Below are 285,288 nucleotides of genomic sequence, written 5' to 3'. Positions count from 1 at the left end.
AGCTCTACCGAGGTGACCAGTGCCTCAACTCCACTCTCTCAGGTGACCCCCATAATAACCCACCAGGAGGCTTTGTCCCTATTTGACAGATGAAGGCACTGAGGCTCTCAGTGAGACTGAAACGCTCACTCAAGCTCACTGTTACTGCGTCACATTGCCAGGACTTGACCCGGGACGGCATACCACGGGGTCTTCTACTGGGCAGAGAATTGGCGAATGGAAGACGCACCTAAGAAGGCGGGCATTAAAGTCACTGACCTTCTGGGGAAGAGGTGAGAAGACAGACCATCTTTTCTGGCAGAACCAAGGATGAAGTGGGTGGCTCTGCAGGCAAGGCCCACGGCTGGGGGCGGGGGATGGGGGGATGGGGGAGATGGGGGGGGGCTTGATTTCGAGCTGCAGAGATACAGACTCCTTTTGGATGATCTGCAGCAGAAAACCTGGAGGTGCAGGCGCTCTGACTTGTGGGAGGTTCCTCCCATGCCTCGAAAGACAGTTTCCCCGGGGACAGGAGGCTTAGATGTCAAACCCCAAAGACAAGATCTCTATGAATCTCCATGGCCTTTCATCTTGGCCACTCGGGGGCTGACTTAACCTCACACATGTGCTGACCTGGCTCTTTTCAAGCAGCCCGCGTTCATTTTTTTGTGGTTCTCTCCCGGGCAGGCCGTGCTCCCAGCACAAAGGCAGCCCGGCGCGGGGGCGGGGGCAGGGGTGGCCCGGAAGGAGCGGTGTGGAGGAGCAGGTGGGGGCTGCTTTGCCAACAGATATGTCAGCTGACGTCACGGACATCAGTATCCCTCAGCAGGAAATGCAGGTCGAGTGACATACCTGAAGTTCAAGAGCAACTATTAGCCAGCAATCCGCTAAGGCAGGCTAACAGGACAGCCCCTGGGTTCTAAGGGCAGCGAAGGAGGGCGTCAGAGAGGCCCAACTGCCTGCTTCGGAGAGATGGTCCTCGCCCCGCCCAAAAAGGCAGAAAAGGAAAGGGAGATTGCCTGCAAGAGAGAAACAGAAAGCCCTAGGCTGGGAGTCCAGGCCTGTACCCCGCCTCCACCAGCTCAGGGGAGGGGCCAGCATGCTGGGATGAGGAGCTGAAAAAGAAGGGCCGAGACCCAGGCAGTCTCCAAGTGTCTAGAGCTCCACTGGCACACTTACGCTGTGTTCCAGCGTACCGTGACCTCAGACTTTCCCCTGATTAGACAAGTGAGATGGTCATTCTGATCTTTTTGCAGGTGAGGAATTCTAAACAGGCAAGAATTCACGTGAAAAATCATGCAGCAGGTGAGCTGCAGGTAGAGAGAGGGGCTGGCTGGGTGAGCTCCTAGCGCCCAACAGCCCCACCCTCAAATGCGTTTCCCTTAAATTCTCCCTGCAGGACACGACATACCTTTGCAAATTGGTAAACTGGAGAACAAGGAAAGGAGCTCTGTTTTAAAGGTTTGTTTTGTTTTTTTTTTTTAATTTTTTTTTTAAAGTAATTAATTTATTTATTTTTGGCTGTGTTGGGTCTTCGTTTCTGTGTGAGGGCTTTATCTAGTTGTGGCAAGTGGGGGCCACTCTTCATCGCGGTGCGCGGGCCTCTCACTATCGTGGCCTCTCTTGTTGCGGAGCACAGGCTCCAGACGCGCAGGCTCAGTAGTTGTGGCTCACGGGCCCAGTTGCTCCGCGGCACGTGGGATCTTCCCAGACCAGGGCTCGAACCCGTGTCCCTTGCATTGGCAGGCGGATTCTCAACCACTGCGCCACCAGGGAAGCCCAGGAGCTCTGTTTTATTTTTTAATTTTTATTTGTTTTTAATAAATTTATTTATTTATTTATCTTTGGCTGTGTTGGGTCTTCGTTGCGGTGCGCGGGCTTCTCGTTGCAGTGGCTCCTCTTATGGTGGAGCACGGGCTCTAGGCACGCGGGCTTCAGTACTTGTGGCACATGGGCTCAGCAGTTGTGGCTCGCGGGCTCTAGAGTGCAGGCTCAGTAGTTGTGGCACACGGGCTTAGTTGCTCCGCCGCATGTGGGATCTTCCCTGACCAGGGCTCGAACCGTGTCCCCTGCGTTGGCAGGTGGATTCTTAACCACTGTAACACCAGGGAAGTCCTGAGCTCTGTTTTTAAAAAGCTAGTGTTGGGAATTCCCCTGTGGTCCAGTGGTTAAGACTCTGCACTTTCATTGCTGAGGGGCCGGGTGGGATCCCTGTTCAGGGAACTAAGATCCCACAAGGCACGCAGCGTGGCCAAAAAATAATAATAATAATAATAATAAAATAAAAAACTAGTGTTTCCTGGGCCTGGGCTGCTCGATTCTGTGGGTGTGTTCTCTCAATCAGTCTCCCTCGAGTCACCCTGAGCTGGGAGCTTCAGTGGTTCCATGTACAGAAGAGGAAGCAGAGGCCAGTGAAGAAACTTGTTCGTGCAGATGGATGAAGGTAGAGAGGGGACCTCACATCTGCTCTGTGTGACTCTAGAGTTGTCTCCTACTGTTTAGAGAAGTCAAAGTATGGGCAGTTTCTAATTTGCCTTTGGATCCTGAGACCTGGCTACCGCAGTGCTGAGAGGTGGTATGACTGCGACCACGGCTGTGGCATGTCATGGAGATCTATCCTTAGCCCAGTAGCTGCTGCAAGTCTCAGAACAATGGACTCATTGCCTGAGGGGAAGGTTCGGATGTCACGGCCAGGAAGTCATACCCATCAGTGATGGACCTGGTCACGGCTGACCCCAGCTTGAGGAGCTGGTCAACTACACGAACGCTAGGTCCCCCTGATACCCCCTTAAGGGAAGCCCAGCCAGGGACCTTTGTGGTTTGGGGGGCGTGGGCTAATTTGGAAGTGACGGGAAAGCCCAGGCATGACCAGGCATGCCTCTCCTCCCTCTGCAGGGGGTCCATGGCCAGAGCCATGTTTTGTACGAGGAAGAGGGTGACCAGGAGAGAGGAAAGAGGAAGGGAGAGATGTGAGGGGATTTTTTAAAAATTTAATTTAATTAATTTATTTTTTATACAGCAGGTTCTCACTAGTTATCTATTTTATACATATTGGTGTATCCATGTCAATCCCAATCTCCCAATTCATCCCATCCCCACCCGCACTTCCCCCCTTGGTGTCCATACGTTTGTTCTCTACATCTGTGTCTCTATTTCTGCCTTACAGACCGGTTCATCTGTACCATTTTTCGAGATTCCACATATATGCGTTAATATACAATATTTGTTTTTCTCTTTCTGACTTACTTCACTCTGTATGACAGTCTCTAGGTCCATCCATGTCTTTACAAATGACCCAATTTCGTTCCTTTTTATGGCTGAGTAATATTCCATTGTATATATGTACCACATCTTCTTTATCCACTCATCTGTCGATGGGCATTTAGGTTGCTTCCATGACCTGGCTATTGTAAATAGTGTTGCAATGAACATTGGGGTGCTTGTGTCTTTTTGAATTATGGTTCCCTCTGGGTATATGCCTAGTAGTGGGATTGCTGGGTCACATGGTAATTCTATTTTTAGTTTTTTAAGGAACCTCCATACTGTTCTTCATAGTGGCTGTATCAATTTACATTCCCACCAACAGTGCAAGAGGGTTCCCTTTTCTCCACACCTTCTCCAGCATTTGTTTGTACATTTTCTGATGATGCCCATTCTAACCGGTGTGAGGTGATACCTCATTGTATTTTTGATTTGCATTTCTCTAATAATTAGTGATGTTGAGCAACTTTTCTTGTGCCTCTTGACCATCTGTATGTCTTCTTTAGAGAGATGTCTATTTAGGTCTTCTGCCCATTTTTGGATTGGGTTGTTTGTTTTATTAATATTGAGCTGCATGAGCTGTTTATATATTTTGGAGATTAATCCTTTGTTGATTTGTTTGCAAATATTTTTTCCCATTCTGAGGGTTGTCTTTTCATTTTGTTTATAGTTTCCTTTGCTGTGCAAAAGCTTTTAAGTTTAATTAGGTCTCATTTGTTTATTTTTGTTTTTATTTCCATTACTCTAGGAGGTGGGTCAAAAAAGATCTTGCTGTGGTTTATGTCAAAGAGTGTTTTTCTTATGTTTTCTACTAAGAGTTTTATAGTGTCTGGTCTTACATTTAGGTCTTTAATCCATTTTGAGTTTATTTTTGTGTATGGTGTTAGGGAGTGTTCTAATTTCATTCTTTTACATGTAGCTGTCCAGTTTTCCCAGCACCACTTATTGAAGAGACTGTCTTTTCTCCATTGTATATCCTTGCCTCCTTTGTCATAGATTAGTTGACCATATGTGCATGGGTTTATCTCTGGGCTTTCTATCCTGTTCCATTGATCTATATTTCTGTTTTTGTGCCAGTACCATACTGTCTTGATTACTGTAGCTTTGAAGTATAGTCTGAAATCCAGGAGCCTAATTCCTCCAGCTCCATTTTTCTTTCTCAGGATTGCTTTGGCTATTTGGGGTCTTTTGTGTTTCCATACAAATTGTGAAATTTTTGTTCTGGTTCTGTGAAAAATGCCATTGGTAGTTTGATAGGGATTGCACTGAATCTGTAGATTGCTTTGGGCAGTATAGTCATTTTCACAATGTTGATTCTTCCAATCCAAGAACATGGTATATCTCTCCATTTGTTTGTGTCATCTTTGATTTCTTTCATCAGTGTCTTATAGTTTTCTGCATACAGGTCTTTTGTCCCCTTAGGTAGGTTTATTCCTAGGTATTTTATTCTTTTTGTTGCAGTGGTGAATGGGATTGTTTCCTTAATTTCTCTTTCTGGTCTTTCGTTGTTAGTGTATAGGAATGCAAGAGATTTCTGTGCATTAATTTTGTATCCTGCAACTTTACCACATTCATTGATTAGCTCTAGTAGTTTTCTGGTGGCATCTTTAGGATTCTCTATGTATAGTATCATGGCATCTGCAAATAGTGACAGTTTTAATTCTTCTTTTCCAATTTGCATTCTTTTTATTTCTTTTTCTTCTCTGATTGCCTTGGCTAAGACTTCCAAAACTATGTTGAATAATAGTGGTGAGAGGGGACATCCTTGTCTTGTTCCTGATCTTAGAGGAAATGGTTTCAGTTTTTCACCATTGAGAATGATGTTTGCTGTGGGCTTGTCATATGTGGCCTTTATTATGTTGAGGTAAGTTCCCTCTATGCCCACTTTCTGGAGAGTTTTTATCAGAAATGGGTGTTGAATTTTGTCAAAAGCTTTTTCTGCATCTATTGAGATGATCATATGGTTTTTATTCTTCAGTTTGTTAATATGGTGTATCACATTGTTTGATTTGCGTATATTGAAGAATCCTTGCATCCCTGGGATAAATCCCACTTGATCATGGTGTATGAGCCTTTTATTGTGTTGTTGGATTCTGTTTGCTAGTATTTTGTTGAGGATTTTTGCATCTATATTCATCAGTGCTATTGGTCTGTAATTTTCCTTTTTTGTAGTATCTTTGTCTGGCTTTGGTATCAGGGTGATCGTAGCCTCATAGAATGAGTTTGGGAGTGTTCCTTCCTCTGCAATTTTTTGGAAGAGTTTGAGAAGGATGGGTGTTAGCTCTTCTCTAAATGTTTGATAGAATTCACCTGTGAAGCCACCTGGTCCTGGACTTTTGTTTGTTGGAAGATTTTTAATCACAGTTTCAATTTCATTACTTGTGATTGGTCTGTTCATATTTTCTATTTCTTCCTGGTTCAGTCTTGGAAGGTCATACCTTTCTAAGAATTTGTCCATTTCTTCCAGGTTGTCCATTTCGTTGGCAAAGGGTTGCTTGTAGTAGTCTCTTATGATGCTTTGTATTTCTGTGGTGTCTGTTGTAACTTCTCCTTTTTCATTTTTAATTTTATTGATTTGAGTCCTCTCCCTCTTTTTCTTGATGAGTCTGGCTAATGGTTTATCAATTTTGTTTATCTTCTCAGAGAACCAGCTTTTAGTTTTATTGATCTTTGCTATTGTTTTCTTTGTTTCTATTTCATTTATTTCTGCTCTGATCTTTATGATTGCTTTCCTTCTGCTAACTTTGGGTTTTGTTTGTTCTTCTTTCTCTAGTTCCTTTAGGTGTAAGGTTAGATTGTTTGTTTGAGATTTTTCTTGTTTCTTGAGGTAGGCTTGTTTAGCTATAAACTTCCCTCTTAGAACTGCTTTTGCTGCATCCCATAGGTTTTGGATCACTGTGTTTTCATTGTCATTTGTCTCTAGGTATTTTTTGATTTCCATCTCTTGGTTATTTAGTAACATATTGTTTAGCCTCCATATGTTTGTGTTTTTTACGTTTTTTTCCCCTGTAACTGATTTCTAATCTCATAGCATCATGGTCGGAAAAGGTGCTTGGTATGATTTCAATTTTCTTAAATTTACCGAGGCTTGATTTGTGACCCAAGATGTGATCTATGCAGGAGAATGTTCTGTGTGCACTTGAGAAGAAAGTGTAATCTGCTGTTTTTGGATGGAATGTCCTATAAATATCAATTAAATCTATCTGCTCTGTTGTGTCACTTAAAGCTTCTGTTTCCTTATTGAGTTTCTGTCTGGATGATCTGTCCATGGTATAAGTGAGGTGTTAAAGTCCACCACTATTATTGTGTTACTGTCGATTTCCTCTTTTATAGTTGTTAGCATTTGCCTTATGTATTGAGGTGCTCCTATGTTGGGTGCATACATATTTATACTTGTTATATCTTCTTCTTGGATTCATACCTTGATCATTATGTAGTGTCCTTCCCTGTGTCTTGTAACATTCTTTATTTTAAAGTCTATTTTATCTGATATGAGTATTTCTACTCCAGCTTTTTTTGGATTTCCATTTGCATAGAATATCTTTTTCCATCCCCTCACTTTGAGTCTGTATGTGTCTCTAGGTCTGAAGTGGGTCTCTTCTAGACAGCATATATATGGGTCTTGTTTTTGTATCCATTCAGCAAGCCTGTGTCTTTTGGTTGGAGCATTTAATCCATCCGCTTTTAAGGTAATTATCGATATGTATGTTCCTATTACCATTTTCTTAATTGTTTTGGGTTTGTTTTTGTAGGTCCTTTTCTTCTCTTGTGTTTCCCACTTAGAGAAGTTCCTTTAGCATTTGTTGTAGAGCTGGTTTGGTGGTGAGGAATTCTCTTAACTTTTGCTTGTCTGTAAAGCTTTTGATTTCTCTGTCAAATCTCAATGAGATCCTTGCTGCGTAGAGTAATGTTGGTTGTAGGTTCTTTCCTTTCATTACTTTAAATATATCCTGCCACTCCCTTCTGGCTTGTAGAGTTTCTGCTGAGAAATCAGCTGTTAACCTTATGGGAGTTCCCTTGTATGTTATTTGTCGTTTTTCCCTTGTTGCTTTCAATAATTTTTCTTTGTTTTTAATTTTTGTCAGTTTGATTACTATGTGTCTCGGTGTGTTTCTCCTTGGGTTTATCCAGTATGGGACTCACTGTGCTTCCTGGACTTGGGTGGCTATTTCCTTTCCCATGTTAGGGAAGTCTTTGACTATAATCTCTTCAAATATTTTGTTGGGTCCTTTCTCTCTCTCTTCTCCTTCTGGGACCCTTATAATGTGAATGTTGTTACATTTAATATTGTCCCAGAGGTGTGAGAGGATTTTGGTGAAAGAGAAAGATGAGGCCATCCTGGCCAACATCAAGGCCAACCGAGTCCGAGCCATTTGGAAAGAAAGAAGATTGCATGGTTTTTATGCTGTGTGCTACCCGGGCACGCTGGGCACAGGGAGGAGAGAGGAAGGGGATGCTTCTATGGCACTTGCAGTCTCCTTTTGTTACAGCAAGGAGGTAGCTAGATATGAGCAGAGAAATGGGGGTGGGGCCAGGTGACAGGAAATCGTGTATCTTGTAAACAGCAGGGGTCCATAGGCAGACAGAGAAAAGCAGGAACTTTCAGACTAACAGGAAACCACACATTTTGGGTGATAAGTGTCCTGGAAGCTGAATAAGGAAGATGAGGAAAGGCAGGAATCTCCTGCATCAGAGAATATTACCTGTTACTCATTATGCTCTCATTACAATAAAATTAGCTTTGCAGAGAAGTACCCATCATGCACCGACACCATGATACTTCTGATCTAAGCTAAATAAGGATAAAAATCCCTCCTCCCCTTGGGAAAATGGAGCTGGGATGAAAATCAGGGAATACGACCCCCAAACTCCTCCTTCCCCAGTGAATATTCCGTCCCTTCCTTTGCATGCCCCTCATAACCGGCTTGCCAAAAAAACCCAGGGCAGAGCTCCTCACCTGTCTGCCTGCTCTCACTCTGAGGGAGTATTCTTGCTTAAATAAATTCTCACTTTACTTTCTTAACCTCGCTTCTTTGTCTCCAAATTATTTCACGACGAGGCTAGAAACTTAAATTTACTGGGAACCCTTGGAGGGCCTTTCTTGCTCCCAAAGAGATGGGACTCTTCAACTCTCCCTCCCACTAAGAGACCCCAGAAGGTAGTTGATTGTCAAATCCCAGCCTCATCTCTTAAATACATCACCCATCTGCCATCTCCCCTCCTCTCCTCTCCTCCCCCTGCTACTGTGTAGGTGGACCCCACTAGCTCTCATCCGGACCATTTCATGGGATACATTCATCTCCTTGACCCTGATCCCTCCTTCATCCGGGCTCCATCCCTGGCTCAGACCTTGGGCAAGTTACTTAGAGTCCAGCTTACACCTTGGTTTCCTTGTCGGGTCGTTCTGAGTGAGTTGACACATGCTAACGACTTCCGCCAGAGCCCTATACGCAGTGAGTGCTAAATAAATGCTGGCTATCTTTGTGATTGCCACTGTTTCTCCTGCCACACTGGAACCAACAAGCTATTTAAAAACATTTCTAATCATGTCACCTTCTGCTTTTTTTTGCAGAGGGAGTTTTATTTAATTAATTAATTTATTTATTCATTTATTTATTTATTTTTGGCTGTGCTGGGTCTTCGTTTCTGTGCGAGAGCTTTCTCCAGTTGCGGCGAGCGGGGGCCACTCTTCATCGCGGTGCGCGGGCCTCTCACTGTCTTGGCCTCTCTTGTTGCGGAACACAGGCTCCAGGCGCACAGGCTCAGTAGTTGTGGCTCACGGGCCCAGTTGCTCCGCGGCATGTGGGATCTTCCCAGACCAAGGCTCGAACCTGTGTCCCCTGCGTTGGCAGGCAGATTCTTAACCACTGCGCCACCAGGGAAGTCCCACCTTCTGCTTTTAAATCCACAAAGAATTATTCTCCAAATGGTGTGGCCAAAGGATTAGATTTGATCCTCCCCAACAACTTAAACCAAAATTGTCTGTGGATGTAAGAGAGAAGGGTAAGAATGAAAATGATTTTTTAAAAATTGGAGAGATAAATATTTCATTGATCTCAGTTCTCGGAAGGAATTGTTGGCATAAAATTAATGGAAGGAATCATAAACGAAGACAGGAATATGTTTGCATAAAATAAAAATCTCCTGGGGAAAAAATAATGCGAGCAATAATGAATGGTAAACGTCGCAAAAATATCAGCATAAATATGGCAGGCAAAGGGCTGAACTCAATATATAGAAAAGTTTTTCATAAGTTATTATGAACAATATACACCACTAGAAAAACAGTTTAAAAGCATCCAATTTCGACATGAAATATTAAGGTCCAAGAACTCATAATAACATGGGTAATGTTTATGGACCAGTCAGGTCCTGGATATCAAGCTGAGTTATTTACATATATGTCTTCATTCAGTTCTCACAAGGGCTCCAGGAGGTGGGCCCCACCCTAACTCCCTGTTTGCTGATGGACACAGAGGATCAGAGGGTTTATGAAATTTTCCCTAAGTTGCCAGAGCGGAATCACCTAATCAACAGAGCCAAAATTTGAGCCCATCTTGGACTCTGAAGCCCTAACCACTAGGCTATCTAAATAAACTTTTAAAATAAGCTTCTTTTGACTTTTTTAAATCAATTTTTTATTGAAGTATAGTTGATTTACAATGTTGTGTTAATTTCTGCTATATATATATATATATATATATCTATATATATATACATATATATACTTTTAAAAAATATTCTCCATTATGGTTTATCATAGGATATTGAATATGGTTCTCTGTGCTATATAGTAGGACCCTATTGTTTATCCATTCTATATATAAAAGCTTACATCTGCTAACCCTGACCTCCCAATCCATCCCTCCCCTGAACCCCAGTCTGTTCTCTATGTCCATGATTCTGTTTCTGTGTCACAGAGAGGTTCATTAGTGTCAGTTTTTGATTCCACATGTAAGTGATATATGGCATTTGTCTTTCTCTTTCTGACTTACTTCACTTAGTATGATAATCTCTAGTTGCTAAAATAAGCTACTTTAAAAAAACTCAATTTCACTAACAGTCAAAGAAATGAAAATCAAAACAATGAAGAATCAGCTATCAAATTGACACTTGTTTTTGAGCTGATGACACACCACTCTTGTGAAGCTGGGGGAGGGGCAGGCACGCTTACACACGGGTGCTAGAGGGTAAATTGTAAACCTGTTTGGAAAGCAGTTTTGAAATATGAAAGAAGAGCCTTAAGAAGTATTCTTACTCTTTGGCCTAGAGACCTCATTTCTAGAAATCTACCATACAGAAGCAGAGTAGAGATCAAAGTTAGTGAACAGGAAGGCTTATTACAACATTATTTATAATTCAGATTTTGGAAACAACCAAATACTCCCAAACCAAGGACTGAGGAAATAAATGATAGTGACCCACAGGGGAATATTATGCATTCATTAAAAAGCACATTTTCGAAGATCGTGGGAAGTGCCGATAAAATCTTAGCAGCAGACAGACAGAGTTAGGAGATTCAGGAAGGAAGACATTTAAACTAGGTTTTGAGGGATGGTGGTGCGGGGGGCATTTTCCAAGCAAAGGTGGAGATAAGGACACTCCAGACAAAATTCAAGGTAAGCAAGGATGGGAAGTTTGAGAAACCCTGGTGACGGGGTGGGCAGGGAGTATTGGGGAGGGCAGGTGGGCATGGAAGGGTCAGTTAGATCAGATGGTGAAGGGGCTTGAGAAACAATCAGACTTTCAGGCAATAAAAAGATATTGAAGTGTTAAAAAAAAAAGCAAAAACACTCTGAAGACTTCCCTGGTGGCGCAGTGGTTAAGAATCTGCCTGCCAATGCAGGGGACGCAGGTTCGATCCCTGGTCCGGGGAGATCCCACATGCCGCGGAACAACTAAGCCCATGTGCCACAACTACTGAGCCTGCGCTCTAGAGCCCGCGAGCCACAACTACTGAAGCCCGCACGCCTAGAGCCCGTGCTCCGCAACAAGAGAAGCCACCACAATGAGAAGCCCGTGCACGGCAACGAAGAGTAGCCCCCATTCACCAAAACTAGAGAAAGCCCGTGCGCAGCAACGATGACCCAACGCAGCCAAAAAGAAAAAAACTCCCTACTCCCATTATAAAAATAGTAAATTCTGAAGGTAGACGATTTGGAAAGTATAGAATGTAATAAATAGGAAAATAGAGATTGCTCCGGACTTAACTAACTTGGTGAGTGTTTATCACCATTGGATGAATATTCTATTCTAGGAGGTGGATGGATGGGCAGATAGTCTACAAAGGAAATGATTGGAATTTTAAATATAACATCAATAACTCTTTATAAGTCTGTCTCCCACTAGACTAGAGGGTGGCCAACTCAAAATCAGGGCCTGTGTCATATTGATTCCTGCTAAACCCTGGTGTATGAGTGGGTGGGTGGATGGAAGGGTAGGGTTCTTCTCTGTGAAGCCATCTTTCCACCATCCCGGTTGCCCCCTGGGAGAGAGGGCTGACCCCATGAAAGGATCCCGAAGCAGGACGGCTCCGCCACCCAACGGATGGACAACTTGGGTAAGGACGTTTCATATCTCTGAGTTTCGGTCTCCTCATCTTGAGGACGGTGAGGGACTGCGTATACAAACAGATGTACGGACCGACTCGGGACCCCAGAGTCGGCATAAATGCTATTTTAAGCTGCAGACTTTTGAGATTCAACATGCAGAAAAAAGCCTCCTTGGCGCTCCCCTTACCTGGCTAAAAGCAGCAACTTCTGGGAAATGAGGCTCCATAAATCCCTTCTCTGGGGGCATTTTATGGCCCTGAAGACAGAAAGACCATTTATACCTGTTTAAACAAACATTATCACAATTTTTCTCCCATCTGGTTCCCCTAAAAACTCACTTGTCTTTCCTAAAGAAAACTATTTCATAGAAAAGGAAGCCCGCAGGAGCTGTTCTCCCCCCTCCATTTTCCCTACTAAGTTAGGAGTACAAGTCTTTCATTTTAACCATTTAACAAGCCAGCTGCTTTGTGAGCTGGCTTCCGTACACATACGAAATAAACGCTGGCCTCCTGCTAACGGCTTTAGTCTAGTATCGGGCCCCAATAACAGAACATAACAAGGTAGAGAAAAAGCTTTTCTTCCCCTATACAGATAATGGCCAGACCATACAGGACAGGAGAATGACCCTTAACCTCTGGGACCAAGAATGGTCACAACTTGGTCAATGAGAGTCAGCTTCCCTGACTTTTGTCCCCACCTCTAATTTAGGACCGATCAAAGAGGTCAACTTTGCTCCACTAGCCAATCACATAGGAGGTGAACCTGCCCCAGTGTCCCCGTGGTGACAGCCTCCATCAGGGCCCCCTGGAGCCTGCCCTGTTTTCCACTCTAAAGCTTTCCCCCTGGGCTTCCCTGGTGGCGCAGTGGTTAAGAATCTGCCTGCCAACGCACGGGACACGGGTTCGAGCCCTGGTCTGGGAAGATCCCACATGCCGTGGAGCAACTAAGCCCATGCGCCACAACTACTGAGCCTGTGCTCTAGAGTCTGCGAGCCACAACTACTGAGCCCACATGCCACAACTACTGAAGCCTGCGTGCCTAGAGGCCGTGCTCTGCAACAAGAGAAGCCACCACAATGAGAAGCCCGCACACCGCAACGAAGACTGAACCCAGCCTAAAATAAATAAACCCAGCCTAAAATAAATAAACAAATAATTAAAATAATAATAATAATAACAAAACTTTCCCCCTCCCCTGCCTGCCTGTGAGTCTCCGTCAAACACAAGTGGTGGTGGCCGACTCCCATCTCTGAATGAGCAGCCTTTGCTTGTTCTCTTCTGGGTGGTCTTCGTTTATTCCCACTGAGACAGGAAGGGCAGGGCACAACATTTAAAAGAATGACAGCCGTTGAGGACACACATAAACTGGTTAGAACCAACTAGTTCCAAGACGGAGGATGATTGACTTCCACTAGACCTTGAGCCTCAGAATATGCTCATTGTCATACATCAGCAAGTTAAATCAGCGGTCCCCAACCTTTTTGGCACCAGGGACTGGTTTCATGGAAGACAGTTTTTCCAGTGATGTGGGGCGGGGGGGGGGGCTGGTCCAGGTGGTGATGTCAGTGATGGGGAGCGACGGGGAGAGGCAGACGAAGCTTCGCTTGCATGCCCGCCGCTCACCTCCTGCTGTGCGGCCCGGTTCCTAACAGGCCATGGACCGGTACTGGGGGTTAGGGACCCCTGAGCTAAATGACACAGCTCTAGGCACCATGACTGTTCTGAGGCCGACCATAAAAGGCCAAAAAGTGAGCAGTGGCCCAATTCCTGGAAATCGCTGCCCCTTCCCCAAAATAGTTGGAATAATCCTCCCACTCATTAGCCTATGAAATTACCCTCCCCTATAAAAACTAACCACCCCATATTTGGGGCCCTTTCGCCTTCTGAGGTGGCCCACACTCTGTCTGCGAAGTGTGTATCTCCCTGAATAAACCCTCTTTCAGTTTACTATGACTCGCTCTTGAATTCTTTCCTGTGCGAAGCCAAGAACCCATGCTCGGCGGCCGGTCCAGGGACGTGACCATCCTCCCATGCCCCACCGTTCTCTCCTGCAACAGCGCTCTGGGGTGACAGTGGCTTCACACGTTTTCAGGCTCTGGACAGTAGCTGCTGCCCTGGCCGGGAACCAGGAGGCTTATCCCAGGAGCCCCTCTGCCCCGTGGGCATCTCTGACGCGCTGGAGAAGGTCTGCAGGTGTCAGGACTCTTGGAGATGCTGTTCTCCTCAGCAGCTGCTCAGCAGAGACGCACAGGGGCAGTGGCAAGGATACTGAGTTCGGGAGCTGAAAGAAGCTGGCGGTTCAGGAGTAAGCTGCAGGGTAGCTTCTACACGCTTGGGCTCTGGATTTGGAGCTGGATTCAGACACCGGCCTTGCCCATCTATAACGCTCCCCAGGCACTTAGCTTGTCACTAAAACGGGCCTGGGGTGAGTGTCTGCCTCCCAGGATCCGTGTGGACTTGAAGGAGAACACAGGCAAGGCCCTGGCCCAGCCCCATCGAGGGCTGAGGAGGGGCAGCTGGTTGGGACTGCTGTTCCCTCACCAATCGCCCACCCTCCAGAGGCTGTGGCTCCAGGCTAGGGCTGAGCCTCCGAAAGGCATTTGGAAAATGGCATCCAAAGGCCAAGTGGGCTGCCAGGAATGAAGATCAATAGGCTTATTTGCCTCCATCAATGGAAAGGAAGGAAGCTGCCAGCTCCCACCCGGGGGCTGAGATGAGGGAGGAAGTGGGATAAGGTTCTGGGAAAGCTCAGGATGCCCCACCTGTGCCGGAGGACATGCTGGGGGGTGGGGGGGCGGTCCCTGAGGACGGGGACGTCCTGTTGGTCTTGTGGCCTCGTCCAGGACCCTGGCCTGGCTGGCTGCAGACCTCTGGGTCTCCCTTTGCCTTGGGTGAGAGGAGGGATAATCGTGCCTTCCTCCCTCTCTCAGCTGGGGGATGTGGAGTGACGGAAGCCATGCTGTAAAAACAGTGCGGATGTCAAGTTCTTCTGAAGCCCAGGCCGGGTCCCTTCCCTCTCTGAGATGCGGGCAAGGCATCTCAGGGTGTCAGGGGTGCAGACGGTCCCGCTGCCGGGTTTGGGGGAGCTCACAGAGGCCGCGTCCTGCTCGCATTCTGCTTGCTTTTAGCAAATCTCCCTTTTGGAGAGGCCTCAGCTTAGCACCAGGGAGGCGCCCTCCACCTAGTATCTGAATTTTTATCCCGCCAGAAGCCACTGAGCTGGTAGGGCTGACGCCACCTTACGGGTGAAGGTCCCCAGTTACCCCATCTACGACTCCATTGTGAGTGAGGGGGAAAGACGCCTTCAAATCTGGATTGAGAGCACTCCGTGACAAGCCCCACTTGCCCGCGGGTACAACTTGATGTCCAGCAGGTTTCTGTTAAAACTCAAGGTTCGGGGAATTCCCTGGCGGTCTAGTGGTGAGGATTTGGCGCCTTCACTGCCAGGGCCTGGGTTCGATCCCTGGTCGGGGTTGTTTGTCTTGGGTTTGTCCCAAGACAAACAAACAAACAACCCTCAGTGTTTGGAGTATGGCCACTATTAATTTCCTGTGGTTGCTGTAACAAAATGCCACAAACACAGTGGCTTAAAACAGCACGAATTTATTCTCTTACCATTCTGGAGGTCAGATTCCAAAATGAGCCTTAAAGGCGTTAAAATCCAGGCATGGGCGGAGCTGGTGGCTTCTGGAGGCTCCGGGGGAGAATTCGTGCCACTTCTAGCTCTAGAGGTTCATGGCTGCATCACCCCAAGCACGGCGTCTGTTGTCACATTGCCTTCTTCTAACCTTGACCCTCCTGCCTCCCTCTTATAAGGACGCTTGTGATGGCCTTGGGCACCCCTGGATAATGCAGGGAAATCTCCCTCCTCAAGGTCCTTGATTTAATCCCACTTGTAAAGTCCCTGTTGCCGCATAAGGTAACATATTCACAAGTCCCGGGGTTAGGACATGGGCATCTTTGGGGTGAGGTGTCATTATTCTGTCTACTATGCCCACCAAGTAAGGAGAAAAACAACAGATCTGACTTTGGGGTGTAACTAGTGGACTGGAGGCGCTTGGGTGGAGCCCAGCATCTGCTTGTGCCTGTGAGCCCAGGAATAGCTCTTAAGAAGCGGAAATTAAGGCCAAAAGAGTTGCACGCCTGCGCCTTCCGATGAAAGCTAGCACCAGAGTCTGAATGCAGGGAGCAAACTTTTTCCTAGAACCGAATCCAGTGCGGCAGACCTGGCGACAGAGGAGCACGTCTCTCTCTGCGTGTCCCACCCGCAAAGGTTGCGGGCCCAGGCAGGATGGCAGCACACGGAGGGCGGGGACCTGCGGGTCTGGTGCTGCCTCTTAGCGTCCGAACATCCGACCTGGTTCGAGTACTGAATCGGGAGTATGTTTGCCTGCATGTCTGTTGCGGGGTCCCTCCCAGACACCCGCCGTCCTAGCTAGACCCGTGTCAGGGCGGTCCTGACATTGTTGCAGGATGCTGTTCTCTCCCTGGGAAGTGTTGTTGTGAGCCCAGGGGAACAGGTGTTTCAAGCTTGATAAGAAATAGGCGGTTCTTGGTGGACAAAGGCGCTGCGTGGTTCGCTGGCTACCGGGGGCGTTTTTCCAGTAATGAGGGTGCATTTGCTCTGATCTGTTTACGCTCTCTAACTCAGAAGTAATGAGTCACCCCCATCTAATGTGGATTGGTGCACATCTCTGGTCAGGAAACGGGATAGAGACCTGACCCTCCGTGCCCTCCCTGAGGTCACCAGCGCCTGTCACGTGCAGCGTGAGGCAGCACCAAAAAACGTGGAGGAAAAGAAGGGACACAGGTGATCGGCAGCCTGTGGGGAGACCAGCTCCCCAGAATAATCCGGATGGCTTCCCTGCATTTAAAACATCTGGGGTGTGGCAATAGAGGCCACCTATCAGTTAGAAGGCTGCCCTGTTATTATAGTTCCTTTTAAGTAGTAAAAAGGAAAAAAAAAAAGAGAAAAGCAGACATTTTAGAGCTTGGACAAACGCTGCCTCGGCGAAACACCTGATGAATGATAGTTATTCCAGCTCCGCAGAAGAGGCCATTGGGACCCAGGCAGGGCAAAGCGTAGCAGCAATGGAAGTGAGCAGCGGAAGTTTCACCCTCATCCGATGTAATGGAAGAGTTTTGGCGTTATCTTTTAATACTCCATCTATTTATAACATTTTACAGTCAGGCCTTCCAGTGGGTAATTCAGGCTCCACCCTCGCCTTTGGCTTTGCTGCAGAGATCTCTCACATCTGCCATAGGAGGGGCCGGTGACCTGTCCAGGATGGCAGCTCAGACTCCAGCCATCTCCTCCCCAGGTTCTCCTGGGATCTGGGTGTGGCCACGCACTTCAGATTCTCAGCCACTCGGAGAAGGGAAGCCCCAGGGGGCAGGGCGGGGCTTCCCAGGAGGACCAGGTGAGTGTCAGCAGGTGTCAGCGTTTCCTACGTGGCACCATGTTTGCTTTGCCCACGTGGAGTCCCTGCGGGGCTGGACGATGCCACCAGCCATCTTTTCTTGGCTTGATCTTAAAAAAAAGAATCATTTAACTACTTGCCCATGTGTCTGTGCCTCACTGGAGTGAATACCCCTGTCCCTTTCCCATATGGCCTTCCAACTGGCCCACCCCTCTCACTGGCCCTGTCGCTGGGACCAGGAACGCGTATCATTTGAGACAAGATGAAAACCTCTTCCTCAGTGCTGAAATCCAAAATAAACAGAAAAGCTTTTTTTGGAACTTATTTGATGGCTAAATCTGACTGACATAGGACCCATGGGTAACAGTTTCTGGCTGGAAATGACTATAGAACCATTACTTATACCGCTTATTGATTCCTCTCAGGGTGAAGTTCCTACTGCAGAAATACTAATAGAGTGCTGAGCCAGGCCCGCTGGGGAGTGGAAATTACCTTCCCGAAACCCAAGGATTCTGAACACCTCTGCCCCAGGCGTGTGGAGAGGGCTGTGCAGGTGCAGTATGGAAGGCTCCCGGGGCGAGAAACCGAGTCGATGAGCTCCGCTCTGCTGATTACACACGTCAACCCGATCATGGATTGAGCCTCAGGGCAGCCCTTAAGGTGTGGGGCTTCGATTATCCCCATTTTACAGATGGGAAAACTGAGACACGCAGAGCTAATTAAGTTGCCCCAGGACCCAGAGCACAGCCAGAATTTGAACCCAGACATTCTGCTTCCAGGCTCCATGCTCTTAACCAACACACCGCGATGCTTCTTGATGCCTAATCTCAAAAAACAAAATAGATTCCCCCCAAATTCATGCTGGGCCGCCTGTTCCCTAGACGCACACATTGAGTAAAGTTTCCTTTCCAGCCAGGCTGGGGAAGGTGCTTTAGCAATCCAGCCATCCGATTCCTGCAGAAGCACAGAGGTCTGGTTAAGTCACCAGTGACAGGAATGCCCAAGGCACTCAAGGCGTGAGCAGCTGCACTCCAGCAAGTCGGCAGAGATGAAGCGTGAAGGGAATGCACTGCATCTGGCAGGATGCAATAACGGAAGGCTCGCGGACACTGCATCCAGCCAGAGGCAGGTGTGAGCCCAGAGGATTAGTGATGTAAGCCCTGCTCTGCCGCAGCTTCACTTGGCCTCCCTGAGACCCCATGCTACCCCTCCACCTACACAGTGGCCCTCCTCATAGCCGCTGCGTTTCTGAGGCCTGGGGAAGTGCACAGACCCTCGGAGAGCAGCCGGCACGAGGCAGCTCTGCTCCTCCCCTCTGGGCTCTTCGGGGACACACACCTGGGTCTGACCTGCGCTCTTCCCGTTGCCTCACCTGGCTCACAGTTACTATTCCTAGTAAGTGAGCCAGCGCCGCCTGAAGGCTCACTTGGTCCTGCGCGAGTTTGCCTCCAAAGCGTCAGGCAGAGGGTCTTTCCATCACCCTCATTTTCCAGTGTCCCCTTGCTTTTGCCTGGGCAGGGCAGTGTCCTCCTTCCCCGAACCGCTCACGAGGGCCTCGGTCCTCTGGCCACAATCCCCCCGCCCCTACTCCTTTACATTCATGCTTCTGAAAATAGCATCAATTCACGTCTCGGGCGGGGCGGTGCCCTGCTGTCTAAAATCCTTGGTTTAGGTAGGTTCAGCAAACCAGAGAGTGTCTGCCACTCCAGATCGAGCAGGATTCAGGCTGCGAGACCGTTAAATTGGCATTGAAGATGGCAAGTGAGCCTGCAGAGGTGAGAGCAGCGGTGGGCAGGACCCTGGCATCCAGAGGTGCAGCAGCACAGGTCTCCGGCCCGCGGCGACATGCTGGTGGCCCACTGGAAGTCCCTCAGCAGGACAAGTGACTTGGGACCGGTGGCCTGGGAACCCCTCCAGCCACAATTTCCTCATCTGTGTCTCGTGGAGGGGAAATGGATGGACAGAGCCTGGCCCTGCATGACGCGGCCCTGACTTTGAGGACCCAGGACTAGCAAGGCAGGTGAAGGGCTGCCCTGGGTCTCTCACAAGGAGAAAGATTTGACCCCCCCGGAGGTATCCAGTGGGCACACTCCCTGCAAACTCCTCCTGCAAGGAGGCTGGCCGTCTCCCTTTGCTCTTTCTTACCGGGAAACTGGGATAATAAACACATTTCTACCTCTTCCATTTCATTCTTTCTTCTCCTTTCCCTCCCTCAGTGGTGTCCTAGAAAGGGAGTTTAGGGAAGATCCCAAGTCCTTTAACATTGGTGACCTGGTGGGAGCGGGATTTTTCATCTACTGAATTATAAACAATTTTTAAAAATTTTTATTTTTTATACAATTTTAAAGGTTACACTCCATTCACAGTTATTACAAAATATTGGCTCTATTCCCCATGTTGTACGATACATCCTTGAGCCTGTCTTACACCCAAGAGTTTGTCCCTCCCACTCCCCCCACCCACACTGGTAACCACTAGTTTGTTCTCTGTATCTGTGAGTCTCCTTCTTTTTTGTTATATTCACCAGTTTGTTGTACTTTTTAGATTCCACATATAAGTGATATCATGCAGTATTTGTCTTTCTCTGTCTTATTTCACTTAGCGTAATGCTCTCCAAGTCCATCCATGTTGGTGCAAATGGCAACATTTCATTCTTTTCTATGGCTGAGTAGTATTCCATTGTGTTTATATATATAAAATTATTCCTGTGTGTGTGTGTGTGTGTGTGTGTGTGTGTGTATCACATCTTCTTTATCCATTCATCTGTCTATGGGCACTTAGGTTGCTTCCCCGTCTTGGCAATTGTAAATAGTGCTGCTGTGAACATTGGGGGGCATGTATATTTTCGAATTAAACAGTTTTTTAATCGTAATAAAATATACATAACAAAAAAGTTACTACTTTATTTTAAAGTGTACAGTTCAATAGTGTTAAGTCCACTGAAGTGAGATGCAAAAGCACCTGTCTCGGGATCCGTCTGGTGAGGTCAGCCCTCACCTGCAGAGCCCCTTCCGGAAGGTCTGTGCAGACGAGCTGTGTGGGTGTAGCTGGGCCCCCTGCAGGGGGTTCCCAGTGGCTCTGGAGTCGGGTCCGAGGGCTGAAGCCTTGACTGAACTCAGGACAGAGCTGCCTGGGGCTGACCTAGTGGCATGTCCTGGTGATTGCTCTGGTTCCAGGAGCTAGGAAGATGACTCAGAAATGCTGGCATTACACTACATGCCATTTTCAATTCCTAATTAATTGTTCTAATATGTAACGTTCTCAGTGGGTTTTAAGCTCCTTGACACTAAGAACGATGTTTCCTTTTCTCCCCCTCCCTCCACGGCCCCTGCTTTCCTTTCACTATTACAAGTGCTGCACTAGACACAGAGAATCAGACACCGAAAGCCACGCTCCCTCCTTCCCCCCGCGGTGACTTGCCTATAGCATGCGTCAAAATAAACAAACTGGACACTAGTTAAAGTGGGAAGAACAGCCTTTCGTCAGTGACATGCTGCCGCTGTGAGGGAGAGGGCCCGGCACGGGCTGAGCTCAGCTTTACTTTGTACAGAGGGAGAAGGGACTCCGTGAGCAGAGGAAGTGAAAAATTATGGAACTCAGGAAAGGGGGGCTGGTCCACGTGAAGCCCGGCTGGGTTTGCTAACCGGCCCCTGCATGCCACTGGGAGAAGGGGCGCTGTCTTCGGGTGCTGGCTGGAGCACACAGCCTTAAGTTTTCCCAAGCAGGCAGTGTAAGGGGGCCGGACCATCCTAGGGACATGGCCTTGACCTGTTGGAAGCAATGTTAGTGTTTGTTCAAGCCCTCATGGGCCACGGCTGAGGCCCAGCGGAGAAGAGGGCTCAGAGGAGCCCGGCTGGAGTTTGGTCAAGGAGAGAATCTTTGTCATCGGCATTCAGTAGACAACAAACAGAAGAGGTAACAGACGGAGCCTCCCCTTTGGGACAGAAAAGCTCCAGTGTTGTCCCGAGAACGGGTATGTGGTTTGGCCCTTGAGACGTGTGCAAACACAAGGACCCGTGGGCTCAGAATCCCTTCCACTCTTTTTTTTTTTTTTTAATTTACCATCTTTTTTTTTTTTAGATTGGAGTTTATTTATTTATTTATTTATTTTTGGCTGTGTTGGGTCTTCGTTTCTGTGTGAGGGCTTTCTCTAGTTGCGGCAAGCAGGGGCCACTCTTCATCGCGGTGCGCGGGCCTCTCACTATCGCGGCCTCTCCTGTTGCGGAGCACAGGCTCCAGACGCGCAGGCTCAGTAGTTGTGGCTCACGGGCCCAGCTGCTCCGCAGCATGTGGGATCTTCCCAGAACAGGGCTCGAACCCGTGTCCCCTGCATTGGCAGGCAGATTCTCAACCACTGCGCCACCAGGGAAGTCCCTCTTCCACTCTTGAGAGCATCGGATACACTGCCCTCTGCCTCTGGGGAATCGGTCACGGTTGCTGGCTGACAAGGTGCGGGTCAGGTTCAGAAAAAGGGGGCTCTCTGCCTGGGGAAGCAAGTTGAAGTCCAAACCTCGCCGCCCACCAGCCAGCTGCTAATTATAGAGCAGGGGAGCCGGACCATTAACCCCGGTACCCGTGCTCTGGGCTCTGAGGGCCTCTCATGGGTGTCCCCAGGCACCAGCTCATGGCTGTGCCGTGACCACAGGGATGGGCACTTGTGCTTCTGTCCTGGGGGCCGAGGTTTGGTCTCGTTAATAAGCGTGCAGTGGGCGGGGCTGAGACCCGCACCCTAGCAGGAGGCTTCCTGGCCTGTAAGCCGCCCTCCCACCCTCCTCTTCGCTTTGTCTCTGTCATCTCCTCCCCTCCAGGTCCTACTGTCCGCACAGCCAGGACCGTGCGTTAGACTGCGGGTGGAGCCCAGGCCCCGTGAAGACGCCAGGTGTGCGTGGAGGAAGGGGTGTCCAGGTGCAGGAAAGAGGAAGATGCTGGAGCGGCCCTGTGGTTGGCAAGGTGGGGTCCAGGGGTGGCGAGTGGGGTGTCCAGGCAGCTGAGCAAAACATGAGGCAGGGCCAGCTGCTGGAGGGCAGCGGAGGTGGGGAGGGGCAGGAAGGAGGTATCGTTCAGGACGTGTGCTCGGAGGTGGGAAAATGCCGCGGGCCTGGGCTCAGGGGCAGGGGCTCCAATGCCGAGAAAGGCCTGGAGTGTCCGGTGAGTATTGGGGACCAGGGATGCTAGCTCTGGAAAATCCCGACAGGGTCTCAAGGTGGGACAGGTGGTAGGTCATGTCCAAGACAGTGCCGCTTAAGAAGAAGGGGGCTCAGCACTGAGTGTGCCGCTTGATGTGACCTATTGGGCCGGGCCAAGGGCCCCGAGCCATCCCCTCCCTCCCCCTGGACTTGGGCTTGGTCCCCGTGGTCGGCTGAATGATGGCCCCCAAAGACAGCCTCGTCCTCACCTGGAACCTGTGAATGTGACCTTGTATGGAGAAACAAAGAGGACTTTGCAGGTGAGATTAAGGTAAGATCTGAGACGGGCAGACGATCCTGGATTACCTGTGTGGCCATCCCAAGTGTCCTTGTGAGGGGGGGCAGAGAGAGACCTGACTGCGGAGAGGGGGCCGGCGTAGGGCCAGGGAGGTAGAGCCTGGACTGTGCGGCCGCAGCCGGGAACACGGAAGCCCCAGATGCTGGGCTCCGTGAGGAACGGTGCTCCCCCGGGGCCCCCAGAAGGAGCCATTCCCCCGTGACCTTGACGTTAGCCCCTAAAGACTCATTTTGGACTCTGGCCTCTAGGACAGCAAGAGACTACGTTTCTGTTGTTTGAAGCCACTAAGTGTGCGTCATTTGTTAGAGCAGCCGTGGGAAACTCAAACAGTCCAGGGCGGGGGGCCGGGGGCTCAGGGGCCCCGGGCAGCCATCAGGGGGAGCTGGGGCAGGAAGTCAGGCCGACACCGCCACCCCAGTCATCTCAGGAACAGAAGGTATGAGGGCAACGTTATGGAGTGGCCGTGCGAGGGCTCTCTTTTCACCATGTACCTGCCTGTGCTGTTTGGGTCTTCTACCCATAGATGGCTTTATTTTTTAAAAATGCCATTAGGAATTATCCAAGCGGGGAGATTTTGTGTGTCCTTGTCTCTACTTGTCTGTGTTAAAAGGAAAACTCTCACACCCACCACCTAGTGAGTGTTATATTCCAGAGGCTTCTACTCTGTTCTGGGGAATTTAGCATCTCAGGCTGTCCTGGTTCCTCCCCCTCACCCCTTGCACCCCTCTCCCCTTCCGTGCCTGGAGAACCCCCCTCTTGTCTGGGGCGGGCAGGTGCTCAGGTACCTTCCTAAAGGTGCACTTTCCTAACAAGAAGATTCCTTTTCTACACAGGATGCCCTGCCTCCTGGTCATTTGGGGGCCACAGCCATTGCACACTTATTTTGGACCCTGCAATGCTTTCAAGGCTTTACAGATCTTACTCTCATCTTCACAATCACTCCATCAAGTGGCTGGTTTTACCCCGGTTTTAAAGGTGAGAAAACTGCAACTGTGGGAAGTTTGGATACACACCCAAATCGACAGCTGGCAGCAGCTGAGCAGGGTCTTCGCGGGGCCATCTGACCCCGAGGCCAGCTCACCCGGTGACGCTGCCGGCTTTGGAAGACGTGTGCCGCTGGCCCGGCGCCCCGAGGCTGGGGGACTCAGTCGGGGAGCCCTCCTCCACCCGTCCACCCACTCCCTTGGCGAGTGCACACCAGGGCAGGGACCTCTGCTGATTTCTGATGCCCGATGTGTGCACAGGATTTGTGCCTCGTGTCTAGAACCCGCACTCTGGCAGTGACATCTCACCTTTGACCCCCCGCATCCACTTCTGTGGTGGCTCAAGGCCATGCTCTCTCTCACCCTCAGCGTCAGAGGGAGAGAGTGAGTGAGCTCTTCCATCACAGTTTTCTGTGGGTTTCTGAGTGTAGGTGCACACGTGTGTACTTGTGCACACGCGGACCATGAGTTACCTTCAGTCTTAACTTTCTTCAGCCTAAAATAGTCTCCACTGTGTGAAAACCTGAAGCAAAAATGATGAAAGCTGGTGTGCTTGTCGTTTGGGCTTGCAACACCTGTGTGTACAGGTGGATGCGTGTGTGTGTGTCCATGTGTGCTGCATACATGTGCGTGTTGTATGTGTTGGTGTGTATGCGTGTGCTGTGCCTATGTGTGTGTGCTTGTGTGGTGTCTGTGTGCGCGCGCATGCCTCCCCCTGTGTGTGCATATGCACATGTGTGTGCCTGTACATGTGTGTGCACGTGTGTGCATGCCTCCCTCTGTGTGTGCATATGCACGTGTGTGCTTGTACACGTGTGTGCACGTGTGTGCGCATGCACATGTGTGCTTTACTGTGTGCACGTGTGTGCTTGTACACGTGTGTGCACGTGTGTGCATGCCTCCCTCTGTGTGTGCATATGCGTGTGTGTGATTGTACATGTGTGCACACGCCTCTGTGTCTTCAGGCTGTCTGATCGCTGCCCCCAGGACACTTCCAGAGCCCTTAGGGACAGACGGTATGAGCAGGAACACAGCCCTGACGGACGCAGGACGTCCACCTCGCCCATCCACAGACACGCTGCGGTCTGTGCTCAGGTGAGCAGCACAGTGAGGATGGTTTCCGGTTTTCACCCATCTTCAGTGGACCCGGTGTTTTACCCAGCCCACTGACAAGTACTGGATGCCTTCTGAGGACAGCATGGGGGGCAAGGCGGTGACCAGAGGTGTCCTCCCCTCCACAGCCCTGGCCGCCAAGAAGGAAAACGGAGACTAATGAGCTTGGAAGGTCAAACTGCAAAACTCACACCTGTCCAGGCAGAGGCCAAGCTCTCTCCCACTGGACGGCTCCCGCCTCCTTGGCAGCCTGGGTGCGTCAGACCTAAGGGGTTAGCACGTCCAAGCGAGGTCGTTCCCATCAGGAGGGCAGGCCTGGATGCCCCCGAGTGAAAAGGCAAGAGAAAGGAATGTTCCAGAACAGATGCAGGAAGCACTGGCCGGGCTGGGGCCCTCTGCTGGGGAAACGCTGGTCTGGCCGCCCCCTGCTTCTCCCTCCCTGGGGGTGGCCTCCCCCGCTTCACTGTGACGACCTGGCTTCGGATAACCTAGCACGTGGCTCACTCTCCGGGTGCCCGATGCTGGTTTGTCTCATTCTAAGGAAAAGATTTCTCGTTTATGCCCCACTCAGTCTCTGGCGGGTGTGTCGGGGCCGGGATCCTCTTAATCTTCTGAGTCAGGGGTTAGACCCATTTTGCTGATAAGGAATCAGAGGCTCTGAGAGGTAAACTAACCTGCCCCAGCTTGTCGGGGGAGCTGGAACTCGGGCCCAGAGCTCATCTTTCCAGTGGTGCAGGCGAGTTGCCCAAATCAGAGGGGCCTGGAGTTTCTGAGCTGTGGCCTGAGGATCACTGTGGAGCCTTTTGCTGCCAGGAGCTCAGAGTCCTTGATCCAGACAAGCAAGCACGTCATGTTCTAAACTGGGGTCCCAGTTACATAAATAGCTGCGGACGCAGCACAGGGTGGGAGCGAGGGACGTGCTTGACTGGGAAGCTGCCTGCGGGGTGGCCGGGTGGCCCCGGGCAGAAGGGCCTCACTGGCCGAGGGGAGAGCAGGGGCAAAGGCGTGGGGTCGTGAGATGCCCGGACGTCCGATGGTTCCTGCCTGGGAGGTGGGGACAGAGTGGGGTGGGATGAGGGGGCGGGCGGGGCCGGCTTGTGACCCATCTGGTGAACTTGAACAACGATGAGGGTGGTGATGGGATCTGACCCACGTTCCAGAGAGTTCTCCAGCTGTTCTGGTGGGGTTTTGAGGAGAGAGAGCATGCATGAAGGGAGATCGACGTGCAGGCCAGTGGTGGTGCCTGGGCAGGGCGCTCATCTCTCCGGGGGAATCGCAAAGGAGCAGGGTGGGTGCAGGTGTCCCTCGGGAGTGTCCACCGCCCACCTGGTGCTGGACCCTGAGCCCGAGAGCAGAGACTCCTGTGAGGGAAACTGCCCTCCCACTGGACCCCAGGAGGGCCATGGGAAAGGCCCAGGTGTGGGACCCTCACCCTCTCAGGGCTGCCCTGGGCTCCTCACATACCTTTCTTCTTCCTCTTCCCCCCCTTTCATTCTGCACCCAGAGAAACAGGCTCTTTTGGTTCTTCAGGTCCAGATGATTGAAGCTCGGGGCCCGGGAGTCTAAATGTGACCTTGAGATCTTCTTACCTGGGGGAGCTGGGCCTGCTGCCCACAGCCAGGTCCCGGGACAGGGCCAGGGTCCCGTCACCCCAGCGCAGCGGGCGGGAGCATTTCGCGTCTTCTGTCGTCTCTTCTCCGGGTACTTATGTTTCAGATAACGCTTACATGGCGTTTGCCATGCGGGGAAGGTGTTTCTACCCTCCGTTTTACAGATGAGGAAACTGAGGCAGAGACTGGCTGAGTAGCTTGACCTTGGCTGTGGGCTCAGCGGCCGAGCCACCGAGGCTGGGTGGAGCTCAGCAATCAGAGCTGGACCAGCCGACCTGGGGATTTGGATGCCTTGGGGTTTCTTCACAGACCTTCCCTCTTTGCTGAGCCGTCTTCCTGCACAAGCCGTCACAGGAGATAGCGCCAAAGACGCATGCGACCATGGTGAAAACCAAAGATGTCGCCTGCCCCCTTGGACCTATGAGGAAGAGCCACAGACACAGCTAAAGCATCTTTGGTTGCTGGGCAGTTCCAGAGTGTTCTTTGCAGAACACTGGAGGAATGGCAGGATCCCCAGAAACCACCGGTTAAAGGGGGCTGAGTCCACAGGGTAGACGTGGGCATTTCAAGTTGGGCTCTCCAGGCTGACGAGCTGGCCCGCAAATACTCCTATGTATGTTTGAGTAGCGGACCTTTTCTTTGGATTTAAAGGCAAATGGGAGATCAACACTGATAGCTTTGTGGACCCGTGTCTTTGCTCCAGCATTTAGGCTACTGTGTGATTTGAAGAACAAAATAGGACTATCTGGTGGCCTAAAGCCCTGAAGCACAAGCTCCAGGCTGGGGAGCTGCTGCAGAGCTAGAATATGAAGCCTGTGCGGGGAGGACCCGGGGGCTTCTAGAACCTTTGGGCTGTTCCCACCTCCCCACATACTCATACAGGGTCACGGGAGATGCAAAGGAAGGTGCTGACCCTCCGCCACAAACAGAAAAAAAAATTATCACTTGTTCAAAGAGTAGGAATAACCTAAAAACAGAGAAGCAGACGGCCTTAGAAACCCTCCAATCCATCCTTTTTATTAAGACAGCCAAGGAAGAGTCAGGCTAACCCCAGCCCTAGCCCCAAGCACCTTCCCAGACCCCACTGCCTTCTTCCCAAGGGAGGGAGGGGGGAATCCTTCTGGCTTCCTTAAGTTCTGCTAGTCTGGCAAACTTGAACCGGCTGTACCTGGAAACGCCACAGTCCCACTTAGTAACCCCAGAACATCTGTGGGGCGGGCGCTCCCTCTGACTCAGAGTTTAGTCCCTGGCAGAGGGTCATTACCCCTCCATGTCTCTGAAGAGCCCACCTTCCTTTCCGGGGACATTCCTGTGTGGGAAGTGGTGTGTGGCCTCTGGCCTCTGGCACCTAGTATTGACAGCCGGCCCGTTACCCAAGCCCTTCTCTGGGCTCTGTTACTTGCATCCACCAGCAGAAGCTGCAGGGCTCAGAGCGGGTGACGTCACCTGCACGGCATCCTATTGGCTGGCATGAGTCACAGGCCCAGCTATATTCCAGGCACCGGACTAGACTCTCCACCTGGGGATGAGGAGCAAAGGGGCGTGGATTCAGAGGGGAGCGACTGCGGCCATTTCTGCAAACAATCCACTGCACAGGGATTCCCGCATTCAATCCTCACAGCAACCCCCCTGGTCAGATGGGGAAACCAAGGCATAGAGAGGCTAAATTCCTTGTCCCGGCCGGGAACTGGCAGAGCTGGGGCATCAGCCCAGGTCTGGGCTCCCACTCCATACACTCTAGGCCTGGGCTATGTGCTGGGGGACCCAGGACGTGCCCGCACCAGCCCTCACCTCCCAGTTACTGTAATCACCCTCAGGCACCTGGAAACAGTGAGGGGCAGAGGAGGATCTGCCCAGAGAAGTGGCCGTCCATGCCCCCTCCTCCCCCTCTTGCTCCGCAGAGGAGGTCTGTGGCCTTCCCCCGAGGCCTAATCACCCCATGCCTGGTGTGGGGTTGAAGATGGGCTGGTCCCTTGGTGGCCTTGGTCAGAACCCATCAGTGTGTACATTAGGCTCATAAACAATTCAGGCTGGCAATTATCTAGGGAGGAAGTGAACCCCGGCGCTCACAGCCAGGGCAGGCTACGGCCAGATCCAGCGTGAGTCATGTGTGCAGATGGAGAAGCTGGAAGGCTTCATGAAGAGGTGCCAGGCCTCCCTGCCTCCCAGGTGGGCTTGGGACTACACTTGGCCTGCAGAGGCTGCGTGCCTGGGCCCCAAGGGTGGTCCAAGAGGCTGTGGGCTGGCTAGCCCCGCACTCGTCCCAGCACTCTCCTGCCTTGCCGGCCTCCACCCCGGAAGATGGAAAGCTAAACGCTCACCATGCCGGCCTCCCTTTCGGCCAGAGGTAGCTGGGTTGCACCTCTGCGGCAGCCATCCCGTGACCTCGAGAAAAGAGGACGAGGTGAACCCCCGGGGCCTCCAGCAGGGGGACATCCTCCAGTCTCCTTGTCATGGGAGGAAGACAGCCCCTACCTGTCGAAGGCGTGGTTGATGGGTCCTTCTGTTACTTGCAACCCAGTGCATCCTAACCCACGGCGGGAGTAATCGGCAAGAACCTGACATGTTTTTCTTTCTGCTCACTTCACTGGGACCAAGCACTTGGCCGCTGTTCAATTACCTTCTGTTGTCCTGGGCACCACCTTCATGGTTTCCTGCCTAGTTTACTTCTCAGGCTTCTAGAATTAGCCATCTAGCATTAGGACTTCCCTCCTCCCACTGACCACCATCAGCTTGAAGAAACATGGGAAAAGAGAAAAGAAAGAAACCGCAGAAATGCCAGGTCTCAGGTGTAGCACACGAGAAGCTCATTCATGTCGTACACGCGACGACTCTCGTGGCAGTTCTAGCTCGTGATATTCTGCAGACTTAAATGTCCTTAAACCTTTGGGCACAGCTGTTAACGGCTGTGCGAGTCTTTCTCATCCTTAAGGGCAATTTGAAATCTACTTCCTCTATTGGCAGGAATCCACCTGGCGGAGGTAACAGGTTCTCCCACCCAGAGTGTGCCCGCCCTGTCGGGTATCCTCCCTGTCTCTCAGGAGTGCAGGATGCCGGGGGAGGACTGTGGACTGGGGGTGGGGAGACGGACAGGGGTGCCACCACGCAGATGCCGTGTGACTCTGCGCGTTACCTGGCCTCACTCTCCTGCTTCCTCGTCTCTAAAGCAGGTGCTTCCCTGCTCCGGGTGTTGGGAGCATTGCACGAGTGTGTTGATGTGCAGAACATACAAAGCGGAACTGTTAGCTGCTACTAAACGCTCTAAGGTTTTCCTTTTTAAATGTCACAGCCCTGTCTCTGTTGCCTCTTGGGACATTCACAATCCTTTACATGCATTATATTTACGTGTATCATTTTTTCTTCTCTTCAAGTAGCAGGCAGTTGCTTAAGAGCAGGGTTCTTGTATGCAGTCAGTGCCTGGAAGAGAGGTGCTCAATCCACATTGATATTACAGGCCATTCGACCTCCTTCCTCCCTCCCCTTGCTTCCTTCCTCTTGCTCGTTCAGCCATTCATTCATTCATTCACGCAGTCATGCAGTCATACATCATGCTTATCAAATACCTTATATATGCCAGGAAATCCAACTACCTTTGATCCAGAAACTCTCCCATCCAGATTGCGTTAGGAAGAGTTATTTTAATCTTTGCCAAATCGCTTGAAAATAACCAGCAGAAACAAAGAAGAGCTAACCTTCCAACAGTTAGAGCTAACCTTCCAATACCCTGCTCAAACTTCTGGTCAAAGGGCCCCTGCATGGGGTGTGATGGCTCCCGGAAGCCCCCTGTCGCCCCCTCCCTCCCAGTCTGGAGGACTCCAGGAGTCCGTTTATGTCCTGCGTCCTCCCCTGGAGACCACGTGAACTGGGACCTGTGCCATCGGATGACGTGACATGGAGAGCCTCTTCTGAAGGACAATCAGACGCAACCAGAGGTCCCTGTAGGACAGAACACAGTCACTTTGAACTTCTTGTTTTGAGATGGACTTTGTTTTCGAAGGGACAGCAGAGGTCCTCCTCTGGGGGCAGCCACACCCATGAAGACCTTCCGAGTGGCGGAGACCCCGAGTCCTCACAGGCTGGTGACTGGGCGGTGCCCCAGAGTGTCCCTCCGACTCCCAGACAGGATTCTGCCCTGCGCATTACCTGTGACCTCACGAATCCTCTGCCTGGCCAGTGTCCTGGGCTTGCGTCCCTTCAGCCTCATCGCCTTTCCAATGACGTTTGCTTCCTGGGGCATGTTTACTGCCCAGAGTTGGCATAGTGAGTTAATTACAGTAAATTATAAAGTGGCCCTTAAGTGGCTTGCCCTCAGTTGGTGAGCCAGTGGGTGAGTGGATGATTTTAGCAGAAGCTCAGTTGAGAGAGAGTGGAGGAGGGCAGAGGGTAGTGAAATTTTAATTGGCTTTAATAAGTGAGTGGTTAGTCCTTCTCCCAGAAAGAGCGACTTTTTCAGTTTGCCTTGATGAGTTGATCGGATCTTGCAGGAAGAATAATTACCGTTTACTGAGTTATAACTGGGCACTAGATTTTTTTTAAAAATTTAATTACTTAATCTTTTAAGTTCCTATTTCAATTGGGGGTTATCTGCGTTTTACAGAAGGTGAGCGGGACCTCCGTCGTTTGTCAGCAGAAGGTGAGAATCCTCATTTTCCTCTGGCGAGCATCCCACCCGCACTCTCAGCTCTGGGTTTTGGGAGGCGCCACCTCCACCCTCACCCTGAGGTGGCCACGTGCCCCTGGGAGGATGCATCAGGGCCCTGGATGGGAAGCCGGGAGTCCAGGCCTGTGACCTTGGGCGGATCGCTCACCTGGAGGACACTTGGTTATTCCTAAAATGAAGGACATGAAATCGTTGATCATCACATTATTTTTTTCCCCTCCTGGTGAATAAAAAGACCAAACAGTGCCTTTCATAGACCTAGAAGATCCTCCACAATCTGAGTCTATATTTCCAGACTTCTCTCATTGAACTCTGTACAGTACTTGGGCCAAGATGCCCTGAAGGAAAGAGAATTTCCTTCCTTTAGGCCTTTGTTTGGTCTCAGTAACCTTGGGAACTTTCAACACCCACTTCCATTCTTCTCTCTACCCAGGGAAGCACAAGCAGTCCAGTTTGTAGGCACCTCTTCCAGGAAGACTTCCGTGGGCCTCCGAGCCCTGCACAAACCCCTCTTGGTTCTTGGTGGTCACGTGCTGTGCACGCTTCCTCCCACTCCTCCAGTGCGTGCTTGGGGGGAGCTGTGACTATTACCTACTCATCTCATCGCTGCCCTTAGGCTTTTGGATGTAGATTTGAATAAATAAGTTTAAATAGATGCTGGTTAGATTGTTCCGCATCTCAGAGGAGTTGGAAGGATAATAAAAAAAGAAGCCCTTTGGTCATTTACAAAGAAGTTGGAAGAAGATTGTCATATATACTCGATTTATTACGTGCCAAATGAGGTGATACATCAATAAGAAAACCTGGCCAGATGGTAGCTTAATAGGAAATACTTATTGCTTACACAGCAGGAGGAACTGTCATCTTACAGAACGCAGCCTCGCGGTAGGACGGTCACTTCCGGGCCTCAGCAACGCACACCAGGACCAGGCTCTCCCCACCTTTGCACCACTACCCCTGCAGGTGCCTCGTTCTTTCTGGTGGGATCCCCTCCCCCCATGCCAAGACAGTTGTCATCGTTCCTGGCATCAGATGCAGACAATAATATTCAGAGTGGAAGAGGAAGTCTCCTTCCTGCGTTCCTTCTTACGGGGAAGAACGTTCTCCCAGAAGCCTCCGGCAGACCTCTCTATGTCTCATGGGCCAGAATCGATCACCTGCCCATGCCTGTTTATTTTTATTATTATTTTTTAGACAGACTTTATTTTCTAGAGCAGTTTTAGGTTCACTGTAAAACTGAGGGGAAGGTACAGAGATTTCCCACAGACGCCCTGCCCTCCCCCCATGCACAGCCTACCCCATTATCCAGACCCCGACCAGTTGGGGAATTTGTCACAAACCAGGAAGCTCCATGGACACCTCATTACCACCCAGAGTCCACAGTTTACATCAGGGTTCACTCTTGGTGTTGGACAGTCTGTGGGTTTGGGCAAATGTAAGGACATGCATCTGCCATGGCAGGATCATACAGAGTAATTCACTGCCCTCAAAAAATTTGTGTTCCCTCTACCCATCCCTTCTTTAGTTTAGTTTTGTTTTGTTTTTCTTTAAATTTCTAACCTATTCAAAAGTAGAGAGAATAGAAAATTTAACATGCATGGCCCTGTTTTCCAGGTTCAACAACTGTCAAGATTCTGCCACGCTGAATAAAGCCATCTCTTTTGTTTCTTCTTCTCTTCAGTGAAGTATTTGAAAGCAAGCCAGACATATGTCATTTCACCCCCTACATAATTCAGTATTTATTCACTGCGATGCAAAAACTTAGGAACATTTTCTTATATAACCACAATGCCATTTCCACCGCTAACAAAGTTAATGCTGATCTCTGGGTATTATCTAAAAATGAGTCCATACTCAAATGTCCCCAGTTGTCTCAAAAATGTCTTTTTCCAGTTTGTTGGGTGAGTTGGGATTCTAATGAGACTTGTCCATTATATTAGGTTATAAGATCTCTTAGTTCTCTTTTAATCTAGAGAGACTCTCCCCTCACTTAGAACGAAGTAAAACAAAGCATTGACTTGAAGAAACTAGTGGACTGACCTGTAGAACGCTCTATATTCTGGAATTATCTATCTCTTTCCTTGTTATGCCATTTAGCTTCTTCCTCTTGCCTTCATATTTCCTGTAAATGGAAATTAGCTCTACAAACTTAATTAAATACAGTTCAAGTTTTTGGCAGTGTGTCACAGGTGATGGTCTTTCCATACGGTGTCACGTGAAAAGCATAGATTGTCTTGTCCTGATTTCGCTAAAGTTAAGCCGGATCACTGGACTCAGGAAGTGACAGCCTGATCCCTCTGTGGTCACGTCAAACTCAGGGTCAGTCACCATAAAATTCATTCTCCAAATCAGGCCATTTTTTCAAGAACAAAAGGGAGGGTTAAAAACAATTGAAATTGTATATTTTTAAACACTTATGCATAGACTGGAAATTTAATTTTATATTTGTGTACCTACAAAATAATTTTATTCAAATCGATCTGTGCATTCAATGCATTCCCAATCATAATCTCAGCAGCCTTTTTTTTTTTTTTTGTAGAAATTGACAAGCCAAATCTAAAATTCATATGAAAATGCAAAGGACCTAGAACAGTCAAAACGACTTGGAAAAGAAGAACAGTTAGAGGATTTACACTGTCCGACCTCAAGTTTTATTATAAAGCTACAGTAATCAAGGCATCAAGATGGACATCAAGATGGTATTGGCTTCAAGATGGACAACAGAGCAATGGAATCCAGAAATAGAGCAACATTTGTATAGTTCTACTTCAAAACCATATCTTGAATTGCATACAAATTTAACTCAAGATGGTTCATACATCTAAATATAAAACCAAAAGCTGTTAAAATGACATATGAGGAAATCTTAGGGACTTTGGGTTAGGCAGAGATTTTTTTTAGCTACAACATCAAAAGCATAGCCTGTACAAGAAAAAATGGACAGATTAGACTTCATCAAAATTAAGATCTTCTGGTCTTTGGAAGACACAGTTAATGGAATGAAAAGGCAAGCCACAGGCTGGAGAAAATACTAGCAAGTCACATATCTGATAAAGGACTTGTATCCAGTCTATACAAATAACTATCAAAATTTGATAATAAGAAAACAAAGAGCCCAATTTTTTTTTAAAAGAGCAAATCTTTTGAAAAATTACTTCATCAAGGAAGATATGCAAATGACAAATAAGTGCACCGAGAGATGTTGGAGAGCATCAGTGATTAAGGAAATGCAAATTAAGAGTACAATGGACTATCAGTACACACAGATCAGAATAATTACAATTAAAGAGACCCCCACGCTGAGCATTGGCAAGGATGTGTCACCTTTCACGACGGCTGCTAGGAGTGTAAAATGGTACAACCACTTTGGAAAACCGTTTGACAGTTTCTTAAAAAGTTAAACATATACCTACTGGATGACTCAGTCATTCCAGTCCTAGGTATTTATCAAGAGAAATGACATCACATGTCCGTGGGAAGACTTTTGCACAAATGTTCATGGCAGCTTTACTTGCAAAGCCAAACAAGGAAACAACCCAAGTGTCCATCAATAGATGAGATGGATAAACCAATTGTGGTCTCTCCATTCAATGAAAGGATGGATGCGTTCACTCTCTTGATTGAGGTGATGGTTTCACTGGTGGGAACACATGTCAAAACGTATCACATTGTATGCATTAAATATGTACAGTTTGTTACATGGCAATTATACCTCAAGAAAGCTGTTTTAAAAATTTAAAAATGGGGACTTCCCTGGTGGTGCAGTGGTTAAGAATCTGCCTGCCAATGTGGGGGACACGGGTTGGAGCCCTGTTCCAGGAAGATCCCACATGCCGCGGAGCAACTAAGCCCGTGCGCCACAGCTACTGAGCCTGCGCTCTAGGGCCCAAGAGCCACAACTACTGAGCCCATGTGCCACATCTACTGAAGCCCACGCACCTAGAGCCCATGCTCTGCAACAAAGAGAAGCCACTGCAATGAGAAGCCTGCGTGCAGCAACGAAGAGTAGCCCCTGCTCGACACAACTAGAGAAAGCCCACGTGCAGCAATGAAGACCCAATGCAGCCAAAAACAAATAAATAAATAAATTTATGAAAAAATGTTTAAAAATGTATTCAAGATTGATGGTCATTAGGGACAGGGGCAGGGAAAGGACACAGGGAAACTTCAGAGGTTCTGTGTTTTGGTTTCCACTCCGAGAATCTTTCTTTCATAAATAATTTTATGAGGCAAAATATATCAACAGGCTCGTGTGTGTGTGTGTGTGTGTATGATTCTTTTGAATGTTTTGTCAAAGTTATATGATGAAAATCATAGGCTTTCTCAGTTTTATTCCATTCCGATCTATATCAATATCTATCTATCTATCTATCTATCTATCTATCTATCTATCTATCTATCTATCTACCTATCTATCCATCTATCCATCCATCTATGTATCTATCTGTCTACCTATGTATCCATCTGTCTATCTATCTACCTATCTATCATCTATCTGTCATCTATCTATCTATCTATCTATCTATCTATCTATCTATCTATCTATCTATCTATATATCTATCATCTATCTACATCTTCCACTAAAATATGAACTTCATCAAAAATCTGCCCCATAAATGGAAATATTCCAAGGAGGCATTTTGGAATTCCAAAGTCCTTCTCATATACCATTTGGACAGGCATCATCAATTTGTCCAGTTCTTCTCTTTCATCTGAAGCAATACATTTAAATAGTCTTTCTCTTTTTGATCTTGTTTTCAATAATTGCGATAATTCGCCAAAAGCTTCAAAAGAAGTTTTTGGGAATCCATTTGTTGAATAGTTTGATTAAAGCTTTTGAACAAAATGCAACCAAAATCCAGAGGACACACACACAAATCTAGTACCACTGTAAGTCATTTAGATTGGTTTGCAAATGACTTTTTCAAAGGTTATGCATTTCTAAAATCTGACCAGATGAGAATGTCAGAGGGAGAAAGTTCATACTGCCCTCATTAAGGACTTCTTGTTTGTAATCTATATTAGATTTGTCACAGAAGTTTTGTAGTTCAGTTACTCTAAATCTGTAAATATAAAAATGTTTATACGTTTTGCGATCTACAGCTTTATTTCAATTACAGGTATATTGCAGCTTAAGATTCATGTATGAATTGTGTTTACTGCAAAAATTCCAACCATATTTCTGCTTCATACTTTCTTTTAAAAAATTATTAATTAATTAATTTATTGCGGTGTAACTGACATACAAAAGTCTAGTTAACATCTTTCACCATACAATATTACAGAATTTGTTTTCTTGTGATGCGAAGTTTTAAGATCTACTCTCCTAGCAACTTCGAAATATGCACTACAGTATTATTGACTAATGTCTCCATGCTGTACATTGTATCCCCATGACTTATTTATTTTATAACTGCAAGTTTGTACCTTTTGATGCCTGTAACTCATTTTGCCCACCCTCTGTGCACTTCTGGCAACCACCAATATGTTCTCTGTATTTATGAGTTTGTTTTTTGTTTTTGGTTTTTTAGATTCCACACATAAGTGAGATCATAGATAATTGTCTTTCTGTCTGACTTATTTCATTTAGCATAATGCCCTCAAGGTCCATCCACGTTCTCGAAAATGGCAAGATTTCATTCTTCTTTATGGCTGAATAATATTTCATTGTCTATCTATCTATCTATCTATCTATCTATCTATCTATCTATCTATCTATCTATCTACCTACCTATGTATCTCACATTTTCCTTATCCATTCATCCATCAATGGACATTTAAGTTGTTTCCATATCTTGGCTATTGTAAATAATGTTGCAGTAAACATGAAGGGGCCATATATCTTTTTGAGTTTGTGCTTTGTTTTCTTTGGATAAATACCCAGAGGTGGGATTGCTGGATTGTATGGTAGTTCTATTTTTGATTTTTTGAGGAACCTCTGTACTGTTTTCCACAGTGGCTGCATCAATTTACATTCCCTTCAACGGTGTACAAAAGTTCCCCTTTCTCCACATCCTCCTCAGCACTTATTTCTTGTCTTTTTGACAATAGCCAAGCTCCATACTTGCTTAATTTAATAATAGCACATTTTTACCATGACACCGTGTGACATCAGCATTTGTATTTGTATTATAACAAAAACAAATAATATCATTAATATTGACTATTAATATATTAATATTGACTATTTCACTGAATTTACATTTATATCTTGCACTTTCAAAAACATCAGTGACATTTATCTTCAACAGAATAAATATTCAAAGCTTTACATTTATTTAATGATTTGAATAAAAATTAAGCAATTATTTAAATTAACTTAATCAGCTTTTCTATTTGAAACATCTGATAACACAAGTATTAAACTGGCGTCATTTAACTGTTTGTAAAATTCTTCTGCTCCTGGAGCCAACACAGTAACAGCTATCACTTCATCTTGTAAATTAACCAGAAAACTTGAAAATGAGCATAGTTAATTAGAATTGCCATTTGATCTAAATGAGGTCATATCTCACAGAGTGACCACCAAACTCAGCTGCCTGGGCTCAGTCTTTGTCTTTTGCCAGTCTCAAAATAATTTCGAACTTTGAAGTAAATCCTGATTTATTTAGCAGTTCTACGTCTTCTGTTTTTCACATGATCAGTGATGTCACTGGATGTGGAGTTGGTCATTCCTCCAGGAGCTCATAGTGGCCATGCTATGTGAGATTCCACAGTCAGGGTGTCACCCCCTCACTCGGATGGCAGGAGAGGTGAATTCACTTACCTGAGGTCACACCTGGCTGGCTTGTGAATCCAGTCTCCTGACTCCACACATTCAGTGTGTGCCCCGTGGGGAGGGCAGTGGCAGTGGGGTGATGGCCACAGGCTCACACTTGGGTGGGGGCCAGGCTGGGCTCAGAGGACACAACCACAAAGGCCACATCTCCCCCTTGGAAAGGAAGGAAATACACCAGAAACGGGCGTCCCACTTTTGTTCTGAAAATGTGTCACTGACGGTCAGCGGCAGTAGGAGACCCAGATGTCACTGTTGCTAGAGAGGGTTCTGTTGAAGGGGCTGCTGACACTTTGGCCAATGTCACCTCTAGTCTTGGTCAGGGATCCGTCCAGGTGGAGGCTGGCTCTCGACCTCCCCGTGGTAAACACCCTGCGGCTGCTAGAGACTCCCAGATGGACCAGGAGAACAGGTGGGACCAACACTAATGCCATGGGCTGGCCCAGGACCCCCAGAGCAGTCTCAGAAATGGGGTCCACCTGCTGTCACAGCGTCGTGTCCTTGGGCATCCTGGGGCCTGCCACCAGCACCCTCCCCCACCAAAATGGTCCTGGCCATCTTCAGAAACCTCTGTGGACAAAGTACAGGGGGCAGACCCCAAAGTCCAATCTCTGTTCTTTGGTTGTGACCACTTCTTGCCCTGGGCAAGTCTTTTAACCTGCCTGTGCCTCAGTTTCCTTAGCGCTAATGGCCAATTAACCCCTCCCTGACCCTCTCCAGACTCATAGGGATTTGGCATGAGAACTAAGGTAACATCTTCAGAGTGTCTGGTGTTTCAGGCAGATTAATGCTCTATGAATCCAAGCTGTCATTATAATAAAACATGGGCCTCCACAGCACGGGCCACTTAGAAGATCATGGGATTGTTGAGGACGGGCCCTCCCAATGGACAGAAGGTGGGTGTGTACCTTGGAGAGATGTTGGCTGCCATCTGTGGCACTGGCTTCTGTCTCACCTTGGGTTGGCTGACTGGTGTGATTTTAAGGCTGGATGTGGATTCTATTTTGGCCCTGTTGTCTGCTGGGTACCCAGCCACCACTCTGCTCTCAATTCCAGGCCTGGATGCCCCATGAGGCTAGGCCTGCTTTTCTGCTGCCTCCCCCAGTTTGGGGTTGATTGACTGAACGTTCCTGGAACAGGACCTCCCCCAACCCCATGTCCTTCACTTGCCTCTTGTCTGTGGACAAACTTTATCCTCTTAGGCTTTCCCCAAGTTCCAAAGAGTAACTAATCAGAGAAGTGAGAAAATGCAGAAAGAAAAACAGTCAGGCAAGACAAAATATTAATAGTTTAGCTATTAAACAAAGTCAAGGACTTAAGTTCCTCCTCAAGAGCTATAGATGATATTCTGAGTCACGTCCTTTGAGCTGTTTTGCAGACGCAGAAACCCCTACCAAGTGGAAGAAGTTCACTGTGTGCTGCCCACCAGCACGGAGACCCCAGACCAGTTGGAACCAGAAGGTTGATGATGCTGACTCCCGATTACCTCACCATCAACCAATCAGAAGAACGTCCACGAGCTGATCACACAGCCCACATCCCCCCCCAACCCTGTCTTTAAAAACCTTTCCCTGAAAGCCATCAGGGAGTTTGGGCCTTTTGAGCACTAGCTGCCTGGACTCCTTGCTTGGTGCTCTGCAATAAACACCTTCCTTCACCACGACCCCGTGTCAGTAGATGGCTTTACTGTGTATGGGCAAGCAGACCAAAGTTTGGTTCAGAAACAATTTGATATCTTCCCAACCCCACGGCAAAGACGGTCTCAGGAGGAGGTGGAGAGAATGTCCCATCAGTTGAGTCAGGCAGAGCTCCACTCTGCATCCTGTGGGACAGCTGTCACTGACCTGTGGTCCAGGGCTCCCTGAAGCGGGTGGCACCACATCCTTCCTACCAATACATTTCTTTTTTTTTTTTTTTTTCACAGCAGTATCTTTTTTGGATCCATCTCCTAGATTAATGAAAACAAAAACAAACAAATGGGACCCAACTAAACTTGAAAGCCTTTGCACAGCAAAGGAAATCACAAACAAAACAAAAAAGATAACCCACAGAATGGGAGAAAACACCCACAAACAATGTAACCAACAAGGGACCAATCTCCAAAACATAAAAACAGCTCATGCAGCTCAATACCAAAACAAACAAACAACCTAATCAAAAAATGCACAGAAGATCTAAATAGACATCTCTTCAAAGAAGACACACAGATGGCCAAAAGACACATGAAAAGGTGCTAAATATCACCAACCACTAAAGAAATGCAAATCAAAACTAAAGTGAGGTGCCACCTCACACCGGTCAGAATGGCCACCGTCAAAAAACCCACAAGCAACAAATGCTGGAGAGGGTGCGGAGAAAAAGGAACCCTCCCACACTGCCCGTGGGAATGAAAACTGGTACAGCCACTCTGGAGAACAGCATGGAGGCTCCCAAAGAAAACAAAAATAGAGTTACCACATGATGGTGTGTTAGTAGGGGCTGGAATGGGGTTGGCGTGGCCTTGGAAACTGCTGGGATCTAGGTCTGCAAGAGTGAGTCTGAACCCTGGATCTGTGACAAAGTCAAACACTCACATCACTTTTTTCCTCACAAAAGAGCTCCTGAGTGGAGGGAATCTCTCTCAGCACTCATGTAAATGGGTGAAGTGGAATCGAGGAAGAGGTGATGCAGGTAAACTGAAACTGTTGACCCTACCCCCTTCAATGCATTTTTTTTTTTCTCATTTCTATGCTTCACCCGAGTACTATAATCTCTCACCTGGATACCAGCGTTTTCAAGAAGGTATCTTTGTGTGCAGATCATTGTCAGTTTGGAGTTAGTGTGAGAGAATAAAGGCTAGAACCTCCTATTCCACTATCTTGCTCGTGTCACTCTGTATAAGTCTTAAAATGAGCAAAGTCTTTTTACATCCTAAATAAAATAACACGAAATGATTCATTCTAGGTGTTCCTAATGGCATCCAATGATTCAGCTTCCTTGAAAGGCACCATTTTTAAATGAAGATAAAGAAGGTCAAGGAAATAATCTGATTTGCTGAAATGAAAGGAAATGGTAAGGAGTTAATCCAAGTTGGGAATCTGGGTCTGTCTCTGGTAGCTATGATATTTAACCGCAAATGTTCACAACATTGCCAAAGAGCCTTAAATCCAGGCAATGGCATAGATGATGATAATAATCATGGTGTAGCCAATATTAAGTAGCAACGTCAGCAGGGATCATAGCTGCCAACTCACACACCCTCAGGGTGCAAAGGATTCTGTTCTCACTATTGTCATACATTAAACCACTGACTCTCATGACGGCCCTGTGAAGTAAATACTATATCATCAAATTACCCATTTACCAATGAGCAAACTGAGGCAGAGAAAGACTTAGTAACTTGCACAGGTCAGTATAGCTCCGAGCCAGCAGAGTCGGGATTTGACACCAGGTGTAATGGCTCCAGAGACAGGGCTCAGAGCACTGCAGTGAGCAGGAAACACCTCACAGCTTTGTCAGGAGCCACCAGCCTTGGAGAGAACAGGCCATGGGGGTGTGAGGAAAAGGTGAATGAGAGGATTTAGCCGTGGGGAACAGGAGAGCAATAGACGGCCATTTTGGTGTTTCATGAAGTGGTAGAAAACATTGTTTCCTACAGTGAGGATCCTATTATGATGAATAAAAGATGAGTGTTAAGTAAAGGCTGATCCACATTTACTGGCTTATCTCATGTGAATCCACTGGTGTTTTGTAAGGTGTGACTTGAGAATGAAAGCTTTCCCGCACTTGATGCGCTCATAGAGCTTCTCTCCAGTGTCAATATTCATTTGTCGACTTAGAGTTGTAGCAAAAGGCTTTCCTACAGACTTTGCATTCAAGTGTTTTTTTCTCTAGTGTGGGTCATATGATGAATACAGGATGACTGCTGGTCGAAGGCCTTTCCATATTTATTGCATTCCCGGAGCTTCCCTCCAACGGGAATCCTCATGTGTTGACTCAAATTTAACTTGGAGCAAAAGATTTCCCACATTCTTTGCACATAAAGAGTTTCTCACCAGTGTGGATCCAACAATGTTGGACAAAACCAGAGCGGTAGGTGAAAGACTTTCCACATTTACTGAATTCATAGGGCTTCTCTCCAATGTGAATCCACCGGTGCTCTGTGAGGTGTGACTTGTGAGAAAAAGCTTTCGCACATTCACTGTACTCATAGGGCTTCTCTCCAGTGTGAATCTTCATGTGTTAACTCAAATTAAACCTGTAGCAAAAGGCTTTCCCACAGTCTTTGCATGCAAAGGGGTTTTCTCCAGTGTGGGTCCCTATGATGCTTAATAAAAGTGGACTGTCAGATGAAGGCTTTTCCACATTTACTGCACTCATAGGACCTCTTTCCAGTGTGAATCCACTGGTGCTTTGTGAGTTGGAACGTATGTTTGAAGGGTTTTCCACATTCTTTGCACTCAGAAGGATTTTCTCCAGTGTGAATCTGCTGGTGCTGCATGAGGTCTGAGGTACAGCTGAAGGTCTTCCTACACTGTATGCAATGCACTCATAGGGTCTCACTTCAACATGAGTACAGTCATGCGGTGCAAGATCCTGACTCCTGATATTCCTGCATTCACTATATCCATGCTGGTTCTTCCGTGCATGATTCTTGGGGTCCTTAACTAGTCTGTGTGAGTCACTTTCATGGAGAACACCTACTGGAGAGACTTACTCCTGTAAAACTCTTGAGTGTAAACTGTCATCTATCCCCAACTCATCACATTTAGGGCTCATCTTTCCAGGGTCAGTCTTCTCGTGGGGATCTGTCACAGGACTTAAGATTCCTTCCTGCATTTCTGATGGCTCTTCCTTAGTTTTGGTTTCTCCAGTCTTGGAGTCCCTTGAAGCTCCCTGTCTCAGCCACACCTGAAGTGAGCGTCCCTCGGACAAGAGCAGCTGAGAAGTATCTGACTCTCTAGTCTCTGATTTTTCTCTGGCTCCTGGACAGGCACTTTGGGAGAGGCTCTTCTTCACCACCCACAGCTCCTGCCTGTGCTTCAGTGGGTGGATCAGATCTGGTTTGGGAACCGGATATCCCAGAGAGGTCAGGAGCCCGCAGGTCTCCAGCATCACCTCCCAGTACAGGCTCCTCTGGGCAGCATCCAGCTGCCCCCACTCGTCCTAGGTGAAGGTCACTGCCACATCCTCGAAGGTCACGGATGCCATGTGCCTGCACCACGGCCTCGAATTCCCTGTGCAGAGCAGGGCCAAGAGGGGCGGCAACCGAGATGGCTCCCGTGGGCTCCCTCGAAACCGCCACCCGAGGTCTTACAAGGCGCAGAGGTGGTTGCCGCCTCTTTATGGTGATTCTCTGGAAAGTTCTGAAAGGTCGCCGGGCCAGGGAAGCTGGTGAGCACAAAAAGAGACACGTTTGAAAAGAACTAGCACCCCTGGGACCCTACCAATACATTTGCATCAGGTCTTCCACCCAAGATACACGCTGCTTCTTCTCATAAAAAGAAAGACAAGAACCCCCTTCCCCCTCCCCCCCAAAAAAACCCCACCCACAGGTGACTCACAACTTCCCTCCTGGGGGTTTTCTGGGATCACCCAAGACAGCTGCTTTCTTCTCTCCCTCCCTCCCTCTCTCTGCAAACTTTCTCCTTGGTCCTGATGTGGAGGAACCCCTGCAGCCCTGAATCATGAGCCCTGCGTACTCGTTCCACAAGATAAAGCTCTTTCTTAGGTTCTTCCCCCCTTAGGAGGCCCTGAAAGGAGGGTTGCTGACAAAATGCTACATACTTCCCTCGTCACAGAGTGGCAAGTTTTCACTCCAGCTTCTCAGGAACTTTATACTCAGGGATTTCCCTTGGCTTTGAGCAGTTTCTGGCTCACAGGACTCTTGGCAAAGGACTGAACAGGAGCTGGTCAGCCCCGGGCCCATCTGCCCGACTGTAAAAGCAGGTGATGCTGGTACCCACGACACAGCCTTGTTGTGCAAAGACACATGATTAATGATAGATTAAATGATAGTGTTTGCAAAGGATGCTTAGTGACACAGAGGGCCCAATGGATCACTATGACTGTATGTTATATAGATTATCTCTCATCATCACAGATAACAATAACCAGGGTTATTTTCAGCCTCAGCGGAGAGCTGATGACTGGGGTGAAGAGGCTTGTCTCCCAGACCCAACCCCACCCATCACTTGATAGACTAGGGGTTGTCAGTTCAACACTATGACATTGCAGGGTTGGTAATTCTTTGTTTGGGGGCTGCCTTGTGTGTTGCAGGGTGTTGCTCACTAAATGCCAGAGCAGCCCTCTACCCAGCTGTGACCACCAAAGTCTCCAGACGTTGCCCATGACCCTGGGGGGGGGGGATCACAAAATTGCTCCCACTTGAGAACAGCTGCGATAGACAAACCAATGGCTCTGTCTGAGCCTCAGTTTCCGCCTCAGTGAAATGGGAGGAAGGATAGTTCTTCTGTGTCCCTCACGGGTAGTGGCGGGTGCAGTGGGATGCTGGGACTCACAGAGCTCCCCGCTGGAAGATGGAGTTCCCGAGGGTCAGCACAGGTGGGGTCCCACTCCCTTCTCCTGCCATGCCCCTCCCCCCATGGCTGCCCTCACCCAGCAGATGGCGGCTGCCTCTGGCTGCCTCACCTCTTGTTGGTGGCGGGGAGTCACCTGCCTTACGCTCTGACAGTCAGTCGACAAAAGCCAGCTGTGCACCCTGGGCGCTGGCTATTAGTGAGGGCTCTGAAAGCGTTAAGATGTCACCCGTATTCCCCGAATTCGCCATCTAATGGAGGAGAAGAGAGGGCATGTGGGTACTGAGAGCTCAGGAGGGAGAGGGTGTGTTTCTGTGCATCCTTCACCACCTTCCAGCACCCAGTGTATGCCTGGCACACAGTAGGCGCTTAATAAATATCACAGGATGAATGAAACAGTTCCAGGGAAGAACACAGTGAGAATGGATGTCCCGAGGGCAGGCGTCCTGCCTGACTCCTGTGCAGGCCCTCCGTGCCCAGCACCACGTTCTTCCTACCCAGAGGCTTTAATAGACGTTTGCTGAGGCTGACAGGGCCTCTCCCCATGGACTGCAGGACTGGGAGGCTTCCTGGAGGAGGTGGGGGATGTTTGCCCTTGAAGAATGTGTAGCGTTCTGCTGGGGAGTGTTATGGGCTGAATTGTGTCACTGCCTTCCATCCCAAATTCATGTGCTGAAGTCCTAACCCTCAGTACCTCATAAGTGACTGTATTTGGAGATGCAGTTTTTAAAGACGTAGTTAAGTTAAAGATCGTTAAAGTGGACTCTTACCCCGTGTGACTGGTGTCCTTATAGGATGAGGAGATTGAGACACAGGCACTCAAAGAGGGACGACCACGTGAGGACACAGAGAGGAGACAGCGGTGCATAAGCCCAGGAGAGACCTCAGGAGGAGCCACTCCTGCCGACACCTTGATCTCTGACTCCCAACTTCCAGAACGTGAGAAAACAGATGCCTGTGGTCTAAGCCGCCCCGTCTGTGGTGCTCTGTTACAAGGAGAAGCTGCATCATGGAGGGGCACTTGGGCCCTTATCCGAGGACCCGCCTGGACATCCAGGGGTCACGGTCAGCAGTGCTGCAGGTCGTGCTGGGAGGGGCAGGGCTGGGGAGCCACACTCCTCCAGAAATCTAGGGAGCCTTGCTTTTCCTTCACTGAAGCTCCATCTTCCTTTGATTTGAGAAGTGCCCAAGAATGACTGGAAACAGGGCAGCGCAGGGCCTCGTCGGAGCAGGGTGCGGGGTGTGGCAGGGCCACCGAGCTCTCCACTCCCGTGTGGTTTCATGGCACCCGGGTTGGGGAGCGCCTGTCCCATAAGAAACGGCTCCAAGGAGGAGCTCCGAGCCTCCATCCCGGCAGCCCATGCAGACCCCCCAGCTCGTCCCTCCCTTCACAGACACCCTGAAGACCCCGATGCTCTCCCTGTGTGGCGGAGGGCTTGGGGGTGCTCCGGTAGGGGCGTGGGGTGCTTTAGGCAGCACTGATCAGGGCTGGTGGGGAGTGCAGTGAAATGGGACAGGCTCTGGGGGTCTTCAAGCTGGTACTGGGTGGGCCGGCCAGCTGGCCACGGGAGGGAGCATCGGGAGCAGGCCAGCCCCACCTTGCCCGGCCACTGTCCTTTGAAAAAGAGCCTGATGTCTTTGAAGGCCCCTCGCCCCTTGCCCCATGGAGAATACATTCTTCTGAAGCCAGGTGGTGACGCCCCAAGACGGAGCCGGCGTCTGGTACCCTTGGCATCGTGGTCAGAGCTGGGGCTGTGAACGCCGGGCACCATGGCTGACGGTGTTCACTCCTGCTGGGCTGAGCCACTCGGTTCAACAGGGATCTGACTCCCGGGGACAAGAACGGGACTAAGAATCAAGGGCTCTGGGTTAGTGTCTAAATCATTCCAACCAGTTCCTCTTTCGTGCTGGGTCTTGGGTTCCTGTTGGCACCATGGGGAAGGTACTAGATGTCTCAGAAGTCAGTGCCCCCCCACCCCTGTCTAGAATTCCAGCCCGTTCCTATTTTGATTGGTTCTGTGCCCCCCTGTACCCCGACACTCAGGCTTCAGGATAATCTCCGTGTGTCTCATGTCCCTGACCTTCACTAAGGCCTGCTGACCCCGCCTCTCTACAGACACTCTTAGAAAAAAAAAATCTGGAGGAAAAAGTCACATCTTATCTCTGCTAACTTCTGAATGAACTTAGCATTTCCTGCCTTTTGAATGACAGCAGCCCCCACCGGGGTGTCCGCAGTGCTGGGGCCGCGTCTCCTGCAGCGGTCACAGACCGTCCACATCACGTCACCATTGCCTCTTTTCTCTCCAAGCACCGTCTGCATCACCAGTTTGGAATGATTGTGGTTATTAGATCCAGCGCTGGTCCTACAAGCAAACGTGCTCCCAAAGCAGCAGATTCTACTGTATCTACCTTTGATCTTTCACATCCTGATAGCTGTCTTTGAACATCCTTGGTTTCCTTTGTTATCTTAACTCCTGTGTTATCTCAACACATTAACCTGACAAATATTCATGGCATGAAGAGGTCAGGACCCCCTGCTTCATATCAATGCCATCTCCACACCCCCGCCATGGCTTCTTCTTCCGGGGGGCCCCTCCTCCCTCCCGGCTGGCTCGTCCCAGTCCTCCAGGCTGTGACCCACTCATCTGCCTTTGCACAGAGCACTGCTCTTTGCAAAAAAATCCCACCCCTCAGCGACTTCCCTGGTGGCGCAGCAGTTAAGAATCCACCTGCCAATGCAGGGGACACGGGTTCGATCCCTGGTCCGGGAAGATCCCGCATGACACGCAACAACGAAGCCCTCGCGCCACAACTACTGAAGCCCGCGTGCCTAGAGCCCACGCTCCGGAACAAGAGAAGCCACCGCAATGAGAAGCCCGCGCACCACAATGAAGAGTAGTCCCCGTTTGCCACAACTAGAGAAAGCCTGCGCACAGTAACGAAGACCCAACGCAGCCAAAAATAAGAAAATCCAACCCCTCAACCTGGCACTCAAGGCCCTGTGAGCTGCCCACCCACCCTACACCCAGCATCACCTGATCTGATTTATCTGGCACCTGTCCCCAGGAAATCATATTTCATGCAGAAGGTACCCAGTGAATGCTTAGCCGTAAGTAGTCAAAACCAGGATGGGATTGGCTGTGCCTGGGAGGGCCTGGGAGGCCAGGTCCTACTCTTCCCCCACCGGGATCCTTTCTGGGCCCTCCTTTCCCTTCTAGAACAGGAGGCACAGCCCTGTTTTCTTGGCTCAAGGTGATGGCAGGAGTGAGGTCATCCTTGGAAGTCCCCAAGTAGAGGATGGAGAGCACCTATTACAACCTTATCAGATCCTTCCTGCTGTGGTGTCGGAAGGAGCCCACGGGCCCGACCCATGCTGGAGCCCACTCCCCATAGCCAGAGGGGGCAGGTGGAGGGGCAGCTAAGAGGGCTTCCCCTCGGACTCCAGGGACAGCCTCAGCAGAGAGGGATGCCCCTCGGGTCCTCTGGGGAAGTGGGCTTCCCGTCCACGGTCTACCCGGTCGGCTCCGTCACTGCTTCCCTAGGTCAGGGGTGACACGGGTGAGCACATGTGTCCAACGTGTCCCACCTGGCGAGGCTGAGGAGGGCGGGGAGGGAAACAAAGTTTTGGGGTCTGTAGGTCTCCACTCGCAGCCATGGGATGGCCGGTTCCTTGGCCTTGTTGAACATCAGTTTCCCCAAACGTAAAATGGGGCCCTGTTTCTTGGGCCACGTGACATGGCAGTGCCCTTGTGACTAGAGGTGCCTGAGCTAGAGAAAGGTGTCAGGTGAAGCCCCCAGCAAGACCTGACAGGTGCATCGCAGGGCAGACCCCCGAGTCCTAGAACGAGGCCATTTCAGCTGCAGCGGAGAATGGCCCTTCATCCGAAAGGCAGCACTGGGGTGAAAGCTCCCAGGCCTTAGGAGAAACAGGACATCTGCCCACGGGACACAGCCAGACAACGGAATATCCACCAATGGAATATTAGCCAGCCAGTAAAAGGAATGGTCCTGACCCGAGGTGCAGCATGGATGAACCTTGAGGACATGACGCTCAGTGAGAGAAGCAGACACAAAAGGCCACAGACTGTCTGATTCCATTTGTAAGGCGTGTCCAGAAGAGGCAAATCCATACAGACAGAGAGTAAGTAGATAAGTGGGTACTGAGCTGATGAAAATGTTCTAAAATTGACTGTAGTGATGGTTGCACACCTGTGAATATACTAGGCAACACTGAATTGTACACTTTAAATGGGTAAATTGTGTGGTATGTGAATTGAATCTCAATAAAACTGTTTTTTTTAAAATGTTGTATAATAAAAAATGCAAAACAGTAACCAACCACAACAAAGAAACCTCCACACTGATGTGCTAATAGGTGCTGACATCTCAGGTCAAATAGAGACTGGTTCCATCCTTGACCTCCTTCTCTGCTGCCTGTTAGCGCCGCCAGGGGGCCAGGACTCCCTGGGGACTGCGAGATGGGCCTAAGAGGCACCCCTGCGAGTCCCTGGGCCCACAGCGGGATCTCCTGCCATGTCTGCCTCTGACCCTTTGTCTCCCTCCCCTCTGGCTGCTCTGAGTCAGGGCCTGGCCCAAGAACTAGAAGAACTGGATTCTAGCCCTGGCTCTGCTGTTGGCTGTGTGATCTTGGGCAAGTTACTCCGCCTCTCTGGTCTGTCTTCTCTTTCTTCACCTGTAAATTACAGGCAGCGCCCTAGGTCTAAGATCATTTGATTTGAGTTTAAGGTTTTAGCCATTCATAAATGTGTGCTTTGTTTAAAGGTCTGATAGGAAATAATGAGAAAGTGTTTAGAAAATTCCATTTCTTTTTGCTTTTCGAATCATTGCTTTATGAACAAATAAGACATTTATCAGGTCCTGTTTCTCAAATTTAAACGACTAAGAGTGACTTTCAATGACTTCGCTGAGGGACTGAGCCACGTACAAGGGCACCAGCCTTCAGGAGCACGTCTTCCCTGGCGCCCTCAAGCAAGGGGCAGTGCTGATGGGGAGAGCCTGCCAGACTCCAGCCAGAGCCCTCTATTCCTGGCTGCAAAGCTGAGAGCACAAACCCAAGGAAAGGACAGGATAGATTCCAGATGATTGTGAAGGATTTTGAGATCCACATGGAATGATCATGTTTACCCCTTGTTGCATTTCAGAAATGTGGCCGAATCCGAAGACCAGAGAGCCGTTTCTCCTTTGCTTTTTGCAAAGCAGAATGAAGCTCGCTGCCCCTTCCTGGAATTTGGAAAGAAGGATGCAGGGATGAAGTAAGATGCCCTCTAGGTACCCCACACCTGCTCCTCTAGCTGCCGCATTGTTCCCCTGTTACCTCCTTCTGCTTCTCCAAGGCTCCTTCCTTATGACACGCCTCATCCTTGCAGAGGTGATGACAGATTCGAGGTGCAGGGAGCCGGGCGGGAGCAGGGGGCAGGCAGGACCGGCCACTGACTAGGCAGAGCCCAGAGCGAAATAAAAGCACGATGTGCCTTGTTCAAAAAGTATTAGGAATTTCAAGACATCGACAGCAGAGCTTTAAACCAAGTTTGGGCCCTTCTGAGCTCGGGACCCTGGCGTCCAGTCCCTGGCGGCAGGTCGCAGGAGCTGAGAGTCTTAGGAAGAGAGCAGAGAAGGAACGTGTTGTGTTTTGCCGGTACCCTGGAGATGTGTGTCTGTGCGGCTCAGCAACACGGAGGAAGATGCTGCTCTTCTCCAGACCTCCTGCTCATCCAGCTCGCCCCTCGGGGGGGACCCCGGGCACACAAGCAGGTGTGAGAGCCGCACACAGCCAGATGCACGGAGAGGGCTCAGGACAGACCTCACCAGGAGCTAAAAGGAGCCGGCTCGGGGTACGTGATTAAAAGTCAGTTGAGTAAGTCAGAAAGACCAAGACGAGTACCATATGATAACACTTATACGACACAAATGAACTTACCTACGAAAGAGAAACAGACTCACGGACGTGGAGAACAGGCTGTGGTTGCCAAGGGGGAGGAGGGTGGGGGAGGGATGAATGGGGAGTCTGGGATTAGCAGATGTAAACTATTATATATATCAATAGGATGGATAAACAACAAGCTCCTACTGTAGAGCACAGGGAACTATATTCAATATCCTGTGATAAGCCATAATGGGAAAGAATATGAAAAAGAGTATATATATGTATAACTGAATCACGTTGCTGTACAGCAGAAACTGACACAACATTGTAAATCAACTATACTTCAATAAAATACATAATACATAAATAGGAACTAGAATTTAAGCTGCACACACACACACACACACACACACACACAAATCAATTGATGAGGCTTATATGGAGTTCACAGTCTCTTCTGCTTGGCCTCAGTGTGATAAACACGTTTTAGAAAGCAGGGTAAAAAACAGACGTTTTTCTCTAATAGGGCAACACCGATGTATGAGGAGAAGAGATGTGGCTCGAAGTGAAAACCCAGACCCAACAAACCTACAGAAGGAAGCTTCCTTCCCACTTCCCCGGACACCTTCCAGCTGCGTTCACCACCTTGTCTTTCATCCTCACAGTGGTCCTGCACTGAGTTAGTAGGGAAGCTGCATAGCCCACTTCACTCAACTGAGATGGAGGAAGTTGCTCAATGTCAAGTGGATAGTAAAAATCCAGATTTTCTGAATCCATGTCAGATGTTCATTCATCCTGCAAGAGCTAGATGGTGGAAACAGCACATCTCCAGAAAGAAATAATAATAATACATACTTTGGGACTTCCCTGGTGGTCCAGTGATTAAGACTCCGTGCTTCCCATGCAGGGGACGCAGTTTCAATCCCTGGTCGGGGAACTAAGATCCCACAAGCCACATGGTGTGGCCAAAATAAAAAGAAATAAAGAAAGAAAGAAAGGAAGAAAGAAAGAGCACATTTCCTGTACGTTCTATCATCGGGAGCCTTAAAATGCTTATTCCACGCATGGGTGGTGTGAGGTCCCCTTCTCCAGCTGAGCTGAGCAGGGCCGTCCTCTGGCTGCGCTGGTTTCTAATAGACTCGATCAAGGCCGTCTCCGCTAGAACCAGGAGAAATGAGGGGTGAATCTGGATTCAAACTGTTTATGTTTTCTTATTTTTATCTTTTATTGAAGTATGGATGATTTATAATGTTGTATTAGTTTCAGGTGTACAGCACAGCGGTTCAGTCATGCATATATACATCTATTCTTCTCCAGGTTCTTTTCCCATATATGTTATTACAAAATATTGAATGCAATACAATCCTTGTTGGTTATTAAAACTGCTTACTTTTTAATGATTTACTGCTGACTTTTTTTTTTTGGTTGCTTAAAATTTAGCTTTTAAAAGCTACAAGTATATATTTATGCCAAATTGGAATCATGCAATATAAAAAGTTACGTAATTTTTTCACAGACTACAAACATTTCCCCTCATTAAATCTTCTGCCTCACTTTTAATGTCTGCAAAGTGTTCTGTTATGAGGATTTACCATAATTTATTTAATCAGCGTCCACTCGGTGGTGGTTTTCAACTGTTTACAATTTTTTTTTATCGTAAAATCGTTTTAACAATACCTGAATGAGGTCTTTTCACTTGGGACTTTTGAAAAACAAGGAAATTTTGGGAGAGAAGCCAATATTTTGGCTGAACTAAACTAGATATAGGATTACATAAAAACAAAGGGTCTCATATGTGAGTAATTCTGGTACCTGCGATACAGGTTTGGTCTTGTGGCCTGACGGCTCCCTTCCACCTGTACCTGGGAAGTACTCTGGTTAGAGGAGATGCAGAGGTGCCCTGGCACTGGGGGTCGTTCTCCTTGGTGCTGGGGTTTTCGTTCTGATTCCCTCTGCTTTCTCCTTATGCTCAGTTGTTTATTTGTTGTCTTAAATAATGAACATACATCTTCCGCCCCCCACGTTGGCACTGCTGTTTCCCATCTTTTGGACTGGAACATCTATGGACATGTCACCCTACATCGAAATCCTTTTACCTTGGATTTTCACCCATTGATCTTGTTGACAGTGTGACTTCAGTGTCGTAAATGTGGAGCCAGACGAAGCTATGAGAATGTGCCGGATCCAGGGGAGGCCATGTTAATACCCACATGCGTTGTGGTCCTGAAAACTAGACGGGAAAATTAGAAGGAAAGCCAATTAGTTGAGCTTGATCCAGTGGTGATGTCTGGTTCTGGCATCCCCAGCATTTGGCCTCCGTCTTGTGGTCCAAGATGGCAGCTCCAGCTCCGGCCAGAAGGAAGAGGAAAGGAAAGGAGGTTGAGTCCACCTCCCCAAACGGTATGGACACTGCCCATTCCACGTCCACTTACATCCCACGGCCAGACCTTGGTCACAGTGAGTGGAGGTGGGGGGAATGCATCTTTATTCCTCATGGCGGGACGTAGAGCCAGAAAGTAGAGGGTGATGATGACCGAGGAAGGGAAGAGGAGACAGTGAGGGAACCGCCACCGGGAGGGGGTGGCTCCAGGGGGGACAGAAGTGGGGCTGAGGAGAATGCAGGGGCCTGGGTCCAAGGCTGCCTGGCCCAAGGCGCCGGATGCCACTGTGACCCCAAAAGGCTCAACATGGCCGCCTGTGTATTAGGGAAAAGTCAGATCTGGAGTCCAAGTTGAAAGTCAGGTTAATAAGCAACTTCGTCCCCTTGGAGGAGCTCCCCAGTCTGCCTAGGAAGGTAGAATTATTTTCTTACTTGGCAAGAGTCTTTCAATACCAGGAAGGCCTAGAATTAAATACGCAAATGATGGAGGAATCAACCACAAATATTAGTATTGGAGGATTAAGTTTAGAACAAAAATGCTAGGCGTGTTTGGTATTTAACGTGAAATACTAAGAGAATTTGGCAACAATGACTGTCAGATTAGCCTTGCCATTCGGGTTTAAGTTGTGTCATGGAGTAATTGATTTAAGTGTGACTTAAGTGGAAAAGTGTAAGACCATTTTGCTAAACTTGTACAAGATTTTGGGACAGTCAAGGACACTTGATATTCACCCCATTCAAACTCTCTTTGTTAGATTTAGTGCAATGAGTTTCGTGCTCGGGGAACTTTTGCTTCTTGGAGACATTGGAAGTAATTTTAAAAGAAAATAATAAATTTACAAATGCAGTTTAAAATGTTTAAGGAAATTAGACTTATTAGGTTTGTGAATGTGACTGATTACATTAGGGAGTTTAACAGTTCAAATTGAGCTGTTCAAATATTAATCGAATTAAGCTCCCTGAAAGTGATATTAGAATTTCCTGGATTTACAAATAAAATTTAATATACAGGTTGAACTACAAAACCTAAGGAAAACCAGATATTAAAATGTGAATCAATATTAATCCAAAATCATATTGATTTGATATTAATTTAAAACTAAAAACAAACAGTGGTCTTTTTTTTTTTGGTCACAAAAACTGCTTTCAAAGACACCCAAAATCGGGACTTCTCTGGTGGCGCAGTGGTTAAGACTCCACGCTCCCAATGCAGGGGGCCTAGATCCCACATGCATGCCACAACTAAGAGTTTGCATGTCACAACTAAGGAGCCCGCCTGCTGCAACTAAGAAGCCCATGTGCCGCAGCTAAGGAGCCTGCCTGCTGCAACTAAGACCCAGCGCAACCAAAAAAAAAAAAAAAAGGACACCCAAAATCTCACTGACAGTTCTCCTCTCCCATCTGCGCTCAGACCTTAGCCCGCAGACCAGGACTCCAAGGACCACCGTAATCACACCCTTTCCACTGCGTCTCGGCCAGCCCTACCATCCCCGGGGTCTCACCTCTCATCCGAGGGAATTCCATGGGCAGTGGATAGTTGCCCTGTGGTTTTGAGTGGGAAATACAGCTTCCAGGTTGAATTCCTCTAAGGTTCTTCTCTGAGAAAATAGACCCTTTTCCTCTGAATCTGGCTGGTTCAGACACTCCCATCCTGACCTGAAAGTCGGGCCACTTGGAGAAGCATCAGTAGCCCCTTTACTCTGCCCCCAGGAGATCCCAGGCTGAGAGGCATGGATGAGCTTCTGAGAGAATTTAAGCCCCTGGAGCTCAGAGAAGGGACCACTTCTCTGACAACGCCTTCTGCCACCCCCAAGGAATTAGCTGTTGGAAGGTCTTTTCTAGGGGTAAAGATGGTGAAGTTACTAAAACTCAGGAAAGTTTACCGCTGAGTGACTAACTTGGGTGTTTTTTACTGGAGCTATTTTATCTCTTATCACTTTCGCTGTTTAGAACTTGGGAACTGTCTCCATCTGTACGAAAAGAAAAGACAGCGATAAACACAATCTCAAATGAATATTTATGCTGCCTTGCTTGTCGCCCTGTGACCAACGCCAGTCAGCCTTCAGAAGGGGGTGGGGCAGGAAACAGGAATATTGTGTTCCCTCGATGCTGAGTGTCCCATTGTCACCACAGGAGGCGGATCAATGGGGTTATTGTTCATCTTGGGGTTTCCAGTAAGACCCAGGCTGCCTCAAAGTCCTGCAATTAAGCCGTGAGAAGCCCCTGGAACTCCCCCTTTGCACTTTTCTCTGGCTCTCCCTGTACCACCCTCTCCCGCAGCCCCCATAGGATGGTTTCCTTCCTTCTGCATCTTCATCACCTCTGCTGAAAAGACAGATCCAGTGGAAGTCTGTGGCTTGCTCTGTTACCCCAAATGTTAGCACCCACCTCAGTGAGGGGATCCCCCAGAGGAGCACCTCCAGCCTGGCTCTGCCCACGAGGAATGTGAAGACCTCACTCCGGTGAGCTGCAGGGGCTCGTCGGGGCTGGGGTCTCTCGCCATCGGTCTGTCTTTATTTTTTTTTAACTTTTTATTTTATATTAGAGTATAGTTGATTAACAACGTTGTGAAATTTTCAGGTGTAGGGCAAAGTGATTCAGTTATCCATATACATGTATCTATTCTTTTTCAAACTCTTCCCATTTGGGTGGTTACATAATATTGAGCAGAGTTCCCTGTGCTATGCAGTAGATCCTTGTTGGTATCCGTTTTAAATATAGCAGGATGTACGTGTCAATTCCAAATTCCCTAACTATCCCTCCCCCGCTCCACCCTTCCACTGGTAACCGTAAGTTCATTCTCTAAGTCTGTGAGTCCTGTTTCTGTTTTGTAAATGAGTTCGTTCGTATCATTTCTTTTTAGATTCGGCATATAAGCGATATCACAGTCAGTAGGTCTTTAGATGCTCTTTTGGAGCAATGAAAATTGTGCAAAGGAGAGTGGATAGAAACTGCATTTTCAGGCAGGGTATTTGAGGTCTTCTCCCCCAGCTCAGGCACGTCCCTGCCCGAGGATCATTCCTTTTGGGTGAGGCATTGCTTTCCCCTTGGGACCATATCCTGGGAGGGAGTGAGCTCATGGGAAAGCTGCTCACCGGAGCCAGGACCTGGGAGCCTCGGTGTCAGACACCTGAGCCTGCGTCTGACTTGTCACTCTCTGGCCGTGTGATCTCAGCTAGGCTTAAGCTTCTGAAAACCCGAAATCCAGCCTGGATTTCTCTTCTACGACAAGCGGCGGCCACAGCCAGGACCCAGCAGCCAGTTCTTGTCTCTCGGGTGGAGCACGGTCTCAGGACACCACACGAGGACCATCCAGTGACAAGCTGGAGACCACTAGGGACCCACTGGGGCAGGTGCCTTTTGTTTGGACTATTTTCTAATTCGGGTTTTTTTTGGACAACTCTGCTAGGTTCATATTAACTTGTAGAAAACTGTGAGTGATGCAGAGGATTCTACCTGATCACAACACAGTTGAATTTTGTCCTGTAGAGATGCTAATAGTTTATCAATCAACAGATCACCACCCAGTGGGAGAGTATTATTGTGCTCTGGAGCCCCGTGCGATGCGGCGGCATCAGCCCAGCACGCCTTCTGGCACAGACCTCAGGCTTTCATTCCTCCTGCTCTTTTGGAACCAGCTTTACGGTCCTGGTTACTGAGATCGACAAGTCATTGACAGATGCTCACCTCTTATGAGTCATACCTTTGACCATTAAGCAGTTCTACTTCCTGGAGGCACCCTTCTCTGCTCTCATTCTGTCCCACTGGCCACGCCTCTTCCATCTCCTTGTGTATCCCTCCTTGTGGCAACTTCCTTCCCCTCCCATTCACACTCACCCCATAGAAGATCCATCCAGTCCTAGAACCTGACCGAACTATATGCAGCTCTAAAATTTCTCTCTCTCCAGAATGGACCTCTCCCCAAATTCTCAGCCTGTATATTTGCCCTCATGTCTTGTGAGCAACCCAAATTTACTTACTTACTTATTTATTTTAACATCTTTATTGGAGTATAATTGCTTTACAATGGTGTGTTAGTTTCTGCTGTATAACAAAGTGAATCAGCTATACATATACATATATCCCCATATCTCCTCCCTCTTGCGTCTCCCTCCCACCCTCCCTATCCCACCCCTCTAGGTGTTCACAAAGCACCGAGCTGATCTCCCTGTGCTATGTGGCTGCTTCCCACTAGCTATCTATTTTACATTTGGTAGTGTATATATGTCCCTGCCACTCTCTCACTTTGTCCCAGCTTACCCTTTTCCCTCCCCGTGACCTCAAGTCCATTCTCTACATCTGCGTCTTTACTCCTGCCCTGCCCCTAGGTCCATCAGAGCCATTTTTTTTTTAGATTCCATATATATGTGTTAGCATATGGTATTTTTCTCTTTCTGACTTACTTGGCTCTCCATCCACCTCACTACAAATAACTCATTTTCGTGCCCTTCTATGGCTGAGTAATATTCCATTGTATATATGTACCACATCTTCTTTATCCATTCATCTGTCGATGGACGCTTAGGTTGCCTCCATGTCCTGGCTATTGTAAATAGAGCTGCAGTGAACACTGGGGTACATGACTCTTTTTGAATTATGGTTTTCTCAGGGTATATGCCCAGTAGTGGGATTGCTGGGTCATATGGTAGCTCTATTTGAGCATCCCAAATTTAATGGGTCCAAACTGAACTCCTGATAACCTACTTCACCCCAAATTTGCTTCTTACCCAACGCAGCAGACGGCAATTCCACTCTTCTGGCTGTTCCAGCTGAGAGGATGCAGAGGGTAACCAAACACCCAATATGTCAAGGCTGAAAACAACACCATTTTATCTGCTCCGTCACTCCGTGGCCGTGGCCCTGGTCTTTTCACCGGCCACTCTTTCTCGGACCCCAGAATCCTGCCTCGGGATCCCCCACTTCACTCACATCCCGTGCTCAGTGAGTTGGGCGATCTTGCTGGCTCCACTTTCAAGCCGGAACCAGAACTCAGCCTGTCTCATCAACTCCAGCACCATCCAGGCCACCACCGCTCTGTCGCCCGTGTCATTGTATTAACCGCCACCTCCAGCCTGGCCTCCTGTGTGCCTTCGCCCTTTTATAAACGCGATTCTCTTACTAGCCCTCTGCTCCAAGCCCCCCAGTGGCCTCCAGCTTGAAACAAAGCCAAAGTCCTTTCAACAAAGCCGTAGACCCATCATTTTCAAATGGTACTGAGCACGTGAAATCAAGCGGAGAGCCTGCAAGCATCCACATTCCTGAGGGCACCTCCCCTGCCCCGCCCCCAGAGGTTCTGTTGTGGTAGGTCTGGGCTGGGCCTGGTAACCTGCATTCCTACCAGGTTCCCCAGGGGATGCTGCTGTTGGTCCTTGCCCTCCATGGTCCGTTCTCCCGGGTGGTGTCTGTCACACCTGTGGTCCCCCATGAACCACACCGCCTTGCGTGGTCCCCTTCTCTTCAATCTGGCTGGCCCCGTGACCCACTGTAACCAACAGCATGTGGCAGAAGTGGCCGTTTGTGGGTCTAAGCCTTAAGAAGACATGGCAGCCTCCACTTCGGCACTTCTGGGTACCCTGGGCCAGCTCACGAGAAGGCCAGCTCCTCCGCCTGAGAGCTACATGGAGAGAACTAGAGAGTCCACAGAAGGGAGAGAAAGGGGCCCACGTGGAGAGAGAGGAGCCCAGCCACCCAGCACCCCTGTTCCGGCTAGCCCCCTGTGTGACATGCCAGCTAAATGCAGCCACACCAGGACCACTGGCAAGACCAGCAGAAGATCCACCCCCCGCCCCACCGCCACCCAAGCTGAACCCAGTCCAAATTGCAGACTCTTGAAAATAGAAAACGGTCGCTGTTTTCAGCTGTGAAGTGTCGGTGATTTGTCACCCTCTGCTCCCCTCCCATCCCAGCTCCTGCAGCTGTTCCCTCCAGGCACTCCCCTCCAACAGCACTGGCCTTTTTACTGTGTCTCACACACCATCAGCATGATCCTGCCTCAGGACCTTTGCACCTGCTGGCCTCCAGGCTGGACTCCTCTTCCCCCAGTGAGGGGCTTGGGGTGTTCCTCACCTCCATAGGTCTCTGCTCAAATCGCACCTGAATGTCCAATTTAAAATTGTGGCACCCTCCCAGATAATCCCTTCCTTCTCCCAGCTTCCTCTTTCCCAAGGGACTTACCTCCACATGACATAGGACAGATTTACTGCTTGTTTGTATGTGTCTGTCTCTCCCACAAGAATGTGAGCTCTGTGAGGTGCTGCCTTTCTTGGGGTCTAGAGCAGTGCTTGGCACACTGCAGGCACTGAGCTAGGAAGTATTTTAAGGAGGAAAGAAAGAAGAAGGAAGGAAGAAAGGAAGGAAAGAAGGAAGGAAGGAAGGATGGGGGGAGAGGGAAGGAGGGATAGAGGGAGGGAGGAAAGAAGAGGGGAAGGGGGGATGGAGGGAGAAAGGAAGGAGGGAAGGAGGGAAGGAAAGCAGGTTCACTTCACAGGTTGTTATAGAAAACATCTGGCAGGTTGCCCAGCAGGTCATAGAAAGACCCATAAAATAAAGTTCCCTATTCCATAGACTTCCCTCTCTAATAAGTGAGGCAAGTAGTATGAGAACAGAGGCGATGGAGGCAGATGAAGAGCAGGAAGGGCTGGAGGAGGGGGCAGAGCACTGAATTTGGGCTTGAAACACCCTGGATTTTTCCTGGCGCTGGCCGGGCCCCAAACCCTGGCCCTCATCCTGAAAGGTGGGAGAAGCTGTCTCCCCTGTCCTTTGCAAACCCAAGGCTTCTCCTGCATCACAGCTGGCTTGTGGACCTGGGTTCAGGATTGAAAGCAAGAGGAGGAAAGCCCACAGCCTCAGGAGCAAGGGCCCTCCTAGAGCCCTCGACCCGGCCACACGGGCAAGGCCTGGCGCTGATAGGTTTAGGGAGTTTGGGACAAGCCACTTCACTTCTGATGTCCGGAGCCACGGTTCTCAAACTCCATGCACGAGGGATCCCTGGGAATTTGTTCACACACGGATGCCTGGGCTCTCCCAGACCCTAATCCAAAAGGGCTGGCCCAGAAATGTGCGTATTTTAAACAAGCCCCTGGGGTTCTGAAGCCGATGGTCCCTGGACCACCCCTTGGGCTCTCAGGGCGTAGTCCAGAACCCACAGTGGGATCCTCTGCTTCTTCTCTCCTGGCTCGACTTCCCTCGGGAAACTGCCCCCAGCTTCGGATGCTTTCTTCTGGGCGCACATATGGCCGTCTGCGTGATGTCCTCAGCAGAGAAAATCCGGGAATCAGAGAAGGGGAGTGTCATCCCCCTGTGTCTGTCCTCTGACACCCTCACCCCTGCAGAGGAGCGGGGGGAGTGCAGATCAGGGTGATGAGAGTGAAGAAAGGCCTGTGGGGGGTGAGTAGGGCAGGACGAGGGGCTCCTGTGAGAAGCAGGGCACCGTCACGCATGTACCTTCCCAGGTGAGTCTTGTGCTCTGCAGCCCGACTGGGAACTAGACGCAGGTCTGAGTTCATCTGCGTGTCCCAGCACCTACCATAGGCCTGCCAGCATCAGCCTTGGGTGTGGGGCAGGGGTTCGAAGGATGGGTGGGTGGATGGAGGGATGGATGGGTGAGTGGGTGGATGGATGGATGGGTGGATGGTTGGTTGTGTGGGTGAGTTGATGGATAGGTGAGTGGAGGCAAGGATGGATGGATGGATGGGTAGGTGGTTAGTTGGATGGGTGGGTGGGTGGATGGATGGATGGACAACCTTTACTTCTCTAGCTTGAGGTTTAGATGCTGCTCCCCAGGGCTTTGCATGTTCTATTTGTCTGGGGTCCCGTCATTTTGGAGGCAGAATGCTTGTTGTGGAGAGTCTTAAGCTAGGAGGGAAAGTGTGAGAGTAACTTGCAGGTGAGACAAGAATGAGAAAGGGATTGTGGGGAGTGGAAAGGGGGACACAGTAGTGAGCAGGACAGAGAAAAGCGATTGAGAAGGAAGAAGAAAACTGGGGGAAGTAAACTGAGTCTGGCAGCTTTGAAGGCGACCCAGTTGTAGACCCAGTTACTGCTAATAACACCTTGTAGCTCCTCGGTGCCGTCCTCCTGGGAGCTCAAAGCCTTTTACCGATACTATGAAACTGCACGACCTTCCATCGAGGGAGATACTGTTACACCATCATCACTGTTTAATAGGCAAGGAGACCTACAGAAGTGGAGGGTCTTGCCAAGGTCATGGGCAGCTCAGGAGGGATGGAGCCGGGCACGCAGGAAAATGGTCCCTCTGTTAGCAGCCGCTTCCCAGGCCAGGTGAGTTGTGTGGTCTGCCTGACCCAAGCTCTCAGAGAGCGCCCGACCACGTGCTCCGAAGAATTAGTAAGTCGCTGGATCTCAGGACACGCTGTGAGGTCACAGAGGTTACCAGCCTCCTTTTCAGGCAGAGGACACCCTGACTCTTCCTAAGTCACTCTATGTGTCAAGGCTAGAACTGGCACAGGGTGAATCTCAGGACTGGGGGGAGGCCAAGGTTTGTCTTTGGGCAGAATAAAGCACCGCATCAGGCGACGCCGTGGCTCAGCAGATGTGCAGGGCTGGCTCTCTCCTCCTCTCTCGGCCGCCTCCACTTGGGGCCTCTAGCCCCTTGCTCCCGGCTGCAGCTCCTCAGCTGCCCCCCTACCGCCTCTGATGGGCGTCACTCCTCCCAGCCTTCTCACACATCCCCTGTGCTTCACTGGCAGGGCTGAGGGGTCTAGAGGTCAGGAGGCGGGTGGGGAGGCATTCCTCAGGCCTGAGTCAAAGAGGTAAACTGTCAAATAAAGCATTACCTCCCCCGCACAAAAAAATAAAAAAAAAACATAATACATACATAATCCCCAACACAGCAGCCAAGAATGTACCTGAAAGGGCATGATTTCTTGGCTTCCTTCCTCCAGAAGTACCCTTTGTACCTTTATTGAAATGAGAAAAATGCAGAGCCTTCTCGAGCTGCTGTGGCCTCCGGGGCAGTCCTGTGCAGACTGGCAAGGGTGAGGTTGCTGCTCACGCCTGCCTGGGGCAAGGAGTCCTCCTCCTCCGGACTCCCAGGCTTGGAGCAGGGGCGGAGTAGTGCGAGTGGAGGAGTGCTCCCTACCTTGAAGCCAGGGCTGCTGAGAAGTAGGACTAAGAGCCAGAGAACGAAGGTGGTGATGGTGGAGGGGCAACTCACCAGTCGAGCCATGCTGCTTGTGCCCTGTGACTGCAGATGACACACATCAAACATGCTGTCTGCTTCCTCCAGAGACCAAAGGCTCCCTGGCAGCAGGACTCTGGTCTTGAAAAGCTCTGTAGCTTCAGAAGCAAGTATAGCCCCTGGCAGAGTAGCAGGTGCTCAATACTTTTCTATGAGATGAAAGGATGGATGATGGCTGGTGGATGGATGGATCCATGGATGGATGGATGATGGATGAATGGATGGATGGGTGGATGATGGATGAATGGATGGATGGATGGGTGGATGGATGATGGATGATGGATGATGGATGGATGGATGGATGGATGATGGATGAATGGATGGATGGATGGGTGGATGGATGGATGATGGATGATGGATGGATGGATGGATGGATGATGGATGGATGGATGGATGGATGGGTGGATGGATGGATGGATGGATGGATGATGGATGGATGGATGGATGGATGGGTGGATGGATGGATGGATGATGGATGATGGATGGATGGATGGATGGATGATGGATGGATGGATGGATGGATGGGTGGATGGATCCATGGATGGATGGATGATGGATGAATGGATGGATGGATGATGGATGAATGGATGGATGGATGGATGATGGATGATGGATGGATGGATGGATGATGGAAGATGAATGATGAATGGATGAATGGGTGGATGGACAAATGAACAGAATTCTAGGACATAAGGAAGGGATTTGGGATCCTGCCAAAATCTCCATTGTAGCAGGCCATTTAATAGCATACTTAAAAGGGCCAAGCTTAAATATGGGGTGTATAGGGAGAAGACCCCCTGTGCCTTACCCAAGCAGCCCACCCAGGACTCTTGGGCCAACCCTCTGCCTTTAGAAGCGGTGGGGCTTGGACAGACAGGTGGCAGGCAGGGGAGAAGAGTGACTGAGAGAGAAAGGGGACGGCGGAGGACTGGGGCAGCGTGGCTTCCCTGCTCCCCTGACACCCAGCTCTGCTCTCCTTTCCTCCCAAATCAGGCCAGCTGGCCCCAGCCAGGTTGGCGGTCCTTGGGAGAGTCTGACCTGGGGCCTGGCTCTGCCCTGTCGTCAGGGGCTTCAGGTGGCCCAATTACACTTGTCCTTTCACTAGCACCTTTCATTTGGCTGGATCACAGCAGAGGGCTGTGATTACATCCCTATCTTACACGGGACATAAATCTGGGGCAATTCAGGATGTGCCTTTCAAGCTGTGGCATGACTTTATGAGCTTCCAGTGAAGTTCTCAGAGCTGGGGGCCAGGGAGCACGAATTGCATGTTGCTGCTGGAGTGAGCCCCCTTCCTTGTTGTTGGTTCTGAGCGGGGGTGCCTGGGGGAGCAGGAGAAGGCTGGGAGGCGAGAGAGGAACATGGTCGCCGCCGTCCAGCTGGGCCAGGCTCCCAGGCCATGGCGACTGCAACATCCAGGCCGAGCCAGCACGCTGCACCCTCCTGTTGAGACTCTGATACCCATGCTGGCCCCATTTCCTTTCCTACCCGCCTGGCCTGAAAGTGTACCTCCTTTTGCAGGCAGAGGGAGCTTTACCTGGGAATAAATGAGCTTAAGCTCCAGGGCCTTCATCTGCACGTTCCCTAAGAATGTGCAGGGCTTCTGGGAGCTATAGAATGTTGTAGGCAGGGAGCAAGGCCAGAAGACAATCTACAGAGCCACTTCTGGTAAATTATCTAAAGAGATGGCGGAAGGAAGGCATCCGAATGTCCACAGCTCTTGTAATTTGTTTGCATTCTAAATATGAATTCACATTTATACCTAATTTTGCTTTAATAATTTTGTGCTCTTTTCCTCAACGAGGGCCCCCAAATCGTATAAGCATCAGTCCTATAACACTGGGTGTGAATTAAGGTGGGCCCTAAGTGCCATGCCTGGTGTCCCTGGGAAGAAGTGGGAAACCTGGACACAGAGACACATGCCACGTGAAGATGGAAGTAGAGATTGGAGAGATGGTTCTGTAAGCCAGGGACACCAGGCCTGCTGGCAGCCGCCGGGAGCTGGGGGTGCGGTGAAGGACGGATGCCACTCAGAACCTCCAGAAGGAGCCAAGCCTGGCGACACCTTGATTTCAGAGTTCTGGCTACTGTGAGAGAAGACATGTCTGTTTCTTTAAGCCCCCCGCAGTGTGTGGTGCTTTGTTACAGTAGTCCCAGGAATTTAACACCTTATGGGGGGAAGGAAGGATCTATAAAAATGCAATAAAATTCCGGGAAACTGATTCAGGGAAAGTGATCTAGACCGTCCACAATTCACGCGTGGCTCTTGAGCGGGTTGATAATTTCGACTCTCAAACTGTGGTTGTGAACGGGACCGTCATGATTTTTGCTAATGATTGTGCAAGAGTTTAAATCTCTCGGCAGGAATTGCCTAAGATCATGTCGAAGTGACCTGCGGCCCTCCGTGCCTCGGCTTCTTCAGGAGCATGGGATGAGGGAAAGCTTTTTTTTGTTTTCTTTGTAATCACAGCTGCCTGAATTGCTCACCCTTTCTTAAGTTGGCCTGGGAAGTGAGGGCAAACACGTTGCCTCATAAAGGTCTTGACAGCCCTAGTCCTGTGCAGGCCCCGTGGGATGAGTCACTCGAGGGGTTTTAAAGATGAATGACGCTGAGCCGGCTTCCCAGGAAGATTAACCGTCAGTCATGGCTGTGCTTGCCCGGCCGGGCCGCTGCGGGGCTGACTCAGGAAACATCTCCATGTAGACGGGCTGAAAAAGCACAGAACTTGAAGGCCACGATTCCGCCACCTCCACATGTTTGGGGGCGTTTTCTCATTTTGTTATTTCTGTTATTGTATATAGTACAGACAACATAAATAGAGGCATCCTGTATATATATCTATACATATATAGATATATATACACACCTAGATGTATATATGTAAAAGTAGAGGTATATGTAGGTATACATATATACCTGTATATACAGGGTACTGTATTTATATATATATATATATGTGCCTATATATACAGGATACCTCTGTTTTGTAATCCGTACTATATATATGTATATGCATATATACTTGGGTGCATATATATATAAAAATAGAGGTATATATAGGTATACATATATACTTGTATATACAGGGTACCTCTATTTATATAGCCTGTACTATATACTATATATATGTATTTATCAGTATATATCCCTGTCTGTCTCTGTCTCTATGTATATACACATACATACACACAATATGTATAGGATACTATATATTGCACATATTATAGAAATAACATAAAGAGAAGGAGAAGCCAGTGGTTTACAGATTTTTAAAGCCACAGAACCTTTTTTATTGTGAAATAGGATACGGATAGAAGAACGTGCCCAGAACAGAAAAGCACTGGCTCCATGAAACATCACAAGGTAGAGAAATCCCATGTGACCCTCTCCCAGCACCTCCTGGGGGAATCCACTCCCAGCGCCTTGAGGAGAAGAACCCTGCTAAAAGAGAATGGAAGCCTGCTATTTAGGGAGATGTGCTTAGGTGGACATGGTGACCAGGAGGCTACTACCGCCAAGGTCAGGATGGTGGAAAGGAGGCAGGGGGCGGGGGAGGGGAGAGCTCAGGCGCCAGGGCCGTGTGCGCCCCCCAGAGCCGCCCCCGTGATCTCACCCCCCATGCTGTTATGAGGAGCAGCTCCTGGCTCTCCTCCCCGCCTGTGTGGTGCTCTGTGCGCGCCTGCACCCCGGTCTATCCGTCCTATCATAAATGCCCCTCGGGGTTGTTTGCAGTTTGGGGCCACTGTGAGTCAATGGCTGGGAACATTCTGTCCTGTCTTCCGGGGGTTACTTGGAGGCCAATGTTTTCCGCTCTCCCCTCCCTCTTCCCTCTCTCCCGTCCACCCTCCTATCCACTTTTCTCTCTCCCTTGCTTTCTTCCCCTCTCCTCCCACCCCCCCAACACTGGGCACCTGGGCGGGGCCCCGAGAGCGAGGCCGTGCCTGGCCTCATGAACGCGAGCGCCATGGTGCCCTTTCTCAGCGCCTCTTCCCTCCGCCCCGGTGAAGGCGCACTTCATACCCACTTTCCGGGCCTGACTACCGAATCTTTTCCTCCCAGCAGGCATACGTTTGATGCAATTTGTAAGGAGCAGCCTGTGACCTCAGGCTCCATAAAGGGCTCCTCATCCTTTGCGCAGGGGCCTCTCATCCGGGTGACCCCCTTCTACTCCTCCAGACGCTGTTGAGTCCTGCTCACCTTCCCATACATAACCCACCTCTCCAGGAAGCCTTCCTGGGTTGCCCTAACCCGTGGGAACCCTCCTTCTAGTGCCCCCGTTGCCCTGGGATCTACCTCTTGCCTCTCAGCCCCAGGCTGCGTGCAGGAGAATGGGCGTGTGAATGCCACAAGCTTTCTGGATGGCATTTTGTTCTGTTTCTCTCAAAGTTAAATATGCCCATACCTTCGGGCTGGGCTGGAATCTATTCTGAAGAGATGCTCCCCAAACTGCTTCAAGGTGGGTGTACAAGAAGACGGATTATATAATTATATATATAATAATAATATAATAAATAAACCTTGACGCATGCATTCAATAGAACATTCAGCAGCCATTATAAAATCTGAGGACAGTATCTGTGGAATACAGTGTCGTGGGAAATACCGTGTCTAGCACAGTGTGTTTAGAAAAATCTCAGACCTCTGTGCGTGTAATTGCTGTGCGCCCAGGAACAGGGCGGGGAGGGCGCACATCGGCCGTGTGAGTATCGCCCTCAGGAAGGGAAGAAGGCAGGTGGGGGAATCTTCCACTGCTTTCTTTATATCATCTGTATTGTTCCAACTTGTGTTAAACAGGTAATTACTTTTGTAATTAAAAAAAAATTTTTAATGAAGAAATAAAACAATATGTGAAAACCTGTAGAGTGTACAAAATCAAGAGTGAACCCTAATGTAAATGATGAACATTTTAGGTAATAATAATGTGTCAAATAAAATTGGTTCATCAATTGTAACAAATGCACCATATAAATGAGGATGTTACTAGTAGGGGAAATGAATTGGGGGCCGGGGATGTGGGCTCTCGGTATGTCTGCACATTTTTTGTTTTCTGCAAACTAAAACTGTTCTTAAAAATACAGTTTTTTTGTTGTTTTTTTTTGGCCTTGTTGTGCCGCATGCGGGATCTTAATTCCCTGCATGCAGGGTCTTAATTCCCCGACCAGGGATCGAACCTGTGTCCCCTGCAGTGGAAGTGTGGAATCCTAACCACTGGACCGCCAGGGAAGTCGTTAAAGAGAGAGAGAGGAATAAAACAGTTAATGGATATCTGGAGCAGAGCAGGGATTGCAACTTTTTTCTGTAAAGGGCCAGATGGAAAATAATTTCAGCTTTGAGGACCCTACAGTCTCTGTCACAAATACTCAGATTAGCTGTCATTGTGCAGAAGTGGCCACGGGCACCATGTAAGTGAGCGAGCGTAGCTGTGTTCCAATAAAACTTTATTTACAAAAATAGGCAGAGGGGCCAGGGCTGTCATTTGGCAGCCCCTGGTGCAGAGGCGTGAACGGATTTTGGTGTTTCACATCAGATGGAGGAGAAAGCTGATGAGTCACCTACTCACCTCGGACAGGCTGGTGAACCCAGGGAACACTGGGTGCTTCTCCTTGCTGTTGCACGTGGCTTTCTACCAGAATCAAAATGGATTTGAAAGATTGATTTCGCACAAGTTCAGTTTCACACTGTCTGAGCCCAACAGAGCAGAGGGTCGCCAGTAACTGGAGATATGGAGAGAGCAGCACTGATCATTTAGCTCAAGGAGCTTCCTCAAAAATGAATTGCCCGGCTTCCACGGGAGGAAGGCAGTCCCCCGAGGCGAGCATTTCTCCTTCTGCAAAGGCAGCGCCAGGATTTCCAGGGCTCAGCACAACCCCAGTCAGGCACGAGCTTGCTTTCTCTGAGGATCTTAGAAGAGTCGTCATAGAGGCCAGCTAGGAAAGCTATCGTTTCCACTTTGTGAGGAAGATTCAAAAGAGAAATTATGCAAAATACCTTTGGCAAACAGGGAGGTCATGGGGGCAGAAGGAGACACTTAGGCATTGCCACCCTCAGCGTTACGCCTCTGCTCTAGAACTTAGTGGTGAAGGAAAAAGGTCAGCTGTGCAGTGGAATTGTTCTCTTCGTTGGAAGGGGCCCATGAGATGAGGGTTCCGTTACTGCCCCTCTGTCACGGGCCAGGCTGTGCTAGGTGAGCCCTACTCAGTACCTCGGATAATCCTCCCAGCGACCCTATGTGTGAGGAATTAACACGCCCATCTTGCAGATCAGGAACATGAGGCTTAGAGAAACTGAGTAACTCTTTTCAAGAAAGTATACCTTTAAAATTGCTAAAGATTGGAGCTGATATGAATCCACAGCTGGTCCACCTGATGGATGTGTGAGATTGTGCCTTACATCACATTGCATTAATCCGGGAATGTGTGTTTGTGACTTTGTCAGACTCAGGCTAAGCAACGTTAGTCAATAACCTTTCCAGGTGACATTCTGGGCTGGGGGCTTTGTCAGAGTTCCTGAAGTGACGTGAACAAAGTCTGAACACCTGTCTCTTTCCTTTGAGGCTGTCTTCAAACCCCCAGGCCCTCGGCTCTGCCTGTGTCCGCGTGTGTGTTACACTAGCTGTGACATACGTGTGTGTGTCACCACTTCAGGGGCAGTGCTGACACTGCACCTGCCAGGAGATGGCTGCCAGGGCCTGGGCTGCCCATGCCCGCTGAGCCACGAGGAAGATCAGAGGGAATTTCCACGGTCCTGAGTCAGAGCCGACGCGGAGGGAAGGGCCCTTGGAAATGAGCCTGGGTGGGTGAGCGATGGTGGAAGGGATGTGAGGCGAGCACCAAGGGAGGGTCGGCTCATCGTCACCTGCCCAGTGGGGAGAGGCAGGATGGTGTCATATGCATGGACCAATTACCAGATGAGACCTGGGTTCGAATCCCCCTACCGCCAGTCATTGGCTTCTGTGACTCTATAATAAGAATAGTTGCCTTACCTGATGCTCTAAAGCTTAGAGTGAATCTAAGCAAAACACCTGGCACATAACAGAGTCTTTATAAAAGATAGTTTTCGAAAGATTCCTCATGAAGCAACAGAGTCTATTGATTTGGGCAATGAATTTTAAGATCCTCCTTTTTATAATCTGTTATAATGAGCCTGGTCCCGCCTGCGCTTTGCCTGTAACCCCAAACCACAGCACACGTCCCAGGAAGGGGTGGACAGACGTGCCCCGAGAATAAGGGAACCGGTTCATCTGCCTCCTGCCCGGAATCGATGCTGATGCCTCCTGTCTTGTCACCAGGGGAGCATGTCCCTCTCTCCATCTTCTCTGGGGAAAACAAGTGGGAAGGGCGGAGGAGGAGCGATTTTGACTGAAAACGTTCACGCCATTGCACTAGCACCCTAATTCCTCCTTAACATCCCTCCCTCAGTTTTCTATGACAGCACAGATCATTTCCTGCCTCATCACGTATCTACGTGCTTATCGTCCGTCTCTCCAGTAGAATAGCTACCCGTGGGAGCAGGGACCCATCCTGCTTATTCATCACTGTATCACCAGCCCCTAGGATAATGCCTGGCACACTTGTATGCACTATTAGAAAATAAAAAGTTACTCTGCTTTCTTACTATATGAAGTAGAAAGTTAAATCTCCCATAGTTCCATACTTCTCCCTGCAAATTAACTATTTAAAAAAAATTGAGGTATACTTGACATATTGTGCTGGTTTCAGGTGTACAACATAGTAATTTGATACTTTTTATAGAATATACTCCATACAAAGTTATTATAAAATATTGACTATATTTTGTATGCTGTACATTATATCCTTCTAACAACTTATTTATTTTGTACCTAGTAGTTTGTACCTCTTAATCCCCACCACCTATCTTGCCCCACCCCCTTCCTTCTCCCCACTGGTAACCACTAGTTCTCTGTATCTGTGAGTCTGTTTCCGTTTTGTTATATTTGTTTTAGTTTTTAGCGTCCACATGTAAGTGAAAACATATATAGTGTTTGTCTTTCTCTGTCTGACTTATTTCACCAAGCATAATACCCTCTAGGTCCATCCATGTTGTTACAAATGACAAGATTTCATTCTTTTTTTAATAACTGAGTAGTATTCCATTTTATATCTATATCTATATCTATATCTGTATCTATCTATCTATCTATCTATCTATCTATCTATCTATCTATCTATCTATATCACATCTTCTTTATCCATTCATCTGTTGTTGGACACTTAGGTTGTTTCCATATCTTGGCTATTGTAAATAATGCTGCTGTGAACATTTGGGTGCATGTATCTTTTCAAATTAGTGTTTTCGTTTTCTTCAGATAAATACCCAGAATGGAATTGCTGGGTCGTATGGTAGTGCTATTTTTAATTTTTTGAGGAACCTCCATACTCTTTACCACAGTGGCTGCACCAGTTTACATTCCCACCAGCAGTGTACTAGGGTTCTCTTTTCTCCACATCTTCGCCAACATTTGTTATTTGTGGTCTTTTTGATGATAGGCATTCTGACAGGTGTAAGGTGATACCTCATTGTTGTTTTGATTTGCATTTCTCTGTTGATTAATGATGTTGAACATCTTTTCATGTGCCTGTTGGCCAACTGTATGTCTTTTTCAGAAAAATGTCTATTCAGGTCTTCTACCCATTTTAAAATCAAGTTGCTTTTTGATGTTGAGTTGTATGAGCTGTTTGTATGTTTTGGGTATTAACCCCTTGTCAGTCATATCATTTGCAAATATTTTCTGCCATTCAGGAGGCTGTCTTTGCAATTTGTTGATGGTTGCGTTTGCTGTGCAAAAGCTTTTAAGTTTAATTAGGTCCAATTTGTTTATTTTTGCTTTTATTTCCTTTGCTTTAGGACACAGATCTAAAGAAATATTGCTACAATTTATGTCAAAGAGTGTTCCACCTTTGTTTCCTTCTAGGAGTTTTATGGTTTCTGGTCTTACAGTTAAGTCTTTAATCCGTTTTGAGTTTATTTTTGTATATGGTGTTAGACAATGTTCCAATTTCATTCTTTTACAAGTAGCTGTCTAGTTTTCCCAGTACCACTTATTGAAGAGATTGTCTTTTCTCCATTGTATATTCTTGCCTCCTTTGTGGTAGACTAACTGACTATATGTGTGTGGGTTTATTTCTGGGCTCTCTATTCTGTTCCATTGATCTATGTGTCTGCTTTTGTGCCAGCACCATACAGTTTTTTTTTTGTTTGTTTGTTTTAAACGTGATGATCCATTTATTTATTTATTTATGGCTGTGTTGGGTCTTTGTTTCTGTGCAAGGGCTTTCTCTAGTTACGGCAAGTGGGGGCCACTTTTCATCGCGGTGTGCGGGCCTCTCACTATCCTGGCCTCTCTTGTTGCGGAGCACAGGCTCCAGACGCACAGGCTCAGTAATTGTGGCTCACGGGCCTAGTTGCTCCGTGGCATGTGGGATCTTCCCAGACCAGGGCTCGAACCCATGTCCCCTGCATTGGCAGGCAGACTCTCAACCACTGTGCCACCAGGGAAGCCCCACCATACTGTTTTGATTACTGTAGTTTTGTAGTCTAGTCTGAAGTCAGGGGCATGATACCTCCAGCTTTATTGTCCTCTAAGACATGGTAAGGATAAGGATAAGGATATCAGAAACATGATAAGGATGCCCACTCTCACCATTTCTACTTAGCATAGTATTGGAAGTCCTAGCCACAGCAATCAGACAAGAAAAAGAATTAAAAAGCATCCAAATTGGAAGGAAAGAAGTAAAACTGTCACTGTTTGCAGATGACATGATGTTATATGTAGAAAACCCTAAAGACTTCACCAAAAAACTATTAGAACTAATAAATCAATTCAGTAAAGTTGCAGGATACAAGATTAGTATACAGAAATCTGTGGCATTTTATACACTAATAATGAACTGTGAGAAAGAGAAATGAAGAAAACAGTACTATTTACAATCCAATCAAAAAGAATAAAATATCTAGGAATAAATTTAACCAATGAGGTGAAAGACCTGTACTCGGAAAACGTAAGACACTGATGAAGGAAGTTGAAAATAATAGAAATAAATGGGAAGATATCCCATATCCATGTATTGGAAGAATTAATATTGTTACAATGTCCATACTACCCAAAGCAATCTACAGATTTAACGTGATCCCTATCAAAATGCTCATGACCCTTTCCATGGAACTGGAGCAAATAATCCTACAATTTGTATGGAACTACAAAAGACCCTGACTAGCCAAAGCAATCTTGGGAAAAAGACCAAATTAACCATTTTAACAATTTGCTATAAATTCTTTTGTACTTTAAAACATATGTTCATTTTTTAAAGCAATGATGAGATCTTCTTATATTTAGAATTTTTGCAGCTTGCTTAGCAATGTGTCTTGAACATCTTTCCTGTAAGGATGTACAAATTAACCTCATTCTTTCCATGGTTGTATACTATTCCAGCCTGTAGATGTGCCATACTATGCCAATAAAACCTTTGCTGCTAGAAATGCGGGTTGTTTTCAAACTTGGCTCTTCTGAGCAATGTGGTAATAAATATCCAGCATGCATAATTTGGTGCTTTGGGGTGAGTGACGGACACATTTCAGGAGCTGGGTCAAGAGGGTGTGAAAGTTTTACATTTTGTTAGATTTTGCCAACTGCTCTTCCTAAGGCTGCGCCAGTTTGCATTCCCTGTGGTGGTGTATGGGAGTGTGACTCTGCTCTTATACTCACCAGCAAATGCTATCACACTTTCAAGTCTTTGTTTACTAGGCTTTTAACACAGTGTTTCAGAAACGGGTCAACATCACAGTGCCGTCTTAATTTTGTGCTTTCATTCTTATTTTTACAAGTGTGCATGAGTGTGCACATGTGCGTGTGTCTGTGTTGTACACATGTTTAGATCGTCTGAATGACCACCTTAAATTTTCTGCAGCCACGAGCCCTCATTATCTACTTATAATGGACTTATAATCGTAGTCAACTGGCCAAATATATGAGTGAAGCTTTGCAGCCGACCAAGTTGAGTGAGCCGTGGTCACCTTGACACAGACCAGAGGAGGAGTGGTGACCACCAAGACCCCGACCTGCACTGTAGCACTGAGGGTGGTCCTCCTGCTGGGGGTGAACAAATGGTGGAGATCCTGTGCCTCTTTGTAGAAACTCCCAGCATGTCATTAGCAGTAAGTAATATGTGTGTGGGTTTACTTCTGGAAAAAATAAAAACACCCAGTGTAGACTTTATTATTACGAGTTATTTTTTATTATATTTTGGGGTGGACTCTTACATTTTTTGGATCATCAAAGTGATGGATTGGAGGTTAAATGGTTTTTTGTTTAAAAAGAGAAATAATAATTACAACAACCATAACTCCAAGAGGGATCATTATTCTCAAAACCAAAGGAATCAACTAAAATATAAAACAGAAATATAGAAAATTTTAAAAGAAAAATTTAAATCCAACATCGGTGATTTATTTTGAACAGAACAGCATCATCCATCGCATTAAGTTTCTATGGTTAATTTGACAGGTATTGATATTGTAGTTTTGTTTCATTTCATTTATAAATCTCTTTGGGTTTTAGTTACATATGAACTATAAATGTAATATATTTACCCATATTCTAGTATTGCTACACGTATAAGTAACAATAACATTAGAATGATTCAACAAAAACTTGGAAGTTCATACAATTTTTCTTTTAGGGCATCCATAAATACAAGCTCGAGAAACACCGGTTTAAGGGAAACCCCAGCTGAATGTTGTACTTGTAGGCTTGGTCTGTCTTGGATGGAGAGGTAGGAAGTTTGTCTGAGCTGCTGGGAGGCTCCAGGTGGTGTAAGAATCTTGGTCATAGTTCAATTGTGCCCCTGGAGGACTTCTTTCACTTATAGGATGGGGCCCAAGTGTAGTTGGCAGATGAGATGGGGAATCTAGTCCAAGAGACCAGGGGCTAACAAGAGCTGGACAGGATTTTACAGGATCCTGGAATTATCCTGCCAGATCACAGAAGGCCTATAAGTGGAAACTGAGGCAGGAGACCAGAGCACAGTATTGAGGTAAGAAGATGTTGTCAGAGGGAGGAGATTAGTGATGCGGGCATCACACCAGCCCTCAGAGCAGACCCAAGAGCCCACTGGAGACCTGGCCTGCCAGCAGGAAGACTGCCACCTGCCTGAAAGCTCTCTGCCTTGGTCCAGAGAGCTCAGTCCTGGGGATGCTGCAGGGGTCACAGGAGTCTTGTCCCTGAAGCCTGTGAGGCAGGGCCAGCAGGGGACAGTCGTTGGCCATTCTGCCCTCACTGGACACGTGGGTTGTTTTTCATTTGCTGGAACTATGAATAAACAGCATACTATCTCAAAATTTTCAAGAGCCAGAAAATCTCCACGCATTGGGGAGCAGAACTTTGGGCTCCTAATTAAATGCTCGTCCTAGGACTTAAGCTGATTCAAATCTCTTTTGAGGGAATCTTTTGGTCTTTCCCACAGGGTGCATGGGAAGGGGTGACCTGTGTTTGAATGAGGCCATCTCTGCTCTTCTGTGAAAATATCTGAATGCCGATGGCTATTTTCTCATCTGGTAACTGGAGCGTTTTGGTCTCTCTTCAATAAGCAACACAAAATATGGAATTAGCACTCTTGGGCTAAATTGACTGATTTCTAGTTCCTGCCAAAAATATGTTTGAGACACCTATGACCAAACAGACACTGTTAAAAGCCCTACCATCCATTTTTATTTTCCAAGTTCCATACTGCTTGAAGTTAGAAAATCATCAAAAAGTAACAAAATGACTATTTTAGCTTTGCTCTTCCCCCAAATAAAGTACTTCATTGAGTAATAAGCTAATACAATGCCCTTGGCTTCTCTCCAGAGCCAAAAAAAGAACACTCCCCCCTCTCCTGCCAAGCCAGATGAAAACATGATGCTGTCTCAAATACAGGTGTACATGGCCTTATGTGACATGTTCCTTCTGGATTGGCAATGATGTAAAAGTAAGGGCATGGGGAAACACAGTGCTGGTGGGAATTCAGACTGGAGGGAAAGCTGGCAATTTCCAACAAAATGAAAATGGCGTATACATCTTTTGACCCAATAATCTTACTTCTGTGAATCTACCCTCCATCTCTACTTGCACACGTGCAGAAGGATGTCATGTACAAGATTGTTCACTGCAGCATTTTCAATAATGGTGAAAGATTGGAAAGACGCCAAAGACCCGTTCAGAGAGGAGTGGGTGAATACATTTACAGAACTTCCCTGCTGTGGAAGACTACTTATCCGTAAAAAAAAAACAAGGGGCTCCCTAGGTACGATATGCAGAATAATGGCCCCCCAAATGTCCATGTCCTAGAACTCGTGACTATGTTACTTTACGTGACAAAAGGGACTTTGAGGATGTGATTAAATTAAGGACCTTGCGATGGAGAGATGAACCCAGATCGTACAGGTGGGTCCCATGTAATCACAGGGTATTAACTGATGCAGAGGCAGAAGCGGGGGTCGAGGGGGAAGGAGAGGTGAAGAGGAAAGAAGAGGTCTGGATAACGTGATTGCTGGCTTTGAAGTTGGAGGAAGGGCCACGAGCCAAGGGAAGTGAGCAGCCCCTGGAAGCTGGGGCATGGGTTCTCCCACGGAGTTTCCAGAAGGGATGCAGCTCTGCCAACATATGATTTGTAGCCCAGTGAAACTCATTTTCAACTCTTTCAACCCCCAGAACTATAAGATAATAAATTTGGGTTGTTTTAAGTCATTACGTTTTTGGTAATTTGTTGCAACAGCAGTAGGGAATGAATACAGGCGGCCTCGGAGATACTGCGGGTTTAGTTCTACACCACCGCAATAAAGTGAATATTGCAATAAAGTGAGTCATCCCAATTCTGTCATTTTCCAGTGCTTATAAAAGTTATGTTTACATTATACTGTATTCTATTAAATGTCCAATAGCATTATGCCTAGAAAAATGTACAGACTTTAATTTTTTTTTTAATTTTATTTATTTATTTATTTATTTATGGCTGTGTTGGGTCTTCGTTTCTGTGCGAGGGCTTTCTCTAGTTGTGGCAAGCGGGGGCCACTCTTCATCGCGGTGCGCGGGCCTCTCACTATCGCGGCCTCTCCTGTTGCGGAGCACAGGCTCCAGGCGCGCAGGCTCAATAGTTGTGGCTCACGGGCCTAGTTGCTCCGCGGCATGTGGGATCTTCCCAGACCAGGGCTCGAACCTGTGTCCCCTGCATTGGCAGGCAGATTCTCAACCACTGCGCCACCAGGGAAGCCCCAGACTTTGATTTTAAAATACCTTATTTCTAGAAAATGCTAACCATCATCTGAGCCTTCAACGAGTCGTAACCTTTCTCCTGGTGGAGACTCCTGTTTCCATGTTGACAGCTGCTGACTGATCAAGGTGGTGGTTGCTGAATGTTGGCGTGGCCGTGCTAATTTCTTAATATAAGACGACAGCGAAGTTTTCTGCATCGATTGACTCTTCCTTTCACGAACAGTCTCTCGGTAGCATGCAATGCTGTCTGATAGCATTTTACCCACAGGAGAACTTCTTTCAAAATGCGAGTCAATCCTTTCAAACCCTACCTCTGCTTTAGTAACTATAATTTCTGTCATAGTCTAAATCCTTTGTTGTCGTTCCAACAGTCTTCCCAGCATCTTCACTGGCAGTAGTTTCCATCTCAAGAAACCACCGTCTTTGCTCATCCATAAGAAGCAACTCCTCATATGTTGAAGTTTTGATATTTCTAACAACTAGAATAATGAAAAAGCTGGAAATATTGTGACAATTACAGAAATGTGATACAGAGACATGGAGTGATCAAATGATATTGAAAAATACGGCTCCGATAGACTTGCTCGACATAAGGATGCCAAAATTTGTAAAAACCTTCAATTCGTTAAAACATGCAGTATCTATGAAGCACAATAAAATGAAACACCATAAAAGGAGGTATTTCTATATACTAAGGAATGGTGTATTGTTCAGTTTAAAAAAAAAAAGAATGAAGGAAAGAAAAGAGGGAAGGAAGAAGGAAGAGGAAGAGAGAGAAGGAAAGAGAAGAGGGCAAGGCCAGGTGAACGCTTCAGAGATGGGATCCGGGGCAAGCGAAGCTCCGAGACACTGGATCATTTACTGACTACATGGCGTTGGGCAGGTAACTTAACCTCCCCGTGCCTGGGTTCCTCATCCATAAACCAGAGTCAATAATTTATTCATCACCCAGGGCTATTGTGAAGGTTAACTTAGAACGATGCCTGGCATATAAGCACCGTGTAAACGTTAGCCAGCATTGTAATAGTAAAACTTTTTGTATAAAAAGAGAGGAGGCGGGGAATAAGAATGTCTATATATTTTTTAATTTATTTATTTTTATTTATTTTTGGCTGCGTTGGGTCTTTGTTGCTGTGCGCAGGCTTTCTCTAGTTGCGGCGAGCGGGGGCTACTCTTCGATATGGTGCGCAGGCTTCTCATTGAGGTGGCTTCTCTTGTTGTGGTGCACGGGCTCTAGGCGCATGGGCTCAGGAGTTGTGGCTCACGGGTTTCAGTAGTTGTGGCTCACAGGCTCTAGAGCTCAGGCTCAGTAGTTGTGGCGCACGGGCTTAGTTGCCCCACAGCATGTGGGATCTTCCCAGACCAGGGATCGAACCCATGTCCCCTGCATTGGCAGGAGGATTCTTAACCACGGCGCCACCAGGGAAGCCCCAGAATGTCTATTTTTTATTTGCTTGTTATTTCCTTAAAGAAACTCTTGAAGGATACATAAGAAAACTAGTAACATGGTTGTCTAAGGAGGGGGTGGGGATGGGAAGGGACTGACGGAGGAGAGAGTTGAAGGGAACTTTCACTGTATACGTAATATGTGGTGAGTTCATATGTGTATGTATACATGCATTTTATAATATATGTATGTATATGAATATATTTAAACCATATGAATGTGTTCCCTGCAAAAACACATACACGTAAACATATGTGATATATCTTTAACATCTTTTGGAGTTTCTCAGCAGAAAGAAGGCAGCCCCTAGGCAAAGCTTGCAGGTGTTCTGTGGGCGACAGGAGCCTCCTGACACCTGGCCTGTCCTCCACCCTGTACCCGGGACGCATGAGTTAAGTGCAGCTTTCACCTGCAGGAATTAGCTCATCGCAGACACCTGGAACACGCTCTTTAAACTGTTTCTGTTCTCACTTTATAACTTTCATGCAATTGTCTTGACTTATATACTGTTTCATACCCTCTCAGGGCAGATGACGGGCATTCTATTTTAAAAAAATAAGTGTGCAAACCTAACAAGAGCATCTCTTTCTTGAGATCCTATTAAAAGCCGGATGGTGTGAGATGCTTTGCACTCACCCTCAATAATCGTCCCAACGACCCTAAATTTGAGATTCTTATGCCCATTTGGCAGCGGAGGGGACACTGAGACCCAGCCAGGCTAAGTAGCTGCCTTGAATTGCATAGCTGGTCAGCAGAGACCTGGGGTTTGCCTGGCTGGAGAAGCAGCTGCCCATGGACCCAGCCGCCCCTCCTCACCCTCCCTGCACTGGGAGGAGGCGACCACATACTGCATTCCTGCTGTGGCAGCCTCACCCACAGACGGCAGGTCCTGACTGTTTCTAGAATGTTCCTGGTCATAGCATGCTCGTTTATTTCACGGTTCTGTGCTAAAGCTTAGAGAAGGGGAAAGTGGCTTTGTTAGGTGTTATCAGCCTCCTACTACAGTTCCTGTAGCGAACTACCAAAAAATTAGCACATAGAAATTTATCATCTTAAGCATCTGGAGGTCACAAGTGTGCAATGGGTCTCGCTGAGCTGAAATCAAGGTGTCAGCAGGGCTAGTTCCTGCTGGTTCCAGGGGAGAATCTGTTTTCTTATCTTTTCCTGCTTCTATGGGCTGCCTGTGTTCCTTGGCTTGGGGCCCCTTCCTCTATTTTCACAGGCAGCTACTCTGGGTCAGAACCTCCCACTTTTAAGAATGCTTGTGGTTACCTTGGGCTCATCTGGATAAGGCAGGAAAACCTCCCTATGTTAAGGTCAGTGGTTTAGCAGTCTGAGCTCTGCCTACAACCTGAATTCCCTTCAACGTGTGCTGTAACGTGGAGTACAGGTGACGTGGATTAGGACGTGGGCACCTTTGGGTGGGGTCATTCCTCTGCCTACACACAGGGTCCTTCGGGGACTGGTACAAGCCAGACTCCTCCCCACTCAGGGTCTCTGTTCTGTGCAGGACGGCTTCTCCAGGTCTTGGCTCATGGAGGTCTCCTCCCACCTGCCCCGCCAAGGTGGGCTCTCCCATTGCAACTCCTGGAGCTGTTACCTTGGTTACTGTCTCTCTTCCTAGACCACAGGCTCCAGAGGAAGCAATCACGCCGGAATATCCAGGTACAATTTTTTGAAAGCACACTTTAAAAAATGGATAATGCAAAGTTCTGATTTTTTTTTTGAAGTGGTACAACCTTCTTAATTGTTTTTTATATTTTTGTGTTTATAAAAATATATCTTGTATGTGTCTAGGAGCCTATTTATTTCACCTACGTGCATATGCTATTTAAATAGAACCCAGAGTAATACTTGACAGTAAATACTTGACATAGTAATAGTTGACAGTAATACTTTCAGTAAATATATACTGGATGAAGGAATCACTCTTTTGATGACTTGTGGCAGTCCTGAGTGGCTGGCTCATCAAATTTCCATTCCCCTCCACGTCGTATGTCACCAGAGAAATGCAACAACAACAATGAGTTACCACTACACACCTATCAGAATGGCCAAAATCCTGGACACTGACATCACCAAATGCTGGTGAGGATGTGGAGCAACAGGAACTCTCATTCACTGCTGATGGGAGTACAAAATGATAGAGCCACTTTGGAAGACAGTTTGGAGGTTTCTTACAAAACTAAACATACTCTTATCGTACAACCCAACAATTGTGCTCCTTGGTATTTACCCAAAGGAGATGAAAACTTATGTCCCCATGAAAACCTACACATGGATGTTTATAGCAGCTGTATTCATAAATGCCAAAACTTGGAAGCAACCAAGATGTCCTTCAGTAGGTGAACAGATAAAGTGGCCCATCCAGAGGATGGAATACCATTCAGTGCTAAAAGGAAATGAACTATGGAGTCATGAAAACACGTGGAGGATCCTTAAATGCATTTGATTACTAAGTGAAAGAAGCCCATCTGAAAAGACTGCATAGTGTATGATTCCAATTATACAACATGCTGGAAAAGGCAAAACTATGGAGACAGTAAAAAAAAAAAATCAGTGGTTGTCAGAGAGTGGGTAGGGAGAGAGATGAATAGGCAGAGCACAGAGGAATTCTGGGGTAGTGAAAATCCTCTATATGATACTACGATGACACATACATGTCATTATACATTTGTCCAAACCCATAGAATGTAAAACACTGAGTGAACCCTAATGTAAACTATGGACTCCGGGTGAGATTATAATGTACCAGTGTAGGCTGATCCTTGGTTAAAAATGTGCTACTCTGGGAGTGATGTTGATCATGTGGGGAAGATAGGCAAGCGGGGGGCATGGGGTCAAGGGGGAATTTCTGTACCTACCTCTCAATTTTATTGTAAACCTAAAACTGCTCTGTAAACTAAGATCTTTCAGAAAAGTTGCCATTCTCTAGGATGCTCTGTCTCTCCCATTTACCGACTACAGAGGCTAGAAAGTCTCACTCTTTCAGCCTCCATTTTTAGCATGTTTTCTGAATTAGGCTTGGAGTGTCCATCGAGAAAGAGCCTCAGAGTGGTCCATTCTCCATCCCAGCATGAAGCCCGGCATCGCGGTGTGGGAGGGATGGAGGACAGGTTTGCAGGATGAGTGAATGAATAAATGACTAGTAGACATGGGCTGATTTAAATAAGTGACACGGAGAGGCGTGAAGGGAGTTTCCACTTGGTAAGCTCAGGGAGACGCATGCAATCTCTCCGAGCATGAAGGCCAGAAGGTAGAAGGCAGTTTGCACGCGGACACCTGTATCGTCCTCCTGGGAATCTTCTCCAGGGTGCCCCCTCTGCAGAGCACTGCAGAGAGGGGAGCAGGGGAGGGCATGAGGCAGAGGTGAGGCCTGGAGTGGGGATGTCTGGGCTTGTTCCCAGGCCCCGGAGCTGCGCGAGCTTCCCACACTGCGCTCCAGGATCCAGATCAAAGCCCCATTCAAGTCCCGAGGCTAAAGTCGCTGCAGGCGAACACACATTCCTTTCAACCTAAAACTGGGGGAGAATTAACGCATGTGTGTCTTGGCAGAGAGAGGCGGGAAAGGAATCTGGGTGGCTCTGCCTTTCTTACGAGAAGGGTGCGTTCTGAACCCGCTGCATGGATGCCCTCCAAGAGGTAGAGACCCTTCCCAGCTGGACAGCCTGGGCGTGCTGTGGGCCAGATGTGTGTGTGGGTGTGGAAGGTGCAGATCACTTAGACAGACCCTCCCTGCCCCCAGTGCGAGGTCCACAGGGAGCTCAGCCCGCAGCCCTCGCTTTGCTCAGCCTCGACCACTCTCAGCAACTCCAGGAAGTCTGGGACTTGAGCAACAGTATTCAAGGCATTCAGCAGGGACCAGTTTTGCTAAAAAAAAAAAAAAAAAAGAAAAAAATTTAATGTTCTTGCCTCTTCAGTTGTTGCAGCGCTCCAGACGAGGACAGGGACCCTCTACGCCATCTTCCCAAATACGGAGCACGTGTTTGCAAAGGGATGGGAGGTGGGCTTCAACATTTCTGCTGCCCACCCCGCGGTTCCCCGGGTGGGGATACTGCTTTGCGTCCAGCATCCTGTGCTCTGGGCCTGTGGAAGCTGAGGCCGCCAGGGGAGGGCCAGGTCACCGCTGGCTTAGACCAGAAGGTGTGGAAAGTGTAGGGGCTCACCCGTCAAGGCAAGGGAGAGAGCTCCCTCGTCTGGAAGCTGCAGCTCTGAACCCAGGTGTCTGTCCTGCTCAGGTTCAGCCAGGTTCCAGCAAACGGGAATCGCAGAGATGCTTTCTCCCAGTTTGAGGCGAGGAGCCTTCGGTGCAGAGAACCTACGGGTCCACGCAGAGCACACACGTGGTGCAGCCCCAGCTGCCCGCTGCGTCCCTGCCCCTGAGGGGCTGACACCTGGTGACATGCTGAAGGGCCCCCCTCTCTGGCCTCTCTGGCCGCGGCACCTCCTGCCTCACACTGAGACCCCCAAACCCCTTCTGCACGGGGTCCAGATGTGCCTCTACGGGCTGAGGCTGACACCCCTCAGCCTCAGGGGCACTGAGAAACGACCAGAACAGGGTTCATGCTTTAGGGGGAAAATTAATGTATGCGCAATAAATTATAGATGATACATTAGTAAGTCGTGTGTGGGCACCTCTTCAAGGACTAGAGTCCTAAGGGTCATTCCCCGTTGGCAGAAGCTGGCCTGTGGGGAGAGGTGCTAAGGCCCGTGACTGCTTCCGTTTCCCCTGCCAGGACAGGTTGCTGCTGGGACCCCCCAGAAACTTCTCTGAGGTCCGTCTTTTTTACTTTTATTTAGATTTGCTTGTGTATTTTAAAGTTATCAAGTCAGTGTTGGAAACGCCTGCAGCGGCAAAAGCCCCCAAGCGCTGCCTGAACTTTCTTAGTAAATGATTATGGCCACAGATCTGGATCTTCTATTTAATAGGGGGAGCCCCGCCAAGCAATCTCTTCTTCAGAGGCAGGGCCCCGGGTGAGCAGACACGTGCCACACTGCCCCCTGCTGGCCGGGGACCGCCAGGTCGGCCCCATGCTGCCCTGTAACTGCTCTGCCTTCTGTTAGCTGTTAGGGCTGCCAGCCTCCATCCCCCGCAGCTAGAGGAAATGTCTTTTACTCTTAAGAGGAGGTTAGATTGTAATCCTAGAGGGCTCTTCCACACGCCCCCAGGCCTTCTGGGGGGCGAGGGAGCTGCCCAGACTGTGAGCAGGGCTGGCAGAAAGGCAGCAACCCCTGCTTTCTATTGTCGACGGAAAAAAATGCACGACCTACGAGCTGAGAATCATGTGTTATTCGGAGGGCTCTCTGAGGACTTCAAGCCCAGGAGGCAGCCTCTCACATGGCCCTGAGCGACCGCCCTGAAGAGGTCATGGGGGGAGCCAGGATATAGAGGAGTTTTGCCAAAGACCTGGCAGTCGGAACATCAGAGATTACTGTTAATTAAAGAAAACCAGACATCACCAGTTAAGGAACTTAGTGCTTTTCTATGTATGGGAAGATGCAAGAGTCCCGGCTCACTGAAATCCTTCCTTTGCTGTGCACCCCAGCTCTCTGGGGCCAGGAGTCTGTGCTTTCTCACCCTGAGTCTCCTCCGGGGGCTCGGGGGAGGGCTGCAGTGGCTGAGGGCTAGATGGTGGGCCTCCTGTTTTCCTTCCCGAGTTCCCTCAGGGCTCACCATCTGGGCGGCTGTTATGTGATGGCTTGATGGCTGCAACCTCCTCTGCTTACTGGTACGGCAGGCAATAGTTCTCATTCACGTCCTCCAGGCATTTCAGACCACCCACCATGCCCTCAGCACTGTGCTGGGCCAGGAGGGGTCCCAGAGCGATCGGATCCAGCCCGCGACCTCCAAGAACTTGCCAAGGACTGCACGACCTTCCAGCCACCAAGCGCAGCACGCAGACTTGCTTCTACCGGATGAGGATTAATGAGCGGAGCCCACACTTGTTCCCAAGGTCGTCCACCAAAGGTTCTGTGGACCGTGAAGGCCACCCTCCATAAGGTGGAGTCTGTGGTCAGTGAGTGGCAAGAGAGGAAGAGTGGGGATTCTGCTTCTCGGCCGGGTGAAGGCTCCCCACTCCTGCCTCTCCTCCAGCGGCCCCAATCTAGACCCTGTACCCCAAGTATGAGCACCAGAAGCCTCTGGGAACTTACACCTTCATCTCCCGGGCCGGGCAAGCTGACATCTTTCTTCTGGGGAAGCCTGGGAAAGGGTCCAAGGTGAGGCCCCCTCCTCCCACAGTTGGGCAGTCAGGACACCCGAGCCCTAGTCGCAGCTCTGTCTGGTGGGAATGTAGCGCCAGCCACTTCAAAAACAGTTAAAAATTAAAATCTATTATTAAAATTAATTTCATCAGTATATTTGATTTAACTCCATACATCCAAAATAGTAACATTTCAATATGTGATGATATAAAATGTTATGGGTGAGACATGGCACATTCCTTGCTCTGCACCATCTTTGGAGGCCTGTGTGCATTTATTTACTTATTTGTTTATTTATTAACATCTTTATCGGAGTATAATTGCTTTACAATGGTGTGTTAGTTTCTGCTGTATAACAAAGTGAGTCAGCTATACATATACATATATCCCCATATCTCCTCCCTCTTGCGTCTCCCTCCCACCCTCCCTATCCCACCCCTCTAGGTGGTCACAAAGCACCGAGCTGATCTCCCTGTGCTATGCGGCTGCTTCCCACTAGCTAGCTATTTTACATTTGGTAGTGTATATATGTCCATGCCACTCTCTCACTTCGTCCCAGCTTCCCCTTCCCCTTACCCGTGCCCTCAAGTCCACTCTCTAGTAGGCTGTGTGCATTTTACACCAACTCCATCAGACCAGCCGCGTCTCAGGCGGCCCTGGATCCACAGCTCTGGGCCGGGCCACATTCTGTCTTCCTGACCTGGGAACAGCTACTCGGCAAGGAGGAACTGGTGAGCAGAAGACAGGGTTCTGGGCAGGAACAGCTATGGAGTTCCCTAGCGCGTGTGTATGTCACTCTCCCCAGATCCCACCTCCCGTGCCATCGCATCAGCTCAACGCGATGCTGAAAAAAGAAATAAATGACTTTCCTTGGTCTGCGAATTTAACTCAGATCTGCCTGGGATCCTGGTGTCCCCTTCTCTCACCAGGAAGACAGTATATCACAGTGCAGGACAGCGTCGAGGCCCACAGTGTGTTCTGGCTCTTTGATGTATTTGTAAGTGTTTGATGAAAGAAAAGAGTCTATGAACAGAAACTCTGCCTGGAGAAATTCTCCAAGTTTTCTATTTCCTCCACGGCATACATCTCAGAGCTGGTGACACGCTAATATGAATGTCCCTATAACAGGGAGCTTTAGAGCAACGTACGGTGGCCACCAGCTCCATGAGACCTGACACTTCTTCTCTTCCAGAGCACCTCTTCCTGTCTTAAGGGGCATTAGGTGCCACGGGACACAGGATGAGAGAGGCTGGACCAGTTCTCCAGACATGCTTCCTGATAACGCTTTATGATCACAGGGGTTCTTTACTGAGCAGGGGGCCTGGGGGTGGCCTTTAGATTTAGAGCCAGAATTCCCAGGTGTCAGGTTCCTAGGGCTGCCAGAACGAGTGACCACAAACTCTGCGACCAACACAGCAGGAGTTTATTCTCGTCACCAATCTGGAGGCCAGAATTCCGAAAGCAGGTGGTGGGCAGGTTGGTTCCTTCTGGAGGATCCGAGGACGAATCTGATCCAGGCCCCTCTTCCAGCTTCCTGCAGGTGGCTGGCAGCCCTTGGCGTTCCTTGGATTATACGCACATCACTCTGGCCTCTGCCCTGTCTTCCCATCACTGTGTGTCTCTGTGTCTGCTCCTCTTGTGACAAGGGCAGCAGGCATTGGATTCAGGGCCCATACGGATAACCCGGCGTGATCTCATCTCCAGGTTCTTAACCACTTACATCTGCCAAGACCCTGTTTCCAAATGAGGTCACATTCTGAGGTTCTGGATGGACATAAATTCTGGGCGGACGCCATTCAACCCACTACACCAGTGAATTCCTACATTGGAGAAAAACAAAAGAGGAGGGGCTGGACTGCCCCACTTTCGTACAGTTTGCTGTTTACACAGCCTTATTCTAGCCTGTTTCCTCCAGCCCTGGAGGACAAAAGTGCTTGCCCAGGTCTCACCAGCCCAGCCTGACCCATGGTCCCTCCACATGGATGGAACCCCGTGGACACCCACGATGAGCTGGGTCTGCCACCTGGTCTGGTGAACCGATGTCCGAATGGGTCTGCCGAGGGATTTTTATTAATATCTCCAAGTTCAAGTTCCACAGGACGGTGAGACAAGTATTGACAAAGCAGGGTGTGAAGGGCCAAGTATGAACGGAAGGGCCAGTGTGCTTTTATTAGCTTTTCTCCTCGCTTGTGGCAGCTGTCAGAGGTTGCATCCATCACGACTTTCTATGATACAAGTGTTGGCTCAATCAAGCTTTAATTCCAGATCCCTTGGCTTTCACTCCTGGAAAGTCTGGGAATGGGTGTCATCGAGGGCCTGCTTGCCTTCTGTCTTGGCTCTACCCTAAGGGATTTCCCTCATGGTGACAGAAAGGCTGCAGTGGTTCCAAGCATCACATCTTTATACTGCACCATCCAGGAGAAAAGCAGGCTGGTTTCCCAAATGCCTCTTAGAAGAGCCAAGAGCCTTATGTTCCCTCTACCCCTGTGAGGGCAGATGTCCCCCATGCCTCAATGGCAGCAGGCAGGCTGCAGGTTCATTTCTGAACCCATCTCACACGGATGACCATAGGCCAAGGTCACTCTGATCCCTGGGCTAAGAGGATGGACTCACCCAGTTGGGTTCAAACAGTGGAGGCCTTCCCTGCAGCTTGGGTAGGTTCACCCAAATGCTCAGAAATGCAGGAAATGATTTACACATGAGGATGTTCATTTGCATTTCTTTTAAATTGCAAACAATTGGAAATAATGAAATGAAATGGCTTAGCTATTTGATGGTGTATTATATAACCATTTCAAGGAACAAATAATAATACAGGAAAACAGTCATATTTTAAAGGAAAAGTACACAGTATGGTCAACTTGATACCTACACACATGGGGCAAAAAAACGGAAGGATATCCACCAAAAAGTGTGCTGTCTCTGAGATCTAGGGTTGTTATTTTCGTCTTTATGATTTTTATATTTCCCATATTTATTCAATAGGCATGTATTTTGTATATGTCTGTAGGTATTAGTTTGCTAGGTTTGCTGTAACGAAGTACCACAAACTGAGTGGCTTCAACAACAGAAGTTTATTCTCTCACAGTTCTTTCTGGAGCCCAGAAGACTGAGACGGAGTTGTCGGCAGGGTTGGTTCTTTATGAGGCTCTGATGGGGGATCCATGCCAGGTTCTCCCCCAGTTTCTGGGGGTTTGTTAACATTCTTTGTCACTCCTAGGCTTGTAGAAGCATCACCTTGATCACTGCCTTCATCTTCACGTGGCAACTCCCTGTGTCCGCTGTCCGAATTTCCCCTTTTTAGAAGGACACCAGGCATACTGGATTGGGGGCCACCTACTCCAGTGTGACCGCATCTTAACTTATTACATCTGCAATGACCCTATTTCCGAATAAAGTCACATGGTGAGGTGCTGGGGGTAGGCCTGGAATACATGAATTTTGAGGGGACACAATTCAGTCATAACTATATGCATATATATGTATATACACACACACATATGCACACACACAATTTTCTTAAAAGAGAATAAAGGAAAAGAAAAAAAGCCAACATTTCTAAGCTTTGAGAGCAGAGTGGTGACCGTGGTGAGAACCTCTAGCTGAGAGTGGCTGGCTGGTGAGGAGGCCATGTGATCAGGGACACAGAGGCGGAAGCCAGCAGCTCCCGTGAGGGCTGGAAGCACAGGCGTATCTCCCAGTGTCCCCTTGAGGCAGCTAAGGGGGCACCGTCCTCACTCAATCCCCCTTGAGTCTAAGCGGCTTGGGGGACTTTGGATTCTTCAAGGATGTTTGCAATCCCTGCGCTGCTGACGTCATAATTAGGACAGAGATTTTATCAAGCTTTTCTCAGCTAACAAGCCGGAGCAGGTAGCTTAGAGCAGCTGGGTGGTGGCATGAGATTCTCGAGATGCTGTGTTGTGACAGAGTCGAAAACTGGCTGTAGGGGGCAGATCCCCAGCCTGCTCCCCAGAGGACCAGCGTGGAGGGGTACCCACCCAGGGCCCACTGGCTCCCCCCCACCTCCCCTTCCTGTATCTCCCCCATGCCTGTCCCCAGCCAGCGATTCTGACCCACTCACCCCCCTACTTGCCCTTTTGATTCAGTCTTTGGTGCCAGCCCGCTTTCCTCCTGCCTCTGTGCCAGAACCTGGATGAATAGATGAGTTTCATTATTACAGTCTAATCCCCATCACTAAGTACCACACAGGAACTCTGGGACCAAGGAAAAGACGCTGCCTCAGGGCCAAAAAATGGGAAAACACATGGACAATGGAAGTGAATTAACCCCTTGCCCTTGTTGAATCATCTCTCTGCTCCCCTGACCTTCATGGTGTCCCTGTGGGAACCAGCCCCCGTGCTAATCAGGGGCTCCACGAGCATGACCGCAGTCCCTGCCAGCAGGGAAGCCGCCGTCCAGCAGAGGACACCATGCATGGACGATGATTAACCCAACAGTGTGGGAAATGCCAGTGTGAGGGCTTCTTCCACAACACGGGGGCTTCCTGGAAGCCTTCCTGGAGGAGGAGATGTATGAATGGAGGTTTCCAGGCTGTGAGAGCAGGCTAAAGCGGGCGGGCGGGAATGGATTGGCAGGTGGCGTTGATCTGAGTGGACAAGGCTTCTCCTGAAGGAGTAGCAGGAGGTGGGGTGATGGGGGTCTGGGCCAGGCTGCTTAGGACCACGGTCAAGTCCATAGTCAGGGCTGGGTGGGGAGGAGTGCGGAGTAAGGCAACAGCCTAGGGTCGGACAAGCAAGGCCTGGCTGGGAGGGAGTTAAGGGACCCGACTCTGGCCTGACCTCGTCTCACCTTGGTTACTTCTGTAAAGACCCTTTTTCCAAATAAGGTGACATCCACAGGTACTGGGGGGTAGGACTTGGATATCGCTTTCTGGGGGGACACGGTTAGAAAGAAGCCCGCACACAGCGAGGCAGCACAGCTTCAGCTTCACCCCCTCAGGACCTCTGGAGCCACGGGCAAAAACAAGAGCGCTTCCCCAGGGAACGGGGAGGGATGAGAACCAGCCACCGCTCCGGGGGAAGAGTTGTGAAACCGCAAGAATGCAGAGCCCCAGACCTCCTTAACTTGAGACAGTGAGAAAAATCCCGAATCAAAAGCATCCGAAGAACAATGCCCCGAGCTAGTGGTGTCTTCTCCTGGTATCTCGTGTCAGGCTTGAACACGTCTAGTATCTCAGCCGCCGCCAGCATGGCGTGTGCCTGGGGCTTCCAGCGTCCTTGGGCCCCTCCCTGAAGCCACCAGGCCACAGTTCCAGGCTCTGTGCCCGGGTCAACCACAGCCCGGGAGACCTGGCCTGGGGCTGGCCTCGCCCACAGCACAGCAGCTTTTGTGCAGCGCCTCCTCAGCACTCAGGGCCTGGCCCGCCAGCCTCTGCCCTCCCGTCCTGGCTGGACAGCCTGGCCTGCCCACTGCCTGGCTCCACGCTGGGGAAGGGCATCGGGACCTCGTGGGTTAGAATCCCGGCTCGGGGAAGGGGCGCTGGTAAGTCGAGGCAGCGGGAGGCCACACCACCAGCCTCGTCCCAGGTTTCAGCCCCGCTGCGCCTCTGCAGCCTCAAGAATTTGGGGAAGGTCCTGTGTTGGCTCAGTTGTCCCATCTGTAAAGTGGGCCACTAGGAACACCCTCCTGGGGCTGTGGTGGTTAAATGACACAGCGTACTAACCCGGAGCCTGGCTCTCAACTAATGATGCTGTAAGTTTCATTATTCTTGGCCTCGCTTTCCTCGTTTGCATATAGAATGGAAGCGCCTCCCATCCCTTCCAGGGGCCTGTCGCTACCTGCTTCCCCACCAGGGCGGCGGTGAGTGTCTGCTCTGGCCGGCAGGCGCCGCTTCTCTCCTTGTGAGAAGGTAAACGGAGGCATCATGAACATTTTCAGAGTTTATCTGAGCAAAAGTTGATTGGAATGGGGCAGCGCCAAAACCGGCAGTGGCAAGGAGCCCTTGCAGACAGAGGCGGAGACATGGAAAGCGGGCCGTTCCTGATGGGTGTCGCTGAAGGCCTAGGCGGCTGTTAGGACTGGTTGTCCTTCGGTTTGACTTCAGAACCGGGAGGCGTTTGCAGGCTTAGATCTTGGTTTGCTTACGCAGCCGTGGAGCCGTATCTGTTTAACAGCCTCCGTATTGGATTCATTTAACACCTGCTATGCAGGACACTCCAGTCCCCAAGGGGGCCCTGGCCCTTCCGCCCTGTGAGGGCCACCCGGTCCCTCTAGGACAAGCACCTGGCCCAGGCTGCCCTTGCGGGCTGTGACCCGGGCAGTGGCACAAGGCCCCCTGTCCCCCACCGCCCAGCAGGGCGACTTCTGCACACACCACCCTCTTCACCCGGCCGCTGTCCTAGGAAGGACACGGTGACAACTCCATCCAGGAGTGCTCTGTACCCCCAGACCCCCGGGGCTTGTCCTGGGGTTGGGGAGGTGGCAAGAGGAGGTGTCCGGTGCTGCCCAAAGGGCAGCGTGGCTTGAGGCTTACGTGGACACGCCCGCCCCAAGCCTGTGCGCCTCTGCCGCCCAACCGGAGGGACTGGCTTCACGCACCCCCCAACCCAGTCGGAACGTGCTCTCGGGGTGCAGACGGCCCTTTGCAAGGGCTCCGTCTCCTGATCTCATTCCACCACCCACGCCCTTCCCTGCTGACCTTGCTTTGTTCAGATGCCTCTGCCCGATGCTCGTCTCTGGGGGTGTGTGCGTGTGTGTGTGCAGGTGCAGGCCCCCTGCAGTGAGGCCTGTCTGAGGGTCCGGGGTGGTCCCGGCTCACAGGCTCATTGCGTGTCCATCAGGGACCAGGCAGGCACCGTGCGATGGGCAGTGTCTGCGAGGACCAGCGTTGGCTTCCTGGGGCTGCTGTATCAAAGTACCACAGTCTGGGGGCTTAAACAGCAGAAACCTATTCTCTCAGTCTGGCGGACAGAAGTCGGAACTCGAGGTGTCAGCAGGGCCGTGCTCTCTCTGAAGGCTCCAGGGGAGGATCCTGCCTTGCCTCTCCCAGATTCTGGTGGCTGCCGGCAGCCCTTGGCTTGTGGCTGCGTCACTCCAGTCTCTACCTCTGTCTTCACACGGTCTTCTCCTCGTGCATCTGTGCGTCTCCAGTTTCTCACAAGGACACCAGTCGCTGCATCAGGGCCCATCCTAATCCAGCCTGACCTCATCTGAACTTGACTACATCTACAAAGACACTATTTCCAAATCAGGTCACTTTCAAGGGTGCTGGGGGGTAGGATTTCACTGTATCTTTTGGGGGACACATGTCACCCCACATCAGGACCTATGAGGGAAGGGCTCTGCTCCTTTTTAATCACGGCACGTGCTCCCATCTGTTTACCCCTCCCCTCCTCCATCACCCCGCCACTGGCCCCTCCCCTCCCGGTCCGCTCCTCCCCCCAGGCTGTCCTCAGCGACTTTTTCACACCCCAGGCTCAGCTCTTCCTAACCTCCCACCCAGTCCTGCCACTCAGCCGGGGGTCACAACCTCGTCCCACACTACTCAGCTGGCTTCACCTCCGCAAGCTGGACCTTGGCCCATTCTGCCTGCTTCCTCCTCCCTCCCCCTTTCTGTCTCTCCATCCTGCCTGTGGGAGCCTGGAAGGCGAGGCGGCTGCAGCTGATTCCAAGGACGGTGCCTATGGTGGTGTTTTACACTGGGTTGTCGATGACACATCCGCTTTGCTGGTTCCTTAAAGGGAGATGCAGAGTGGGCTGTGCGCGTGGACCATCCCTGCAGGGCGGCCTTGTGAAGCCCCTCACAACGGAATGCAAGCAGGCCACGCACCCTGCTTGCATCCCACCCACCGTTCCATCCCTCCCGTCCGTCCGGTTCCTCTAAGTACCCCCATGTGTCCCCCACAATATACCCAAAGGGACGGTCCATCCACCCCTCCCGGCGTAACTCCCACTGGCTCCCAGGGCCCCTGCGATGGAGCTCGCCGTGTCCAGTGTCAGGTCTGGGTCTGAGGTCCTGCAGCACTGTCCCTGCTGTTCTCTTCCCACACTGCCCTCAGCTACGGGCATCGATTTCAGCTGCTATTGCTGCCAGAGAGAATTTTACTGACTCTTGTTCTTAATATAAAAGTCATATGAGTTTATGCTAAATTTTTTTGAAAATTTCAAGAGAAAAGAAAAGCTTTAAACCACCTGTAATCTCACCATCCAGAGAAAATCACCTGTAACAAATTGGTGTCTTTCCAATGTTTTCTGTAGGTAAGTGCTATAGTCTGAATGTGTGTGTTCCCTCAAAATTCAAATCTTGGGACTTCCCTGGTGGTCCAGTGGTTAAGAATCGACGGATTCTTGCAATGCAGGGGACGCTGGTTTGATCCCCGGTCGCGGAACTAAGATCCCACATGCCGCGGGGCAACTAAGCCCGCATACTGCAATGACAGAGCCCACGCGCTCTGGAGCTCGCGGGCCACAACTAGAGAGAAGCCCGTGCACCGCAACAAAGAGCCCGCGAGGCAGAACGAAAGATCCCCCGTGCTGCAACTAAGACCTGATGCAGCCAATAAATAAATAAATAAACAAATAAATAAATATTAAAAAAATTCAAATCTGGAGATCCTAATGCCCCATGTGATGTTAGGAGGTGGGGTCTTTGGGAGGTGATTAGGACCCCCGGGTGGAGCCCTCATGAATGTCTCCCTTATGAAAGAAACCCCAGAGAGCAGCTTTTCCTTTCCCCATGTGAGGACGCAGTGAGAAGTGTGAGGCCCGGAAGAGGACCCCCACCGACCATGCTGCACCCTCCAGGACTGGGAGAAATGAATTGCTTGTTTATCAGCTCAGGCTGCGGCATTTGTTACAGCAGCCCGAATGGACTGAGAGAGTTAACGTGCACTGTGCCAAAATGGTGAGATAAACTGTAGGACTTGGGGTCCTGCTTCGTTCACTTGCCAGCACAGCATGAACAGCCCTGCGCCATGCCATAGTCTCTACCGCGATGTTTGCAGTCTCGGCACAAGGGGGCTGAGGGGCCACCATGGGGGGCACGGGAAGGGCTGGTGCTCCGGCTCCCCTGCCCTGCTGCAAGCAGAACAGCTTTAGGCTTTTGGTCTGGAGGCCACTGTGCAATATTTAAAATTTTTCAGTAAAGCTTCTCAGTGCTAGACTATCAGGAGACCCCTGCTTTACGTATGCCTCCGAGGCACTCTGCGCTGTGAATGCAGCATGAATTACCTAGCGGTCCTCTACGGGGGCACATCTTGACCGCCTCTGTTTGCCAATACGCATGGCCCTGTGTGCTTTGTAAGCAGCTCCCCGTGCATCTCACTGTGAAGGAGGCCACCCTTCGTGTCAGCGATGAGCCCGTGCTGGACGCAGGGTTCGAAGTGTGCTGGTGGCCACGGTAGGATGGGTTCCTGCACCGGAAGCCCAACAGTCAAGGGCACGTGACCTTAAGCCTTTTGATGCTGAGCCCCAGCCCCTGAGGTCATCTTAGGGTCACAAGTAGAACAAAAAAAGAGGGAGAGAGAGGTAAGGGGAGAAGAAAGCCAGGGAAAGGTAAAACAAAACGGAAGAGAAACTGACCTGGGCTTGAAGGCAGAGGTGAAGGTGATGAGAGGTGAGGGGGCAGGCGGAAGAGGCTTTCAAGGTGAAAGGGGCCGAGACGCTCGTCACATGAAGCACTTGCCACGTGCTGGGCATCGTTTAAGAGCGTCACAGAACAGCTCCTTGAGGCTTCACCACAGCCCTGCCAGTAGATGTCGTCACCTCCATTTTGTGTGCTGGGAGAGGGAGGCACAGAGAGGTTGAGTGACTTGCTCAAGGTCACACAGCCAGTAGTGATGGAGCTGGGACTCGAACCCAGGGTGTCATCCTCTCGACCCCTCAGCTTGGCATGGGGGTGGGGATGGGAGGTTTGGTGAGTGCTCGACCCTCCCCTCCCTTGTGGGAGGGACAGAGGGGCTGGGACCGCCTTGGGGTGGAGTCGGGCTGGCGAGGGGGATAACCCCACCATCACGTGGTCAAACCAGACATCTCAGAGGGGCAATTTATGGGGCTGAGGCTTTACCTTTATTTTAAAACAAACGTGGACAGTCTGTGTAACAGAATGACAATATTTCATGGCCTTTAAAGATAAAACATAAGTCTCTGAAGACATTTTGAACTTTGAGGAGGCGACTCAGGGCCAAAGATGCCCGGGAGGTGCCCCGAGCTTTCCCTGCGTTAGGCGCGCGCAGTTCAGTGGAGATGTTTGAGAAGCACTGACTTGAGTTAACTCTCTTCATTTTAAAACTGCAGGAACTCGCCCCGGAAATCCAGGGAATTTCCCAAGACACCTTCATGAGTGACTAGTGGCTGAGCTGGGGTAGAAACCAGGATGTTTTTTTTCTTCTGCATTCAGCTATTTGGTGCAGTCTTCTGAGGGCTTGGCCGACTTCAGACCGGCTAACAGAGAGATGCCAGGTCCGTGACCGGGCAGCCAGCGCGTGACCAATCCGGGCATAGCCACTGGGGAGACCACACCCCCGTCTTGCTTGGCTGCCCGGCCTGCACATGTCCCAAGGAGGGTGGTCTTCTCCTATTTGACAAAAGCATTCACAGGACTCTGGGTGGAGCTGGGGGAAGGTTGCCGGGGCCTTTCACAGGGATAACCTCTGTGCAGCCAAGAGTTTCACTTAATGAGGAAGAGTTTCATAAAAACTCTTCCCTGTGGGGCGGACAGAATAGGTCACCCCAGAGCTGCCCTGTTGACTTAGGGATCAAATTTAGCTGAAGGCACTTGAAAAACAGCCAGAGCAAGGAGGGCGCTCTGGACCCCCTTTTCCTCCTGAAGGTGAGAGATAAAAGTCCCCTTTGAGGGGACTTCCCTGGCGGTCCAGTGGTTAGGACTCCACGCTTCCACTGCAGGGGGCACGGGTTTGATCCCTGGTCGGGGAACTGAGATCCCACATGCCGTGAGGCCAAAAAACAATAACAACAACAACAACAAAAAGTCCCCTTTGAGGGTTGCCCTCCCGGTACCAGGAGGACAGGAAGTTCTGTACAAACAGACCTCGTTAGAATAGCGCCTCCCTTCCCCTTGCCTCGCCGTGAACTTAGTCACTTTTCCACAATAGTCTCTCTGTTCAACCCGGTATAAACGCAGGTAGGTTTTGCCCCTTCTTGGGGTCCCCGTTGCCTTATGAAGGCTCCTGTGTCTTACATGGAATAAACTTACATGGAATAAATGTGTCTGCTTTTCTCCTGTTAATATGTCTTATGTCATTCAATTCTCAGGCCAGCTGGAGATGGAGAGATAGAGTTTGACTTCCTGCAACTGCCTGGCACTGGGCACTGATAGACAGATGGACACTGGCCGGGGTGCAGGAGCAGGGCCCCAGGGACCCCCATGATCCAGGACTTTCCTCGTTAGGGAGGGCCCCACAGGGAGCACTTGGGGGCCTTTGTGCAGCGGCCACCTATGGCTGGTCCTGGAGCATTTCAGGGACAAGAGGTCCAGCCGTACCATCTGTCCAGCGGTCCACTATCTCCTTTCTCAGCTCCGTCTGTCTATGAGATCGTCTCTGCCCCTCAAGCAGGCCATGGGCCTCACAGTTCTGTGTGGCCCCATCACCGTTTCCACAGACCCTGGGGGATTTACCATCTCTGGAGAGTGGGACCAGCTCCTGTGCTTTGCAGGTGGCAGTTATTAATAAACCTGGGCTGAGTTGAAGAAACACGTTTCCAACAGTGGCATATACACTCTGCAGGCACAGAGAGGGCACGGCTCTGTACGAGTTAGCTATCGCTGCCTAACAAATAAACCCGGGGTGTAGTGGCTGAGAACGACATTTATCATCTCAGTCTCCGTGGGGCGGGGATTCAGGCATGGCTGGGCTGACTCTTCGTCGGGGCCCCTCCCAAGCTTGCAGTCAAGGTGTCCGTGTGGGGCCCCAGGCATCTGAAGCTCCACTGGGGTGGATCCACCTGCATGCGGCGCTCCTCAGCAGGATTCGGTACCTGGCAGGCTGGCTGTTAGCCGGGGGTTCCAGGCCTCGCTGGCTGTTGGCCAGGGGCTGCCCTAGTTCCTTGCCACGTGGACCAGAGCCTAACACAACTGCTGCTTCATTGGAGTGTGCAAGCTGGGAGCACAGCAGAGAGAAGCCCTGCAGGATGGAAGTCGGTCTTGAGACCTCAACATGGAAGTGACGTCCTGTCATTCCTGCTGTTTTCTATTCTTTAGAAGGTAGTCACTGGGGGGGGGGGTCACACAGGACATGAACGGCAAGAGGCAGAATCATGGTTGGGGGCTGTCTTGGAGCCTGACCAGCCCCAGCACTGTGCATCAGGGTGGACCGGCTGGAAGCAGCAGCGCTGACTGACACTCACCAATTTTGTGCTGGCCTGTGCTCAGCACCTGACATCAATTACCTCCAACTTTGGGATGTCCTGCCCTGTGTCCTGTGTCACTGAACCCTGATAACACAGACACTTGGAGAAGGTGAGCGGCTTTCCCCATTGATGAATGAGGGACAAAGCCTGGTGCTGATCCAGATCATCTGGCTACCCCGGCTCAATCTTCCTGCTGGCCGTGATCTTGGCCTTTCTCGAAGCTGAGGGGTTTACTCTAAGGAGGCAGCACTGGCCACAGTTGTGAAGGAGGAAAAGGACTGGGCCTGATGACTTGGGTGAAGAACGTTCTCACTGGGGAAATGCCAAGTGCCAAGGTTAAGTTGCCTTGACCTGTGGGTATTTGGAGCTGAGGCAGAGGTATGTCCTTGGGCTACTGGCTCTATTCATACCTTCTGGAAACCTGTCAGGGCTGACTCTTGGCAAAGTGACCCGCAGCCTGGGTTTGCAGGTGACTGAACACCAAAGAATAAGCCAGCTGCCATGACAACACTCCAGCGGTCCCCTCGACGTGGGGCCTTTCAGAGGTGTCGCCGTGACGCCCGCCTCTCACTGGGCCACAAATGCAAGACAAACAGTTGCACGGGGACAGGGAGAAAGGCCTCGGCCTCAGCACGGCCCGTCCTGCAGGGGCCTGGCCCTCAGCGGGGCAAGAGCTTCCTTGCTGTAGCCTTATTTCTTCCAGGAACTGACGCTTCTGTGAAGGCCAGACCCGCCCACGGGCCAGATCAAGGTGTCCTTTCCTCATCTGTGGGCCTGTCTTTCTGGCTGGGGGTCTGCATGCTGCCGATGAAAGAGGAGCCCCTTAGAAGTCAGATATCTTTCTGTTTTCCTTACTCTGGTTTAACAAGCAGGAGCAAAGAGAGAGTGCTTGGGGCCAGAAAGCCATGAGGGTGCCCTTGAAGGAGGTCACGTCGATGGGAATTTTCTCCTGGGCTGTACATCTTGTGGGTCTCCCTGTACGTAGAGCTGAAATGTCCTGAGGCAGAGCCTGTAAGACGTGAGGGTGGATGAGCTTCCTGGGGCTGCTGTTAAGAAAGCACCTCAGTCAATACTCTGTAATGACCTATATGGGAATAGAATCTAAAAAAAGAGTGGATAGATGTATATGTATAACCGATTCACTGTGCTGTACAGCTGAAACTAACACAACATTGTAAATCAACTACACTCCAATAAAAATTAATTTAAAAAAATAAACATTAGGTTCCGCTTCAATATTTTTTTTTAAAAAAAGAAACTGAGGTGTTTTAAAATAACAGAAATGCGTTCTCTCACAGTTCTGGAAGGCAGAAATCCAAAATCGCTATCACCGGGCTGGCAAGGCGTGCCAAGGTGCCAGCAGGGCTGTGGTCCCTCCGGAGGCTCTAGGGGAGAAGCTGTTCCTTGTCTCCTGCAGCTGCTGTAGGCTGCCTGGTATCCTTGGTTGGTGGCCCCATCACTTGAATCTCCATCCGTGTGGTCGCATGGCCTCCTCCTCTTCCGCGTGTGTGTGTGAAATCTCCCTCTGCCTTCCTTTTGTAAGGCCACCTGTGATGACATTTAGGTCCCATGTAGATAATCCAGGATCATCTCCTCATCTCAAGAGCTTTAACTGAATCATATCTGCAATGTCCTTTTTTGCTGTATAAGGTCAGAGTCACAGGTTCCAGGAATTAGGAAGGACGTGGGTGTCTTTGGGGCACAATCATTCAGCCTTTCACAGATGGTGGCCGCCAGGCAGAGAGGTGCCCTTGGTCGTGTAGTCAGGCTCTGGGTGCCAGTGACCTCTGTCTCGGGCTCCAGGTGGGCCCAGGGATGCCTGCAAGGGAGCAGGTGTAGACCGGCGAAGTGAGCCACGGATGACCTTGGTACACTGGAGAACACCTCGGGCTGAGGGCCCTCTCTCCACCTCCTCCCCTCCTGCTGTCACACTCTGGAGGGCCCAGGGCTCCCTCCTGGGACAGAGCCCGAGGTGTGCTCCACGCTCTGGCGGCCCGCACATGGCGACCTGAGGTCATCGCCCTGACCCCGAGCCTCGGTTTGAGTCTGAATCCTATCAGGAGTGGGACTTCAGGGACTTTGCATCTCGTGGCTGGATCCTGTCCCCTGGGGCTGTGGTTCTCACAGCAGCCCGTGAATGCAGGTCAGCAGGGGCCTGAGAAGGAGGTGGCGGGGCGGGGCCTGCTCTGAGGGCTCACGGGCCATCAGGCTGGCCATCCTGGCCGAGGTCACTCCCTCTACGCTATGGCTCGACGTCCCAGCAAAGCTGCTCTGTCACTATTGACTCCAGGGGACTCTCCCAGGGACCCAGAGGGGTCAGGACCCGAGGTCCAGCCACGCTGAGCCCTCTTGCTTCACAGCCTGCCCTGGTAACGGGATAGAGAGGGCAGTGACGTCACTGGCTGCTGATGCAGGCCCACTGCTGCTGGTGGGACAGCACATGGGGCTCAGGAACCCCCAGGCGGTGGTTTGGAGGAAGGATGCTGAGAGAGCCCTGCCCCCCAGTGGGGTTCCTGGAGGCAGCGCTCTGAGGGGTCCACTCCCAGCCCGTGAGCTTCTCTCCCCTCTGTCCCCACTGAAACCCGGGAGCCCAGGGTCCTACAGCCACAGGAAGCTGTCCCCCAAGCTCCCTGCTTTACCACCCCTTTACCAGTGTTCTGGGGCTGCTGTGACCAAGCGCCACAAACGGTGACTTTAAACAACGGGCGTTTATTGCCTCACGGTTCTAGAGGCCAGAATCCAAGATCAAGGTGTCAGTAGGTCCTGCTCTCCCTGAAACCAGTCAGGGAGGGTCCTCCCAGACCTCTTCCAGTGTCTGGGGGCCGCTGGCAGTCCTTGGTGGCCTCGGCTTGTAGATGCTTCACTACAGTCTCTGTCTCTATGTTCCCAAGGCCTTCTCCCTCTGCGTCTGTCCGCGTTTCTTGCTTCTTTAAGGACACTTGTTATAGGCTTGCCCTAATCCAACATGACCTCATCTAAACTTTGTGCCATCTGCAAAGACCCTACTTCCAGACAAGGTCACGCCCACGAGTACCAGGAGTTAGGACTGCAACATCTCTTTTGGGGGACGTGATTCACCCCATAACCACCTGCATGGGTGAGACCTCAGGCAGCGCCCCACCTGGCTGATGGCGCTTTGTGAGGGGGTCTCCTGTTCGTTCTTCATCGGTTTGGGGGGTAGGTTATTGTGGCCACAGCTGCCTGTCATCAGCTCCAAGAGGTGTGTGGACAGATCTGCCATATCAGTAAACAAAGGATGTTGTGGCCATCAGGCCGTCAGCCACTGCAGCCACCGGAGACTGTGCATCCTGAGGGGCTCAGGATGGATACTGGCCCCAGATACTGGCCCCAGATCATTAAGGTGCATATCAAAGGAATGATTTCCATGAGCCCAGACTCCTGCATCTTCCTATACACAGAAAAACCCTAAATTCATTAACTTGAGATGTCTGGTTTTTCTTTAATTAACAGTAATCTTTTGATGTTCCAACTACCTGGTTTTTGTTGCAAAAACTCCTGTATGACAACATATATGTGTGTATATATATATATCACTTTGCTGTACACCTGTACACCTGAAAGTAACACAACATTGTAAATTAACTATGCTTTAATTTTTAAAAAAAGTTTTAAAAAAAGGTTAAAAAATACTGCTCCTATATACCCTGGCTCCTCCCTGACCTCTTTGGGGCAGCTTCTCAGGGCTATCTAAGAGGCTGCCTCCCGGGCTTGAGTCCTCAGAAAGTCCACCAAATAAAACATAATTCTTAACTTTCAGGTTCTGTATTTTTTTCCAGTCGACAGGCGGCATGATGGAAATGCCAGGATTTTACCCAGAAGGGAATCAAGACTCCAGTGGAGAAAACAAGGAAACCAGACAAACTACTGAAGGGATCCCAGTGTATACTTGGGGTTTTGGTCATCTGACCAAAAGGGTCAAAGTTTACACCCTGCAAACATATTAGAATATCACAGAAATGATCAGAAACAACACCAGCCTGAAATTTGAGGAGAGCCGACGTGAACTGCTCCCGAGTTCAAACCCTTTTCGACGGGGCTTTGCAGCGTTGGCGAGACGTCCCTCCACTGTCATCTAAATCCAAATTCTGATTTGTTATTTTTCAGGGTCCTCCCTACTCCAATACAGCAGATTATTTGAAATAGCAAAGCATTATGTAAACAGCATCATGGATTGCAAACAGGAGGCTGATGGCCACCATAGCGATTCGTTCTGCTAATAGGTCTACGGCACAAACGGGACGTATGAGAAAAAAGCAGGAAACAAGGTTATACCAACAGTATAGCCACATCTTTATAACAAGAAGAAGCAAACTCTTCTCCACCCCCAACAACATACACATGCAATACAGAAAAAGGATTTTTAAAAAACGCACCAGAATCTCAACAGTGGTTCCCACCGTAGGGAGTGTGGAGGTGGGGTCAGTTCTTTCCCTCCCTTTTTATAGGAACTCTGAGTGGCAGGGTTGAAGAAATCCTTGAGGTTTGTCCCGAGCTCTGGGCAAGCACGACTCTTGCCCTCCGTTGAGGCTGTCGACTGAAAAAAAGTGCACAACCTAAAAGTTGAGAATTATGTTTTATTTGGCGGACATACTGAGAACTTCAAGCCAGGGACACAGCCTCTCAGATGCTCCGAGCGACTGATCTGAAGAGGTCAAGAAGGAGCCAGGATGTATAGGAGTTTTTGCAACAAAAACCAGGTACTTGGACCATCAAAAGATTACTGTTAATTAAAGAAAACCAGACACCTCAAGTTAATGATCTTAGTGCTTTTCTCTGTATGGGAAGATGCAAGAGTCGGGGCTCATGGAAATCATTCCTTTGATACGCACCTTAACGATCTAGGGCCAGTATCCTGCTTTTCTCCATCCTGCATCCCCTCAGGATGCACAGTCTCCGGTGGCTGCAGTGTCTGCTGGCTTGATGGCCACAACATCCTTTGTTTACTGAAATGGCAGGCGACATACCTCGTCCACAAGTCCAGAACCATGAGTTATGTGAAAGCGCCTGACGTCTCCTCTGTGTGAACAAGCGGGTGGCTTTTCTTTTTTTTTTTTTCTTGTGCCAATTTACCATGGGAAGACAGCAGCCAAAGGGCATACCTTAAAGTTTCCAAGATACCTGAGTCGCAGGGTAAGCAAAGCTTATCTAGGATTATTTACCTGGTGATAGAAACGGCTCTTTGAAAAGTCTTTCTACCACTGTGTCAACGGTACTGAGTTAAAATGTAAATTATTAACACATTCTTATACAAAAAGACACAGAAAGCCCATTAATGGTATATCATAGTTACCTACACGATATTATTTTCCAGTTGCTTAATATACTTACAAAGCATAAAGGCTACAACTGTCAAGGGAGGGAGGCCAGCAAAGATCGCATTTGCCGCGCAGCTTTGCAGATTGGAAAGTAAATGGAATGGCTCATATTTCAAAGAGTTTTCTCAGCACCTATTGTCCTCTTGCCCAAGGAATCTTGTAGGTTTAGGAAGAAAGATTCTTTCTGAGAATTGAGAAATCTCGTATGGGCCAGACCCCATCCCAAAACCAGGCTAGAAGTCCCTTTTCTGCCCCTTGGTGACTTTATAGAATTCGTTTTTCTTTAAGACTGGTTGTCGCCTCCCCAGTGCGTGTGCTAATAATCAACCAGAGTTAAGTGTCACAGGAGCGGAACAGAATAGTCCAAGGACGTCATTGCCCCTCTCCAGTTGCTAGGCAACGCCTCCTTCGCGGAGATGGACAAAACAGGTTGGGGGAGATACCAGAAAAGAAGCCTTCTTATTCCAGGTCAGCCCCACTGCCCCCTGGAAGGGGACAAGACAGGGGAGCCTCTCTCGGGGCCACCCACTCAAGAGGCATCCTTGTCCCCTCTTCCCCTGCGTCCTCAGTTCAATGAAAGAGAACTTGAAGCCCCTGGGTGCGGCTGGTGTGTGTTACCAAGTGTAATCCCGAGGGGAATTCTTCCATGCCCGCCCGTCTCATCCTCTGCCATCACCTGGTTACTGCCGGGACGGCCCGAGTGGGCGGCGACGGGCTCCATCAGTTTACTGGATTCCAACTGAGAAGTGTCGCTCAACCATGGGGAGGTTCGCGATCTCCCGGTTCACTGACTGCAGGTTGCAGACATTTGCAGTGGCTGTCAGCCAGGTGGGATGCTGCTGCAGCCCCCTTCCCAGGTTTTCACAGTCAGTTCATTGCAGCGTCTAAAAGAGTCCCCAGAGCAGGAGGCAGGGCAGGAGATGGAAGATGTGATCAGCTTTTGGACAGACAGACGCAGACCAGGCTTTGGACTCCAAGCTCTGCTGTGTATACACTGACTGCAGCCTGGGGCAGGGGTCTTTCCAGGTCCTTTCCACTTCCTTTGAAAAGTGGATATTTTCTCCTAGGAATCAGCCCAACAGAAATGCTTGCCCAGAGATATGCGTGAAGGTGTTTATGACCACATTGTGATAGCAACAACAGCAAAAAAAGGAGACTAGATGAAGGTGATTAATAGAGGAATGCTGTTATTTCTGCATGTCTGTGTAATGAAATACTACTCAGGCATTAAGAAGAACGAGGTAGATCTATGTGTGTGGATGTGGGAAGAAGCCCTTGATATTTTACCAAGAGGAGCAAATTGATTAAGTATAAGTAGATTACAAAAAGCTGTGTGTGTATGGATAGACATGTGTCTATTTTGAATGAATAATGTTGCCTGCCATATCAGTAAACAAAGGATGTTGCAGCCATCAAGCCATCACGTTACAGCAGCTGGGATGGTGAGCCCTGAGGGAACTCGGGATGGAGACCAACGGGTTGCCCACTGCCCACATCTCAGCCAGGGAAGCCACCCACAGCTGTTCACCCTGTGGGGATTTGGGATGGAGAAAAGCAGGAGACTGGTCCCCGAGAGCTGAGGTGCATATCAAAGGAATGATTTCAGTGAGCCCAGACTCTTGCATCTTCCCATACATAGAAAAGCGCTAAATTCCTTAACTTGAGATGTCTGATTTTCTTTAATTAACAGTAACCTTTTGATGTTCCAACTACCTGGTCTTTGCTGCAAAAACTCCTACATATCCTGGTTCCCCCCTTGCCTCTTCGGAGCCGTCCCTCTGAGTGATCTGAGATGCTGTGTCCCAGGCTTCAAGTATGCAACATGTCCACCAAATAAAACATAATTCTCAACTTTCAAGTTGTGCATTTTTTCCAGTCAACACTATTAGACTTATGTAATGTATATACCATGAGCATTTATACAAGTTTGAAATACTGAGCTGTAAACAGTGGTTAACTAATACCTAGTCTATTCAATTTATTCTGATTGTCTAAAAAAAAGACATTTAAAGTGCTGGTATTTTCAGATCAGAATCCAAACAAGGCTCACACAAAGCACATGGGTGTTGCTTCTTTTAAGTCCCTTCTGATTGACAGCAATTCTTACAGCGTGTGTTCGTTAAAGAAACTCAGTTATTTGTCCTGAAGAGTTTTCCACATTCTGGATTAGGTTGTTTGTGTCTTTAGATGTTCTTTAAAATAATCCTCCGTCTCCTGTATTTCTTGTAGAATGGGAGATCTGTGGATGGGCTGAAATGCAGGTTCAACTCCTTTGGCGAGAATACTTCACAGGAGTTGTGTGCTTCCAAGTGTATGACATCAAAAGGCAGATGATGTCTGGGTGCCTCGGTTTGGGGGGCTGCTGTCATCCCTGGGATGGCTGCTGTCAGCCTGTTCCCCACCAGCCTTTCAGCTCGGTTTCAGCAGCCACTGAGAATCTGGGCTTAGATCTATCATGGCACTGGGCATTGCAAGGTGGCGGTTACCTAAGTCTATCACCCCTTCTACATTTATAACCTGGAATCCTTTCTATAAAGAACTTTCCTTCCACACCTATTTGGTTACCCTAAAATACTCTTTTTCCAGGAAAGTCCAGATACATGATTTATTCTGTCCTTTTAATCAATTTTCAGAATAATTTTTGGTTTCCTAGTAACCTCTATAGATCTCTAATTATATACATACATGCTTATAAACGTATGTATATACTCTTATATATATATTTTTATGTATATGTATATATTTATATGCATAAAATCTTGGGTATTTTATGCACTTAAGGATTTTTATATAATTGGTGTGTTTCACTCTACAGCAGGAGTTATTCTTTTGGAGGATGAAATTACTCCTTCTTCAGGGGGCATCAGTGGGAGCCCCTTCAGGTTGGCTCCTGTGTCCTGTTGATATAATCTCAGTAGTCTTTGATAGCTTCCTTGCTTTGGGGCTCAAGGTGTCCCAGACTCGTTAAGCTCATTTCCTACCTCAGCAGCCCACCTTTCTTTCAGGGAGCACATGGTCCTTTTTAGTGGGAAATGAGATTTAGCAACCACATCTGAGATCCTGGGGCACTCATTGCTACAGGGCTGCCATTGCTTCCAGGTCCTTTGCTGCAGACAGAGGTGCCCAGATATTAGGTTTATTAGGGAGCTCTCTCAGGATCAACATCTGTGGAGGGGAGGGTCTTTTAGGGCTGTCCTGAGCTGGGGCCCCAGCCTAGGTCTTTATTACCATGGACCAGTTATTAGATGTGAGTTTCCCTGAAAAGGCAGTCTGACCATGGTCAAGACTATCATCTTCAGCTGAAGCAACTCCCAGAAAGTGATAAGCGATATCGAACAACTGCCTTCTAATTTTTCTAATTCTCTCTTCAGCTGTGTCTAATATTTTGTTTCACTGAGTTTTTTATTTCCATGACTTGACTTTTTATTTCTAGAAGTTCTATTTGTTTCTCCTGAAGTCTGTTTCTTTCTTCTATTTTAATAGACTATCACTGTTTTCATAATTCTCTCTTTTATTTCTCTAAATAAAAATAAATAATTAAAACTAAATGTTTTTCCACTTATGGCCACCATGCTGTACATTGCATCCCCAGGACTTATTTGTTTTATAGCTGGACGTTCTTACCTTTTGATCCCCTTTACCCATTTTGCCCACCCATCTCCCCACCTCTGACAATCACCAGTCTCTTCTCTGTATCTATGAGTTTTGTTTTTTCCTTAGATTCCACATATAAGTGAGATCATACAGTATTTGTCTTTCTTTGTCTCACTTAGTTCACTACTCATAGTTATTTTAAACTTTCATTCCGACAGCTCCAACATCTGGGTCATTTTCAGTCTAGTTGTGTTGATTGCTTTTTCTGTTGACAATGGACTGATTTTTCCCTGCTTTTTTATATATCTATTAGTTTTGTTGAATATCAGATATCATGTGTTAATTTAAATGGACATAAACAATGTTTCCTTCTGGGAATGGGTATGTCTCGTCTCTTCTTCTGTCAGGTCATCAGTGTGGGGGGAGGTTTGAATCAACTTGCTTTGACCTTGGTTTGGGTTTTATTATTATTTGAGGACCTTCAGGGTGCCAGCAACTTCAGATTCCTTGTGGGGACCTGTGCCTTGTGCTTAGGATAAGGGCTGGGGAGCAGAGTGCTTTCACTCTGTCCTATATTTTCGGCTGTCCTGCATGCCCGGCACACAGAAGGGACCTCTACACGCGTCTGCCTTTCCCTGGTGGGGAACGACGCTGCTCAGGCATCTGTGCTGGCCAGGCTGGAGCCAGGGGGCCGGCGGGGGGAGGGGGGGGTCTCTGGTCCTGGCGCAGGGTCAGCCTTGGCGGGCCCTGTGTGCCTGGGGCTTGGGGGTGAGGCTTTCTCAGACTTCTGCCTCTTCTCCCTGGGATGGCCGGACCCCCCTTTGTGTGGGTGGTGGGTTTGTGTGTTTCCAGCCCTCCCTGTATAGACATCCGTTAGGCACCAGGTGGGACCCTGGACCCAGGCCTGTTTCCTGTGCCCCACTCAGAGGGAGGGGAAGTCCTTCCCCATCCACAATGTGAGTCTCGAGTGGTGGACGTGAGGACACACCTTCCCCACCCTCCACCCACCAAGGACCCTCCACCTTCAGCTGAGCCATCGGGAAGAGGGCTCTTTGAGGAGGGTCTTCCGTGCTTGTGATTTGTATATACTTTCAGGAAGGAAACTTCAAAAATATGTGAAGCTAAAACCGGGGGACAGACTGCATTGAGAAAGCATGATTTATGTGGCTCACGTGGAGCGTGGTTTCCTGCTGGAGACAGAGGAGGACCCTGGGGACCAGGGCTTCCCAGGGGGGATGTGCCAGCTCACAGAAGGGTCCAGATCATCCTGCCACCTCCTCGCCCGAGTTCAGAGGGTTGGCTGAGCGTGCTCGTCGCCTGCCACGTGCAGAACCTGGAGGCCCGCCGAGGACTCGTGCCGGGAGGGGTGCAGGTGTGACCCCGTCTGCAGTGGGAGCCGCTGGGAGGAGGCGCGTGATAGGAAGCCGGAAGGGGTGCTGCAGGGGGCGGGTCTGCAGAGCAGTGCGGGGCGGGAGGGCTGGCGGTACACGGAGGAGTGGCAGGAGGAGGCCACACGCACAGGCTTGTAGCTCGCGGGCAGGCACACAGCAGGCTTGCGGCTCACGGGCACGTATACACCTGGCTTGCGGCTCACGGGCACGTATACAGCTGGCTTGCGGCTCACGGGCACGTATACAGCTGGCTTGCGGCTCACGGGCACGTATACAGCTGGCTTGCGGCTCACGGGCACGTATACAGCTGGCTTGCGGCTCACGGGCACGTATACAGCTGGCTTGCGGCTCACGGGCACGTTTACAGCTGGCTTGCGGCTCGCGGGCACGTATACAGCTGGCTTGCGGCTCGCGGGCACGTATACAGCTGGCTTGCGGCTCACGGGCACATGTACACCTGGCTTGCGGCTCACGGGCACGCCGGTCACCTGGCAGGGGCTGGACCCGCAGCAGGACGGCTGTCAGGAGCTGGGCACGCGGCAGGTGGCCTGGCAGCCCGAGGGGCAGCTGGTGTGGCACACGGTGGCGTGGGGCTTGGCTGGTGTCGGGAGGAGAGTGGTGATGTCTGCAGGCTGCCACCCCTGGGCCTTTATACCCGGGCCGTGGGCGTTCCAGCGACACAGAAGCACAGCTGTTGACTTCCTCGTGGCTGCCGCCATCGTGCTTCCCCAGCATCTTGTTATCCTGGGACGCGCTCTCCTGTGCTGCTGTCCACCACAAATTAGTTTGGCTTTGAGGCCAGTTCCTCCTTCTGCAAACAGGATGCTCTGGTTTGCCTTCCCGTGGGGTTCGTGGTGTTTCTCCAGGCCATCGCTGTGCACAGAGCACCCCAGGATCCACTCAGAGTGCTGTACCCTTTTACTCCTTTTTGTCTCATGCCGTCAGTGAAGACTTTGAGGCCGTCATGTATTTTGGGTTTTTATTTCGCACAGGAAAACATTGAAGCAGGAGTCTGCAAACTGCCGTCTGTGAGACAAGTCTGTCCTGCTGCTTGTGTGTGAGGAAGTTCTCTGGGGCACAGACACGCCCGTGCGTTTAGTGTGTCTAAGGCTGCTTTTCCCCGACAGCGCTGAGTCGTTGTGAGTGAGACCATGTGGCTGCAAAGCCTGAGATACTCACTCTCTGCCCTTTACAGAAAGTTGCCAGCTCTGCCTTATCGTAATCGTACAAGAACTGATTTGTTCATGCAACAGATTATGCTGTGGGCTGGCAACAGAGATGTCCGGCCTCATGAGCCTACCAGCGCAATGAATAAATGGAAAATGAATGCATGGAATCATTCCGGGGGGCGCTGAGGCCTGGAAAGGAAAGCAGGTTCGGCTGATAGAGAGAAGTGGGTGCTGGTGGGTGGTCTGGGGGCCTCGGGGGGGGAGGTGATGCTGAGCCGGCACTGGGTGCAGTGAGGGGCGGGGGCGGGGCTCCAGGCAGAGGCAGGCAGGGGGGTGTGAGGACCCTGCTGCAGAAACCGGCGTGTTCCAGGAGCAGCATGGGCTGCTGGGGAACGGGAGCAGGGGGACTGACTCGCATCGTGGAGGGAAGACGAAAGATTCGGTGAATTGAAGACACATCAGTAGAAAGAACCCAATCTGAAGAAGAGGCACAAAGAGTTAAGAAAAATGAAGAGGGACTATGAGACCATATCAGAAAGGCTAACATGCAAGGAATTTCAACCCAAGAAGGAGAAGAGAATGACATTGAAGCCTAAGAATATTTTGAAGAAATACGGGACAGAATCCCCAAATCTGATTTTAAAATATTCCAGTTTACAGATCCAAGAATCTCAGACCACCCCTAAGGTCCCAGCACCGTTAGGCACAATGGAAAGGCCATGGATTCCAGAGTGAGGCCGAGCAGCCTCAATGCCTGCTTCTCCGTTTGCAGTGGTGAGAACGTGCAAACATCCTGGGATCCTTCCAGATCTTCCTGATTGAACATCTGTGCAAATGGGGTATCCCCTGCCCCTTGAATGGTGGCAGGATTGATAATTGATCAGTTACGAGAGAGTCCACGTAAAATGCTTAGCTCAGCCCTGGCACAAAGTTGGAACCCCGCCGTTACGATTATGGCCATGACGTGGCCACAGCCCCCAGTGAGGCGCCCGACCCTGAGGGAGAACCTTCTGGATCACTGAGTTTCCAAATCGAAATGGGGACGCTGGTGCAGTGAGTGTGGCCGTACTTGTGTGGACAAAGCACAGGGTGTGTAAAACTGGAGAGGGCCTTGAAAACCATGAAGTGGGGCCCCCGTTCCCACCTGACGGCCCTTCCCCATCCAAGCCAGGCTCCGATTCCAGAAATCACAGGGCCGCTGGGTCACCGTCAGCCTCCAGCTGAGAAGGAGCTTCCTGAACTGAGTCACTGCCACTGGAAACCCCAGGAAGAGACCCGAGTGGGGGACGAGGAGGAAAGACAACAGACCGCCACGAGGAAGACACCCGGGTGCCTCGTGGCCAGGACGCCACAGCCCGGGTATGAAGGTGGCCCCGGGGCAGGAGCCTCTGGACCAGCCCTGTCCTCTGCCCTGACCGCATCCAGCCCCATGCTGCCGTGTGCCACGCCTGCTGCTCTGAGGGCTGCCAGCCGGCCTCCTGTGTGCCCAGCTTCTGCCAGGCTTCTTGCTGTGTGCCTTTGAGCCACAAGCCTGCTGTGTGTGTGCCCGTGAGCTGCAAGCCCGTTGTGTGTGTGGCCCCCTCCTGCCAGCCCTCCTGCCCTGCCCTGGGTGACCGAGCGTGGGAAGGCGGCCTCTCGGCCGAGGGGCGAGCTCCCAGCGCTCAGCCCGAGGGACCCCACTCTGTCCCCCGAACACACCAGGTCAGTCCTCACCCTGCTCTGCGTGGATTGAGGGCAAGTCACTAACTTCCTGAACTGACCCCGTTTAGGTGAAAAGGTCTTCTGCTCCGCAACGGAGTCTAAATGGAAACGAGATGCTCCACTGGCAAGCAGGGCTCCCCCGCCTCCCGATGGGGTGGAAAGAGCCTCGCGGGGACCTTCCGTGGTCCCCCAGAGATGCCCACGGCCCTCCCCCAGGACCGTGACGCGTCCCCTCACACGGCAAAGCGATTTTGCGGACGGGAGCAAAGTAATCGTGATCGGGGATGGTCCTGAGTCATCCGGGTGGGACTTGGGAGAGGGGCCGGGAGACTCGGCCACAGAAGGGGAGGCCGCGGGAAGAGGGAAGCCAGACGCTAGGCCACGAGCCGAGGATGCGGTGCCTCCGGCTGAAAGACACGAGGATCAGATTCTGCCCGGAGCCTCCGGCGAGAAGCGGGCAGCCCACATCGTGACTGTGGCCTGTGAGACTCACTCCCGATTTGGCCTCCACAGCTGTGAGGTGACACTTTGTGTTGTCTCAGCCACGTGTCCCTGGCACTTGTTAGGGCAGCCGCAGGACAGTCCAGCTTCTTGACGGCACAGCCTCGGACTTCCACCCTCCCTCCGTGGTCCTGCCAGCTGCACCGTGACCATCAGTGCCGTGGGCAGAGGTCGGGGAACGAAGGGAAGGAGGAGAGCCACTCAGGGCTACGGAGCCGGCTCCCCTCGCCCTGCTGTGCGGTCTTGGAGCCCATTCTTCCTCGGGGGCCCTTCCTGCTGGGCGGTAGGACCCTCAGCCCCCAGCCGCGGGAGGAAGCCCCTCCAGCTGGTCCTTGCCCTTCTCTGGCGCTCGCTGTAGCTGATGCTGTTTCTGCCCAGGTCTGTCCCGCTCCAGGCTCTCTCCCCTGGCCTGAGTCGGCCCTGTCCTCTCTCCCGCGTGTGGGGACTCTCAGGCCACCCTGCCCCTGAGCATCCAGTACAGGTTCTGGGCACCTTGGCACCGGGCAGTGCTGGGCCTCCCTGCAGGGGACTCTGTCACACTCTTGGTGACACCCTGGGAGCCCCTCCTTTGCCTGCAGAGGACATAACTGCCCCAGTCCCTCCTCCTCAGGAGCGGGGGACATGGCACAGCTTTCTCCAGGGACGGCTCTTGACCTCGGCAGGCACGGGCCTGGACCCCTGACACACAGACCCCCTCCTGGCTTCTCCACCCTCTCTAGGGGGCTGGAGTTGGGGAGAGGCTGGGGTAACGTCCAGGGCTGCAGAGTATTTGGGTTTTGCTGGTTGTTTTGAGGAGCAGTACACAGACATTTCAATTTGTACACAATTCTTAACATTCGTACCAAAAATCTAAAAAATCATGTAGTTGTGATTCTTTTCTGAACAGTTATTCAAGTGACGTTCCAGCTTAAAATTTGGAGGCAATTTTCCTTGACAGGATACCAAGTACCAATATCTTCAAATATTGATATGCTGTTACATCGTAAGTCCCACTATTTCACAATTTAATATCACACGCACTACATACTCAAATTGTCAATCGTTCACAGCACATTAACAGTTACTAGAAGAACTGGACTACCACGACCAAAGTTGTTACAGAGTGCACAAAATTCTGCCCAGGAAAGCCAAGATCAAGGGGTGAGTGGTTTGCTTTAGGAAACAATTCTACCAAAAACAACGTGGGAAGAGAAGTAATTTAAAGTGTTCAAGACATTAAATGCGGAACTGACTCCAAATTGCCATGTAGTATGCTTTGTATTATAGGATATAGAAGCTACCCCCCATCTGTGGAATGTTAAGCTGACACCCAAGACAATCAAAACCTCCCATATTCAATATCCCACTATTTTCTCATTGTACCAAAAAATAAACAGCAAGTGATTTCACCTCTTAAAAAAAGACATTTACCTTCCTTCCGTGCCGACAGCGCTCTCTCAAACATGGTGAACATTCCTAAAACCCACTGGACTTTCTGTAAGAGTGGCAAGCACCAGCCCCACAAAGAGACACAGTACAAGGGCAAGGATTCTCTGTATGCCCAGGGACAGCGGCGTTCTGACAGGAAGCAGAGTGGCTATGGTGGGCAGACTAAGCCGATTTTCCGGAAAAAGGCTGAAACTACAAAGAAGATTGTGCTGAGGCTTGAATGCGTTGAGCCCAACTGCAGATCTAAGAGAATCCTGGCTCTTGAGAGATGCAGGCATTTTGAACTGGGAAGAGATAAGAAGAGAAAGGGCCAAGTGATCCAGTTCTCAGCTTCATATTTTGTTTTATTATGAAGACAATAAAAATTTGAGACTGTTTACTTCATTTAGCTTCAGTTGGTTTTTTTGGAAGGGAAATAAACTAGTGCCATCCATAAAATTTCCTTGGGAAACTAAAAAAAAAAAAAAAAGCATTTACACTTAAAAAAAGTGGGATGAGGTAGGATTCCCTCCTTTTAAAAAATGTTTCTAGAGCTACTAAAAAACTTGCATTTGCAAAATAGTTGATAAAAATATTCCTCTGGGTCGTACAAGAAGGGAAACAGGGACCACTGATAGGACTGGGTGTGTGTGATATTAATCAGACTTGGCTTCTTTCTCTCCTCCTTCATCAGAGGTCAGGCTGTCCTCGTTTTTAGTTTCTCCGTTTTCTGCAGGTAAGTCTTCTTTAGTCTCTTGGTTAGCCACTTCAGCCTGTTTTCCCTTTGCTCCCCTTTTCCCTTTTGTTTGCACTTTTTTTGTCTGAAGATACATTCTTTCCTGCCACCTTTTTTGACTTCGTTTCCACTTTTGCAGGGGCCGGTTTAGCTGACAGCCTCGCCGGTCTCCTTTGGGCTCCTCCTTCACCACTGCCTCAGGGGAGCTGACCTTCCTCTTGGGCGTCATGGCTGCAGGGCCAGCGCGTGCCGGGTGCCTGCGGGCTGTGGTGCAGGGGGAGCCTTTGCAAAGCTGGGCCGCCTGGCCGCTGCCAGGGTACTGTCTTAAACAGCACACACGTATGGTCTCCCGGTGTGGAGGCCTGAATTGGAGATCAGGGTGTGGGCAGGGCTGGTCCCTTCCCAGGGCGTCGAGCGAGAATCCATCCCCTCTTCCGGCTCCTGCCGTTTGTTTGCTGGCGTCTCTGGGGCTCCTCGGCTCGTACAGGCATCACCCCGATCTCTGCCTTCATCTTCACAACATTTTCCCTCTGCTCATGCCTCTGTGTCCAGAGTTTCCTTGTTTGTTTTTTTTTTGATAAAGACACCGTCATATGTCTTTGGATTAGGGCGCAGCCCACTGGCCTCATTTTAACACGATCACATCTGTAAGGACATCATTTCCAACTAAGGTCACATTCAGAGGTATTGGGAGTTAGGACTTCAGCATATCTTTGGGGGGGGGACACAATTCAACCCACCAGAGGGGCAGCTCAAAGCTGCAGGATGGTCTGTGCTCTGCAACAAGAGAGGCCGCGATAATGAGAGGCCCGTGCACCGCGATGAAGACTGGCCCCCACTTGCCACAACTAGAGAAAGCCCTTGCACAGAAACGAAGACCCAACACAGCCATAAATAAATAAATAAATAAATAAAAATTAAAAAAAAAAAATAAAAGCTGCAAGATGAGTCCGGCCCCTCCTTCGTGCACCCGCGTGGCCGTGCCGCCGTTCCCCTTGTCCTGTGGCATCTGAACTCTTGGTTCCTCAGGAACCAGGAGAGTCCAATTTGAGGATCCCGCCTCACTTGACACTTGACGAGTTCACTGTGCACAAAGGCCCCACTCATGTCCGGAATCATGGCGATTATGGGAGGAAGGTGCAGGCCTGCGTGTGGGATGGCCCAGAAAGGGCCGGCTCAGCCCCTGTGGTGTGAACGTGGGCCCCTCGAGTGCAAGGGCACTGGGGCCATCCTGGGGAGGGGGTTGAGGGGATGCCCAGAGAAGGCACCATCCCCAAGAGAAGGAAGCTGTTGCCACAGCAGGGCGCCAGCGGGGAGCTCTTTGGGAACCAAGAAATAGTCCAAGGAGTGCCATCAGGGCATCCTTCCTGTTGGAAGGCACATATCTAGAAACTTCCATCACTGTGATGTCACATGATCATGAGGGTGTGAAGTGCAGAAGGAATTCTTAGAGCACCCACTACTCCGGCACTTTCTCACCATCCTTGCTTTCAAACCAAACCTCCCTGCCAGGCCTGTTTATTTTCACCTGTATCCAAGCCAGCCCATTTCATGTCACCTCCTGGCCTTTCCGACACCCTCCCGGACACCCCCAGGGTGTCACCTGCGCTGTCCACCAGGCAGGGGAGCAAGGCTTCGCGGGTTGCTCTTGTTTCATGGGATGCCTTTGAGGGTGGTGACTGTCCGTGTCTTAGTCGCATGGATGATAGATGTGTCACGGTGACAGAGGCGTGCGCCTGAGATCTGGAGGCTCTCGGAGGATTTAGAACTGTTGTTTTGTTACAAACATGTTCTAAAGAAGCTCTCCAAAGTAGAGACCTGGATGTCCCTAACCGATTCTCTCCTTCCGCGTCTGCGCTGTGGCCTGACCGGCGTGGACACCCACAGCGCCAGCAGTCAGCCTGCTTTCTGCTTGGTGTCGCTTGGTGCACATGCGGCCACATGTGCCTGCTTGTGTTGTCCGTGGTGACACAGCTGTCCTGTCAGGAACCCCGAAGACGCCCTGCTCATCCTTCTGATGGACGATTTGGTGTCCCTGTGGGTTGTAGGTTCTGGTTTCCGCGTGTGTCAACGTGCCTGTACCTCACTTTTCTTGCGCTGGGGTGAAGTGGAACCTTCTCTACGTCTTTTTAACTCTGTGCTATGCAGAGTCCGTCAAGGCCTTTGTCCATGGTCCATATGGAGATGGTTATATTTTCTTAAAACTTGAATGAGCAGGTAAAGGGTACAGGTCTTGAATAAACTCGGGCAAGAGATTTAAGAGCTGAGGCAGGTTTGCAATCTGACCATTTCCTGTTTAAAGGTCCTCTTCGCGTTTTGCTCTGTCCCCTCTTCCCTGGATGGAGCTGAGCTGAGGTGGGGGCGGGGCCCCCTGGGAGGCGCCTTCAGTTCCTGGTCCCTCCTGCCTGGCCTCCACTGTTCTGCTCCTATGGACCTCATCAGCCTGTCCGTGACTGGGGGATAAGTAGGGTGCCAGATGCTGACGTCATCAGTCTGACTGCTGCCCACTTGACTCTAGTGCTGGTGGTCCACTGAGACTGCAGGCTCATGCTCCTACTGTCCTGAGGGTTTATTCACAAGGTGTCATTTTTGCTCTGTGCCTCCTCACTCAGGCCTTGAAATCTTGAGTAGAACGAGTGATGTCTGAACCGACCCTGCACCGCCCTCGGGGCCCACAGGAGCTCGTGCGCAGACCAGCATGCAGGCAGCCCTCCTCTGGGTGGGCACCTCCCTCCAATGGTGCTCGTCCTGGACTCTCAGATCCCGACCCAACAGGGTTTCTGCTACTCCGCACGTACCTTTAACCTGCACAAGCAAGGGCGTGGGCATGGGAGGAGCCCAGGGCCCGCTCAGCGTCCGAGCCTTCTGCCCCCAAGCCCGTCCCCCTTGCTGGCTTTGGGGAGGGTGGGCCCTGGGGTAGGAAGGGACACAGAGTGTGCAGATGGCACCCGCTTTCAGATCCTGTGGTCTCTCAGCTGCTTTGAACTCAGATTCGAGACTATGTCTTTGAGGAGGACCCCCTCTGGGGGTTTCCTCTGGGCAGCCACTGAGTGTCAACCGACGGGGAGAGGGGAGGTCCCAGCGCCAGCAGAGGGTCTCCAGGGGCTCCCGAGAGACAGCAGCTTGTGGGGGGCAGACGATCTAGCTGATCAGCAGCAGGACGTGCCCGAGCTGGGGACGCAGCAGGTGGGGTGGGAGCACAAGGGGCGGCAGAGGTGGGACGCGGAGGAGGAGGGTCTGCAGCAGGACGAGGGGCAGGGGGTGGGCTGGCAGCACAAGGGGCCTGAGCAGGGGGCGGCCTCATAGCACACGGGCTCGCAGCAGACAGGTGTGCAGCACACAGGTGTGCAGCAGACGGGCACGCAGCAGGCCTGCTGGCAGGGGAGCAGGTGCAGCAGGAGGGCTGGCAGCTAGACTGCTGGCAGCACGGGGCCGTGCAGGAGCTGGTGCAGGCTGGTGGGCAGCAGAGGCTGGACACACAGCTCGCTGGGGCGCAGACGAGGGTCAGGCAGGGGGCCGGGGAGCAGCAGCTGGGGGCGCAGCAGGGGGCCTCGCAGCAGCTCTCTGGGCAGTCGTCCACCTGCCAGCAGGAGCCGGTGCAGGGACCGGGCAGGCAGGGCCGCTGCCGTAGCTCAGGGCGCTGGAGCAGACAGACGGGGTGGACGCGGCCGTGGTGGGGGTGGGGGGGGCTGGAGGAGGGTGTGAATGTGGGTGTGAGTGTGAGGGTGAGCGTGTGTGTGTGAGGACTGTGAGTGTGTGTGAGTGTGTGTGAGGTGCTGGGGATGTCCGCCTTTATACCCCCCACCCCAGGGTGTGCGCGTGGCCCCAGCAGGAGGCTCCCACGCCTGCCCTTCCTTGTTGATGTTTGGAGCTGGTTGCACGAGATCTTCATTAGGGCTGCTGTGTTTTCTACAATCAGCTTTTACTCATTAAACTTGTGAGTATGTTGCAAGAATCTGTTTTCCCATCTGTTCTTTGGCTCCAGAAAACTTGTAGGGAACATACGACGCAAGTTTCTGCTGAGTGACTGCCACGGTTCTTAAGTCACATCCAGGTACCGGCTGGGCGGGAGATAAACTCCCAGCCGCTGGCAACCCCTCCCTCACACCAGCTCTGCCAATGTGAGAACACGACAGGGAAAGATGCCCAGCACTACTGCAGCCCAAACTATAAAGCGCCTAAGAGGAATGTTAGGAAATTAAGTTGTGAACAAAATAGTAAACATTACCGAAGAACACACGCACCCTGTGTCCACTGGGACCCGAGAGAGTTGTGGGCAAGAAACTGGAGGCTGTAGAATCTCCACTCTCCCTGGATGCATCCATCGCTGATGTAAGTTCAATCAGAACCCAAAAGGAATCTTTTTGGTATACAAAGTGAAGATATTGAACCACCAGAAAATATTTGCAATATAAAATTTAAAAGTCTTTACAAATAAAACAGAAGTAGATTTGATGGGTTACATGGTAATGCTGTGTTAAACTTTTGAGGAACTGCTAGACTATTTTCCATAGCAGCTGTACCATTTTACATTTCTACTGGTAATGTACAAGGATTCCAATTTCTTCACATGCTCATTGATATTTCTTTTCTGTTTGTTATTCGTTTGTTTTAAATTATAGCCCCCCTAGTGGACATGAGGTGGCATCTCCTTGTAGTTTTGATCTGCATTTCCCTAATGACCAGTGATACTGGGCTTCCTTTCTCGTGCTTGTTGGTATATCCTCTTGCGAGAATTGTCAGTCAAAGTGCTTTGCCCATTTTAAATTGGATTGTTTGTCTTTCTGTTGTCGAGTTATAGGAGTTTTTAATGTATTCTGGTTACTAGGACCTTATCAGAATTATGATTTGCAGATATTTCCCCTCATTCTATGGGCTGTCTTTTCACTCTCTTGATAGTGTCCTTTGATACATAGACTTTTTATTATTAGTATTTTTAAAATGTCTTTATTTATTGGGTTGGCCAACAAGTTTGTTCAGGTTTTTCTGTAAGATGGTATATAGCAAAACCCGTACGAACTTTTTGGCCAGCCCGATATGTTTTGGCTGTGCCCCGTGGCAGGTGAGATCTTAGTTCCCTGAACAGGGCTCGAACCCACACCCCCTGCATTGGAAGTGTGGAGTCCTAACCACTGGACCGCCAGGGAAGTCCCATAGACTTTTAAAATTTTTATGAAATCCAATTTATCCAATTTATTTAAATTTTATGAAATCCATCAGTTGAATGCTCGGTTAAGCTGCTCCAGCAAACATAGCACATCTGTCACAGCAGCTGCAACTGGGGCTACGCCCTGGTTGAACTTGCAGTTGTCCACTGTCATTTCCCAGGATCCGACTGGTTTTCGCAGGGTCTCGACTGGCGAATGGAGATATTACGGGACCCGCTCCCACATCCTTTAGTCTTTAAAGCAGCACTACTTTCTGCCACTCCTCCCAGGTTGCAATGCTGATTTTGAATCACTATCCTGACTTGGGGTGGGGGAGGGTAGGGGAAAGCAATTTCAGAGGCTTACCTTTCTTAATATGATAATTCCTTCCAAAGCCTGGAAATGAATGTTGGAGTTGTTTTAAACACCGAGGACATCCATTCCAATGACACCTCCAGGGACACAGGAATGACCGATGGGTTGGTTTGTGGGCCCGGCGGACCCGCTCTGAGCTAGATGTTGCCAGGACTCCACTAAGGACCTCCCTTCCCTCTGTCTCACGTCGACAGCCCATAATGCTGTTTCAGGAGTGAACTCTGCGCTCAACCTTCCCCAGTATTGCTGCATCAGCAAATGCTGGCGGCGGGGAAGAACTGGGATAATTATTACTACATGCACTTGTCTTGATCGAAAGATTCTTCTTTCTGGGGTGGGAGCATTTCCATCAAGGAAATTGGAAAACACTGCAAATCACGACCTTTTTTTGGAAGGCTAGTTTCCCAACATATCACTCGCCTACTCTTCAAAAACCTGTAAAAGCAAAACAAAATACCCCCCGCCCCCCAAATAACAGAAATCTAAGCTGGTTGACCAGGAAGGGGAGGACAATCACCCCAGTAGAAAGTTTGGTCCTTCTCGCAGCTCCCGGATCTGAGCCAGTCCTCGCACAGGCACACCTTGATCACGTCCGGTACAAAGTTACCAGTAGTTTAACAACCAGCTTGCAAAATTCCTGAATATTTAATACTTGCCTCTTGCAACTTGGTACAAGTCAGCTCCAGACGGCTCCAGCACAATTGCCGCCGCTAAACTGATTGGCTGCCCATCACGTTCCCCGTGGGAATCTGTGTTCTAGGAACCACCTTCAATAACACCCCGCAAGATGCCTTCACAGAGGTCTGGCTTTCATTCCAGTCCCTTCCACCTGTTTTTTTAATTCCCCCTATGGGTAATGGTTTATTGAGTTTTGATTTATTTTTCCATTTTTTAAAAAATGTAATCAAAAATCTGTGTTTGTTTATTCTCCTTTCTTACAAAAAGGTAGCATGTTATACACCCTGCTCTGCACTTTGACTTTTCCCTTACTGATACGTCCTGGAGAACACTCTGTAGCAGGGTTTCAAGACCTTCCTTACTCCTCTTTACAGCTGCATAGCACTCCATATATGAAAGGAACACAGTTTATTGATGGACAATTGTTTTTCCTCCTGTATTTTGCTATTCTGAGTAACACCGCAATGAATAGATATCATGTACTAATTTTGCCAGTGTATCTTTGGGATACATTTCTAGCATTTTATTATTTATTGTTTATCACTGGATCAACATGAAATCTTGGTAGACCCTGTCAAATTGCCCTCTGTATTGGGTAGTTCCATTTTGCACTCCCACAAGCAGTGTGTGAGAATGCCTATTTTGTACAGTTTTTCCAACTGCATGTGTCATCAAGCTTTTGACTTTTTGTCATTCCGATAGCTAGGAAATAGTATCTTTTGTGGTTTTAAAATATTACCTTTCTCTTAATATGAGTTTGAGCATCTTTTCCAAGCCCATTTGCATTTCATTTTCTGTGAGTTGCTGTTCATATCTCCAGCCCACTTAAAATATTGACGTGTTGGTCTTTTTCTTCCCTGATTTTTGGCAGCTCTTATATTAGTGATATAGCACATTTTCTGTGGTACAAGTTGTAAATATTTTCTCCGACTTGTTTTTGTTTTGTTTTGTTTTTTTCTCCAACTTGTTTTTTGTCTTATACTTTCCTTACGGTATTATTTTATCACTCTACCATCTATCTATTTATCTTCTATGTATCTATCTATCTATCATCTATCTATATCTTTCTATTTTAATGTAGAACAAAGGGAAAAAAAGATAGTTGAAAAATTCCACAGCTCACTGATGGTTTTGTTTTTCCCATTTTAATTCAAGTTTCTTTACTGTGAAATCAAATCCTTTGCTCAGCAGTTGGCTGTAGCAAAAAAAAAAGTGAAAAAAAATTGCTCATTGAATGGATAAGTGCTTTATTCAGAGTCAGAGAGCCTGTTCCTAGCTCTCAGTAGTGTCACCTTAGAGACCTCAGTCGTCTTCACCTGTACAAGGGGAATGATGCCTGTTGGGCTGACCCCACTGGAGCTGTGCCCAGGTGCTCCCCAAACCCATTCCCCACACCTGCGAACCTCCTGGCTTCCTTGTGGGTTTGCTTGGAACAGCCGTCATCCGCAGGTCTCCTTGGAGGATTGCCTGAAGGAGCCACTTTGCCACACGTCTTAGTGAGTCGGCAGTGCCTGGGGATCTGCATCCACCCAGGCTCCCAGACCAGGCTGACAGGGGCGCACCCAGCTTCTTTCTCTGAGATGTGTCGTACGCTCAGTGCCCCTGTGAGATCAGGCTGGGACTTGACCTTCTTCTGGTCCCTGATCTGGTTGTCCCAGCCCTTTACCAGGCTCTCCTGGGAGTACTTCCTGAGTACACGACGTGTGCTCCTGGGGGAAACTGCCTCACCTGTGGGGCGTGATGGGGGAGATGTGATAGTGTGTGAAGAGCTCCGTGCACAGGTGACTGGTCATCCTCGCCATCACACCTGAGCTGCAGTCAGTCTGACTGGCTCCCCGGCACCTGCTGCCCCTGCCTATGCCCGCCCCACCCTGATCCTCTCCCTATGCCTTTGCTCCGAGGATTTTCCATGATGTCACTTCCTGGCCTCTCCTTGCAGCTAGAGCTTCACTCTTCAGGGCCCAAATAACGTCACCTTCTTTTCAAATCCTTCCTCGATCTGACTCAGCACCAGCTGGCACTTCTGCCCTCTGAATTCCCATGGTGTGTGTCACCTGTACCAAACCACATAGTTCGTAATTACTGTCTCAGTTTTTAAATTTATTTCAGGTATATATATGATGGCACACATTAAGTCAAGATAAATAACTATACTTCCTTGACTCAAGGCCACATTTTAACATCTCTGAAATGGGGAGACATCTTCCAAATGATGGCATATCATAGTTTATTTGGTAGCAGCTATTTTCGCTTAGATGTACATAAAATAATGGAGCATCTTATATGGAAGACATCTTGAGAAAAATGGCCTGTCTAGGATGTGTGTGTGTGTGTGTTCTTTAGTGCTTTGTCCCAAATGGGCCCACTGTGAACATCAAACACCTTGTGATGTGAAATTATCTGAAAGCCTCAAGCTAAATGAAGATGCCTAAATTATTATAGCCTTATAGATCTCTTTTTGAGTTTCAAAAGCAAAAAAAGAGCCTTTTCTTCAAAGCCAAATGCATGCCCTTATTTCAAATAAAAAAGGAATAGCTCAATGGAACAAGCATTGAGCACCTACTGTATGCAAGCCCCATGTCTGGAGCCAGAGACACAAAATTAACAGCCTGGCCCTGGCTTCCCTGGGCTCACCTGGATCGGGGTGGGAGAGTCAGTGTAGTTTCTGTTGTTGGAGAGGTGTAAGTCCCAGCCTCTCTCCTCCATCTCCGGCCCCCAAGTGTCCTGAGAGCCGTCAGGTTTTTCTGCAGGAGTAATAGAAACACGAATCCTGTTGATTACACACATGAGGGGTGGATGGGCATGACCCTATTGCTGAATTTGGGATGCTAGGGTGGGGGGGGGGCGAGAAGGACAGAGCAGGGGACCCAGCAAAGGTGTCTGCTGAAGCCCCAGAGCCCTGCCTTACAGAACTGACGCGGCTTGGATTTCTCTGGGCAGCCGGCCCTCTAGGACGTCGGGAGCAGCCCTTCCTGAAGGATGCAGCGGGGGTGGCGGGGGGTGGGGGGGAGCCCTTCACCACGTGACCTGCGTCCTGCGTCCTGCTATGCCGTCGGTTCTCGGAAGGCAGCCGGGCGTGTCTGGCCGTGGCTGCAGCTGCGTATTTGCAGAGCAAGGGCCACGGGATCACTCTGATTTCTCAGGACTCTCGCTGAGCAAGTGGGGTCAGAGGCTTCACGCGACCTCCCTCAGGGGCCCCGAGCCTTCTGGATCCCGGGCAGGGCACTCTTTCCTGTGTGCAGGCTGGTACCTGAACTGACCCAGCAGAGACGGGAGCGAGACTAATTCACCTGGAACGTAAATATTTGGGTTCAGGATGCTGAGTTCATACCAACACCCGTGATACTTGCTGTGCATTCTTGTCAAACAGGAAGAAAACCAAAACACTTCTCTGATAGAAACAGTTCTGTTTTATGTGGAAACACCTCTAACAATACGTGGTTATCTTACCAGAGTTAGAAAAGGTTTTCCAATGAAATCTCTCTCTGCCCTTTCCGCCTCCACCTACTGGCCATCTTGCCAGCCTCAGCCAGGCGTAGAGAAGGATGGATCAGGAAGGAACCCTAATGTATAGTAAAAACAAAAGAAAAGCAATCAACCAACAAAAGCTGAGGTCCAGAGAAGCAGAGTTTCTGCCTCTGTGTTGCTCGACTCATTAGCAGATCCCATAGGACTCCAAGACCACCCCAGGGCATACAGTCACCGTGTAGGGCTCTGGGGACAGGCAGAATGTGGCCGCGTGGCCTCAGTAGTGGACCTTTATCCAGGAAGCCCGTCCGTGGTTGCCTGCTGTGTCTTTATCAGCAACAATACGCCTGTGACTGGCCAGAATGCCCTCCTGACTTCAATCCAGGTCAATTCTGATCACATTACCAAGCCTCCCATATAAACTCAGGTACATTCTAAGAGCGTTCACCTGCAAATAACACTCTCCCCACAAATAACCCAGGTTTGATAATGCTTTTGTCTCATGTTAGAAGAAGTCACGTGGTAGGCCCCGCATTTGTGCAGTGGCCCAACAATGCCATCAGGGACACTGGCTCTTTCTGTCTCTCTGCTCTACCACCCTTAATGTTGGCTTTCATTCCCAGATAATTGCTTCATGATGGCAAGATGGCTGCTGCAGCTCCAGGCATTGTGCCTATGGTTCAAGGAGGAGGAAAGAATGGTAGAAGGAAGGGTGGTCCCTGTTTCAGGGAAGGAAAACTTCCTCAGAAGCCCCAGCAGATTTCTGTCTATGTCTTATTCGCCAGAACTGTCATGTGGCCATCCTTAGCTTCAAGTGAGTCTGAAGAGGCGAGTACCTTTAGCTGGGCATGTTACCTGCCTGGGCATAATTGGGGTCCTGTTGGTTAGAATGTGGGGAAATGGATATTGGGTTGGCAGCGAATGGTGCCTGCCCCAGTGGGTAAGTGAGGAAACCGGAATCTCTGCCCGGTGGTGAGGTCTGTGCTTTAAGAAGAAGTAAATTCTGTGTGGGGAGGGGCTGGCATGCACCACTGGACTCTGTTTTCTTTGGGTTTTGCAAAAATTATAGGATCTTACTGCTAAACTCCCGCACTCTTCAGAGAGTGTTCAGAGAATTTTAGCCTTAAAGAACTGACAATGTCAGATGCTGATGTATTTTGGCAAAATGAGATTCTGTCTGGGCCAACTGGAGAATTCCAGGGAACCAAGAGATACAGGAGAGCATGGAGTTCCTTGAAGCCAAAGGAAGAGATGGGGCATCCTCAGTGTGGGAGCTTGCCTGGATGGGGAAGAGGGTCCCAGGGCTGGTCGCGGGCCCCCAGGGTCCCCATGCCACAGTCCCAGGTCCCACACTGCTTAACCCTGCTCTGCGCTGTTTTCAGGCCAGGCACTCTGGCTTTGACCACGGTCAGGGGGGAAACCACACCTCTCACAGTGACATCATTCTGGATCCAACTTCCCTGACCCACTTTTACCCCTGAAGCGTAAACCTGAATCCCAGGTTGTTGAAAACGTACAACCCAAAATGGTAAATATTGACACAGCCTGATGACGTGCCAGCACCGTGCCGGGAGCTCACACCGGCCACAGGGGGCTGGGTCACAACCTCCCTACAACCTGGAGGAAACTGGGGCTCTCACTCATCCTGGCAGCCCCCCGAGGCCCCGGGCCACACCTGCACACGTCCCCCAGACAGGACCTGCGGGCAGCTAGGGTCCCACCCAGGACGGTGGTCTACATCTGCTGGTGTCTGGCAGCTGCCCCGGTGTACTTTTGTGGGTTCTCCTGCTGGACACTCCTTTAATTCCTGCTCCTGTGGGGAGTGCGGCCCCTCAGCCACCGAGTGCACGGCACACGCAGGGCACAGCGCACCAGCTTCCACGTTTCAGCCCCGCGGGACCGGGAGATGGGGATTATCTGCTTGGCACGCCTGTAAGGAGATCGCCGCTCGGGAGGGCCTGGGACACGGGGTCTTTGTCCCAGGGTGGTTGACCGGAGGGAGGGAGGCTAGGCCCTGAACTCAGGCTCTGGGGGCAGCAGGGGACCCAGGATGTCGCTAAATCGAGCAAACAGAATCCAGAACGTGAGAAGCACCCTGGAGAGAAGGATGGCGCCGTTCTTCCGTGTCTGAATCCGATCAGCCCGGGCTCAGCTTTTGGTCCCCTGTGGGGCGGGGGCTCAGACAGGCTGCTGGTGACTTGGCAGCGTCCAGGACCCCGCCATCTCCGGCCCAGGTCCGCCTGCAGTGAGCACTCCTGGGCCCGGGCGCCAGCCCCCTCCTGCCTCTGGTACCTCAACCCGCCTGCCCCGCTTCTAAGGTGCCGGCCCAGAGCCTCACAGCCCCGCCTCCATCTCCCCGGGCTTTGGGTTCTGGCTCTTCCACCCTTTCTGAGGGCCTGGGTTCAAAACCCAAGCCTGGCCCACTCCCTGGAAATAAGGGACCCCCTCCCCCCAAGATATGAGGCCGTGGCGGGTGCTGGGAAAACGCCTCTGATACAGAGGCACTTGAGGTCACATGGAAATGCTGCTTTCGGCTGAAGAATCGGTTGTCACAGGGTGGACACTGGGTCCCTGAGTCTCTCACAGGCAGACGGGCGACCCTCTCGGGGTGCGGGCCCTGGGGTCTGGCCGCAGCTCTGCCTTCCTCCCTGGCCTGCTGTCTTCACTCCCTTCTATGGCTCTGACTTTATCTTCGAATGCTGTGGATGTCTGTAACCCCCGGAACAAGATGAGTCAGTAACACACAGAGGCAGAGCTGCGTGGCCTGCCGAGGGGAAGCCAGGCACGTGCCCACAGTGCCAGGCCGAGTAGGTCACAGGAGGGTACCTCACAGCCCTCTCCCTTGCCCAGAAAGTACGCACAGGCCGCTGGCCCTCCAGTAACCTGCCCAGTGCAGCTCTTTGTTTGGGTGGTTTGGTGACAGGTGCTGGTTCTCCAGTGGCGCATCCTCTGGTCACCATCGTAAATGCAGAGAGAGAGACAGAGACAGAGAGATGGGAGAGAGACAGGAAAGAGAGAGAGAGACAAGGAGAGACATACAGAGAGAAAGAAAGAGAGAAAGGGAGAGCATTCTTCCTGTGGACCAGGCACTGCTCCAGCCTCGTTGCTCGCCCTCTTTTGGGGCTGCCCGCCCCCCTCCTGCCCTTCCTGCCCAGAACCCACTGTAGACTCGGGGGCATTGTTCCCTGACGATTCCAGACGTGGGATTCTAGCTGCCCGAGGACAGCGACTCCGCGGGTGGGACATTGGATCCTCCTTGACTCCTGAGCGGGTGTATAGCTGTGCTGGGCATGGGAAAAGCTCTGCCCTTCCACATCAGAAGGCCTGGGTGGCTCCTCTTATAGTGACACGGGAGGTCTGGCTTTGATGTAAAATACGTGTGCAGAATAACTCGATGACCACTTTCTCAGAAGGGCCTGGGCTAAACCCTGTTCGCAGGCTGTGGAGGAAGCCGTCCCGGTGGTGCCGTTCAGCCCGCAGCTCCCCTGAGTCATCCAAGAGGCAGAGCGCGCTGGCACCACCGGCTCCATCGTCCTGTCCTTCCCAGGTGTGTTGTGTCTGGTTGCACCTGGGTGACTCACTGGGCACGAAACCATTCAGGAAGGGAGGGAACTGGGTCGTCGTCGACGCAGCAGGGAGACAGGAGAGCTGTTGGGAGCCCACTGCACAGGTAAAGAAACCGAGGCCAGCCTCCTCCCCTGCCTTTTCTCCGACCTGTCCAGGGGCCCCTCCTCTCCATCCTTCTCACGGCTGCTGCCCTCCGCCTGGCCCCGAAGGAGGATGCCCTTGACTGCTCATCCCCTCCCACACCCCTCTCAGGTGGCTGGGCTCCCGGCCTCAATCGATGACCCTCCTCGAAGGCTGGCATCTGTTCCCAAAGCCCAGACAGCTTGCAGGTCTACTGAAGGGGAATCCAGAGACCCCAGCACCTTCGGGGGCAAACCCATGGGGTCCTGAGTTGTTGGAATGGATTTCCCAGGTGGTCAGAGACAGGACAGCGCCACCTCTGACACAAGGAAGGAAAGTCGAAAGCCATTGACCTGCCCCCCCCCACCCCGGAATTCAACACCGAGTTTGTTGGGTTTTGTGAGGGTGAATCGTCCTGATGGGGGAAGTCATGAGCCAGCACTGTATCTGCAATCGTTTTCTCAGGAAAAAGCAGAGCGGGCTGGCTTTCACTGCAGACCCGTCCCTGTAACCCCCAACCCTGATCGCTTCCGCTTCTGCTGCAGCTGCCCCTGGAGGGACCGTCTGTGAACAGAGGCAACGGACGTGGCGTTGGCCTCTGTCCATCGATTCTGCAAACCACGTGCCAGGCCTCGTTCCTGGACGAGACGGCGGCAGTGAATTTGGGGCACAGAGTCCCTGCCGGCTCCAGCCACCACTCCAGGGGACCTCAGGAGAGCAGACGTGTCTCAGCATGTTTTTTAGCAAAAAGAATTAGTGACTCTTTACAGTAAGGCGTGAACAGATTTTTAAAGTTTTGAGTACTACAGGAACATAAGCTATTAAAACGTATATACGGTAGACGTTTTCTCTAAAGGAAAGGAAATTGCAAAGAGTACTTTTATCATTTTCATCAGTAAAGTTAGATGACTTGGGGGGATGGCAGGGTTCTAGGCTGCATGCTCGTCTCCTGCAAGGGGAACTAGGGTGGCACACGCACCTGTGCTGCTTAGACGGTTCTGGTCTCATTTTCTCTCCCTCTTCTACAGGCAACCTTGGTTCACTTTGTGTGAGTTGAATGCAGAGGAGATGCCCCGCCACCCTTGTCCTAGGTGGTCACTAGGAAACCCACGAGGGCAGTGGAGTTCTGCCTGGTGATTGGGGGTTTCTGTATCTGCTGAAAAGTCCGAATCTGCTGCCCAGGCCAGCATCTCTTCTGAGGCCCCAGTCTGTTCCCAGGCATCACAGCGGATCCCCCGCATCCAGACTGGGGCTCCACGTCCCCTTTCCTGTCATTGTAGTGGATGAAGCAGCACCTGCTCCAGGTGAAGCCTCAGTGCCATCCTCGACTCCTTTGTCTCTCACGCCTGCAACCAGTCAACCTTCAAACCCTCATGCTTCTCCCTCCAGACCCCCAAATCCTTCTCCTCTCCTCCATTCCTCCCGCCCCAGCCCTGATCCAAGTCCCCAACTTTTCTTTCCCAGACTATCCTGATGAACTTTTTAAAAAATGTATTGAAGTAAGTTGATTTACAATGTTGTGTTAATTTCTTCTGTATGGCAAAGTGACTCAGGTATACTCATATATATATTCTTCTTCACATTCTTTTCCATTAAGATTTGTCACAGAATACTGAATATTGTTTCAACTGCTCTACAGTAGGACCTTGTTGTTCATCCATCCTATATACAACAGGTTGCCTCTGCTAATCCCAAACTTCCATTCCTTCCCTCCCCTCCTCCCTCACCCCCTTGGCAACCCCAAGTCTGTTCTCTATCCGATAAACTATTTGTCTCTTCTCTAACCTGACCTTGACTCTTCCCATCCAGTTTCTCTGCTGAAGTGACCGAGGTCTCATAAAACACACTGCAGCTTAATCCTTGCGTGGCATCCAGGTGCTTTAGGATAATGTGAAGATTCCAAATTGGAACCTTTCTGCTCCTTTTGCAAAGCTCATCTTCGTAAGATGTGGTGTTCAGAAAACACCAGCCGGATGACTGATGAGAAGTAAAAAGAAAAAAGGAAAAAGCTGTTTAATCCTTTATGAATTCTCTGTACGCAGGATGAATTATATAGCACATAGGAAAAACTGCTTAAAATCCCCTCTCCTCTCTCGGTAGCTGGTCAAAGGCTCCTGCCTGACTCCCCTCACCCTCACCCAGCCTCACCCCTGCTCCCAAGGCAAGTAGCTCTGGCTTTTCTCTAAGCCTTTCCACACAGCTCACCATGCCATGGATTCCAGAAGCCAAGCAAAGGGCATGTCGTTAGCCAAAGTCCTTGGGAAAGAGTCTTATTGATTACCTCCTGCATCTTCTCCTGGAGGTCTGCAATCTGCCCTTTGGATAACAAATCAAGGTCCAAGGATTCTGAGGGAAGTAAATTATAGGACAATTGTGTGGATAACTCAGCCAAAGCCAGACCTAATTTAAGAAGAAATTGGGGAATCTTTAGCTTAATGATAAAAAGTCACTAGAATTTGGACTCTATCACTCGCCAGCCATTGGCCTTTGGACAGCATATTTACTATCCCTAAGCCTCAACCTCCGCATCCATAAAATGGGATGGTGGTGGGGCCCATCCCACCCCCATCAGTTTATTGTGTAAACTCGCTGTGATAAACTTAACACAGTACTTAGGATGGTGAGTCATTTGTTCAGGATGCTTGGCCTCTGCATGACCCGTGCTGCTCACCTGGGCAGGAGCAGGTGTAGAGAGAACACCGCAGACAGACATCACCTTGCCCCACAGACCACCTGTGGGCCGGGGGGGTGGTGGGTGCTATGAAAGCATGAACTCTGGGGATCTGAGCCCATCGGGAAGTCAGGGAAAGCTTCACCAAGGAATGAGGGCTTTGAGGCCAGAGCTGAGGTTGATTCAGTGGATGTCAATGAGGCAAAGAGGAGGGAAGAGTGTCCAGGTGGCTCGTGCAGGATTCCCTAGGCTGGAGGGAGTGCAAAGTGAGTGGGGGGAGGGGAGGGGAGGAGCCAGGGAGAGTAGGTTTCAGGCTGGAGGGTGGTGAAGCTTCATTAGGGCTTTTGTTCTTATTCTAAACACTGATGGGTTTTATCAGGAAGGGGATGTGCTTAGACATCAGAGTTTATTCATTTTCTCTTTTCTCCCCATATGTCTCCATGCATTAAATCGAAAAGTCAATCTAAAATCGGTGTTTTCTAGATTCTTCTTGATTGGATTATGGTGACCACTTTTATTACGCTGAGACATGAATAAATAACATCTTATCTAAAGTTCCATTAGGGCAAGTGGGTCCCACACTGAACTTTGTGTCCTTTGAGAGGAGTCCCAACGACAAGCATTGAATTCTGCCAGCTCCTTTTAGACACAGCCTTCGGGAGACGTAATTTTAAAAGAAGCAGTGACAATTGTTTGAAAGATGACACAAGATATCCTACCATAAAAATGTTTGCCTATTTTTTTCAGACTGATACACCACAGGTCACAACACCCACATGTGAATAATGTTCTCAGGGGATCCACTCTAGGGCAGAATTTTGGGGAAAGGAAAGGGACAATGGGGAAATGAACAGTAGGTGACAGTTCTAGAAGGAAAGCTGCTGTGTGTTAAGGGTGATTTTGCGGTACCAGGAAATGTAGGCAAGTTGGCGGCTTGGAGCTGCTGGGGCTGATAAATCATGAGAGAGGAAGAAGGCTTGGGGAAGGAACGAGGGGACACCCCAGGGAAGTTCATGCAACACTAAATACCCGTCGAAAGCCATTTGAAGAGAAAGCTGTAAAAAAAAAAAAAAAAAAAGCAATAAATTTAGCAACAAGGAAACCACCAGGCATTTGGGGAGCTACACTTTGCTCTGGTTTCCAGGTACTAGTGACTCATAAACCACACCAGTCGCCCCTGGAAACTAAGCATTTTGCTACACTCAATGGAAAAATACAAAAAGGTATCAGGGATGGGGCAAGTGCGTTCTAAGCATTTCTGGTGATAGGACAATAATTATTCTAGTGTGGTTCAGCAAGAAACTGAGACCGGGGAGAGGTGAAGGTGACCAGGGTCACCTGCTGGAAAAGCCAGACGCAGAGTTCACACCGAGTTCAGGTCTGACCGCAAACCCCATGCACCTGGCGGGCTGCTCTCGGAAAGCAGGTCATGAGCCCATGCCAGGATGCACCGAAACGTGGATTCGTAAATGTTCGCTGAACAGAAACGCATGATCCTAGAGATGAAAATATATATCAAGTCTGCAATCAAACAGAATATTAGTATCTACTTCTTTCTGGAAAGTACCTAAAATGAAGCATAATGGAAAAAGAATATTTGGCATTGTCACTTTTTCCTGATCTTTCATTTCAGGAGAGAGAGAGGGAGGGAGGGAGGGAGGGAGAGAGGGAGAGGTGCGTGCTGTAAATATTCCCGTGTGTAAAGCCCCCCACACCCCCATGCACCTCCTTTCCTCTGTTGCCACCCAGTTTTCTTTTGACTTCCTCAGTGGTGCTTCTCTGTTCCCGTCCTTCCTCTTCCCACCTTGGTGGAACCTGCCGTTGCCTACAGGATTCTCCATCTTTGAGGCTCTTCTCTGACCTGGCTCCCTCCAGGTCTCAGAGGATCTCTTTCCTACCTTCCCGTCAAACTTCCCAAACTGCAGCTTCTCACCGCCCCCTGCTTCCTATGTCTTGCCATCTGGTGTCTGACTGGAACTTGTTGGAGAGTGAAAAGCTAAGAAGACACCTTCCTTCAAGAGCCACTTCCTCTCCACTGGTTGGAATCCCCACGACCTACCCAGGGTCCTTGAAACCTGGGGGCTGAATATCTACCAGCTTGGGCTCCCAGGACCCCCTGTTGGGGAAGCAAGGAAGCCTGACCCCGGAGCCGATGGAGGCAAAGGGAGAACGGAGAAGAGAGAATAGACAGGCGGAAGGCAGACCGTGGCTTCTGGTGGCATCATCAGGGCTAAAGCTGTGCTGAGGGGGCCCAAAGAACTGTCTTCTCTACCATCTCTCCTGAAACCCCTGGAAGGTGCTGAGACCCCTGGATGCTCCCCTGGGCTGTCTCGTCCCTCTCGGATGTGTCTGAGTGGCTCCCCCAGGGGATGGAGCAGACAAGCTTCCTGGTCCCAAGGCTGCCTGAGAGACAGAGCTTAGGCAGAGGGTGGGTGGACGGTCGGTGGTCCAGAGCCAGAACAGGCAAGATGCCAATGGGCAGAGAATCCAGGGGGGAGAAATGAGGGGCACAGAACCAGAAGCTTCCCGGGTGCATCTCCTGGGGGCCTGGAGGGGGAACAAGAGACTCAGTGGAAGGAAGGCAAGCGTTTCAAGGGTCAAGTGTGAAGACAGAATTAAGGAGCTGCCGGTCTGGGAGGATGAGGACAGACTGAAACGGGGGTCCCAGGGCCAACTTAGAGCAATTTCCAGAGGTCTGGGTGGGCACCGGGCTGCAAGACGTGACAGCAGGAGACTGGTGAGACTCTGGGGGCGGTGGATGCTCTTCTGAGAAGTCTGCCCGGGAAGGTAGGGAAGGGATGGTGTGAGACAGGGTCTGCCTTAGCTCAGCCGCTATGACAAAACACCAGGGACGGGGAGGCTTATAAACAGCTGACAGTTGTCTCTCGCGGGTCTGGACGCTGGGAGTCCAAGGTCAAGGTGCCGGCAGAGTCAGCCTCTGGTGTGGTGCGTCTCCCTGGTTCATGGACCGCGTCTTCTCACTCTGTCCTCGTCTGGAGGAAGGTGTCAGCGAGCTCTCTGGGGTCTTTTTTATAAGGACCCTGATCCCATTCATGAGGGTTCCACTCTCATGGTCTAATCACCTCCCAACGGACCTACCTCCTAACGCCATCACCTTGGGGGGCAGGATTTAACATGGGAATCTGGGGGACACAGATCATAGCGGGGTCAGGGTGGACACAGCGGACTCAGTGGGCAGCGTCTCCCACCCGCAGGTGCCGCGGCCCAGAGTTGGTGACCCACAGAGGCAGAATTTCTTTGGACGAACAAGCGCAACCCTTTAGGTGTTTTGGGTCGGGGAGGGGCTCCAGGGAAGACAACTGTTCATAGCTTTCTTGGTCTACTGAGTGATTGTTGTTTTTTTAAAGTTTCCTTTCTTATCAGTAAGACCACAGTCGGCCAACATCCGATGTGGGCTAAAATGCAAAACGCTGGGAGCCAGGCATCCAGTCACCTGTCCAGGGCGATCACTGGCCCTACCTGCTGTTTGCTTGCTGGGGGCCCTGGGCACCCAGGGGACAAGGCTCACTCTGGCCGCCACACCCAGTTCAAGTGCCCTGCTCTTCCTGTTCACATGGTTTGAGAGGCAGTGAGGGGACAATGGGGTGAGGTGGGCGTTGCCCTGGGTCACAGTCTTTTCCCTCCAGAACTACTGTGAGTTTGGCCAGGGTTGACCACAAAACCCCCTATGTGTGTGAGTGTGTGTGTGTGTGTGTGTGTGTGTGTGTGTGTGTGAGTGTGTGTGTGAGTGTGTGTGTGTGCGTCTGTGTGAAAGAGAGAGCCAGAGAGTGCCATAAGCCCATTTACCCTTAGATAAGAGACGTCTTGGCAGCCCTGCCAAATTCTATTTAAGAAACACGCCCCCGGGGGGAAGGTGGCTTATTCTGCCCCAGGGAGAGAGAGCCATTCTACAAGCAAGGGGGGATTGGGGGTCGCATGCTGTGGCCACAGACCTGGGCTTTGGACAATCTCTCCTACGGTGTGGGCTTGGTGGTCCAGAGCCTGCGTACCGCAGATGCTCTGTGCTGATGGAGAAACACCCAGAATGTGGGAAGCCGGCCCTTCCGGGGCACCCAAACACGGGAGAATTTGGACCATGAAGACTGGAGAGAGGAGATGGGGCAGCTAGTCTGCGCACAAGGCCAGGCTCTGCCTCGGTGCTGGGACCTGGGCAGTCCCTTGCCTTTGAAAGCTTCAGTTTCCCCATATGTAAAATGAGGGAATCAAAACCAGTCCAGTAATCTCGGAGACACGCTAATAACCCAGCTCTCACAGCAGCAGGCCGTTAGCTGGGTCCGTGAACAATGCCGACAGCCGTGGGCCCCCTGACCCCGCCCTGGCACTGGATGGCCTTTCATGATGACAACGGTCACCCATGGCAACTGAGTCTCCAGCAATGCAGCATCGATACTTGGAAAGTGCTCCGGGAAAGAAACAGTAAATTCTAGATCCCTACTCTCATAGCCATGCAGCGGATTTCAGGGCACTGCAGAAGTGACCCCTGCCCCGAGGATGGCCGCACCAGGAGGGACACAGCAGACGCACCTGGTGCTGGAGGCCCCTCAGCGTTCCTGGGAGGCTGCTGTAAAATGCAGACACCTGGGCCCTGTCCCAAACCCCCTGACTCGGAGCCATGAAGGGTAGGCCCAGGGAATCTGGGTCATGTGCTCAAGGGGTTTCCATGCATATTAAAGTGTGGAAACCCTGAGAAGCCGGGTAGCAAAGTTTGATTTATAAAACGTGAATCCTTCAAAAGTTGGCCAGCTTTTACAAATGAACCTATCTACGAAAGAGGAATAGACTCACAGACAAAGAGAACAGACTTGTGGTTGCCAAGGGGGAGGGGGAGGGGAGAAGGAAGGATTGGGAGTTTGGCAGTAGCAGATGCAAACTAGTATATATAGAATGGATAAACAAGGTCCTACTGTACAGCACAGGGAACTATATTCAATATCCTGGGATAAACCATCATAGAAAAGAATATTAAAAAGAATGTATATATGTGTATAACTGAGTCCTTTTGCTGTACAGCAGAAATTAACACAACATGGTAAATCAACTACACTTCAATAAAAATTAAAACAATAAATAAAGTAAAAATTATTTTTAAAAAGTTGGCCAGCTTTTATTTTATTTTGCTGAAAAAGTCTCACCTAATTCAGCCCAGAAATGCCCTTGGTGTAGACAGCTGTGTTCATGAACATCTTGGTTTTAAGTCCCCAGGTAAACAACACCCTCCTACCAGCTCGCCTTCTGGATTCCCACAGTCTTATCGTCTGGTTTCTTGGGCATTTATGTTTGCAACTCCTGTTCCAAGAGTGGTTATTTGAGACAGATTTCAAGTTTCAGGGCAGGGATGCTGTCTTACCCTTCCTGGGCTCGTTTATGTCAGGGCAAGAGGCTGGATGCAATGGATACTCCGTGTAAACGCTTGTGGAAATGAATTAAAATGAAGTGCCTGGACAAAGGTCACTAGACTTTCGTGGAAGGCCCAGATAATCTGCTTTATCTTCCATAGGCACCTAGTGCCTTTTTGAGAGCTCGCTATCAAATTATTTTATAACTGCAAATACGTGGGATTGGTCAGGCTTCTCCCGGAAGTAACCTCAATGAACAATGAACAATGAGCTGATTTGTCTAAAGTCTCCCAAGTAAAAACACAGTTGAGATAAGAGCTCTGAACCACTGTCATCTTCCAATGAGCCCACAGTGGTTCCAGCTGTGAGAAGCAGAAGTAGACTCAGAAAAAACTATGAGTAAGCAATTCTTTAAATGATTCATGAATTCTCTAGAATTCCAAAGTTTAGAAAACGTTCATGTGGTTAATGCACAATCTCTGTCTAAGATAACTGTGAAAATAAGCCATGTTTGTATCTTCTAAGGGATTCAGCAGTCCCATTACCCATTACTTCTAAGAGGCTTCAGAACAGTTCATTGGACGCAATGCTTCTTTCTGCCTTCTCTTTGCTTCTTTTGGTGTCCTTGGCCCAGAGAATCCGTAATTCGGTGGTTCTCAGACTTGACTGCCCCTGTGGAGATGTGAAAGCTCCTGTCAGAGAGACCTCACTCCTTATCAATTAAAACAGAGCCCCAGGGAGTGGACCCCAAGCATTAATAGGTTTAAAACATTCCCCAGGTGTTTCCAATGGGCAGAAAGATTGTGATCCGCTGCCTTCACAAAACCGAACTGGACTTTCTCCTCAAAACAAATCTTAATCACTCGACAAATGAATGAGAAAAATTCACCTGGAATAGAACGAACCAAGTGAAATTCAGATTGTCCAATAACTGCCTCACCAGAACCAATGAGATTGTTGCCGGGGATTTTATTTCTCCCCAAACAATAGTTATATTAACTGATGTAATTTACTGATTTCTGTTCTCTTGTCAACCTCTCCTGTATTTGCTTTTCTTCTTCCGGAAGTTATTAGGTAGCACAGTGAGGTCAATCCTGGCTGAACATTGGAATGACCTAGGGAGACCAAAAATAACTGTTGCCTGGTTCTGGGGTGTGGCCTGGGCACTGCAACTTAAAAATTTTCCCCAGATGCTTTAATGGGTATGCAAGGCTGAGAGCCACTGATTTTGTAGTTCTTTCATCAAAAAGTCTGTGTTAAACGCTTCAGTCTTTTTAAGTTTGAAGTCTTTCTTCTGCATTTGGTCTTGATAATCATTTGGTTGTTCATAGAAATTCTAGGTCGAAAGTCATTTTCCTCTGCCTTTTGAAAGTTTCCACTCACCACCTTCTATCCTTAATGTTGAGATGTCAGCTTTTAGTCTAATTATCATTCTTTTGTGTAGCTCACCTACCATTTTTCTCTCTGCTACCCTTTAGATTTTCTCTTTGTCCTTGTTGTTCTGCATTTTTACTGCAACGCATCTGACAGTGGGTTTATTTTTATGTATCCTGCTTGCTTCTCTGTGTTATCTTTCTATTTGAAAACTCGTGTCTTTCTTCAATTTTGGAAAGTTACCTTCTGCTATAAGTTGGATCTTTCCTCCACTTTTTCCTATGTTCTCTAGTCCTGGAACACCTATTAAATGCATGTTGTAGGGTCTTGTTTCGTTTTCCATGTCATTTAAGTCTCTTTTATGTTTTTCATTTCTTTATCTCTATGCCTGTTAGCATTAATTCCTTGGTACAATCTTCTATTTCACTAATTGTCTCTTTAACTGTGTTTAAATCACCCTGTTTATTAAGTTGTTTATCTCAATATATATTTTCTTAATTTCCAGGATCTCCAGTCAGCCAGTTTTTAAATCTACTTCTTCTTGATTCACAGCTGCTTGTTTCATGGAATCCTATTTTTTGTTCATTTCTATTGTTATCCTTTCCTCTGTCACTTTGAAGAACACACACAGCAAGTTAAAGTCCTCTGATGATTGCTCTATTATTTAGATTTCCTCTGGAGCATTCTTCCGTTTGTTGCACTTATTGGAAATGTTTTCAAGGCATTTGTTTTCCCTATGCTTTGAAACGTCATTTTGCAGCTCCTGTTTCTTTGTTTGTTAGCTCTCCTCTTCCTTCTCTCATCCTATTATGGTTGACAGACTCCTGGTTAACTCACCCGCAACTCTACCCCACTCCAAGGTCAGACAAACAACCTTTGTCAAAAGCAGTCCAGCTTTTTGTTCATGGGTGGGAAGCCATGCCCCTCCTCTTTGTTTCCTAGAGTGAGCTGGCTCTGGGCTTCTCCCACACACTGGGTGTCTCTGGTGTCCTTCCCCATATAGGATGTGAAATCCTGGTGGCACTGCCCATGTCTGGACCTGGACACATATAGGCTGGTAGGTTTTTCCTCTTCTCTGAGTTTCCTCATTCAGTTTCAAGCCCATAATATTTTAAAAAAATAACGATGTACATAAAATATTTTCTGTATACATATTAGGATGCTTTAGGGTACAAGAAACAGAAAACCCAACTCAAAGTGACTTTAAAACAAGGAAAGTTCCCATGTTGTGCAGCTGCACATCTGGCAATTCTTGTCCGGTTGTTCTACAATGTGCTGGAAGTTTCCACTTGTCTTTCTAGACTGTCCCAGCCCTCCCTGTGCTGCCTACTCAGCTGGCTGCCTGAATAGATGTCCAGTCAAATGTGGCTACTGGGGAGCATCAACAGGAGATCCCAGAGGGAAAGGGGAGTGAGGAGGTACTTATTCTCCCTGCTCTCTCCCTGCAGGGACCCTCAGGCCAGCTGCATCCTCCATGGACCAGCCCAACTCCTCTCAGAAGGGCATCTCCACACAGCAACTCTGTCTCCAGTTTTCAGAAGTCTCCTCTCTTCTTTCAGGACTTGGGGAGTGGAGGGCAGGATGGAACAGCTCCCCCCCATTACTAACTCCAAGGGGGGCACTGCACTTATTTCTTCTGCACTTTTTAAAGCAGTTACTTTATTAAAATCTCTTCAAGGGAATTCCCTGGTGGTCCAATGGTAAGGACTCCACGCTTTCACTGCCGAGGGCCTGGGTTCAATCCCTGGTCAGGGAACTAAGATCCCACAAAGCCGCACTGCGTGGCCAAAAAAAAAAAAATCTCTTCAAATTATTCCTATTTGAATGTGCCATCTACTGGGAATTTGCTTGATAAAGAGTCACCAGAGATCAGTGTATTTTTGTGTCTCCAATCTGCCATCCACAGTATAAGCTTCCTCCTAACGGTGGTTTGTTATTAGATGGCTACGGGCAGTAATTGTTGATATGTGTTAGTATCCAGTGAGAGAGAAAGAGGCCATCCCTTTAGAAAACAAAGACTTTTTTCGAGAAGCCACCAGCCAACTTCCCTTGATATTTCATTGGCCATAATCATGCCCATTCTTGAGCCAATTCCTTTCCACTGGGGAAATGCCATGTGTTGATTGGCTTAGACAGGGGTGTTCTGACCAATTGCTACTGAGGAAGTTGGAATTTCTGTGACTGGCTTAGATTTTCTACCTCTGAGATCCATCCTCCAGTCATAGGGCTGCTGCTATATGTTGGGGCAGGGATGGAATGAGTGACAAGGAGACAACCATCATCTCTGCTAAATTGGGAGAGGACAGAGACATGGTGAATCTCAGGGTGTGTTTCCATGACAACTCCCTTTGCCATGTTGCCTGGCAGTCTATAGAATTTCGCAGTTCAGAAGATACTTGCTATTTGAAAACAATGGTTCCTAAACCCTTCATAAGTCCCCAAATCCAAGATTACAGCCAAGATGCAAAATGCCCTCAGTCTCCTTACCTGAAACAGAATGAATATCACAGTGGTGTTGCCTTGAAGCTTGAATGAGCTCTGGTGTCCCATGAGGACATCCACGCTGGGTGGGGAGGCGGTGGCCTGGATTAGGCACTGCTCTGGGCCTGGCTCCTCTGAACCTGCAATGTCCACAACTCAGCGTGAACATGGCAACAATCCGAGGACCATCGTCAGAGGCTTGAGGGATTGCCTGATGGGCCAAAGGCTGGCTGAGTGCCAAGTGTCAGATACCACACCCTCTGTCCCTTTCTGTGGAACTTGATCTTGAGACAGTTTTGATTTCAAGACGGATCAGTGAAGGACTTTTCTTCATGAGAAGAGAGATGGGAAATCACGTGAATCATTTCAGATCATTCCATACAAGGATAAAAGGGGGCTTATATATGGGGCATGTGAAACTTACTAAAGCTTAAGCTTAATTTAAACAATTGAAGCTTACCCACTCTCCCTGGGGAAAACTTGACCTAGAGAATAAAACTGTTGAAAAGAAAACAAAGGATGACAGGTGTGTGTGTGTGTGTGGAGATCATGTTTGAGCATATGTACACGTGTGATGCCAAGTCCATGCATATGTATATACATGTGGGTGTGACCATGTGATGTCATGAGCATGTACGTGCATGTGCATGTGGGCATGTGTGTATGTGTGTGAACACATGTGCATGTGTGTATGTACTCACAACTGTACTCTCTACCATGCATGGATCTCCTGGGCGCCTAGAAATCAAAAGTAGAATAGAATTTAAAGCTCAACTAACTCACAATCTCTTTTGATCCCAATCTGAACTTAATTAGAGCAAAAGACCCAGAGGTCTACCAACATCTGCCCATTTTCATTCTGCAGTAGAAAAAACTTGTTGGAAATGACAACAAAGATGGAGAAAGATAAATATTCAACTTGCCCTAGAACTGTATAGGAACCCCCTATTTACACCTCAATTAGAAAAGAATGTCAGTTTCTATACGTTACTTGATATTATAACCAATGCTCTATAAAGTTTCAAATAATCCAATAGTGTTAGTACACTGAACTAGAGAGAATTTTATAGACACTTTCTTCCGTGTGGACTCACAGCCAGCACATTGTTACGGCTCCAACCAGCTCCTTGGGCACAAGACCTCAACCCACACCTGCTCATCAGGAAGGGTTTGGGTAACACCTGTGAACTCCAAGGCACAGGGTTTAGTTATGAGAAAATTCTAGACCAAGAATCCTGTTGATTCATTTCTCTTTAAATAACCAAACAACCCAAATCAAGTTAAACTGATAATAAAACAAACTAACAAAACAGTCATTTATAAGCAGGCAGCATGATAGCAGCAACTGAAAACCACAGCCAACTCAAAACAACACTAACGATGCCAAGAAAGAAAAATCTTCAGAAATCACAATCACTGCACAGATCCCTAAATAAAGTGTTTTCCCTAAAAAACTCATCCCCCAGTAGAAATTAGGTTGCCTTCTATTTAAGTTCTAATAAAGTTTATCATATTATAAGGCACTCATACTTGTTTTTTAAATTAATGTTTTTATTGTGAAATATAACAGCAGCTTTTTTTTTTTTTTTTTCTTTTTTAATACGAAAGCAAGCTTCTTTTCCCTGAAAGCACAATAGCCTGAAATGACCTCGATCAGGGTTTGGTTGGGAAGTTTAGAGCAGCCACCTTGTTGAATCACTCACAAAAGATAAAGAAAAAAAGACATTTAACAGGGATTGAATTATTCCAGAAGGGATGACCTCACACTCAGGCACCTAGGGTGTAAAGTAAGCCTTTTAAGGACCACATTAAAAGCAATATGTTATGTAAATTCACCTACAAAGGATGAAACAGAAACAATGTTCTCATGTTTTGTAAAAAGTTACAGCTTGGGATACAGTTTCTAGTGACAGCACCCTGCTTGACAGCACCTAGCTCAAAGAAATGAGACAAAACTGAAAACCATATAATGTACCCTGGAAAACTATTAACTCACAAGTGGCAAAGAAACTGGATGACAAAGGGGCAAGTAAGGAGTTTGAATGATGTGGCTTCATTGAATGGGAGCACGGAAAATCAGCGAGACGGTCGTTTGGAATTGATATAGATAATACCTGATATTTTAATGTATGTAATGAAATTAATACATTTTATATTTTAGGGAAAGATTTGACTGTTTAATCTGGGTCATTAAATCTTTTATGGATTTTCTCACATGAAAATGTCTTTAATGGTCAGGGTCCCCTATCTTCGAGGACATGAGGGAGCTTCCTGAGTTTAGGTTGAAGCAGGAGACACCCAGGGCTATAGCATCAATACCGTTTTTGCGATTTTAGCTAATTAGCAACATGCTAATTTTTAAAAAAAATTTTTTGGCCGCGCAGTTTGCAGGATCTTAGTTCCCCGACCAGGGATTGAACCCACGCCCTCGGCAGTGAAAGAGTGGAGTCCTAACCACTGGATCACCAGGGAAGTCCCGCAACATGCTAATTTTATCCAGGGCCTTTAAGACAGTCATCTTTAAAAATTCATTTCAGAGGCTACAAGTAAATAGCCCGTTATTTTACACAAAAACCAAGTCAACACAGTTAGACCTCTTTTTCAGGTAAGAACCAAAAAATGGCCATTTCTTTCTGCCCACTTCAGTCCCCAAGGAAGGTAACCAGCGTTTTGAGAATGTGGAGGACAGATGGGCCAACAGGTAGGGAGCAGAGAGAGGGCAGAGCGAGGTACAGGAATCCCCGTAGGACGAGCAAAGGGGCTGCATCTGAAAGGAGAGGGGAGACCCGGGGCTTCGGGGCTGGGGTCCCCTTAATAACAAAAACTCACATCGCCTTTTTCTCAAACACTTTGCTCCTGGTACAGCAGATGCCTTTAAGCAGAGGCATTCTACCTGGGCTCACCTGGGAATCTCCTGGCAGCAGAAAATCCTCCAGAGCCCCAGGTCTTGCCCCCATTGATTCGGACCTGAGTGGCCTGAATGTGGCCTGAGCATCCCTGGTTTTCCTGGAGGCTCACAGGTGAGTGCAAGGGGCGGCCAGAGCTGAGTACCGCCTCCAAAGAGTTAGGGACGTGCTTCCCTTCAGAGATGGGGAAGGAAGGTGGATGCTAGGCCAGTATGTTCAGAAGAGTCGCCAGCAGCCTGCAGGCCAGAGGGCTGACCCCCAGACCGACAGACCCCTCCGGTCCTCCTCCAGCCCCTATCCTAGACTGAGGGGCCCCCCTTGACGGTGGGGAGCCAACCCCGCCCCCCCAACAGGTGGCCTTTGAGAGTCACCTTTAAGACCCAACTCCCACCCATTCTTGGGGGTGGTCTTCAAATTTTTACTTCTCTGACTTCTAGAATATTTTTGAAAGACCAGGTGCCTCCTTGCACTTCCTAAGCTGCTATCTAAACACTTCTATCATACATCTAATTAGTGAAGTATGGAATCCAGAATATTGTGAATATTGACATTTTATTTTATTTTATTTTATTTTTAATTTTATTTATTTATTTATGGCTGTGTTGGGTCTTCGTTTCTGTGCGAGGGCTTTCTCTAGTTGCAGCAAGCGGGGGCCACTCTTCATCGCGGTGCGCAGGCCTCTCTCTATTGCGGCCTCTCTTGTTGCGGAGCACAGGCTCCAGACGCGCAGGCTCAGCAATTGTGGCTCACGGGCTTAGTTGCTCCGTGGCATGTGGAATCTTCCCAGACCAGGGCTTGAACCCGTGTCCCCTGCATCAGCAGGCAGACTCCCAACCACTGCGCCACCAGGGAAGCCCTGACATTTTAAATACAAATTTTTTAATCATCTTTAAAAGGCATCCAATAGAATCTAAATAACTTACAGATCTGACCCCCACCACTGGCCACTTAGAAAGTACAGGAACCAGTCCTTCTTTTACAATCAGGAATTTCACGTGGATTTTTTTCCTCCCTGAACTTGCATTTCCACCCTCCCGCCCTCCCGATTTAATCCCAAAATAATCAGTTCAATATTGATAATGCTGAATTTTACCTGAAGGTTTAGACATCCCCTGACCCTTCCTTGTTCCGGTAAATGGCTCACAGCAAGGGCCACCCCCCCCTTCTTCATAAGACTTAAGAAGGCTCCCAGAGGCCCCCTTGTTTACCTGTGACGAGGCTGTGTGCAGACCCTCCGTGTTCGCATTCTTTGCCTCATAAATGATCAGCTCAAGTGGTCATTCCCACTGATCACGGAACAAAACGCTGGTTACCCAGAGCGAAGCTTCTCTCCTTCCAGCCTCCTGAATTTTGGTCTGTGCCCCAGGCAGCCTCTCCTCCACCAGAACCCCTGTCTTCCATTCATCTCACTTCCCTGGGCCCCGTTCTTTTCTAGTTTTTTTCGCTCTACTCTAGGGAAGAAACCCCCTTTCGCATCATGAGATGCAAGTCTTTGCTCAGAGTGGCTCTCCTTTTGCAAGAGGCCCTTTTCCTCCCTTGCAATAGCCTTTCAGACACTGTCTCTCCTTACTAAGCCTGGATTCAATTTGTTTTTGATTTGACAATATGTATTTATGGCTTTTTGGATTAACCTGTCAGGCTTCCTTGGAAGAAAATGTAATTTTTAAATTACCTGAGGCATAGGGCACTGAGTGTCAAAAAGGCTCTTGAATTGTGAGTTTTTGTCACAATGCTTAATGCATAGCTGATGATGGCAATGTGAGTATATAGTATCAATTTTGATGTGATTGTAACTTCTATGTTTAATAAACCATTTGTTGGAACCATTAATGAGATGGTGTGATTTGAGAATGGAAACACACGCACACACAGCTCCTTCTAAGGAAACGTTACCAACCCACTGTCTTCGTAGCACGATGGTACCACTCCTGGCATCTGCTCCCAGGCAGATGGTTCGATCTTTCCTTACAGGAAATGCCCCAGAGGCCCATCAACACTACAATGGCAGGTATCCGCAGACAGCACAAGATTCTTTCAAACCCCTCACCTCAAAATCCTCTCCTGTCTGTGTCCACCTACCCTACCATCCGGCCCAATTCTAATCCAACCTCTCTCCCGCCAGCCAGCCAGACATCCAACTCATGAAAAATCCCGACCTTGTTCCCCCTACGAGACACTCCCTCCCCAGCTCCGCGGAGCTGGGTGCTGCCCAGCCTGGTGAGCAAGGAACTCGGCTTGTCATGGGAATACAGGCAACGGGCTGCTCCAGTTTTCCCACCTTGCTTATGTTTCCAGATGAGTGAGAAGTCGGGCACCAGCTGGATTTCTGCTCTTTGGTGTATAAATGTCAGAGCTGAGAAGCTTGCTGATCTCAGTAAGAAGCTGGGAACAAAGGGCTGGTCCAGCCACACTGCCCATCTTTGAAGTCCTTCCGAGCGCTTGGCCAGAATCGCATGATGTAAGCCAGGAAGCCAGGCTCACTAGACCTGACACCCCTCTCCCGGTCTCCCCACCTGCCAGGTGGGCCCAGTGCTGTCCAGCCCTGGGGGTGTTCGTGGGCTATGTCGGTGGGGCCTCCAACAGTACCTGGCACACGCGAGGGGCCCCCTCCGGGTGTGAAATAATTTTTAGCACGCTTTCAATGATCTCTCCGTGACGACCCACTCAAGGCCCTCAACTGCCCGGGTTTAAAGCCAACCTGGAAACTACACCCCTCACTTCTTCCGACTTAGGGAAAGGGCAAGATCAGGAGGTGGGAGGGGGCTTGTTTTCAGCTGCCTCTCAGCAGAGCAATTTGAGTGTGGAGGCAAGTTTGCAGGGTGAGGATTAGACAGTGATAACCCTGACACCATCCTTGACTAGCAGCCATCAGGACTCTCCGCTGCCCCTGACTCGGGAGCTCATCTCCTGAGCCTTTTCCTGGACTTCTTCCAGCCCCACGGGGACAGCCTGCTCTGAGCTGCCTTTCTTCTTTGAAAGCAACAAAGGACGTCTGCATTCAAATACAGTTCCTTTCCCCAGAGCCCTCCCCTCCCTTAAATCCTCCCCGACTTCTGAGACGGCCTCTTAGCTGCTTTGTCTTCTCGGCCTCTTAGCTGCTTTGTCTTCTCGGCCTCTTAGCTGCTTTGTCTTCTCGGCAGTGACCTGGGAGATGCATCTGAAGGGTCCTCTCTCTGCTGGCTACAACTTCTGTTTCCAACACAAGAGTCAGCTGCAACTTAAAGGGGGGTGCGTTGGGGGATGTGTTTCCTGACCTACAGAGCCCTCGGTTCAAATCCCAGCCCAGCCACTTATAAAGCAGGAGGCAACTCAAGCTAATTAACATCTTTGAGCATCTTTCCTTGGTAAAATTGAGATTCCATGAACCTCATAAAGGCAGGACCTAGGCTGAGCAGACACTTAACTAGGTCTCAGATTGGGACCTGGCCGCTGGAAGGGGAAGCCGCTCAGTAAATGTGTCCAGATGAGTACCATCCCTGCCCACTGCTACCCGGGCCTTCAGGCACCCCAGATATGGAGACAAGTGTCCCCCACCACACCGCCTCACTCTGCCCAGCCCTGGGCCCATGATGGCCTCCAAGCCAACAACCCTTCAGGCCAGGTGTCAGCAGCAGACCCAGTTCTAACTGCAGCTATTCCTGTAGAGCTGTGAGTGAAAAAATATTGCCTGTCATGTCAGTAAACAAAGGATGTTGCAGCCGTCAAGCCATCACACGCAGTCGCCCTGATGGTGAGCCCTGAGGGAACTCAGGATGGAAACAGGACGTCCCCCACCCAGCAGTCAGTTGCTGCCGTCACCCCTGATGGTGCCCCCTGAGGAGACTCAGGATGAGAAAGCACAGGGTACTGGCCCCAGAGAGCTGAGGTGCACGTCAAAAGATTGAGTTCAGTGAGCCCGGACTCTTGTGTCTTCCCATACAAGTAAATTCCTTGACTTGAGATGTCTGGCTTTCTTTTATTAACAGCAATCTTTTGATGTTCCGACTGTCTGGTCTTTATTGCAAAAATCCCGTACATCCTGGCTTCTCCCTGACCTCTTTGGAGCCGTCCCTCAGAGCCATCTGAGATACTGTGTCCCAGGCTTACGTCCTCAGAATGTCCACCAAATAAAACATAATTCTCAACTTTCAGGTTGTGCATTTTTTTTCAGTTGACAGAGCCATACCTGCCACTCCAGAATGAACTCGTTCTTCAGGGTGGGGAGTCTTGAGGGTGGGCAGGCAGTCGGCACATCAGCTTTCCTCTGCATCGGGTCAGGTGGTCCCAACTCTCAAAACCCACTGCCTCCCCAGGCCAGTCCTGGGGCTGACGAGGGAATGGTCCCTCCACCCGCGCTGTTGTCAGGATGCCTCTAGCTTGTATCAGTTCCCCACCAACGTGTGGGACGGTTCCTTCCTTCGAGTTCTGTTCTGTTGCATTGGCCTGTCTGTGGTTCCCTGAATGGGCCCAAACTGGTGTAACCACTAGTCCTTTAGTGATGGTCTTTTTTTTAACATGCACAATTGACTACACATTTTCTTTAAAACATAAAGAAAACCAACATTTCTATTTCCTTCCTGCAGGAGACATGGGCACTCTGACACCCAACCTCTAATGATCACTATTGTCACCTACTGGTTAACCTATTTTAAACACACAACAAAGGGCTGTGTGTGTGTGTGTGTGTGTGTGTGTGTGTGTGCCCACACATATTTCTCTCTGTATTAGTTTTCTTCTCTATTGCGGCTCTAACAAATGACCACATACTTGGTTGGTTAAATAATACAGATTTATTATCTTAGAGTTCTGGAGGTCAGAAGTCAGATGTGCATCTGAGCTAAAACCAAGGTGTAAGCAGGGGGCTATGCTCCGTTCTGGAGATTCTACGTGGGAATCTGTTTTCTTGCCTTTTCCAGCTTCGTGGCATGTGTGGCCCTGTTCTCCATCTTCAAAGCCAGCTACCTTCTATCTCTCTGATCCTCCTTCAGTAGTCACAGTTATCTCTTACCTGGACTGGAAAGGTTCTTTCATAATTAGGTTGGGTCCACCTGGATAAGTCCCCATCTCAAGGTCCTTATTTTAATCACATCTGCAACGCCCCTTCTGCCACACAACGTTGAAGAGTCCCAGGTTCTGGGGATTAAGGCATGGACATCTTTGGGAGTGCCATCGTTCTGCCTGCTGCACTTTCTGTCAATAGAACATTTAATTTCCTGCTGTTTTGTCAGTTTCTGTGTTCTTCATTATTTCTTGAATCACCTGCCTTCCCTGAGTTTCGATTTACTTCTCACTCAAGTTCTTATGCTAATTTTTTTTTTTTTTTAATGAAAAATGGTGAGTGGGAAACTCCATTAACCTTTCCTTGTCTAAAAATATCTGTATTTTCACTCTCACTCTTGATTATACCATTGCTGAGTACAAGATACTAGCGTGACAGTGATTCTTGCTCAATGCTTTGAAGATTGTCCTTCCTCTGGGGTCTATTACTGGTGATGAAGAGTTTGCTGTCTGATAATTTTTGTCCTTTTATTGGTAATCTGCTTGTTCTCTCTGGCAGCCTTCAGGATTTCCCATTATCCTTAAAATTCGGAAGCATCACTGCCATATCCTGCATCAGCCTTTACCTTCCTTCGAGTGCTCAGGGCTTGGAGGCCACTCGGGTGTCAGAGCCGGGGTGAGGGTCCCCACCAACAGGCTCTGGTCAGTCAGGGACCTCGGGGCCTGGGTGGGTCATCCCAACTTGCTCTGCATATCGAATTTTTTAATTGGTAGGTAATTGACTTTTTTAGTAGCTTTTTTGAAATAGAATTCACATACCATACAAGTCATCCATTTAAAATGTACGATTCAATGGTGTATATTGAAGAGTATATATTCAATAGATATTTAGTATATTCACAGAGTTGTGCAACCGTCATGACAATCAATTTTTGAACATTTTCATCATCTCCGAAAGAAACCCTGTCCCCTGTCGTATATCCCCATCCCATCCCCCACTGTGACCCTGGGCAACTTCTAATAAGCCTGCTGTCTCTGTCTTGCCTCTTCTGGACATTTTGTACAAATGGAATCATACGATATGTGACTTTTGTAACTGGCTTCTTTCACCTGGCAAAACGTTGTCGGGTTCACCCACATTGTAGCAGGTGTCATTGCTTCATTCTTCCCTTTTGTGGCAGAATAAGATTCTAGGTAAGTCATTTTTAACCCTAAGGAAGGCATGAAAGAGAAGCAGAGGTCAGAGCTGAATTTACCATGAAATGAATCCAGCTTAAGCTTCAGGCTCTTCAAGTGCAAGAGCCCCGACCAAGGCCCTGGGCACTAGAGACAGTGAAAGTCCAGCCTATGTGTATCAAGTGAAGGAATAGGCGGGGCAATCTTAGGGTTTAAAATATTTGTAACAGTTAAGAGAATTTGACCTACCTGAGAATATAACAAACTGGACTTGTGATTCCAATCTAATGTGTTTTTGAGTAATTGATGCAGATTTTGATATCAACTTGAAAGATAGAATCTTACTAAGTTTTTAAAAACATTATTAAATATTGGAAGATGGCTGACAAGTCACTGTATTTATAACCTTAGATTGTTAAAATTACTTGGGTGCTTCAATAAGTTTTGTTTGTGAGATAACTAAAGTATTTGAAACAAAAATATAAATATTTAAAAATAAGAAATGCAGTTCAAAATGTTTAAGGACATTGAATAAACAGTTTTTGAAGCACCCTTCCTCCACTAAGGCTTATCAAAATTCTCCAGTTTTGTAAGTAGAATAAGATAAGATGAACTTCAAAGCCTAAGGAAAAAAAAACAAGTTTTAAAACTTGTCACTATTGATAAGTCAAATATTAAATTTTTTAAAAAGGCAGTTGTGGGTAGTTTTTCCCATGCACAAAAGAGGTCCTCCAGGACACCACGAAATCCAAACAGAAACACACAAGTTCCTCCTCTAGTTACAGCTCTGAGCGGACTCACATCTTCTGTAAAATTAATTTGCCAGGAGAGAATTCATGTTCCAAAGATCAATTTCTTGCATGTCTCCCAGCATTGGCATTTATGATGGGGTTTGGGTGTCCAGCCCCTTTGAGATGAGCCCACCTGTCCCGATGCCGTGGATTCCTGTGGCTCCTTCCTCCTGGCCCCCTGCTCTCCATCCAGAGTCAGGTCCAACCCTGGCACTCAAGGGCCCTGTCCTGTCCTCACTGGGGGCCCAGGCCTCCCGGGACCAGTTTCCTGACAGCACCCCAGCGCGGAGGGGTACAGCGTTATTCCAGCCTGTGCTTCAAGCCCTGAGTCCGAGTCTGGCTCTTCATCTCTCCGGATGCCCCCCACCCCCCGGCCATCTCCCAGGCCACTGGTGGCCTCAGGGTAAGCGTTCTTGTCATTCAGCCTGTGGCCAAAACACCCACTGGCCACTGAGTACTTTGTATTTACGTTGCGTGCCCCCACAAAAGGGTTTTTTCTGTGTATTCCTTTTTGTTTCCTCTTTACTTATGTCATCCTTTATTGCTATATGTTTTGAGGCAACAAAAAAGTCTCAAGGTACCAGACTCTGGGGGAGGTTCTATTTTCCTCTTTATATATATTTCTGCAACACTTAAACTATTTGCAAACATTTATCTGCTCCTTTATTATCAGAAAAAAATTTCAAAACACAAATTGGGAAGGAGGGATGTTGTGGGCCCTCATCTGACTTGATCCTCAGTGGCACTGGATCCAATGATCATGACTGATCACTCCCTCTGGTGCACAATTTCTCCTGGGTTTCCGTGACCCCACCCGGAGTAGTATATCATAGTACTGCAAACTGTGCAGCTTAAACAACAGAAATTTACTTTCTCATTGTTTTGGGGGCTGGAAGTCAGAGATCAAGGTGTGGGCAGGGCTGGTTTCTCCTGCAGCCTCTCTCCTTGGCTTGTAGAGGGCCGTCTTCTCACTGTGTTCTCACATGGTTGAAGGGGAGCAGAACATGCCACCCCAAAATGTGCCTCTTTAGCCTGTGGATTCTTTTGAGCTGAAGGCAATCAAGACCCAGCTGACTTATATAAAACTTTTACCTCTCCCTTAACTGCCTGAAAGAATTTAGATAGAGGGCCCGGCCCAGAAAGAGGGCTCTTGTCAGAGATAATTGTTTATCTGACAGACTTACCTGCATGGAAGGTCAAACATCTAATGACCAAACCTCTGCTCTTCTTAGCGTCCTGTGAGTGACCCTCCTCCCCTTGGGAGCCTAGGCCCCCGTCCCGTTCCTTAGCTCAGGGCGGTGTATCAGCCTCAATTGCGGGAAGGCCTCTGGGTCTCGTATTTTTATGCGGATCCCATACAGACAAATTAAATGTGTTTTTCTCCTGTTCGTCTGTCTTACATCAATTTAATTATCAGACCAAGAATTTAGAAGGGAAGAAGGGAAAATTTTCCACCACGTGGGCTTTCCCACGTGCACGTGCACCCCCGAGGGCTTTCCGAGTCCTCCTCTCCTCTAACTGGAAGGACACCAGTCAGACTGGATTAGGGCCCACCCTGAGGGCCTCATTTTACCTGAGTCATTTCTTTAAAGACCCTATCTCCAAATATAGTCACACTCAGTGGTATGGTGTGGTGAGGGCGGCAGTGAGGGGGTAGGGCTTCGACATGGGAATCTGGGGGAGGCCACAGCCCAGCCCAGAGCCCCACCTTGCCCGGTCCTCCTCCTGCCCCTTTCCAGGATCTCTGCTGCCCCCAGGCCTCCACCCAGAGCTCCTTTCTCTGGCTTCCTCCCCTTGGTGACCGCACACAGCCACAGGCTTTAGACATTGCTGTCTCCACTTCTATACAAACGATTCCCATATCTCTCCTCCCGCCCCGCCCTCTCGCCCCAGCTCCAGCCTCGAGTTCTCAGTTCCCTCTGTGATATCTCCATTTAGGTGTCAAGTGAGCATCGCACATTTAACTTGTCCAGACCTGTACCATCACCTCCCCACAGACTTGCCCCTTCTCAGCTCAGTAGCTGACAACCGCATCCTTCCAATGGGTCAGGCCAAGAACCCTGGAGGCATAAGACCGGTCCTTCCCACTAACCAGGAGAGCAATGCACTTGAGTACCTTTCTTCTAAACTAACCACATGAGGCTGCAGACAAATCAAGGCCCAGAGACTTGCTGCCGGCTGCTGGCGGGTCTGGGCTTCGTGTCGGATCCCCATCACCTGCAGAAACAGAGGCTGGAAGGGCTTGGAGCATCCAGGTGAAGAAGGTCTTCCCAGCAGACCTGTGCTGGCTGGGCGTCTGTCCTCTGGCAAAAGCTGAGCGCTTCACAGCCCTGCGACGAGGCAGGGCTTGGTACCAGAGCTTCACCTTGGAGCACAGAGTGGGGTTTACCTGGACGCTAATGAGGTGAAAGCCTTGGGGCCCTGGGACCGTGGTGTTCACGTGAGCATAGCATTTTTGCAAACATCGCACAAGTGAGATGTTATACCTGCCATCGTGAGGACCGCTGTCTCTGCTCACACTTGCCTCCAAGCCAGTTCTCCTGGTGATGTTGCAGCTGCCATGGACATATTTGGATGGATGTTCAGGGGAAGCTGAGTCGGGGGTACATTGCAGTTGAGATGAGTAATTTTTAAGTTGTCTGCCATCGTGTGTAGGTAATTCGCTGTTAACTGGGAGGTGTGGGAATGGCTTCCAGGAATGCTCCTACCGCCCACAGGGCGAGCTGGGGCGCAAGGATGCTGGACAGGCGTCTTCCCATCGTACGAGCACAGTACGTCCTGTGGTGCCCAGCACCCGACCTTTGTGGGAAGTGGAGCAGAGCAAAGGGTCTAGACCTATGGAGCCAGAAGCTGCCCTGCTAAGGAAAGGCACGGGGTTCCTCCATCCTCTGCACAGAAATGCTATTTTTAAATTGTTGTCATAAGAAGTAAGCAAAGAGTACGCTCCCCTCCAAAATGTAGTTTAAACGTTATTCTAGAATTAATAAAACCCTTAGGTTATTTTTCTGACTTTGTACTATCGTGGTACTGTTAGCTTGTTAACATTTGCCATTTATTGTGGTTTCTCATTTTATTTTATTTTTTTTGAAATGAAACATTTTAACCCTATCCATAAACACTTCTGCTCTATTCATGTTTTATTACACTTAAAAAAAAATGAATTCATGACATGTAGTATAAAAACGGAGCAGCACAAAAGGAATGAGAAAAGAGTAACCACCTCTCCCCGTCCCTTAGTTACAGAACAGATTCTTACAGGAAATGCAATTACTTTAAAGTATTTCTGTGAGCAGTATTTTGTGATTCTCTTCAAATTACGAAAATATCACTATTTATTGACGTTCATGTTTCCCTGTTCCAGTCGGCAAGGAGTTCGCCTATTCCGACACCTCTGTTACTCCTCCTCCTGCTCCTGGATTTGGATTGTTCTACCACTGATTTTAGTTCTTTTGATGGATATCTCTGCAATGTGGATTCTCATTGTAAATAGATATCTGATCTTGACCTGCTTTGGGATTTATAATTTTGTATTTTACTCCTTCAAGAGGGCCTTTCCAAATCAGATAAGCTCCAGCAGTGGGTCTGGTCCTAGTAGGGCCTCTTGCAAATATGCTATCCCTTTCCTCCAGTAGCGCTGGGTTCTCAGATCTTTGCAAACAGGCGGTTTGTTGACAAGCCAGTGCCACAGAAAACCGGGCTTCCCACCTGCCCGGTTGCCCGTCCCGGTCGGTTTGAATTGAGGTTTTGTTTGGTTCTCTGCAATAGATTTGCTCTTTCTTCTCTTTTCAAGCCACCTTCAGATCCATCATTTCCTGGACCGTTGACGCAGTAAGGACGGGCACACCCCCAAGTCCCTGCATTACAGAGCTGGACACGGTCGCCGGCCGGTAGCCATCCCGCTGGACCCTGGGGGCCTGGAACCCGAACCCAGATTTCCTGGAAACTCCAGTCCTGGCCTGGATGCATGTATGTCCAGTGAGGGAAGTTGTCTGAAATTTCCAGCAACAGCAGAGATGTGCTCAAGGAACCGTTCTCTCCTCCGGGCCCAGAGAAAGAAGCCCACGGGCCCCAGGGCTTAATTGCCTCTGTGGGTGTTTCTGGTCCAACTGGAAAAACCAGGTAGGCTGGGCTCTGGGTGATGGGCCAGTGGGAAGAGGGGAAATGTTTCCTGGTGCACCTAGTGAGAAAGGGGAGAAGCAGAGAAGGTGAACCATTCGGCAAGGAGTACAGCCGCCAGATCTGCTGGGGGAGAGAGAGAGCCGGTCCTGGGGGTGGTCTAGGCCTACCATGCAAGCACCCCGGCTATGGACCAGGCCACGCAGGCCCGGCAGAAGGAGGATCAGGACTCGCTTCAGTCTCTTGCTGAGTCCCCATTTCTACCAGCCCCCCAGCTCCCTATCCCATCTCCCAGCTGTCAACCCGGCTCCCTGATAGGACAGGGAACCACACTTCATCTAACAACCTGGCCAACACTTGCTCTGTGGCCTAGAAGTAAACTTGGAAATGTCAGAACCTGCCTGCCCGCCTTGCTAGACCCCCTGGGGCTGGGTGTACGGCCTCTAGGGCTCAGGCCTGGGCCTGACTTTGCTGCCTCCATCTCCAGGTATGGTGCAGGCCTGGCAGCCACCTTGACCGCAGCCCCCCGGCAACGTGGGTGCTGAGCCTGACGACACAGCTACGTTTCAGGACACGCAGCCCCTTCCCCGCCCCAGCCTCGACCACCTTGCGACTCTGAACAAGATGCTACAACGCTGGGCCTCCTCTCTCAAGCAGGGCTAGTGATGCCTAACTCCTTATTCACACTCAGGAGGCACCACTGATGTATATACAGCACATGGTAGACCCTCCAAGCCTAAAAAAAAATGAAACCTATTAGTCTATTCAGGCTTCTCTATCATAGATACCAGAGACCAGGTGGCTCAAACAGCAGACATCTCTCACAGTTCTGGAGGCTGGAGCTGAGGATACCAAGATCAAGTTGCATGCATGTTCGGTGTGTGGTCAGGGCCTCCTTCCTGGTCCACAGATGGCCGACTTCTCACTGCATCCTCACACGGCCAAAGGGGCAAGGCAGCTCCCTGGGATCTCTTTCATAAGGACGCTGATCCCATTCATGAAGGCTCCATCCTTAGGACCTAATCACCCCAAAGGCCCCGCCTCCTAATACCATCACATTGGGGGTTAGGATTTGTGGATGAAGAATGTCACCTGCCATACCAGTAAAAAAAGAATGTTGTGACCAACAAGCTATCAGCTACTGCAGCAGTCCTTCGGTTCTGCATCAAACTGTCACCACCGTTATTCCCTAAAGATAGCAAGACCCTTTCCTTGCCTCTCCATTTTCTTGGGTGAACTGGACCCTGGAGAACACAGCGAAAGAATTGTCAGATGCTGTCCACGTACAGTAATAACAGGCTGCACTTGTGCAGAATCCAGCAAACATAGTGCCAAGTCTGCTACACAGCTTGTGTCCTTTAATCTTTCCAATAACTCCATGGAGGCAGGCGCTACTGGTCCCATATCATTGATGATAACTGAGGCTTAAAGGATTTCAGTAGCTTTTCAAGATTACACATGTTGAGATTTTAACTCATACATTTTTCTTACACCTCCCCTTTTCCCCCTCATTTGGCTAGAGCTGGCTGTGGACATTATTTCCTGGAGATGGAGGTGGCAGATGGACAGAAGTGGGTCTTTCTGCTTCTTTTAGTTCAAAAGCCTAAATCCTTAGAAGAATTATTTAGAGAGCATCCTTTTAAAAGGCTGTAAAATGAAGGGAGGAGAGACTTTGCTAAGAAGGAGAGGAGAGGGCTGGGGTTTTGTGTTTGGTGTCTATGCCGTGCCCTTTTCTAGGTGGAGAGCAATTGTTTCAACTTCCTCTTGTATAGACCGCTGGTCACCTTCTCCACAGGGGATGTGGGTTTCCAGGTAAGACGGTGACACAGTCGGGCATCCTGAGTAGCAAGTGCTGTGGTTTTGCCGGTTTTGCCTTTTCCCCAAATGGGGCCTCATCTGGGCACCGCAGGGCCCAAGGAGACAGCTACCAGCAGTTGTTATTCTTTACATTTGTGCCTTTTTTTTTACGGGGCTGCATGGTATCTACTTGTAAATTTTTATATTGAAATGAGTGGATTCATGTGGTTTGAAAATTTGAGAATTTAATGTAGCCGTTGTGATGACGAAACATATCTTGAAAAAAAGATCCAGGACTGGGAATCCCTACAAGGAGGGCTGAAAGGACTGGGCAGGTGTGTTATTTATGAGAATTGATTTATATGCCACCTGTCACAAGAGTTTGACGCAAGATTGCAGAAGAGACTAAGAAGACCAAAGCAATAAGGTGACTGAAGTCAACAAGCAGGATAGAAGGGCAAAGAGGAAGCAAAGCATACTGACTACAGAGGTGAACACAGCAAATGTGTTTTGTTTCCGAGCTTCCTGGAAACCGAGGGCGTGGGGGGCAGCACAGCAGTTCTCCTTGGGAGCAGACAGTCCTTTCCAGAAGGAGCAGATCTGACACTGACATCTTTTCACCAGGCACAGACAGGACCGTGTGTGATGTGGGGTCCACGCCCACAGGGAGAGCTGATAGCAATGCCCATTCCTAGGCTGGGTTTTCCTTCTATAAATAATATAGAAGAAAATCCTCCATTCTTGGAAGGACCTTAAGCTTGCGCCTCCAAAGGGCATGAAGTGTCTTCTCCTCCCCTTCCACTCTCTCTCGACTCCCCAGTAACCAGATGTATCACCGCTGGAATCGCCCTCACGGTGGTCCTGGGATCAAGCCAGGGTCCAGTCTGGTCCTTGCTTACATTACAGGCCAGCTTTCCCCTTCTGCTCGGAACCCCTTCTTCTTTCAGCCTCCCAGGTCCTCTCGCCCCTTGGTCCCTCCCGACCCCGATCATGGGCTGTGTCCTCTCATCTTCCTTCCCTGGGCTCCCCCCGACCAGCTCCATCCGTGGGGGACACTCCCTTCCAGGGGGCCTGTCCAGACCCCCGGCTCTCAGTAGCATCCTCTGCGGGTGACTCCAACTTTGGGTGTCCTTTCCCTCAAGTCCAACGCAAAGTCAACATCTCCACTTAGAGGCTCAACTGGCAACTGTGTTAGTTTCCTAGGGTCACTGTAACTAAACACCACACACCGGGGGGCTGAAACAACACAGTTTTTTCCTCACAGTTCTGGAGGCCAGAAGCCCAAGATCAAGGTGTCGGCAGGTTTGGTTTCTGCTGAGCCTCTCTCCTTGACTTGTGGGTGGCTGTGTCCTCACATGTTCTTCCCTGTCTGCGCACATCCCTGTTACCTGTGTGTCCAAATTTTCCTTCCTGTAAGGACATCAGTCAGATAGGATTAGGGCCCACCCTACATGCCTCATCTTAACTGAATCACCTCTTAAAGGCCCTACCTCCAAATGCAGTGTATTCTGAGGTCCCGGGGGTTACGGCTTCACCATATGAACTGGGGACAGACACAATTCAGCCCATAACAGCATCTCAAACTCAATCTGCCCAAGACCATGTTCTTAATCATCCCCAAATCTGCTTCCCCATCTCAGTAAATGGCCCCTCCAGTGCCCCAGTTGTTCAGATGAAAGCCCCTGGGGGTCCTCTCTGAGCCCCCGCTTGCCTCTCAGCCCACACGCAGTTGCTAAGGCTGCTCCCGTCAGCTCCATCACCATCCCAACTGCCAGGACACTCTTGGCCTCACTGAACGCACCTTCTCCGTGGACCTCCCTTATCCGCGTGGTTCCCCGGTAATTCGCTCTGAACACAGCGGAGAGCAGAGTGCCCCTTCCAAAGGTCAACCAGGCCCTGGCATTTCTCTGCTCCCATCCAACTCAGAATACAGCCCCACATCCTTCGCGAGGTCCCGAGGGCTCCCAGAGCCTGCCCCGTTCCCAGTGCCCCCAGCTCTCCTCTCTTACGTGTTTTTTACGGTTCCTGTTTCTTCTCCCACACAGCCTAGGACTGCACCCCTGGGCCTCTGCCTGGAAAACTCTTCCCCTACACAGGGGCACCTGTTTCCCTCCAGCCTCATTTCGGGGCCTCCCGAATGAGAAGGAGCCCCCTCTCTGCCCCCTTGCCATGGCTGAATTTTTCTTTTTCGCTCTTAGCCCCATCTGACACTCCTTGTTTATTGTTTATGAGTTTCTGCCTTTTCTGGTGTAGCAGAAGCTGCATGAAGACTCGCTCTCCCAGAGCCCCCAGCACAGGCCTGGCTCACGGCAGGGGTTCAGTACACTTGGGGGCCCCCAAGAGCAGAGGCAGGCGTGGGCAGGGGGACCCTCCGCTGGTTCCCCCACGGTCTCTACGTAAGGATGTGAGGAGTGGAGAGGGAGCACCAAGGAAGGCGGAGGTGTTTGGGTTGCTTGTCCGCAGCTTCTGGTCCCAATCTTCCAGGGAGACAGGGACCCAGAACACGTTGCTGGGCATCCGGCACTGACCGTGCTCCAGAGCTTCTGGAGCAGATCGTACAGTGGTTCCAAGTGTGTTCCGTGCCAAGGCCAGCCAGGCAGATGCCCACGTAAACAAAGGAGAGCAAAGAGCTCTGTCAGGCACCCGCTTCTACAAGGATGAAGTCGTAACCCACGGCAGTGCCCAGTCAGAAATGAGGGCAATGACGGGAGGAGGTACCCTGTGCTGTGGACAAGGAGGCCCCCCTAGATAGTTACACGCATGTTTCAAAAGAATGTCAGTGACCCCAGATTCTTGCATCTTTCATGCATAGAAAAGCACTGACATCATTAATTCGAGATATTTGTTCTTTGTGACCAGCAGTAAGTAATCTTTGACCAGGATGTATGCCTGCTGGCAGGTGTTTCCCAGCCAAAAATCATGCATAAATCAGCTTCTCCCCAGCCTCCTGGGAACAGTTTCCTCAGAGCTGCTATAAGGCTGTCTACCGGGCTATAGTCCACAGAAAGTCCCTGAATAAAACTTAAACTCACAACTCATACGTGCTGTGTTTTTTTCTTTAAGTAGACAGGCACGGGGCTCCTGGGGCCACCCCAGTTCCATCTAAAATGTGTGGGCCCACTCACCCAGAACTTTCAAGTCTTAACGAGAAGCTGAAAAGCTGGATTTATGTGACGTTTCCTGATTTTAAACTGTTGGTTCAAAATGGTTTTAGAATGTTGTGTTTCTGGGAAGACATGTCATAGCTGGCTTGGCCACTACAAACAATTAAGAGCTTTGTTCTAGATCAATCTAAAGTGCCCTGACACATTTTTAAAGTGATTGACACTTTTACGTCTGGCCTCTAGCCATATAGTTAAGTCAAAGAGAAATTAGGACACAAAAACAGTGATTTAACTTTGCAAACCATGGAGAGGAGAATACTGCCGTAGGGTTCATTCCTCCTACTTACAAGATGCTGCGGGGACAGGCAACCTCACCACTAGCTTGTTCAGCCTTTCACGTGAATTAGAATAAGTCACTCTTTCCACAAGACACTTTCTGACATCTGCTGGAAACTGTCGTGTTAAAGATATGCATCCCTCATGACTACAGATGTGACCGGCACCCCCTGGAGTTGTGCAGTCCACAACCTGCACATCCACACATGACACCCTAGGTATGGACGTCTCTCTCTAGTCCTTTCCAGACCTACACCAGTTTGAGAGTTGTCTGAATTCTCCACTCCTTGGAAAAGATGAAATCTTGGATTTGCCTAGCTCTTTCCAATTTGCAAAGTCTCTCCTTATTCACTGGTTAATCTAACATAAATATTTATGTTATTATGCCTATTTTGTGGATAAAGGAATTAGTTAAGCAATTTGCCTGTGAGATTACAGAAGGAGTTAGAGGCAGAGGGAGCTGGAACCTCAGCGCTCTGACCTCAGGGGTCCCTGGAGGCGTGGAATGCTCCACCCTGCGTGGCTCTGGACATCCTCTTCCTTATCCTTTGGGTAGGTGGTGCTTTCACTCCCATCCCAGCACCCAGAGTTCACTGGGGGGCCATCTCCAGGGCACCTCCTGGGGGGGACTGGAGAGGACTGGGAGCCATCCTTTTTGAAGGACATAGTAAAAGAGAAAAGAGATTGTTGTTCTCTTCCATCTTTAATGCACAGTGATTTATTGTTTTACAGCAGACATTTTGTACCCAGGACTGAAAGACTTTTACAGCCGGGAACATGACTGCTGTTTAATTTTCTTTATTAGCTCTATTGAGTAATTTATCACTGTCCATCTACAGAAAATTGGCCCATTACTGTCAGGTGCAGGCTCCCTCGATAGCCCTCACCCTCTGAGACAAAGCCCAGCTCGCTAGTCATGGTGGAAAGGCAGAGTTCGCCTGTGTGGGAGAGGGGGGCAGGTGGGATCTGCTCTGGACTGGAAATTGGGGGCTCTTAGGGGGTGGGGGTCTGGGGGTGGGGACAGGTATGATTAGGGTTGGGTGTGGATCATGCTACCAGAGCTGGATTGGTGGGAACAACCAGGCAAGAAATTTGAGGCAGGGGTTCAAAGAACCTTAGGGCACAAACTGTTGATACTTTCCATTGAAGAGTTGGTGGGCCAAAATGGACAAATTCTTAGAAAGGTATAACCTTCCAAGACTGAACCAGGAAGAAATAGATAATATGAACAGACCAATCACAAGCACTGAAATTGAAACTGTGATTAAAAATCTTCCAACATACAAAGTCCAGGACCAGATGGCTTCATAGGTGAATTCTATCAAACATTTAAAGAAGAGCTACCACCCATCTTTCTCAAACTCTTCCAAAAAATTGCAGAGGAAGGAACACTCCCAAACTCATTCTATGAGGCCACCATCACCCTAATACCAAAACCAGACAAAAATACTACAAAAATAGAAAATTACAGACCAATATCACTGATGAATATAGATGCAAAAATCCTCAACAAAATACTAGCAAACAGAATCCAACAACACAATAAAAGGATCATACACCACGATCAAGTGGGATTTATCCCAGGGATACAAGGATTCTTCAATATATGCAAATCAATCAATGTGATACACCATATTAATAAACAGAAGAATAAAAACCATATGATCATCTCAATAGATGCAGAAAAAGCTTTTGACAAAATTCAACACCGATTTATGATAAAAACTCTCCAGAAAGTGGGCATAGAAGGAACCTACCTCAACATAATAAAGGCCATATATGACAAACCCACAGCAAACATCATTCTCAATGGTGAAAAACTGAAACCATTTCCTCTAAGATCAGGAACAAGACAAGGATGTCTACTCTCACCAATACTATTCAACATAGCTTTGGAAGTCCTAACCATGGCAATCAGAGAAGAAAAAGAAATAAAAGGAATACAAATTGGAAAAGAAGAAGTAAAATAGCCACTGCTTGCAGATGACATGATACTATACATAGAGAATCCTAAAGATGCCACTAGAAAACTACTAGAGCTCATCAGTGCATTTGGTAAAGTTGCAGGATACAAAATTAATGCACAGAAATCTCTTGCATTCCCATACACCAACAACGAAAGATCAGAAAGAGAAATTAAGGGAACATTCCCATTCACCATTGCAACAAAATGAACAAAATACCTAGGAATAAACCTACCTACAGCGGTAAAAGACCTGTACTCAGAAAACTATGACACTGATGAAAGAAATAAAAGATGACACAAACAGATGGAGAGATATACCATGTTCTTGGATTGGAAGAATGAATATTGTGAAAATGGCTATACTACCCAAAGCAATCTACAGATTCAATGCAATCCCTATCAAATTATGAGTGGCATTTTTTACAGAACTAGAACAAAAAAATCTTAAAATTTGTATGGAGACACAAAAGACCCCAAATAACCAAAGCAGTCTTGAGGGAAAGAAACGAAACTGGAGGAATGAGACTCTCTGATTTCAGACTATACTACAAAGCTACAGTAATCAAGACAGTATGGTACTGGCACAAAAACAGAAATATAGATCAATGGAACAGGATAGAAAGCCCAGAGATAAACCCATGCACATATGGTCATGTTATCTTTGATAAAGGAGGCAAAATATACAATGGAGAAAGGACAGCCTCTTCAATAAGTGGGGCTGGGAAAACTGGACAGCTACATGTAAAAGAATGAAATTAGAACACTCCTTAACACCATACACAAAAATAAAATCAAAATGGATTAAAGACCTAAATGTAAGGCCAGACACTATAAAACTCTTAGAGGAAATCATAGACAGAACATTCTATGTCATAAATCACAGCAAGATCCTTTTTGACCCACCTCCTAGAGAAATGGAAATAAAAACAAAAATAAACAAATGGGACCTAATGAAACTTAAAAGCTTTTGCACAGCAAAGGAAACCATAAACAAGATGAAAAGACAACCCTCAGAATGGGAGAAAATATTTGCAAATGAAGTAACTGACAAAGGATTAATCTCCAAAATATACAAGCAGCTCATGCAGCTCAATATCAAAAAAACAAACAACCCAATCCAAAAATGGGCAGAAGTCCTAAATAGACATTTCTCCAAAGAAGACATACAGACGGCCACGAAGCACACGAAAAGCTGCTCAACATCACTAATTATTAGAGAAATGCAAATCAAAACTACAATGAGATATCACCTCGCACCAGTTAGAATAGACATCATCAGAAAATCTACAAACAACAAATGCTGGAGAGGGTGTGGAGAAAAGGGAACCCTCTTGCACTGTTGGTGGGAATGTAAATTGATACAACCACTATGGAGAACAGTATGGAGGTTCCTTAAAAAACTAAAAATAGAATTACCATATGACCCAGCAATCCCACTACTGGGCATATACCCAGAGAAAACCGTAATTCAAAAAGACACATGCACCCCAATGTTCATTGCAGCACTATTTACAATAGCCAAGTCATGGAAGCAACCTAAATGTCCATCGACAGACAAATGGATAAAGAAGATGTGGTACATACATACAATGGAATATTACTCAGCCATAAAAAGGAACGAAATTGGGTCATTTGTAGAGACGTGGATGGATCTAGAGACTGTCATACAGAGTAAAGTAAGTCAGAAAGACAAAAACAAACATTGTATATTAACGCATATATGTGGAACCTAGGAAAATGGTACAGATGAACTGGTTTGCAGGGCAGAAATAGAGACACAGATGTAGAGAACAGACGTATGGACACCAAGGGGGGAAAGCCGTGGAGGGGTGGGGGTGGTGGTGGGATGAATCGGGAGACTGGGATTGACATGTATACACTGATGTGCATAAAATTGATGACTAATAAGAACCTGCTGTATAAAAAAATAAAATTAAATTGAAAATTAAAAAATAAATAAATAAAATAAAATAAACAGGAAAAAAAAAAACCAACCAGTGGGCCTTTTGGAGGTTTCTGGAATGAATGAGCAAGTCATGTGCCTGGGCCTCCTGGAATAGCAGTCATGCTATGAAGCCAGTGGAAGTAAAATCTTGTTGATGCAGAGACAGGGAGGTCTGGGCGTGGGCATGGGTGCTTTCAGTGTTTGTATTTTAAAGGACAGAGTCACTGAAGCAGCTACAATTTCTAAAAACCAGTGAGAAAAGGAATATCTGTGTATTTGGATCTTTAAAAATATATACACACACATTACATATACATACTGTGTATTTATACGTGTATGCACATGTATGGGTTTATGCACACATACATATGTGTACATATATGTGCATAGATATCGAAATTGTGCTCAGTGGGTCACACATCTCAAATGAACTGAACTAGAGGCATGTGAGTGCAGATGAACTGGGCAGCGTATTGATCAGTTACAGTTCGTTTCCTGAGCAGGGGTAACCACACGGAGAGCAGCCTCCTGCCTGGAGAAGTGGAAGGAGGGTCAGGCGGTCCCTGCAAGCTGTGGGCCACCCCAGGGTTGCTCCTGTTCCGCTTGGCAGCACGTGGCCCCCATCGCAACAGAGCAGCCGCCTCTCTCACATTCTGCATAGACTCACGGCTGGACACTGTGTCTCTCTGGGGAGAAAGAGATTGAAGGGTTTTATGAAACTTTGGACCAGCCATTAACAGGGAGAAAGAACCCAGAAAACAGATGCAGCTCCCGAAGTTGCCTTCCTGACCCAGAGCAGGAGGGGTTTTTAGCGGAGAGAACGTACTAGGGGTGGTACATTCAGTCAGTGCCAAGGTCTGGCTATCGAAGCTTGGGGATCCCAAATGTCTCCTCAAAGTCTGAAGGGGCATTTAAGCATGAGTGCCAAAAAGAGCGTCTGTAACATCACCAGCCAGGCTTAATCTTTTTCCAAAAGGTTATCTGAATGCATATGAGCCAGAAAAGAGAAATCAGGTACAAGCATGAAAAAATCAAGCATGTTTTATAATGAGAAATACTTGTGAAAAACAAAACCTCTGAGTTTTAGGTCTTTAAGAACTTACTATGAATGGAATAACATTTCTAAGTTTTCTCTTTTGCAAGGAAAAAAATTATCCGGATCATCGACACCACTCTTTGTCAGCAGGGTGAAGATTCAGGGCTCACATAGGGGTTCAGCGGGGTCCATTTCATCAGAGCAACCTTTCTGCAAATATATTGCATTTGGTAATGAGCACATTTTAATTTCTCTTGACTGTAATGTGCGTTCTGCAAAGAATAATGAAAACAGTATCGCTCATTTAGAAAACAATTTTAACAAAATGCTAAGAAACGTAGGAGGGGTGGAATATTATTTGCTATGTAAATGAAGCTTATCAGAAGAGTCTCCTGGGTGTCTGACCTCACTGAGCACTCCTCCCCCACAAGCACCTCCCCCTCCTGCTGTATACCTGTGGGGGAAGGGCAGGGAGAAGAAACCAGGGCAGCAAATCCATCTCATCTCCCCTCTTAAGCCCTTGAAGGATGGCCCTGCACTGAGGTCCAACCAAGCTCTTCGAATGGGTCTGTGAGGTCTCCGAGGTCTGACCCAGCCCAATGTTTTCAAAGCAGCACATTTCCAGTGAAATCTTGTCCACGCTCCAAAATGGACCCAAGCAGATGTGGACAAAGGAGAGAGTTCGGACCTGCCGGGATTGTCCCACCTTGGCCCCTATGCGCCCACAGGACTTGGTCCTCTCTAAGCATGTGCAGTGGTTACAGACTTCCCTGCCGGGGCTGGGGAGAAGCAGCTTCTTTATGCTGTCTCTGTCCCCCACTGGAGCCACTCACTGGACCCCCTCCTCCCCCATCTTGCCAAGACTGCCAGCCTGGCCTTGGTCCTGGTTCTCGTTGGGAACTCCCAGCCCCTGGACAGTCCCCGAGGGACAAGCTGGCCAGCAGAGCTGCTGGCCTCGGTCTTCTGGAAAGCACGAAGCTTGAAAGGAAAGGATCTGTGACCACGACCTCCCCCGAAAAGTGGCCCTTTATGCCTCAGCACCTGGCCGTATATAATCTTTCATTCAACTCTGCGGTTTTCAAAAGACTCAAGATGTGGGCTTGAAATGTAACTCTGCTGCCTGACCTTTAGGGAAGTTTATTTAACAATAAATTGTTATTGTGAGAGTAGTGGGGCATCTACTAAAACGCTTTAAAGGGCATGGCAGACACCTGTATATAAGCTTGCCTTTGCACTTTACCTGCAGTTCTGCTGCCATTTCTTGTCTGAAAATATTGGCATTCAACGATATGATGAAAATATTAGTCTTGACTTAATAAAAAAATGTCTTTCACTCACTAAGGCATAAAAACACAATCCACTGGCCTCTTGACAGAGGTTAGGTATTGGGGGGTCTGATGATAACAGTCTTTGGTGCTCCGAGGTAGAAATGTGGTTTGACAAGAGACAGAGCTTTGAAACTCACCAGGCTGAGGTTGATGGTTCCTCCATCAAGGGGTTAATTGCAGAGTGGATTAATTAGAAATGGATGAATTCACATACGTAGGAAGTGAATACCCTTAATTTATGGTTCTTAGGCGCATGGGTACCATCTCGAGAGTCAGGAACACGTCGCCTTGATGATGTGGGTCCGAGTCAGGGGAGAGGTTTTGCTAGAGGGGTAGCAGGTCATGTTTTAGGGGGAGGTGCTGTGTCCTGAGAACTACTAGTAGTACTACCAGTAGTAACAACGGGGTAAGAGTAATACGTTTTCTAAACCTTTTACATGCCGCTATTCATTTTAACCAAACTTCCTCTCCATGGCTTTTCCACTGAGGCACTGAGAGGTTGAGTGACTTCTGTCCTGTGCCAGGTTCCCCAGGAGGCGGGAAGTTTCTTGAGGAGTGTTACTGGGGTCAGTGTTTTGGGAGTGAAGGGAGCAGAGTTGGACAGGGGATGGGCTGAGCTGTGGTGCCATCACCACAGAGGCCTGGGCCACCCCTTGGGGAGCAGAGACCTCCTACTCAGCGGTCATTGTGCAGACGCCCTCCTGGGAGAGGGGGGTCCTGGGTCTGGGAGTCTGGTGCGTCAGGGCCGGAGGTGGGCGTTTGGGCGGGACGCAGCGGGAGCCGCACAGGATGTCATGGAAGAGCCGGTGCCCTCAGAAGCACTGCAGTTAGAGGGTTACAGGGCTGTCCCTTCATCGCTGTGAGAGGGGACAGTCACGGGTGAATAAACCTATCAGCTCAAGAGTTCATATTCTTGAGAAGAGAAAGAATATCAAGCGAGAAAAAAAGTCACAGAATCATGGAAAAAGCCAGAGCGTGGCGCATGCCCCTGGCCTGGCCGGCACAGGGGAGGCCCTGGGAGGGAGTGGGGTCCCTCCCCAGCACCCTTCGTTGTCTGCACCAGGCCACCGGCCAGTCAGGGCCAAGGACCAGGCCTGGGTGTAGCTGTGAGGAGCCCGTCTGACCAGAACTGGTTGATGGAAACCAAAACCCAGCAAGCTGGCCACAGACCTGGAACCTGCATCTCCAGAGATGCCCCATGCAGCATGGAAAAGCCATAAAGCCTCCGCCCGGAATTGCAAAAGGAAGTCACTCCAGGGCGGAGCTGGGGGCCACCAGCACCTCTCAGGACGACAGCAGGGCAGGGAGTCCCGGTCCTCCCCACTGGCAGGGGGTAAGGGACGGCCAGGGGGCCACCAGATGCTGCTCTCCTCCTCCCCTTTTCCAAGTGGCATTTTTTATTGCCATTGTCCTGTTTTCTGTCCATCATTATGAACCTGGTGTGTGGGGGACAAAGTTGGAACTTAGCCCCCAGAGCCAGGCTCAAGGAGGCCTGCTGACCTGAGTGAGTGCACATCCGCCATTGCCCGGTCCTAGGTCCCTGGGTGCAGGGTGTCTCCTGTGGAGGTGAGAGCAGCTGGGTGGGGAGGGCCAAGTTCACATGCATGGGACCCAGGGCACTGGAGGAGGCCGGCAGAGGGAAGCAGGAGGTAGGGTGGGCTGTTCCTCACTCACTGCCAGCGGCTGTGGGTTCTCCCCACGCCCCTGGCACACCCTGTGCCCTTGCAGTTGTCTCTCCCTGGGTTCTGGGGCAAAGGGGGCCAGTAGGACTTGGGACAGACTGGGAACACTGGCCCCTCCCACATCCTCGTGCCAGGAGCCCCGGCCCCTGTCTGATGCAGCCACCCAAGCGATGGCTGAGCCCATAGACCCAGTTCTAGTCTCAGCCCCACCTGTGTGTGGAAGGCAGGTCAGGTCTCAGCCCCCGCCCCCTGCCCTGAGCCCCAGGGTCCTCAGCTGTAAAATGGGGAAATCAATGTACCTGTCTCACAGTGAGGCAGTGTAAACTCCAGTGTGGTGACTGGCACAGTAAATGTTTAACGAAAGGTAATTGTTATTTTTACAGGGCCAGAGACCCAGGACGTGCTGAGCCTTGGAGCAAAGCCTTACAACTGGCTCCAGCCACGAAAAACAACAAACATTGAAAACTTTTTCCTTGTTTGAACAAGTGGGATCTGAATTCACCCAAAGAACTTGCTGAAAGCACGGAGACGGTACCAAGCAACCATGGGAGATGCTTTTCCAGCAGTGGCGTTTGGGTAAGGGGCCTCATCCACTTCAGAAGGACGGGCCAAAGGTCCTGAGCTCGCCCAGGGATGGCTTCATGTGTCTTCTGAACAGTCCTCCCCATCATTTTGGCTTGGAATAAATTCTGTGTGTCCTGCATCCCTGTATTTCAGTAGACTCGATTCTTTTTTGCTCCTTCTGAGTCTGGGTACCCATGGGACTCTTGGAGCTGGTGAGTACCAAAACCCCAGCACAGGACTTCCCCGGTGGTCCAGTGGTTAAGACTCTGCACTTCTACTGCAGGGGAAGCGGGCTCAATCCCTGGTCGGGGAATTAAGATCCCACGTGCCGTGCAGCGCAGCCAAAAACAAACAGATAAACAAACACCACAGCACAGAATTACCATCTCCATCTTAAGCAGTGTGGGCCCAGAGATGGTCTTATTACTGACAGATCATGACTAGCTCCATCATTCCCATCAGGGGAGTCATGTTCAGTTACACACATTTTAAAACCAACTTGGTTAATGATATCACATCAGTTGTAAAATTATGAAATATTCCATGCATACAATAGCATATGTATAACGCAAAAAGCTATAAAGAGAACATAAAGGGAAGCTTTATGTTTCACCTACTAGGCAGTCACCATCCAGGTTAAGAAACGTGTTATCACTGATACATTACGCATTATGTCCAGTACCCCCAGTTTGCATCTCCCCCCCATTGAACCCTATCCATTTCCACTGGGGAAAAACCACAGTACTGAATTGGGTGTTTATCCATTTCTTTCTCTTTTCCACAGTTTTGTCATGTGTGTATATACCTCTAAAAACGTTATTTAACATTGAATGTTTAGAACTTTATCTAAATGGAATCCTCTGTATGTTGTCCTCCTGCAACTTGCTTTTTTGCTCCACATGTTGTGAGATGTATCCATGGTAATGGGTACAGTTGTAGTTTGCCCATTCTAATTGCATCATCTGAATAGATCAATACATACTTATTTCTTTTCCCATTAGAAGGGACTGACAGGAGTTTCCTGACAGTAATTAGGTTGTTTCCAGGCTTTTGCAATAGAAATAGTGCTTCTGTAAACATTCCTGTAGAAGGTTCTGGGCACTTTGCAAGAATTCTTCAGGGCACAAACTTGGGGGTGAAATTGCCGGGTGAAAGTTGTAAACAACTTCAACGTTACTGCAGAACTCTGAAGTTTTTCAAAGTGTTTTCACCAGTTACACCCTCCTCCTTTATCTTCCCCTCCCCTCCAGGTGACTCAGTTTGGGCCATACATGGTAGCGAGTAATTTTAATTTTTGCCAATCTGGTATGTGTTTGTTTTTGTGGTAAAATATACATTACATGAAATTTACCGTTTTAACCATCTTTAGGTGCACAGTTCAATGGCATTAAGCGCATTCCCAGCGTTGTGCAACCATCACCACCATCCATCTCCAGAATTTTCCACCTTCCTCAACTGAAACTCAGTCCCCGTTAAACACCAACTCCCCATTCCCCGCCCCCAGCTCCTGCCACACACCATCCACTTTCTGTTTCTATGCACTTGATTCCTCTAGGGACCTCATATAAGCAGAATCCCACAGTATTTGTGTTTTTGTGTCTGGTTTCTTTCACTCAGCATAATGTCCTCAAGCTTCCTCCATGTTGGAGCCCTCACTAAGTTTTAATTTGTGTTCCACATTCTACAATGATATATCTACAAAGATATGTCTGTTCTACAATGATAACAACCCCCAAAAGGGGTTGGTTAGAGGATTTGACCTTGTGCTTGAGGAAGTTGTCTAACCAGTCTCTGTCTGGTTGTGTTCTCATCTGATGTTGAAGCTCACAGACCACAGGGCACTGAGTGATTTCGTATCACTCTGCTCAGGCCACCATAAAAAAATATCACAGATTGGGTGGCTTAAACAGCAGACATTTGTTCCTCACAGCTCTGGAGGCTGGAAGTCCAAGATCAGGGTGCCGGCCTGTTTGGTTCCTGGTGAGGACCCTCTTCCTGGTTTGCAGACAGCCGCCTTCTTGCTGTGTCTTCACATGGCCTTTCCTCGGTGTGTACAGAGTGAGAGAGAGAAAGAGATCTTCCTTCTATAAGGCCATCAATCCTATCAGTCACCAATCTACCTATGAGCTCATTAAACCTTGATTACCTGAAAGTTCTATCTCCAAATACAGTCACATTGGGTTGGGGCTTCAGTGTATGAATTTGGGGTTCATAATTCTGTCCACAACAGGTGTAAAATGGGGGAGGGCAAGGACAAGCTGTAGCCCACAAGGTTAGACTGTTGCCCCTGACCTTGACAGGGGTGTCCTGCAGAAGCTGATGTGGGGCTCATCATCACAGAGGTAAACACATGTGGCCAGGAGTCCCAGAAGTGGGAGGGTCGGGGGAAGGGCCTGGCCACTGCCTCATGCAGGAGGTGACCCAGCTGACCAGCAACAAGTGTGGGAAACCTTTCATTCCTGCTTCATTTCTCCCCAAATCTCCTTTATCAGGTAAGAAAACTTCCTTTTATTTATCTTTGCAAAGGACTTTTGTCATGAATCCATTTTAAATTTTATTGAATTCTCTTTCTATATATATTAAGATGGTTTTATGATTTTTCTGTTTTAATGTGTTATTGTGTTGAATTACACTAATAGCTTTTCTAACGTGAAATCAGTATTACATTCCTAGGACAAACCCAATTTAGTCATAATCTTTTTTGATACATTGTTGGATTCATTTTCCTAATTTTTAAAAGGATTTTCACTTTTATATTCATGAATTAGATTGGCTTATAATTTTTCTTGAACTTTCTTTGCTGGCTTAGGCACTGATGAGCTGGAGAGTATTTTCTAAATCCCTATTCCTTGGAAAAAATATTTGAAAGACTGGAATATTGTGTTTCTTAACTCTTTCTAAGAATTAACCTGGAAAATCCTCTGACCAATTATTTGGTGTAGGCATCTGTATATGTCCATTAATAAAGTTTGCTCATTGCATTGTTCAAATCTTCTATATCTTTACTGAATTTTTATTTGTTTGTTTGTTTGGTTGACCTATCATGACTAAGAGAGATGATGGTGGATTTGAAAAGATCTTGCAGTTCTATAAATTTTTCTTTGTACATTTTTTGGAGACTATGTTGTTAGGTATAGGCAAGTTCACAACTGTTATATTTCTCAAGTGATCTGTTTCTTTTACCATTACTAAGTGACTCTCCTTATTCTCAATAAAGCCTTTTATTCAAAAGTCTGTTTTGTCCATTATTAAATTAGCCAAGCCAGTTTTCTTTTACATATGTTCATTCTACATAGGTCTCATAAATTGCATGTTTCTGTCTTTAAAAATTAGACAATCTGATAATCTATATCTTTCAAAAAATCTATTCATATTAACTGGACAGTTGGGAGTATTTACATGTATTATGATTACTGATGTATTTGTATATATTTTTAGGTTTGTATTTTATGCTTTCTATTTGTCTTATTTTTTTCTGGGTTTGATTTTACTCCTCTTCCTCCCCTCATCTTTCTTTGCTTTATTTTGTTAAATTTCACTGAGTTTTTTCTTCCTTATCTCACTTTTTTCTTCTTTGGGTTTGGACTAGGTCAACATACATTCTATTTTTGTTCTTTTACAATTTTCCTTTTAACAAGCATACTCAAAGAAGTCTCAAGTTAATCTATGTGTTTATTCTCCTCCAGAAGATTACAATTATTACAATGCTGTAATTCTGTTCCTCCCACTTAGAGGAACAGAATTAAAGCATTTTCCAATATTTTAGTTCTACTTTTTGTTGTTGCTGTCACTGCTTTACCTATATAGATTAACCATTATCAGCGGTGCTTTTTTAGGGTGTCAATATTTGTTTAGATTTATTTACATTTTTACCTTATTCTTGCCTCACCATTTCCTTTTGCATGTGAGACTTGCCTTCTGGGATTATTTTTCTTCTTCCTGGACTTCATCCTTTTCAAGTTTCTTTGTTGTGGTCAACACTGCCTTGGTTTGTCTGTAAATGCCTTTTCCCTTTCTTGAAGGACATTTTTACAGGATATAACATTTTAGGTTGACAGTCATTTTTTTCTAACACTTTGAATATTTTATTCCACCATATTCTGTCTTCCATCTGGGGGCTAGGTCTTTCACTTCAGGATGTTTTTTAGATCTTTTCTTTATTTTAAGAGTTCTGCAGTTTCACTATATTACATTTAACTCTGGATTCCTCTTTTTTCTGCTCAGAATTTGTTGTGCTTCAATAATCTAAGGATTCATGACATATCAATTTTGGAAAAAAATTTAATCATTATTGCTTTTACCTTTGTTCTCTCCATTTTCACATTTTCGAGGTCTAATCAGACATATTTTAGATCTTCTTAGTCTGTTCTCCATACCACTTAGCTTCTTTGTCATATGTTTTTAAAAATAATTTTGTCCTTCTATGTGAATTTTGGATAATTTCTTCAGGTCTATATTCCAAGTCACCAATTCCCTCTTCAGCTATTGAAAATTTACATTGTTGTTTGTTTGTTTCTAGAAGTTCTGTTTAGTATTTTACCCCTAATTCTGTTAATTTTAAACAATCCTTGCTTCTCATTCATTTTTAGAGTCTCTGCTTTATTTTTTCACCTAGCAAACATATTTATTTTGTCATTTGTATCTAATAACGCCAGTATCTCTGGCCTGATTCCACTTTTTGTTATGCTTGTTGATTTTTTTCATGGTGTCTTATTTTAATTGTTTTTAATTAAATTAAGCTCATTTTAATTGACTGTGTGGGAGTTTCTCCTGGGTTGAGGAGTGTATTAGTCAGGGTTCTCCAGAGGAAAAGGAGCCAGTAAGAGATATATGTTATGTGTGTGTATGTATATGTGTGTGAGTTTATTATTATAGAAATTAGCTCACCTGATTATGGAAAACAGGTCTCATGACATGCTGTTTGCAAGCTGCAGAACCAGGAAAGCCAGTGGCAGAATTTAGTTTGGGTCCAAAGGTCTAAGAACCGGGAGCATTGATGCTGGAAAGCAGAAGATGGATGTCCCACATTGGACAGAGAGAGCAAATTGGCCCTTCCTCTGCTTTTTAGTTTTATTTAAGCCCTCAAAGAAATGGATGAGGTCCACCCGCATTGTTGAGGATAGATCTTTACTCAGTCTATGGATTCAAATGCTAATTTCTTCCAGAAACACCCTCAAACACACCCAGAAATAATATTTTACCAACTACCTGGGCATCCTTTAGCCTAGTCAAGTCAACACATAAAATTATCCATCACGAGTGCATTCCACTAGAGAGGCTATGAGTTTGCTTCTGCCATGTGCCTGGGGTATTGCCAATCTGGGACCACTTTTGAATAAATTCTTGACTTGATGTTTTTCTGACTACAAAGATAGTGGGAATTAGGGTTCAAAACTTAAATTCTCGTAAGAGGACTTGCTGGTAGTTATCAATTCTCAGGAGAGCATTAGTCCCCCTCTGCTGAGAGCTAGGACTAAGATATAGACAAGTGTATTGGTCATCACCCATCAGTGGGGTAGATACAATTATTTTTTAATCATCCTTTTTCTGAGGGTAGGGCTTTTGGGTGTTGACGTTGTGGTATCCTAGCAACCTCCCACCTTGCTGAGGCCTGTGACTTTGTTTGTCATTCACCCCACCCCCTGCCCACAAAACTCTGCAGGACTAGAGGTGTTTAGGTGATTTCAGGATGCCTGCCACGACCCTGACTTCCCTGCATATCTGCTCCCACTTCACTTTTGTGCCTGTGTATTTTCCAAGTTTTCTCACAAAATCAGCTGTAATTTTAAAGCATAGTAACAATATATATTCTATCGAGCCCTTTTGGTTATTTTGTAGTATGAGCATTATTTCAGGATATCTGGCCTGCACATTGCCATGAACAGAATTCTGCTACTTATTTTTAACCTATAATAATATTGTTTTGTTTTCATTGTATTATGGCTACTCCCCTTGGTCGAGAATTCTGACTTCCACTTGTGTTCATGGAAGATATGGTAAAGGGTGCTTAGCTTCAGAGCTGGTTGGATTCAGTTGTTCAATGCTGTCATCAAGAATTGGGTTTCTTGGGGCTTCCCTGGTGGTGCAGTGGTTGAGAATCTGCCTGCCAATGCAGGGGACACGGGTTCGAGCCCTGGTCTGGGAAGATCCCACATGCCGCGGAGCAACTAGGCCCGTGAGCCACAATTACTGAGCCTGCGCATCTGGAGCCTGTGCTCCGCAACAAGAGAGGCCGTGATAATGAGAGGCCCGTGCACCGCGATGAAGAGTGGCCCCCACTTGCCGCAACTAGAGAAAGCCCTCACACAGAAACGAAGACCCAACACAGCCATAAATAAATAAATAAATAAATAAATAATAATAAAAAAAAAAAGAATTGAGTTTCTTGTCATCTCTATGCTGTGGGTTTTTTTTTTTTAATTGAAGTATAGTTAATTTACAAAGTTCTGTTAGTTTCAAGTGTACAGCAAAGTGATTCACTTATATATATATTCTTTTCCATTATAGGTTATTATATGATATTGAGTATTGTGCTATACAGTAAGTCCTTGCTGTTTATCTATTTTATATATAGTAGTCTATATATGTTAATCCCAAACTCTTAATTTATATCTCCCTCACCCCACTATCCCCTTTAGTAACCATAAGTTTGTTTGCTATGTCTGTAAATCTATTTCTGTTTTGTAAATAAGTTCATTTGTACCATTTTTTTAGATTCCGCATATAAGTGATATCATATGATATTTGTCTTTCTCTCTCTGACTTACTTCACTTAATATGATAATCTCTAGGTCCATCCATGTTGCTGCAAATGGCATTATTTCATTCTTTTTATGGCTGAGTAATATTCCATTGTATATATGTACCACATCTTCTTTATCTAGTCATCTGTCAATGGACATTTTGGTTGCTTCCATGTCTTGGCTATTGTAAATAGTGCTGCAACAAACATTGGGGAGCATATATCTTTTCAAATTAGAGTTTTCTCCAGAGATATGCCCAGGAGTGGGATTGCAAGATCATATAGTAACTCTAGTTTTAGTTTTTTAAGGAACCGCCATACTTTTCTCCATAGTGGCTCTATCAATTTACATTCCCACCAACAGTGTAGGAGGGTTCCCTTTTTCTCCACCCCCTCTCCAGCATTTGTTATTTGTAGACTTTTTAATGATGGCCATTCTGACTGGTGTGAAGTGTATGCTGTGCTTTTTGGTGGAGGAGCTATCTTCATCCTGGTACTAGCTCCCTGGTGATGGAAAGATGGCTATCAACAGTTCCTGTGACTACTTGCTTCTTCTTCCTCCAAGCACAAGGAAGAGGGTCTCTGGAAGCTCCAGCAGAGGAGTAAAAAAATACCAGCTTCCCCACCCTGACCCCAAACCTCAGAAAACCTCTCTTCCAAGTCTCACTGGCCAAAAGTGGGTTGTGTGTTCTCCCTGAAGCACGAATTCGGGCAGGGATGGGATTCAGCTGCTGAGCCAGACACTGGCCACGTGCTCCCCTCTAGCAGTGGGGTGGAGTTGGCTCCCCAAGCCGGTGATCTGCTCCTGGGAGATGTGTAAACTCCAACAAAAGTTCGGGAAAGTTGCCAAAAGAAGGGAAAATGAATAGTGAGAAAACAACCACAAGAGGGATGAAGGTACAGACGCACATACCGCCTGGTGTGTAGGTGGACTTTGGGGTTTGCTGGAGCAATGGTGCCATTCCCAGAGGGCTCCAATTACGCTGTTTAAAACAGAAATAAGTGAGTCGCCACCAGAAGACCACCTGACCTGACCTATCTGCTGGAGACGGTCCTCAAGGGTCTTCTACTTGGACAACCTGGACACCAGTGATGGGAGAGAGATGGGTAGGGCTGGGGCATATGCAGGATGGTCTCCTGTTGTGGATATAAGGATGGGAGCCAAAGGAGAGGGTGAAAAGAATTTACTAGGAAAGTCCAGTCCCAGGTCACCTGCTCAGGAAGGAGCGCTGAGCCAACGCAGCATGTGACTTGGAATGAATCGGGCTTTCTTCAGCTTCTACCTGATTCTAAAGCAATCCACGTTAATTTGCGTATTGCAAACAGCATTGAAAAGAGCCTCTTAAAAGGAGGCAAGATTTATCTTACCCTCTTTCCTCACCCCCTGTCTCTTGCCTTAGGTGGGCGGGAAGACCTCAAGCCACTCTTGGGGACGTTCTGAGGGAGGAGAAGGGAGTTGGGACCTGAGGGCGGAGAAAAGCCGCCCAAGAGGACTGGGGAGGGTCCTTGGCGAAGAGGGCTGCGTCTTGGGCTCTAGTGTCCGGGCCAGCGGCCCTTGGGAGCAGACTCCTGGGTCCTCTCCGAGGGCACAGAGGCCAAGCGGGTCCCCAGCGCCAGGGCTCGGCCGGGTCATAAGAGACTCGGTCAGCACTCCCCAGAATCTCCCTCCTGAATCCAGACTTGAGTGTTCGGGCGCGAAGCGCCGGCGACAGGCTCGGTCCAGAGGAAGTGGGGAGGGAGATGCGCTCCTCCCCAACCCTAAAAGGCCGGCTGGGGACGAAAGCGTCCCCGGGCTCCCTCTGGGTCCCGCCGAGAGCGCGTCCCGGGCTTTCCCAGGAAGAAACTCCTCCTCCTGCCGCCCCCGCCCGGACCAGCCTCGCCCGGGACAGCCGTTCCGGTCCGTCCCTCCCCCTGCCCGAGGTGACCCGGGACCGGCGCTTGGGGGTGTCACCCTGGGCACTCGGACACCGCCTCCCGGATTAAAGCGAGAGCCGGGGAGGATCAGGGACTCCGAGCTGGGCCGAGGAAGACGCGAACTCCGGCGGAGGCGGAGGAGGAGGAGGAAGGCAGAGGGGCGGGAAGCGCCGGGCCCGGAGCTCCGCAGGTAAGCGGCGCGCGCGGTGGGTTCCTGGGGGTCCAGGGCGCGAGGGAGACCCTGGGCGCCGGGGAGCGACCTAACCGCCCCCCGCGCTGGGTGGGAGTGGCGGGAGGTGAAGTCAGGTGTGAGCAGCTCCTGCCCGGCAGGTGCGTCCTCCCGCCCGCGGGACGCACGGGGCTGAGCCGAGCAAAGCGACCTGCGTGAGGTCAAGAGGGCTGCGCGCGCCTGGGACGCCTTGGCGCGCGGGTCAGAGGCCCCCGGCTGCCCCGTTGGCATCACTCGCCCGGGACAGGTTGCCCTGCGGGTCCTTAGCCAATTGGTAGGAGACAAGAGTGCCGCGGGGTCCCTCGGGGTGGGTCCCCGCGGCTGAAGTCGGCTGCTGCTCCCCTGGCTTCTGGGCCCCGAGCTGGGGACGAGGGGTGCGCCTTTTCCCTTTGGGGACGAGGAAGAGGGAGGCTTGTCCCTCCGCTTCTTTGTTTCGGGAAAATCTCTGCAGCCCCGTAGTGTTACCTGAACTCCTGCTTCTTGGCTCCCTCCCGAAGTAGGGAGAAACTGGAAACTCTCTGAGATGCCGGGAGCGATATGACCGGCGCGGCGGGGACAGGCCCGCAGGGCCCCAGGGCGAGGTGCTAACGGCTCGGTAGCCCCGGGAAGGCACTGCCCACAGCCCGAGCCCCACTGCGGCGACCCGGAGGCGACGATCAGGGCTGGGCCGCCCGGACACCGGGCACTCCTGCCCCGGGAGGAGTGGTCCTGGTCTCTAGGCGCACGCTCCCCGCCAGGGACAAGGCCAGGCACCGGGGCGCTTCGGTCCACGGCAGGACCCCGGACCGGGGCCGGGAGGCTGAGCGCGCCAGCCGGATAGTGGGCGCCCTTACCGCGGCTTCGTGGGCCCTGCGGAAGAATTGCCTTATGGCCCCAAATTGCGTGCTTCCAGGCCCCAGAGGGGCCGGCACTGGCTTGAGCCCGGGCTTTTGCGAAGGGCCCGCCGCGCCGAAGGGCGCAGCGCGGTGATCCCCAATCCCGAATCCGTTTCAATTCCGTTTCGGACGCCCAGGCGGCGGCGGGCCTGTCAGGTGGAATCCCAGTGGATCGTTTGGGAGGGAAAGGATTGCGACCCGAGGTCTGCCTATCGGGCTGGGGTCCCCCAGGGCTCTGCCTCCAGCCTGCGAAGCCCGCCCGGATCGAAGCCCGCGCGGTAGTCCCCGGGCCAAGTACGGTAGGGGGCACACCGGGGCGCCAGTGCCTCCAGGGTCTGCTGGAGCTCCGGGCTGCAGAGAGCCAAACAAATGACGGAAAATTACACAGGCTGCTAAGGAGAGTTTCAAGGTGTTTAGAAAACCTGCCGTGAGGGGAGGGTTGTTGACTTAGCCTGGGAGGTCGGAGAAGGCTCTCCAGGAAGTGAGGATGGAGCCAACACCCCACCGCAGCCGGAGGAGAATGGGGGCTGAGAGTGTGCGCAGGGCTGACACAACCAAGGGACCTGGGGGCGCAGGCTCTGCTGCTGCTGAGTGAGGTGGAGGGGTTGGGGGGGCCCAGGGGATCTCTGAAGGGATGCTTGCCTTCCTCAGCTTTACCAGGGGCGGGGCAGGCCTGTGTCCCCCCGTCCCGGCCAAGCTTGCTGGACCCCCGAGGTCAGGTTGAAAGGCCGGGCAGCACCTGAAAGTACTCAACACAGGAGTCCGGGAGCTGCGGTGGAGGCCTCTGCCTGGAGACTGGCCGCGGACACCTCCCTCTCTGCCTCGAAAAATATCACCTGGTGAGCAGCGTCCCCAGCAACGTCTTTCTTATTGACGCCTCCAAGGTCAGTCTTCTAGCAAGTTTGTGTAGTTGCCGGGAGCCTACAGAGCCCAGGAGATGGCGTGGAGCTTGGCCCCCTGGCACCCTGGGCTCAGTCGCCTTAACTGTAGGAGAAAGTTGGGCCGCACTGGTGTTATCATAATAACAGCAAATGTGGATGTGGCGTTTTCTTCCAGCCAGGCATCATTCCAAGCTCTTTATGACGTATTTAACTCAGGTGAGAGGAAACTGAGGCAGAGGGGTGAACTAACTTGCTGCAGGCCCCATGACCTGTAGGGAGAACTGGGGATGCAGGCAGGCCACCTGTCTCCAGGGAAGCTGAGCGATGCCTGGAATCCTCGCGGGAGGGGGACTTGCTCGCGAGCCAGGCTGGCATCCCCATGACCCAGCCCCACCTGGGCTCCGTGCTGCCCGCTTCCGGGGTGAGCCGGGCAGGAGAGCCTGGGGCAATGCAGAGGGTTGACCTCCCGGGTGATGGGGCCAAGGGTGAAAATGTCTTGCAGGCAAGGAAGCCTAGACACACGAAGGACATTATGTCGCTTGTCATCGTCATCATCCTGTAAGCATACTGACTGCGACTCTGGGCCTGGCCTGGGGCACGGGGGTCTATCAGGATGTGCAAGCCAGGGCTCCGGGCTGGTGTCTGTCACTCTTTTCCACCTAAGCCTGGGGCAGGAGTCCTGGGGGGCTTTGTAACCATTTGGGGTCATTGCCTTGGTTTCAACTGCTGCATCAGACTCGGAAGGAATAGGAAATCTATTTTTTCTAAGCCCTCCAGAAAGTTCCAGGCTCGGGAACCAGGGGTCATGCCTGAGCCTTAGGCAGGGAAGTAGAAAGGAAAGGCGACTGGCTCAGCATAGTGTCTGGTCAGCCTCGCTTACCTAAGGAGGGGAAGCTGGCCCTGCTTGAGTGGGGGATGGAGAAGGGCACTCAAGTCCCACATACCCATCTGCCCTCTGCTGCTCTCACAGCTCTGGGTCTCCTGGGGTGCTGCTGCTTCCCACAATTGCTGAGCCTTTGCTGCTCTTCCTGGGCACCTGCCAGGGGACCCCTGCCGCTGGGCCGGCCCCAGGACAAGCTAAGTGGCCTCTGGGGATAGGGAGCAAGGGTGTCACACACCTGAGTGCTGAGATGTGAATGGGCCAGGCTTGGTGAGCCCCTTCCTAGCTCAGGGTTGGGAGCCCTATACATAGGCCATCTTGGGGAACCCTGGCTTGCAAGCCCCCCAGGGCTGTAGGCCTGGGTGTGGGAGAGGACTCCGGGTGCCCCCTGTGCCATTGACCATCCAACTGCACATGGAGTAGCAAAGGGCTCGGCTGATCACACAGGCAGTTCCGGGGAACAACCCAGAGACAGAGCTTGAGGTCAGGAGGAAGGGGAGGTGACCTAGGACTTGGTTTGCCCTGGCCACTGGACAACGGTTGGGAGAAGAGGAATTGGGAACGTGGAAAATGTCACGGGCAGCCTTACAGGCATCCAGGGAGAACGGCAGACGCCGATATTCTGGTGAGGGTGTGGGCAGTTCCTTGGACTGTAAACAGTGTGGATTTTGAAGAGGGAAGGTGACCCAAGGACATGCTTTTTGCTCCTGTTAGAGGCAAGTCGAGGAGAAGGAGGGAAGGACTTGCTGTGGGTGGAAACTGCAGGCATTTAGTTTGTGTGTACCATCAGGCATCAGTGGGGTGGGGTAGAGTACAGGAGGGGTGAGGGTGCAGAAGTGTGATATGAAAGCAGGAAATGTTTGAAAGGCACCAGCTGAAGTCTAGGAACTCATGCAAGGGCAGAGTGGACAGAATCGTTGGGAGCTCAACCAGGTGGGCCTGGAAAGAGAGACCGCGTGTGGCCTTCCAGTGGACGTTTGTTAGAGAAATATTTTCTAGTGAGCTCTGATCTGGAAGATGAGACTAAGCCCAGGCTTTGTGATTACTTGTTTGTATGTGACCCCATGTCAGAATCCCTTTAAGGTCCTTGATTCCCAAGAGGCCCTCCTGGCAGGGCTCACACCTGGCCTCATTGGACACTTGATCTGTACATGGGGCACATGGAGCCTGTGTTTTCTAGGGATGCATTTGGAGTTTATCCTTTGCATTTCCCATCAAAAAGAATAAAAGATCGTCATGTCTGGCCTCACAGCTGAAGCCTAATTTGGTTCTAGAATGTGCTGGAGAAACGATCTTCCAGTGTTGGATCAAACTTTTTTTTTGGTTTGAGGAACTGTTTCTTCCAAGGCAACCCAGTCGATACTGAAACTTTCTCATTGTTGGAAACTTGGTTTCCCTGGATTGAGTTAAATCTGCCTTCCTGATATTTCTGACCATTTTGATCCTGGATTCTTCCTTTGGATTTTCACAGAAAAAAATCGAGTCCCCTTTCCACACAGCAGTCCCTTAGCTGCTATCATTATGTTATTCCTGAGGGCTCATCATGTGAAGGGCACGGTGCTAGGACACGTAAACACTTAATCCTGGCAAAAACCCCATTGACGTGTTATGCCCATTTCACAGATTGACTCGGGCAAGTTCTTCAAACCTTAGACAGTGGCTTTTGCACTTTGTCGAGGCCTCCTCCCTCCCCGAGGGATTGGGACACCTCTCCGGCCTGCCTGTCGTATTCAGCATGCAGTCAGCTCTGTACACCTGGACCTGTGAGGTCACCCACATCCTCAATTTGGAGGCTGTTTTTGTCCAGGTGCAGGCTTTCCGGCACTCTCTCTCTCTTAAATTTCATCCTACTCATTTGGCCTTTGGGATGCAAATATATATATATATATATGAGAATGCTTTCTTTGTATGGTACAAAGCTAGATTTGAAAAAAAGAAAAAAGGACCAGACCCAATTCCTGCCCTGAAAAGTTTGTAATCTCGTTTGCACCATGAGGCATTCATAGAAAAAGAAACTTGGATGATGCAGGCAGTACTTCTGAGCTGCTGTTTCTCTCTCCCTCTCCCTCTTTCTCTCATTCCTGTGTCAGTCACAGTGTGTGCCATTTTTCTGATGGTCCTATACTTGTTTATATTGAACTGTTACTTAAATCCACCACGGTCTGTTACCTTCCCTCTAACAGCGCATTTTGTCCCCAACAGGACACGAAAACATCTTTACATGTAAGGTGATTTTATGCAGTGGTTGAGGCATAAGGGGTTCCATTGGTCAGGGATCATCGGATAGTTGGTGTCTGGAGTTTGCAGAAAGGATACTGGATCTGAGGTCAAGGAAGGTGGGGCTTCTTCCTCCCATCACACCTCATCACACCACCAGCATCTCGAAGGTACCCGGCGGGGCCCAGTGCAGGAGCCCCTGTGTGAACGGTGTGTCGGGGGAAAGTCAGTGGAGCCTTCATTACAGGGAAAACCCCTGACCCCCGGATGGGGGTCAGTATCTATGAGGCTGACCTCATTTGCGTTGGTTTGGTAGTTTTCAAAATAAACCTCCAGCAAATGCGTTCTGAGGTCCAGAGGAAAGACACGACAGTGTAAGGAGAGGCTCTTCTTGTTTGGAAATAACTTCATTACTTCATGGGAAGTTGGTAGGATTCCACGGCAGCATTCTGTTGAGTGGTGGCCGGGCAGGTGGCTCGAGGCATGAGCCAGCCCTCTGAAAGGAGAGCCCGGGGTGGCCCGGGACAGCTGTGCTCCGTTGTGTGACTCAGGTGGGTGAAGTTGGAGCGGGACCTCGCCGGGAACAAAGAGGGGGACCGAGCTTCGGCACACGTGCTCTTTGTCGCTTCAAGGAAAAGTGCTTCATTGAGGCTGGCTTTCTGGAATCACGGGCAATCATCTGTGTCCTTTAACTGACAGGAAGGAACGTTGGAGAAGCAGTGTTGTCTCTCACCATCTGGGTTGTCTTTCTCCTTTCAGAAACCAGTTAAAGAGATTTACTATCTTGTGTGGGCGTGGAATTGCCTGTTTCAAAGATGAACCACACGGAACGTGATCTCCTGGTCCTTTTGGACAGCAGTGCGTCTCCCATCAGGTCCAGTTCCCGAGGGAGACATTTCCCCCTTCCTTTGTCTTTGGCCACAGAGAGTTAGAGGGGGCACAACTCTCATCTTTCCTTCCAAAGTCCATGCAGCCGACCTGGGCACACTTGGTGTTCCGGGTTCTAAGGGTTTGTGGGCCGTGGGATCGCTGGGTGAGACCAGCTTGTGCTGCGATTGCTTCTGGGTCCTGGGCTTTTACGGGACAATTCCCGGCCACGGCTCCCGGTGCCCCTGGAGCTCCTGCCTTCCTGGTCTCCTGCTGTTAGGGATCTTGAATGAATAGGGAACGTGGATTTCGGGCACTGATTCATCACTCCTTTCAGAGGGCTCTTAAACTGGGAAAGCCGCCAGTGGGATCAAATTTTCATTTCCTGAAACTTCAACCAACCCTATAACTGGCGAGATAGCTCAGAGGCACAGGGAGTGACAGTCACCGAGGGCAGAGAAACCAGGGGTTAGAATGTTCGCTGGGGCAGGACTCGCCTGAAACTAATCCGAGGAAGGTGCGAGCTTTTCCTGCTTAGACTAGAGGGTATTGTGCTGCTGTCAAGTCTCAGAACCCCCTCTCTTTACAGAGCAGACGTATGAAAGGTTATTAATATGTGATAATCACACCCACTTAAAGGCTTAAACGTCATATATATTCTCAATGGTGATCTCTTCCTCCTGTATATTGCTCAGGTTTATTTCCTCATACTCGGAAAAGTGTTGACTCTTTTTTTAAATCTTAAAAAAATCTGAAAGCTATCAGTACAAACGGGTTCTTTTATTTTATCTTTGCATGAAGAGTAAATAAACGATCTGGTGCATCTTTCTTGTGACTTGTTCAACGAGGTTTCCTGAGATTAAACAGCCATACTTATATTTTTATTTATAGCAAGTTAATATTTTTTTAACACCTTTATTGGAGTATAATTGCTTTACAATGGTGTGTTAGTTTCTGCTTTGTAACATAGTGAATCAGCTATACATTTACATATGTCCCCAGGGTTTTCTTTTTTTAATGTAATGAGTCAAAGAATAATTTTGCTCTGGAGTCAGAGAGGCAGTGCCTGGCAGGAGCTGGCTCAGTTGCCTTTGGCTCCATTGGATTTTCAGAGCTGGTGGAGTTGGTATCTTGAGCACCCTTTCCAGATGCAAATCTGCAAATCTGCAAATGCTACCAATCAGGCCCATCCTGCCTCTGTGGGCTGTTCAACATTTATCAGCTTTATGATCACTTTATTTTATTTTATTTTATTTTTTGGCTGCGTTGGGTCTTCGTTGCTGCGTGCGGGCTTTCTCTAGTTGCGGTGAGCGGGGGCTACTCTTCGTTGCGGTGCGCGGGCTGCTCATTGCGGTGACTTCTCTTGTTGCGGAGCACGGGCTCAGTAGTTGTGGCTCGCGGGCTCTAGAGCGCGGGCTCAGTAGTTGTGGCTCGCGGGCTCTAGAGCACGGGCTCAGTAGCTGTGGCGCACAGGCTTAGTTGCTCTGTGGCATGTGGGATCTTCCAGACCAGGGCTTGAACCCGTGTCCCCTGCATTGGCAGGCGGATTCTTAACCACTGCGCCCCCAGGGAAGCCCTTTCTGCTCACTTTCATTTAACAAAAGCGTATGTAGCACTTCCTGTGTGCCAGGCACTAAGAGCTTCTTTATCAACTCATTTTATGGCCCTAACAACCCTGTAGTGGGTGCTACTGTTAACCCCTTTTGCAAACAAGGAAACCAAGGCCCAGAAACATTAACTGAGTTGCCCCAGGTCACAGGTAGTGAGTGACTGAGCTGGGGTTTGGATCCAGAGTCTAGTCATCTTGCTGTCTGCATCTGCTGTGTGCCAGGCACTTTACAGATGAAAAATGATCAGACCTGATCTGGCCAGCTCTGAAACCCAGAGCTTTCTCACTGTGGATGGGGTCCTGTGGAGGCGTGATTGTGAAGGGCTTTTCTTGGAGTATTGTTCGGTCAATTCAGGGCAGCCAGGAGTGGTGGACAAAGGCCATTATTTGCTTATGATGGGCAGAGTGACATCAGATAAGCCTTTACTATAAAACTTTTTACGTTGATGGTCTTTCTAGATACTGCTGTTCACAAACGTCTGCAAACAAGGTGACCCAGGGCTTTCTCTTCATTACTGATATCCTTAGAAACCACCCAAGTGGTTAGTTCTGAATTTCTTTCTTTTCTGGATTTGGGATAGTGAGTGGAGTAGCACGTGGGTATGGGTGTGTTTTATGGAATTTCTCAATATATTTGTTTATTAAGATTGGGGCGGTTCCGTGCGGATTATTTGAAAAGTCAGGTGTGGCCCCCACGTGGGTCTAAGCTCTAGACCACGTGCTCCACGGTGGGGTCAGTGGCGGCTCCATCGTCCCAGTGGATGCTCTGCAGAATCTTATCACACCTGCCATGGCCTGGGCACGTGCGGTGTCTGCCTGCGCCCTCGCGTTAAATCCTCACTTGAGCAATCCAGAGTGATGGCTGCGTCCGCTTCTGTCCGAGATTCAGAGAGGTCGGCTGCCCAAGGACACCTCAGGGTGTGACACTGCCAGGAGCTGACCTGGAGTTTTGCCTTCCTTCACCTCCACCCGACTCAACGGTCTACAAGTCCCTGTGCATGTTTCTCTTTTCCTGGATTCTCCTTGGGGTGGAGGTGACGTCGGGGAAGTCTGGGCCTCCCGGTGGGAGCTGGGTGAGTGCCGCAGGCCCTGAGCTTAACAAGCAAGTGGGTCCCAGTCTTCTTCAGGGTAAACAGCGGCAGGAGGAGGTGGTGAGGTGAAGGCGAAGGTGAGCGGGCAGAACCGCCGTGCTTCTGGCGACAGGTGATCCTTCACTCCATTCTCGACTCGTCGTCTGTGAACTCACCGGTACGGAAATAGCACAGTCTTGTCGTTGTTTCTTCTAGGTCAGCTTGGACGTTCCAAACACCTCCCTTTACCTGATGCTGCTGATAAAATCAGGATGGCTTTAAACTCAGTAAGTGGTTAATCATTACCTTCCTGGCCTTTCCTCTGTTCCCGGTTCCTTCTGTTATTTCCAGCTATGCGTGTGGGTCAGCGTTTTCAGGGCTGCTTGCAGGACTGCCTTTGCTCCCTGGGTGCTGTGAAGGCATTCTTGGGGTGAGGGGTGAGGAGAGGTTGGGGGGGGACCACGTGACAGCTGCACAGCCGGGCATCTCAGAGCTCTTGGAGGGGGTGTGGTTGTGTGATTCTCCCCTGGGCCTCTTCTCTTCCTGCTCAGATTGGGGTGGGGCAAGGGACAGGGGTGAGGGTGTGGGGACAGATAGGGCAGGACAGTGGTGAGAGGGAGTGAGTCCTGGGGAGAAAAGAGCGCTTGGGACACCGCCGGCCAGCACAGCAGAGAGTAGCCTTGCTTCCTGGTAGCCTGGGACAGGCTATGGCTGCATGCGGCATTGGCCTCGCTGCCCCTCTCCCTGCGACCCTGCCCACCCCCCCCAACACACACACTTTGGAGACAAATGCACTATCTTTATTCCCCATCGCATCTCACTCATCGTCTCATACCTGGGAATAAGTGCATTTAGTAGTTATTCTACTGGTTAATGACAAAAGTTTTCTCTCTCTTCTATCTGGAAAATAGACGTTTGCTTCCCCTGCCCCTTTATTTAGTATTATGTATTTATTTAGACTAGATCCTTTTTAAATTTTAAATCCACAGCACAGGAATTCACTGGGCCAAACTGCTGTGCCGGCTCCCACCTTTCCTGGGAAGGACGGCATGTTCTTAGATGCTTCAGATAGAGGCCAAATGCCTGTGCCGCTTTTTGGCCTCTGGTTCCCCCATTTAGATGAGAGATTACATTTCGTATTCCCTTTCTGTTACTGCTCTGGTTTCGAGTGTAATCTTTGGACTTTGGAAGGAGCGCATTGGTGAGTTATTAAACTCGCATTTGGCCCATTGCTTTCTAATCACGCTGCCCTGGAGGCCCTGTTTAAAATTCTCAGCATCAGGTCTCCTCTGCTCAGAATACTGGTCCTCTCTGAGCTCTCAGTCAACAAGGAGCAAGGGGAGAAATTACTGAGTGGGGAGGAGTGTTGCACGTGGACACTCAGATAAGAGGGCAAGTGTGGCTCCCGGAGTGGCCCAGCCAGTGGGCGGTTCAGGGAGGCTGAAGCAGGACAAGGCGGCAGGCTGCGGGGGTCCGGAGTGTCCAGTGGGGGGCAGGGCCTGGAGAGGGCAATTTTTAAGTAGGCAGAGGGGGAGGGGAGGGCATTCTAAGAAGATAGAAACCAGCCAAAGGGTGGAGCTGAGAGGGAAATGGAGCAGCTGGGCCCCTCTTTCCACGTTTATGTGTGTACACACTGTGTCCCAGAAATTCCACTCACAGGGACGGAGCTGCTGAACTCCACACACTCTCAACATAAACGCACGTGCCCTAGAAAGATGCTCGTGGGAGCAGATCTGCTAGCCGCCCCCCCAACTGTAACTCCTTCAGGTAGATTTCTTAATCTCTGTTACTCACGTTCCTGTCTGCAAAATGGGTATATCCATCACAGCTGTACCATCTTAGGGGGTTGTGGTCACGCTTCAAGGAGGGCATGAATACAGATGCCCAAAGCAGGTGAGTTCTCGAATGTCAGCTATTATTATTCTCATTATAATTCTGGCATTGCTAGCCCATAACTTTGTACCCCACTCTCAGGGGATAGGGTATTGGCTCATTCCCAGACTTCTACACATTTTTTTACTCAGTCTCAATGTCAGCCATTTGTTTTTTTTCTTTATTTCAAAAGATGCATAGTAAACAAACAAACAAACCCAAAAACTATTGCCAATTAATTGGAAACGCTGGTGAGTTTTCATTCTATGTGAGTTCAATGTTTGGCATAATTAAAGATGTCCTAAAAGAATCTGCAGCACTGACCCAGCAATCCCACTACTGGGCATATACCCTGAGAAAACCATAATTCAAAAAGAGTCATGTACCAAAATGTTCATTGCAGCTCTATTTAAAATAGCCGGGACATGGAAGCAACCTAAGTGTCCATCGACAGATGAATGGATAAAGAAGATGTGGCACATATATACAATGGAATATTACTCAGCCATAAAAAGAAATGAAATTGAGTTATTTGTAGTCAGGTGGATGGACCTAGAGTCTGTCATACACAGTGAAGTAAGTCAGAAAGAGAAAAACAAATACCGTATGCTAACACATATATATGGAACCTAGGGGCAGGACAGGAATAAAGACGCAGACATAGAGAATGGACTTGAGGCCATGGGGAGGGGGAAGGGTAAGCTGGGACGAAGTGAGAGAGTGGCATGGACATATATACACTACCAAATGTAAAATAGATAGCTAGTGGGAAGCAGCCGCATAGCACGGGGAGATCAGCTCGGTGCTCTGTGACCACCTAGAGGGGTGGGATAGGGAGGGTGGGAGGGAGACACAAGAGGGAGAAGATATGGGGATATATGTATACGTATAGCTGATTCATTTTGTTATACAGCAGAAACTAACACACCATTGTAAAGCAATTATACTCCAATAAAGATGTTAAAAAAAAAAAAAGAATCTGCAGCGCTGTCCCAATGTCTTGTCTGAGTGTGATGGGGTGTATATTTAACCTTCAGGATAATTAAGGTTTCGTATCATTCATCTTCCTTTTTAATTTTTAAAAAAATTTTTAGTGAGGTATAGTTGCTTTACAATGCTGTGTCATTCATCTTCTTTTTAATCATTCAGGGATCACCACCAGGTGTCGGGCCTTACTATGAGAACCATGGATTCCAACCCGAAAGCCTCTACCCTCCGCAGCCGCCCATGGCCCACCGTGCCTACGTGGGGTACCCGGCTCAGTACTACCCGCCCGCGGTGCCCCAGTACACTCCGAGGGTTCAGACGCACACCTCGACACCCGTCATCCTCATGCAGCCCAAACCCCCGTCGGGGACAGCCTGCACCTCAAGTAGGACCCTTTTTGCATTTATTTCCTCTAATGGAGCCCGAGTTTTGGGTCTGCCTTCTCCGGTGGCCCGTCTGCCCCACCGGCTCTGGTGCCAGCTCTCCTCTGCCAGGCTGGTCTGGCTCTGCCTACCTCTCCCCTCCACCTCTCTGTGTCAAAGCTGTGGGCCTGGGTCTCGCCTCCTGTGGGCCTTTGGGGGCCTCTCGGCTGCTAAGACCTTCATCTCCCACTAATGCTCTGGTACTGGCTTGGCCTCTACCACCCAGGGTGGTCTTTCTAGCTGGGCTTCTCTGAACTGCCTCTTGTCTGCGTGGTTTATCGCTGAATCATCTTGAGTAGATGGTAAACCCCAATGCAGGGAGAAACGATTTCACCTTTCTCTGTGTACCATTCCCTGGGCACTGCAAGTCACATTCAAGGTGCTCGAAGAGTAGCTTGTGTATTTTGTGTTTGGTGAATGAAGTGGCCGGTGGAATTGTTGTACAGAAGCCTCTTCAACATTTCTCTTGGCTTGAAAGAGTAGCCAGACCTGACTGGGCCACGGAGGAGGGTTGAGGGACTGAAGGTGGTGTGTCCTCTGCCCATCACCTTAATCCCATATCTTTCTTACCCTCTCATTCATCTGCTTTCTTTGCATTGCATTTTACCTCTTCTCCCTCTAGACCCCTTCCTGTCGCACCCCTCCCCAAGCTTTTAATGCAGGCTAGTTGACGTGGTAAGAACTGCCCAGGTAGGAGTAGTACTGCCAGTACTAGTATGAGCACAGAGCTAGTACAGTGGCTGGACCAAGGAACATTTTCACTGATAACGTTTTTATTTTAATTCATGAGACATGCCTACCTATGTACACAACTTGCACAGTTAAAGATTAATGACAGAGTGAATTTCCACGCGCCACCACCATGCCATAGATAGTGGCAGTAAGGGATAGTGAATAAGACCCGCACCCTTTGAAGACGCCCCTCCGCAGACCGCTCCAGCTCTTCACAAGTGCCGTCGCCCTTGGATTTCTGCCTCAGTCCTTGCCTCTGCCTCCTTCACAATTCACAGATGGCTCCTCCATCCTTCCTTCTCCCCACCGCTACTCTCTAACATTCCTGTGTTTTCTGCCCCTGCTCCTTTCTTGTGTGGTTCTCTTTCCCTCCATTAATTTGTCTCGGATCAAGGAAACACTTGTCTCTGCACTAATGTCTCTCTGGTGGTGGTTGGTAGATTGAGACCAGTGGCTGCTAATCGGGGTGATTCTGACCCCCAGGGACATCTGGCAATGTCTGGAGACAGTTCTGGCGGTTATAACTGGGCTGGGGGTGCTCCTGGCATCTCCTGGGTAGATGCCAGCGACACTGCTAAACATGCTCCCGGGCATAGGATGACCACTCCCCCACCAAGAACGACCCAGCCAAGATGTCCATGGTACCCAGCTGAGGACCCCTAGTCTTAGCGTATCATGGTCTTAGCTCATCCTTCCCTCTCTTCCCCAACACTTGGCAACCACTGATCTAACTGTCTCCACAGTTTTGCCTTTTCCAGAATGTAGAGTTGGAATCATGCAGCATGTAGCCTGTCAGAGCCTTGACAGTCTTTTGCAAGTTACTTAAACAGCACAAACTCAAGAGAACCCCAGCAGGAATACAAGGGAAATGTTTATCTTAACGGCTCTATTTGTTTTAGCAAGAGTCATAGGTGTTTCACATTGAACCACAATGCATACACATGTTAATGTTTGGGTTTTGGAGGACTGAAGGTCAACAGTCCTGTGATACTAACACTTGACCCTGGACACGATAGGGCTGCATTAACCATTGATAACAATGAAGGTAAATGATTAGTCAGTTGTAATGACACTCACAATCTGTACAATTGCAAACCAGCACCCAGTCATGTCTGATCGACCAGACAATGATTCCGAAATGCCTGTCCACCAATGGTGAGATCCGGGGCTCCTGCTGCCCACGCTCCTAGTGAGGGCTGGGCAGGTTGCCACCCTCTCAACGAGAGGTTCAGGAGACCTAAGTTTAATATCCCTCAACTCACCAGGCACGTTATTTAATCTTGGGTAAGATGACACATAGGGAAGTCTCCTAAAGGATGAAATCGTCCTTGACTAATGGGTCAAATTGGCCATTTGGAATTTCCCCTGAGCTTCCTTGGTGACCCTGCCCTGCCTTCGGTAAGACGCAACCACCGTGCCAAGTCCTGATAATGTGGCTGGCGGCACGCGGAGCTCCTCAGACCGGCGGCTGTGACCTCACCCCTGAGCCTGTGGCACTGCAGACTCATGCCTCCTTCCCCCGAGCTGAGTCAGAATCTCTGGGTAACAGGCTCCCCGGTGATTTCTAAGCCGGTTTGAGCACAGACTGTGGAATTTGCAGAACATGGTAACGAAATGAGAGGCGAGGCTTTGAGCCCTGATCAGATGGGTCAGCTCTGGTCTATCAACTCCAGAAGCTGAATGTCTTGGTCTGGTGGACCTCTGGAAGCAAGAATGTGCACAGGTGGGGTGCAAGGCCCCCCTGCACTCCACCTCTGCAGCCTGGGTGTCCTCCTGTATGAACTAAGGAGCTGGAGGTTCTGTGTGAGAGCCTTCGCCCCGACTCTTCCCTCCGCCTCTCCGCCTATCCCAAGGGAGCCCTGGGCCTGGGGCTGCTCTCTGCACAGGAACTGCTGAGGGCGGCGGTGGTGGGTGCCTTCCTCTGAACCTTGGCATGACGTTTGGCTTACACTCTGACCAACAATGGCGTGTTGGTTTGTTTTGACTAGAGAGCGCTGGTGACCTTCTCCAAAGACTTGTATTCTTAGCTGAAATGTGAGCCCAGAGTTCCTGCCCCCAGACCCGGGAGCGACGCCAGTGCTGCCTAGTAGAACTTCCTGCAGTGATGGAATGTCCTGCCTCTTCACAGTCCCGTGCAGTAGCCACTGGTCACATGGGATCACTGAGTAGTTGAATTTACAGAACGATTTAATATCATTTAACGATAATTAATTGAAGCGCAAATAGCCACATGTGACCAGTGACTGTTAAATGAGTCAGTGTGACTCTGTCCCGTCCCTCCCTAACCCACCTTGAGGAAGAGGCTTTTTTCCTGCTGCCTTGGGTACCACTGACATGGAGATGATAGTCTGAGGAGCATTATTAGTATTTTGCTTATGCTTAAAATCACCGGAACAAGGTATGTTTCCTTTTTTCAGCCATTTTTTTACATTCAGCATTTATTTGACTACCTTCAGGCCATACTTTTTGAAGAGCTTAATTTTAATATATGTTGCTTCATATCACGGCTTCCTGCTTCGGTTCTCAAAAAAGCCTGAAGTTCAGTGCTGTGGAAGAAGTAAGACCTCCCAGGATACGTTCTTAAAGAGAAAAGTCACATTTTTAAATGTACAAGAAATTATTATTCCTTGATAGCATATACCATATATATTTGAGAGTCTAACTTCTAAGAAACTTGGCGACTAAGTTGTTTACTCGACTCTTTTCTTCCAGGGACTAAGAAAGTCCTGTGTGTCACCTTCACCCTGGGGGCCCTGCTGGCGGGAGCAGTCCTGGCTGCCGTGCTGCTGTGGGAGCTCTGTAAGTGCAGGCCAGGGCCGAGTCGTGGTGTGCCGGCCCTTTAGCGGCCCTCCTCTCTGGGCTGGGGGCTCACCTACAGCCCCTCGTGAAATTCCTCATCTCTTTCCTCCTGTTTGGTTACGTGATGCATGAATAACCTTTCTCGGAAGCGGCCAATCTCGTTTGCATGCTTCCTCCTAATCCGTGGGTTGTCAAGATCCCATGCCCTTTGGGTGTGATATTGATACACGTGGGAGAAGCACGTTGAGTTTACCCCGTGCTTCAGGGTGCTAGGTGGCACCTGGCACTCGAGAGCACAGTGAGTGCAGCGCCTCGGGGCCACACCTGGTCCCTGTGTCTCAGTGCACAGCGGTGGCTGCCACAGGCCCCTCCTGTACCCGCAGCCAGGTCTCCTCCATCAGCCCGGGGCAGGGTTTGTGGATCCCAGGACTCACCTGTGTGGCAGAGAGGGCGGGTGCTGTCCAGATCCGAGGCTAGGGGTCCTCCCCTGACCAAAGTGACAGACCCGAGGGGTTCAGGATCCCTGCGGCCAGCCCCGCTTCCTGTGACCTACGTTGTCGGTAAGGGCTCAGCCCCTCCTTTTACACTAAAGGAGGAGAAGCTCACTCCCTCTTGTCACCTGGGTGCTGGGAGGTTTTCTCGGTTTCTCAGCCTGACAGACATCTCCCTTCCATTTCTCTGCCAGTGGAGGACCAGTGCTTGGGGATGGAATGCAGCTCCTCGGGGACCTGCGTCAGCCCCTCTCACTGGTGCGATGGCATCCTGCACTGTCCCAGCGGCGAGGACGAGAACCGGTGCGGTGAGTGGCGGGGCCGTGCCGGCCGCCTCGGGAGGGGACCGCTCTGCCCCACCACAGGGGCCACAGCAGGGCAGGCGTGACGGTGTCAGACCCGTGTCCCGAACGTCGAGCGTTCCACAACTGAGTCCCTTCCTGGAGGCCGAGCCTTGCGTCTAAGCCCGGTTTTCAGATGAGGAGACAGGCTCAGAGGGGGCGAGCGCCAGCCCTCCACCAGCATCGCACAGCACGGGGGAAGGGAGACCACAGCCCAGGGCCAGGCCAACGTGCCTGCCCCGGCTGCCACAGGAAGTCACTAAAACAGGCAAACTGTTTAAAACATAAAGCTGGGAGTGGGCTCTGCGTTTTCTAAACAAGCTGCCTTTCAAGTGATCTATGTCTGTTGTCACGGGGTGGGCACCTCTTCTGCTTTTATTATTTTCAATGAATTATTTCATGGGTGGTAAAGTGGTCACGCCAGGGAAAATGATGCTTGAGGACGAGGCTTGTGCTAATACCCACTGAGGGCCATACCCAGAGCCTAAAGCCTGCTGCGTCCTCTGGGAGCTGTTAACTCTGAATGCAGATGATGCCAGACAAAGGCCGGCTCTACCCCCCCTCTACCTTCCTTCTGCAGCCATCCAGGGGAAAGATGGATCTCCCGTACATCCCGTTTCCAGGTCAGGGCACCTGTGTGAGATGCAGTGCGGACTTGGCCGTGGCATCCTCAGGGTTGGGCGTTAGGCCGGAGCTCAGCCTCTGCTCCACCTGCGTGGAGCCACGTCCACGCTGGTGCCTTGGCCTCTAAGCGCCGAGCTCCTGCGGTTCCTTCCCGGAGAGGGTTTGCACTTGGCAGTGACTCTCTCACTCTGTAAACTGTCGACAGAGTGCCTTGCCTTTATTTTGGTGATAATATATTTGTCACCATTTTCTTAAGTAAAGTAGGGAGTTTTTGAGGTTGAGCAGACGTGGTTTAGCTATCAGGCGGAATGACCTTTGATGCTTTCCTACCTGTGCACGTGCATGTGTTGATAAACTCTAGCAAGACAAACTCATGTTACCTGGAGAGACTTTCTCTTCTCTTCTTAATACTGAAGTTGTATTTATTTAAATACATTAAGAGTTTATGTACTCAAATAGATCATAATTCAGGAAGTCCCTAAGGGTATGCAGTGAAAAATCTCATCTCCCCCATTTCACTTACACTCTTGCACACTCACACATAACACACACACACACACTCACATATTCACATATAATATATACTCACACACTGTGAGATAATGGAGAATAGGTATTGGTGTCTGCCCCCGATTCCCGGCACAGCGCTCCTGAAACTCTGGTGATTCCTAAGTGATAAGACCACCAAGAACATCTTTGGTTCTAGTATTTGGTCCTTGACCCCAGTTCCTGACACAGAGCTCTTAAAACCCTTGTCATTTCCTGGATGATAGGAGTGTCTTTTGTTCAAACGAGGTGACTCTGGGTGGGCTCCTGAATGGCTCCTGGATGGGGGCTGGTCACCACAAAGAACGAGCTCCGGTTAGAAGCTTAGAACTGTCAGCCCTGCACCCCACTGTCTTGAGATGGGAAGGGGTTGGATATGGAATTAATGATCGAGCATGCCTACCTGATGAAGCCTCCATAAAATCCCTAAAGCGCAGGGTTGGGGAGCTTCCGGGTTGGTGACCCCATGAAGATTTGAAGAGACCAGCGCACCCAGAGAGGGCACGGAAGCTCCTGCCCTTCCCCACATACCTTGCCCTATGCTTCTCTTCCTCCGGATGTGCATCTGTGTGTCCTTTATCCTATCCTTTATAATGAACTGGTAAACAGTAAGTAAATGGTTTTCCTGAGTTCTGTGAGCTGTTCTAGCAAATTAACTGAACCTGAGGAGGGGGTCATGGGAACCTCTGAGTTCTAGCTGGTCGGTCAGAAGTACAGGAGACAACCTGGACTTGGGGTTGGTATCTGAAGTGGGGGGGGTCAGTCTTGTGGGACTGAGCCCTCAACCTGTGGGATCTCATACTATCTCCAGGTAAAGAGTGTCAGAATTAAATTGTAGGACGCCCAGCTGGTGTCGTGGAGAATTGCTCGGTGTGGAGAAAACCCCCTACACATTTGGTGACCAGCCGTGTCAGGAGTGACACGTTCTGTGTGAGCAGTAAAGAAGACACACAGGAAACAAGGATGTGACAGACACACACACACACAGACACACACGCCTGTTCATCAGCCAATCATGTTTTTTCCTTAGGGGCAACTAATAAGAGTATCTTCTCCTTGCACAGAGTTTTTGCACGAAAAAGTAAACATGTGTTTGCATTGTTAATGTGCCCATTTCCCGATGGTTACCGTCCAGCTGACTCCTCAGGACTTGATGACACATCCTGGAAGTCACTGTTCTGTTGGGACGTGAGCCTCCCCTTTCCCTCTGCTGCACTCGCAGTGTTCCTTTGCACGGAGTCCTGAGCAGTTTCACGTGTGCAGAACGAGCAGAGTTCCCATTCCCCGCCTCCACCCCTGCCCTCACGTACAGTCGCCCCTGTTTGTAACATCTTGCACTGGGGTGGTACATGCATTGTAAGTGATAAGTCGATATTGATACATTATTATTGACTAAAGTCCTTAGTTTACATTAAAGTTTACCCGGTATTGCAGATAAATGTACAATGTATACATCTGGACAGTAGGTTTGGACAAATGTCTAACATGTATCCATCATTACAGTATCACACAGAGTAGTTTCACTGCCCTAAAAATCCTCTGAGCTCTACCTTTTTATCCCCTACTCCCCATCCCCGAGTAACCACTGATCTTCCTACTGTCTCCACGGTTTTGCCTTTCCCCAAGTGTCTTAGAATTGGAACCCTTCAGGATGGAGCCCTTTCAGATGCTTCTTTCACTGAATGATGTGCATTTAAGGTTCCTCCACGTCTCTTCGTGGCCTGATAGCTCATTTCTTTTTAGTGTTGAATCGTGTTCCATTGTCTAGATGTCCTACAGTTCGCTTATCCATTCACATGGTGTGTGGAATCACTCATCACAGAAGCAGTAGGAAATGATCAGACCGAGGCTGGTCATTCCACAGCAGAATGAGCCCCAGATGCCAGGCCCTAAGCGACCACTAATCTACTTTCAGTCTCTATAGATTTCCTTCTCTAGACGTTTCACAGAAATGGGATCATACAGTGTGTGAGCCTTTGTGTCTGGCCTCTTTCACTCAGCAGAATGTCGTGGGTGTTGTACTGTGTCAGTGTTTCATCCCCTTTCATGAACAAATAATTCTCCATTATGCGGATGGACCATATTTTGTGCATTCATCAGTAGATGGACATTTGGGTTGTTTCCACCTTTTGGCTCTTGTGGATAATGCTTTCACGAACATTTGTGTACAATGTTCGTTTCTGTCTGAATACCTGTTTTCAGCTCTTTTGGGGTGGAGGGCATATTTTGCGGGGAAAGGCTGGGTTCTCGGCATCCCTCATGTGTAGCTGGTGCCTTGGGAAGAGGGAGCCCAGCCCTGCCTCTGGGTCCCAGGGCCTCTGTGTCCCAGGGAAGGTGGGACTCATGTGGCGGACAGGACGATGGTTTGAGACTCACCAGAATCTCCCTTCCTGCAGTTCGTCTCTACGGACCCAACTTCATCCTTCAGGTGTACTCAGCTCAGAGGAAGTCCTGGCACCCCGTGTGCCAGGATGACTGGAGTGACAACTACGGGAGAGCGGCGTGCCAGGACATGGGCTACCCGTGAGTTCTGAGCCCCGTGGCCTCCGTGATGATGGTGACAGGCACAGAAACATAAGATCAGTGCTTCCCTCTGCCCCTCCCTGGAAGTGCCAACACAGGGGCACCATGAACCTTTGTCTCCTTTCCAAAGCTGCTCCGGGAAACCGGCAGGGGACTGTGGGCACCACACTGCCCCATCCCCATCCATGGCAACCCCCAGCCCTGCCTCTGGGGCCTCCATCCGCTCCTGGTTACTCGAGGCTGTCCAGTGCTGTGGTCACCAGGGTCCAGGGTGCTGGCCGAGGGCCTTGGGTGGCTCATTTCCTAAGGAGCCCCCAGGCAGGGTCGAAGCCTTGACTCCACTCACCTCCTGGGTGGAGGCGAGAGGGGAGGGCTGCAGGGAAGGTCGGAGGGAATAGATCTGCATAACCTTCACTGCATGAGTGCAGAAGTTGCTGGAGGCCTTTGAACAGAAGAGAGCTGATCAACAGATTTATCCATTAGAGAATTCATTCCTCATGCAGCCACCAGAGGAGGTGGGAGAGGGGGGTGGGAGTGCCCCCTCCTCGGGATTCCAGCCAGGGACACGCCAGACCATCCTTGTCAACGCGTGGCAGCCGTCTGGCCTCCCAGGGAAAGGCTGTGCAATTTCATTGCCACCGTCTCTTCCTTGGGGGTGTCACCGTGTGACTTCTGTGCAATTCTAGTGTGTTGCCTTTATGCCAGTTTTCAAAATGAATTACCGCTTGATAAGAAAGTTGGCATCTTAGCTAGTGAAATACTTCAAAATGCCAGCCCCCAATAGCAGCGCATGTCACTGTGAATGACGTAGTGAGGCCCCATCGTGGTTCAGGGTCTGTATTTTATCACTGGGAGCATTTTAACATGTGTAATTTTGTTACATTGTATGTACTCACACATCCTTATTCTTACTGCTTCTTTATCCTAATCCAGATTAGATTAGAAACACAACTGATGGAGGACTTTTCCCTGACACTTCAGGCTTATCGGATGGAAAGATGGTTATAACGCAGCATCACTTGACTGGAAGTTGTGTTTTTGTTTTCCCAAATGCTAAGGTGTTCCTCGTAACCAGAATGTCATATACTGATATAGCTATAACATAGGATTTACGAATGCTCACAAAAAACCCCATTATTTTAAATAAGATTTTCTGTCTTTTTCAGGAATAGTTTTTTTTCTAGCCAAGGAATAGTGGATGACAGCGGGGCCACAAGCTTCATGAAGCTGAATGTCAGTGCCAACAATATCGATCTCTATAAAAAGCTCTACCACAGGTATTTAATTTGGTGATTTCTTTTTTAAAATGTATTTCATTGAAGTATAGTTGATTTACAGTGTTATGTTAATTTCTACTGTATGGCAAACTGATTCAGTTATATATACATTCTTTTTCATATTCTTTTGCCATTATGGTTTATTACAGGATATTGAATATAGTTCCCTGTGCTATACAGTAGGTCCTTACTGCTTACCCATCCTATATATACTAGTTTGCATCTGCTAATCCCAAACTCCCAATCCATCCTTCCCCCACCTCCCTCCCCACTTGGCAATCACAGGTCTATTCTCTACGTCTGTGAGTTTGTTTCTTACATAAGGTCATTTGTGTCATATTTTAGATTCCACATATAAGTGATATATGGTATTTGTCTTTCTCTTTCTGATTTACTTTGCTTAGTATGATAATCTCTAGGTCCATCCATGTTGCTGTAAATGGCATTATTTCATTCTTTATTATGGCTGAGTAATATTCCCTTGCATACATGTACCACATCTTCTTTATCCATTCCTCTGTCAATGGATATTTAGGTTGTTTCCATGTCTTGACTATTGTAAATAGTGCTGCAATGCACATTGGGGTGCACGTATGTTATCGAATTGTAGTTTTGTCCAGATATATGTCCAGGAGTGGGATTGCTGGATCATACGGTAACTCTATTTTTAGTATTTTAAGGAACCTCCATGCTGTTCTCCATAGTGGCTGCACCAATTTACCTTCCCACCAACAGTGTAGGAGGGTTCCCTTATCTCCACACCCTCTCCAGCATTTGTTATTTGTAGACTTTTTGATGATGGCCTTTTTGACTGGTGTGAGGTGGTACCTCATTGTAGTTTTGATTTGCATTCCTCTAATAATTAGTGATGTTGAGCATCTTTTCACGTGCCTGTTGGCCACGGTGATTTCCTCTTTCCTTTCAAAAACTGTGCAATGGGAACGAGCACGAGACGTCAGGGAGAATCACTGTACAGAGTTTGATTTCTCTGCTGCAGCTGCGGGTTTGTCTGAGTTTCTCACGGGGAGGAGGTTGGACTTTAAGTAGGACCCGTCCCTCTCAGCAGCTCTGGGTTTATTCTAGGGAAGTGGCTAAGGTCTATTTGCCGTCTTGTTTGTGCCCTCTGCCCTCTGCCCTCTGCCCTCCCTGGTATTGGGTAACATGGCACAATTGAAATTCCTCTTTCCTGATTTTTCTCTCTCCGGACATTAGACATGTACCTTACTGTGTGTCAGGGTGTGTGTCTAGGAGTCCAAAAGAATGTCTCAGGGTCCCCACTGGGTGATCAACTCATCCTGGTTTGCCCAGGACTCGGCCGGTTTCACACTGGAAATCCTGCTTCCCAAGAAGCCCCTCAGCCCCAGGCAGCAGGGGTGGTTGGTCCCCCAGCCCAGGCAATCGTGTCAGAGGATGCTGTGCAAGGGGTGGGCCTGGGAGCGAGCGGCTGGTCCAGTGCACCAATGTTTCCTCTACCTGGAGGCCCACTTGCAGCGCTGGGCGGGTCACAGTGCGTCTGGTGGGTGGAAATGAACCTGAGCTGGTCCCGGGGCTGATGGCTTAACTGGTTAGGAGGGTGGGGGAGAAGGCTGGGCTTGAGCTACTCATTTTGTGTTGCATATGTTTAAAATGGTTGCAGTCTTCCTAGGATCATTATTACTATCCGAATGTTCCTTAACGTGAAAGATACACAGTGTCCTTCTTGCTTAAGTCTTCCTCAGCTCCCAGGTCCCTATCTCCCATCCCCAGGTGGCCAGCCAGGCCATCACCCCCCTGCTGGCCAGGTGCCAGATGCTGCATTTAGGGGAGGTTGGACGGGTCACACTTCCCCTCCTCCCCTGGGAGGCTGGGAGCAGCTTTGCGTTCCTGGTGGCCCAGGGGGCTGACTCCTACCTGGGGTGCCTGGTCTGGCTGTCCCCAGGAATGTGAGAGGGTGAGCCCAGGAGAAAGGGTGCACACGGCCAGGTGTGCGCATCAAAACAGCAGGCCGTGGTTTGCCCTCCCGAGAAGCTAAACACAGCTGCTTGGGCTCTTTGTAAATGCCCCCGACTGTCTCTTCATCGTCTTTGGTTACATGGAATCAGGGCTGAGCAGGGGAGGGAAGGCTGCCACCTCTCGGTAACTCACAAGGTGGCTGCAGGGTTTGGAGGAAAGAAGAGAAGGTCATTGCCTGGCATGCGGTGTCCCTGGCATGCATGGCGTGAGGTGGGAGAACTTCTTTCCTCTTTGCTTTCAGAAGTTGCTCTTTGATACCTGAGTCCTTGCAGGGTTTGTCTGAGTGGCTGCTTCGTGCCCTGATGCTGGTGGCTGCACAGTGTGCAGAGGAGAATGCAGAGGAGAAAGACCTCATGATCCTTAGAAAACATCTTCTCTTAATGGGAACGTGTCTTCTCTTGGCATCCAATGCCCCCCAGCCAGAGACCACCAGGACATGCCTTGTCCTGGAACTGTGGGTGTCTCCATGGAACGGGGTGAGAAGGGACTTATTACAGGATGTGGGCTTGTGTTGAGTCATTTTGGGGAAGGTTCCAGGAAGCAGGGCTTTGCCCTGCATTGGATGCTGTCCGGAAGTGAGGGTGATTCTGTAGTTGGTACCTTAATGGTTTTTTTTTTTTAGAAGGTGGGTGGCAGGCATGAAGCCAGGCTATGGCTGGGATTGGCAAAGAAGTGTGGCCACTCGTGTCAGCCAGCATAGGGGCCTGTTGGTCACTGTGTGGTTTGGACCAGGTTCATGGGATTGTGCGGTGGGCGTGCCTGCATCCTGCTACACCATGTAACAGTGGTCTGGCCCCATGTTGATGCCCTGGGAACTGTTTACGTTCAACAGAACATGGCCAGGTTCGAACACGTGGATGTCAGGGCTGTTTCTCTTCTCCTCAGCATATTGGGGGAAAATTCAGTGTACAGTGGAACGCATTGGTTGTTTCTTTTTCATATGTAACCTGGAATGTCTGCCCCCCAAATGAGTAACTTTTCTTCTGTTCCCAGGCAAATGATTGACTGTATAGTTTCCTGTGCGGTAAATGTAAAGCAGTTATAGGAACCTGGAATTCTACGAATGTCTTCCTTACAAAATTAAAGGATGATTTGAAATCCCAAGGAAAAATAATAACAGCTGATATGATGTGTGCTTATCTTCACAACCACCCTATGAGTTGGTACTATATTAGCCCATTCTGCAGATGGGGAAATTGAGGCACAGAGAGGTTAGGAAACTTGTCCAAGGTCACACAGCTTGGACATGAACCCTGCACTTTGACTCAGTGTCTGCTCTTTACTACTGTCCCCTATGTATATAGATTTACTTTCCTTATTCAAGTCTTCAACTGTGGACTCTTCTATGTCTGGGGAGGCAGAGAGGGAGAACAGTGGAAGAAAATATTTATTTCTAAGTATTTTGAGAATCAAGTGTCTCGTTTGTTAGAATGACCAGAATTTTCCCCTCTTCTTTTGTAGTGATGTCTGTTCTTCAAAAACAGTGGTTTCTTTACGCTGTATAGGTAAGTGATTCTTGGTTTTCCTTTTTGTGTTTCTAAAATAGGAAACATTTGGTACTTATAGAAATGTATCTCCCTGTGTCTCTGGGGGATGTGGAGAGATGAGGTGGGGTAACAGGTCAGGACATGCCGAGCACTCTGCCCAAGGGGCTCCTTTCTTGAATTCTGATGCACTTGAGACGCCTTCAGCCTCAAGTGCAAGAAGTAGCTGTCCCATGAGGACGGGCAAGCTCAAGAAACTGACGGGGCCTCACTCTAGGGCATCCCCGCGCTGGAGCTGGAGGCCTGTGGGTGTCCCCATCCCTGTGTTTGGATTATTTATAGTTTCCAAACCTCCTACTGGTATGCAGGACAGTGTCTGTGCGCTCCCTCCTCTGGGACAGCCCCATCCTGTTCCCATACGGGTCTCAGGCCTGAAGCTTGGCTTTTCAGTTTGAACAGGTGAAGCTAGCAGACGCCCCTAGGTGGACGCATGCCCCAGTGGTCCCGCTGGTACCTTCCCACCCAGGCTGGCTCAAGCTTCTTTAGGTATGGAGAAAGCATGGTGCCTGCCCTGCCTTCCCGCGCACGCTATGCCATCCACCTCCTGGCAGCTTGAGAGCAGCACACATGAGAAAAGCCTGCTTAGCTCTGTTCAGGAATCTTGGGGCCTCTGAGCATTCGAGGGGGTTCCAGGGCCTTTGTTATCCAGGCCCCCCCCCGGGTGTACAGGAGACGCCGATGGAATAGCACGAGTGCCAAGGAGCAGGGGCACACAGTGCCAGCAGAAGTGGTGCCTCCTGGGGGGAGGGGGGGCTGGAGGGCTGTCCTCTCACCCCACCCCCCAACCCAAAGAGACCAGGACACATTCTCTGAAAGTCGGACCCCCAACAAACAGCAGCAAGAGGAGACAACAGTCACCCTCCGGCCAGGCAGGACCCTCGGCCTGGGGGCCGTCTGGGCACTCGGTGTGACGGGCGTCAGGGGGCCGGGAGGGGGCGGCCCTGCTTCGCTCACTGGCCGGCTGCTCTGTGCTTGTCGCCCTCAGAGTGCGGGGTCTCGGGGAAGACGAGACGCCAGAGCCGGATCGTGGGCGGGTCGAGCGCTGCCCTGGGGGACTGGCCCTGGCAGGTCAGCCTGCACGTGCAGGGCACTCACGTCTGCGGAGGCTCCATCATCACCCCCGAGTGGATCGTGACCGCCGCCCACTGCGTGGAGGAGTAAGTCCCGAGGGGGCGGGTCCCGGGGTTGAGAGGCGGAGGCTCTGGGCCCTGCGGCCTTGAGTGAAGTCTCTGACTCCTTCGAGTTCCGGTTTCCTTGTGGGCAAGTGGGGATTCTAAGGGCGCCCAGGTCGTTGCCTCGCTGGGAAGGTCAAATGACTCGTGAAGCGCGTGGCCAAGCCCACCCCTTCAGCGTGTGTCCATTACTCGTGGGGTCTGGCCCAGGGATGTGGTGTGGGGCTGGGGTGACGCTGTGATCAGAACTCCTTCTAGGGGCTTCCCTGGTGGCGCAGTGGTTAAGAATCCGCCTGCCAAGGCAGGGAACACGGGTTCGAGCCCTGGTCCGGGAAGATCCCACATGCCGCAGAGCAATTGAGCCTGCGCTCTAGAGCCCGCGAGCCACAACTACTGAGCCTGCGTGCTGCAACTACTGAAGCCCGCGCGCCTAGAGCCCGTGCTCTGCAACAAGAGAAGCCACCGCAATGAGAAGCCCGTTCACCGCAACGAAGAGTAGCCCCCGCTCACCGCAACTAGAGAAAGCCCGTGTGCAGCAATGAAGACCCAACACAGCCAAAAATAAAACAAAAAAATTTATAAAAAAAAAAAAAGAACTCCTTCTAGCCCACAGTCTTCTCAGCTCTGTCCCACCCTTCCTGAGGCCCCTGCCCTCTTGGGAGGCCTGGTCTCCCCTGGGTGCTCGTCCCCGGAGAGGGCGCACTCAGAGACACTCAGACCTCACGCTGCCATGCCGGAAGGTTCTCTCTGGTCCATTAAACACCCTGGGCCACAGCACTGCCCATACAGGTGGGGGGGAGGGGCGAGGGCAGCCATCATTTATAGTGTTAGCTTTTGTAGAAGATACTGTTGCCCCTCCTTTTCTCTTAAACATGGAGGGTTTTTTTGGTTTTTTTGTTTGTTTGTTTTTTGGTCACATGGCTATTTTGAAAAAGCCTCACTCATCAAAGCTATTTTTCTTTAGAGTGAGGCCGGGCCTGGCTTGGCCATTCTCTGGCTGAGTGGCTTCAGACAGTTCCCTCGAGGTGTCTGACTGTAGCATCTGCACCTGTAAGACAGGTGTGCTGCTCCAAGGGCTGTTGTATGGTTGAAGAAAGCGGTGTTTATTGCCCAAGAGCGTTCCCTTCCTTCCATCCAGCGTATTCCATGGGCTGTAGGATTTAGGATTTTCTTAGAAAGGAAACACCCAGATAAAGGTAATGCCTGGATGGCTATTAGACTCAGAGTCTATTCATCAGTACACACTTATTAAGCACCTACTGTGTGCCAGGAAATGCTCTAGCATGTAAAAGTCAGTAAGACCCAGCCATGCCAGAAATGGGGTTTCAAACCTCAGGAAGGCACTTAGGCGCAGGAATAAGCATTCTTGGAATTGCGAGGGTTTGCAGGCTGGCGCGGAAGCACGGGAGGAATAGGATTCACTGATGAGGTAAAGGAGGGGAGTGGGAGGCTGTGTGAGGTGGGGAGGGGGAAGGGCCTGAGACCACCTGGCCAGTCTTGTCCTGGGGCTTTTGACAAATCACGTCACCTTGGAGACCTTGGCTCCGGCGGATGACTTTTGAAGACCGTCTAATGAGCGTTTCATGTTTGTGGTTCTGACATGCTGAGTGGTGTTCATCTCTGTCTTCCAGACCTCTTAACAATCCCAAGATTTGGACGGCCTTTGCAGGAATTTTGAGACAATCTTTCATGTTCTATGGAAATGGATACCGAGTAGCAAAAGTGATTTCCCACCCAAATTATGATTCCAAGACCAAGAACAATGACATCGCTCTTATGAAGCTGCAGACGCCTCTGACTTTTAACGGTGCGTAGCTGTGTTCCTACAGCCCAGCGTATGTGAACAGTTTTGACCGCATCTTAAGGAGAGGTTGACTGGAAATAAAAAATGTGCCGTGATGACCAGAAGGAGGGAATTTGCACTGAGTTGTAGTTTGTGGAGCCAGGGGAGGGGTTGGCTGCTAGAAGAGGGCTCAGCAGAGGCCGAGTCACCCCAAAATGTGCCTTTGGCCACTGAGGGATGCGTTCACTGTGGCACTTTTCCTCCTCGGCACGGTGACGACTTAATCAGCACACATGAACGTCTAGAAAAGTTGTTTCATAGTCAGCATCTGGTGGGTCAGACTTCACTCGGTGCTGGTTTGCAATTGCACCTGTTGTGAGTTTAATTATAAATTGCTAATCATTTACCTTCATCCTTATCAATTTAGTCTGATGCAGCCCTACCACGTCCCGTGTCAACTATTTGCATCACAGGACTGTTGATCTTCAATCTTCCAAAACCCTCACTTCCAGAGGGGGACGTCTTGCCTGTTAGAAGGAGGGTCCTGGCAGGGACAGGAAAGGGGATGCCAGGACACACTGGAATCCAGAAGTCTCCTTGGGCAGGAGGCTGGTGGTCCCAGGCCCAGGGAAGATCCAGGCAGACACTATCGCCCGAGGCCTCCAGTTAGACCGGAACCGCTCACGCTGTTTTCCCTTCTTGAAACAGACAGAGTGAAACCAGTGTGTCTGCCCAACCCTGGCATGATGCTGGAACCGACACAGTCCTGCTGGATTTCCGGGTGGGGGTCCACCTACGAGAAAGGTGAGGCTCCCAGCAGGGGATCTGCGGGTCTCAGGAGCAGAGCACTGGGTCCTGAAGCGGGAGGTCTAGGTTTTGATCCTGGTTCCACCACTAAATGATTGGACGACTTTGGGCAGTTCACCCAGTCTTTTTGCCTGTTTCCGCACGCGCTAGATGGGAAAATCCTAGCTGCCCTACCTACCCCATGCCCTTATTAAGACCAAATGGAACAATGTGCGGAAACTGCTGTTTGAAGGGTGAAGGCCACCTAAATGTGAGGGGCACACGGCCCCCTATGTTTGTATCCCATGGTCGCTAACAGGCCGCCCGGAAGTCTGCCTGTCTTTGATGGCCGAGTGATAACGGACTCAGTGAGGATGGGCTTGTGTGACTGGCAATGCCAGCTGCAGGCGTCAGAGGCTCTGTCCTCCTGCCCTGACACCACAGACAGGGAAGAGGCACTAGACCCTCCTGACGCAGGCTGGCCCAGCTGCCTTCAGTTATAATTTGCTTTCATCTCAGATAACGTTTTTCAAATGAAGGGATCCTTGCTGTTGAATTCTTATGGAGCATTGGATGGGCTTAGTCGTACATTTATATATTGTTTACATCCTTCCAAAAGTGTTTAGGGCACACCTACAAAGGATCCTTTAAAGCACGGTGAATAGCTCAAAGGCGGGGTGGTTTGGGGGGGTAGGGGGAGATGGTGGTGGCGCTGGGTGTCCTGGCATCTGGTCTAAAGAAAGCTCCTGGGTTGAGCCTTCCAATTGTGAGCAAGGTTTCCCAGCATCCAAGACAAGAGGGAAAGTCAGCCACGATTTGTGGAGCACCTACCAAGAGCTGGGAATGCAGCAGTGAACAAAATGAGACAAAAATCTCTGCCCGCAGGAACTTCACATTCTCCTATGGATGTGTGGGGGCAGGATGTGCTCAGACAGGAAATGAATAACTGAACTAGGTGCTTTCAAACAGCGGAGGTTTGCGACAGCGAGCGGTGGTCAGGGAAGGTTTCTCGGAAGAGAGGACACCCGAGCCAAGATCTGCATGACGAGAGTGCCTTAGGAACAGAAGGGCCAGTGTGGCCAGGGCACGATGAGCCAGGGTGAGGGGCAGGCTGGGGCCAGCCCGCATAGGGCCTTCTAGGCTATAATGAGGATACTGGAGTGACTTGATCTGACAGCTGCGTAGGGAGTCACGGAAGGGTTAGGGGTGAGGGCAGACAGAACAGCATGGTGAGGGGACCAGTGCTGTGTCCTCCGAGACAAGAAGGCGGCTCAGACCAGGGTGGGTGGTGTGGGAGCACGTTTGGGACAGAGCCACCGGATCTGCTGATGGATGGAGTGTCAGCAGGGAGAGGGTGAGGAGTCACGGGAAGGCGGCTTCCGGCTGTGACCTGAGCCCCCCGGTGGGTGGTGGGACCATTTCCCGAGTCCGGAGGATGGGGTGGTGTGGCTTTGGGTGGAGGAGCCCTCTAGGAGAGGTACTGCTTCAGCACGGTAAGCCCACGGAGCCCAGAAGACATCCAGGTAGCAACCGGGGGACAGAGAGCGCAAGTCCCAGCGAGCGTCTAGGAAGTTTCCGCCTGCCGGGAGCCGAGGGCGGGTGGTCAGAGTGGAGGATCGTGTGGGGTTGAGGACGGCCAGGTGTTTGAGGTGGAGACACAGGGCCCCTCAGGTGGCCCTGGGAACGGTCCAGAGAAGAGGGAGCAATGGAGGAGGAAAACTGATCCCAGGGAACCAAGTGGCGGGGTGACGGGAGAGCATGACTCTAGGACACAGGTGGGGCTCCCCAGCCCCAGAGGCAGGCAGTCTGCCCCAAAACCAAATCTGGAGCCGCTTTAAACACAGGCCCCAGCAGCTGGAAGATACCCCGGTGCCCCAGGAGCCGGTATGGGAGGAGGGACGTGGGGGGTCTCTCCATGCCCCCGGGAGGGAGTCCAGGCTCCCTGGGAAAGCCAGGCCGTCCTCTGTGGCAGGGAAAACCTCGGATGGGCTGAACGCGGCGATGGTGCAGCTCATCGAGCCCTGGCGGTGCGGCAGCAAGCAAGTGTACGGCGATCTCATCACGCCGGCCATGATCTGCGCGGGGTACCTGCAGGGAACCGTCGACTCCTGCCAGGTGATGACCAGCTTGTGTTCGGCCTCTGGGCCTTGCCTACCTCCCACGGGGCCCGTGAGGAGCGCCTTCTCCCCGACCTGGGGCCCGGGGGGTGGCCGTGGGAAGTGACGGCCATGGACGGTGCGAAAGCCCTGGTACCGCCAACAATGCACGCCGCTGCTTCCTCCGGAAGGCGCTGTGTGGTCCAAGTGTCAGTGCCACAGAAATAAGTATTTTGACTATTTAAAAGTATGGACAGCCATTTATTTGGTAACTATTAACTGATGCAGACTAAAATCCGTCGCTGGTACAGTCTCTTTGGGGGATTATATTACTATCACCTCGTTGGAGGAGACCTGCAGACCCTCCCATTACCCCCACCTCCTTGCCCTCTGTGATGTACGGCTTGTGGTTTCACTTCTGCTCTGCAACCTGCTGTGTCCCCCAGGGTGACAGCGGAGGCCCTCTGGTCACTCTGAAGAGCAGCATCTGGTGGCTGATCGGGGACACGAGCTGGGGGTCTGGCTGTGCTAAGGCTTACCGACCGGGAGTGTACGGAAATGTGACCGTGTTTACAGACTGGATTTATCAACAAATGAGGGTAACTTTCCCGTCCTCCTGAGTGGGTTCTCTGACTCGCTGTGTCAAAGCCTAGGAGGTGCGGTCCCCGTGCCAGGTGGCATCCCCTCCCCCACTGTCCAGGGCCCACCACTGGTGTTTGGATGAAAACGTCTGGGGTTCAGCTTTGCAGGGTCCAGAGCTGACTGTGATGGGCTTCCTTGTGCTCTGCTGACCACGCTTAGTTCTGGCTCAGGTGGTTCTGTTTACCCACCCAGGCGTCACTGAATCAAACTTCTGGTGATGGGCAGAGAGCAGGGAGAGGCAGGTCAGCCAGCCGTGACTCTGCCCTGTCCTTTTCTGGGCTATCGAGTACGCCCTGGGGCGGGGGAGCAGCTGGGGTTCTCTGGTACAAGGAGAGGTGGTGAGGAGGGGAAAGATCCCAGGGGATCCCGGGGACCCTGCCACCTCAGGCTCCCGGTCTGGACTGCGATGCATAACGGAGCCCAGCCCTCGGGCTCTGCCTGGATCCTGGGTGAGGACCAGATGTCTGTCCATCGCACGGGCCTCGGGACTGGCAGAGCTCCCAGATTTCGGCTCCTTCTAGGGGTAGGCTCCTGGTGGAAGAAAAAGTTCTATTCTGTCCGCTCTCAAGTCTCCAAAGGTACCCAGGTGCAGAACCAGAGGGCATTGCCCAATAAGGTCCAGCCTGCATCTCCCGAGAGTGAAACCGTAGGACCTAACACCTTCAAGTGGCCATGGGGCCCATCCAGTCCCCGCCCCACAAAGGGCCGAGTGCTGGAAATAGATGACCCCCTCTGACCCGTGGGGGGCTATGTGGTGGAGGGAAGCTGGGGGGCTGCGGTGGGGCTGGGAGGAGAAGGCAGCCCGGACCCCTTGAGGGAGGTGAGCCAGGCCAAGGGGAGACTGTCCCTCCAGGATGAGAGAGCAAACGGGCAAGGTGTGTTAAGGTACTGCCGGTGGCTCAGCACGGCCAGAGCGGGGAGCGAGAGGGCTGGGTAGCAGCAGAGAAAGTGGGGTGGAAAGCAGGACTAATTAGACACTCGACGTCTTGCAGTGGCTCAGGTCACGCGCGGTTTGCCCAGAGAGGCCTGCGTCCCAGCTGTGCTGAACGATTGGATCCCTGCACACCCCGTTCCCCCTTATGCCTCAGGGCCTTTGCGCATGCTGTCCTCCACTGTCAGCCTAACCCCTTGACCTTCATGCTGTAGAAAAACAATATCCCTTTGCCTTATTAAGCTTACTCATTGCTGTATAAGGACCTCACGTGCATTTAGGGGAAAAAATAATTTTCTACCTTTGTTTGTCTCAAGAAAATAACATCGTTTCTTTTTCCTTTTTGAACAGGCAAACAGCTAATCCATACAGCCTGGGTCCTTGACACCATTCCACAAGAAAACGAAGGGGCTGATTTTTAATCGCCGTGCAAAATTATTTTTAGAAATGACTCCCAGGTCCTTTTGTTTTTATTAAATAGTGAACCTATCTGCCTTTGGCACGCTCCACAGTTCTCTGCAGGCCACGTGGCCTCCCCCACCCTGGGCCCACACTCCCGGGCCCCTCGTCCAACAGGGGAGGCCCAGCTGGGTGTGGGCATGCAGGGCCAGTGCAGAGAAGAGGGAAAGGGTCTGTCCCACGGGGACCTCCCTTCCAAGCCCCACTCCAGGGGCCCCTCTTGGATGCACATGGGGCTGCTGACTTCTCAGCTGTTGGACGGCTTGAGACGGGAAGGGAGGAAGCCAGGTAGAACCTGCAGGGGCCACCTTCTGGGGCCATAGCCAGTGAGGGCCACTTGGGGTAGCCCCAGGGCCTGTCTCCCCATGAGGGATTTTGCTGATCATTTTTTAGTGCCTTCTTAGCAGCCCTGGAAGGTGGCTGGAAATAAAGGGACCAGCCCTTCATGGGTGATGACTTGATAGCCACTTGTCAGGGCACTGAAACCTTTTTTCCTTCTTGGTGGGGGTGGTGAGGGTGTAGACGGAGCCCTCAGAGCAGATGTGTTCAGTGCTGAGCACTGCTGGGGCAGGGGGCCCCTGCCTGTTGGGTGGGGCTCTGTCCAGGGAGACCAGCCTTACCCCATGTCTCCATCCTGTCCCTCTCCCCGGAGACTGTGCTACGCCCCACCCCCTACTGTGGTCCCCACCCCGAGTGGCGTGCCTGCTGACCCTCTTAAGTCCTGCTAATCACATGGAAATTGAGGTGACCCAGGGCAATCAGGGATGCCGATTAAAGATACACTGTTTCCTGTAAAGTTTCTACATGTTACTACCTCAGTGCTCATGGAATCTGGGCCATGATCCTCTAAGTAGCTCTACACTTGGCTCTCTGAAACTACTGTTGTCTTTGCCTGTGTGAACAGCAGCGGACCTGAGCTGCTTTTACAAAGTGCCTGGCTCCGAGTTTAATGCTCTATAAATGACACGCTAAAGCACAGCATCTGTGCTTGTGACAAAGGAGAGAGAGGAGTGTGTTGGACTCCCTGTGGCCCCTTCCAGCCCCTAAAGTTTCCCTGGAGGGAAGGTCACGTTTCAGTTGCCAAGTGTGAAGCATAAACGCAGGGCCGTGAGGTTCTGACCCCCTCAGACACAGTGGTGTTTCCAAGAACAAACGGAGTGATTCTGTGCTGGGACTTAACCTCGGAACGGAAGGCTGTACGATCCACTCGCAGGATGCTCGGGCAGCAGCAACCGCAGGGACCGTCCTCACGTGCCTGCTCCCCGAGGCGGATTTTAAAAAGCATTGTCATGGTGAGAAGGCGCTCCTTCTTTAGTGCTTCTCTTAATTTATGTGACCACTGTTTGTCTTCTGTTTTGTATCTTTTTTAAACTGTAAAATTCAAGTGTGAAAAATTGTACAAATAAATTATGCATTCTTTTTCCAAACGTGTGTTGAGGCTCTGGCGATGTGTGGCCACCGCGAGCCAATCTGCGTTACCTTGTAGGGCCAGGATGTTGGAGCAGCTGCTGCGTGGTGGGGCGGGTCTGAGGCGGGGGTGGGAGAGGGGTCTGAGGCCGGGGGGAGGGGGTGGGTCTGAGGCGGGGTGGGGGGGGAGGGGTGGGTCTGAGGTGGGGGGGGAAGGGGGCAGGTCTGAGGCCCGGGGGGAGGGGGTGGGTGCTGGGCGGATGTGGTCTTCTGGTCGCCCTGCCAGCCCCCCGGCCTGTCCTGTAGGAGGTGACCCCTGGTGAGCTCCTGAATGGGCATCGCCTGTACCTCCCACTTCTCCCAGATTCAGACCCCGAGACCCAATTCTCTTCTAGAACTCTCTGCCCAGTGTCCCAAGAGTTTTCAGAACCTGCCTTCCCAAACATGAGTCTAGCATCTCTTCCTCTAAAGCTGTCTTCCTAAAATCCCCGTGAGCTCACGGTGGGAGAGCTGCTTCCTTAACTAGCAAGCATCTCCGTCCCTGGAGTTGTGACCACAAGTGGGAGAGAGAGATTGGGTAAATGTTTTCCTGCCTGGAACAAGAACCCATCCTCATTCTTCAAATTCTCCAAATCCAGCAGGTCCCAAAAGGTAACAGGTGATTGGAGAAAATGGCCATTGTCTTCATCATGTCAATTTGTGTTAAAATTATGGAAAAACTTGTAATTAAAAAAGAAAAGCACATGTTTTTGTTAGATAACGTTCAAAAATACAGTTGATTCTTGTTACTCGTGGCAATTATGTTGTACAAAGTCATCGCAAACCCTGAATTAGTGAATATTGAATCATGGCTCCTAAGGGACAAATAGGGGCAGGTGCCTGCCAGCCACTGGTCTTTGTCAACCCATCACTACATAACCTTGCTCAGTACGTGTTTGTTTAAAGACACCTTATGGGTATATATTGTTGGTTCGTTAACATTGAACTTATGGCCAACAGCCCTAAAACTCACTCCGGAAGGATGCTTCTCCACAGGGCACGGCCCAGCCTTCCTGCACTTAGCACACTAGACAGCTCTTTCCCACTCTGCTTGGGGCCATTTCAAAAGTACGAAAATGCTAAAAAAACACTGCACTGAATAGACTGAAAATGATACTTCTTTACAGTCTGAGCTGAAACTCATTCAGCAACTCAAATTTTTTGCCCCTCTGCCCCTGTCCACAAGTGCTGCTAGTGTTGATTTTGGGGGGAACCGATACATTTTAGCAAGTAGGTGAATCCACCCATAAGGGATCTGCAAATAATAAAGATTGTATACCTCAAAACGTCCATGTGGGCAAGGCAGTTGACATTCTCTCCAGTCATATTTTTCATTTTGGAGTCCCCTCGTGAATGGTTTTACTTTTGGATGAGGCTGATTTCACCTAAAAAGTCCAGCCAGAACGCTGAAAATATTGATATTTTTGTACTTAAACCTTTATAAAAGACATAGGTTAGATTTGCTTAATATAAATTAACCCAAAATAGTAATTAAAGTGGAAACGAGTATTAATGAAAGTGCGGAATCTGTGTTGATCATTTTGTGGCTTCTTGCAGCTGGGGCAGTAGGTGAGTTCGCAGCGTGGAAAATGAATGAACTTTGATTCACTTCTTGCTGAGCTGTTATGGAGGTCGGGGTACAGTCCTACCTTAAACTCAGGTCCCTGGTCTGTTCTCAGCTCCTTCTCTCTGGTTCTCCTGTGGTTTCCCTGACCTGGCTCTGATTTCAGAGACTTTTTCCTTATGACCAAGGCTTCACCCTGGAACCTGACTTTGTAAAGAGCCACACACACACACACACCCCTGGTTGAAGTCAAATCCTTTGCTGCTTTGGACACAGAGAAGGTGATGTGGCACAGGCCAGAGCTCTTCTCCCAATGCACCCAGTGTTTTAAGGGCTGCGATTTATGCTACTTCCAAAGTAACACTTAAAACATTCACTGTTGTACCAGCTACCTCATTTTAAATGAATTAACCCCATAAACATGGGTGTTTGAGCCATTGCGTTGCTGTGATTAAAGAACCTGAACTTACAATCCCCTGAAAATCCACTGACCCATTTGAATCCACTGAAGGTGAGTGGATTCAAGGTCAGTGCCCCTTTTGCTGCTTTTATGGCTACCTGGTGGATGATTTGCCCCTGGGACTGGATTCCTTTCCTCCCAAACAAAAACTGACCATGGGGACTTTTCTGGCTGGCTGGCTGCTTCTGTCTTTGCTTTCTGCTCCAGAAGGAGAGAAATAAAGGGAGGTGCTCCATACCATCTTAGAAAATAGGCACCCAGCAAGTCATTTGGACAAGTGCCCAGCATCTCCTATGCCCACTCCACCCCTCACAGCATTTAGTAAGCACCTGCAGACCCTGCATTCTGGAAAACGGAGCCTTCCTACTTCGGTCAGCTCAATGTTATCTGGCCCCTCTCCTTGCTCTGCTCCAGACTCAGCCCCATCCTATGGGATCAACTGAAGCCCAGGCTTGCCTGGAGGGAGGGACCATGAGTGGGTATCATTGCTATTCTAGTATATTCTGCACAGGTTGATGGACCTTCAAGCCGATGCTGTAGAGCAGGCAGCAGACTCTGGAGATGCAGGTTCTGATTCCGGTGGTGGCCCTCATGGGTGGAGATGGGAGATGGAGGATGGCGGGGGCAGTTCAACCCCTTGCCGGAGCCTCTCCGCCCTCTGAGTGAAGGAATCACACAGAGTGAACTCCAGGGCTGTCTCTCCCTGAGTCCTGAACAGGTGAGAGGAGAGACAGTGTACTTCTCCCCTATCGATGGCTGGTCGGAACACGCCTGAGGGATTCCTGGACACCTGGGTTCTTTCTGGGTAAAAGGAAAGTGATTACGAGCACCTTGTGAGTCCCCAGCAGGCTTGCTCCCTGGGGAAATTCCCGTTCTCTGGAGCACGTACTATCAGCTTTCTTCCTCCACGCAGTCTAGGAATGTCCAGGAAAACCGTAGCAACAGCAAAGAAGAACCCTTGGCAACACACCTCTGATTCTGGTCCCTTGTTGGTGTTGGAGCAGTTACTCGGTCCAGCCACGAGGGGGCGCCAGCCTCCAAGTGTCCAGAGCATCCCCTCTCGTACATGAATTTTCATATTGTCCCAAAGCACTGAGGATCACAGAGTCCCGAGTGTCAGAAGGGCCCTGGGATGGGGGTGCGGGTGCGGTGGGGGCTGGGTGGGAGGGGACAGTGTAGCTAGTCCACCTCCCCCTACAAGCGGTTGTCCCGCTGGGCCTGGGAGTGGACAGCTCGTGAGATAGCCACTCCCTTTCTGGCGGGGTGTCTGTGCGAGTCCCCAGCCCTGCCCAGTGCAAGGAGGACAGTCAGGACCGTGCTGTGCTCCTTCTGGGCAACTCACGGTTAACCGTCTACCTTCTCTGCCCCCCAGACCTGCACTTGCCTGTAAGACCCCACTGGGTGGGCAGTGACCTCTCTGGACTTGGGCTTTTTACCTTTCAGCCTCATGCCAGGTGGCCAGCGATTTAGCAGACTGGACACTTGATCAGCACATGTTATAAACAACGAACGCCGACTGCTTCCCATGCTGTCCCATTTCTTTAACTGTATTCCCCGTTTCCCTTCAGCCTCTCATAAGTAACCGACCACATTCCTCTGTTCAACTGTTCGTCGTGACCTGATCCAGCACGGAGGGAAGCGGTAGTGCCCACCGACCGCTCCACGCGTTCTCGCCTGCTGTCATCGTCAGACTTCTCCCCCCAAATAAAGAAGGTGTCAGAGAAATGTCTGGTCGAAACGAGTTTATTACAAATCAAAGAAATAGGCTTCTATGTGCACTCACACACGTGGCACTAATGCCCCTAAAACGTCGGGTGTGAAAGGCTATTACAGAAACTGGAATGACCCTTTTAGGATGCTGTGTGGGCATCGGTAACTGCTGAAGTGATGGAGAGAGTTCAGGGAAAAGGCAGGGCAGGCGTGGACCCTCTATGTAAGTCGCTTGATGCTTGAAGCCAGCGTGCCCATCACAGCTTCTTACTAGGTCGTCATGCGCTAACAGCAGGGATGATGGCCGCAGTCTGACTACTAACCACTGGAGCAACCGTGAAATGGTCAGCGAATGACGCGAGGCTGGCAGGGAGAGATGCCGGTCGTCCGCTCCCTGGAGACCCCGGGGAGGGACGGCGGGAGGGCGGGCTCAGCCGGGGAACTTGGCGAGCCGGCGCCGAGCCCGGGTCAGCCGCTCCAGCCGTTCCCTCAGGAACTTCCTCCTGTCGCTGGTGTCGCTGCGCTCCTTCAGCAGCCAGTCGTACTCGTTCTTGCTCTGCAGCAGCTGCAGCATGCCCTTCTGCAGCTGCCCGCCGAACGTCTTGAGCATGAAGAACTGGATGATCAAGGGGATGTGCCCGGAGATGCGGGTGCTGACCTCCTGGCAGGAAGGGAGGGGCAGTTCACAGGAGGGTGAGGGGCTGCGGCCGCCCGGAGACCCTGACGTCACCGCGGAGCCCCGGCATGGACGAGCCCTGGCGGGCGCAAGCTCCCCACCTGGGTTTCAAAGGCACCCTCGTCCTCTGTGCTCCAGGCGGCACCGCGTCGGGGGCCAACCCCGAGCCTGGGCTCCCACCAGCCTCTCCTGACCACTAAGTGCTTACTTCTGATGCAAGAGGGTAAAATGTGTTCTAGAAAGGTAAATGGGCAGACTGAGTACAAAAACTACATTTTTAAGTTATTTACAACTCTGCCCCAAAGATTTTTATAACCTTTTAGGCTAAAATTATTTAGCAGAAAAGGAGCTGGGCTATCAAAAGCCACGGAGGGAGCTCTCTGAGTTCTAGGCACGTTGAAAGTTCGTTTCAACCTTCCTTTCTCCCTCTCTGTAACTGAGCAGGTCCCTATGGGGTCCTGGGACAATAGCCCCTCCTCACCCTACCCATGTCCTCTGCTTGCCCTTTGTCTATAAAAAAAAAAAAAAAGTATCCAAAGAATAAATTTAATCAGAGAAATGAAAAAAGGCAGCAACAAAGGAAAACAGTCAAGCAAAAGAAAATAATAATAGTTTAGCCATTAAACAAAGTCAAGGACCTTTAGTTCTTCCTCAAGGGCTACAGACAATGTTCTGTGCCATGTCCTCTAAGCTGCTTTACAGATACTAAAACCCCCGCCAGGTAAAAGAAGTTAATTATATGCTGCCCGCAATCACGTAGACCCCAGATTGGTTGGAACCAGAGGGTTGATGACGTTGACTCCTGGTGATCTCACCACCAGCCAATCAGAGGAATGTCCACGAGCTCATCACGCATCTCACAACCCTCCCTTTAGCACATAACCCTTCCTCTTTTCCCTATACAATCTCCAAACAAAACCTGGAAAATGGGGAATTGGTTCTTTGGGCCATGAGTCCACCTTCTCCCCAGGATTGCTGGCTTCCTGAATAAAGCTGTCTTTCATTTTACCCAATACTCGTCTCTCAGTACTGGATTCTTGAGCAATGAGAAGCAGAACCTGAGTTGGGTAACATCACCACACCCCACCTGTTAGTGCAAAGTTTCTCCTTCCTAAGATAAGTTGATCTCTCAACAAGCTGATATATACTGGTACTGTAGCAAGTTCTGCGACATCTCTGTGCTTCAGTTTCCTTCTCTATAGTATGAGCACCTGGCCTCATGGGAAGGCTGAAAAGATTACATGAGCTAAAAATAAAAGTTTAGAAAGATGCCAGGCGTGGAGCAAGCACTCAGGGTATGTGAGTGGAGGGAATCAGTGAGATGGAGCTGGAACACACGCTCCGTGCCCCAGGATGAGAGCAGGTGAGGGATGGGACGGCCAGTGTCACCAATGCAGGGTGGGAGAGGAGGGACAGGCAGATGGAGGTATTCCAGGGGGATGCTGGGGCCAAGAAACCGACGTCTGATGTTGGAGAATGGACACCAGCTGAAAGGAAGGGCTGGTCTGTCTGACCGACAAAACCACACACCCGAACAGCTTTTGAGAGTCTGGTATGAACACGGCTGCAAAAGTCATTTTCCCATTGTCCTGGAGATCATCCAAATCATCCCTAGTTTTGGTGAAGTAGGAGATGGGTAACGTTCAGCCTGTGACCCACGTGTAACAGAAGCAGGGGTGGTCAGGCAGAGCCACAGAGGGGGAGGGGAGCAGCATGGGTCAGACAGGGAAGGAGAGGGAAAGCCTTTCCTGCCGGGGAGCTACCTGGTGAGCACAGTAGCCCAGTGAGCAGGGCTGGTGCAGAGTTCTTCCTGACCAAGTGGGTGTGGGGAGCTGAGGTGGTGGGCCACACAGAGAATCACACAGAAGGGCCACGTTGGCATGAGACCATCTCTTGGTAGCTGAGAGGAAATTTCTGAGTAGTGAAAATCAGCTCCCCTGGACCTCTCCCCTGGGCCCTTTCCCCAGGGACACTGTGCAAATCATTGCCCCAGGGAAATCCAACACACTTCATGATGGGTGTGCCAGGGAGGGTAACAGCTCCAAAGATGTCCCTGTCCTAATCGCAGACTCTGCAAACGTGTTCCTTTACATGGCAAAGGCGAGCTGAAGTTGTTGATGGAACTAAGATTGCTAAGCAGCTGATGTTAAGAGAGGGAGTCATCCCAGAGAGTCTGGCGGGCCCAGTGCAAAAGAGGGAAGCAGGCAGGAGGGTCAGGGGCAGACGTGAGTCTGGCAGAAGGGTGGAGGGATGCAACACGGCTGGCGGCCTTAGAAGATGGAGGAAGAGGACACGAGCCAAGGAATGTGGGCAGCCTCTAGAAGCTGGACGAGGCAGAGAAAGAGATTCTCCCCTAGAACCTCGAGAAGGCACACAGCCCGCTGACACATTGACTTTAGCCAGTGAGGGTCATACTTAATAGGAAAAGTGGGGTTCTCATTAAAGTCAGAGACAAGGCAAGGCTGTCTGTTGGCTCACTATCGTTTCGAGTTGCATTGAAGGGACCAGATGAGGCGAGAAAAGTTTGAAGTATAAAACTGGAAAGAGGAGGGAGAGGGTGAAGCCACCACTATTTGCAGAGGGATGAGTGTCCACTAGGGAAACTCAGGAGAATCATCTGTAAAACTACCACAAACAATAAGAGAATCAGTACGGTTAACAGGTATAAGACAATATACAGAAATCGTATCTACTAACAACAAACAGAAGATATAATGGAAGAAAAGGCTCGTTTCCGGGAGGGACAAAGTCGAGAAAAGATGTAGGAATAAACTCCAGAAGTGCACACGATCTACACAAAGAGCACTTTAAAACACTTCTAAGGCCCCCAGAAAGGAGATCTTAAGAAGGAAAGACCCCTGATGTTCCTGAATAGGAAATTTAAAGTCACAAAGATGTCAGCTCTTCCAACGCAGACAGAAATTTTCCTGAGGAAGAAGGAATTCGGCCTGTGCTCAGCACTCTTCAGCTCCTACCCAGGAGTCTCCTGTCTGGCTTTCCTGATGGCTTGTCCTACACATCTTGGACTTGACCAGCCAGGCTCCACAATCATATAAGCCAATTCCTTTGTTTATATTCATCAATATAAAACAAGTGTTATCCTTTCTCCAGGTGTAACAGTCAGTTTCACGTGTCACCTTGGCCGGGCTGTAGACCCACTTATTCAATTGAACTCTCATCTAGGTATTACTGTGGAGGTATTTTGTAGATGTGGTTGATGGCTCCGATCAGTTGACTTGAAGTAAAGGAGATCATCCCCTAGAATGTGGGTGGGCCTCGCCCAATCAGTTGAAGGCCTTAACGTGTGCATGTGTTTCTGTGTGTGCGTGCACGTGCGTGCACGCGCATTACTCACTCTAAAAGGCTCTGCCAGGCAGGTGAGCAGATGAAGGGGGTTGAGCTTAGCTTCAGGAGAAGCCGAGGGGCACACAGGTGCCCCCGCCTTGCCCTTCACTGGCTTCACTCACACATCCTAGGGTCTGCAGGACACGGAGCTCCACCCTCAGTTTGAGCCTTGTTGCTCAGAGTGTATCCCCGTCCAGCAGCGTGGCATCCTCTGGGAGCCCGTCAGGAATGCAGAATCGTGCCCCACCTCAGACCCGCCACGCCCCACCTCTGCATTTCCACAGGATCCTGTACATGCACGAGCATGGTCAGTGTGAGAAGCTCCGCCCAAAGTGATGGAGACATCTGGTAAACCAGGAGACTGCCATTTGCTTTCCTGTCCAGACTTTCACATATCCCAAGGGCTCTGAGTTGGGCATCCTTCCCCAGGATGAATCTGATGGCCCTTCAAGTTATTTGAAATGGAGGGTAGCAACCAAAGTGCATGTCTCTGCGAGCAGCTTGTCTGTGGCCAGAGGCCGCCGTCTTCCAAAGCTGCGGGGAGGGGTTCACTCACACTCCTCACACTGAATATTCACAAGAACCCCGAGAGGAGGTACCACTTTATAGAGAAGAAAGCTAAGGCTCAGAGAGGTTAAGTAACTTGACCAGGGCCACACAGCCAGCCAAAACCAGATTCAAGTGGCTGTAAGTAACAACCCTTCTCTTCTCTCTGATCGAGTTGCTTCTACAGAGGCTTACCCAGGGCTGAAAGATGGAGCTGGCAGTCACCTTACAGTGACAAGACAGCAAAGAGGCACTCACAGAAAGGAAACAGATGAGAAGTGCCATTCTGAGGGGCTCGCAGACTCACCTGGTGGTAGGCGATCAGATGCTGAAAGATTTCTGCTATGGAGGGGTCTGAGAGGCTCTGTGGTTGGAAATGAGAGTTTGGCTTTTTGTTCTTTTCTTCTGCTGCCTCCTTCTCTCTGACCTTCTGTAACGCACGCCGATAAACCTGGTCCTGGCAGTAGACGATCTGCTCCATTTGAAAGTGTAGTCGGATCGATTTCTCAGCTTCCTTTTCTTGTTCTAATCTAATGTCTTCAATTTTGGACTATGGCAAAGGAGAAACACAAAATTTCCTTCTAGAAACAAATCACTGGGTCACAGGAAGAGAGGTCCTCTGCAAAGACCTCCACCAGCAAGTGCCAACTGGAAAAAAGCATGTGGCTTTGGAGCAGCGTCTTGTCCCTATGTCGGCTTATCTGGGCATGGGGAGGCGGGGTTCCCATTCCCAGCCAAGGGTCAGAATTTCCCAGGAAGCCTAAGCCACACATGTGAGCAGACCCTGCATCCCCAGAGCCTGGGAACCCGCATGGGCTCTGTTCTTGGGCCTGATCTCCAGCTTTTTCCTTTTCTCTTTTACACGTTTTTCCATCTGAGGAGGAGGAGTATTTTTCCACCAGAGAGCTCACAGGGAGAAGACGGAGACTAGATTTCAATCAGTCAAATTCCGTATGTTTCACATTCCTGGAGTTTAGAGAAACTGGCTGCCAGAAAGCCAGGGAGGAGACCCTTCACACAGAAAGTATCTGGACCCCCAGACTTCACTGAGTGCCACTGAGTGTGACGCACGATGCCAGGTGCAGTCCTAAACCTTCTCCTCTATGTTTCATTACAACCTCCTGCAGAAGGCATTCTTAGTCCCGTTCCGTGGATGAGAAGCCGGCGGCCCAGGCACGTTAAGTAGCCCCAAGATCTCTGGCTTGAGAAAGGCAGAGCCAGTCTTCCCATCTGTCCTGGGTCTCCATCCCCTCCATATTCATACATGGAAAGCCTAATCCTCAATAGGATGGCATTTGGAGGTGGGGTCTTTAGGAGGTCATCAGGTCATGAGGGTAGGGCCCTCACGAATGAATTGGTGCCCCTCTGAGAAAAGACATCAGGGAGCTGTCTCCCCCCGCCACCCATGGGAGGATACAGTGAGACGTCAGCCAGCACCTCGAGCTGGGATTTCCAGCCTCCTGGATGGTGAGAAGTAAATGTCTGCCGTGGTATTAGTTATGTAGCCCAAGCAGGACGAGGGGGAGCCCTTGTTCTGAGATTGGACAAGTCTTTTCCATTCGGCTTCCTCAATGAGTTTTGGGATTCAGGGCCATTTTCTTCAGATGTGACAGTGTTCCCCACTCACTACAGCTCTCTTTTGTTCCTGTGACTAAATATTTCCTTTCCGAATTCTCACTCTCTCGCTCCCTCTTACTGCCTTTAACCAGACATCACTGGTCAAATCGCTAGATTCACTATTGATCTTGATTATTTGCTCCTCCAAATACATAATAAAGGTTCAACAGTCTTAATGTAAGAAATCTATTTTCTAGTGTCAGGCTTACATTCTTTTTTTTTTTTTTTAAGTAACATCTGGTGGGTTTTACCTTGGCAGTTCTGTGGAGGTTGAAAAATTCATTAAAGTTTTTTTCTGAAACATCTGTGAAGGCAGCCCGGATTATATCTGGTGAAAGAAAAACAAAGAAGTCCAGTATTGCTAGAAGGATCCATGATCTTCACAGATTGTAAAAACTAAGAGGATAAAACAGCAGGAAACAGTTCCCTCCCTCCCCCCTCCCTCCCCTCCTCTCTTCTCACTGAAGGAGGAACGTGTGCTTTTTTGCTCAAAAACTCCCTGGAGGAACTTGAAAAGCTAAATGTTCCCTGGCATATTTACTTGACGTTTAAATTGTCATCCCAAATATAAATAGTTGCAAAGAATGCAATTTCTGGTAAGTTATAAATATATTAATATTTATAGTAAAACACATCACTCTTTTAAATACATCAATGGAATCGAAATAGCTCTAATTCATTTGAAAGAAAGAGGTGAACAAACTCTTATTTCAATCAGAAAATTTACATTGTTTCTTTTTATTTTTTTGTTTTTTTTTTAATTTTTATTTATTTATTTATTTATTTATGACTGTGTTGGGTCTTCGTTTCTGTGCGAGGGCTTTCTCTAGTTGTGTTAAGCGGGGGCCACTCTTCATCGCGGTGCGTGGGCCTCTCACTATCGCGGCCTCTCTTGTTGCGGAGCACAGGCTCCAGACGCGCATGCTCAGTAATTGTGGCTCACGGGCCCAGCTGCTCCGCGGCATGTGGGATCTTCCCAGACCAGGGCTCGAACCTGTGTCCCCTGCATTGGCAGGCAGATTCTCAACCACTGCGCCACCAGGGAAGCTTCTTTTTATTTTTGAGACCCATATTTCCACTTGACTTCCTCACAGAATGTTATCTTAGTATGACGTACAGCATCTTTATGCTTGGAAATCTTTTGATTCCAAATTGCATGTTTCAGAAGTAGGTATATATATATATTATATACCTATATATATATATATTTATTACACATATATATAAATGTTTTCTGTAACTTGGAGCCTTGAAGTACTAACAATTTTCTTCAGGACCGAATGAAGAATGCACAATTGATCAACAAAATACAATTACAGATTTCAGCTTATAGCTATTAAGCTTAAAGGTAAAATTTAATTAGAAATACATGTCTTAGAAACTCTTATAAGGCTGTCCCCCCCAGCACTACTAGTTCGTGGATCCACGAAAGACTATCACTTAGTGCTAAAAGGAGACAGCTAAAGCCTGAGTGAGAAGGGGGTCAGCCTAGGTGGCGATGAAGAGAAGAGATTCAGGGATCTCTCGGAAACCCAGGAGCAGAGCATTTCACAGAGAAGGGAGTGGTCCGTACCGTTTCATGCTGCATTTCTCCTCGACGGTGCGGACATAGTTTCCCATTTGCACGTGACAACAGTGACACCACCCTAGGTTCATACAGCACTTTAGAGGCTCAAGACACTCGCATAATGTAGAGCTGTTTAGTCATCGACCTTACTTCTCAGAGATTTCAAATAAACAGAGTATTTTGAGACTGCGAAGTATTCATAGCAATGGAGTAGAGGAAGGTGAGGTGTGATAGGAAATATGCGTTCAGCTCTCGTCCCTGGTTCCTGACACGGAGTTCCTAAATCCCTTAGAATTTCCTGGGATCTCTTGTTCTAATGAGGCGTCCCTAGTTAGCTTTAGGATGGGGACTGGTCACCAGGAAGACCAAGCCTTTGTTTAGAAGCCTTTCAGCCCAATCTTCCCCCTTCTCCCCAACCTCTGGGGGCTGGGGGAGGGGCTGGAGATGGAGTTAAAATTTGATTATGCCTCCATAGGATAATGGATTATACCTCCATAAAAACCCTTAATGACAGGGTTCGGAGAGTTTCCAGGCTGGGGAACATGGCCACGTGCCGAGAGGGTGGTGCCCCACGCCGCCCCGCCTCGGGACAGAAGCCCCTGCACTTCGGACCTGCCCAGACCGCACCCTATGCATCTCTTTCATTTGCAACCTTTGTACTATCCTTTATAATAAACTGGTAAAGGTAAGCAAATCCTTTATAACAAACCAGTACAGGTAAGTAGCGCGTGTTCCTGAGACCGTGAGCTGTTCTAGCAGAGGATGGAGCCCAAGGAGGGGGTCGTGGGAGCTCTGATGTACAGCTGGTCACTCAGAAGTACAGGAGGCTCGGACATGGAGCTGCCGTCTGAAGTGGGTGGTCTTGTGGGCTGACCCCTAAGTTGTGGGGTCTGTGCTAACTCCGAGCAGGTAGTGTCAGAACGGGAATGAACTGTGAGACACCCAGGTGGTGCCTGGAGAAGAAGACTGGTTGGCTTGTTGTGTTGGAAAACACCCCAGCAGGAAGTACTAGCTTCGACCCTGTCCGAGAAATAAAATACCTAAAAGCAAAAGCAAGGACTCACCAGTGACTGTGTGCAGCATGTCCACAGCCGGCTCTTCCAGAACTCCGACCTGCTTTTTTATGATGGCCTCAAACGTCTTATAATTCACAAACCCTGGCAACTCTCTGCCACGATACCGATTTTCACACTGTTGGATTTCTTTACATATGGCGTTGTAACCTACAGAAGGGAAAGAACAGCTCTGAGTTATTTTACAAAAATGGCCTTGCAGGTTTTGTTGAACACAATACCATTCTAAACTTTCTGAAAGTACAGAGGGGCAGGAAAAAAAATCAAATCTGATTTTCAAATCGAAAAAGATTCAAGGACTGCAGTAAAGAAACAGACCTCGAGATAATTGTCCTTAGTCATCTCAAGACAGCAAGAACAGAGCCAGGGTAGGACGTCAAAAAACAGCAAATGCAGCAACTTAGAGTAAGACAGATTCTTGAAAAGGTACCTGAGTAGGGAATTTTGTAAATCAAATTCGATTTTTTTAAAAAAAATTGTATCACAGAATACTATGATTGCAGACCCTTTAAAAAATAGAAATGACCATAACACCAGCTAGAATCAGTGACACAGCACATATTCCTGGGCTGTAGCAGGAGTAGAAAGTGTTTATAAATCAAAGGGATAATATAGTTAGATTATTAATGTGATATGGTATCACTGTTTACTACATAAAGCACTTAATTTTTTCTTTATATTCTTGGAATTCTTTTTACTCTCAACAAACTGGAGTGTGGAGAAACACCTCCATTGCCGGGTAAAAATGCAGAAGGGCTATGGTTCCTTTCTTTTTTTTGAAGAACTAACCAGGGATGGTAGCCTGGTTGCCCTCTTTTGGTCAGGAGATATTTTCTCAGAGGCATTTAAAAAAATCGAGATCTAATTCACTTACCATAAAATTCACCCTACTAAAGTGTACAATTTTTAGTATATTCACAAAGTGGTGCAGACATCACCACTACCTAATTCTCGAACGTTTCCATCACACCATGGAACAGCAGTCATTCCCCATTTCCCTCTCTCCTCCGCCCCTGGAAACCACTGATCAACTTTCTATCCCTATGCATTTGCCTACTCTGAACATTTCATATACATGGAATCAGACCATCTGTGGCCTTTTGTGTCTCATTTCTTTCACTTAGCATAACGCCATCAAGGTTCATCCATGTCGTAGCATGGGTCAGGATTTCATGCCTTTCTATGGGTGAATAATATTCCATTGGGCACTGCACTGTGTCTCCCCCAAATTCATTTGTTGAAGTCCTATCCCCTAGTGCCTCAGAAAGTGACCGCATTTGGAGACAGGGCCTTTAAAGAGGTAGTTAAGTTGACCTGAGATCATGAGGGGAGACTCCAATATGACTGGTGTCCTAATAGGGAGAGAAGATCAAGACACAGACACACACAGAAGGACGACCATGTGAAGATACTGGGAGAAGGCTGCCATCGACACACCAAGAAAAGAGGCCTCAGAAAAAACCAAACTTGTTGACATCTTGACCTCGGACTTCCAGCCTCCAGCATTGTGCGAAAATAAATTTCTGTTGTTTAAGACACTCAGTCTGTGGTACTTTACTGTGACAGCCTTAGCAAATTAATACATATGAATATACCACAACTGGTTTATCCATTCATCAGCTGATGGACATTTGCATTGTTTCCACTTTTTGGCTGTTATGGATAATGTTGATAAGAACATTCATATACAAGTTTTCGTGTGAACACCTATTTTCATTCTCCTGGGTATACACCTATGAATGAAACACTCAGGTCATCCGGTAACGATCTGTTTAACGTTTTGAGGAACTGCTAGAATGTTTCCCAAAGCATCTCACCATTACATTTGCTCCAGCAGTGCATGAGGGTTCTAATTTCTCCACATTTCTGTCAACACTTCCTGTTAACTGTCTTTTTGATGGTAGCCATCCTAGTAAGTGTGAGTTGGGCTCTCCCCGTGGATTTAATTTGCATTTCTCTGACGGCTAATGATGCTGAGCATCTTGTCATGTGCTTATTAGCCACACGTAAATCTTCTTTTTTGGAGAAATGTCTATTCCAATCCTTTGTCCATCTTTAAATTGGATTATTTCTCTTCTTTTTGTTGTTGAGTTGTAAGAGTTCTTTATGTATTGTGGATACTAGCCCCTTATCATATACATCAGGGGTCCCCAACCCCTGGTCTGCGGCCTGTTAGGAACTGGGCCGCACAGCAGGAGGTGAGCGGCAGGCGAGTGAGTGAAGCTTCATCTGCCGCTCCCCATCGCTCGCATCACCGCCTGAACTACCCGCCCCCTCCTACCCCCCAGCCCCCCGTCCGTGGAAAAATATTGTCTTCCACGAAACCGGTCCCTGGTGCCAAAAAGGCTGGGGACTGCTGATATATATGATTTGCAAATATTGTCTCCCATTCTGTGGGGCATCTTTCCACTTTCTTGATAGTGTTCTCTGATGCACAGAAGTTTTAAATTTTGATGAAGTCCAATTTTTCTTTTTTCCTTACGTTGTTTGTGCTTTAGGTGTCCTAGCTAAAGAAATCACTGCCTAATCCAAGGTCACACAGTTTTAAACCTATGTTTTCTTCTAAGAGTTTTACAGTTTCAGTTCATACACTTTGGTTTTTGATCCATTTTGAGTTTATTTTTGGATAGGGGGTGAGTTAGGGGTCCAAATTAATTCTCTTACATTTGGGTGTCCAGTGATACGTAACTGATAATTTGTTGGGAGGAGTTTAGCATTTTAAAAAATGAGCTGTTTTTCTCGCAGGCTGACTGCCATAAGCACTTATGCCATAAAAACATGGCTGGGCAATACCGTGAGGGGGTTTCTGGAAGCCAAGGACTGTTGTCTTCCTTGAGAGGGACAGAGCGGGGCCCTCCCTCCACAGGAGCACACAGCAGGCGTACAACCCTCTGTGCGTGGACTTAGTTCCTGTAAGCAGCACGGAGACTGTGGACACATGACAAGTTACGGCCCCAGGAATGAGCTTCCTGGACATTTCTCCAACAAGGCTCAGTGTTATTTACTCAGTCCCACCCTGCATGCCCTCTGCCAAGGAACAAAGGTGTAGCCCTTGAATTCTGCAAAAACTCGCATGATTTCTCTTCCCATGTTCATTACTCGAAGCCAAGGAGGACCGTCAGTTTGAACAGCCCTGGTCAGTTGAAATAAATTATGGAACCAGCCCCACTCCACCTACTCCCCTGCCACCAAACTGTTGGAATAAAAGCAAAGTTACTTGAAATTTCCCGTAGCTGCTGTAGCTTTATCATTTGTCAATATACGATTTACTTTAGGCTTCTTAAAGGAGTAAAAAAATACATTTCAGATCACATTTTCTACTTTTTTCGGACTCCTGAGGATTTCACGATGCAAGGCTGGTACCTAGCAAGCCGCTGTATTTTCTTTTCATCGCTGCAACTATAAGATCCATTACGAGACACATCAGGCTTCAAGGCCTTGGTGGGTTAACCAAGATCAAACTGGGTTATTTCAGGGGCAGCACCACTGGTAACAAAAAGAGCGTGACACACGTGACATGTCGACCTGCTCACTGATGAGGGAGTGCTGGTTATTCTAAGAGTCATGATTGATATGGGCCAATGAATCTGCATTTTCTCTCTAGGTGTCCTCTGAAATCAGTACTAGGTGCTTGCTGGCCAGACTTCAGGGATATGAAACAGCACGTGTGGCTTTCACGCCACTAACTCCTTACTCTGGGCGTCCTTCATCAACTGCATCACCCAGCCCCCCGGCCCTGGACTCAACTTGACTTGCAGGGTTTACCATGGTGCCTTGGACTCACCTTTTTGGAAATTCTTTTCAACCACAATACTCCATTTGTAGAACTCGGTTCGCATTTTGTTAAACAGCCGAGAGTCATACTCTCCCACGAATTCCTCCCCTTCTATTTTATTAGTGATCTCTTTATTAAAGGCATCAATTTTCTGCCAAGAAGAAAAACACAAGTATCAGCGGAGATATTCCAAATACAAGCAAAGTAGTTTGGCGGTCGCATGCATGCAGAGGGTGGGCGAGCCCTTCTCTGCTGCCTTACGGGCCCGGGTGGGAGGACAGGAGAGAAGAGGCTTTGGCAGCAGACAACCCCAAACTCCCCTCACTGCCCAGGGGTCTCGGGTGAGGGTGCTTGAGGAAGAGGCGATGCTGTGAATGGGATGGTCTGCCACTCCCTGCCCACCATCCCCCAACCCCAGCCCCTTTCTGGTGCTAAGTGGCCAGAATGAGTCCGGATCAGCTTTAGGGGAGTGAAGAGAGATGCGCACAAGGCCCACGCACGATCCCTTTGTGGACGGTGAAGTGTGACTCTCCAGCTTGGCGCCCCTGGCAATACTCACATCTATCAGAAAGAACATCTTTCCACTTTCGTCTTCCGGGATATCTAAGCCATACTTCTGTAGCTCCTCTGTTATTCTCTGGTGACTCTCCTTTATTTGATTTTCTAACAGGGGCAGAGATTTCTGAGGAAAATCGAAAACAGTGGAAAGACGTAAATATGAAGAGGGAACGAGTCAAGGTTGGCGATGATGGGAAAGGAAGAGTTAGTCCAATGCTCGTAAGATGCTGATTTTTAATTAGGCCAAGTGGACAGTTTCTTAGCATCCCACTCAACGTGTGGTCCTCTGACAGGCAGCATCTGGATGTGGCCTGGGAGAATCCCGGGACACATCCAGACCCCCTGAATCTGAGCCGGCACCTTCACAAGATGCACAGGAGATCCACGTGTGCTGACGTTTGTTAGCCGACATGGTTAAGCTTTGTGTTTGCAGGATTCTATTCAGATATTGGACAGCTTTGCAAGTACTTACACAGATGTGCGTGATGAGTTCAGTGGTCAGTCTTTCGGCCAGGCACGGGACCGTGGCCCTTCCTTCCTCCAGAAGATCCCTGCAAGAGAAGACAACGTACATGTCCATCTGGGTCTAGCCAGAAAATGCAAGTCGGCTCTCTGCTGCTGGGGAAAGCCAAGGCAAATCCAGTTACATCCCACTGGATGGAATGTCCTGCATCTGGTACCCAACAAATGTTCAGAATTGGATCGCATAGAATTGACTGAATTTCAGTAACGCTGGGTATTTCAAAAATGGTATAGAATGATCCCTGCCAGCTGATATATTGTGTCTCATGACATCTGACTATAGAAATGGTCTTTATAAAAATATACAGTCACCTCTAGATACATTTTCATAACATGCACATACCCTTCTATATACGTAATGCATATCAGTATCGAGCTTCATGAAAATATACTGACACAGGTGTATGGATGAACCCTGAACTGGGGGACCCACCCTTCCCCAAGAGGAGAACTTAAACCATGGGCTGGTTGGAGGAAGGAAGCCAAGCCCTTCTCTCACTCTTTCCAAATATGTGTTTGCAGGGTGAGTTATTACATGATTTTCTATATATTAAGGGACTTTTTAGGATGAAGGGCAGCCAGGAAGCATGAGTTCACACACCTCTTTGCAAGAGTACACTCATACCTAAGTTTCAGTTTCCACACCTGTCAATTTTTTTAATTGTGGTAAAATATACACAACATAGAATTCACCATTTCAGTCATTTGTAAGCGCACATTCAGTGGTATTAAGTACAATTACGTTGCTGTGTGTCCATCACCACCATCCACCTCCAGAACTATCCCATCTTCCCCAAATGAAACTCTGTCCGCAGTAAACATCTCCCCCTCCCCCTCCCCCAGGCCCTGTCTCTATGAATTTGACTCTTCTAGGGGCCTCGTATAAGTGGAATCATACAGTGTTTGCCTTTTTGTGACTGGCTTATTTTACTGAGCATGATGTCCTCAAGGTTCATCCATGTTACAACATGTGCTAGAATCTCCTTCCTTTCTAAGGCCGAATGCTATTCCACTGTATGGACGGACCACATTTTGTTTATCCCATTCATCTATCAATGGACACTCAGGTTGCTTCCATGTTTTAGCTATTGTGAATAATGCTGCTATGAACACAGGTGTACAAGTATCTCTTCTGAATTATATGTCTCTGCAGGCTTCTGGGAGCATCAAATGTGATAATGTTTACGAAGGACATGGGTCTCCACCTACATATACACGTGTGCAAACAAGGGATCTCAGTGACTGTGTCACTTTTTTTCTCCACATCTTATAAGCTCCTTTTTATTGGCATCTCATTGCACAGCACTCTAATGGTTGCCAACACTGTGATCTCTTATTCTGGTTCATTTATATAAATCCCATGATTTTCAACATTTAGATTCCAAATTTTCACAATTAAAAACAAATCTGTAAAAACAAATATTGTATAATATTGCTTACATGTGGAATCTAGAAAAATGGTACAGATGAACTTATTTGCAAAGCAGAAATAGAGACACAGATGTAGAGAACAAACTTATGGATACCAAGGGGGAAGGGAGGAGTTGGGATGAACTGGGAGATTGGGATTGACATATATACACTACTATGTATAAAATAGATAACTAATGAGGACCTACTGTATAGCACAGGGAACTCTACTCAATACTCTGTAATGACCTATATGGGAAAAGAATCTAAAAAAGAGTGGATATATGTATATGTATAACTGATTCACTTTGCTGTACACCTTTAACTAACACAACATTGTAAAGCAACTATACTCTAATAAAAATTTAAATAAAAAACAAACCTGTGCTGAACATCCTTTAGCCAACATTAGTGGATACATCTCTGATTACTTTCCTGGGTGGAATTCCTAGAAATGAAACTCAACCTCGGGGATGCACCTATGCAGACCGGTTCGCATGTGACCTCAGCACACATTCTCAGCAGCACAGGTGAAGGTCCACGCCCCTCCTTTCCCACCAACTCTACATCTTCTCATTATTTCAAATCTAACCAATTTATCGGTCTTTTCCTTTTTAAAAAATTTCATTTTTGGCATTAGGGTTAGAAAGACTTTTATCCTGGGATTATAAATTCTCTGTCTATATTTTCTTCTGGGATGCTTATGGTGCCTTTCTTGTACTTAATTTTAAACTTCAACTGATATTTATTATATTTTGGTATCCCATGTTAAGTAAGGTCACAATTTAATTTTTTCCCAAATATTAAACAATTATCTCAATGCCACTGATTGATGATCAAACTGACATAGCCCAGGGATTTGAAATGCCACATTTATCATAGACCAAATATATGTATCTGAGTCTTATTTCTGGGTTTTCTACTTTGTTTCTATCCTGTTTCACTTATGTTTATATTCCGGTTCCAGAACCATACTATTTCAGTTATTGCAAAAATCTCTGCCTTATTTTAATGTTTTAAATTTATTCTTTGCAGTACTTTGTGAATTCCTCCTTTTTTCTTCCAGGCAAATTCCACGGTCATTGTCAAGGAACAAACACACATGGATACTCTCAAAATCTGATCTCAGACAGCATCCATTTTCCCCCGTGAGGACGGAGGTCCTTAATTTTGGTTCACACTCGGAAAACACCACCCGCCTACCTGAAATGGGCGTGGTTCTCAAAGAAGTCCTGCTCCTTCTGCAGGGCCTTGGTCAGGCTCAGCTGGTGCTGGATGTCCTGCTGGCCCCGGCACTTGACGATCATGTAGCCCTTCTTCAGGTGGAAGACGAGGTTTCTCACCACGTCCACTACCTTGTCTTCGGTGCCTTTGTCCACCAGATCGGGCTTCGTCAAGATTCCTACGACCCAGAGACTTTGCTTAGAGAATGCTCACAGCTTCGCAGAGTGAAAAGTAAGGACAGCTCTCTGCCCGTGGGAAGGCAGGTCCCCTGGCCCCTGGTTTCCTCCCACCCTGCTTGAGGGCAGACAATAGGGCTTGCAGAGCGAAGGTGTGAGGCTCAGCCCCTGTGTTCTCCCCAAGCTCACATCACCCAGATCTCGGCTCTCACACCAAAGAGACAGTAGCGTGTAATGGCCCTTTTGTGTTCTTTCTGTCCAGTGGAGGAGTTCACTCTCAAACTTTCCTGTGCATCTGAACCACCTTAAGGTAGGTCTTAAAATGCAGAATCTCAGGTCCCACCCCAGAGATTCGGATTCAGGAGGTTCGGTGGGATCGAGGGACTTGCATTTCTAAAAATTTTCCTATTATTTCTGGGGCAGGTGGGGTCTGGCTCACACTTGGAGGAACACTGGGCCAGCCAGGACCAGTTACATCATTTGCGGGGCCCATTACAAAATGGAAACGCAGAGCCCCTTGTTCAAACGCTGAGTATTGCAAGATGGCAGCATCAGAGGATCACTCCAGGTGTGGACCCTTCCAGGTGCGGGGCCCCGTGGGACTGTCCAGCGAAGCCAGCCCAGGACTAACCCTGAGGTTTACCGTGTCCACTGGTAGCTGCTGCCCTGGCCCAGAGATTCCCATCCCAGGCATGACAGGCAGCAGAACAAGCAAAGAATGAGCGCCTGCAGCTAAGGATGGTGAGGCAGAAGGTGGAAGGGACTGGGTCTTGATGGCGTCACTGAACAGCGGTCCCAAGGGAAGCAGCCTGTGCCCAGAGTTCTGGTTAGGCGTGAAAATAAATCGCCATTTGTTTCAGCCACTGTACTCAGGTTCTCTGCTGTTTACAGCCAAACGCATTTCTTAAAACATAAAATTTAGGGCTTCCCTGGTGGGGCAGTGGTTGAGAATCTGCCTGCCAATGCAGGGGACACGGGTTCGAGCCCTGGTCTGGGAAGATCCCACATGCCGCGGAGCAACTGGGCCCGTGAGCCACAACTACTGAGCGTGCGCGTCTGGAGCCTGTGCTCTGCAACAAGAGAGGCCGCGATAGTGAGAGGCCCGCGCACCACGATGAAGAGCGGCCCCCGCTCGCCGCAACTAGAGAAAGCCCTCGCACAGAAACGAAGACCCAACACAGCCAAAAATAATAAATAAATAAATTAATTTTTAAAAAAAACATAAAATTTACCATTTTAACCATTTTTAGGTGCACAGTTCAGGGGCATAAAGCACTTCCACATTGTTGGGCAACCTTGATCACTAATCATCTCCACAACCTTTTACTCTTCCCAAGCTGAGACTCTGTCACCACTGAACACCCACTCTTCTTTCTCCCTTTCCCCCCATTTGACTTCCTGTCTCTATGAACTTGACCACTGTAGATCCCTCATATAAGTGGGATCACACAGTATTTGTCCTTTTGCCCTGGCTTACGTCATTAAGCATAATGTCTTCAAGATCCATCCACATTGTGGCAGGTGTCAGAATATCCTTCCTTTTTAAGGTTGAATACTATTCCATTTTATTGATACATCACATTTTGCGTATCCATTCATCTGTCTGGGACACGTGGGTTGTTCTACCTCAAATGCATTGTCAACTGACATAACTGCTTTCTGATTTTGCCCCACCTCCTGAACCCACCATGCCTCTTATAAGCAGGTAGACAAGGATTACAAGCCAACACATGGCCAACAAGAGTCAAATGTGGCCCATTTCATCTGGCCTCAATGTGTTCTCAAAAGATTCTCACCTTGCGTGTGTGCCAGGAAGCACCCACTGGATTCAAGGGATGCTTTTCCACTATCAAGCCACATGCTATTTTTAGACTCTTCCATCTTCTTACCTATGGTCCTGTCTCCTTGGGGGTCCACCTCCTGAGCCATGCGCAGGGCCTCCGTGGTGGCGATGTCCACATTAGCGGGGACCACCACCAAGTTGATGGTCTCCTGCTTAAGGATGTACTTCCTGATGAGAGACTTGATCTGTAAGAAAATGAGAGAGTATGAGAGATGAGACAGGTCCTGACCTTGTACTTGCTTCAGACCCTCCAAGTCCCAGAGGTATTTCTCCAAAGAAGCAACTATGGAGAAATGAGCCCACAACACAAGCCTGGTGGCACTTCCCAAGTCAGAGGAACTAAGTTCTCTGTGGCTGAAACAGGGAAAACTGTGAGGTCTTAACTCTTTAACTATCTCCTAAGACCTCAAATCTGACAGTCACAATGAAAAACAAGATGCCAAAAGAATTGCTTGACTATTCCCTAAATCTTGAATCCATAGGGTGAGATTCACTGATATAGGAATATCATTAGACTTGCTGCTAATGCTCTCTTATGCTTCCCACATAAAACCCCTTCCTAACACGTGCTCGTTTAGATATGGCACAAAATGTAACTACGACCAAAAGGAGTCCCCACATAAAACACAAATAAAATGCATTTCCAGCTTTGCCTGTTTGCCTTTTTCCACAGAAGCTTCCACCCAACTTGGCGGAGTAGATTTCGACCATCACACTCTCCAAATTCCCCACCTCCTAATACCCACTCTTCAAGCTCAGTCCTGGACTCACTGATGCTCTAATGCAGCCCCACCCCCGCAAGGCCCGGGCCAGGATGGAACCTGACTTTTCACCTGATATTCAATGTCGGCTGGCTGATTGCCCACAGCGATCCTGGTGATACCGGGAAGATCTATCAGGGTCAGATCCGGGACATGAGGGGAGCTGACTTCCAGACTAATCAGCTCATGACTGATTCCCGTGCCTTCCCCAGCAATGGCAACCTGGGCTAGAGAAGAGGAAGGAAAAAAACAGAATAGCGCTTAGGATGGAATATCACATTACGGCGAATCCTCTGAAAGCAACTTCCACCCACTGTGATTCATGGATGAGGCAAACAGTGAGTCCCCTACATACGAACGAGTTCCATTCTGAGAGTGCATTCATAAGTCCAAGCGTTAAGTTTCTCCTTTCAGATGTCTCACATCGATGATGTAATCTCTGTGGTCTGCATTTACAGAGCCCTGCCATAAATTAGCCTAAACCAGGGTTATGCAAGGACACGCACCCCACTCTTGGAGAAAAAGGACCCCCATTTCTGAATAGGGTTCAGTGATGCCCCAGTCAGCATTTTGGAATGCCTTTTTACCAGGTTAATAGGTGAAGGGGTTCCCTGGTCCCATACCCGGATACCTCTTCCATCAGATCTGTGGGATGGGGAAGCCCTTGAATAAGGGACCAATACTCCATATTTGGAGACAACCTTCAAAATTCACATTATGCTCAGATACGTACTTACATACTAAACAATAAATTACTGAGGTCAGATTCTGTCCACAGCACTGGTCTTAATGAGAGTAAAAGAAGAGAAAATACAAGAAAGCTGGGGGCCGGATGTAGGGAAGGGAGGGTTCCCGAGGGACCAGGACAGGCCCAGAAAGGGGAGAGTGGGAATGGTGTCGGGCAGACCCCACCCACTTCACCCAGTTGACCAGACAGCCAAATAGGCAATGACAAACAAACATGGGACACTTACCTTCACTGATTTCCTTTTCCACCTGCGAAGCATCTGAAATCTCAGTCTCTTTGTCCCGGAAACTGACTTTGCCTTTCCACTCGTCTTCATTCACAAGTTTTTTCAGTTTCAGCACCAGAGGACATCTTGTAACAATACCTAGGAGGTCATTATCCATCAGTTCTATACTCTGCTCTTAATAGTCCTATATGGTGGTCTTAGACCAGTGGTTCTCAAATTTTTAAATAATCATCTGGGGAGACTGTTAAAACTGTAGACTTTCTGGTCTCACCCTCTGACACTCTGACACATTCTATCTGGGGTGACTCACGAATGTGCACCTTGAATGTATGTCTCAGGTGGTGTCTGGCTTGAAAGCCACTTCTTTAGACCCCCTTCTTCACTCCAGTGTTTTCCATCAGCCCAGGTGGCAAACTGCAGTGGGGAGCCCCAAACTTCTGCAAATGTCCTCTGCCATCCCCCAGTGCACACACCCCACTCCTATCAGGAAGGGGGACTGCCCCCGCCAGGCCACCTCACCACAGTCTCCTGACTGTAAACTTCTTCCAAATCCCACCCGCCTTCACATCTGACCTGTATTTCAAGATCCAGCTCAGGTCTGCCTTCTTCCCTGGAGCCCTCACTGATCCTTGGCCTGGTAGCTCAAAGAGCACCACTAAGCAGAGCACCAATCTTCACCTCCCAGATGGAGGGTCACCTCTTGGGAAGGGGCTCAGGAAGGACACCCACGTGCACAGTGTTCAGGGCTGAGGACCCACATGCATTTACTCAGACCTTCCGCAAGTGTAGGTTATGTACAATCCACACTAAACACGTGATGAGAGGATGTTATGAATTGGGTCTCCTCCCCCCGCCACCATGTCAAACTCGTATGTTGAAGCCCTAATGCCCAGTGTGACTATACTTGGAGATAGGGTATATCTTTAAAGAGGTAATTAACATTAAATGAGGTCATAAGAGTGGGGCCCTAAACAACACGTCTGGCATCCTTCTAAAAAGAGGAAGAGATCCTAGACATGGGTGCACATAGAGAAAAGGCCACGTGAGGACACAAGGAGAAGAGGGTCATGTGTAAGCCGAGGACACAGGCCTCAGGAGAAACCAACCCTGCTGACACCTTGATCTCGGGCTTCCAGACTCTAGAACTGCGAGAAGTAAATTTCTATTGTTTAAGCTCCTAGTCTGAGGTCCTCTGTTACTGCAGCCTGAGCTGATTAACATAGAGGGCAAGTGCTTATGCAGCTGTCCAGGGCCTGTGGGAGCTGCCCTCCCGGAGGCCTTCCCAGAGACCTCCCCTTAAACCACTGGTCCCCGGGATGCCTTGTGGCTTGCAGGAGGCTGGCCTGGCAGAGCTTACCGCTGCCTCTGGGAAGGGCGACCCCCGACAGAGCCTCCAGCACGGAGCTCTTGCCCGAGCTCTGGTCCCCAATGACAGCGATGGCGGGCAGGGCCAGGTCCTGTTCCACGCCCAGGGCCCGCAGGGAGTCAATGAGGTCTATGCAGGGCCGCACCTTCTCCTCGTACTGGCTGTACAGGTTGTTCTCGGACCCCTGGAAGAAGTAGAGTGGGAGACCTCTATCATAGCCTGCGGGTCACATGCCATCAAAGATGGACAACTTCAATCGACCTAATATATACAGGTGATCAGAGTTCTCAAAAGAGAGTGGAGGCAAAACAGAAATAAATACTTGAAGAAATAATAGCTAAATTTTTCCCAAGCTTGGTGAAAACTATTAGCCTGAAGATCCAAAAAGCTCAATGAATCCTGAGCAAAGGAAACATAAAGTAAACTACATCAAGGCACATTATAGTCAAATTGCTCAAAACCAGTGATAATGACAAAATGTTTAAAGCAGCCGGAAAATAACATGTTATAAGTACAGAAGAACAAAGATGAGATTTACAGCAGATTTCTCACTAGAAGCTATACAAGTGAGTAGACAGTGGAGCAACCTTTTTAAAGTACTGAGAAAAACCATCAACCTAGAATTCTCTACCCAGCAAAAATATCTTTTAAAATAATGAAAGTGAATAAGGACCTTTTTGGATGTACAAAAGTGAATGAATTCATCACCAGCAGACCTGTACTACAGGAAATGTTTAGGATGTCCTTCAAGCCAAAGGAAAATGATATTGAATGGACCTCTTAATCTATACCAAGGAATTTATACCAGAAATGGTGACCACTATGCTTTTTTATTACTTAATTATCTTTAAAAGACATTTGACTATTTGAACAAAAATAACAATGTATTGTGGGGTTTAAAATATTGATAAAATTAAAAATCATGATAAAAATAGCATGAAGGCTGGGAGGGGAGAAATGGACACATACTATTGTAAGGTTCTTATACATGAAGTAGTATATTAGCACTTGAAGGTAAACTTGATAAGTTAAGGACATATATTCCCTAAAACAGTTTCATTTAATAAAACGGAATCATAAAAAAACTTGATTAATTCAAAAGAAGGCAGGAAAAGAGGAAAGAGGAGATGAAGAACAAGGCAAATAGAAGACAAATAGCAAAATGATCTTTCCAAGCCCAATTACATTAACAATCACAGAAAATCTAAATAGTCTAAATACTCCTAAAATAGTCAAATGACTTTGAAAAAGAAGAACAGAGTTGGAGGGCTAACATTCCCTGATTTCCATAATTACTATAAAGCTGTAGTAACCAAAACAATGTGATACTGATGCAGAAATGGAGAAAGAGAATGGAACAGAATACATAATCTAGAAATAAACCAATACATTTGTGGACAACTGTTTTTTGACCAAAGTACAAGGGCAATGCAGTGGAAAAAAGGTAGCCTTTTCAACAAATGATACTGGGATAACTAAACATGTATATGCAAAAAAATGACCTTGAATCTATGTTTTACACCATGTACAAAAATTAACTCACAATGGAACACAGACCCAAATGCAAACTCTAAAACTATAGAACTTCTAGAAGAAAACACAGGAGAAAATCTTTGTGACTATGGATTAGGCAAGGATTTCTTAGATATGGCCCCAAAAGTACAATCCATAAAAGAACCAACACATAAATTGGACTTCATCAAAATTTAAAACATCTAATCTTTAAAAAAGACCGTTGAGAATGAAAAGACAAGGCACAATGTGTGCAAAGCTTATATCTGACAAAGGACTTGTACCCAGAATATATATAAATAAAGAACGCTCAAACCTCAACAACAAGAAAACCAACAACCCCTGTGGAGAAGAAAATAAGAAAAAAACATTTTACCTTTTACCTTTTTCTAAGTCCTATTTTTGTGTATGCTTTATAATATAATTAAATTTTACTGGAATAGTTGTTTTATAGCATTGTGAGAAGGTGTTCATATTTTGGACCAGATGAGCCTTTGTGGTCAGGCTGTCCTGTGCATTGTAGGAGGTGTAGCAGCACCCCTGGCCTCTATTCACCAGTCACTTTGAGTTGTGACAACCAAAATGTCTTCAGACATTGCCAGGTGTTCCAAAGGGTAAAACTGCCCCCAGATGAGAACCACTGCCTTACAGAATGCCTGAGCGCAACATTTCATACATGGGAAACGTTGACAAAATTCAGCAGAGAAGGGGGTACACATACTGACAGGGATGCCCTTGGCCAAACTTTAACGGGGCTCCTTTGAGCCCCCTTCTCCTCTAGGCCTCTCCTTCACCTACTGAGTCCAGACTTGGCAAAGAATCGGGCTAAGCCAGTTCATCCAGAAGCTCCTCAGCTTTGACAGCCAGTCAGTTCCTTCCTCACCTCCCCTGATTCTAACCTAATTCCTCTAGGTAATTCTTCCTCCTGTCCTCCACCCTGCCCGCGGGCTATAAATCCCCACTTGTCCTTGTATCCACATTGAGCGCAATCTCTCTCCCCTATTGCAATAGTCTTGAATAAGATCCTCCTTGCCATTTTTAAACAAGTGTCCTGAGCAATTTTTCTCTATAACAACACTTCAGAAATGTTTGGAGCACGATTCCCCACAGAAGGACTCGTGGTGCCTGTGTGCCCACCTGGCTGTACCTTTACACTCATCAGTGGCCTCAGTCTTAGCCCTCCTTATGGGTTCTTTTTGTTTTCGTTTCTTTATACCACCCATTCGTGAGAGTTTATAAAACACGAATACTAATTAGTCAAAATGCATGTACCAACCACCTGGGTTAAGAAAACACATATGCCCTGTACTTAAGACACTCCATCTACCCCTCCCCAGGCACATTCCTCCGAAAACCACTTCACCCCCAGAAGGTCCTTCTGTTCTCAGGTTTGTGATAACGATGTCCTTACCTCTTCATTACAGTTTTACCACCCGTGCATCTTTCCCTAAACAATACATGGCTTATGCTTGCCTGTTGTGGATCTTTACATAAATGGGATCATATAGTATATTTCTTCTGTGACTTGATTCTAGGGTTCACCATTGTTTATTTATTTTTAATTTTGTTTTTTTTTTTTTTGGCCACGCCATTCGGCTTGCAGGGTCTCAGTTCCACAACCAGGGTTGAACCCAGGCCACGGCAGTGAAAGTGCCAAGCCCTAACCACTGGACCACCAGGGGACTCCCGCACCATTGTTTTTTAGACTCAGCCATCTTGATACCTGGAACTCTAGCTCATTCCTTTTCACTGCTGTATGGAATTCTACGGCATGAGCATACCACAATCTATGTATGCGTTCCACTACTCATGGGCACTTGTGTTGTTTCTGGTTTTGCTGAGAAAGAATGCTATATGAACGTGGAAAAATGCTTCTCAAACTTCAGCACAAAGAAGAATCACTTGGAGGGTCTGTTAAAACACAGATGGTAGGCCCTGTCCCTGAAATTTCTAGTTCACTAGGTCTGGGGGAAGGATATGTGAAGGTGATCACTTGCATGTCAAACTTCCCTGGGGATGTTGATGCTGGTTCTCTGGGGACCACACTCTAAGAACCAAGGTCTACACCTAGAAGTGGAATTGCTGGGTCATAAGACACCCCCTGTTCAACCAGGCCGAAAAAGGCTAAGCTACACCCAAACATATGGGTGTGAGCACTGTGAGTTCCTCCTGCCCTCTACCCTGCCAGTTACAGCCAGGAGAGAGACCACAGTTATATTAGGGTGGTGGAAAGGTGGGTGGACCTTCTTATTTTTCTATGTCCTTCAATGTAGTTTGTAATGTTGTTTAAAACATTGTTAAACATTGATTATGGAAATGGAGCCAACTGGAAAGAGGCTGGAGATCCATTGTTTTAAAACATGTGACAGCAAGAAACAGAGCTCTTCCTAAGTGCCCAGCCTCTACCTCTTCTCAACAGCCACACAAAGTAAATACTATTATTATTGCGACTTTACAGATGGAAAATCGGGCTTCTAAAGGGAAGAATAACCACCCAAGATCATACAGCTGCGAGTGTCAGCACTGGAATCAAATTCAGGTTGAACTGATTCCAAAAGCCAAGTTTGGTTCCCACCAAAAATATTGTCTCGATTCTGGGAGAAAAGACACCACATGGCTTCACTGTGAGGTGGTGTCACAGTGACACCTCAGAGGTTTGAACTCGAGACCGAACCATGATGTGTGCCCGTGATAACACAGGGCTCCTCGGGCCCAGTGCCTGGGGTCAATTCTTACACTAGCCGATCAGCACCTTGCCTGGTTTTCCAGACCAAAATTGCACCCCAACCGGCATCAGCTAAGGCAAAACACTGTCTGCATTTGGCTGCAAGAAGGGCCCAAACAGAATGAGTAGAGTCTTTGTATCCACATCCTGCCCTCAGAGAGATGTGGAAGTGGGCATCTCTGGGCAGCAATGGCATCGCTGTATCAGTGGGCAGCCCGCAAGTGGACACAGCTCATGTCCACACGGATAGTGGTTTTCAGGCATCAACTTACTGTTTCCTTTTTCCCCACCAGATCATCATTTCCATTTAGTAACAGATGACTGGATGCAGGAGGTGAATCGGATTCTTTGATTTCCAAGTCAGAATGAACCATCTTCTTCCTTTATCAGGTCAGCTTAAAACCAAGTAGATCAGGATTAACACAATTCAGAAGCTAGGTACATTCAATCACGGAACCAAACCCACCATGAGACACACTGGGACACAGTGGGAGCTCAGAAAGAAATGACAGGACAACTCCAAGGAACCAAGTGTCAAATGAGGACAAATGCTCCAAACCAGCTCAGTGGTCTTCAAGGATATGCTTCCGGATCTCCAAAGATTTTTTTAAACTCTGTATTTCCCATCATGATTGTAGGTTGAACATCAAAAATTTTTTTCACCACAAATTTAAATAGTGGCAAAGGATGAAATTTATGATGTATTTTTAAGTTTACATTTAAAAGTAAAATTATTATAAAATTCTTTCCAGTGTAGATGAGGGATTCTAAATATTATGATAATTTAACACCAAACCTATGTTTTATAAAATATGAACTCCAAGTCTTTTACTCTGTTCCTTTTGATCCTTGACTTCAGATTTTTGTTCCATATCCCCCACCTAAGTGGATCTTAAAGTCATTCATTTTATTTTTGAAAGCATTTAATTGGCCACCTTATCCTACTTGTCTGCACCCAGAAAATACATATGCAGATATTTGAAATTCATTAAAATTTTTTTCTGGGACCATAATTCTCTAAATATTAAAATTTACACATCTAATAATCTTAGATAAAAGTAAATGAAAATATTTCTCCTATGACTTGAAATGAATGTTATAAAAAATATAAGGCGCTTACTTACCTCCAGTATACCTTCCTTTTACTTGACAATGTAACGTTGACTAGTCGGCAGAAATTCAGAGCTGTTCTCCGACACCTCCTTGAAATCAGGCAAAACACACAAATTAGACCAAAACCCAGGCGAATAAATAACAGCACTCACCAAGTTTCTTCCCCATTGTTGAGAATGGTGCAAATGAAGGGGGAGATGTGCTTTGAAAGAGATTCACAGTTCCCTGAGTCCTTTTTGTAAACTTTAAATATTTAAACTCTAAGGTAGATGGATGAGGCACAGAGCCTTGCTGTCAATGTACGGCCTGCATCAACACTTTTGTGTGTGTGTGTGTGTGTGTGTGTGTGTGTGTGTGTGTGTGTGTGTGATGCTCTTCTTGCTTCTTCTCAAGGGACCCTACCCCAAGGCCTATATGATTTTGGGTCCATACTGGTGCAGTTGAAAGGGCAACGTTGCTAAAAAAAAAAGTGTATTGGGGGGAGAGGGATGCATTCTGTTCTTTGTATAGTGAGAGAAGAGCGATTTTGAAAGGTGATCAATTTTAAAGAGTACTTATGGAATCTGGCAATCTGGAAATCTATTCCCTAACCACCACCCACTCCCATGCCTTTGGAAAGACTTTGTGTGCCCAGGCGGTCCCGGGCTGGAGCTGGGGCCCCATGTTAGAGACTACAACTTCGGTTGACCTTACTGTACCCAGTCAGGTGGCATCATTAGTCCCCAGGGCTAGCACCCCATGACCGTGGGTTCTTTGTGAACAAATTCCCTTCTTCTGTTTGTTTCATCGAATGACATTCCCTGAAAGCAAAATCTTGTGACTTTTGTCTGTACATCTTAAATATTTGTATCTATCTTGGATCATCTTTGAAAATCAGTTTGGATCTCAGGAGCAAGGCCATCTCAGTAATAAAAACCAGTGTTTTACTTATTCATTACATTCAGCATCCGGCTGCACTTGTCAAACTGAGCTGAACGCATTCACCCATTCTGGCCATGCTAGAGTCAAGCTGTGTGATCCTTAGCCCTCAGCCCCAAACTGCTCATGAAACGTCTAACCCATACCCTGTGTTTGCAGACAAGGCTGCAGGGAGCTTCGAGGTGGGCACAGCACTTGGAATCTCTCTCCTTTCCAGCCCCCATCTCCCCAGTCCTGCACACCCACACTGGTCACTAGTGGGGTTACTGCACCAGGCTCTTCTCTCACCCCAAAGGTTGGGGAGGGTACGGATGGGGAGAAACTGCCCAGGTGTTGTGGGTTCTTTCCATTCTGTCTGTCCACTCAGGTTCCCACTGTCCATGGGGGTGGCTTGCTGGCTGTACCACCCCCCTCCCCCTTAAGATTTCCCAGAGTGCTAGTTTGCCTATGGCTCCCAGACCCAGATGCCATTCCCCAGTGTCACTGGAGAACCCCTGCAGTGGAGGGCGGGGAGGGGATCAAAGGGTTGCCCAGGGGAGTTCTGTCCTTGTGAGAAAGCTTCCTCAGCCCAGTTTGCAGAGAGGAGCAGGGATGGGAGGGAGGAGTTGGCTCCCCTAAGCCCTAAATAAGGGCCACCTACCAAGCAAATTCAAGAAAATGCCGGGTTCAGTGTCTGCAAACTGCCCAAATAATTCAGTCCAGTTAATCCTCTCAGGACTTAGATTTGCTTTTTCTCATCAAAGTGTTTTGCCTTCCAAAAACTCACTGACATTTACATTGTTTATGATTGTAATAGGGAAGAACAAATCTGACTGCATATTAGATGTTTCTTTTACTTTTAACTTTTATATTCTATTCCTTTTGCTACAAGTTAATCACTAAAGAGATGTCGCCTATAGCTTAAACATCATGGCCCCCAAGCCTGAATGTAAAATTAAAATACCTTTTCAGCTCACAGGAAACACTCTGACCCAGCCCACCTGTATATGCCTGCAGGAAAGAAGAAATCAGCACACCCCCTCCTCCGGTCAGGCTGAAATCAAGAGATATTTGCAACAATTTAAGGCCTTCTTGCTTTACCTCTTCACCTCCCCGCTCTTTGTTCTACAAAAGAAACTAGCATCCAGACCCCGGGAAGAGGGTTCTCTAGGACATTGGTCTGCCGTCTTCTCGGACTCCCAGCTTTCCGAATAAAGTCCTTACTCCTTACCCCCAACACCTCATTCCCAATTTATTGGCCTCTTCCAAGGCGAGGAGAAAGAGCGCAGACTCGGTAATTTGGTTAAAAGGGAGAACATCTTGTACTTTAGACCTAATGCTCTCTATCAAATCAAGATGAGCCGAGTATCGGGAGGTGGGCGGAAGAGAAGTGAAGAAGGACGGGGGGGGGCGGCGGGGGGAGGGCACGTCCACAGCGGGTAGGGAACTTCCTGGCCAGCAGCTCTCTTCTAAAGTGGAAAGATGACATGAATATTTTAGGAGCCTTCTGGGGACTTCACAGCTGAGGGGGAGCTGGGGGGAAGGGTTGACATCCCTTGACCTTACTTCCGACAAAAACTTCATTTAAAATTGGACTGAATAATTCCAAGGATCCCACACGCGCAGCTCTGCGGTCACCCGCGGTGGGGTCGGGGTGAGGAGGGCTGCGGTGCAGGTCTCAGCAGCGCCTGGGTTTTCCGTCAGCCCGCAGGGCTGTCCTACCTCCCTCCATCCTGAAGACTAAGTGTGCCGGCTCCACGCCGTCGCACCCGGCTGCACAAGCTACGGGGAAGGCAGACCCTGGGCATCTCTCCATCCGCCGGGTTAAGGGTCCTCCGCGCAGGGCACTTCTGCGCATGCCCCCTCTCTCCGGCCAGCCCTTGCTTCCTATAGGGCGGCTCCGGCACGCAAAACCTCCCAGCGACCCTCCGCTCCAACCTCCCTCTATTCAGAAGGATTGGTGGAGACCCCTGGTGCATGCGCTTCCAAAGAAACCCCCGGGCAGCTGACTTGTCTGGTTTGCACTCCTTAGCAGGAAATATAAACTGATATATGAAGCTTGGTCAGCCGTTTGGGGTGCGCTCGGAGGTCACGCAGCAGCGGATGTGAAATTTTTGCAGTGCGCCCCTCTTAACCAGCTCCCTCGGAGACCCTCTTTGCCCCCATCCCCTCCACGTGCCCACCTTCTCAGGCAGAAAAGCCGCCAGTTTGGGGGGGTGGAGGACTGTTTTTGATGCATCACCCAGGAGCCTCAGCAGCGTGTCGGTAGGAAAGTAGAATCAGCAGTGCTCTGAGCCCAGCCAACATCGCTATTATTATTACTATCGTCATCATCATATTCATTATCATGTCAATGTCACTAATAATCATGATCGTTCTTACTACTACTAGCTTGCGCAATACCCGCACCCCGGAGCGCTCGACTCCCAGCCAGCCGCCCAAATATCCCGAGGCCTCTGGCCGGCAGAGGGTGCCCAGACCCAGGAGCGCGACACTTACCTTCCTCGTGCAGTGACTGGCGCCAGGCGCCCGCCGCTCTTCGGCTTTAAGCAGCGCGAGCACCGCCCCTCGCTCCCGCCCCACCCCCGGCCGCGGGGAAACGAAACCCTCAAGTTCCCAGGGCTGCGGGATTAGAAACGAAACCGAATGCGTGGCTCACCAGCGCCTCCGGCGGCCCCTGCGCCCCGCGCCCCCAGCTGCAGCCTCCTCGAGGCCCCCTAGGTGTGTCCCCGCACCAGCAGCATGCCTGGGAGCTTGCCGGAAATGCAGATTCTCGGCGCCCACCCAGACCTGCTGCATCGGAAACCCTCGGGCGCAGGACCCAGCTACCTGAGCTTTATCCGGCCCTTCTGATGGTTCTGGCACGGTTTGAGAACAGCTGCTCTGACAGTCCTGAGTCATCCAAAGCTGAACGTAGCTTTGAACTTAGCCGGTCCCTTAACCTCTGGTCTTCTGAACAGATGCTTGATAACTGGGTGTCTTAAAACCCTGCCGTAGGTTCACTGGGAACATTCCAGCACCAAAACGGATTCTTAAGCTTTCTAAGCTCATGGCAGCTCCCCACCCCAATTCCTCCTCCCCCCTCAGACCCACATCATCCTCCTTTCTCAATTCTCCTTATCTTCTTCAAGCCTTCCCTGGAGTTTAGCTCATTTGCTTTCTTCAGGATGGGAGTGGGTGAAAGATGGAGGGGAGGGGTGGCAGGGTCAAGTAGACCAAAAAGTGGCCCCTCCCAGTGAGGGCTCTGTAGGGGGCAGTAACCTTTCCTTTTGGAAGGAGCTGGCACCGCACCTCCCTTCCCCTGTGCTCAGCTAAAGAGCCCTGACAACAAGCCTCCTCCCTACAAAGACCCCTATTATTAGGAAGAACATCCCTCACTCCACACAAAGACCCAGGACCTGCTCGCTTTCCAAGTGCTGTGGTCAGGTGTCGACTGAAAGAAAAAAAAACTGCACACCTAAAAATTGAGAATCACGTTTTATTGGGTGGACTTACTGAGGACTTACCCCAGAAGACAGCCTCTCAGATGGCTCTGAGGGGCGGCTCCGAAGAGGTCAGGGAGGAAGCAGGATGTATAGGAGTTTCTGTAACAAAAAGCAGGTAGTCGGAACATCAAAAGATCACTGTTAATTAAAGAAAAACCAGACATCTCAAGTTAATGACTTTAGCACTTTTCTATGTATGGGAAGATGCAAGAGTCTGGGCTCATAGAAATCATTCCTTTGATATGCACCTTAACCATCTAGGGCCAGTATCCTCTTTTTCTCCATGCTGAATCCCCTCAGGATGCACAGTCTCCCGTAGCTGCAGTAGCTGATGGCTTGATGGCTGCAACATCGTTCGTCTACTGATATAGCAGGGGACATTCTTCACCCACACAGGGAAAGCTTGGATGGAACCAAATTCAATATGGTGGCACCCAAAAGGAGGGGAGGAGGCCCCACAGAGCAGCTCCCTGGCCTGACGGCTGCCGTGCTCTGTAGGGCCCACTGCTGGGGTCTGGGCAATCCCACCCAGGGTGGTCTGATGGGAGAACACACGCTTCCCCAATAATTATCCAGGAACACTTGCCTGGCTGCTTACCTGTCCAGGCCTCGGTTACTTCCTAGTTATAAAGAAGAGTGAAGACTTAACTCTGAGGAATGATCCTACTTCCTGAAACCACATGAGGCTCTCCCTGTGATTCCTGTTCGGGCATGAATTCAGAAAGAGCCACTAGCAAAAGTGAAAACTGGCTGGGGCCAAAGCCAGCGCCAGGGCCAGGACTAGGGGCAGGTGAGTGAGTGAGGTGCCTGGGGTTCAGGGTTTAAGGAGCTGCTCACTCTCAGTAGGTCAAGTGCATCCTTAATGTTGGTGCCCAGTTGCTTCACACTCCTCCCGCTCTTGCCTCCCGGCCAGGGATTTGGTACCTGCTGCTTCCAATATGCACATTAGATGGCAGTTCCCTCAAGAGCCCAGGGGCGTGTTTGGGGTATAATTGAATAATAACACAGTAATAGCTCATATGCACCAGGCCATAGTATGTGTTGGGTGCCAGCCTGAGAGACTAGCTCACCTTCACCACCACCCTGTGAGGGAAGTAAGATTGACAGGCCCATTTTACATATGAGGAGACTGAGGCCAAGGAGTTAGGTTACTGCTAGGCCCCTTGGCTAGGAAGTGGGGGAGCTAAGATTGCAATCTAGGCTTTTATTCCCAAGCCTGTGCTCTGTAGCACCTTCTCTCCATGCTAAAATCGACAAGATGCAGCTCCTGTTCTCAGGAAGCTCACAGCCTTTCACCTGAATTGCTGATGATTCTTTCCCTACTAAAGAGACATTGATGACTCTATATTCTAACAGATAAGTGTCAAACTCTTATCCCTTGAGAGTTGTCCTCCAGGCTCAGCACCCCACTTCTGCTGGCCTATCTGTCCCCCTGGGCTCCTGGAGACATTTTCCTCCCTTGCTAAGTCCCAGCGGCATGTTCCCTGTCTCTGCAGCTGCCCTAGGGAGCTCCTTCTAAGCCTGGGTCACACCTCTTCCAGCCTCCGCTTCCCCTGGCTTAGCTCAGGCAAAGATGCTTTGCGTCTCAGATGGATGTTCTAAATAGTGGAGCGTGTAGCCACCTCCTCGGTGGGGCTGTCACCTCGACAAAGTTCTCATCAAGCTTGGATTCCTCCAGTGCCTACCACCCAGCAACAGTAGGTGCTTAGTAATCATAGGCTGAGTTTAACTGGACTGAGCACAGCCATCTCAGCCCCTGGGGATCCCACCATAGCATGCGCCTGGCCCTACCCTCTTACTAACGTTTCTTAACTCCATTAAAACGTGTCTGGCAAAAACACAGCATCCACAGGAGAGCATATCAGGGGCCAAACACACTGACCCCAGAACTCCTGCTGCCTGTGCAGTCACGGGTGCCCCGGGCTCTGCAGGTCTCTCTGGTCCTTGTCCAGCCCTCTCATCACCTGCTTGGCCTGGCCTTGCAGAAGAGAGGTGAGCTGGTGCTTATGGGAAACCAGGCCCGACAAGCTTCCAGGCATGGCTCCCCACCTGCAAACCGGTGCATTTACTCAGACACCTGTGGGAAGCGAGCGGCGCCCTGTGCCTCAGGGTGTCCCACTGCACGGATGGGAGGGGTGGAGGTATTCCAGCGCGCTCAGCTTGGCGTGGCCCATTGCCTGAATGCGACGCCGCCTCACTATGCAAGAGCTTCCAATACAGGGCGCTCCTCCTCCACCTGCGCGCTGGGCTTCTTCCCAGAAAGCAGCCTGCCTCCGTCCTTCTCCAGGCCTAGTGCACTTGCTTTCTGGGAGCCCCACGCCCCAACTCCCCTCTTCCCCAGGACCATGGCCTTGTCACACTGTCTTGGCCATTTTGAACGCCCTGTCTGCCACCACGCCGTCAAGGGCGCGGACAAGTTCGTGATGTTTGCTGTCGTACTTGGGGTCCAGCACAGTTCCTGGTACATAGTATTTCAATGTTTCTAGAATGAATGAAAGAATGATGAGTCGGAGGACTGGCTCTGGTCTTGCAGACGTGGTCCTCACGTGACCTCGGAGAGTTACCCTAAGCCGCTCAGTTTCTGATCTGGCGTTTCCCAGTCAATTCAAGCTCGGTTTCGGTTTCTTTGCTCTGAGAAAGGAAAGTCCAGCGGCTGCCACTCTAGAATCCAGGGGCGGGAGAGGCGGGGGCGGAGCCCGGAGGCGGAGGGGGCGGTACCGGGAGGGGGCGGAGCGCGTTGGAGCGGAGGACGCCGCGTGAGGAGGAGGGGGCGGAGTCCGGGGCAAGGGGTGGCGCCTAGAGGGAGGGGCCGTGTTAGGGGTCCGCCCCCGGGCCGGCCAAGGCGTCGAGTCCGCACGCCGCTGGGTGCGCTGCGCTGCTGCTGGGACGTTGCATCAGGCCCGGACGCAGGTCTTCCGGAGCCCAGTGGCACGCGGGGCTGCGGGGTAACCGGGAACCGCCGGGGTAATGCTCCCGGGTCTGACGCTTCCCGGGCCGAAGCGCAGAGCTGCGCTCCCCGGCCAAGCGCCCCCTCAGTCCCGCCTGAAGCGCGAGTGTCTGGCGTCACTGCCGCGTTTTGTTTTCTCTTCTGTGCTGGTGACATAGACCCGGCTTCTCAAAGGCTGGTCCCGGGGCGAGCAGTGTTGGCTTCACCTTGGAGCTTGTTAGGAACACAGGGTCCGTCCGTCACTCTGCTGGAGCTGAGCTGGTGGCCCTGGGACCAGGGTTAGTGTACATGGGGCCATTCCAAAATCACTTTTTCCTGGATAAGGGTCAGCTGTCTGTCTGGCATTCGTCTGGTGATCAACACTTGGTGAAAGTTTGCTTTAACGATGAAGGAGACAACAGCACGTGTTCCCTGCCTTCCCAGGACCTCTCCCAGGGGGTAACAGGAAGTGGCCCAGGCTGTTCTTTCCACCAGTTCTTCAAATTCCAACCCAGGCTGCTCATTCCTCCTCTGCCTGCCCCTAAGCTCCGTGTTTTATGGAATAGGAAGCGGAGGGAGCCCAACACAGTATCTCTGTGTTAAAAGTGTCATGTCTTGGTTAGGGAGCATCTGTGGAGTGACCATGTCAGGCACTGGGCTAGTTTCTCTACACGTATGATCTCTAATATTGCAAAAATAAATCAAATAGTAAATGGAGCTCAGAGAGATGGACTTGATCTCGGGTGGCCTCAGCCTGCCACGGCTTGAAGCAGGATTTTGGTTCCCTGTCCAGAGACTGAAGTCAGGCCGTGACAGTGAGACCCCTGAATCCTAGCCACTAGACCACAAGGGCCAGTGGCCAGTGAAAAGGCCCCTGGACCGTTGGCTCTGTAGAAATAAATTTCCACAAAGAGGCGGAAAGTAGTGAAACAAGGAAAGTGTTTATTAGGAGGAAAAAGAGTACGTGTGAATAGGCACACACTTGCGGGCTCAGAGAGAGAGTTGCGCCCTAGTGCTAGTTTGAATCACTTATATGGGGCATTTCTTCCGGGTTTCCTCTGGCCAATCATCTTGCTTTGCCTGGCTCTGAGACCGTATTTGGTGCATCTCTTAGCCAAGATGGATTCTAGCAAAGAGGCCTATGGGTAGGATGACATCACTACTTTGGGATGCCGTCTCCCTCCCTTTTTGACCCCCAAGGAGCCTTTCTGTGCGTGTGTAGTCAGGAAGCGTTACCGAGTCCAAGCTCGCTCTGCTCTCACGCACGACAGGCCAATAAATTGGGAGACAAGATGCTGAGGCAAGGAATAGGAACTTTATTCCCAAAGCCAGCAGACCCAGAAGATGGTGGATTAGTGTCCCCGGAAAACCATCTTCCCGGGGTCTGGATGCCAGTTTCTTTTATAGAACAGAGAGGGGGAGGAGGTGAGGAAGTGAAGTAAAAAGGCCCTAAGTCTTGCAAAACATCTCCTGGTTTGGCCAGCCTCGGGGAGGGATGTGTTAATTTCTTCTTTTCTGCAGCCATCCACAGGTGGACAGGTCAGGGTGTCTCCCTGTGAGCTGAACAAAGTCACTTTGGTTTAACATTCAGGCAGAGGGGCAGGGTTCCCTGAGGCAGGCCCTTATGTATGCCTATAGCTTTAGGCAGAACAAAAGCAGTGGAAAGCAAAGGTCAAAGTAAAAGAAACAGATCCAACCTGGAGTCAGATTTTGTTCTTCTCTGTTGCATTATCACTGCACCATTGATTGGAGAGAATATCCCTCCCCCACCCCACCTCCACCCCAGTGTGGAATCTCAGGGGAAGGGAGGGGAGGGAGTGATATGGAGCAGGGCGCTGTGGAGCTCCTGGGCACAAAAGCCTTTCTGTGTCCCCCATTTCTTGATTACAGAAAACAGGTTTCATTCAGCCTCCATGACCTTCCCTGAGTTCCAACTGGGCAGGTTCAAACAGATGCTAATTAGGGAAGGGAGGGGTTGTGAGACAAGGGAGGAACAGTCAAGAGAAACAATAGTGCAGCCTTGGGGCAGGGTCCTGGTTCCCATCAAGGGATACACACAACAGTATCTTCCAGCTGTTTTGCAGATACTGAGACCCCCAGCAGGTGGGAGAAGTTAACTGTGTGCTGCCCACAAGCATGTAGACCCCAGACCTGTTGGAACCAGAAGGTTGGTGATGCTGATTCCCACTTACCTCACCACCAACCAATCAGAAGAATGTCCACCAGCTGATCACGCCCACTTTGAACCATTACTATAAAACTTCTCACTACCCCCTCCAGGTTGGGATACACAGTTTTGAGGGCATTAGCCCGCTGTGGCCCCCTTTGCCTGGCAAAGCAATAAACCTGTTCTTTTCTACTTCACCCAAAACTCTGTCTTCAAAAATTAATTCAGTGTTGGGGTAGAGAAGCTGGATTCGGCTTCAGGAGGGATCGTATCTGCACAGGCAGATCCCCAGACTTTGATCAAAGCAGATTTCACCTGTAGGAGCAGATCTGCAGTGCCCAGAGGCAGAGGAGAAAGGAAGGTCCCACAGGTAAGGTATGCTGTGAGACACTTAATATACACACAGTCAATGGTCAGATCATCTATGAAAACAGAAGTCTGAAAACAGAACAGGCTGAAGCAACCTGCCCAGGAAACCAATCCATTGTTAACAGTAGCCAACCAAGGAAGATAGCCTGCCTTAGGCCAGTGTGTAGGAAGTCAGATAGCTATCTACCAACAATCCAGGAAGTCAAACAATAACTCCTGTAACAATTAGCCCCAAAGGACTGGGGTTTTTTACCGGAACCACGTCTGTTTGCAGCAGAGAAAGAGTTTATTCACAAGGCAGTCAAGCGTGGGGAAGGGAGAACAAGTCTCAGACCTGCCTCCCAGAAGACGTGGAGGTTGAGATATTTATGGGATAAGCAGGGTGGTCTTAGAGTTGGGGAAAGGTGATTGGAGGTGGGGGAAAAGGTGAAGTAATCAGTGTCTTGCGCAGGCGCATCTGGGTTACATGTGTCGACTATGAAATTATTCAGAACCTAAAAGTTGAGCGTTATGTTTTATTCAGCGGGAAGTTTTAGAACTTCACGCCTGGGAGGCAGCAACTCAAGTAACCCTGAGAGAACTGCTCCAAGGAGGTGAGTGGGGAGCTAGGATATATAGGAGTTTTTCAACAAAGGGCAGGTAGTAGGAACAAATGATTACTGTTAATAAAAGAAAACTAGATATCTCAAGTTAAGGAATTTAGTGCTTTTCTATGTGTGGGAAGATGCAAGAGTCTGGGCTCACTGAAATCATTCCTTTGATTTGCACCTCAGCTATTTGGGCCCAGTATCCTGTGTTTTATATCCTGAGTTTCCTTAGCGTTCACCTTCGGGAGTGGCTGCAGTCTGATGGCTGCTAGATGGCAGGTATTCTTTCCTTCCTGAGTTCCCTCAGGGCTCACCAGCTCACCATAGGCTGTAGCTGCAATTGCTGATGACTGTGACACCCTTTGTTTCCTGACAGGACAACAAATATTCCATTTATCACTGGCTTCTGCATATTCACAATGGAGGCGCATAACATGATGGGAGGGTGGAGTTTTCCAGCCCTCTGGCCTCAAAAGGCCATATGTTGGACACCTGCACAAGCCCAGGTTTAGGGTCAGTGGTCCCAACCAGCCTTAGCTGGCTCACGCTGTACAGGACCTGAGCCAAGTTCCGGTAGAACTGGGCTATGTGTAGCTGGGAAGGTGTGCAATCAAAGAGAAAAAGAAAAAAAGAAAGGGAGGGAGGGAGGAAGGAAGGAAGAAAACTAAAAGGAGCTTAATTGGTGAAGGCAGTTTACAAGCTGAGGGGTTTTTACAAGCTACCCCCTATCTGTTGTTCTGCAAGGCAGGCTCAAGAATTCCTGTTAGTTAGCAGTTTCTGTCAAATCTAGGGGGGCATGGTTTCAATTTGGTTAATATGAAACCGCTAGGTGGTGTCTGGGGGGCTCCGAGGAGCTCTGGTTCTTTATGTCTCAGCACAGAAAGAATTCAGCCAGAGGCAAAGTGATAGGTAAGAAGAGATGCATTAGAATAGGACACTTGTGAGGCTCACGAGCAGGTGGGTGAGAGCATTCTGCGTCCCCAAGAAGTTAGTGGGCTACAGTTTTATGATCATAGGAAAAGTGGGAGGGGGAAAAGGCCACCTTCTTCCTCATTCTTGAGTAGATGTCGTGCTTCCATCATCAGCACCTCCTCCATGTCAGGTGGGGTAGTTTTCTTGTCCCTACATGGTCAAGCCAGGACTGTCATGGCACAAGGGAAATGATGAAAAAGGCAGTAACATATGCTAAAAATGGTAAATCATCTCAGGTTTTAGTATAATGTCACTTTTCCCCTGTATTTTTGTTTTCAGTGTGTGCAGAGGAGCGTGTCCTAGGAGTCATTAAGTTACTGAGCTCACTGTGCAGGATGCGGGTCTTATTCCACCATTGTTTTATTGTTTGGGGGCACGTCTCATGCTTCTGTTGCATGGTTTTGTTGCTAAGCAAGCATACTTGGTTTTGTGGTTAAGAAAACCTGCTTTCTTGGGCTTCCCTGGTGGTGCAGTGGTTAAGAATCCACCTGCCAATGCAGGGCACACGGGTTCGAGCCCTGGTCTGGGAAGATCCCACATGCAGTGGAGCAACTAAGCCCGTGTGCCACAATTAGTGAGCCTGCGCTCTAGAGCCCACGAGCCACAACTACTGAGCCTGCGTGCCACAACTACTAAGCCTGCGTGCCACAACTACTAAGCCTGCATGCCACAACTACTGAAGCCCTTGTGCCTAGAGCCCGTGCTCCGCAACAAGAGAAGCCACTGCAATGAGAAGTCCACGCACCGCAACGAAGAGTAGCCCCTGCTCGCCGCAACTAGAGAAAGCCCGTGTGCAGCAACAAAGACCCAACACAGTCAAAAATAAATAAATTTAAAAATAAATAAATAAAGTTAAAAACAAAAAAAGAAAACTTACTTTCTTGATTGATCATTAACTTACAGGGGTCTCCCATACTTTTTTCTTTACTTATAATCCCCTAGTAGGATTAGCTATTTAAGCACCTACTTTGTCCTTTTACTCTGTCCCTATCAAATAGAGTCCCTACTTTTTTTTTTTTTTTTTTTTTTAATTTATTTTTGACTGTGTTGGGTCTTCGTTTCTGTGCGAGGGCTTTCTCTAGTTGCGGCAAGCGGGGGCCACTCTTCATCGCGATGCGCGGGCCTCTCACTATCGCGGCCTCTCTTGTTGCGGAGCACAGGCTCCAGACGCACAGGCTCAGCAGTTGTGGCTCACAGGCCTAGGTGCTCCGCGGCATGTGGGATCTTCCCAGACCAGGGCTCGAACCCGTGTCACCTGCATTGACAGGCAGATTCTCAACCACTGCGCCACCAGGGAAGCCCGAGTCCCTACTTTTTTGTCCCTACTTTTAATTTAGGACTCTAAAGAAAAAAATGTTGCCTGCCATTCCAGTTCTACAAGGATCAAGCCGTTGGTCCCCGTGGTTGCCCACCCACAGTGCACCTGAGGGGAATTCAGGATGGAGAAAAACAGGAGGCATACTGTGCTTTGGATATACCAGCCCTTAGAGAGTTAAGATACCTATCTAAGGAAAAATTTCAATGACCCCAGATTCTTGCATCTTCCCATACATAGAACAGCACTGAGATCATTAACTTAAGATATCTGTCCTTTGTGATTAGCAGTAATCCTTTTATGCTTGATGACATGTTTTTCCCAGCAAAAAATGTTCACAAATATCCTGGCTCCTCCTTTACCTCTTTGGAGCAGTTTCTCAGAGCAATCTGAGCCTTCCTTTTTTTCCACTATAAAGCTTTCCCACTCCTCTGCCTGCCCGTTGAGTCTCTGACAAAATGTAAACCCTGGTGGTGGGCCCTCTTGCTATAGCCAGCTGTGAATAAGTAACTTTGCTAGTTCTTGTGGACTAAGAATGCTGCCTGCCATCAGTAAACAAAGGATGTCACAGTCATCAGCGATTGCAGCCACCCCAACGGTGAGCCCCGAAGGAACTCAGGATGGAAACGAGAAATGCCCCCCATCTAGCAGTCATCAGACTGCAGCCAGCCGACAGTACAGCTTGTGGAAATGCAGGATGAATGAGAAAGCGCAGGACGCTGGCCCCAGATAGCTGAGGTGCATATCAAGGGAATGATTTCAGTGAGCCTAGCCCCTTGCCTCTTCCCATACATAGAAAAGAGCTAAATTCCTTAACTTGAGATATCTGGTTTTCTTTAATTAACAATCTTTTGACGTTCCAACTACCTGCCCTTTGTTGCGAAAAGTCCTATATATCCTGGTTTCCCCCTCACCTCCTCGGAACAGTTTTCTCAGCCTTTATCTGAGATGCTGTCTCTCCAGGGTTGAAGTCCTAAGAATGCCCACCAAATAAAATATAACTCTCAACTTTTAGGTTGTGCTTTTTTTTTTTTTTCATCGACATTCTCATTTGGGTAGTCTTCCTTTATTTCCACATTTGTTATGAACAAACCCCAGATCCACAGTAGCATTGGAGGAGGAAACAAGTGTGTGTGTGTGTCTGTGTGTGTGTGAGTGTGTGTGAGTGAGCCTGGGATAAGAAGGAAGAGCAGGGAACATGTCTATTTCTTTACTCCTGTGTTTTGTTCAAGGAGTATTCTCCATCAATGTAGGGATGGGTGTGGCAACGTCCAAATCCTGTTTGCTCCTCCTCCTGCTTAGCTGGACCACATTTCCCAGCCTGCCTTGCAGTTAGGTGTGGCCACAGGCCTGACGTCTGCCCATAGAGGGTAGGAATAGTGATGTACACTACTCCCAAGCCTAGCTCCTGGAAACCTTCCTTGCAATCCTCACCAATCTCTCTTGCCTCACCTGCTGGCCAGATGTAGAGGGAGTGGTGGAGGATCAAAGGCCACTGAGATGGTGGGGTCACTAGGTGGAAGGAGGCTGGTGCCCTAAGGGACAGCGTGGCTCCGAACCCTGCCAAGCCACCTTGGATCACTGTGATGTGAGCAGGAAACACCCTTGGATTGTGTTAAGCTGTGGAGATCTTAAGGTGTTTGTCGAGAAGTTAGCTCCATGCTTTGACCTGTTGGAAAGCCAAGTGTAGTAGCTTTGTTACTGAACTCAGATTTGGCTGCTCACTGCTCAGAAGTCAATATTCAAGAGGCAAATATTGGCAGAAAGGAAAGTTGCTTTAATCAGAAAACCCAGCAATCTGGGGAGAAGGTGGGCTCATGTCCCCAAAACCAACTCTGAAGATTCTGCTCAGCCATGACAGTTTTTAAAGGGAAAAAGGGGAAAGAATCTCAGTGAATCATCGAGGCAGGAAGTCAAGCTCTGCATCATTTTCCATTGCGTGCAGGCTGGCTGACGCCTCATGATCTTTCTTCATATGTCATCTTGCCCAAGTGGTCTGCCTGCTGGAGGTAGAGAGCTAGTCATTCTCTAACTACATAATTCTTCATTCCTACTTCTTTTAATCTAGGGAAAGAATCAACAGGTCAGACAAGGTATTGTGTGCATTTAGCAGGAGAGAACAAACTTCTGTTGTTTTAAGCCATCCAGTTTGTGGTACTTTGTATCGCAGCCCCAGGAAACTCATACACCTGGCTCCAAGCATCTTCCCTGGATGCCTCACACCTGGGTTTTGGGGTCAGTCCTGAGGTGGTAAATGAGAAGCTTTGGTTGAGGCTGTGTATGTGTACACATGAGTGAAATGTATTAAACATTTAGGGGAAGCTTTGACTATACAATTTATGAAACAAATAATAAACATCAGATTTTATTTTTCTCAGAATTGATTGTTCACAGCAGCATTTATTATATGAAGGGATTTGATTCTTTTCTTCAGCTCTGCTACTATTTGTACATGTGACCCAATTCATAAAATGAGGGGGAAAAGCCAAAAAGAAAAAAAGTATGATACCTAAAGTGAAACCAATGTTTTGTCTTTTAAATTGTCTTCTCATAATCTTTAGGTTCAATATTACAAATTTCTTTAAAATCAGAGTAACTTTGTGAGACAAGGATTCCCACTTTTGCCGCTTTTATTCAACATAGTATTGGAAGTTCTAGCCAGAGCAGTTAGGCAAGATACAGAAATAAAAGGCATCCAAGTCAGAAATGAAGGAGTGAAATAATCTCTGTTCACAGATGATATGACCTTATATGTAGAAAACCATAAATAGTTCGCAAAAACTGTTATAACTAGTAATGAATTCAACAAAGTAGCAAGATATAAAATCAACACATAAAAATGAGTTGCATATATGTAAACTAACAATGAACAATCTGAAAAGGAAATTAAGAAAGCAATTTCATTTACAATAGCATCAAAAAGAACAAAATACTTGGTAACTAACTAAGGAATTGAAAGACTTGTACACTGAAAACTATAAAATATTGCTTAAAGAAATTAAAGAAGACACAAATAAATGGAAAGACATCCTATGTTCATGGATTGAAAGATTTAATACTGTTAAGATGCAAATACTACCCAAAGCTATCTATGGATTCAGTGCAATTTCTATCAAAATTCCAATGACATTTTTTTGCAAAGATAGAAAAACTCATCCTAAAATTCATATGGAATTTCAAGAGACCCTGAATAGCCAAAAAAAAAAAAAAAAAAACCATGAGAAAAAGAACAAAGCTGGAGGACTCACATGTCCTGATTTCAAAACTTACAACAAATCTACAATTATCAAAACAGTGTGGTAATGTCATAAAGACAGTCATATAGACCAATGCAATAGAACAGAGCCCAGAAACAAGTCCTTGCATATATGGTCAAACGATTTTTGACAAGAGTGCCAAGATTAATAGGGAAAGAACAGTCGTTTCAAAAAATGGTGCTGGGCAAACTGGATATGCATACGCAAAAGGACTCTTATCTAACACCATATACAAAAATTGTCAAAAAGTATCAAAGAACTAAACATAAGAACTGGCTGGAAGAGCTTTAGAATTGAGGGCTTCTCTACAGACCTAGAGGTAAAGAAAAAAAGAGGTCTTTGTTGGAGGGAAAAATTGCTGGCATTTTTGAACACCTGCTTTGGGACACATAGTTTGTAGAAATGGTTTCACTTAACCTTCCTAAAATTCCTGTGAGGTCATTAGCTTAGTTTGAAGAAGAAAATAAAATTAACCATAGTCCTCCAATCAAGAGATGACCACTGGTGTGAATCTCTATGTTTTTAAAAAAAATGTTTTTCCTTATTAAATTTCTCTTTAAGACTTAACACAGCAATGGAGTTCACTGCAATTAGAGAAACTACAAATTAAAAATAATAATCACTCAGCCTCTTTTCTCCCCAGGGGCTGGGAAACACCATCACAGCAAATGAGGGGAAGCAGGTGGCATGACTGAATTTATCAGAAAGTGACCAGCTAAGGGACACCATTCCAAACAACCAAAGTCTGGATTTAAGCCATAGCCTCAGGTAATCTCCATCATTCATTGGTTCAATGAGATATTTATTAAGTGGCTACTATGTGCCAGGCACCATGCCAGATTCTGGAAATACAAAAGAATATGAACTGACCTTACCTTTCTGAGGTCTCATAGTCTAATGCAGAGGGGTGAAAAATTAACAAAGAATGACAGCAGTATTTAAGAATGCTGTAACTGGGGGCTCTGGGGCCCAAGGGCTGGAGAGCCCCCTCTTCACAGAGGACGAGGAAGACCTCCTGGTGGAGGTGACAGCTCTGTGGGTTACGGGACTTCAGATATAAACTCAGGTGCTGAGTGCAGCACAGTGAAGATGGACACAGACAGCAACAGAAAAGTCTGGCCCCAAATGAGAAACCACTTCCTGTACCAACTCCCTTACAATCATGCGCATAGCAAAACCCAGCAGCACTGGTGTTCTTTTGGAATTTACCCCTTTAAATGGGGGAATTCACAGAGAGCTCGCCGTGCCTGAACCAGCCGGTAAATTTTCTCCTGAAGGAATTTCCTCTTGGCTGTCGTGTCACCCTGTTCTTGAAGCAGCCAGGCATAGTGCTGTTTTTCCTGTAGTATCTGCATCATGGCTTTCTGCAAGTAATCACCATTCTCTTGGAGCATAAAATACTGAATTATGAATGGGATCTGGTTGGCGAGACGTTTGCTGGTTTCCTGGAAGAGGGGATAGGAAGGGTCAGCTGGAGGGGTCTGGGCCCAAGGCCTGTGGCTGCAGAGAAAAGTTCTTGGATGCATGCATGGTCTACTTACTGAGTCCTGATGTCCCGTCCACCTCCACGCCAGTGGTCAGTACCAAACCAAGGGAAAGATCGATTTGGGTCGCCCAGTTTTCCCTGCCCAGGTATTCCCTCTGGCACGAAGAACCCACCTGTAGGCTCGCAAACCCATACCACGTTCTGGACATCCCAGCCCTTCTGGGAGCTCCACCCCCACTCCCGCTTCTCCTCCCTGGAGAGACCTCCCAGCTGTGAACCCTGGGTCCCATGTGGGAGCTGATCGGGACCTGTGTCAGTGCTCGCCTCATTCCCTCCTTTCATCAGCATCTCCAGTTTGCCTGACAGCTGGACCCCACACCTGGGTAACTCTGCTTTCTATTCGGATCAAGAAAGGGCTTCAGGAGTTGGGCTTCTTTGCAGTTTAAAAGCTACCTCCTTCTCTATGCGCCCTAATACTTTAGTCCACGGTTGGAGTGTTAGAAACCATGAAGCCGTCTGGGTCACAAAATCTAGGGAAAGCCTTTTTCATTCCCACTTTGTGGAACTCGCAAGTTTGAGGCACTTCAAGAGCTGAGTGCCTTCTGAACTACGAAGGGAAGCTAAACTATAACCAGTCAAGTTAGTGCTTTGCTGTATTCTGATAATAGTAATTTTGTAATTTATGCATAGCACAAAATACAAAGAACTTTGGAGATGGAATTAATTTTGAGTGCATTCTCTGCTACATGGGAAACCTGATTTGGGGGCAAATTAAAAGTGCTTTGGTAAGATTACGATAAAACTATAATGAGATTATATATGAGTAGTTTTTCGCAGCCAAAGGGCTTGGTACACAGCAGTGGCCTCTCCCTCTTTGCTCAGCTAAGCAGCTGTCAACGCGGTTACCCCGCTCTCTGCTCGGCAGGAACCACAGTGCACTGTCCCTGTACCCCCTACATGCTCACCGAGAAATACGCATTCAGGTGGACCCAAATCTCAACAATGGAGGAAGCTGAAGGCGGATCATTTAAAAGGGACGATTTCGACTGAAGGTTCTGTGGAGGCTTTTCCACTGGGTTAAAAATCTCTTCTCGGATTTTGCTCAGAACCACGCTGTAAATCTGATCTTGACAATAAATCATTTGCTCCATCCTGAACTGAAGCCGGATCAGATTTTCTGCTGTTTCCGCTTGTTTTGTTTTTATGTCTTCAATCCTGCTCTGATTGAATAAGAAAGAGAAACATATTACTTCTCTTTTTCTTCCCCCCCCCCCGACCCCCCATTGTTTAAACAGCCTAGGAAGTACTATTATGTTGAACACGGAGTTAAAAATAATCCGAGGTCAAAGAAGGCCTGAGACTTTTAAATGGCGATTTTCAGGAGGTCCCCCTTCACCCTCTGCTGCCTTCCTCACCTGTCCTATCTTGTGACTCTGCCCCTTGCCTGTGCCAGGCTCACCTTCTCTACTGCCGGTCTGTGTGTGTGTTTGTTTGTTTAGTATACGTGCTGCCAAAGGGATCACACGCCTGTTCTTTTTCTCTGCCCCGACCTTCATCTCCTCCCACATCCCCGTATTTCTGCTTCCTCAGTTATGGTTTATTCTACATTTTCATGCCCATCACTCTTGTTTCTGCAGTTGGCTTGAATCCAAGCATTCAAGAATGTCTCCAGGGCTAATGTGCACAGTGGGATAACAGCTCCATATCCGTGTTTCCCAGAAATCCTGCGACTCCCATGTCACCTACACGGTCAAAGGCATCCCGGGAAAGGGAGAGAGGACATAGTGGAATGGGTTCACTTCTTGGCTTTTGAGTTTCAAACAGACTTTTGTGCATTGAAGGCAGAGACAGTAATTTGAGAGAAGGGAGAAACTGTGAGCTTCACAAGGGCAGGTTTTCCTTCTTTTTTAGGAGTGTATGTGGCCAAAACCACGTACGTGACAAACCACACCACACCCCGCCTTGCAGATTTGGGGCCTGAGAGTAGAAGCGGGCTATGCATCACTTCCCAAGAGGAGTTTCACGGGAGGACACAAGACCCTTGGTTCTGACGTGGCTCAGGAGAACAGGGTACAGACCCAGGGGGAGTGCGTCTGGGTGGGTGTCGGGTAGCCGTGCCCAGACCTTACTCATCCCAGGATGGCACAGGGGGCAGAGGCCCTTGGACTTTCCTCGGCCACAGAACAGCCTGTGTTTGCCTCAGAGTGCTCTGCGCCCTGGCAGGGCTGGGGAGGCGTTCGCGAGGACCAGTCCTGTAGTCAGGAGCATGGGGCACCCAGGGGACCAACCACTAAGGCCCAGGAAGGACACATACATCTTGAAAGCTGCCAGCCTGGAGAAATGGTGATCAAGGACCAGGCACGTCACCCAGCCCAGGACTCAGACACAGCCCCTGGGATAGTTGGAGAAGTGTGATTTGTTTTCCACCAACTGGCCAAAGAGGTGAAAGGAGAAACTCTTTTGTTATAGAAAAAATGACAAATGTTTTGTCTTGTTCTCCTGAGCCCGTGGAATGAGCTTCTGACGCATCCGTCTAGGCCTGGGTGGAAGACGATTTTTATCTAAGCCCAGGTGGGAGCCAAACACCCCTCTCTTCCCTTTCCTGAGGGAAGGGTTCAATAACTAACTTGCTAAGTGAAAACCCACACAGCTGTGGCAATATTTTAAGTCAAACGTATAAAGATTTTGGAGTAAGACTAGTCCTTTGTGCAAGAATAAGATTCAAAAATACCAGCCCATCACTAGGTATGGTCATCGCCATCCAGCCTATGTCCTGCCAGGCTGCAGAAGATCTTGCAGAAAGGGTAACCAGGTCACGTGCTCCGTTTCATTTCTCCCAGGCATTTCTCCGGAGCAGAAGCAAAATGACAGATGCTCCTGGAGTCACCAGCCCAGCAACCGTGCCATTATAACCCTGGCCTTATGTTTCCAAATGATAGTAAATATCCAGCTTCTTTCAAAGGTTAAACCCAGATCAATCAGCCAGTAGTACAGGCTACCAACAAGTAAGCTGTGGGCACTTACCTGGACTGTGTGATTAAGGTTGTAAAATCCACCAAAACTTTTTTGGGCTGTGTCAGTGAAAGTTTGCCATATAATTTCTGATCAAGGAAAGAACAAAGCATCAGTAAAATGCAAGCAGGGATGAAATGGGTTAAAGACACAGGGAGGATACATAATGATACAATGACCCCATTCTAGGGCCGAGCTCCCCAGATCTACAGACCAAGAGAGAAGGTGGGGATGGCACATAATCCCCATCAAGGGAGATGCCAAATGCACCACCACCCTGAGCAGGTCCTATCAATTTCTGGTCCTTTCCTGGGTATGTGTTCTCTACAGGGTTAGCAACAGACTGTTCCTCATACAGCGGCGTCCAGGCTTAGGTATGAGGTAGATGAAGTTCATACACACTCTTGTCCTCCCCCCAGATGGGCAAGCATCTGCAGGCTGTGTTTGGTAATTCCATTCCAATCTCTCCCTCAAGGCATTGAGACTATGGGAGGTACTGGGATGATCATTTGAAAGGCACTTATGAGAGTTCCTCACCAACGGTCTTCTGGAGTATCTCGAGTGCTGGGTCTACCAGTTGTTCGAGATACTGCTTCATGATGGTCTCAAACGTCTTGTAGCTGACAAATCCGAGAAGTTCCTTGCCTCGATACTGCTTGTCATATTTTGAAACTTCTTCATGAATGATATTCTTAACTGCAACATAAAACAAACCACCAGGGTAAATTCTAATAATTTCATGGACATTTTAAAGATAGGGACTTTTTCTCAAGTCTTGATTACCCAATGAACCCTATGACAATGTTTCTAAACAGAGTTTTTTTTATAATGAAAAAAATATTCATGGTCTGATGATGCCAGTTTGAGAAATACTGACTTTTAAGAACCAAAATTTTATTCTATTCAAACGTGTTTCAGTTGAGAGTCATCAACCCAAGAAAGAAGTTGAATGTTATAATTGGTAGGAAAAAAATCTGATTAATTAAATGAAAATAGAAACTCAAAAATTCTTATGGCACTTACAGCTCTCCCAAGAATACATCCAGACTACAGCTGGAGGACTCCTACCGTGGAAGGACTAGTGCTGTTTTTATCAAGTGCCAAAACAAAGATGCACACACACATGCGTGCGTGCACACACACACACACACGCACACACACATGCACACACACACACACACATGCACACACACACACACACACCATGGGCACACACCCTATTGGCATTTGGGCTGCAGCAGAATGGAAGTTGGAATTCTGCCTGGGGAAGCAAGGAGTTTCTTGTCAAAGCATTGACCTCTCTGGTCTTGGATTAAGGGTGAAGAGGAGGGAAGAGACGGGATAAGTGAAATTGCCTCGCCTCAGAGCAAAGGAGCAAGAAGAAAACTGGAAGTAGGTGGTGGAATCGTCTTCTGTTGAATTGGTGAGGTCAACGCACCACACTGATGGGTGGGAAGCTGTTATAGATACTAAGGGGTCCCTCGTGTGGGCACAGTCAGCTCTTCGCACACTTTTCATGTGCCGGAAGTAGCTTCTGGTCTTGGTAAACATGATGCTGCTTTTGCGGGAGCCCTGTCCCCAGACTTACCTTTTTGGGTATTGGCTGTAAGTACGAGTATCCAGTTTTTAAACTCCTCTCTGATTTTGTTATATAAGCGGGACTCTTTCTCCTTTACAATTTCTTCTCCTTCTATTAACTTTTCAATGTCCTGATTAAACACCTTAATTTTCTGAAAAATGAGATAAAACATCATTCTGGGCTGTAATCATATTACAGAGCTGGGGTCTGGGACAGCTGAGTGTGGTGTGGGAGCTGGGGCTTCAAGGGGGTCCAATGACCCACCAGCCACTTCATCTCCCAGGTGAGACCCAGGGAGGGCAGGGCAGGGCTCCCACAAGCCACCGGCGGGGAAGCTCACATATAGGGAGGGCCACCTCAAGATGTGCAGGGCCACCAGGAAGGATGCGACCATCTAAGGAGAAGCCAGTTTCTGTGTCTGAGGGTCACATGGGGTCCCCAGTAATCCTCACCTCAATCAGAAAGAACATTTTATCGGCTTCATTGTGGGGGATGTTGTCTCCACACTGGCGCAGCTCCTCTGTCGCCCTCTGGTGACTCTCCTTTAGTTGATTCTCTAACAAAGGGAGCGATTTCTGAACAAAAGAAGAGCAAACAATGAAACGCTGCAGCTTGATGAAATTAGCTGACAAATTTCTTAGGTGTATGGGCAGAGTCTCATTTGAAAGCATTCAAGGGGATCCGGAATTTCTATTATTTTGTGAAGCTTGTTGAGATGGACCCCTGTTAAGAGCTCAAGAAGGGCTTTGGATGCAATGTTATGCACTACAGCTTGAACCATCTAGTGTCAAGAATTTTGCAGTTCTGTCAAGTGACCAGAGCGGGTTGGAATCAGATGGGGGCCAGTTTTTGTTTTTGTTTTTTTGTTTTGTTTGGCTCAGTGCTTTTCATTGAGAGAAAAAGTATCCTTGTGCTGACTTAAAAAAATGCACAACATGAACAATGTGAGTTAAGTTTTATTTGGGGCAAAATGAGGACTATAGCCTGGGAGATAGCATCTCAGATAGCTCTGAGAAACTGCTCCAAAGAGTTAGGGGGGAAGGTCAGTATATATGTGATTCTGGTGAAGGGGGAGTCCATGCCATCAAGCACATATTTTTTGCAGAAGTTTCTGCTAGTCTCGTGAAGGTTACTGCTAGTCACAAGGAGCAGACGTCACCATGAAGGATTTTAGTGCCTTTCTAGATATGAGGAGATACAAGAATTGGGCTCATAAAATCTTCTGAGAATATCTAACTATCTGAAGACCTGTTCTGCCAGTTTTTCCCAGAGCACAGAGGGCATCATTCCTGATCTCCACCCTGAACTCCTTTCAGGGGGTGTCCAAAGACAGCAGCTGCAGCAGCGCTTGATTTAATCCTTGTAGAGGTAGATGGCAAGTGCCAATTTGTAGTTGACGCTTGAATATAATGGAAGATTTCTTTAGTAAAATGTTATGTTGGTGGTCATTTGAGCGTTACAAACTGATAAATGGTGCTTTGGTAGAGGCTATGTCTGTGTGTCGCTGTCAGGCTGGGTACAGTCCTAAGCAGTCAACATTGCTAACAACAATTTAACAAAGAGGAGGAGCAGGAAGGATGCAGAGGGGCACCAAGGAGGGTTATCTTTGGGCCAAGCATCATTCCAAGCCCTTCACATCGCAGTGAAGCCCTGCACTGCGGTACAAAGCATGTGTCTTCATTGCCTCTTTTTCACAAGAGAGGAACCTTAGGCTCAGAGAGCCAAACTGCTCGATATCATTGCTGAGCTGGTAAGCAGTAGAGCTCCACTTTGCATCCCGCTCACCACCTGTACAGCCCGAGCAGGTAAACACTGCAGGTAAAGACACCTGTGTGAACGACGTTGGTGCAGCCAGCCAGGCAGGATGAGCTCATTGAGATTTAGAGGCAGTTTGTGGATTAGGGTACCAAGAAATTGATAAGGTCTCAGCCTCTCTTTCTGTCTCTCTCTCTCTCCAGTTTGTACTTCTATCTCTAGGCAGAAATGTAGTAATTTTTTCCCTGATATTTCAAATTATCATAATTAAGTCTTGATATAAATTTTAAAGTTAATTTAAAATAGTACAAAACTTAAGTTCAAAATTTAAAATGAAATATTTAAATGTTGAGAGCTATGTTATAAAAAAATTATCAAAATGCAAAGTGTTTTTGCAAAAAAGATGTTTTTCTCAGTTAGACAGGGGATATATGTTTTAGACAGGGATATGTCTTTCAGAATTCTCTGCTGCAAACTGAGGGGATTCCACTAGACTCAGTGCTCCTCAAAGTGTGTTCCCCAGATCATCTGGGAGCTGAGAGAAGCAAATTCACGGGCCCTGCCCCCGCCAGACCCACTGACTCCGAAACTCAGCCAGGGGCCCAGGAAGCTGAATTTAAACAAACTTTCCAGGTAACTTTTGTGCACACACAGTTTGAGAACCACTGGCCCCTTGCAACCAAATATTCTTTGGTATGTGTTTTCTGGTTCAAAAGAATGCATTGTTTTTGCATGACATGCAATTTAGCATGGACTGGAGTCCAGCCCCTGGGATCATCTCTGCTCTAAGGGTTAATTTTCCATCTTCTCATGTTGTTCTACCTCATGTAAAAGGTTGAAGCAAGCATGACAAATATTCTGTTTCTCATTTGGCTTTCTGTCTATTGTTCTGATTGGGTGATTTCCATTTTTCTATCTTCCAGGTCACTTAGTTATTCTTCTGCACTATTCATTCTGCTATTCATTGCCTTGAGCTCAGCTTTTGTCTTGGCAAATGAATTTTCTAATTTTTCTTGGCTCCTCCTTATAGTTTCGAGTTCCTTTTTACAGTAATCTGCACTTCTGTCGACAGCCTTTCTTAGTTCCTTCAGTATTTTCATTACCTCTGTTTTGAACTCAGTGTCTATTAGACTGAACAGGTCTGTTTCATTGTTTGTTCCTTTAGGGGAATTCTCTTGGTCTTTTAAGTGGGAATGGTTCCTCTCCTTCTTCATTTTACTTATGTTTCTCTTACTCTGTGAGTTTAGGAGAAATGATTATCTACGGAGGTCTTGGAGGGCTAATTATATGTGAAAGCGTCCTTGTGTAGTTTGTGCAGGTTTAATATTTTTGGTGCAAGGGCTGTTTTTAGTATGGATGCCTGCTGCCTCTTTCCTCAGTGTGTCCTGGCCATTATCTTCTTCATAGGGGGTGTGCAGATATGGCGGCTGTCGCACGCTCCCAGAGCCCGCGACAGTAGGGGCGGTGGCTACAAATATTCTCCTTCTCAATAAGCACTCAGCCACAGTTCCCCTATCTTCAATGACATCATGAGAACATTTGTGGTTGTCTATCTTTGAGAATCGGTGAAAACTGAACATTTATTTCCCATAAGTTTGAAGCTGGGAAAATGTTTTTTATACTGTGAATTGTTAACAACCTATTTAAAAATTTGCTAACTCAGCATTCACTCCTTTTTACACAGCTAACCTGGTATTAGAGTTTTCCTCCTTCTTTCTTTGCTTCCCCCAAATTGACAGATTCAACTCTTTGTTTCAACGTTATGCAGTTATTGTTTTCCCATTTCAGGGACTCTCTCATGAGCCTCTGACCAGGAGAGATCTGGTTTTCAGAATGTGCTTGATGTCTGCTGGTTTGGACAGTTCAATGGAGTGTCTTAGTCAACCCATGACTAAGAAAGTGACCTGGACAGGCTGCCATTTTTATAGCTTGCAACTCAACCCATTGACTCACATTGATGTGCCAGATGAGCTCCGTGGTCAGTCTTTCTGCCAGGCAGGGCACCGTGGCCTTTCTTTCCTCCAGGAGAACTCTGAAACCAGACAGAGCACACATGAATTTATAAAGGGTCCATATGATCATTTTCCAATACTGGGCTTTGTAAGTGGATAGGTGAGCTCAGCTCCTTGGGGCAACGCACGCCATCAGAAAAGCCAGGCAGCGAATGTGGACAGTTGATAATTATGGAGCAAGCTCATACCTAGGCAAGCACAGTGCTGGGAAGGTTACATTTATTTTCTCTTTTTGTCATCCCAATAAACTCATGAGGTAAGTCATCTTTTCAGGAAAAGCAAAACAAATATAACATCATAGAGGTTAAGTGACTTGCCCAAATTAGTATTTTCTTTCTTATAGCAAATATCTATCCCAGAATAGCAATATCAATCTTGATAAAGAAGAAAACTGGAGGCATCGTAGTTCCTGTTTTCAAATATATTACAAAGCTACTGTAATTAAAGCAGTATGATGCTAGCATAAAGACAGACATATGGACCTATGGGACAGAATAGCAAGCCCAGAAATAAATCCATGCCTATACAGCTAACTGATTTTTGGCAAAAGTGACAAGAATACACAACGGGAAAAGGATAATCTCTTCAACAAGTGGTATTGGGAAAATTGGATATCCACATGCAAAAGAATGAAATTGGATCCTTATCTTACACCAGACACAAAGTCAACTGAAAATTGATTAAAGGGTTAAATGTAAGACCTGAAACTGTAAAACTCCTAGAAGAGAACATGGGGGAACATCTTCATCATATTGATCTTGGAAATGATTTCATGGATATGACACCAAAAACACAGGCAACGAAAGTAAAAATAGACAAGTAGGATGACATCAGACCAAAAACTTCAGCACAACAAGTAAACAATCAACAGAGGAAAAGGCAACCTACAAAATGAGAGAAAATATTTGCAAACCATCTAACTGGTAAGGAGGTAATCTCCAAAATATATAAGGAACTCTACAATTCAATAGCAAATAAACCCTAATAACCCAATTTAAAAATGGGCTAATGATTCGAATAGAGATTTCTTCAAAGACATACAGATGGCCAACAGGCACATGGAAAGATGCTCAGCTACCCATCCGGGAAATGCAAATCAAAACTGCAATGAGATATCACTTCACATCTTTTAGGATGGTATTATCAAAAAAACAAAAGACAAGTGTTGGCAAAGATGTGGAGAAATTGGAACCCTTGTATACTGTTGATGGGAATTCAAAATGGTGCAGCCACTATGGAAAGCAGTAAGAAAGTACCTTAAAAAATTAAAAATGGGACTACCATATGATCCAGCAATCTCACTTCTGGGCATTTATTCAAAAGAATTGAAATCAAGATCTCAAAGAGATATTAGCACTCCTGTGTTCCTTGTAGCACCATTCACAATAGCCAAGATGTGGAAACACCTAAATGTTCATGGAAAGGTAAATGGATAAAAAATGTGGTAGATATATGCAATAGAATATAATTCAGCCTTTAAAAAGAAGGAAATTTTGCAATATGTGACAACATGAATGAAACTTGAGAACATTCTGCTAAGTGAAATAAGCCAGTCACAGAAAGACAAATGCTACATGATTCCATTCATGTGAGCTATCTAAAACTCATGCAATCAGAGAGTGGGAATGGTGGCCAGGTGTTGGGGGGAGGAAGAAATGAGGAGTTGCTAATCTAAGGGCAAAAAGTTTCCGTTTTGGAAGATAAATAAGTTCCAGAGCTCTGCTGAAAAATATTGTGCCAATAGTTAACAATACTGCATTGTTCACTTAGACATTTGTTAGGAGGGTGGACCTCATGATAAATGTTTTTTCCACAATAAAATTAAATTTAAAAAAACGTTTACACGGTGCTTACTAAGCGCCTACATGATTCTAAGGGCTTTACAAATATTTAATCACTGAACAACCAATTTTTTTTTTAAAATTTTATTTATTTATTTATTTTTTGCTGTGTTGGGTCTTTGTTTCTGTGCGAGGGGTTTCTCCAGCTGCGGCGAGCGGGGGCCACTGTTCATCGCGGTGCACGGGCCTCTTACTATCGCGGCCTCTCTTGTTGCGGAGCACAGGCTCCAGACGCGCAGGCTCAGTAGTTGTGGCTCACGGGCCCAGTCGCTCCGCGGCATGTGGGATCTTCCCAGACCAGGGCTCGAACCCGTGTCCCCTGCACTGGCAGGCAGACTCTCAACCACTGCGCCACCAGGGAAGCCCCTGAACAACCAATTTTAAAGAAAGGCAAATGCACCAGAAGGTTAAGTACCTCGCCCAGGGTCGCACACCAGGTGGTCTGGTTGCTAAGCGTTTGCTGTTAACACAAATTCACGAAGGACACAGTAGGATCATTTTTCCAGTGCTACTGTGTGTGCCTTTCCTGCAAGGGCTGAGTCCCAGCATGTGGGCACACAAGGATTAAATCTCAGATGTTCAACAACAAAGCCCTTCAGCACACTTTTTTATCCAAGACTTAACTTTCCCAGAGACCTTGAACAGTGGTTTTCAAAGTGTGGTCCCTGGGTCAGCAACGTCGACCTCAACTGGGAACTTGTTAGAAACATAAATTCTGGGGCCACACCCCAGACCTCAGAGACTCTGGGACAGGGCACAGCCAGCTGGATTTTAACAAACTCTCTCGCAGATTCCACTGCTCCCTCAGGGTTGAGAACCATGGGTGTGATTGTTACAGAATCTTCTCTCTGCTTGGTGAGCAGAGTTTTCTCTCTCTGTGACTCCTAACACTACTGAAAATGATCTGTTTCTTCCATTCAGGGCAGGAGCAGAGAGAAACAAGGAACCAGGGTGGTATCTACAGAGTGCTGGCCAGAACATGTGCGTGTGCCATATTATTTAATCCTAACCGCAATCCTGTGAAGCATTAGCAGGATGAGAAAGCAAAAGCTCAGAGAGGCTGAGCCATCTCCCAAGGGCACAGAGCAAGTAGCAAACCTGGTCGGCAAAAATTCACCATTTTCCCACTGTCTCTCCTTAAAGCAGGAGTGACCTCTATATCTTATTACCCTTCTCCCCCCTGAACTTGCTGTTCAGGAACAGCAAGTTCCTAAATAAAGTGAAAGGAAAGAAGTATCCGATTCAATGGGAAAAATCCCAGTGTTTTTCAAGATTTTGTGGGACTCAAAATTTTGTGGGACTTCAAGATTTTGTGGGAGAAAGCAAGTGAAAACATTTTGAGAAACCAAAGTGTGCTCTGCCTTATGAAATACCCTATTACAATTTTTAATCAGTGTCATGATCAGAGTCCAAGAAAAACTGGTTTAAGTAAGCCAATAAATTTAACACCGAAATAAAGACGAGGGTAGGTTATGCTAATTGTATAATTTTTATATATAATTTGGTAATCATCTAGGCCAATTCTGGTAGGCGGGGCTGCTTTCCATGGAGTCCAAGGTTGTCCTAAAGAATCTTACCTGAAGTACGGATGTGTTTGAAAGAACATCATTTCCTTCTTGGTTGCTTCGGCCAAGCTCAGCTTGTTCGTGACCTCCTGCTGACCCCGGCACTTCACTATCATATAGCCTTTCTTGAGACGGTATGTGAGGTTCTGCATGACTTTCAGGACACCTTTCTCAGTGCCCTTGTCCACTAGATCTGGTTTGGTCAGGATTCCTGTGAGGTGATTAGAGAAGGGCACTGGAGAGGTTGGTTCTCTACTCAAATATATTGAATGCTGCTAGGCTACGGGATCTTTTATTGGCCATGACCAGCAAAGCCTCCTGCAGCCTTGATTGCCCAGCGCCTGACAGCCCATTCATTCATTCATTCCATCGTCACTCCTCTTACTTGTACTTCTCTTCACTCAACTCATTTACTGCCTTGTGTAATTTATGTAACAAATGTCTCTTGGGTGCCCGCTGGGTGCCAGACACTTAGGCAGCATACATCATCGGAACCGACCCACTCTGTCACCATGCTTCCAAAAACACGTCATCCCCTACTGTAAGGAGGGTCTGTGCCCTCTCTCTAATGTCTCCTGTCACAGACTCACTCTGCCCCTTCTGGTTGGGTACCTCCTTTGATATCTTCCCTGCCTTCCTCTCTCATGTTCCTGCCCTCACTCCTTCCTGCTCACATTGGACTAAAAGCTCTGATTTCCAAGTGACTGTGTTCTTGATGGACACTTGGTTTGCTTCCACATTTTGGCTGTTGTGAATAAGGCTGCTGTGTACGTGAGTGTATATTCCATTTCCTTTTTAAACCTAGCACACTGTTCTCTCTTTCTGTACTTGACCTAGAATGCATGGAAAGTTTGCATTGATGTTATAATGCTGTTTGGAATATACTAAGGCCAGATCGTGTATACTCTATGGTTATAGTACTTAGCTGAATTTATAACAATAATAGCTAATATTTAGCAAGAACTTTTGGTTATTAGAGTTTGTGGCTAATGAGAAGAACAGAAAACTACTACTGGTGTTACTCAATTTCTATGGAGACACTGATATCCAAATAGATCAGTCTACTGAACAGATGATATTATCTTCTGTGGTCATCAATAAGACATTCCTAATGACTTATAACCGCACGATGACTGGCGACCCAAAACCTGCGTTTTCTCTCTGGTTCAATGTGTTCTAGACACCTGTAGAAGTCAGCAGCTAACAGGGCACAAGTGTAGTCTGGCATATAATAACACATTACACTTGAGCTGTATTCCCCTAGCGTTATTTTGATCCTTACTGGAAAACTAGGCATTTGTTGAGGAAAAAGTGGAAAAGGCAATGATATACTGAGTATCCATTTAGTAGAGGAAAATGACTTGCAAATTTTCAGGAAGGCAAACTCGACGGGTAGGTGAAGTGATTGGGAGAAAAGTGATATTGAATAATAATATTAAAAATTTTTAAATAGCAGCTATTATTTGCCCAAGGATATGTAGCCAGTAAGTGGTAGAACAAGGATTCAAACCCAGGCAGTCTGTGCTCTTAAACCAAGTCCCCTATAATGCCTTCCAGAGTGACTTTTTTAAAAAAAAAAGAAATTTAAGGGAACCCATCTGCCCCAGGAAGCGTTCTGCTTGAATATAAATTCTGCAGACACCTGTGCTCCAATGTAAGCCTGGAAGTATGTTCCCTGAGTATGTTCATACAGGCCCTGGGAAAGTCTTTTCCATGCACCAAGGACTCACAAGAACTTTACCTGTGGAATTGCAGAGCTGATGGGCCACTTTCTCCTTTCTGAACCATTGTGGGAGAGCAAATAAGGCATTTCTCCTCCCCCATCCAGAATGGTTCAAGAATGCAAATAAGGGACAATAGGAAGGAGGGCAAAGAACCTCCAAATGTTGGCCACACATCCAACCCTGACTGTCAGTGAGGGTGACCCACCTGCTGTGCTCGACTTCACCCCGAGCCCGTGGAGCTTCCCTGGGAACAGCACTTGGATCTAAGGCAGGATGTGGGCGCCTCTAACAGAGCTACATTCCAGGACCTTCTAAATACATAAGGGGTCTCTCCCTGGCTTCCTGTCCTCTAGAAGCTTGGTTCTTTCTTCTTACCTATGGTCCTGTCTCCATCGGGGTCCACCTCCTGAGCCATGCTCAGTGCCTCCGTGGTGGCGATGTCCACGTTGCAGGGGACCACCACTAAGTTGATTGTCTGCTGCCTCTGGATGTACTTTTTGATGAGTGCCTTGATCTGATGCCAAGGAATCACAAAGGAAGAACACGTCTCTGGTCATCCAAGAGCACGGCTAGACATCCCAGAGCATGACCCAGTTGTTACACTTCTGGGCTTTGGCTTAGCCTGTCCCCTTCCTCTGGAATGTCCACCCACTTGCCCTTATTGAGCTCTCTGTTGATGTCCTACTTATCCTCCAAAGCTCATCACTGATATTTCTTCTTTCTCAAAGACTCCCTGATTCCTATGGCTAGATGAGAGCCCTCCTTCATCAACAGACCTTCCCTGTGATACTCCTGAGATTATGGCAGGAAGAAGCAACGTGCTCTGACCCCAGGCAAGCATCTTTCTCACACCCTAGGAAGTCCCACCCGTTTGCTGAATGAAGCAGGGTAAGAAGTGTGGAATTAGTCCCTTAACGCAGTAAGGGAAATGACCTAACTACACTGCTCCTAGAGAGACAGAGAATGGTGATTTGGATATAGGAAGAAAGAGTAATTTAACTGCCCAAGACAGTGGAGCTAGCAGAGACCCCATCCAGAAGGGACTGACACAGTCCTAGTTGGGCTATGGTTGAGTTCCCAACACTGGAAGTGCCTCCCGTAAAAAGGAAGAGCGCAGTTAAGTGACCCCAGTCCTAGGGCAGGAGGGTATCATCTTCTCCCCGTCCTCCACCTTGTCCCTTTACACCCTGGACCCCCAACCCCACTCCTGAGACCATCCTTGTCTCCTTGGCCTCTATGTGAGCTGACCTGGCAAAGCTTGACAAGGCTGCTCTTGGGGTGAACCCAGCCCAAAGATCATGTGTGACTCTGGCATCCCAGTGACAACTGTGTCCTCAGGCAACCTTAGGGGGGAAGGTCTTTGGCAAAGAAGCCCAAGGCTCAGCGGCTGTCGGTTTGTACTGGGTCACTGCTGGTCTGCAGTTCTCATTTCTGTGCATTGTGGTGACCTTTCTGCCCCTGATTAGAGATAACAGTCTGTGTTCCGATTGACTTACGTAGCGCTAGTTTAAAAAACTGTTGCTAAAATTGGCAGATCCCATTTCCGGCTTCTTTTAAATATCGGGATAGTGGTAACACTGGGCCAGCATTCTCACAGGACAACATTGGGCAGGGCGTCAACGCTTATACACCTCCAGTGCCACTGAGTCAACTTTGCCTGTTTCCATGACCTGCCAGGACCTTGTCAGAATCTGAGTATGAGGCCGCAACCCTAGATGGTCCTACCCCAGTCTCCTCCCCAACTACTCAGAGTGAGGGCTGGGAAGGTGCGCCAGAGCTCTTGGGGCTGCCGGCAGAGACCTCAGAAGTCTCCCCAACTTAGCGTGGGACCCATTCCCAAGTTCCAGAAAGGCTCACCTGCAGTCCGATATCATGGGGCTGGTTTCCCACAGCCACCCTGGTGATGCCGGGAAGATCAATGAGGGTCAGATCTGGAACCTCAGGGGAGGTGATCTCCAGACTAATGAGCTCGTGGCTAATGCCAACTCCATTCCCAGCTATGACATCCTGGGCTACAGAGACCGAGAGGAGAAAAACCGAGAGTCCAAATGAACAACCCAACCTAGCAGAAGCAGTGAAACCTGTGGGCAGCTACATATTTCACCCATATTTGGGGACAGCCCTGATGTGAGAAATAGGCAGGCAACTTAGGGCACAGCCCTGATTAATTGCCTAATTCTTTAGAGATAGAAGTTGGGGTCGGGGAGATGACAACCAGCCTGTTCCTTTGTAAACCTTTCCTGCCTTAATTATCATTCGGGGTCACTACCTAAGATATGATTTTGTACTGAAGTGTACCATACGTACAGGAAAGTACCCATTGTCTTAGGCACGTGGCTTGGTGAGTTTCACAGGCTGGACCCTATATTGGTGCTTATAGCTGAGGGCTCTTCCTTTTCATTACCATGTGTTAGTACACCCTGTGCCTTGATCCAGTCTACTGTTGATGGACATGGGGTGGTTTCCAATGGGGGGCGGGGTGGGGGGTGACCGCAAGAGTGCTGCTATGAAAATTCTGGAACCTGACTTTTGGTACACCTTTTGGCTGGGGATATACTCAGGACTGGAGTTTTTGGGCATCATGGGGTGTGCACACCTCCAGCCTTAGTGGATATTGTGCCAGTTTTCCAAAGTGGTTACAGCAACTTACCCTCCCACCAGCAGTGGACCAGAGTTCCAAGACACTATTCTAAAGATGCTCATTATACATCCTTACACAGAATGTTCACCCAAGCTGGCACCCATGGTGCCCTCCTAGTCCTGCCCACAGAGCTCATGGCTAGAGAGAGTCTGGGCAGATCTCGACAGGGCTGCAGGATGTGCCGGGCATGAGGCATCCCAGGACAGGCATGGCCGGCACAGAGGGTGCAGAGCTTTTATCATTTGAAGCTAGGAAACTTGCCACTTGAGGGTCTCAAGAAGTTTCTGTTTTGAGGGGTGGATGCTAGAATTGGGGCAGTACTTCTCTATTTTGGGAGGGATACCTCTCGTGAGCCAGCTGAGACAACAGGATTCTCGGGGTGCTGAGCCTGCAGAGTCATGTGAAAACCCCAGCCTCAGATGCTAAGTTTATTGCTTAGTAAGGAAGAAGCCCATCTCCCTGGAACGGAAGCTGTGGCTGCAGTTTCCTGTTATGATCAGTGTTATTTTCGCCTGCCTGGCTGAGCCCAGCTTGAGAGCAGGAAGGGGGAGAAGCCTGGGGGAGGGGGTGGGCATGCTCAGGGACCTGGGGGGCAGGGTTGCGAGGGGGTGACCTCCAGGGTCCCCTCTGAGCAGGTACGGAAGTGGATTCCAGGAGCAACTGAGCCTTTTGATCATTCTGTGGTTACCTAAGGCTAATCTCAAGTGTTGGCTATGCTTCCAGAAATGATGGGTGGGGGGGGGTCAGCGCTGGGGGAAGCTGCATCGGACAGGGACAGGGAGGTGGCCACAGGCACCCAGCCACGTTAGGTTAGAGCAGCTCCTTGGGACACACACACCCAGCAGTGACCAGGGTAGCTGGGGCGGGGGGTCCTGTAGGGGACACTTCCCAGAGGAGGGGCAGGTAAACTGAGACCCAAAGAAAGAGTAGGAATTAGGCAGGCAAGGAGGAGGGACAGCATGTAAGGGACGGCATTTGAGGCAGGGGAGCTGGCACATGGAAAAGCCTGGAAAGAAGAGGCGGGTGCTTGCTGTGGAGCTGGAGAGGCCCCGATGACCGACGATGACTGGGTTAGAAGGAGCCCACCTGTAGCCGCCCGCGGGGCCCTACCTTTACGTATTTCCCTCTCCACCTGTGAGGGGTCTTGCAACTGGAGCTCCGTCTTCCGGTAGCTGATTTTCCCGGCCCACCTGAACTCATGCTTTGTCAGTTTCAGCACCAGCGGACACCTGGTTATGATTCCTGAGAGAGAGTTTCCCAAACACCCTAAGTTTCCCTTAAAAAGAAGCGTTCACAGGTGCCCTTTGCTCTTATTCTCCCCGGTGTCCCCAGAGGCCTCATCTGAAATCTCTAGGGCTTAGTCCAAACCGCAACACTTTCCCCCGGGCCCTAGAAAGGCCTGGGGCGTGGTCCAGGTGGAAGCCCGGGGCCAGGACAGGCAGGATGTGAAGCGGCGAGATCTGCCTGACTCTGTCCGGCCCCTCCAAGCCTCTCCCGTTCGGGCGTGGAGGGAGCACACAGCACTGTCCTACGAGGCAGGTATGCCCAGGGCCACCTGCCTGCCTCACAAGACTGCCATGGCCACACTGGCCTCCAGGCTCTCTGCTCTGTTGTTTCTCTCCCCAAAATGCTGAACCCAGGGCAGAGAGGAGGAGCCCTGTCCCCACTCTGACTCCATCACGTGTCAGGCCCTGGGGCTGGTGGGAAACTCACAGGAGACTCTGGAGAAAAGGACCAGCTGCCTGTGGTCGGGAGGAGGCACAGGCCGAGGTGCTCTTACTGGCGGCTGTGTAGGGCCCAGGCAGCCCTCCGGCATCCCCACTCCCTCCTCTGTGCCCAGGAGGCAGCCCTGGCCCCCCGGGTTCTGGTTGGGTTTTGCCGATGGGCAGTGCTTGCAGGAGATGGGAATGAGGGAGGGAACCAGGACAGGGGAACTTCTACCCACTACAGGATGCCATCTCTTTCCTTCTTTTTTTCCTTTATAATTATTTTATTAAATCAGAAATGTACAACAGCTTTTTAACTCTACACACACTTAAAAAATGTTTAAAGGAAACAGGGACTTCCCTGGCGGTCCAGTGGTTAAGACTCTGCACTCCCAACGCAGGGAGCGTGGGTTCGATCCCTGGTTGGGGAACTAGATCCTGCAAGCTGCACAGCATGGCCAAACAAAAAAAAATTTTTAAAGGAAACATTGTGTCTTATCACACCATGATCCTGGATAATAGCTTCTCAAAGTGTTGAGAAAATTCTTCAAAAAGACTTCACATGTTACCTGAAACTCACAAATTCACAAGAGCAAAGAAGAAATGCTTCTACACTCTTAGAAAGATAACTAGAAAGAAACCGACTGATACAGGCCCAGCGATGGCTACTGACAGGTGAAAGAGGGCTCAGAAACTAGGGGCAGCAGGAACACCCAGGGCCCTGCCGCCCGGCCCCCCGCCCACACCATGCACTCCAGACGCAGCCGTCCAGGGCCTGCGGGAGCTGCCCTCCCGGGGGCCTTCCCAGCGACCTCCCCTGAGCCCACTGGTCCCCGGGATGCCTCGTGGCTTGCAGGAGGCTGGCCCGGCAGAGCTTACCGCTGCCTCTGGGAAGGGCGACCCCCGATAGCGCCTCCAGCACGGAGCTCTTGCCCGAGCTCTGGTCCCCGATGACAGCGATGGCGGGCAGGGCCAGGTCCTGCTCCACGCCCAGGGCCCGCAGGGAGTCGATGAGGTCTATGCAGGGCCGCACCTTCTCCTCGTACTGGCTGTACAGGTTGTTCTCGGGCCCCTGGAAGAGTCACAACAGACTTCACAGTCCTGACCTCTGATGGGGCTCCCACCACCTTCGGGAATTTGTGGCCGAACTGATGGATCTACTGATGTTGGGTTAGAAACAGGAGGGATGAGGGGTGAATCTGGAGTGCCTGCAGGGAGGTCCCTGTGCTCTCTTCCTGTGGAGGCTTTGCTTCCGCTGCTGGGGGGAATATCAGGCTGGGGCTGGAGATGGAGATGCCCGTCTGAGCAGGCCATCTGGCGCCAAGGGGCAGGCGTTCCCAGCCGGAGGGAGGAGAGGAGCGGGCCCATGGCTGCCGAGCTGGGGTAGGGTGGGCATGGCAGGCTGGCAGTGATGACAGCGTTAGTCATAGCTGGAGGCAAAGCTCCCAGGAAGGAGCCCCCAGATTCACGTCCAGGAAGGCCTCTGCTGCCCCCAGAGACTGCGTCTGTCCCTGGTGCTTGTTGGAAGTGCCCAGGAGAGAGGGGGACCCCAGTTGTGCTCCTGGGGCTGGACCAGACTTGCAGGTTTTGTTTCCCGCCTTTCTCCGCCCCCGCCAACCCCCGGGGGATGCTGGGCTGCGCCCTTCCTGACCATACCTGCACCCGACTTACCTTGGACATCTGCTGGTCCCTGTTTCCTCCTGGCTGCTGATGGTTCAAATTCAGCAGATTGAAGTCCTTGGCGAGGAAAACCGGATCCGTCCCTCCCCCCTGCCGGTTTGGCGGGTACATCACCTGTCCAGGTGCTGCGCCCGGTGGCCGTAGTGGCTGCTGCTGGAAGGAATTCATTTCTTCTTTTGGACGGTGTTGGGAGGAAACTGGGCTGCACGTAGGGCTCAGGCACCAGCTGTCGCCTGGGGAGCCGGTGGGTGCGGTCACCACTGCTCAGCACCTCCGATCTTCCTGGCAAGCTCTACAAAGACACAAGTTGGGAACGTGGCCCAAACGTCCCCCAGCAGACCTCCCCAGGGCTGCATTTTTTCCAGCTCTGCCTTGCCCAACCCCGTACAACCCATCCTCTGCACACAGGGGAGGCCGGTAGCCCAGCACAGGCCCCGTCTGCAGGAGGGGCAGATGGCAACACGCAGGCGCAGAGCACAAGAGGGGTCTCCATGGGCCTCCAGGGCCTGGGGACAAGCGAACTCCACGCTTCCACGGGAGAGTGTTTTTTTTTTTTTTTTTTTTTTAAAGGAATTCCTTTATTTTTATTATTTATTTATTTATTTATTTATTTTTGGCTGTGTTGGGTCTTCGTTTCTGTGCGAGGGCTTTCTCTAGTTGCGGCAAGCGGAGGCCACTCTTCATCGCGGTGCGCCGGCCTCTCATTATCGCGGCCTCTCTTGTTGCGGAGCACAGGCTCCAGACGCGCAGGCTCAGTAGTTGTGGCTCACGGGCCTAGTCGCTCCGCGGCATGTGGGATCTTCCCAGACCAGGGCTCGAACCCGTGTCCCCTGCATTGGCAGGCAGATTCTCAACCACTGCGCCACCAGGGAAGCCCTCCACGGGAGAGTTTGAATGTCCCGCTGTCACTTCTGATGGGCTCCGTGTCACCTGAGGTTCAAGACTGGACAGGAGACTGTAAGGTGTGGAGAGATGACAGGCAGCCCCTCCTGGGTCCGTTTGAAGCCAATCTCTGCCCTGCCATCACTGTTTCCCACACAGACTAGGTCAGCCTGCTGGGGAGCCTGGGAGAAATGGTTGTTTGGGTCTCTTGCTTTTCCACGGGGCCTATAATCAGGTAGTCAGCACCCTAGAAAGAGCTGGCGGTATTGAGTGCCGGCCTCACCCAGCGCTGCTCTAAGATGCTCATTTCACTTTCACAACAACCCTACGTGTTAGCTCCTAATCTTCATTTTTCCAGGTCAAGAAGCTGAAGCGCAGAGGTCCAGTTACTGGCCTAAGTCAGGGCCCAGAGACCAGCCAGCAACTCTGGGTCATGAACCCTTTCCTGCTATGACCTCCACTGGGAGCAGAGTGGATACAGTGAGTCGAATGGCTCCACCCCCCCACCAAGTGCATGTCCACCTGGACACATGAATGTGACCTTATTTGAAAAAGGCCGCTTGCAGATGTAATTGATAAGAATTTGGAGATGAGGGTGGGCCCGAAATCCAAGAAGAGACAGGCAGAGAGGATTTGAGACCCAGAGACCCACGGCCAGAGGGCGACAGAGGCAAACATTGGAGGGATGCTGCCCCAAGCCGAGGAACCCCAAGGGGGGCAGGAACCCCAGAAGCTGGGATAGAGGCCTGGAAGGGATCCTCCCTCACACTTCCAGGAGGAACTAATTCTGCCGACGCCTCGACCTGGAACTTCCGGCCTCCAGAACCAGGAGAGAATAAATGTCTTGTTTTATGCGTCCGAGTTTGGGGAATTTTTTATGCCAGCCCCAGGGCACTAACCAGTGGGGAGGATTGGAGTCTTGAGGTGGCCCCTCCCCCGTAGCTGGCCTTTGGGGCGTCCACTTGTACCCCGTGTCCAGCTGCGGTCCTTCAGTCCAGCCCTCCGTCCGTCCTCTCTACGCAACAGCGGCCCCTGTGCACACATTGTGGCCCTTTTCCTTCTAAACCCCTGGTCTCATCATGTCACTGCCCTTTCTAAAAACCTCTGTCATGTTTTCTTTCAGAATAGAGTTCTCAAAAAATTTGGTCCTAACCTAGCTTCTCATATTTTATATCATCTCTGAATGCTGGGCCTAACAGTTTGCCTTCCTCAGACGGCACATATGCACATTCACAACTTTGTGTGTGCCACTGACCTGTTTTTAAAAATGAGGGTGATTTGTTCATTCATTCATTCATTCATTCAACAAGTATGCTTTGAGGACTGATATGGACTGAATTGTGTCCCTAAGTTCCTATGTTGGAGTCCTATTCCCCCAGGACCTGAGTGTGTCTGTACTGGAGATACGGCCTTTAAAGGGGAGATTGAGGTAAGATGAAGCCACTAGGGTGAGTCCTAATCCAATCCGACTGTCTTTATGAAAAGAGGGGATTAGGACCCAGAGGTGCACAGAGGAAAGAGCACGTGAAGACACGGGGAGAAGACGGCCGTCTACACACCCAGGAGAGAGGCCTCAGGAGAAACCAACCTTAATGACCCATTGATCTTGGACTCTTGGCCTCCAGACTGTGAGAAAATAAATTTCTGTTGTCTAAGTCGCCCAGCCTGTGGCACTTTGTTATGGTGTCCTGAGCAAACTAATACAAGGACCTGCTATGTGCCAGGTAGTTCCTGCCATAGGGGTACAGTGGTGATCAAGCCAGATAAAGTCCCTGCTTCTAGTATATACATTCTGTCAGGGACACCCCCCAAACAAATAAGCCAACCAACAACGATATAATTCCAGGTGACGATGAAGTGTCTGGAAGGAAGGTAGTGGCTTATAGAGCCAGGGGTCAGGTGTCAGGGGGTAGGGGTTCTGTTTGAGGGTGTGTCCGTGTACAGGAAATGAAGGAGCAGAGGAGCAAACATTTGAGGACCTGGGAGGAGCCTTCCTGGCAGAGGAAACATAAGTGCAAATGTCCTGAGGTCAGTGTGAGCTCAGGGAACTGGGAGAAGCACCCCTTTCTCCTGGGGGGCTCAGAAAGCCCAGCCCAGGGGCACCTCCTTTCTTGGGAGGGGGCTGGCCTCTCTGCCTCGTCCTGTCTGGGCTGTGCCCTGGCCTTTCCTGGCATTGTTAGGGCTGGACCTGACACTTGGGTTTGGGCTGGAAGAAGGCAGAGAAGGTCTTCTACCTGCACTCTTCTGAGTGGTCAGCCCCACTGACCCGGAGACTGTAAGCGAAGGGGGATCCCCAGGTTTGGCTCTGCTCCCTGGGGAGCCCTGCGAAGGCTGTCAAGTGGAAGGAGCGCCCTTACCTCTGTGTTCAAATCCTAAGACAGAACTTCTGTTCCCTCTTGTGGATGAAGGGCAGTGAGATCGCTCAGCAGAAGCTCATGAGGGAATTGGTTGGAAGGCCAACCTCACAGCCAGCCCGTCAGCCGATCCCGATGTTCGGGGCTGCGTGGGAATGACGCAGGCACTACCCAGCCAGGAACCGCTGGCACCTAGCCCTTGGAGTGCCCCGTGGCCTAAGCCAGCTTTAGTGGAAAAGGCTCTCAGACAGCCCCTCCCTCTGGTTGGGGACCAAAAATAAATCTGGGTTTTTTACAGCTGTTTTGCATCTTCCCGTTCTTCTTCATTTCTCTGAGTCCCTGAGGTTTAGCCTTTGATGTGTTCCATATCTCACAGTCTCCCACGCTACCATACTCCCCAGTGAAATCATTCGTTTTACAAAACACCTAGCCTTCCAGCAAGTATCAAGAGAAAATATGATCTCATGCAAAATATCTCTGCTTTTTTTTTTTTTAATTAATAAAATTGCCCTAAAGGACATATCCAGCGGAGTTCCCTGGTGGTCTAGTGGTTAGGATTCGGTGCTTTCACTGCTGTGTCCCAGGTTCAATCCCTGGTTGGGGAACTGAGATGAGTGGCATGGCCCACCCTCCCCACCCCCCAAGAAAAAAGAACATATCCAGGGATTTATTTAATCTCCTTAATATAAGGAAATTATAGTAAAATTATATTAACTTCCTTAATATAAAAACTCAAGAGATTCCTTTGCAGAGGGCTCAGCTGGAGGAGTTTGCTCTCCTGGTGAATCGAGTGCTTCTTTTTGTCAAAGAGGGAAAGAGACCATCTGTCCCACGCAAACTTGGCCTTGGGAGTCAGGAGGCTCAGGACAAATTGTGGGCAGTCTTAGCTGCCTCTGGCTTGGCTTTGCGCCTTGGCTCCTGTCCCCAAGGCCTTAACAAAGATTATTCTAGTGTTATGGTTTGACTGTGGCACTTTTTAAAACAACTTAGAGCAGGGCATGAAAGAGCTAGTCTCGGCGAGTCTGTATGTCCTCTGCCTTTTCTGGGGGGAGGGGGTGGGAGTTGGAGGATCCAGGGTGGGGGGGTGGAGAGGCTGCAGCTGAAGAGGCAGTGGTTCCACAGAGAGGCTGGGAGGTGCAGCGTGGAGGAGTATTGGTGTCAGGGCATCTGTGTGGCAGGATGGGGCAGCAGGCTCCTATCAAGTGAGGGGCCCCGAGCTCTCTTTAATAATATAAAGATAAGAGGCTGAGGGCATAAGAGCAGCTGTGGGCAGGAGAGAGGCGGCCCGTCCCACACGGGTGTCACTGAGGTCACCTGCAGAGAGGGGGTTTCCTGCCTTCCCTCTCACGGGGCAGGACCCAAAGCACTCTAGAGGGACCCTGCCTGCCCCTACTCCCCACCTAGATCTGTGCAGGAGCAAAGGGCTGTGTCCCCGTATAAGAGCATGACCAGCAGCCCAGGGGAAGAAGCAGCCCAGGAGTGGACAAAGGGTGGACTGGCAGAGAGGACCATGGCAGGAGGATGGGAGGAGGGAGATGGGAGGAGGGAGATGGGAGGAGATGGGAGGAGGAGATGGGAGGAGGGAGATGGGAGGAGATGGGAGGAGGGAGATGGGAGGAGATGGGAGGAGGGAGATGGGAGGAGATGGGAGGAGGGAGATGGGAGGAGATGGGAGGAGGAGATGGGAGGAGGAGATGGGAGGAGGGAGATGGGAGGAGATGGGAGGAGGGAGATGGGATGAGATGGGAGGAGGAGATGGGAGGAGGAGATGGGAGGAAGGAGATGGGAGGAGGAGATGGGAGGAGATGGGAGGAGGGAGATGGGAGGAGGAGATGGGAGGAGGGAGATGGGAGGAGATGGGAGGAGGAGATGGGAGGAGGAGATGGGAGGAAGGAGATGGGAGGAGGAGATGGGAGGAGATGGGAGGAGGGAGATGGGAGGAGGGAGATGGGAGGAGATGGGAGGAGGGAGATGGGAAGAGGGAGATGGGAGGAGATGGGAGGAGGGATATGGGAGGAGGAGATGGACGGAGGGACCACTGAAGGGGAAGGAGAGAATCACTGTGGGTCATCCCTGGCCCCTTTGTGTGTCCTCCATCACCTGCAAGGATGGAGGCTGTGCTGATCTCCGTCCCGGCAGAGGACAGTTTATTACAAAAGGATGTAACTCAGTCCCAGCCAGATGCAAGATGCTCACAGGGCAGAGCTGGGTTTGTGGCTCAACCTGAGGACACGTCAGGAAGCCCAGAGCTGTCGGGCGGCCTGGCCACACACACTGGCACAGCCGTGCAGCCGAGCTCAGTCTCCCACCTCCCCCTAGACTGGACCATCCCCTCGTTTCTGACCACCTTCCAGCCCCCCCAGCCCTGGAATAGCTGGGAGAGCGAATTCACCCCAACATGGACAGCTGGGACCATGGTGACGGCGCCCCCTCTGTTGAAGACACCCCCAAATTGTAATGAGATTACTAACATCACAGATAAGCCCCATGAGGGATGAACAGGTGAAAAAAGGGACTCAGCCGAGGCTGTAAAACTGTGTTCCCAAACTGGGGGCCCAGGCATCCTGGGGAACCTCAGCAAACCAGCAGCTACACTTGGGGTCATCAGAACTTCCCAGGATACACAGGGATGTCTGTTGGCCACCACGTTACCTACTATTACTGAGTTCTTTGGACCTAACTCATGAATCAATAGAACTATTAGGCGTGTCTGTTGGTTGGGGCACCATGAACCAATTACTGAGACAGTCAGGGTGCCCAGGAAGGAGAAAATTTGGCAACATCTGCTATGAGAGCGAAGGGGAGATTCTGAAGCATCATGAGGGTGGGTGTGGGTGGAAACAGGCTGAGGAAGGAGTCGGGGATGGGGACGGGGTGATGGGACAGCTGGCCAGACACGTGGCCAGGCGGGCTGGGAAGGGCTGGGCAGGGAGCGAGGCCAGCAGGAGGCGCAGGTGGAGTTCCCAGGGGCTCGGCAACCGCTCTGGTGTCTCCTTTGTGCTCTTCACGTGCACACGTGCTGTCGGATTTCATTTCTGTTTTCCCTATTTTTCTATAAGACGGGAAGTGAGGTTCCGACAAGTTAAGCATCCGAGACACCGTCCCACGGCTAGAAACCCGCAGACTCAGGACTCTCATGAATAGTGTGTTACTTCGATAATGAGGAAACAGTAACACCATTCTGATTTTGAAACCTCAAGGCAGAGCATTACCGTTAGTCATGGGTAGAGTTCAGAAACGCGATCTTGAAGACCAGCCCCTCCTCCCTGGCCCTCTTCCTTGGGACTGTTTTTGCTTCTCCGGTGTTTCCAGCTTTCTACATGCTTCAGTCAGTTCCAGAGGAGTCGCTGGTCCCAGGAGCCTGGATCCCAGCTCCCTGTGACCATCCCCCGGCCCCTGGGTCTGGCCTCCAGGACCTGCAACGGCCCTGGATCCTGCTGGGATGTTCCACAGCTGGGCAGGCTCACGCCCGCGTCGTGAAGAACCCTGCAATTCATTTAAAACTTCCTCCTTTGACAGGTTTGTGCTGAATCTGTATGACCCCTCACACAGACCTGTGGGGATATTTCATCTCCTTCCCTAGTAAATAGAAATTAATTTCTCCTAAAAGCAGAATACAACAACAAAAATCTGGTTCACTGAGATTTCGTCACAGTTTCCAGGAAAGAGGAAGAAAGATGTCATTACTCTCAGATCCAAGTCTAAACCTTCCCTTGGCTTAGCCCCTGGCTCCGTGTGAGCGGGCGGGAAAGAGCTCAATGTCTGCTTGTCCTGTAAAATCTGCCAGAATGGGTCATGGGGCACGGCTGACCATGTGGCCTGGATTATTTCTTCCTGCTGGCTGCGTGACCTCAGCATCCTGAGATATTCTGTTCAGTGTCTCAGGAGGAACCAACACTGCTGAGGCCTTGACCTCAGGCTTCCAGCCTCCAGACCTGGGAGAGAATACATTTCTGATATTTAAGCCCACCAGTCTGGGGTACTTTGCCATGGCAGCCCTAGGACACTAACATAACGTTTCTTTGCTGGGCAGGCTTGGCATCAGTACCTGTCTCTCTCCAAGTAAAACTTTGAAGGCATAATCATGTACCGGCACATGCTACAAGGGGAATCAGCAAATGCTAGAAATCAGGTGTCCTCGCCCTTCAGAAGAGCCAGCTTTCCAGGACACCACGGAGGGTGGCCACCACTGCCATGGGCAAGAGGGCTCCTGAAGCTCTGAGGCCAGGCTCTGGGGCTTCAATTCTGATGCCGGTTCCAATGCGTGTGTTTTTCTACGTCACCAAGCAATTAACTCAATTCTGATACTGTTTACCAGGACATGGCATCAGGTGTCACAGGGCTATCAGAGGGGGCTCAGCCCTACACAACAGCTCCCACTCCATCCTGCTGTCAGCTACAAATTGTCACTTGCCACCTGCCTCCACAAGGATGAAGTCACCCTCCACTGCAGTCGCTGACGGTCGGCTGTAGCCCTCATTCTGCCCCCAATAAAACTTAACTCACAACTCTCACGTTGTGCGTTTTTTTTTTTCCCAGTCGACACTGCCCACTTCAGGTGCCAGTGGCTAGCAGGTACAGGTTGTCACCTGTGCTTCTGGCTATAGATCAATCGGAGGTTCCAATGACCCCCTTCTTGGAGTTGAATAATCTGCTAGAGCGGCTCACAGAGAAACATTTTACTTACTAGACCGCAGGCTTATTATAGAAGGATTTAACTCAAGAACAGCCGGATGGAAAGACCCAGAGGGCAGGCGTGGGAGGCGTGGGGAGCCTCCATGCTCCCTGTGAACACCACGCTCCCAAATCTCCACGTGCTCACCAGAAACTCTCCAAACCCGCTTGGGTTTTAAGGAGGCTTCATTACATAGACCTGATTGATTAAATCATTGGCCGTCAGTGACTGAACTCAACTTCCTGCCCCTCTTCCCTTCCCGGAGGCTGGGGGTGGGACTGAAAATTTCAGCCCTCAGGTCACAGGATCGCTTCCCCAGGCAACCGGCTCCCATCTCATTAACATAACACTACGACCTGAAGTCCCTTCATTAACATAACAGAAGACAATGCTCTCTTCACTCGCAAGGGTTTTAGGAGCGCTGCGTCAGGAACTGACACAGACCAAATAATATATTTCTCTTTTTTTCCTACAGTGGTAGGTATTGTGAAATAGTCACCATGACGAGTTAACATCTGCCCTCATACTTACAGTTTTTTCTTGTGATGAGGACTTTTAAGATCTACGTTCTTAGCAACTTTCAAAAATGCGATACAGCGTCGTCAGCTCTGAGATGTAACGTACAGCACGGTGACTATAGTTAATATATTTCTTATTATAAATCACAACATCGCAGAGCACAAAGCTCTCTCCCCACCCCGAGATGTGTACCTTCCACGGAAGTTCCCAAAGCCACTTCTCTGTGTCCCCAAGGCCTTTGGCCAGATCTGGGGAGACGGGCCCCCTTGCTCTTTCTAGAACGTGCTCTCTGCCTGCAGGGGTGGTTGGAGGCCAGCACCAGCACAGGCAGCTTCAGACGCCTATCTTTCTGTCTCCAGCCTTCTGGCCCAAGCTATGCTTACCAGAAAATCCTTTCAAAAGGAAAGCGTGTCTGCTGCATGAAGACGTGGTGAAGCATTCCTCCCTGCCCCGACCCAGCTCTTACCTGAGCACCTGCAGAGTGGAGACCCGGTGAATCACCATCTCTCTCCCTTCCTCCGCTTCCCTTTTATAGAAGCGTCTCCTCCCCTTGCTGCTCCCTTTTCCAGCAGCAAGAGAAATGAAACTAATGGCCCGCCACAGAAAAGAAACTGAAAACTCAACGCGCTTCCTGGTGACTTACGCAGTTGTCCTCAGACTCCGGGTGACAGTCTGCGTCTGAGTTTCCTGGTGGGCTTGTAAACACACGGGGGGCTGCCCTGCCACCCACACCCGGGATCAGATGCCCGAGACTCTGCTTTGCTAACAGGTTCTCAGAGAGGTGGGAGTCGGACTACCCTTGGAGATCCGGTCACTTAGCACAGCGCTCTCCAGCAGGACTTTCTGAGATTCTCTGCGCTGTCACTCTCTCCCCGTGTTAAGCTCTGAACACGCCAAAAAGGGACGTCCACAGCTCCCCGTAGTAACCCACTTGTGCAGTGCGTACCCTCTTCCTCGGTTGGTCTCTGTGCTCTCGGAGAGTTCTTGCTGGGAACTCAGCCCTGAGCTAGCCCCACTTTCTGGTCCTGGGTGGGTTACTTCACCTGCAATACTACAGGCATGCACCCCAGGGGGCCCCAAAGGTCTCCCGGCGCCGGTGGTGGCGCTGTGACTAAAGGGGGGTGGATGAGTCAGGCATTCCCATCACCAGAGTGTGGGGAACCCCGAAGAGCCCCCGGGATGAGGGGTTGGCACGGGACGGGGGAAGCCGGACTCAGTTTCGGCTTCACTCCCGCGATCCTTTCCAAGACAAAAAATAATATTATAAATTAGAAAATAAAGCCTGAGCAGTTCTTTGCTCATTCACTTGTCTTGTAGGCAAATTTCCCTTTAAAGAAGAAATTTAGAGGCTAAAAAAATGGTTTTCAAACCCTGGCATTAGGAAGTTACAGGGAGGGTCTCCGGGGTCTGTGTCCTGCGGGATCTATTGCCCGGACCATCCAGAGGCCCTGGGCAGAGGTGAAGGATGGAGGGAAGAACTGGGCAGCCGACTTCACCGCCAATGTCTTGTGTCAGAGGGCGGGTGCGTCTGTGCTCCAGGAAAGTTACAAGTGAAGGCACCGCACAGAGCGACACCCACCTCCGTGGAGGCAGCGGGAGGACCCCGCACCCCCGGCCAGAGCAGCAACTGTTCGGCACACCCCTCATCCCAACGGCATCAAAGTGCTGGGCTGGGTCTCGAGCTGCGGGGAGCTTGATGACGATCCCCGGCCAGAGCCCCTCATCCCTCTCGGCCCACTGACCCTCTGAGGAAGGG

General features: G+C 49.1%; 3 protein-coding genes, 1 long non-coding RNA gene and 4 pseudogenes across 21 annotated transcripts; 3 read left to right on the top strand and 5 right to left on the bottom strand.

The window, feature by feature from the left end:
• Window positions 1–63,125: 63,125 nt before the first annotated feature.
• Window positions 63,126–77,167, top strand: LOC309659112. Its single transcript, XR_014262610.1, has 2 exons — window positions 63,126–75,772; window positions 76,083–77,167. It is a non-coding gene; the product is annotated as an uncharacterized lncRNA (long non-coding RNA).
• Window positions 77,168–106,281: 29,114 nt separating this feature from the next.
• On the bottom strand, window positions 106,282–107,618 carry LOC309660411 (annotated as a pseudogene). The gene has a single exon. The product of its transcript is annotated as an uncharacterized misc_RNA (transcript).
• Window positions 107,619–110,644: 3,026 nt separating this feature from the next.
• Window positions 110,645–111,562, top strand: LOC309659644 (large ribosomal subunit protein eL42 pseudogene; annotated as a pseudogene). The gene has a single exon. The product of its transcript is annotated as a large ribosomal subunit protein eL42 pseudogene (transcript).
• Window positions 111,553–113,085, bottom strand: LOC309659645 (non-histone chromosomal protein HMG-14 pseudogene; annotated as a pseudogene). The gene has a single exon. The product of its transcript is annotated as a non-histone chromosomal protein HMG-14 pseudogene (transcript).
• A 1,962-nt stretch (window positions 113,086–115,047) lies between these two features.
• Window positions 115,048–126,575, bottom strand: LOC309660409 (annotated as a pseudogene). The gene is made up of 5 exons: window positions 126,549–126,575; window positions 125,773–125,891; window positions 124,944–125,146; window positions 120,733–120,842; window positions 115,048–115,644 (listed from the first exon to the last, which is right to left on the bottom strand). The product of its transcript is annotated as an uncharacterized misc_RNA (transcript).
• Window positions 126,576–167,252: 40,677 nt separating this feature from the next.
• TMPRSS2 (transmembrane serine protease 2) lies at window positions 167,253–207,590 on the top strand. 7 transcript variants are annotated; one of them, XM_082458810.1, is made up of 14 exons: window positions 167,253–167,352; window positions 182,361–182,431; window positions 185,166–185,388; window positions 188,870–188,956; window positions 189,642–189,755; window positions 193,355–193,481; window positions 194,648–194,758; window positions 198,212–198,255; window positions 199,280–199,451; window positions 201,098–201,273; window positions 201,958–202,053; window positions 204,008–204,150; window positions 204,578–204,730; window positions 206,056–207,590. In XM_082458810.1, exons 1-14 carry the CDS (start codon window positions 167,268–167,270, stop codon window positions 206,065–206,067), a joined length of 1,614 nt encoding a protein of 537 aa, XP_082314936.1. In that variant the 5' UTR covers window positions 167,253–167,267; the 3' UTR covers window positions 206,068–207,590. The 7 variants fall into 7 exon arrangements, with proteins under 7 accessions (XP_082314936.1, XP_082314939.1, XP_082314941.1 ...); XM_082458813.1 differs by lacking the exon at window positions 167,253–167,352 and adding an exon at window positions 173,311–173,706; XM_082458815.1 differs by lacking the exon at window positions 167,253–167,352 and adding an exon at window positions 173,935–174,019.
• A 3,770-nt stretch (window positions 207,591–211,360) lies between these two features.
• On the bottom strand, window positions 211,361–241,583 carry LOC309660378 (interferon-induced GTP-binding protein Mx1-like). 3 transcript variants are annotated; one of them, XM_082460967.1, is made up of 16 exons: window positions 241,523–241,583; window positions 239,988–240,077; window positions 238,138–238,215; window positions 237,286–237,408; window positions 232,768–232,960; window positions 231,411–231,548; window positions 230,509–230,663; window positions 229,722–229,860; window positions 227,636–227,834; window positions 224,973–225,051; window positions 224,502–224,624; window positions 223,952–224,093; window positions 220,159–220,317; window positions 217,779–217,855; window positions 216,218–216,460; window positions 211,361–212,004 (listed from the first exon to the last, which is right to left on the bottom strand). In XM_082460967.1, the coding sequence occupies exons 4-16, from the start codon at window positions 237,385–237,387 to the stop codon at window positions 211,774–211,776; spliced, it is 1,980 nt and encodes a 659-aa protein (XP_082317093.1). In that variant the 5' UTR covers window positions 237,388–237,408; window positions 238,138–238,215; window positions 239,988–240,077; window positions 241,523–241,583; the 3' UTR covers window positions 211,361–211,773. The 3 variants fall into 3 exon arrangements, with proteins under 3 accessions (XP_082317093.1, XP_082317095.1, XP_082317094.1); XM_082460969.1 differs by lacking the exon at window positions 239,988–240,077 and having other exon boundaries at window positions 241,523–241,541; XM_082460968.1 differs by lacking the exon at window positions 241,523–241,583 and having other exon boundaries at window positions 211,632–212,004; window positions 240,025–240,077.
• Window positions 241,584–253,224: 11,641 nt separating this feature from the next.
• MX2 (MX dynamin like GTPase 2) lies at window positions 253,225–285,082 on the bottom strand. Of its 6 annotated transcripts, none has more exons than XM_082458806.1 (15): window positions 283,916–284,044; window positions 275,217–275,394; window positions 275,094–275,129; window positions 274,302–274,494; window positions 272,827–272,958; window positions 270,933–271,087; window positions 269,451–269,589; window positions 267,364–267,562; window positions 263,887–263,965; window positions 260,631–260,753; window positions 260,188–260,329; window positions 259,137–259,295; window positions 258,612–258,688; window positions 256,553–256,807; window positions 253,225–255,546 (listed from the first exon to the last, which is right to left on the bottom strand). In XM_082458806.1, exons 2-15 carry the CDS (start codon window positions 275,268–275,270, stop codon window positions 255,307–255,309), a joined length of 1,983 nt encoding a protein of 660 aa, XP_082314932.1. In that variant the 5' UTR covers window positions 275,271–275,394; window positions 283,916–284,044; the 3' UTR covers window positions 253,225–255,306. The 6 variants fall into 6 exon arrangements, with proteins under 6 accessions (XP_082314932.1, XP_082314933.1, XP_082314931.1 ...); XM_082458807.1 differs by having other exon boundaries at window positions 275,094–275,126; XM_082458805.1 differs by lacking the exon at window positions 283,916–284,044 and adding an exon at window positions 284,176–285,082 and having other exon boundaries at window positions 275,094–275,394.
• Between the last annotated feature and the right edge of the window lie 206 nt (window positions 285,083–285,288).

This window comes from Balaenoptera physalus (genome assembly GCF_965194825.1).
Source record: "Balaenoptera physalus genome assembly, chromosome: 4".
Taxonomy (NCBI): Eukaryota; Metazoa; Chordata; class Mammalia; order Artiodactyla; family Balaenopteridae; genus Balaenoptera; species Balaenoptera physalus.
The sequence above is the reverse complement of the archived record's forward strand: the minus strand, read 5'-3'. Positions and strand labels throughout refer to the sequence as shown.

Coding starts and splice junctions, on each gene's coding strand:
- TMPRSS2 (XM_082458809.1), top strand. CDS start 175,558: ATGGCGTGGAGCTTGGCCCCCTGGCACCCTGGGCTCAGTCGCCTTAAC. Junction 175,718..182,360: donor TTATGACGTATTTAACTCAG/GTGAGAGGAAAC, acceptor TGTTTCTTCTAG/GTCAGCTTGGACGTTCCAAA. Junction 198,256..199,279: donor GGTTTCTTTACGCTGTATAG/GTAAGTGATTCT, acceptor TGTCGCCCTCAG/AGTGCGGGGTCTCGGGGAAG.
- LOC309660378 (XM_082460967.1), bottom strand. CDS start 237,387: ATGGTTCATTCTGACTTGGAAATCAAAGAATCCGATTCACCTCCTGCA. Junction 224,625..224,972: donor AACTCATCACGCACATCTGT/GTAAGTACTTGC, acceptor GATTTTCCTCAG/AAATCTCTGCCCCTGTTAGA. Junction 220,318..223,951: donor TGAAAAGAATTTCCAAAAAG/GTGAGTCCAAGG, acceptor TCCCTTCTGTAG/GTTACAACGCCATATGTAAA.
- MX2 (XM_082458805.1), bottom strand. CDS start 275,270: ATGAATTCCTTCCAGCAGCAGCCACTACGGCCACCGGGCGCAGCACCT. Junction 258,689..259,136: donor GATACTCCAGAAGACCGTTG/GTGAGGAACTCT, acceptor TTCCTTGATCAG/AAATTATATGGCAAACTTTC. Junction 255,547..256,552: donor ACCTGAATGCGTATTTCTCG/GTGAGCATGTAG, acceptor CCCCTCTTCCAG/GAAACCAGCAAACGTCTCGC.